Here is a 282,398-nt window from a genome sequence, read left to right as displayed (position 1 = left end):
TTTTAGGCAAGATGCATAATGGCTGTAAACCTCAGTTTCCACCTCTGCAAAATGGGGATGGTGATAATAGTACCTACTTCACAGAGCCACTGTGAAATACAGTATGTAAGGTTGACACAGTGCCTGGTCCATAAGAAACTGCAAAAGATGGTGGCTTTTATTGTCAGAGCTGCATAAAGACATGGGAACCCTTGTGAGGTGGTGTGGCCTCTGTTTCTTTTCTTTTTTTTTTTTAAAGATTGATTGATTGATTGATTGATTGATTGCTATGTTGGGTCTTCATTTCTGTGCTAGGGCTTTCTCTAGTTGCGGCAAGCGGGGGTCACTCTTCATCGCGGTGCGCAGGCCTCTCGCTATCGTGGCCTCTCTTGTTGCGGAGCACAGGCTCCAGACGCGCAGGCTCAGCAGTTGTGGCTCATGGGCCTAGTTGCTCCGCGGCATGTGGGATCTTCCCAGACCAGGGCTCGAACCCGTGTCCCCTGCATTAGCAGGCAGATTCTCAACCACTGCGCCACCAGGGAAGCCCGAGGCCTCTGTTTCTTGAGGATTTAAGGAACTCGGAGAGTCCAGGAACGGGACTTCCCTGCACTGAGTAAAGACCAAACGGCCTCTCTGCTTCTTCCAGTGCTGAATCTGCAGGGCGATAGCCAAGGTTGGCACCAGGTTGGCAAAGCAGAGGAAACAAGCTCTTCTCATTCAACCTGCCCTGGCACATCTGGCTGACACCGGAGTCTGGGCTAGGCTGCTGGGGGCTGGCGGGGGCGGGGGGTGCCTCTCTTTGGGGCCGTGCTGCCGGGCAGAGAGGCAGGCTGCACAGGGTCCCATGGGGTCTACTTCAGGAGGTATATCCAGGCAAGTCATCTTGAGGGAGCCCCTCTCTCAGTGGAACCTCTGCCCAGTAGGCTCTGCCCTGGCATCTGGCCTTGGCCAAGGACCCAGGGCCCTGCCCCTGCTTGCTGCAGGAGACGGAGGGAGGTGGGGGTGGTATTGGGCAGGACAGGAGATGGGTGGGCATGTCTGGGGCAGGGGTTTTGGCCCCTGAGGCTGTCTGCTCAGCCAGTGTCCAAGCCATGGGCTTCCAGGAGCTCATCTCACAGGCTTCCCGCCCAGTGCCAAGCCCCTTCTGCAGTGACTGAGGGGATCCTGCTGTTCTCCGCCCCTCCCAATAGTTCCCAAACTCTGAACCTATTGTTTAGAAGACTTTATCCTGAAATGAATTGAGAAAGAAACTTATTCAATTGTTCATTTTTAGGGCACAGTGAGGTTTCAGGGTGAACCAGGAGCCAAAGCTTCAGCCCCAGCAGGCACTTACCTCCGGGGCAGCCAGCATAGAGCCCACAGCACAGAGATATTCACCTTTCTTTGTTCATTCTCTCCCTCCTCCTCTCTCTCCCTCTCTCTCTCTTTGTGCTTTTTTTTTTTTTTTTTTAAATGTAGTTTAACTTATTGCAGTCTGTTTATTTATTTTTAAAAATTTTATTTATTTATTTTTGGCTGCATTGGGTCTTCGTTGCTGTGCGCGGGCTTTCTCCAGTTGTGAGGAGCGGGGGCTAGTCTTCGTTGAGGTGTGCGGGCTTCTCATTGCGGTGGCTTCTCTTGTTGCGGGGCAGGGGCTCTAGGCACTCGGGCTTCAGTAGGTGTGGCTCGCGGGCTCTAGAGTGCAGGCTCAGTAGTTGTGGCGCACGGGCTTAGTTGCTCCGCGGCATGTGGGATCTTCCCGGATCAGGGTTTGAACCCGTGTCCCCTGCATTGGCAGGCAGATTCTTAACCACTGCGCCACCAGGGAAGCCCTATTGCAGTCTGTTTAATTTTGTTACAGTTTATTTTTTGGCCACACCATGTGGCTTGCGGGATCTTAGTTCCCCAACCAGGGATCGAACCCGGGCCCCCAGTAGTGGAAGTGCAGACTCCTAACCACTGGACTGCCAGGGAAGTCCCCTTCTGTGCTTCTTTCTAATCCCCTTCATTCTCCTCTCTCTCATTTGTGTCTCCTGTGGGCCAGGTGGGCTCGGACAGCCTCCTCTTACCCTAATCGGTGAGACAGACAAGTGAACAGATGCAGTGCGGGGGCTACCAGACAGTTTTGAGAGTAGGCCAGGATGTGGGGCAGCAGGGACTCTCTTACTCTGCTGGCAGGGTGTAAACTGGCACAACTACTTTGGAAAACAGTTTGGCTGCATCTGCTAAAGCCGAGTACATGCCCACCCTATGACCCAGTAATTTCACTTCTTTCTTTGTTGTTGTTGGTTTTATATATATATATATGTTCGTTTGTTTATTTATTTATTTTGGCTGCACCAGGTCTTAGTTGCGGCATGTGGGATCTTCGTTACGGCGTGCGGGATCTTTTTTCTTTAAGTTGCAGCATGCGGGATCTTTTTTAGTTGTGGCATGCGGTATCTAGTTCCCTGACCAGGGATCAAACCTGGGCCTCCTGCATTGGGAACACAGAATCTTACCCACTGGACCACCAGGGAGGTCCCTTGCTTCTTTCTTTGCATATACACCCAACAGAAATTTGTACACATGTGCCCCCCAAAACACGAACTATTTAAAATGTTCTTAGCAGTACTATTCATTAACTGACAAAAATACTGGAAATTACCTAAATGCTCATCAATGGTAAAATGGATAAATTCTGGTCTAGTCACACACGGGAATGCTATGAGTATTACCGTTCACATTGGAACGGTAATGAGAATAAACCATCTGCAACTATGCGTAAAGAGAGAGAGAAGCCAGACACAAAAGGGGACTTCTTAGATAATTATTTTTGTATAAAGTACAGAAACAGGCAAAACTAATTGAGGGGTAGAGGTCAGGGTGGGGATGCCCTGGGGCAGGACTAGTAACTTGTGGGGGAGGAGTCTGATGATGCTGTTTATACAGGCTGTTCATCTGGGGACAATCCACTCAGCTAACCACTCAAGATCTGTGTACTTTATACCAGTGAGTTAAACTTCAACAGAAACTTTACCCTGGTAGGAGGAACCCTGGGGCTGTGGGTGGGCAAATAAGGGAGCAGCCAGCTCTTACAAGGGATCAGGGCAGGCTTCCTGGAGGTGGTGTCACCCAAGCTACAACTTGAAAAGCTGAAATGGAGGTGGCAGGACAAGGACACAGCAGAGCAGAGAGACCCAGGATTTGCCCTCCTCTGGGAACCAGCGGCTTGAGGAGAAGCTGTTTCCTGTCAGGAAGAGAGAAGGAGTCAGTGGCTCGAGTCCTTGACCTGACCTTGACTTTGGCCTGCTCCTGATTTGCTTCCATGTGAGAGGGTCCAAGGATCATTCTTGCTCCAGTATTTTTTCTGGGTTTACATGGAGGCTCAGCTTCTGATTCCAACAGAGCTTAGCTGTGATTCAGAACCTCCCAGGATTAGGAATCTATGTGGCTCGAAAATGATCCTTTCTGCAGATGAAGGAAGTTTGGTAAGAAAGGCCTTTGGAATTTGAAAGTTCATCATGGAGGCAGGAGTGGCAGGACCTGGACCTGAAATCCTTTGAGCACCTGCTGTGGGCCAGGGACAGACAGACACTCTGCCATCCAGTGACTCCAAAGATTTCCACAGCCACCTAACTCTGCAGGGCAATGGAAGGATGGGAGGAAATGCTTTATAAACTGTGAAGTGCAGTACACTTGGACAAGACCAAAAACACTTCAACACCTCACTGAATGGTTGAGCAGCCCGTGTGCATGGTGTGGATAGTTTTGGGCTGGGGCATGGTGTTGAAATTAAACCCTGAAGGATGCCACCCATGAACCTGTTATTAGAGCAATGATGAAATACCAGGTACCGGGCTTCCCTGGTGGCACAGTGGTTAAGAATCCGCCTGCCAATGCAGGGGACACGGGTTCAAGCCCTGGTCTGGGAAGATCCCACATGACGCGGAGCAACTAAGCCTGTGCACCACAACTACTGAGCCTGCGCTCTAGAGCCCACGAGCCACAGCTACTGAGCCTGTGTGCCACAACTACTGAAGCCCGCGCGCCTAGAGCCCGAGTTCCGCAACAAGAGAGGCCATGCAATGGGAAGCCTGCGCACCGCAACGGAACAGTAGCCCCTGCTTGCCGCAACTGGAGAAAGCCCTCGCACAGCAACGAAGATCCAACGCAGCCAAAAAAAAAAAAAAAAAAATATATATATATATATATATATATATATATATATATATATATATATATATATACCAGGTACCATTTACTGACCACTTACCAAGCCCTGGGATAAGGCCTGTATGTCCATCTTCATGTTAAGTGGGTATTGTTGATCCCATTTTACAGAGAAGACTGACACTCAAAGAGAAAGGCACGTGGGACTCCCCAGTGGCTAAGATTCCGCACTTCCACTGCAGGGGGCGTGGGTTTGATCCCTGGTCAGGGAACTAAAATCCCACATGCTGTGAGGTGCGGCCAAAAAAAAAAAAAAAAGTTCTTTAAAAAAAAAAGAGAGAGAAAGGCACCATGTGAGTCCAGAGACGAGAACCCCATGCAGGCTCGCTGCCCTGTCCATCTTTCTAGTTGGTCTTTACACTACAAGCTCATTCTAACCTCGGGGCTTTTGCCCTGGCTGCTCACTCCTTCTGGCATGTTCTCCCTTCAGATATTCAGGTCTGGCCCCTTCTTGTTATTCAGGACTTGGCTCAAATGCCACCTCCTCAGGAGACCTTCCGTGATCACCGTGGCATACGTGGTCTCCCTACCTCCCCTCTTGCCACTCTGGGATTCCTTGTTTATTTATCTATTGACTTGTTGACTGTCACTCCCCCATTGGACTGTGAGCTCCACGAGGGCAGGGACCCTGGCTGTGGCCTCAGTGCCGCATGCAGCGCCTGGCACAGAGGAGACACTCAGCAAGTGTTTGTTGAGGGGCTTGAGGGGATTCGAACCCAGCTCCACGTGACTCCTGAGCCTGAGCTCTTTGTGTCCCCTCGCACCCGCTCTGCCCCTCGGTTCCCACACCACCCCCCTGCTAGGAGCCACATGGTGGCAGTGGGGCAGGGGGTGAGCACAGGTGTCCTCAGGCTGTGGGTGAGGCTGCCCTGGGCACCAGGAGACCAGTTCAGCCACTGTTGCTGCCCTGACCTGGATTTGAACCTGGGCTCAGCTCTCACTTCCTGTCCCTGAGTGATCCTTCCCCATTCCAGGGTCCTTCTCTCTGGGTCTCAAGTGTCCTCCCAAGATTATATTTCTGACACTCCTCAGAGGAAGAAGAAAAGGAAATGGGCTGAAACTGCAGCAGGAAGGACTCTGGTTAGACATAAAGTAGAACTTCCCAGCTGTGGGAACTGTAACAAACACCTGGGCGGGTGGAGGAAGTGGAGTTATGGAATCTCCTCCCCTGAGTGGCGTGAAGAACAGGATGAACAGTCATCTGCTTGGGTGAGGTGCAGGAGTATGGACACGATGAATTTTGGAAGCCACTCTCAAGCTCTTGGCTCATGAGCTGCCTTGAGGGCCAGGGACCTGGTCAGGAAGGAGAGAAAGGGTCAGCTGTTAGGCCCACCTGGCATTGGTGTGGGTGTGGGAGAAGGTGGAGAAAGAGGCTGAAGGGGGCAGAGGCTGTGCCTGTTTATTTAAATCAGGCAATAAGGACTCGGGAAACTTTAAGGTGCTTTAGAGTTTCCAAAGCAGGGTGTGGGGAAGTGAGCACAGGAGCTGGAGTCAGGCAGACCTGGCTTTGAGTCCTGTTTTACCACTTATAAGCCATGATGCTCTAGGCAGGTTACTTCCTGTTTTTGATCAATTCCCTCCCCTGTTAAATTGGAATGATAATGCAGATTAAAGGAGGTGACAGTTTGAAAAAGGACTTTACAAAAAGCATTATGATATATGCAGGATATATGGCAGACTGGGCAAGTGTTATTATGATAACAATTATGGTGGTTTTGTTTTCAGTTCAAATTATGCGCCAGGCATAAGGTCATTTCATCCTAACAACAACCCTAATTTTTTTTTTTTTTTTTTTTGGTCATGTCCCGTGAACCCGGCTCCTTGGCAGTGAGAGCGCGGAGTCCTAACCACTGGACTGCCAGGGAATTCCCACAATAACCCTATTTTTGTCACCCATTCTACAGAGTGAATGAGGCTCAGAGTGGTGACATGACTTGTCCAAGGTCACATAACCAGTTGGAACCTGACTCAGGACTTAAATCCCATATGATTTCAGTCCAGTATCCTGAACCCTCCCCCTGCTGCCTATGATTGACCGAGAAGTTACTTTCCAAATTGTAAAGTGATGAATATCATCATCATCATTTTTTTAAAAAAGTGATTGCTGGGGCTTCCCTGGTGGCGCAGTGGTTGAGAGTCTGCCTGCCAATGCAGGGGACACGGGTTCGAGCCCTGGTCTGGGAAGATCCCACGTGCCGCGGAGCAACTAGGCCCGTGAGCCACAATAACTGAGCCTGCGCGTCTGGAGCTTGTGCTCCGCAACGAGACAGGCCGCGATAGTGAGAGGCCTGCTCACCGTGATGAAGAGTGGCCCCCACTTGCCGCAACTAGAGAAAGCCCTCGCACAGAAACGAAGACCCAACACAGCCAAAAATAAATAAATAAATAAATTAAAAAAAAAAAAAAAGTGATTGCTGTTCATTAACTAGTTTCCTCTAGAGCAGGAGTCCCCAACCCCTGGGCCATGGACCAGTACCGGTCTGTGGCCTATTAGAAACTGGGCCACACAGCAGGAGGTGAGTGGCAGGCCAGTGAGCGAAGCTTCATCTGTATTTACAGCCCTCCGCATCGCCTGAGCTCCACCTCCTGTCAGATCAGCGGTGGCATTAGATTCTCATAGGAGCGTGAACCCTACTATGAACTGCGCAGGCAAGGGATCTAGGTTGTGCGCTTCTTATGAGAATCTAATGCCTGATGATCTGAGGTGGAGCTGAGGTGGTGATGGTAGAGCTGGGGAGTGGCTGCAAATACAGATTATCATTAGCAGAGAGGTTTGACTGCACAGAGACCATAATAAATCAATTGCTTGCAGACTCATATCAAAACCCTATCATTGAGTGGCAAGTGACGATTAAGCTGCATCTTACCTAGTAGACTGGACATAAGCAACACACTTCGGATGTCCCAGATGGGACCATCTAGTTGCAGGAAAATAAGCTCAGGGGTCCCACTGATCTTGCATTATGGTGAGTTGTATAATTATTTCATTATATATTACAATGTAATAATAATAGAAATAAAGTGAACAATAAATATAATGCACTTGAATCATCCAGAAACCATCTCCCGCCACCCGCCATCCCCACCGTCCGTGGAAAAATTGTCTTCCACATAACCGGTCCCCGGTACCAAAAAGGTTAGGACCGCTGCTCTAGAGGGAGCAAATTACTTCTCAGTCCTGCCACTAGAGGGCAGCAGAGCCCTGGACTGGGACCCAGAGGTCCTGAGGGTGGTGCCCTGCCCACTTCTCACATCCCTGGGTCTTGGGCCCTCCTGATGCTTAGCTGTGTGCTGGAAGGTAGGCGCACAGAGCAGCGGGCTGGGCAGGGGGCAAGAGATGGCACAGCCTTTGGGAAATAGGAGCACATGCCCAGTCCTGACCTCAGCTCTGAGAGGAAAACGTCTGACAAGCAAGATGGTGGTTGGTCGTGACACCCTCCTCCAGGAAGCTCCCCACTGACTCCAGGGCTGGGTCAGGAGCCCTCTTCTTGCCCCCATAGCCTTGGAATCCACGGCATCAGCATCACAGGGTACGTCACCTTCTCCATGCTCCCTTTGGACGGTCGGCACCTTGAGGGCCGTGCACTCTGACTCCTTCAGCGGTCCCAGCATGGGCCAAGCACTCAGGGGTGCTTAAGGCTTATTGAATACATGTATGTGAGCAGCGGGTGTCTGAGCTGGGTTCAGAGCCCGTTCCTTCTGAGACTGCCCCGAAGGTGGAGTAAAGGGGAAGGGAGAATTCCTAAGACTGAAAGATGCTTATCTCCAGAGGCTCTGGAGACCACCCACTTGGCCCTGGGATGTCTGAATCTTTATGCCAAGTTCTTGGCTGCATAATGCGACAATAAAATTACCACCACCAGGCACTAAATGTTGTTTGTCATTTCATCTACGTTGTTTACCTCCTTAACCCCTGTAACAACCTTCCAAACAGGTTCTATGTATACCTTCCAGATTTTTCAAAGGAGGAAACAGAGGCTCAGAGAGAGGAAGTGAGGTCACACAGCAAATAAGAAAGCAGAGCCTCTTTGAACCCAGACCCACCTGACCCAGGGCCTACTCCCTGAAGCCCTTTGCTATAACAACCACCTTCTCCCAGCTCTGCAGCAATTCCCAACTCGGGAAGCCCATGCATGTCCACCAGTCACCAGGGTTCTCACAGCAGCTCTGCAAGGTGGGCAGATGGGGATGGGGAGCGTGAGGCAGTGTCGTACCACGGTTCACTCAGACGGGCACTCAGGAGCAGCTCTTCCCAGCTCTGCGTTCAGTGATGTCAAGCTGGTGCTGGAAATTAGCCATGCTGGACGTATTTACACTACTGAAACCAGCTGCCCCCCATCCCTGTCACCACCCTACGTCAGAGCTGGTTGTTAATCCTTCACCAGCACACCCCTGTGTGAATAGGAGCCCACCGAGCCTCAGAGAGAAGTGAAGATACTGAGATGCCCACAGGCCCTCTCTGCTTCCCAGCCAGACTTCAGCCCCTCTGCCTGGCTCTCCCGGAGCCTCTGCCCTCCCTCTCTTTGCTCACATCCTGCCTCGGTGTGGGAATGATGCAGTTTCAGCAGCTGGGCCCCTGATCCTATTATCCCCTCCAGGTCGTGACAAGTGCCTGTGACTGGCCCTGCTGGGCCCCCTGCCCCTCCCTCCTCCTGCCTGTGGACTGGGGGTGCTCCTGACCCCCCAGGTAAAGTCTTGTGCCCAGCGGGCAGTGGGATGCCTCGAACCCGACTTTGATGCCCCTCAAGCTGTGACCCACGGCAGAGTGGCACTGATATCCGCCAAAGAAGAGCGGCACCAAATGGTGTCACATCCACCTTGCCTCAATGCCTGTCTACACCTGCCCCCCGCAGGGTGGGGTGAAGCAAGGCTTTGCGAAGGCAGGGGTGGACATGTGCTGGAAGGCTGTATTTCTCGGCTGTGGTAGTGGCCAGTGGCACTGGTCACTCAGGGCCCCAGTGGCACCCTGGATTCAGCCCTGCAGCCACTCGGGCTGGTGGGGGTGGGTTTGGGGTCCAAGCGTGCAGTTAGAGCACCTGGAGGTGAGGATATGTGGACGGGCTCGGGGAGGAGCACAGGGAAGGACGGGGGGCCCACACACCCCCTTTCCCAAACAGGTGCCTCCCTCCTGGACACCCCCGCCGAGTCTGCTGGTTTCCAGGAAAAGGCCGATGCAATCGCTGAGTCAGCGGACTGAGGCTGGTATCACCCTGGCAGCTCTACGGGATGAACCTGTTGCTTCCAGGGCCCAGCAGGGCCTGCCCAGGAGCCCTGGACCTGGCCAGGTTCCCGCTACCCACCCTGTGCCATTGTTCCTACCTGGCAACCAGCCCTGCCTCTCTCGCTCTCCTTCTCTCCTGCCCCAACCTCTAGCCCAAACATCACCTCATGCCCCAAACCAGCCTCTCTCCAACTTTCCAGATGCCAGACTTGCTCGCTCTGGAGTAGGAAGGGGTGTCAGGGGACCTGGGTTTGAATTCTGGGACCACACCTACCGGCTCTGTAATCTTGGGCAAGTCCCTTTACCTCTCTGAGCCTCAGTTTCCTCACTGATGAGTTGCAGGTTGTCACCCCACTGGGCCTTACTGTTCAAAGGATAGAAGGGGCCCAGAGGGTGCCGGCAGGCAAGAGGTGTTCAGGGAAAGAATGGTTTTCACAGACTCTCCTCCAGCATGACCTGTTCTCCCAGGGCCTGTGGGGGAGAAGGAAGCTGTGGAATCTTCTGCTCGCCCACCTCACTCCATCAGCATCAATCATCATGCTCGTCATACAGCTCCATGGTTCACTGGTGAAATGGGTTCGAGCTTCCGTCTCCCACCTGAGCCAGCTCTGGGTTCCTGGCATTAGCAGAGCCTGAGGTGTGGGCAGGGAATGGGCACGGCCAGAGGCCACCATCTGGGCGAGGTCAGGACTTGGAAGAATCCAGCCTGTCCAAGAGGAGAGCGGACAAGACTGCCTTGTGTGGGGAATCGGGGGGGGAGGCTTGGTCCTCTCCGGGGCAGCTCCAGGTGATGGCCCCCGGCCAAGGAACCCATGCTGTAGGCTTAGTGCCCACACCCTGGTTCTGGTTGTAGCACGGCACCCCTGCTCCAGACAGCGTCTTCTTGTTTGTTTCGGGTTTGGGAGGAATTAGTGAAGTTGTTATGTAATTAGAAGTGTGGTGGGCACCATCCAGGACTGGCAAGGGGGGCTGGGAAGGAAGGGGAGAGAGCCTGGGAACCGGGATTGCTCAACAAATGACCAGTGAAGAGGGAGGAGTGGGAAGGGAGTGGTGGATTGAATAGAGTGAATCAGTGAATGAATAAGTGAGTGAATTAATGAATAAGCTAATGCCTAAATAATATTAGCAAACACTTACGTAGCTCTCGCTACATGCCTGGCGTTGTTCTAACCCTTTCCTTGTCTGTACTCACTCAGTCTTCACAAAAGTAAGCTGTCTTACTACCTCCATTTCATGGAGGCACAGAGAAGTTAAGTAACTTACCCCAAGTCATACAGCTGGTAAGTGACCGAGTTGGGATTGAACCCATACAGGCTGGCTCCAGAGTCTCCGGATACCAAATGGGAGCACAGCCCCAAGACTAGGAGGAGAGTTCATAGCTGAGTGTTGGGAAGCTGGATTTTGCAGTCCGGACCTTGAGACTTCAGACTTCACATTATTTGGTGGGTTGTCCATTCATTCATTCATTCATTCATTCCACATATCTGCTGGCCACTCACTCATCCATTCACTGAGTGCTAGCTCTGGGAAAGGGAGGGGTGAGAATAATGATTCTGTTCTGCCCTGGCAAAATGTGTCCTTCAGGGTTCAGCTCAGGTGCCACCTCCTCCAGGAAGCCTTCTCTGATCTGCTCTGTAGAGGGCCCACAGGCTCCTGGGCTTCCCTCAGTATTATCTTCCCCCTGTGCCTGCTTCCCTCTCTAGTAGGGCAGTGCTTTAGTCTCTGAATTCTTGGTATACCATGGGTGCTCAATAAAAGCTTGATGAGGCAACTTGTTGCTGCTGGGCCTCCTCCTGGGTACTGCCAGCACCCTGCTCTCTGCTGCTTCCTCTCCTCACTCCAGCCAGGATGCTCTGGTGTCTGGGCACACCCCCCAAAAGACCTTCCCATCCTGCTGGTGAGTGGAAACTCCCCAGGCACTGGTTCCAGCCAGGGGCCATGGTCAGCAGGGATGGGATTCACCCCTGCCTCGGGAGGGAGGGAACTGGGCCCGCCCTAGCTCAGCAACCAACAGCAGCCTCTTCCTTTGCTGGCTAAATGTTTGTTTTCAAATTCCTGAGGCCCGCATCACCTCCCACCCCTGTCCCCACTGGCCCCTGGCCTGGCTTTGCTTCCTTCCTCCCCTTACTTGACCAGGCTGGTTTGCCCTGGGGAGCTGGGCCAAGCCTGTCTCTGCTGCTGCCCACCAGCTAGGGCCCGAGCCTTGAGCTGGCTGACTGGGGAACCCAGAGATTGGGGCATGAGATAGGGAGCTCAGGAGCCCTCCCCAGCTCCTCCGCAGAGAGTATGGAAAGGCCAAATCTTTTCGCTCTTCAGGGAATCACAGGCTGGTAGCCAGAACAAGTTACTGGGTTAGCCGGGTTGGGCAGGCCCAGGCCTGGCTGAGGAGGCCCAGCACAGGTCAGACCTAATTCAAACCCTCCCCAGCTGGGAGTCTTAAACAAGTAGTGTGGTGGGTCTCAAACTTAAACTCTTGTGCCTCAGAATCACCCAGGAACCTCGAAAAAAATACAGACTCCTGGGCCCCATCCTCTGACTTTCTGATTCAGTGGATCTGAGGGAGAACCCGGGGATCTGAATTCGGGGCATGCTTCCCTGGTGATTCGGATGCAGGAGGCCCACGCTGCTGACACACAGTGGTGAAAAGCTTGAAGAAGACAAAGCCAGGCTAGACAAACATGGGTTCTAACCCCAGCTCTACCGTTTACCTGTCCTATGACTGACCTTTGAGAACTGTCCCTTCCAGTTCAGTCGGCACTAGCCACAGGTGGCTATTTACATTTAAATTAATTGAGATGAAATAAAATTAAAGCCAGTTCCTAAGGGGCATTGGCCACAATTCCAGTGCTCAGTAGCCCCATGTGGCTTAGTGGCCATCACATGGCACAGAGCAGATATAGAACACTGCCATCCAACCATCACTCCATCCACAGAAAGTTCTCTTGGACGGCACTGTTATAGAATGTCAGCTCCACGAAGGCAGAGGTAATCATTTGCTTTGTTCCCTGGTGTCCAAGATATACAGCATAGTGCCTGGAACATAGTTGGAGATCCATAAATACTTTTTTAGTTGAGTTTTTATTGTGGTAAAATATACCACATATAATGAAAAATTGACCATCTTACCCATCTTTAAGTATTCAGCTCTGTGGCATTAAGTGTATTCACATCGTTGTGCAACCATCACCACTATTCATCTGCAGAACTTCGTCATCATCCCAAACTGAAAACTCTGTCCCTATGAGACAATAAATCGCTATCAATAAATACTTTTTTAATAAATGGGTGATCTTGGTCACCTCCCCGCTCTGGGCTTTACCTTCCTTACCTGCAGAATGGGTGTCATACGAGTTCCCACCTTGCGAGTCTGTAAAGGTTAAATGAGATCTAGAGCGCGTGTTTAGCACAGACCCTGATGCAGACTAAGTGCTCATCAAATGTTCGCTGTTACTGTGTTATTGCCCCATCGGGCAGTATTGCCTGAGTATCCCACAACTCCTTGCTCTCTGAACTCTCCACTCAAGTAGACAGAAACAGGGACCACTGTTGGTGTAAATGACATGGGTGTGTTGTCTCCAGGGCTTGAGCCGCTGTTGCCTTTATGTCCTCAGCCAGGCTAGCTACCCTGATGACCATGGCTTCCAGCTGCTTCACCAACAGCCTATCCTGGGACCCTGCAACACCCCCTGAAATGGTGGGGGGGAGTTGGAAGAAACCCTTACAGACGATGTCAAAGTACAGATGGGAAGGCTGAGGCCCAAGGTCACACAGGATGGCAGAGGCAGAGCCACGGCTCAGAGCAGGAATGCTGATCCCAATCTTTTCAAGACACTACCTGACTGGCACATGGGAGCCACTAACTGAATGAATGGATGGATGAATGAATGAATGCTGTCAGGTGGATGAACCTCATTCTGCAGCTGAAGAAACAGGCTCAGGGAGGTTAAGTGAGGTGCTTGGTAAATGTTTATGGAATTGATCGCATGGTGTCAGAGGGCAGGGCATACTGGCCAAGTACCTTGAACCCTGCAGTACCTTTAATCGCTGCCCCCAAGGGACAGCCAGGACAGTCTCTTGCTCATGGTGGAGTAGAAAGAGAAGCTATCTCTTGCCATCATGAAGGAAGGAAGGAAGGAATTTCTTTGGTTTTGGAGTCAGACAAGCTCAGATCTGTCACAGATCTTTTTTTTTTTATTATTTATGGCTGTGTTGGGTCTTCGTTTCTGTGCGAGGGCTTTCTCTAGTTGTGGCAAGCGGGGGCCACTCTTCATCGCGGTGCGCGGGCCTCTCACTATCACGACCTCTCTTGTTGCGGAGCACAGGCTCCAGACGCGCAGGCTCAGTAATTGTGGCTCACGGGCCCAGCCGCTCCGCGGCACGCGGGATCCTCCCAGACCAGGGCCCGAACCCGCGTCCCCTGCATTGTCAGGCAGACTCTCAACCACTGCGCCACCAGGGAAGCCCTGTCACAGATCTTGAGACAGGAGAGCAGTCTTGCTGAGCTCTCAAACTTTCTAAGCTTGGGACCCTCCTGAGACATTATAAAAGCTGTGGCCTCCAGCCAGTGGTGAGCTGGTAAATGTTTACCAACTGGCTCTCTCAAAGGAGGAAAAAAATGCTCTGGTTTGCATCATTTGCTGATTGCTGTGGTGTAGATACTTCCACTCACAGTTATTTCAAGGTACCCATGAAACCTGGCTCACAAAATTCATGAAATTTTAACAACCCACTCTCCCTGAGCCAGAAGGAGCCAGCTCTAGCACGTCAGGCCAGCCTCTTCCCCTTCATGTGCCTCATCTTCCTCGTCTGTAAAGTGGAGGTGCTGATGGTTCCTACCTGCAGGGCTGTTGTGAGGATGAAATGGGTTGTTTCTACGCTCCAACCCAGAGGCCAGGAGATCAACAAGACTAGGGGGGACTGTGGAAGGTCCCACCTTCCAGCCCTGGGTGGGGCATGTTGAGGGGGCCCAGAGGGCAGCCAGGAACCTCAGCTGTGGGAGACTGGCACCTCATCCCCTTCCCACCCCTGGCCTCCTGGGCAGCCTATCCTTCCTTTCTGATTCCCGGCCCAAGGATTCCTGGGTTGCCCAGTGGAGGTGACCATGAAGCCCCCCGCCCTTCTGTTTGGGCCACTTCCAGAAGCAGGTGGCGCAAGGGGGTGGGCAGAGCAGCTCAGTGGCGACAAAAGAGTTTGCCCAAAGCTGGAAAGACAGGCTCACCTGCCCGAGTCTGGCTAATCCCCTCCTTTTACCCTGGCTTAATTCCTGTACCATGGGAGGGGGGAGGAATTCCCCTCTGCCACCCATGCAGCCCCTCCTATCCCTACCTGAGTGCTGGCAGGACCCTGGGCACCCAAGGGAGCCCTCCTTTGACAATGGGGTACCAGACCACGGTGCCATGCCCCACTCTGCATCTCTCCTTTTGGTTTTGGCATCTAAGGTGCCTGCATCCGGGGCAGTGAGCCTGGCAGTTAAGGGGAGCTGATCATGTTGAGAAGGGTCCTTCTCACTTTGGGAGGGAAGACTGCATTCCTGGCCAGGTGTTCTAAAAGATTCTTTGTAAAGAACAGGAGAACACAACAAAATATTAGGGCAGAAAGGGACCTATGGCAAAGACAAGCCTTCTGCTGCAAAGATGGGGAAACTGAGGCCAGGGAGGGGAAAGGTCATATTCATAGTCGCACAAGGACTCAGAGGCTGAGCTAGGACCTGGACCCAGTCCCTGGATGGCCAGTCTCTTTTTTGCTACCTGGTGAGTGGCGGAAGCGGCTGGAAGGTAGTGGCCCAAGAACATGGCTGTCCTGGGGGGAAAGGGTGACCAGCCAAGGCCTGCAATCTCCCTCTTGCTGGTGACCACCCTCCTGCAAGCCCCAGGCCCTGAGAAGTGGAGTGAAGGTGAGTCTGGGGGTGGAACACTCCCCTTCCTGAGGTGTAGGGGATGCTGCCTGCGGGCGGGGACCTGGGTCTGCTCAGCTTTGCCCTTAATTCCCTGTGTGGCCTTGGGCAATTCATGGTCCCTCCCACCCCCGCCCCTGCCCCTTGACACCATTCTCTCTGGCAGCAAAATGGGTGGTTTGGACCAGACCAGTGGCTGAAAACTTGTTTTAAGCTGCAGAATGATTGTCTAGATGCCTGGTATAGAAAACAGACACAAGAGGGACAGAGCTGGGGGAAGCTGGGGTTTGAGGAGGGGCCGACAGCAGGAGAGTGGAGGATTTGGGTCCTGGAGCCTCAGCTACTCAGACACCAGGGGAGGGGACTCAGCCCTCCATGGCACCCCCTGGGGATTGCACCTGTAGGGAGGGGTGGGATGCTGGGTCTTGGGCCACACCCCAAGGGAGGGAGTCTGGTACCACCCCTGACCCCTGAAAGAGATGGAGAAAGACAGAGAAGTCAAGAGATAGAAAGACAGAGATAGACAGAGACAGAGACAGAGGCAGGGAGGCAGAGTGAAATAGAGCAAGAGAGAGAAAAACAGAGAAAGGGAGGCCCCCAAAAGAGAAATATTCGAGAATGAAATGGAGAGAGAAGGAGAGGGAGAGAGGGGGAGGGGGAGAAGAAGAGACACATGTTTCCACTCAAAGTTCTTTTTTGTTTAAAATAAAACCGACCCAACAATCTCTGCTGCTGACGGTTGGCCGGAGCCCAGGCCCCAGGCAGAGTGTGCCCACGGGCCTCCTGGCCCCCTGCCTGGGAAACTCAAGTCATAGCTGCCTGGGGCTCTGCTCTCAGCCACCTCTGACACAGAGCCTCGTCCCCTGGCACGGCTCAGGCCTGAGGGGCCCAGGAGGGACCCCCGAGCAGGCAGGGCCCCTGAGGCTTCTCCCGGATATCCCCCCAAGGGGGCTGCCCTTGCCAGAGCTTCCCGGTCATTCTGGGCTGGGAGCAACCAACCACCATGAGGCCCGAGTCCGAGGGCCAGGCGGGGCACTGCGGCCAGGAGGAAGGCCGGAGAAGGGACAGGTTCAGGCTCAGCATTAACTTGGGGCCTGGTCAGCAGGGGTGCCGCATCCCCAGATGTTCAGTGGCCCTCCCCCACTCCTCTCTAGGGACACGTCGCAGGTCCCTGCAGCCCTGGGTCGAGGGCACCTGGCTGGGAGTGAGCCGTGTGCCATGGGGACCATGGAGGTTATTATGCGAGGAAGAGCAGGTGGGGTCGGTCGGGGGCCTTGTCTCCCAGCACACTTGGCCAGGTTTGCTCAGAGCCCCTCCATCTCACTTGCACATATTTTGCACTCAGACCCCAAATTTTGATCTGTCCTAAGCCCCAGGGACCCAGGCAGGAGTGAAGCTAGTCTGATAGCAGCTAGCGTTTGTAGGGTACCTAAAGGGCCCCAGAAACTGCCAAGCGCTGAATGCAGCATCTCATTTAATCCTCACATCCCATGAGGTTGGAGCCATTATAACATCCGTCCACCTTACAGATCACGAAACCGAGGCTCAGAGGAGTTAACACGCTTACCCAAATCTCTTAATGAGTAAAATGTGGGATTTGAACCTGGATTTGCTCACCCACCGCAGCCCCACACCCTGGGACAGTGGGGAGCTTCTGGGGTGTGGAGCCACCCCCTGGCATCCCAGGGCCCGTGGAGGGGGCACCCTCCACCCTCAGGCCCAGGCTCCTGTCCCTTCCGGAGCTGAGAGAGGCAGGTCTGAGAACAACTGATCCCTGGGGTTTTGTTCTTGGCACAAAGGCATCCGGATCCAGGCTTAGTGGTGAATGGCGAGGGGCCCGCAGCCCCTCCCGTGGGCAGGCCTGGCAGGCTCTGCCCCTGCCTGCTTCCCCGCAGCCTGGGAGCCCTCAGCTTCCTATTCAGAACCCTGGCTCAGCCACCGACAGGAGCATCAAAGGCAGGCAGATCTGGGGGGATTAAAGGAGGCAGTGAGAGGCTGGGGGCGCTGGGGAGGAGCTGGGGGCACCCACATGGGACTCCGTACTATGTGCTGGGCACCCCCTGATCTCACGTAGTCCTCATGGCCACCGGCAGTGTAGGTAACGATGGGAATTGGAAGGCCAGAGAGGGAAGGGACTTGCCCAAGTTCACACAGCAAGTTGGAGGCAGAACCAGGCTTCAAATCCAGGTGACCCAGCTCCCACTCAGGGCTTTTTTCATGAAACAAGTTTCCTCTGTGCTTAAGACACACCTGTCCTGTGGCCTCTTCCAGAGACAGAGAAAAGGACAAAGGCAGGCAGAGAGAGGAGGACACACCAGCTGGCAGAAGGGAGGAGAGAGGGGGTCTCCTAGGGGAAGCTTCCCCCCCGGAGCGCCTGAGGGGGGCGCTGGGGAACGGGGGCTGCAGTGCCGCCTGGACTTTGCCCAGCCTGGTAGAAGAGCCGAGGAGGGACAGGGGACCACACGAGGATGGAGTGCCAGGACGAGGGGAGATGAAAGCCCAGGGCTTCCCCACCCAGAGCCTCCTGTACCAGGTCTGCCCCCGGCCAGTGTGAGGAGTGGGGCCTGGGGGTCCTCGCTGACCTGGGACTCAGACTCACCTGGGAGAGAATGGAGTGTGGGTCTCAATAGTGAGGGCTCTGGGTGGGTGTAGAGGATTAGGGGAGCATCACGATGGGCAGCTGGGCCCTGAGGTTCTGCCCTGCTGTGTGACCTCAGGGAGGTAAAAATCCCCCTCTGGGCCTCATTCTCCTTCTAGGGCCCCAGAGTCAGAAGACCTCCTCATTCTGCCATGGCGATGTGGGCTTGATGACTGAGGGCCGCCTTCACTGAATCCTTCGGTGAGGCAGGATTGTGCTAGGGCCTGGACCTGCATTCTTTCATCCAATCCTCACAGCAATTGCACCAGAATCATTTCCCCCCCACTTGACAGATGAGGAAACTGAGGCTCAGAGAGGCCTTGTTCAAGGTCACACAGTTCGTAAAGATTTCAAAGCCTCATGACCTCACTTTGGTCCCTGGTCTCAGATGCCAAGCTGTGGGCTGGGATCCCAGCAGGCTGGCCCCAGGGCCTGAGCGGTTGTAAGGCCCTGTGCCTCTGTCTGAGGCCCCCTCCTCCCTCCCGGTGCCAAGGTGGCAGAGCAAGGTGCCGACCTGCCCCCCAGTTGCAGGCATCCCCAGGAATGCCACTGCATTCCTGTGGTGCGGGTGTGGCGGCCCGCGGCTCTGTTTGCCCGAGGCCTGTGCTGGTTGTTAAGCAAGTCCCAGCTCCAGGCGCTGAGTCAGCAGGCCGCGCAGCCCTGTCACTCCCAGCAAACCCCCGTCACCAGGAAGGTGGTGGCAGGAGGGGAGGAGGAAGCGCTGCTTCCCTTGCAGGGGGAGGGGGGTGGGGGGAGATGCCTGAGTCGGGGAAGTCGGGCTGAGTCCTGCGTGGGGAGCTAAGAGGCTCCCTGCAAAGGAGTTGGGTCAGTGGAGCTCAGGGCCCAGAGTGAGGACTTCAGACCCGAGCGGGGGCATCTGTGCTTTCCGTATCGCCTTCCATATGCCGGGCGCCGTGCTGGCTGCTTTGCTAGGTCTCGTATCTCCTCTAATAAAATTGACTCACTATCCTTATCCTCCATTTTTCACATGGGGAAACTGAGGGGCAGCCAGGTCCTTAGTGAGCAAAGGGCAGGGCCAGGCCTGTGACTCAGAGCCTTGCTTACTGTGCAGGGCAGTCGGGAGGGATCCGTTGTTCCCCCAGGCCTGGCCTCGTGCGCCTGGACCAGCCCCTCCCGCTCTGGGGCCTCAGTTTCCCGTCTCTGCTGGGATCAGCGAGGGTCTCTCCAAGCCCTGAGGGGGAAGGGAAAGGGGGGGCCCGCCACGTCCTCCTCAGTGCTATTTGCTCTTGATTAGGGACAAGTCACTTCCCCTGGCTGGCCTCACCCTCCAGGCCAGCCTTTGATCTCCTGGTGTTGCCTGCCTTCAGATTCCCTTTATCTTTATGGGCAATGCCCCTGGGCACCACCCTCACCCCCACCCCCACCCCACACTGGCACCCGGAGGGCAGAGGGGGGTGCACCCAGGAGAAACAAGAGTGGTGGTGGGAAGAGCCTGGGCCAAGAAGGGCCGGGACTTAGCGGCGTCTCGGACGTTGGCCTCACGGTGCCAGCTCTGCTCCCCGCGGGGTCTCCCTTGGAACGGAATTGGCGGGTTGTGGGCAATGGGAGACAGGATGGGACAGATGGGTGGGGCACGTGGGGGACGGGGTCAGGAGGCCAGGAGTTTCAATGGCTGGTTTTGGTGGTGTTTGATAAGAGAAGGAAGGGGTGGTCAAAGTCCGTGGGAGCCGGGGCGGGGGCAGGAGACAGGGTGGGGTGGGAGAGGGGCAGTGGGTCTGATTCCCAGCTTGCCCGCCAGTTTATGCCCCACTGCCCGAGGCCTCAGCCCGGGTCTGAGGACCTGCTGCCCCCTGCCCTGCCTCCCCTCTCAGGCTTGGGGGGAGGGGACTCGAACAGATGACAATGGTTTGGGGGGCCAGGGCTGAAAGAGGCCGTGTCTGTGGGGCGTCCTCTGAGATGTGCACCCTGAGCTGATGGGCTGGGCTGGGGGGTCCCTGTCTGATGGGGGAAGGCTTGGCCCCTGCCCTGGGAATATCACTCCTCCGATGAAAGAGACACAGCGCCTGCCCTCAGGGAGCTCCTCGTCTCAGGAGAGGGCACACAGGCCATTCCTGGAAAAGCACCCCGCCAACTGCTGGAGGACCTACTGTGCCCTTCCCTTGGGGGATTCACAGTCTGAGGGCAGAGGAAGGCAGGCGGGCACGGCTGCGAACTAGCAGGCCTGCTTGGAGTCCAACCCCTTCACCTGCTGGGCCTGGTCAGGCCAATTTGGAGGCGAGGAAGGCAGGGCAGGGCCCAGAGACACCCCTACCCTCACCAGGGATCAGCCTGAGATCAGGCCCAGGCTGGGGAGGGGGGGTCTCTGCCAGACTGGCCCCGAGGCACAGGTTCGGGCTGTGACATGAGGTGGATCCGCTGTGCAAAATAGTTACTACCGCTGCTCCTCTAGGCCCCGGCGAGACAGGGAGGCTCTATTACAGGGTTGGAGCTGCAGGCAGCCCTCCCTCCTCATCCCACCCCACCCTGCCCACCGCGCGCACACACGCACACACACACACCCGGGCACAGACACGCACATCTGTGCGCACACGCAGACAGACATGCTAGTTGTATGATTTTGAGCAAGTCCCTTCACCTCCCTGAGCCTCAGTTTCTTCAATTGTGAAATGAGGATCGTAACAGCTCGCATGCCTGGCACCTCCCTCCCCCACCCGCTCCCTTACTCTGGGACACGCAGACGTGGGCACCTATGCATCCTTACACACTCACGTGGGCACCCACATGAGCCCACACGGCCCTGCTTAGAACCCCCCCAACTCACATGCAATGTGCCCACACACTCTTGCTTGTGAACCTTCACACAAGTGCACGCACAAGTACATGCAGTTGGGGGACTGCAGCAGGGTCTCCAGGACCGCAGAGGGAACCCTCACCCCCCACCAGCAGCATTCTGTCTCTGGGGTGGACCCCTAAGTCAGCCATGCCCCAGGCAGGGTGCCCAGGCTCAGTGCCCCCTGCCCTCTCTCCTGGGTTAATGCCCATTTGGCCAGGGGGAGGTTGTGTGTGAGAGACACATAGATCTGGCTTCAAATGTCAACTGCCCCGAACCTTGGCTTCCTCATCTGTAAAGTGGGGAAGTGCAAATAGTCATTGAGAGGCCACGGGGCAGGGGGTGGATGCCATGAGATGATCTATACCAAGTGTGACATGTGTAAAGTGCCCAGGATACAGCAGATGCTCAATAAGCGCTGGTTGGGTTGACTTGGGGCAGCAGCACCTACGTGGCATGTGGAAGAGAACAGATACGATCAGCTGTGATCCACAAACCTGCTTTGTTCCAGGCTTTGAGCTGGGCACTGGGGCCTCAGATTTAAAACAAAGCAAAACCAAACCAAACCTTGTTCCCTCCCTTCCCTCAAGGTGCTCACCCAATACTGCGGATGACGGATGACGGACGACGTGTCAACGGTCAGTTCCAAGTCAGTATGAGGTGTGCTGGGAGACAAACAGAGAGGCAGCAGGGTGTGAGGGGAAAGAGTAGGGGTGCCACTTTTTAGGGGGGGATCTTAGTCAAGTGATTGTCCCTCTTTGAACTCAGTTTCCCCACTCATAAAATGGGCGTGAAAATAACCAGCTCACTGTTGGTTATGTGCTGGGCACGAAGCTCACTAAGCAGAAGGGATGATAATTCTGGTGTGATTACTACCTGGGAGGTGGCCCCTGGGCCCCTTTCTCCCCTTCCAAGCCTGTGCTGGGGAAGGGTCTGGAGGTCTCGGACGAGGCTGTTTCCATGGTGGAGCCTGCAGTTTCCTCACCAGGAACACAGTCCTGTGGAGCCCAGATCTCAGGGGCAGGGGGAGGCGCTGGGGCAGACCCCTGGGATGTGCTCGGCCATGGACAGACATAGTCAACCACCTCAACCACTGGGGTCTGCACATTTCTGGTGACCACAGACCTGGGGAAGTGGCAGAGGTGTACTGGCCCTTAGGAGCACTTGGTCTAATGGGAGAGGCAGGAACCCCCCTCTACCCTCCCTCCCCCCAACCCAGTCAGAGGGGGGAGGCAGTATACCAAGTCACCCTCGTGATGACCTAAGTCTCTTCGGAATGTCGAAGCTGGGGGGTCCCTTCGAACCTCTCTCTCGAGTCTCCAGGGGCTTGGCCTGGAGAGACCCACTCGGGATCACAGGGGCGGGACTCACGTGGGGCACGTGGGGAGAGTGGGTGTGCTCGCAGGCACTGGGACAAACCGGAGCCTGCATGCCCTCTGAAGACCTTCGAAGCCAGGATTTTACAGGCAGCCCTCCAGACCCACCACCCCCAGACACGTCTGTGATCTAGTTCCTGCCCTTGGCTGGTCAGCTGGTGAACCCCGTCCCACCTTCCCTTTTTACAGATGGGGAAACTGAGACCAGGACCAGGAGGTAGTTTTCCAGCTGTGAGACCTGGCGCAGACCTCTGCCAGCCTTAGCTTTCTCCTTTGCCTCCGGCACAGGGCTGGTGCGAGGACAAAAGGAAATGGATGTGCCGCACTAACCTAGTGCCTGGCACACAGATAAAACTCAGCGAATCTCGCTATGATTTATTACTAATTATTATCGCTGTGAAGCACCAGTGAGGCCCCAGGCCACATTTAAAGGCGGGGGTGATGAGGCTTGGGGAGGAGGAGCGGCTGGGACTCGAAGGCAAGAACGAGCAAAGCTCGCACCGCACCGGAGCGCCTGGGCCCGGATGCCCCGTCCCCTGTCGCCGTCCCCAGGGCCGCCCTTGTTTCCATGGCGACGGGGGCCGCCCCTCCCGGGCCCCCGACCCCTTTACGAGGCGCAGAGGCGGTTCCTCGCAGCGGGGAATGGGCTCGGGCCGGCTGTAAACCGCACGCGGCAACCCTCAAAGGCTGCACCTGCGGGGCTGGCAGCCCGGGCGGGCGGGGTGCGAGACGGGCGCGGGGGCGGGGGATGCTGGGCCGCGCCGCCCCCCACCTCACCCCAACTCCCCGCCCCGGGCCCCTTAATTCACTGCCCCGCTCCCGGGCAGGTGGGCGCCGGCCCCTCAGGGAACCGGAGTCCGACACCCGCCCCCCTCGGCCCCCGGCTATTGTCTCGCTCCGCCCTCCCCTCTCTCCGGCCTCCTCTCCGGCTCTCTCCTCTCCACGTGGCCCGGGCTCCTTCCGGGCTTTTCCGGGCTCTCCCGCAGCTTCCATCTCTGTCTCAGGGCGTCTCTGTCTCTCGGAAGCTGGAGAGGAGGGGGAGTGCCCTTGGATGGAGATGGATGGGTGGCCCCAGTCTGGGACTCCAGGGATGGCGGGTGCCTGGGCCCCCAATCTTGGGGGCACTGGTCAAGTACCTCTTAAGGAATCAGGAGATAAGAATAGAGGTTGGATTTTTTTTCATATTATGTACTTATTTTTGAATAGGTCACTGATGCATATGGTGAAATTGTCAACTGCAACAGGAAGAATACACAGTAAAATAGCCCACCACCCCCCAGGTCCCCACCAAGGTTCCCAGTTTCCACACACAATCACACACACTCAACATACACACACACACACACACATGCTTCTCAAGGCAGGGCTGTGTCCAAGTCTCTGGTCCCCTCATGCTCAGCACAGGATTCAACACAATACGTGTCAGAGGTCACAGAGCTATCTACCGATGTGAGCATGTGTGTGTCCGTACACACATACACACACACACACACACCCTACCTAGGGCTTGCTGGGGGCACCTCAGGGGGTCCAACCAGGGAAGATGTGAATGGTGGCAAGTTTGGACAAGTGGCTGGGGCATGATGGATGGGATGGCAGACAGATGGATGGATGGATGGGATGGCAGACAGATGGATGGATGGATGGGCTGGTGGAAAGATAGACAGACAGGAGCTGCCAGGAGGTGACTACCTGGCTGGGAAGGACTGTCTGGGAAGTGATGGATGGGACACAGAGAGGGCTGTGAGGGGCTGGGCCCATTGGGGAAGGAAGGAAGTAAGGATGGATAGAGGGACAGACAGACTGACAGATGAGGGAGACAGATGAGGAGTGGGGGAGGGGTGGGTGGGGGGTGGACGAGTGATGAGAGACCCTGCTGGGAGAGGGGACAGGGTCTTGCTGGGGAGGTTGTGGCACAGATGATGCAGAGGACTGGGTGAGGATGGTTGCTCATTGCTGGCTGGCTACAGACAGGTGGACAGACAGATGGACTCGTGGATGGATGGGTAGATGGATGGGGAGGATAGCTGAGGAGTGACCAAGGCCCTGCTGGGACTGGTTGATGGAGACGGCTAGACAGATGGAGGGAGACAGGACAGGAAGCAGGGGCAAGGGTGGGGTGGGTTAGGAGCTCCTGTCTTGCCCCAAGGTTGTCCCTACCGAGTCCCCTAGACCTGCATGCCTGGACACGTGTGTGTGTGTGTGTGTGTGTGTGTGTGTGTGTGTGTGTTCAGACATATGCAGTATTGGGGCCATGGCTGTGTTCACAGTACTTCTCAGTGTGTGTGTAGACATGTGAGCGCACAGGCCTGGTGATGGGCATGAGAATAGAGGCCTGGAGTGTGGGGTCCCTGCCCTTCCCTCAGGGGCTAGTAGGGTCCTGCTGGGTTTATCCAGGGCATGGTGGGAAGGGGACCTAGGGCAGGGTTCCCGGTGAATGAAGCCTTGTGTGCTTGTCAGTGGTGTCAGGGCGGAAAGGGGCTTGGGGTCAGACTTGGAGGTTTTCAGAAAGCAAACAAAGCAGCTTTCCTACCCTTCCTCCCTTCCTCCTCTGAGTCTCCACCAGGCCTGAGGCCAAACAGACAGGACTCAGGCAGGGGGGTGGTGCCTGGCAGGTACTGTGCACCTGGGCCCCCAAATACAGTGTCAGCAGTAAAAATGATCACTGCTGACATTTGCGGAGGACTTGCCATGTGCCAGGCACTGTGCCGAGAGAGTTGTTTACACTTTCACGGCTCCCCCACAAGGTGGGTATTGTATTATTTTTATCCCCAGTTGACCAAGGAGAAAACAGAGGCTCGAGAGGTGATGCTTCTCACAGGAGATGGTGGCCGTGGGAAGCCAGAAGTGTACCCTCAGCCCCTTGCCAGCCACGGCCAGATCCTCCTCACCACATCGGCACAGGGGACTCCGGCTGGCAGGGGGACCCTCAGAACACAGAGCAGGGAGCAGACCAGGGTGGAGAAAGGACAGGAGTGACCTCCAGACCCTTGGTTAGCACTGGGGGCCACGGAGCCCGACGGGCTTGGATTCGGATCCTGCCTTTGTGACTTGAGCAGGTCACTTCATCTGTCTAAGCCTCAATTTCCTTGTCTGTGAAATGGGGAACATGCCGCTCACAGGAGCTGTTGTGAGGATGAAATAAGATAATGTAGGAACAGCACCTGGCAGGTCTGAGCACCCCAGGGCCACAGCAGAGGATCCTGGAACTCAGGTAAATCCACTGGGGCCCCTGGTCACCCACCCCACCTTCTGCAGTAGCAGGAGCCCCCCATTAGTCCCATTTGTCCTCGTCTCTGGAATGCGTCCTGGGCCTCTGGGTGTGTCTGAGCACCAGATGGTAGCCTGGGCCATCTTCATACCTCTCTAAGTGGGGGAGCCACTGTTTCCCCCCAAGGTACCCACGAGGAAAGTGAGGGAAAGAGAACAGAAATAGCTAGCCCAGATCACACTGTGCTGTGAAGCTACCGCACTGTGGGCTCCTTCATTCCACAAAGCTCCAGGCCAGACTGCTGGGGCAGGTACACCATGAAGAAGGCAGGCAGCAGCCCGGCCCTCTGGGAGCTGACACACTAATGGAGGTGGGGTGGGGGAGGGAGACAGACAATAGTCAAATAAACAATAATATGTAGAGCATGGCAGTGGGTGGTGAGTGAGATGGAGAAAAACAGCAAGTAAGGGAAGTAAGTAGGGAGTCCAGGGGTGGGGCCGGTGTTGCTCTTTTATTTTAAATAGAGTGGTCAGCTAAAGGAGGTGAGGGAGCCAGCCCTGAAAACTGAGTGGGGAGAGAGAGTGGTCCAGGCAGAGGGAGAAGTAGGTGCAAAAGCCCTGAGGCAGGGCTGCCCTATTCCTGTATCCAAATTCACTTATGCCAAAGGTCTTGATGAGGCACCTTCCCTGCAGCTGATAGCCTTTGAAGGTCAAGAGGAGTGATTAGTGGGACTTCCCTGGTGGTCCAGTGGTTAGGACTCCGCGCTTCCACTGCAGGGGACACGGATTCCATCCCTGGTTGGGGAACTAAGATCCCACATGCCTCATGCCCCGTCCCCTCCCCAAAAAAGAGAGAGAAGTGATTAGTGAGAAGGTGTTTACACTGAGCTATGAGTCAGAAGACCAGGGCTGTAGTCTTCACGCAGTCTCTGTGACCTCCAGCAAGTTCTTTCCCCCCTGTGGCCTCAGTTTCCTCCTTTGTAAAATACAGAGATTGGACTTGATCTCCTAAGACTCCATTTCAGTGGCCATGCTATGACTCGGTCAGGGGAGGGCGGGTGGTCCCAGCAAGGGCTTTGGAGATACTTTTGCCCCCTCAGGCTCCTGACCTTGAGCAAGTGACTCTGACTTCTCTGAAACTCAGTGTTCTCTGTAGAATGAATGGGGGTAGAATCCCTGCTTCTCAGAGTGCTTTTGTGTATATATGAGGTGGTGCTGCAAAGCTCTTAGATCAGGGCCTGGCACATAATCGGGGCTCAACAAATGGGCTCTGCTTTTACTTAGATTTTTTAATAGTTTATTTTTCTTAATATTTATTTATTTATTTGGCTGCACCGGGTCTTAGTTGCAGCACGCGGGATCTAGTTGCCTGACCAGGGATCGAACCCTGGGCCCCCGGGCCCCCTGCATTGGGAGTGTGGAGTCTTAACCCAAGTCCCTACTTTGATTTTTTAAAACACCTGGTTAAGGACTGGCACTCAGAGAAGGGAGAAAGACCAGTGGTCCGGGGATCAGAGAAGGCTTCTGGGGTGGGGGGGGTGCCTAAGCTGAGTTTGGAAGGGAAAGAGGATGTGGCCAGATGGGGAAAAGGAGGCCAAGAGGAATGAGGGGTGTCGTCCGGGAGCCAAGAGCAGGAGGAAGGGGGCTCTGAATCCAGGTGCGAAGCAGGCAGAAGATGGGCGCCCAAGCGACACTGATCAGGGACACACCTCACTCCCGCCACTCCTCCCAACTGAGGCCCCACCCCACCCGGAGGCTCTGCCCCTTATCCAGGCCCCACAGGCAGGATTTGCAGGGAACCCACTTCAAAGGATCTCAGGAAGCTTGAGCAAGTCCCAAAGGAAGCGGCACAGCCTCTGACCCAACTCTGGGGATGGGGGAAGCCCCACAATTATGGGAGGGCTTCCTCCCACACTGCCCCCGTCCAAATGAGGGAGCCCACATTTAAGTTCCCCTTCCCTGACCATCTCACTGGCGAAGGGGAGCTCAGTAACACTTCTGCTCAGGCAAGTTCACCCCAAAAACCTCGCCTGAAAAGCTGAACTTCAAGTCCCGCTTTGCGGTTGCAACTGGGGAGTGGGTTCCTTTGAAAAAGATGGAGTCCTAGTACCTGCGTGGTACTAGGTACATTTACTGAGCACCTACTGTATGCCAGTCTCCATGGGGCATGGCAGGATGGAATAAAACTGGGCTTCTATCCCTCAAGGAGCCCCCTGCTTAAAGGGGAGGGAAGGTGAGGAAGTAATTATAACCCAGTGTGAGAGCTGAGGTCTGTTCCAGGGTGAGACGATTTATTTGCCTGGGAGTGCCCAGCTGGCTTTTCCAAGTGACTTTTGATTATAAAGGTAACAGTAGCTAAAATGTAACGCTCACTCACCCTATGCCAGACACTACCCTAAGGGTTTAACGTATAATCTCGTTTAATCCCAGCAGCAGTCCTGGAGGGTGGAAACCATTATTATCATGCCCATTTTACAGATGTGGCAGTTGAGATTATAAAGCTTGCCCAAAGCCACACAGTTGGTTAAATGGCAGAGTCCAGGTCTGCTGGACCCATCACTCATTCATTCATTCATTCATTCACCCACCAGATCTGTCTTGGCACACGCTGTAGGCCAGGCGCTCGCCTCCATTTGGGGGCTCCAGTGTCTCTTCTGTGTTGCTCCAAGGTAAGCCTTGAAGAAGGAATAGGAGTTGCCAAGGTGGAAAGGGCATCCAGGGAGAGGGTATAGCTTGGACAATGGGATGCAGGCATGAAAACACATGGTGTGTTCAAAGAAACACAGCTAGACTGGGCTCTGGACTGAAACACACTTAACTTTTTAGTTTTACCTCTGCCATGTCCTGGCTGTATGACTCTAGGCAAGCAAGTTCTCTCTGAGTCTCACTTTCTTCACCTGCAAAAATGGGGACAATATTAATCCTTCTGGGGCTTCTGGGAGGATTAGATGAGTTTGCATAGGTAAAAGTGGCTTGGCACATAGTAGGCCTTCAAGAAAATGAATTGAAAGAATGGAGAGAACTGATTTAGAGGGTCACCATCAAATGTGAGCACCTCTTGAGTGACTCCTTGTACGGGGCACTGTTCTAGCTGATGCCAGGATTGCAAAGGGGTGTTGGATTCGTTCCTTGCCTTGGGGAGCTTACAGTCTAGTTGAGAGACAGTTCAGAGGCTCCGAAGACAAGAAAGAGTTGAGCTGGCTGAGGCCAGGGTCCTGGAGGGCATGTGGTACAGGGGGTCCAGAAGCTCAAGGGAGGGCCTGATCCCTGGGGCCTTCACTGCAGAGGTACTCATTGGACTGGCCTTGAAGACTCCAGCATTATGATTCCAGGCATCTGGGCTGGGGCGGCTCTTTGGGTTCTGTGGAATTCAGTGTTTTGAGAGGCAGTGGAAAGAGGTACCTGTGAGGGGGTGTGCTGCATTCAGGCTGCCTGGGCTAGAACGCTAGTTGTTTTCCAGCTTTTACAAGCAAGTCTGATCCTCTGCAAAAGGGCACAGTAACAGCGCTCACCTCATGGGTGAAACTATTATTTCAATGTTTATCTTTGTCGTCTGGTTGCCACCAGCCCCTAGCCAAGTCCTAGCAAAGGGTGGGCACCTGAGCAGGCTGGTGGGCTGGAGGTGGGGATTAGGAGGCGAGGCCCGTGCAACCACACACACACACACACACACACACACACTCAGGCTCCACCTGCCTGTATGGGAAGGCTTACTTGCTGCAGTGGCTCTCAGGCCCCGAGGGCTCTTTGGGGCCTTTATGGGGTAATTCCATCTCCATTAGGGTTTATTATATCACTATAAATACCACTTTTCCATGCGCTTTATAAGACTCACCGACTCACCGAAGAACTTTCCTCCTCAGCATCCAGTCACCCAGAGTGGGAAGGACTCAGGGTGAGACAGGAAGAGAGGGAAGGGCGTTGTCACCAGGTGAGTGACTAAAGACCAAGGAGCTGCCCCCACTCCACGCCCTGCTGCCATCTCACATACCACCCTTCCCACACGCCTCTGCTCATGTCCCGTGTCATAGATGAGCCACACTTAGCTCTGGGCTCTCAGCACACAGGTAGGCACATCCTCCAGGCACTCAGCCCACAGCCAACAGGGCCTGCCTGCACCCCAGCATGTGGGTTCGACTTTGTGGGACCACACATGGAAACCCACACATGCAAACCCACACATGCCACACAACGACTTTCACACGATGTCGAACTTGCCAACACCTTCATTCACTCATCAGTTCATACATTCAGCAAAGGTTTGCTGAATACCCACTATGTTATCGGACGCTGTCTCTTTTCCACAAACATCCCTGCCCTCTTGGACCACATCTTCTAGTGACGCGTCCAACATTCAGAGCCTGCAGTGGTATGTAACACACATGTACAGAGTCTTACATACAACATACAGGAAATATTACGCTCACCACACAATGTCCATAGCCCAGAGGGTCCAATACAAAATGCAAAACACTTATCCATACCATGTTACACACACACACACACACACACACACACACACACACACACACCCCTCACCGGCCATGCGCAGCGCCCTGTGCACACCGCCCGCCCCACCCGCTACAGATGCTGCTTCCTCTGGCTGCACCACGTGTGACCATAATAACAGCTGAGATTTAACAAGCACGTTCCGTCATCCTGGCTTCTGCAGTTAACATGCATGATCGTATTTGATCTTCACAGTAACCCTCTGAAGTAGGTTTACACATCTTCCAGATGAGCAAACTGAGCCTCCAAGAAGTGAAATGTCCAAAAACTCATAGGCTGACTCCACAGCCTACAGTCTTGACCACTGCCAAGTATGGCACACTCACAGTCACACGCAAATCCTCTCATGTCCACACATGCTCACACACACACATGTCCACGCACTCAATCTCATGGACACTCGCACACTCACACACTCTCAGAAGACCAAGGCTCTCCTCCCATCATCTTGGTCAAAGGCTTTAATTATACTACCCCAACACCTGTAATTAACCCTCCCACCCCCTTCCAAGGGAGATGTCTGGACCCAAGGGAGAGGGCTGGCGCCAAGGCCGAGGGGCCAAGATGTCCACATCTGGCAGGGAGGACCTGGGTACCAGAGTAACTCAGTGTGGCTGTCTGGTGAGCAGGTCCAGGAGAGTCAAGAAGAGGATGGGGTGAAAGAGAACGAGGTGGGCAGAGGGGGTTGTAGCCTCCCAGGAAGCCAGGCTTGCTACAGCTGCTCCTCCTGGACTGGACTGGCCAAATGGCGATTGGGCAACAGGCAACCGTGGGTGGCCAGGCAGGCAGGAGAGAGGACATTTCCTGTTTGTTTCACTAGCACCAGCCACTTCTGTCAGGAGGGGAGATGAGCTCATGTCTGAGGAACTGTTGGGGAGAGGCCCCTTGAAGGGGCAGGTGGGAAGCAGGTGTCCTGTCCTCCAAAGTGTCAAAGCAGACACCAACTGATTCTACCATGCCAGGGTTGGGGCATAGGGGTGCTCTACCCAGCAGGCTCTTGCCCACCCTTTCCCAATATGGGCAGTGGTTAAAGCAGAGACTACCCAGATTCAAATCCTGGCTCTACTACCTTGAGCTGTGCAAACTTTGGGCATATTGTTTAAGCTGTTGGAGCCTCAGTTTACTCGTCTGTAAAATGGGGATAATGACATCTACCTCCCAGATGAGCATTAAAGGAGATCATGCATGTCTGACTCGTTTTTAGACGAGGTTGCTCTCAGATTACTGTATTCTTAGAGGCCCCTGAGCAGAGAAGCTCTCCCTGACCTCCAATGGTTTGGTGCACAGTTTAGAAATCCCAGGAAGAGGGGCATCTGGGTCTATTTTGGAGCTCTCTTTCCAGGCAAGCTGCTAAGCAGGCAACTGCTTCTTGACCCTCCAGGCCATTTCAGTTCAAGCCTTCGGGCCAACGTTGAGCTCGGTCCCAGAGTGCAAAGGGTGAGAGTGGGGGATGGCTCAGCGCAAAACCATCCCCACGTCTGGGCCGAGGATTCCCGGCTCAGAGATCCTCGAGGACTAGCCCTGGTTGCACTGGCGCTTGGAGGCGCTCAAACTTGGAAGGACCTGGGGGGCGCCAGCGAGTCCAGCGGGCCCAAAGAGCCCCTCCAAACCCCTCGGGACTTCCCTTACCTTCTCGCCGGGTGCCAGCCCGGCCCCTTTAAAGACATTCCTGAGGGCGTGGCTTCGTTGACGTCAGCGCGGGGCATGAATGAACAGGAGCCGGTTCTCACTCAACTTCCATTAAGCACTCGGGGCAGAAGTTACGCGCAGGCGGCAGCAGGGAGACGGACATCGAGGCCTGCGCGCGGGCGTGCGGGAGCCGGGCACGGAGAATCGGGCTGAGAGCGAGGAGCGCGGCATGGAGCGTCTGGCACCCCGCGCCTGCCTCGCCCTCCTGTGGGGCTGCCTGCTGGCCGCGGCTGCCGCAGCGCAGGGCAAGGAAGGTGAGTGTGCGCGCCGGCGGCCACCCGGCCCGACCCAGCCGCGGCGGCCGGACCCCCGGACCCCCGCTCCTCCCGGAGCCAGGCGCTCCTGGACGCGCGCAACTTTGGAAACTGACCTGGCGCCGCCCAGTCCCGGAGTGCTGAGGTCGGGAGGACTTGCTGGCTGCGATCGGGACGAATCTGGGAACCCCCCCCCCCACCGGAGGTTATAGGGGCTCCGGGGACTAAGAGGTTGGGGCCCGGGCGCGCGGGGTTCAGAGGCCGCAGAGAAGGGGACCCGGAACTCTACTCAATGCTCTGTGGTGACCTAAATGGAAGGAAATGTAAAAAAGAGGGGATATATGAACCTATAACCGATTCACTTTGCTGTACAGCAGAAACTAACACAACATTGTAAAGCAAATATACTCCAATAAAAATTTTAAAAAAGAAAGAAAGAAAGAAAAGGGGGTCTCAGGGCGGCCACACGGTTGCAGCCAGGGTGGCGGTTTCAGGAACGCGTCCCGGTGGGGGCTCGGGGTCCCTGGGAGAATGGGCTACCTGGGGGCCTTTCCACCGGCTCAGCTTCACGGTGAATTCGCTAACCTGCTTGCCCCGATTTTGTGGAGAAGACGTTTCTGTGGAGGCCCCTCATTTTGGGGAGGGGTCTCTTCGACAGGCGAGGAGACAGACCCCTGCAGAAGCCCCAGCTCCCTGAGATTTTCTCCACGCCCCCTTATGCCTCCAGTCGGGGAGGAGAGCTTGCGGGGAGTTTCGGGCCAATCTGTCCACGCACAGCCTTCCCTCCTTCCCTCCCCGCACTCCCAGGCTCGGGGGGCAGGCTCGGGGCCGCGAGCGCGGACAGGAAGTCCCAAAGTCAAGCGTTCTGAGCAAGGGGTGACTAAGAACGAGGAAATGCGGCAGGTGGGGGCGCGGCCTCCCAAGGTGTGGAGCCGTCACCCCAGGGCCACCAGGGAGTCCGGGCACCCGGGGGTGGGGGACTGCATCACCCACCCCCGCCCCGGCGCTCCCGCTGCCGCGCTGGGCGAGGGGCCGCGGACTTTGCCCTGGGCGGGGCGGGTGGTGGGCGGGGCGGGTGGTGGGTGGGGACGTTGCCCCTCAGCTGGGGTCGCGGAGAGGATGGGGGCTCTTGCCCTTGGCCGAGGACCTTCCTGTCCACCCAGCCGAGGCCGGTTTCAGTTTCCGACTGAGAACGAGTTTTGCCCGCTCTCCGGTGCCGAGGGAGGTTTCCGCAGGCTCCACCAGGGGGAAGTGCGGAGGAAGCCCTGGCCCGGTGAGAAGTTTCCTTGAGCCTTGCCTTCCTTTTCCGCCTCCCAAACTGGGGTTGGAGGTTTTGCTGTTCCAAGTTGGGAGGAAAAGAGGCCAGAGCTGGAACTCTTGGAGGGTGGAGGTGGGGGTGGCATCTTGTCGCCGTCCCTGAATCACTCAGGGTTTCTAGTCCCAATGTGCTGGAGGAGTGGGCGGCAGGGATTTCTGTGATCCTCAATACCCGCCCCCCTCCCCAGCTTTTCGTCCTCCCCCTTCCTGGGGGATTGCGGTTGGAGAGAAGGGGAGAGACAGCTGGATTCACTACAGGCCTTTCTTGAAGGCTGCCCGTGGCGGGCGGGGGGATTAGGCAGGAGGGATGCTACTGGGCGATTGTTGTGCTGCAGGCTTGTCCTTGTGCCCCTCTGCCGAGCCCTCCCCAGCCTAGATGACTAGTGCCCCCCCATGGAACGGGGGAGGAAAAGGACAGGGGAACATTCTTCCTTAGGCTTCAAGAGTCCCTGTGAAGGACTCCCTAAGGAGGTGTGCCTGTAGTGGGGGGGGGGGGGGAATGATGGCCCAGCTGCCGGGATTCTGGCTGGATGTGCTGGATCTGCCTGGGGCTGGGTTGTGGGGTGCAGAGACGCAAGTCCCTTCAACCCTTCACCCAGGCTGCTCTTCGCTTCCCTTCTCCTTCCCCGTGAGTGGAGGAGCCAGGCTGCCTTGGGAGACCCAGATGGAGCCTGTTAAATTCTCAACAGCCACTGAATCTGTCCTCCTTTTACAAATGGGGAAACAGGGAGGCCCAAGCCCTCCCTCAGTGGGGCCCTCTGTATAGGGAGGGTTAGGTCTGAGCGTCTGGCTTCTTGGGCTGCCAGAGCCCAGGGCCGCCGCACCCGGTTGTGTGGTGTGTTTTTCTGAGAAGTGAGAATAGCTGGGCAGGGGTGCAGGGCTTGCTGACTTGAGGTGCAGCTGGGAGGTGGGCTGGAGAGTACTCAGGAGGCCTGGAAAGTCCTTGGTTTCTTGATTCCGTAAGAGCCCAATGTGCCCTCTGTCCCCTTCCCTTTTTCTTCTTCATTCTTCCCCCTCCCCGCCCCCCAGCCCCCTGCCTCCCTGCTTCTTTAGGAATTAGCTGGTCTTGGTTCAGTAGGGATGGGGGGAGCAGGGAGGTGACACTAGGGGAGTGGGTGGTCGCACTGCCTTTGAGTAAAGAGCCCTAAAATAATATGGACCCAGAAGGATGACATTTATGATGGAACTTCAGACTGAGAAGGAGGTTTTCCTGGGGGTGGGAGGAGGGACGGGGGGCTCCTGGATGAGCCCTGCTTAGCCCAGGCTTCTCAGTGAAGCCTTTGGGGCCAGCCGAGGGGCTGTTGGCCCCCGCCCCTTCCAGGGGAGCAGGAGCCTCAGACCCTGGAAGCCGCACCCGTGCGTCAGGGTGGAGGGACCCGGGCTGGGCGCCTGTTCCTGGTGATCGGTTCTAGGGAATTTCCCTGGGAGGGGGCTCCTTCCTGTGTGAAGGCTTCTTTTCTTCTCCGATGAGCCCTGTGATATTTCTAGAGCCAGGCCTGGGTCTGGAAGGGCAACGAGCTCTGGCAGGGGTGGTGGGGGTCCCTCCGTGCCAGGTTAACCCTTCAGAGCCTAGGAGCCATGAGCCCCCTTCCCCAGGGGCGCAGACTGCAGCTTCCCACCCCCCTAAGGAAGGGGGATGTGCAGGACCTTGAGGAACACTCACCTTTGTCCGCCTACATACCCAGCTGGAGCCAGGAGCCCCCAGATTCCTTCCTGTGTAGCCAGAACATTCCATTTGCTAGTGGGGTTAGTGAGTTTTCCAAGCCTGAGCCTTGGGCATGTCCGAACAAATCCCTGCCCCTACCCACCCCCCAGCCACCCTCCCCTGTCCCCTCAGCCTTGGGGCCGGTGCCACATCGGATTTCCTCTCCCTGTCTGGGCTGTGAGGCCCTTCCTAGAGAGACTTGGCCCGGGTCAGCAGCGGTCAGGTGGCAGTGCTTCATCCCCAGGCCTGGGGGCCTTCAGCCCAGGGGAGCAGGGCAGTCTGTCCTCAGGAAAGGGTTTCTCAGACTCTACTCAGGCCCCTCTCCCCCTCCCCTCCCCATCTCTCTAAATCGGGCCCATCTCTGCCTGCCCGGGATTCCACCCTTAGAGTCATTCTTCCAGGCCTAGGCCTTGAGGGATGCACCTTCTTGAGGCCGTATTCCTCATGCTCCAGAGTCCAAAGGAAGTAAGCGCTTGGTCCCTTCCCCCCTCCACCTTAGGGCTTTACTCTCGGAATCCAGGGACCTTGTGTAGGGTCCATGCCTCAGCTTCTCCAATCTCGTTATCCTCCAGGGAGGGTAGCTTCTATTGGCAGCTACCTGGACCTTACTTGGAAATGGAGGAGGGGGCCATAATGGGGTCTTGGGTCTTGGGTCTTGGCTGTAGCCCCTGAGCCTGGCAGAACCCGGGGTGGACCAGTGGGAGGTGTCCAAGGGGAGGGCTGGATCCAGGGAAGCCCCTGGTAATGTGTCCTTCCCTCAGGCTCCAGATGCCTCTCTGGGGATAGTGTGGTCCTGGCCCCTGGTTCCTCTGGGCCTGGAAGTCCCCTTTAAGGGTTTCCATCCCCGGTCCCCTAGCACCCCTGGCAGGGCAGTGGCCAGGGTGTGAGGGACGGGGGCAGCGGGAGCGATTTTCCCGGGGAGGGGACCTCGCCAGCTGTGTGTATCTTTGGGTCCCTCCTAAAGGCCCCTGTGGGTTCAGGGCTTTATCCTGCCAGCTCTGTGGCTTCTGTGGTGGGAAGATGGGTTTCCAGACACCCCCCACCAATCCTGCTCCCCTCCCTGGAGCTGTTCCCACCTGTGAACAGCTCTCTCCTCTTGGAGGGCCGTGAGACATGTGTGTACATACGTGTGCTGCATAGGCATGTGCTACGTGGCCTGGGTGGGGCTGAGGGTGTTTTGTGCTGTGTGTGTGTGGAGGGGACGTGGCAGGAGCGGACCAGAGTGCCTCCAAGGCCCACGTGCATGTGAAGTGCTGCGGAGAGGCCCCATTTCAGGAAGCAGATGGGGCAGCGTGGTGTCACTTAATAGCCCTGCTCACCCCAGCTCTCTACCCAGCTGTTGTTCCCCTGCTGGGCCGAGCTCTGTTCTGCTCTGCCCAGCTGGGGGCTGCTGAGGGGGCGGCGTGGGCTGGGAGACGTGAGGCCTCACCCAACCTGCTCTGTGACTTTGACTAGGTCCCATCCCTTGCCTGGAGCTCTGCTTCCCTGTTTCTGGAGAGACGGGTCTCTTGGACGTGGTGACCCTGTGTGGTGGGGTCTCTCTCTGAGGGCTGAGGAAGCCTTCAAGGCTTCTTGGGATTCCTGGGGGACTCTCACCTTTTCCACCATGACCTGACCCCTGAAGATACCCCCAAGCTCACCCAGTGCCCTCTCTCATCTCTTCCAGTCGTCCTGTTGGACTTTGCTGCAGCTAAAGGGGAACTCGGCTGGCTCACGCACCCATATGGCAAAGGGGTAAGCCTTCAGGGTGCGGGTGTGGGCATGAGGAAGCTGAGACCCAGGGAGGATGGGGCCTGGCCCAGATCAAACAGCTCAGCCAGGGTTCAAACTCAGGTTCCTGCTTCTCACACCAACTGGGCAGGCTGGGGTTGGAAGGTGGGGAAGGGGCCCGAGAGGTGGAAAGAGCTGGGGAGACAGCTGAAGGCCCTAGCAGAGCAGGACCCTTGGATGCCCCAGATGGCTGATGGTCAAGAGGGATCCCCTCTCGCTCCCTTCATTCCCCTCTAGGGTGGGAAGGGGTTAAAGGCTCCCCCTGCCTTTGAGGTCCCAGCCCAGGAAGTGAGGGGTGAGGAAGAGACAGGGAATGTGGGCTCCCAGGTCCCCACAGCCCCGGGAAACCAGATCAGGTTCCTTCCTGCTGGGCCCTCTCCCTGCTCCTCCAGCTGTTGTTTCCCTTTCCTGCTCGGGGTTGAGTTTGTTTTGCCTCCTTCCCACCCAAGTTCATTCCCTCCCCCTCCCTCTGCCCTGCCCTGCTGTGACCTGGACTGGTGGGCAAGACCCCAGGGTCCTCCCCCTGGCTTTGCCTGTGCCTACTGTGTGGCCTTGGGGAGGATACTGCTGCTCTCTGGGCCTCAGTTTTCCCCTTGTTGAATTTGTTCTGGGGCCTTAGCTGGGGAGAGCGGTGTCTCCAGGGGGATAGCTGGGGACAGTTTCTATTGCTGGCCAGATCTGCGGAGTCAGGCACTAGTCCCTGGTCACCTTAGCTCCGAGGAGGCCTGGAGTTTAACTCTAGTGGATTTCCAGGATCCTGGAATGTTCAGCTGGGAGAGAACACAGATCACCTAATGCAACCCAGTCATTATATAGAGTGGGAAACTGAGGCCCAAGGGCATCTGAGGCCCGTGTGACACAATGCAGCCCAGGTCTTTTTCCTTGGCCCCTTCTGGTTTTTTCATTCATTTGCTCATTCATTCAACAAATACTTTCCTGAGTACCTACTCCATTTCAGGTAGGCCCTGGGGATACAGAAATGAACTAGATGCAGTCTCTGCCCTAAGGAGCTCAGAATCTCGTGTGGGAGCCAGGTGTAGTTGTCACCACTTAGGTGCTAAGATAACAGAGACTGTGGGAGCCAGGGGGAAGCACTTGCCCCAATCTTGGCCCAACCTGGGAAGTCTTCCTGGAGGAGGCTGAGCAATGTTCTGAGGAGTGATGGGGGATCATCCATTGTTTCTGACTTAACCTCTTCCCCGCCACTCACACACATCTACACAGTGAATTATAATGATAATAATAATAGGGATAATAATGATAATGATACCCGCTGCCTTGTATGACTGTCACCCACGCCAGGCAATGTGCTCAGCATTCGATAGACATTCTGTCATTTATCTTCACAGCAGTTCTGTGAGGTAGTTCTTGCCCCCATTGTACAATGGGGACTTCGAGGCTCAGAGCATTTAAGTGATCTGCCTGAGGTCACATGGGACCCCCAGCCTCCACCCTCAGCTCACTGTCTAATATACGGGTTCATCACTGCAACACTGGGGTCAGGGACACCAGGGGGTCAGATCCAGCTCAGCCACTTGTAGTGTGTGATGGTGACTTGAAGCCCCTCCCTGGGCCTCAGTTTCCTTCCCTGTAGAATGAGGACAGCAGGAGCCATAGAGCAGCCTCCTGATGCCCAGCTCTGCCACCTGGGCAATGCCTTTGGGCCTCAGTTTCCCCCAGGCACCTGCCCACACTAACCTGTCGGCCCTGTGCAGTGGGACCTCATGCAGAACATCATGGACGACATGCCCATCTACATGTACTCCGTGTGCAACGTGGTGGCCGGCGACCAGGACAACTGGCTCCGCACCAACTGGGTATACCGCGGTGAGGCCGAGCGCATCTTCATCGAGCTCAAGTTCACCGTGCGTGACTGCAATAGCTTCCCTGGGGGCGCCAGCTCCTGCAAGGAAACCTTCAACCTCTACTACGCCGAGTCTGACGTGGACTATGGCACCAACTTCCAGAAGCGCCAGTTCACCAAGATTGACACTATCGCGCCCGACGAGATCACGGTCAGCAGCGACTTTGAAGCACGCCACGTGAAGCTGAACGTGGAGGAACGCTCCGTGGGGCCGCTCAGCCGCAAGGGCTTCTACCTGGCCTTTCAGGACATTGGTGCCTGCGTGGCGCTGCTCTCTGTCCGCGTCTACTACAAGAAGTGTCCCGAGAAGCTGCAAGGCCTGGCCCACTTCCCCGAGACCATCGCGGGCTCCGACGCGCCCTCCCTGGCCACCGTGGCTGGCACCTGCGTGGACCATGCTGTAGTGCCGCCCGGGGGTGAAGAGCCCCGCATGCACTGTGCAGTGGATGGCGAATGGCTGGTGCCCATCGGCGAGTGCCTGTGCCAAGCAGGCTACGAGAAGGTGGAGGACGCCTGCCAGGGTGAGTGATGGTGCTGGGGTGGCAGAGAAAGGGGGTACTGGGGTGGAGGCTGTGGTCCGGGATCTGGTCTCAGCTCTGGGATGTGGGGATCTTGGTAAGGTTGTCCCTGCTCAGACATGGAGTGGTTCTGTTAGTGAAAATCTCGGAGGCTTCCTGGCCTTATGATTGGATTCACTCATTCACCGAGAAGGAATACATTGAGAAACAGTATGGAGGTTACGAGTGAAGACTCTCGGAAAGAATACCTGGGTTCAAATCCCAGGTCTACATTTAGCTGTGTGACTTTAAGCCAGTTCCTTAACCTCTCTGTGCCCGGGTTTCCTCATCTGTAAAATGGAGATGAACATAGTGCCCATCTTGTAGGGTTGTTATGATAATCAAATGACTTAATACTTGTAAAGTTCTTAGGTCAGTGTCTGACACATAAGCGTTTTTTTTTGTTATTTTTGATTCATCCCACAAGTATATCTTGAGTATCTATTATATACCAGCACTGTGGGCACATAGCACAGTCCCAGGAGCTAGTACCATCTCTGTTAACTCCCTGTGTGACTTTAAGCAAGTCACTTAACCTCTCTGGGTCTCAGGCTCCTCTTTTGTACATGGAGGTGAGTGAATTGAACCCAGAATTCGCATCCCCTGGCTGCACATGACAGTCACCTGGGGAGCTTTTTGAAAAATGCCTTCGTGGAGGGGATACTCAGGATCTGCCCTCCCTACCTGACCCTCCCCAGGGCCATAGCCTCAGATCCTCCCATTGGGGCTTCTACTGATGACAGACTGAGCCCAGAGAGGGGGCCAATTAAATCAGACTCTCTCTGGGAACAGGGCCTGGGCATTAGTGAGCTCACACTGGGAGCCTGTGGCTTGGCCCGGCCAGGACCTGTGACAGCGGAAAGCTCTAGAGCAACGTGGAGTTTTTCAATGGGTGACTTTTTCTGGAAATGGCTGTGGGGCAGGGCATTTGTGAAATGTAGGCTGACCTTTGGAAAGCCAGCTCATCCCCTCTCTCTGGGAGCTTCTTTGCTGCGATAAGCAGGGTGTTGAGAAATTGGGGGGTTAGGCCCTATAGCTATACATACCGACTGAGTGACCTTCAGTAAATCTCTCTTCATCTCTGGCCTCAGGCTTCTTGTCCGTAAGACAAGAAGTTCAACTATACTAGCAGACTGTATACTTGGTTTTTAGCCATGGATCCTGCAACCCATGAAAGGGTTTCAGGTGTTGGAGGAGCCTGAAGCCCTTTCTCACGGGCTCCACTTGCCTCTTAAAACAAATCCTCAGAACCCTGCTTAACACAGTCTGCAAACCCCTGAATGAGACGTCCCCTCAGAGCCTTTCTGTGCCTGTGGTGCAGTCTCTGTTCTGGCCCTTCCCACCACCCTGTTGTCCTCCCAGCTCTCCTCTGCTCTTCGGGCGGCCCCTGCTTTAGGGGACCTCAAGTGCACACTCCCAGTTTCAGACAATGACTGGGGGGGTTGCGAGGGAGCCCAGTGGGTTGAGCAGACTCCTCCCACATGACATCCTCACACAAGAATGCAGGGATGGGGGGTGAGGGGCAGCTGAAAACTTTCCACAGGCTGGTGATTCAGGCCCTGCAGAGATAAGTGGACAGTTGAGGTTGGGGAGGGGTGTCTCTCTCCAGGAAGGGGGGCAGGCTTCCCTCCCCAGGAAGTGGGGGGTCAGGGCCTCGCAGGCTTTGTTTGTGAAGAGTTGAGCCACCCCAGGGTAGGGAGGACGGTTTCCAGGAGCGAAATCTTTGACTTTGCTTGTGAGACCCTCTCCACTGCCGGCCACCTGTTGCCTTGGTTTTTCCTCCTTAGGATCCCTCTCCCAAAATTCCCTTCAGCGTGGTTTAGGGACCCTCTGTGTGGTTGGGAACCCCCAGCCTGGCTACTCTTTATCTCTCCAGACCTTCCCCAGCACACCTGACTGGGATGCCAGTGGAGATAATAACAGTAATTCCCGTAGAAAAGTGCTCTTCAAAAAAAAAAAAAAAGAAAGAAAAGAAAAGAAAAGTGCTCTTCCAGGGCAGGCACGAGCTCGGCAAGCGCTTTATCTGGCTGTTCCTGCTGAATCTGCACCACCTTTCGTGAGAGGCAGGGACTGTTATCAGTCCCACTTAACAGACAGGAAACTGAGGCTCAGAGAGGTGAAGAGACTTGCCTGGAGTCACACAGCTAAGATTTAGTTGCATCAGGATTGAATCTAGGCGATGCAGCAGCGTCCAAGCTGGAGGATGGGTCAGGAAACGGGGCGGGAAATGACCAGTTCCTTTGGAATCCCTGACTCAGCTCCTGGCCCTGGGACAGACTCTCAGGGCAGGCCCGGGATGGTGGGTCCTGGCGCAGGGTGTGAGGTGGTTGAGGGGCTCTTACTCAGCATGTTAAGGGAGAAATGGAGAGAGATTCAGGGTCTGCCCCCCCCCCCCCCCGCCTCACCCTCCACGGGGCCATGGACCCAGATTCTCCCATTGTGGCTTTTATTGATGACAAACCAAGCCCAGAGAGCGCGCTGGTCAGGCCAAGGTCACCCAGCACCTGGTCCAGGTTATTCCCAGTGTTTGTTTCTCCTGAGAGTTCTTTCCCCAGGAAGCTCGCAGCTCAAGAAAGGGTTAAATGGACAACGGAAGAGAGGCACCTCCCAGGTGCTGTGCAGACAGGTGGGCACGCTGCCCAGAGAGCTCTTGTGAGCTATGTCAGGAATGAGCCAGCTTCCCTCCAGCTCCGCCCCCCCCACCCCGCCCTCCCTCCCCAGGCCTGCCTAGGGGACAGTGGAGTCACTCAGGCTGACCGTCATCTCTCCCCCGGGGCGGCTTTGTCTCCCTGTTTGTCTCTGCTTCCTGTGCTGGCATCGGCAGCTGAGCTGGTGGGGCCCCGGCTAGCGCCTCAGCCGTGGGGACTGCCGGCCAGGTGAGCAGGTGGCCAGCGGCTTTGGCCAGAGGCTCAGCCCAGCAGCTGGGAGGCCAGAGCTGGAGGTGGGGCTGCAGGGTCAGGAATTCCCTCCTTGGAGGCTCCTGCTCCCTCCAGGGGCTCAGCCCCTCGCTCCTGCAGCTTCTCTGTCTCCCCCAGTTCATGGACACCTCATCCCACGCTGAGCATTTCCCAAGCAAGGTTTCCTTCTGTCTTCACAAACAACCCAGAGAACCTGAGGACTTTATCCTCATTTTACAGATGAGGAAACTGAGGCCCAGAAAGAGGAAACAGTGACCAAAAGAGCTGGGGCCTGGCATGGGGAGAGCTGTCCCCAAGTGCCCCTGGCATATATCTTTCTACCCACAAGCTGTGTGACCTTGGTGAGTCCCCTCTGGGCCTCATTCTCCCCACCTGTAGAATGGGTAGGTTGGAGCCTTGCTGACTTAGCGATCAGAGCCTACCTCCTGTGACTTTCTGCCGTGGTTCCTTTTGAGAATCTGGGTTGCTCTGGCAAGCTGCAGACTGGGTGACCTCACTGTGTGTGCAAGGAGCCGGGTCCTAGTGCTGGCATCCTGAGTGGCCCAGGCCTCTCCCAGGGTCCAGAGTTGAAGGGGAGGAGCTGGTTGAGGTGGTCCTTAGGCAGGGTGTCCCTGAGCCATGGCAGGGGCTGTTGGCAGTCGGGACAGGGCTGATCCCCAGGCAGGGAACTCTGTGAGCTGTGACTCTTGGGCTTGTCCCCTCCCTGGGGAGTGCCACCGGGCCTTATTTCTGTGGAGTTTCCTCTGGCCTGAATGGGGGGTTGGGGGTGGCAGCTCCCACCTCTGTGCCCTGCTCACCCTGCCCTCAGCTCACACTGGGGGCAAATTCAGACGCTGGCAGCTCCATGGGGCGACCCCTCCCTCCCTCACTGAGGTGAGTGAGTCCCCAGAACGGAAGGAAGGAGGCAGGGAAAGCAAACAGAAGATAAAAGGCTGGTGGTAGGGAGACAGCGGGGAAGCAGAGGCTGTGCTTATCACAGCTTGGTTGAGGAATGCGCACAAAGATAATTCCCCAGGGTGTGTGGGAAAAGGGCAAGGTGCTAGCAGCAACTGGGCCACTGGGACAACTGCTTCCGTGGGGGCAACAGGGCCTGCTGGGGACTGAGAAGCTGCCGGGGTCTGGAGTTATCAGTTCCCCTCATTTGCAGGGTCAGTAACTTACGGGGTCACCTTTTGCTGCCCGTCAGGGCACCAGACAAAGTCCAGGCTTCGCATCCTTGGGCTGAGGGGGTGCACGTGGTCGTCAGCTGGGTATGGCTTGGGGAGGTGACTGGCTGCAGGGAATTGTCACTGCGACCTCTTGACCCTGTGACCTCTCCACCACCAGCCCGGGAGGTTGTTGGGCCTTGGGGGAGGGGCTCTGCCAGGGGCTGGATTTGCGTCATGCCAGAGGGTGTATGTCCCTGAGTCACACCCCATGCTGCCACCTGAGGGGCGGGCATCGGGAACTGGAAAAGCTGGGGTGCAGCCCTGGGTGCAGCCACCATGCCCCAGTTCCCCTGCTCGGAGTGGCCCGGCCCTGCCAGGCGACCGGGGTCAGAGGAGTTCTCCACAAGTGTGTCAGAGTCAGCCTCCGGTGCCAGGCAGGTGGTGTCCCGGTGCACCGTCCCCGCAGGGTCTCCCTGGGGACTGAAACGCCGCTCATTTCTGTGGCCCTAGAGCTCGTGTTTAATGAGCACGTGGGTTTTGTCTTTACTCACATATTCATTCATCCATCCAGTCAGCAAACACTAGCTGAGCACCTACTGCATGCCAGACCCTGTGCTGGGGCACGGGACACAGATAATTCTTGCTCCCCACGAGCTGCCAGTCTCATAGAGGATCCTAATATGTGCAGAAATCATTTCCAATGAAGCATGAAAGCCAGGCTGTGAATTCCCCTGGAGCAGAAACAGTGTTTATCTTGCCATGGTCTCCCAGCACCCAGCACTGTGCCAGACACGTAGGAAACGCTCAATTTCTATTTGGTAAACATAAGATTGAGTAATAGATGCCTTAATGGTTAGAAGGGGACCAGAAATTGGGCAGTCTGGGAGGGCTGCGTAGAAGAGCTCAAGCTGGGTATTGAAGGATGCATAGGAGTTTGCTGGTTGGCGAAGGGACCATGGGTATTTTGTGTATGTGAGTATGTTTGAGAATGTGTGAACACCAAAAGTGTGACCCCTGGCCCTACTTGCCTGCCCAGCATGCCAGGAAATCCAACCAGGCTAAGTCAGGAAGACACAGGGGCCTGCTGGTGTCAGACACATGATCTCTGGGGCCCCTGAGCACGGGCACACTCTGGCAGGGCCCTGGGAAGGCCCCTTGAAATTCTGTGGTTGGAGGAGGGGGCACCACATTCTCGTCAGGCAAGTACATGCCTTGTTGGTGCTGCCTCTCCACTGTAATATCTGGCACATCCGCAGCGGAAATCTCTCCAAATTCCCTCTTTCCTGCCGGCAGCAGGCGGGCCACCCCCGGGCTCTGGGACCAAAGAATGGAACCCGCCTCTTCCCCCACTTCCGCCTCTTGGCATAGGGCTGGAGGCTGGGGAGCAACCACGTGGTGGGGAGTGGGGACATTGTGGGTTTTGCAGGTGGCTAAAACCTTGTGGGGGCTCGTGGTCCCTCCTGAGCCTGAGAGCCTGAGCGGGGAAGATGTGATCGTGTTCTAGGGGCCCCTGAGCACCCCTACTCAGTGGGGCCTGGACCACCTGGAGCCAGCACTTACCCAGAGTGTAAGCCCCTTGGGCGGACAAGTCAGGGCATTTGGGGGAATTGAGATCCCAGGATAAACATAGCCCAGCTTTCTGAAGTCTCATTTTTACTGGAAGATTTGGGGGAGGAGAGAGCTATTTTTGTATTGTAACAGGTAAGTTATGAGGAGGAATGCAAAATACACATGGATTTCTTAAATACAATAGGAGACTTGAAAGACCTTTGGGCCTTGAAGGAGGCCACGTTGGCGGCCCCAACAAACCTCCACCCACCCCCCGGGCTTGATTCTAGTCTTTTCTCCCCATAGGACATAAATGTGCCCAGTATGAGAAGACGTATGTTAAGAGGTGGCACAGCCCCTCGCCCCGCCCCCCAGCTGCTCTGAAATTAGTCTTGGGATTTTCTGGCTGTTGAAGCGGGTCAGACCTCCTCTCCTCTCTCTTCGGGCTTGTTTCAGAACATTGATTTCTCTTTGCTCCAAACTGAAATGTTTGTGAGAAAGGGGGGAGGTTCGAGGTCAGGCATCCTGGGTTTAGGTTTTGGGTTCGTGTCTTAGGAGCTTGTTGACCTTGGCCAAGTTCTTCTGCCTCTCTGAGCATCCGTTTCCTCACCTCCAAAGTGGAATGAATGATAACAGTGCCTAGTATAACAGACTTATTGTGAGGACTAAATGAATGTCAAGTGCGTGGCCCAGGAACTGCACACAGCAGCTGCTGAATCAGTGGTCGCTGTTTGTAACTGGGGCTCCAGGCTCTGCACAGAGCAGGAGTCGGGTCCCAGGTCCCTTCTGTCCTGGACAAGCCCCCTTCCCTGCAGCATGTGCCTGAGCTCTTTCAGGGCCTGTGCTGACATTCTGAAGTGGCAGGACAGGCAGAGGAGGTGAGAGAGACTTCTGGGATGGTCCCCCTGGGGCCTCCAGCAAGCAGTCATTAACGGGAAGTCACTATCCAAGACCTTAGGAACTGGGTGTCCTTTGAGTCCTGTCCCTTGACTCCCCACCTCTTCTCGCATAGAGGACTAAAGGAGGGAGACTGTCCACAAGTTTTTCGTGATAGCGTAGATCTGACTGTGCCATTATTCTCTACATCAAACCTTCAGTGGCTCTCACTGCCCCCAGGCTAAAGTCCTTGACCTGGCATTAAAGGCCTTCCTCAATCTGGTCCCTGGAGATGGCTCAGCTTTATTGCCTGCCGCTCTCCTGATTTCCGATCACAAAGGCACTCATACTTCCTGTGTTAGTCTTGCTCTTTCTCACCCCAACTCCTCCTCCCAGTATTTCTGCCCTGCTGAACTCCTACTCGGCCTCTAAACCCCAGCTGAAATAGCTCCTCTATGACTCCACAAACCTCTAGCCAAGGTTGTCTCTACCCCCTGAGCCCTTTGCCCACCCCTTTATTTATTTATTTATTTTACCTTTTTATTTTCTATTGGAGTATAGCCGATTAACAGTGTTGTGATAGTTTCAGGTGCACAGCAAAGCGACTCAGCCATACGTATACATGTATCCATTCTCCCCCAAACTCCCCTCCCATCCAGGCTGCCACATAACATTGAGCAGAGTTCCCTGTGCTATACAGTAGGTCCTTGTTGCGCACCCCTCTATGGTGGACATTGTCACGTGCTCCTGCTCCCAGAGGTCAGGGGCTTTGTCTCATCTCGAGGTCCATGCACTGGGCTGGACGCAGAGTTGAGGATCAGTGTTTGATGAACGTGACACTGAGGCTGGAGGTATCTCAGGACCCTCTCCAGAGTAAGCTGAGGGCGGGAACGATAATTGTAGGGTTGGGTAAGGGGTCCCTGGGTGACCCCACCCCATCTTGGCCACTTCAGCAGCTGCCCAGTCCCCGGACAGCCCTGCACAGTGTCTGGGTAGCTTCCTGTCTGTGGGACCAGGAAAGGGCTTGGGGCAGGGGCAGGATAGGGTGGTGGGAGGAAGGAGCCTCTGGAATCAGGTGTCTGAGCCCCGCCCGGCCTGGCCAGGACAGGACCTGCCACCGGGGGAGGGAGAGCTGCTTCCTGGCCGCCCTTGTGAGTGGCGGAAATGACTGGGTCCCTGAAAGCAGGTCCAGAGAAAATGCTGGGGGCCTGGCCTTTCCTGCTTCCTGGTCAGCCAGCCCCGGAACAGGAAAGCGGTCAGGTCCCAGGGTGGGGGGAACACCTGCAGAGGTGGCATCCTGATGCCCCTGTCTGATCTGTTAGTCAGCAAACACAAATGGCGAAGAAGAAGCAGACACTGCCCTGGGCAGCTCGCAGTTCAGGTGGGGACCTGCCAGGCTGGTCCGCACAGATTAAAGGAGATAAGGCAGGTGGGCAGCATGCTCTGTCCAATGCTGAGCCGGCTGTGAGATAGGATTCTTAGGAAGCTGGAAGGTGAGATGTGGGCCTTGAATGCCAGGCTCAGGGGCATGGAGCTTCTTGCAAGAGCCACTGGGGAAGGCTGCAAAGGTTTGGAGCAGGAGGGCAAGGCACTTCCTGGGTGCCTGGCCTGAGCTATGTGCTTAGCACGCATTTTCTCATCCCAAGACATTTTACCAATGACAAAACAGGCCCATAGAGGTTTAGTGACTTGCCAGGGGTCCCAGGGCCAGGGAGTGAAAAGTCGCTGGGGGTGAGAACAGGCTGAGCTGACGTCTGTCCCTGTGCCTGCCAGCCTGCTCGCCGGGGTTCTTCAAGTCCGAGGCATCCGAGAGCCCCTGTCTGGAGTGCCCCACACACACCCTGCCATCCTCCGAGGGGGCCACCGCCTGCGAGTGTGAGGAAGGCTACTTCCGGGCCCCGCAGGACCCACTGTCACTGCCCTGCACACGTGAGTCTCACAGCGGGTCAAGGAGGGGTGACAGAGCTGGGCGTGGTGATGTTGACATGTCCAGGCCTACCTGGATCCGAGCTCTGACCTCTGCCCTCTGCACAGGCCCGCCCTCCGCCCCGCACTACCTCACGGCTGTGGGCATGGGCGCCAAAGTGGAGCTGCGCTGGACGCCCCCCCAGGACAACGGGGGCCGCGAGGACATCACCTACAGTGTCACCTGCGAGCAGTGCTGGCCTGAGTCAGGCGAGTGCGGGCCCTGCGAGGCCAGCGTGAGCTACTCGGAGCCGCCGCACGGGCTGACCCGCACCAGCGTGACAGTCAGTGACCTGGAGCCCCACATGAACTACACCTTTGCCGTAGAGGCCCGCAACGGCGTCTCGGACCTGGTGACCAGCCGTAGCTTCCTCACTGCCAGCGTCAGCATCAACCAGACAGGTGAGGGCCCAGGGGTGGCAGCTGTACCCTTGGGGCCCGCCCAGGTGGGCCTTCATGAGGATGGCCACTCAGGGTTTGGCTAGGTTCAGAGAGAGACAGCAGCAAGTGGTTAAAGGCACAGTCCCTGTAATCACTTCCAAGCTCTGTGACTGTGGGCAGGTTACTTAACCTCTCTGAGCCCCAGTTACCTCACCTGTAAAATGGGCGTTCTAGGGCTTTTGAGAGGATTTAATAAACTCTTGTATATAAGGCTCTTAGAACAGTGCCTGGTCCATAGAGAGGTTATAGCAAGAGTCAGATATTGTTTTGTTTTTATTATTTATGCACTCATAAGTACGCACAGGGTACCCCCGATGTGCCAGCCTGTGGTGGGGCCCAGCCTGGGGCTTTGTGCTCTGGAGCTGGAAGTTGAGAATCCCAGGTCGGGATCTAAGGAGCCTGGGCTGTGGATGGGAATGCGTCTGGGTGCATCCCCACTACTCCGCTTCCCCCGCGGGGCTTTTCACACCCCTCCCCTCCCCCCACCGTCCTGCCCAGAGCCCCCCAAGGTGAAGCTGGAGGACCGCAGCACCACCTCGCTGAGTGTCTCTTGGAGCATCCCTCCACCACAGCAGAGCCGCGTGTGGAAGTACGAGGTCACCTACCGCAAGAAGGTAACTCTCAAAGGGTTGGGGCTGTCCCCCCTGGGCTTCGAGCAGAGGACCAGCTGGTCACATAGACGCTCACTGCACAACACAGCCATCTGAAGAAGCGCTGTTCTGCAGATGAGGAAACTGGGGTCTGGGGTCTTCCTGAGAGTTGCCTTTCCCAGGCCAGCCCAGCAGAGATTTGTGGGAAAGAAGACATAGTGTTCTGGAATCCCCAGAAGAGATAGTCTTGGGTGGTGGGGAGCCAGGTCTTGGGGATCAGACAGACCCGGGTTTGAGTCCTGGGTCACGCATTTGCTGGTTATGACCTGGAGTGAGTCGCTTCACTTCTCTGAGCCTCAGCTTCCTCCTCTGTAAGGAGAGCATCGAGGTTGCTAACGTAGCTTGTCACCTTGCTAAGCTGGGGTTGCTCTCTGGTGGGCTAAGCTGATGGCCCTGCCCTCACTGTCTGTCCCTCCACCCGCCAAACACCCACAGGGGGACTCCAACAGCTACAACGTGCGCCGCACTGAAGGCTTCTCCGTGACCCTGGATGACCTGGCTCCGGACACCATCTACCTGGTCCAGGTGCAGGCGCTGACGCAGGAGGGCCAGGGTGCTGGCAGCAAGGTGCACGAGTTCCAGACGCTGTGTGAGTCGGGGACCAGGGTGTGGGCCAGGCCAGAGTCCTGAAACAACCGGGACATCGTGGGCAGAGGGAATGGCTCAAAGAACTTAGAAGTGTCCCCTTCCTGGTCGGCCAGGGCCTAGGACAGCCCAGTGTGGGTCGGCCCCAAGTCTGGGGAGGGGGCAGAATTGAGGGCTGGGGGTGTGGGAACCAGCTGTGTATCCAGGGCAGTGTTGTGAGAAGGAAGGATGTGGGCTCTGGTATCGGTGGGCCCAGTTCAAATTCTGCATCGTGGAGAGAGTCCCACACACCTGAGACTACCTGCTGTATTCCCTGGGGAAGCCCTCTCATTTGCCATCTATGAAATGGGAATAAATATCCTCATGGACCATCACTAGTAAAGGCACCCGGCAGGTGTCTTGGGGCCCTAATGTACAACCGGGGGTATTACCATGATTTGAAGTGTGGGGGGCTCCCTTGTCATCTGCTGGTCTCTCCCTGGCAGCCACGGAAGGATCTAGCAACGTGGCAGTGATTGGTGGTGTGGCCGTTGGTGTGGTCTTGCTTCTGGTGCTGGCAGGAATTGGCTTCTTCATCCACCGCAGGTTCGTTGGAGCCTACGCCCTGGCTCCCCAAGGGCTTAGGTGGGACACAGGGGCGGGAACCTCAGTTTCCTGTGTGGAAGATGAGGCTGATAGGAATCTAGTCCCTGCCTCCCGGGGGGCTGTAAAGATGTAATGATCTGTAAAGGGCTCAGCACGGCACCTGCGAGGCTCAGGGCATGGTGGTCATTATGACAGTGCGTCCACACTTCCTCGGGACACGCGGGCAGGAAGCTCTGGGGAGCTCTAATGAGGAGAGCCTTCATTACAGCCACTTAAGGGGCCATTACGGGGTGTAGATCCCAAGGAGTGAGCCCGGCTTGCTCATTTCCTCTCCCCCTGGCCTTCCCCATGCCCTCTGCCTGACTCAGCAGAGGGCTGAGCACACCAGGCCCGCACGCTGGACCAGAGTCGGGTCAGGAAGCTCCCCGGCTGGGGCGGGTCACTGACCTCCCTGCGTGTTTGGTTTCCCATGGGGTCTCTCAGGAGGAAGAGCCTGCGGACGCGCCAGTCCTCGGAAGACGTTTACTTTTCCAAGTCAGGTGAGATGCAGCACCGCCTCCATGCCTGGCCTGCTGTCCCCACGGGCCTCCCCAGCTCTGTGGTAGAGATGGGGGCAGCCAGGGCACTCCCTGGGCGTCCTCGGGCAGCTCAGAGGGCTGAGCCAGAAGCTCCTGAGGTGTCCGGACTGTTGCCTACTCCCCCTCCCCCTCCTCCAAGGCAGCCCCTCGTAGGGACCCCTCCCCTCCCCAAACTGTCTATGACCCTGCCCTTCCTTCCCCTCCCAGAACAACTGAAGCCCCTGAAGACATACGTGGACCCACACACATACGAGGACCCCAACCAGGCTGTGCTCAAGTTCACCACCGAGATCCATCCGTCCTGTGTCACACGGCAGAAGGTGATCGGAGCAGGTGAGGTTAAGCGCTGGCCGAGGGGCCTGGTACGGGTTGGGAGCACCCGACGCCCGGGCTGACTGCGGTGTGTCTCCCACGTCGCCCGCCTGCAGGAGAGTTTGGGGAGGTGTACAAGGGCACGCTGAAGGTGTCGGGCAAGAAGGAGGTACCCGTGGCCATCAAGACGCTGAAAGCCGGCTACACAGAGAAGCAGCGGGTGGACTTTCTCAGCGAGGCCAGCATCATGGGCCAGTTCAGCCACCACAACATCATCCGCCTGGAGGGCGTTGTCTCCAAGTGTGAGGCCCGGCTCCAGAGTGGGGTGTGGGGGACCCACGCGGGGAATGGGGGGGACTGCCCCCCGGGGCCTCTGATAGAGCCTCTGTTCATAGATGTGCCCACCCCAGCCCCGCCTGTGCCTCTTCCCTCCACCCGTGGCCATCCCCTCACACCTGTGCTCACCCCTGCAGACAAGCCCATGATGATCATCACCGAATACATGGAGAATGGGGCTCTGGACAAGTTCCTTCGGGTGAGGACGTGGGCCGGGGTGGGCCGGGATCTGTGGCCGGCGCTTAGGGGCCCTGGTGGGCACGGGGCTGGCTGGCAGCTGAGGGCCTGTGCTCTGGCAGGAGAAGGATGGCGAGTTCAGCGTGCTGCAGCTGGTGGGCATGCTGCGGGGCATCGCGGCCGGCATGAAGTACCTGGCCAACATGAATTACGTCCACCGCGACCTGGCTGCCCGCAACATCCTCGTCAACTGCAACCTGGTCTGCAAGGTGTCTGACTTCGGCCTGTCCCGTGTGCTGGAGGACGACCCCGAGGCCACCTACACCACCAGTGTAAGGGCTGGGGCGGCTGTCACCTGGGATGGGGGCCTCAAGGTGAGGCAGCCTTCGCTCTGCTCCGGGGTCCTCTCCCCTACACACCTGGGGCGTGGGCCTCAGGAGGCAAGAATGCCTCTGGGGAGCATGGAGGAAGGGCCCTGACTGCGATCGTCCTGGGGGTGGCCTAAGGGACAGTAGTGATTGGCCAGGTCCCCGCAGGGTGGCAAGATCCCGATCCGCTGGACGGCTCCGGAGGCCATCTCCTACCGCAAGTTCACCTCCGCTAGCGACGTGTGGAGCTATGGCATCGTCATGTGGGAGGTGATGACGTACGGCGAGCGGCCCTACTGGGAGCTGTCGAACCACGAGGTAGGCCCCCTCGCCCTGCCCAGCCCCATCCGGATTTGAACTGAAACCCTTTACTCATTCTCGAACCCCAGGGGCTGGGCAGAGAAGAGTTTTGGGGGCTAATCTTCATCTGGTACAGCCCTTCATTGGTTCGTTCAGTGAATGTTTATTGAGGGCCTACCATGTGTCAGGCCTTGTGCTAAGCTTCAGACCCAGTCCCTGCTTACACTCAGCGGAAGGACGAGGAAAGAAGTAGTGGGTGTGGGGGAAGTGTGTGCGTGCATGCATGTGTGTATCTGTGTGTGTGTGTGTGTGTGTGTGCGCACAAGTGCCTGGTGCCTCATGCAGCCTGGAGGCCTGGAAGGCTTCCCAGAGGAGGCCACGTCTCAGCTAGGACTAAGGCACGATAAAGCAGCAGCCAGGTGAAGCCATGGAGGGGGAAGAGTGCTCTGGCTGAAGGGAGCAGAGCGTATAGGCGCCCAGAGACCTCAGGGAGGCTGGTTGCAGGGCACAGAGCATGGCTGCTGCCCGGGGTACCCTGTGAGGGAACGAAGTCAGGAGACCCTTCCTCCTCTGGAGACACCCTCTTAGCACTCGTCCTTTGTGTAGCGCTAAAGTTTGTGTGTCGTGCTCAAGGAAGGGGGCCCAACCCCTCTGTTTCGGGGGCTCCCCTTCTCTCCTCTGCCAACCCCTGTGTATGCGGGAGTTTGAGGGCTGTGAAGGCACCCCTGACCATCCTGCTCGCCCCCTCCCCCAGGTGATGAAGGCCATTAATGATGGCTTCCGGCTTCCCACACCCATGGACTGCCCCTCCGCCATCTACCAGCTCATGATGCAGTGCTGGCAGCAGGAGCGTGCCCGCCGCCCCAAGTTCGCTGACATTGTCAGCATCCTGGACAAGCTCATCCGAGCCCCCGAATCCCTCAAGACCCTGGCTGACTTTGACCCCCGGTGGGTTCCATACCCTCTGTCCAGGGTGGCCCCCAGTTTTACTCCTGAGCCACTTCAGCGTAATGGACAGCCAGGGGTGGTGGGCAAGGGGCTCAGAAGTTACACGTGGGCTTTACTTAGACTGGACCGGCTTGGCTCAGGTGGCACTAACGGAACCAATCAGCATATACGGTAAACGTGCCAGCGCGGCACTCAGCGCTTAACGTGTTTTAACTCATTTAAACAACTTAGGAGTTGGGTCCTGTAATCATCCCCCGTTTGTAGATGAGGAAACAGACGTAGGGCAATTAAGTGTCTTATGTGCCGGCAAGTGGCCAGGCTGGGTCTGTGACTCTGAAAACCTGACTCTCTTAACATTTGGTTATTTTGTAGTAACTGGTGGTGGTATCGTCAGTAGAAGCAGAGGGGCAGCAGGAGCTATAAACACTGAGTGCTCCCGACACATCAGGCAGACTCCCGGAAGCCTACCTGACTTGGCTGCCCCGTTGCCCAGATGAGGAAACCGAGGCACAGGGCAGCTGAGTGAATTGCCGGGGTTAGGGAGCAGCCTCATGGGCTAGGTGCTGCAGCCCCTCACTCGCGGGCCGGTATCTCCTGTTTCAGGGTGTCCATCCGGCTGCCCAGCACCAGCGGCTCAGAGGGTGTGCCCTTCCGCACGGTGTCCGAGTGGCTGGAATCCATCAAGATGCAGCAGTACACTGAGCACTTCCTGGCGGCCGGCTACACGGCCATCGAGAAGGTGGTGCAGATGACCAACGAGTGAGTCTGCGCTCAGGTCCCACCCGCGCCTGCCCTCTCCCGCCTCCTGCCTCCCCAGGCTGCCTCTGGCTCCACCACCCATCTGCTCTTCTCTCTACCTTCCCAATGCTCCCCTCTCTTCTCTTTCTCTCTCCTTCTCTTTTGGGGAGAGTGGCTTTGCAGGAAGGGCAGAACCAGGCTGGCAGCCAGCAATTCTGGTCACTTACTCGTGGCTCCGTCCTCTTCCTACATCTTTTTTCCACAGCGAGAAAATAATAGTAATTGTGATCATAACCGTAGCATTTATCGTGGGGCTGTGCCAGCTCTGTGCCTGAGCACTTTGAACCAGCCCTCGTGATAACTTGGCAGGTGGTTCCCGTCAGTAGTCCCACTGGGCGGGTCAGAAACAGTACAGCCCAGGGTCCGTGGCCATTTGGGGGATTCCAGCCCTGGTCAGTCAGGGTCCAGAGCTCAGGGACCATGGAGGTCATTAGTGGAGAAACGGAGGCTCAGAGAGGTTACATGGCTTACTCCAGGTCACACAGTTTGTAGCTGAGAAAAGAAAGGCTTCACTTCACAGCCATCACCTGGTTGAATTCCCTATTTGCCTTGTGAATAGGTGCTATTATTACTTCCCTATTTAAGTAGGGAAACTGAGGCTGAAAGGTTACATAGGTTGCCCGAGGTCACGCAGCCAGTTAGGGGCAGTGTTCCTCTCCAGGATGCTGAGAAGAAATGGGCAGAGCCCTTGGACTTTCCTGGCTGATGCCGAGGAGAGAGGGCACCAGGCCAGCCCATCCCAGGCACCTCTCCCCGTGTGGTTGACTCAGCCCTGCGGTCCAGCTTGGCACGAAGTGCCAGTTACCCCTTGCCCTGGCCCTGGGTTCTGCCTTTTGTCAGGCTGCCCCATGGGAGCTCTTCTCTCCTCCCAGCTCCAGCATTAGGGACCCTTCCCGGCATGGCCTTGGCATGGACACCTCCTCCCACCCGAGGAGGGAGAAGACATTAGCCTCTTAGCCTTTTGTGCTCCTAAAAATACTGTTAGTTCCCAATAGCCCAGCTTGTGTAAGGTCCAAGGTCATGGTGGGAATGAGCCTTGGGGCTGAGAGGTTTTGGGAATCACATGGGAAGGGATGACCCAGGCGTCCCACAGTTCTGGGTCACAGTTCTGGGATTTGGGCCTGTGTCTGAACGTTCTCCAAGGCCTCTGAAAACTGCTCAACTGGGCTTCTGACCTGCTGCTCAAGGCCCCTCAGACCAGGCCCCGGCCTGTCCCAGGGGAAGGCCAGGATGAAAGTCAGGCAGGGACAGAGCTGACCAGAGGGCGGCCTGGAAATGTGGAGAGAAGAGACGGGCCCCAGGGTATCTTTTGTTTCCAGCCAACTGCAGGGTCCAAAGCTTGGGCTCTGCAGTCACACCTGGGTTCGAGTCCCACACTGGCCACTCCCTAGCCGGTGGTTTTGGTCAAATTAGCTTCCATCTTTGAGCCTTGGTTTCTGTTTCCCCGTTGTGGGGATTGCATGGGTGTAATACAGATGATATGCCTGGTACACAGTAAGGGCTTAACCCACGTCGCTGTTCCCTTTTCCTCCATGCCCTTGCTTTCCACCCATAGCCCGTGGGCAAATACCAGGGTTCCTCGGCTCCCTCCTCTAACCTGGGAACCTGGGACAGCCCCCTTTGCCCCTCCAGGAGCTCCCACCGAGGACAGTACAGTTTCTCTTCTGGGTGAGCAGAGCTGAGGGCACGGAGAAGTGCATACAGGAAACACATGTTCGTAGAAGCTTCCCGAAATAGCCCGGGGTGCTCCTCGGCCAATTCCTTTCCCACGAGCAGGAGCAGGGACAGGGCTGTCTTGGATCGGTGGAGGGTGTGTGTGCTGTGTTTTGAAAAGGCCTGCATAAAGGCAGGAAGTCATTCCACGCTGCCTCTCCTCCCATCAGCTCCACTGGTGCTCAGATCTGGGGCCTGTGTGACTCACGCCACTGCCTCCTTCATTATTTCAATTAAATGAAAGAAAGGGGGGTCTCAAAGTGCTTTTTCACCCCGAGAGTTGTGTCTACACATGCTGTGGATCCCAGCGCGAGGCTCTGAGCCGCTCTCAGAATTCAGCCCTTCTGGGATGGGGTCTGGGTTTCGGCTTCAATGCCCTTACCCCCGCCTTTGCCTCCCTGCTTCCTTTGCCCCCTCCCAGGGGGCTGGCTGCTCGGTTCCCTGTGGTCCCACAGTGGCCACCTTTTCTCGTCTTGAGCATTCACCGTGTTATTTTGGAGTCACTTGAGTTTCTAGCTAGAGTAGTGAGTGGTTCTAAATGTGTTTCGAGGAGCTAATGAAAGCAGTGGATGTTACACCCCAGAAAAATACCCAGTCCAACAAAAGGCCCGTCCAGAGTGCGAGGCTGTGGCGTACAGCGTCCTGAGAGGGCGTAGGGACACTGGCTGATAGGTCTTCTGGTCTCCGAGTGCCCTCAGCACAGGCTTGGCTCGGATGGGATGTTTGCTGAGAGGATGAATGATCAGGCCACCTCTCCCTCCACTCTCCTTGCGCCAAGGGCCAGCGCACTGTCCGTGCTCACCGGGGAGGTTGTGGCCTTTGAATTCCCTCAGGCCGGGGCTGGCCTTGCGCGTGCTCAGGAAGAAGGTGGCCTCAGTCGTGTGCTTCCCCACCCCTATGATGGGAGTTGATCCAAGGAAGTGACTGCCCTGGATCTCCGAGTGAGGAACTGAGGCTGGGGCAGGAACAGACTTGCAAGAGGCTGCAGGCATTGGCCGGTCTGGGAGCCTCATCCTGTGTGTGTCTCTGCTTATAGTTAGGAAATGAGGCCAGGGAAGGTTTGGGGGGCTTTGTGTTGGAAGAGAATGGGGCTGGGGCAAGTGGCTTAGAAGCATCTAATCAGAGCCTCCTATTTTACGTATAAAGAAACTGTGGCCCAAAGACAGGACAGGACCCACCCGAGGCTCTGGTGGAATCCTGGACTAGAATTCGGCCTCCTGCCTCCCAGCCCAGGACTTCTCCTCCTAGATGGACCTCAGAAGCACCCTCAGTTCCCGCCCTGTCAAGTTAACTTCACCAACCTGGGAGAGGGGCCCCAGGCAGCCTGGGCAATGGCTCAGTCGCCACTAAAGTATTCATTCATTCATTCATTCATTCATTCAGCAGACACTCCTTGAGGGCCTACTGTTTACCAGGCCTATCCTGGACCTTGGGAGGGGCTGGGGGTGAGGGGATGAGCCTGGGGCACTAGGCCCGGCCGTTGCTCTGCTATAGCTAACATAACCCACTGGTCCTTAAACCATACATCAGGGTCTTTGGGATCTGATCAAATGCAGACTCCCTGCCCCACCTTCAGAACTTCAAAGTCAGTGAGTCTGGAGTTGGGCCCAGGATCCTGCCTTTTCAGTAAGTGCCTCCTTCCCTTCTGGTCCGAATACTTATCTGGGAGCCACACTTAGAGACCTACAGGTATGGGGAAAACAGTGCTTCTTTTCCAACACCCTCAACTGTATAGGTTAGAAATGGCACTGTAGTGTTAGATTAGGAAGTTCTCCCAGATGTCTGACTTCTGGCCTTCCTGCTTCAACCCCTGAGCCACCCTCCCACACACCTGCTCTTCTGTGCTCAGCACTTCTCCAGGGGCTCCCAGAGCCTGTGGGAAAGGCATGTCCCCGGAATTGCAAATAGGATCTTGCACCATGTAATTAGCTCCCTTTACAGCCAGGAGACGTCCCGTAAAAACCTGGGTGTTTTCAAGGGTTTGGGCTGGTGGACGAGGATGGTGAAAGAGGACACTCCCAGAGTGAGCAGTAAGGTCCGCTCCAGGGCTCCTGGAGTGTTAGTGCTTTTACAAGGGGATGGAGGGGCATGGAAAGGAGGGGCAGGGAAGGGCTATGGGCTCCCGGGTGTGTCTTTCTATCTGGTACTAATGCCGCCTCACCCCTCTGCCACCAGTATCCGGGATCTCCCACTTTCCAGTTAGGCACTGTTATCCCATTTTACAGGTGAGGAAATTGAGGTCCCTAAAGGGAAATCCCCTACCTCAGGGTAACCTAGTCACTGGATCTGGTCACCTGAAAGCCCCTCCCATTAGAGACCAGCAGAACTTTAACCTCTGATGGCCCCTCAGCAAGGATTTCCTGAGTCCTTCCTCCGTTATGAGAACTTGGAGGGAGTGGAGGTGAAATAAGGCGATGGCTGTGAAGAGACCTTGGGCAGAGAGCTTTGAGCGACACCCCCAGAGGGTCCCTGGCATCTGGTGATGGCATCAGTGCTGCCTGGGGAGGAGCCTTACCTGGGGACAGACCCCAGGGTGGGGGAGGGAAGCCTTTGTTCACAGCTGGCTTGATTCAGCTCCTCCACCTCTTAGCCTGGGTCACTTTGGGCAAGTCACTTCACCTCTTTGAGCCTCAGTTTTCTAGTCTGCAAAATGGGGGCAAAAACAGCACCTACCATAGAGATTTTGTGCAGATTTGATTTTAAAAAAAACAAAAGCTGCTCGCATTCAGCACTTCAATCATTTTCCAAATTTTGTCGGTGTCGGCAGGCTTTCAGGATAAAGATCCTCTCATCAGACCTCTGCCTTACGAGCTCTCTGCCCCCCAGGTGCCCAAGGCCCCCTCCCCGGTCCCTCTTCTCCCCCCTCACCTCCCTCCCATGGCTGCCCACCTCTCCAGAGCAGGCCCCTCACTCTCCCTCTCTCCCTCCCCCACACAGCGACATCAAGAGGATCGGGGTGCGGCTGCCCGGCCACCAGAAGCGCATTGCCTACAGCCTGCTGGGCCTCAAGGACCAGGTGAACGCAGTGGGGATCCCCATCTGAGCCCTGACAGACCTCGTGACCCCCTCAGCTAAGAATACTTGAAGAAACAGACTGGCTTCCCTGCCAGCTCCATGCTGGGCCACTAGGGACCTTATTTATTTCTAGTCGTTCTTTATTGATGCCACCCTGAGGGCTCTGCTGGGGGGTCTTGGACGATACCTTGGCCTGAGCTGAGGAGATGCTCAGGGACCTTGGGCAGGGGGGCCTCTTCACCTACAAAGGACAGACAGCCAAGCACTTAGCAGTCACCATCGTGTTCCCAGCATCCCCTGGGGCAGGAGCCCCGCCAAGGCCTTTGGACACACACGTGGGACATTGCTAAACTGACCTCCCCTTCGCCGTCTCAGGAGGTGGGGCGGTCAGCCTGCAGCGGTCACAGGAGCAGGGTACCTCACGAGAAGAGGACAAACAGCAAAGTCCGCTGGGCAAGACCCACAGTGGTTCTCCCGTCCCTCTAGTGCCTTCCTCAGCCCCCCAGGCCCCATCCTCAGCCCCCACGGGCCAAACTCTTGCTTCCTCGGGGCCCTCACAGGATGCTTGGTTGTGTGGAGGGTTTTTTTTTTTTTTTTAAATATATATTTTGTACTTTGTGGAGAGAATGTGTGTGTGACGGAGGCCCGGCTAGGACTGGGGGCAGACAACGGCCTGTGTCAGACATTCCCAGGCTGGGGGCTGGCCCATCCGGCCTCTCACCCCTTTAGACAACATTTTCTACTCTGTCAGTATTAATGATTTTGTTCTGTTGGGTATTTTTTTTCGAACCTTAATTTATTATTATTTTTTTTATATTTATTGTTAGGAAATGACTTATTTCTGCTCTGAAATAAAGTTGCAGATTGTTCAAACAGTGGGGTTGGAGAGGCTTTGTGTCAGCAGTGGGTGGGGGAGGGCTCACCCCACCCAGAGTGTTTAAACAGAGCTTCTTACGCAAGGCACACATGTCATGGAACCCTGGGAATGGGGTGGGTGGGAGGTGGGCGGCGGGCCAGGGAGCGGGCCCTGCCGAGTCCGGCTTCCATGCCAACAGGCCTCTGTCACCTTTGATCTCAAGGCTTCTGGAGGGCTTGGTGGGGGGGCAGGGGGAGAACGGTGAGAACAGCCATCAGCCTCCCTCCCACACATCTCCATGGAGTTGCTGAAATAGATTCATCATCCATGTAGGGCTCTGAGGTTTACAAAACTTTTCACAAGTTTGGGCTTGTTGGAGCCTTAGCACTCCGAGTTTTGTGGGTAGCCCCATTTTACAGAAGAAGAAAACTGAGGCCGGGCCCAGTGACAGGGCTTGCCCAAGGCTACACAGTGAGTTAGAGGCAGAGGCCAGACTTGAAAGCAGGGCCTTGAATCCCAGTTAGATGCTTTTCTCACAGAGGGGTGACTGAGACTCAGAGATGTGCAGTGACTTGCCCGAAGTCACACAGCAGGAAGGAGCAGAGGCTTTGAGGGAAGCCAAAGCCCGGATATTACACCCTAAACCTTCTCCACTGTACCAGGTTGCTGCCCGGTATGCCAGAGGTTGTTCACAGTGGGCCTTAGAAAGGTGTCATACACGGGTGACCAGAGACAGGACCAGATGAGCAGAAGTGGTCTGGGGCACAGGAGGAAGCCTTCCTGGAGGAGGTGATCCAGAGCTAAGAGCTCAGGGACAAGTAGGAATTAACCAGTGAAGCACTGGGAGAGGGTGATGCAGGCAGAGTAAACTGTGGAGGTATGAAACCGAGTGATGTTGTAAGGAGGAACCACAAGCAATCTGGTGTTATTAGGGCGTGACGTAGGGTGCTGAAGAGGTCTACAGGGCCTTGTAAGGCAGTTCCAGGAGTGGGGATTTTAAGTTGAGGGCAATGGGGTGACACTCAAGATTTTAAATAAGAAGAGACGTGATTACAGTGCCCCAAACAGGAGTCACTGGTAGAGGCAGGCCCAGAACTCGGGCCTCTTGACTCCCAGCCTAGAGCTATGGGGAGACAGGAGACATTCTGGCAAAGTTGGGAGGGCGCTCAGCTTGCCTTGGGGCCTCAAGATGCCTACTCTGCCCTGACTCCCTACAGCTGCAGGAGAGCTGTCTCCATGGGGAGCTCTGGGTCCTGGCCCACTGAGCATCAGTGTTTCCTGAAGTGTTGGGCAGGGCTGGGGCTGGGAAAGGTAAGGGAGGACAGGGACCAGCTCACCGGACCTTTCTCCCATTAGCACTGGGCCACCTGGGTGTGCTGGGCATGGCGGCTGAGTCAGGCCTTCCTGGGACCTGACCCTTGCCTGTCGTGCCCCAGGTGGCCACCGTGGCTCTGTTGCTGGGCTGTGGCAACTGCCACCACTGTTGACAAAGCTGTTGGTCCAGCAAGGAACAAGCCTATAATCCCCCAGCGGTCTGGGCTGTGAGGGCACCTGAGACCAGGCTCAGTCCCATTCCCAAAGCGACTCAGCCACCCAGTGGCCCCAGTGGTGAGCAGGAGTGGACACAAGAGGTGGCTCAGCATGGTGGGGAGGTGACAGCCTGTGTTCCCTCACTCACTCTCTCACAGCCCCAGTGGACATAAGGCCTACTAAGGGCATATGACATTGCACAGGCCTGTGGCCTACAGACTGGGTCAAAGGCCAGTGGGCAGCCATCTGGAGCCTCCAACAGACCCCACGATTGGCAAGAGGGGAAACTTAATTTTTTAAATGAGGGCAAACCCAGTTCTCCCCTCCAAAGGGCCTAGAAGCTGTGACATCCTGGTAGCAATAAGCACATCCAGCCCCCAGATCTTGGTTCCTAAACACCACTCTCTAATAAAAGGAATCAGAGCTCCTTAGAGAAATGACTGATTCCAGGGCTGAGGCAGGGAAAAATGCAAGATGAGTCTGGAGCATCTTGCAGTGCTAGAGAGTAGGGAGATGCTCAAAAAATAAACAGATGGTGGGATATCAGAACAGGAGCCAACCTGAAAGAGATCCCAATGGCCAAACCTAAACCAGGATGAGCAACAGAGCAAATAACAGAATTAGATTATCATCCAAAGTATAAAATAAATATCCATGAGTCCATACTGATACAATGATTGAAGAAATAAATAAATGGGGGAGACTAGACAAATCTCCCTTACAGAAGAATTTCAAATAATTCATGTAGGTTTTCCCCCTCCAGGAGGCGGAGCTTAATCCCCCACTTCTCTGAGTGTGGGCTGGACCTAGTGAAACCCTCCAAAGAAAGGAAGTATAAAAAGGGTTTAAAAAAGAAAAAGAAAAAATTTTTACAGTAGAGAAACCTGGCAAACACCACCATAACCAAGTTAACACCATCAGTGAAAAAACAAACAAACCCAGGAATATGTTGCTTGAATTTGATTGGATGTCAGCAAACACACAGGAGTTACCAGGTGCCACCCACTGCTCCAAGTGCTTTGCCCATATTTACTCATTTAATCTTTCCAACAACCCTTCGAGGTAGGTACCATCATTATCCCATTTTATAGATTTGAACAGTGAGGCACAGGGAGGTTAAGTAACTCGCCAGAGCCACTGGCTCAAGCACAGAAGGAGCAGGAGTTGAGCCCAGGCAGTCTGGGGCCTTGATAAAGTGGTTTTCCCTTTGCCACCTTCAACTGCCAAGACAGGACATTCTCCTCTCTCTGCTATAATGGGCACCTCCGGAAACTGAGGCCACATAACCTGCCCAAGATCTCCAAATACCACAGGGCCGCAATGCCCCAGGCACCCAGATTGGAGTGGGGAGGGGAGAGGATGGAGACTGCTTGCTGCTTCCTCCTGCTCTGGGCCATGCTGGGCATTGGGCCGGTAGGGATGAATAAGGTCCTTCTCTGCCCTCAAGGAGCTCTTAGCCAGGCAGGGGCAGCAGTGGCAACACAGCAGGACTCAGGCCAAGCAGGAGAGGAGCTGGGTATCATAGGAGCCAGAGGGGGGCACCTGACTCAGCCTGGAAGGTTCAGGCAGGCTTTCTGGAAGAAGAGAAACCATCCAAGTTGAGGCCAAGGTCAAGAGGGAGTCCATCAGGTGAGGGGGAGAGGAGGGTCCCCAGAAGAGCTTGTCCCTGCCCTCCATACTCCAGACCTTTGTGAGTGGGGCCTGAGTCTCCCTCATTTGACCAGGACAAGCCCTGCTCTGGTTCCAACGCCACCCTGGCCCCTGGCTGTTGCGCGATGAGCAGCCCTATGACGCCAGCCCTGCTCTCATTCCCACCCCACGCAGAACCTTCATCTCTGGCCTCAGTCATCTCAGCTGGGAAGTGGGCCTGCAGCCCACTGCCCTCCCTGGGCTCTGAGCTGCAGGGGCCTTGGCAGCCCTCTGATGCACCCAACAAAGCCCTAAAGGAGGCAAAGGCAGCAATTACAAGGATGCTGGGTGGGGAGTTGCCCTCTTTCTCTTCTGCTCCCGGTCTGGGTGGCAAGTCAAAACAGTATCACCAGGCGCCGGCCTTGGGTCTTCTAGCTAACTAGTAAATCATAAAGTAGTGGGCGAGCTCTCTGCCCCTCCTCCTCACCCCATTCCCCACCTCTAGCTGTGGCCCAGGGCTGAGGGTAGGGCCTGGTACACAACAGATGCCACTAGAACAGGGGTTGGATGCTTGCGATGTGTAAAGTGCTTGCATTCTCAGCTCTGGTCTTCTGAGCCTTTGCGCATGATCGCCATGCCTCCATGGCCCCCTCCCCAGAACAGTGTTTGGCACCCACTAGGCCCTCAATAAATATTTGCTCAATAAACAAAGAATGAAGGAGAGAGGGGCCACGCTTTTGGGATCTGGGGGCTCAGTGGAGCCATATGGAGCCAGATTATTCAATATCCCCACATGTGGGTTGTGTCCGGGAGGCATGCTATGCAGACGGCTTCAGCTCTCCCTGGCTGGCCAGGACCACGCACGCAAGCAGTAAAGGAGAAGGGATTGAGCATTTCTGAGCACTCACTATGTGCCAGTCAGTGTGCTAAGCCCGAGACCCACATTGTCTTATTGAAAGATCACAATGACTCTGCAAGGCATGGATTATCCCCATTATACAGATGGGGACACTGAGGCTCAGCAAGGTTATGGTATCAGACCAAGATCCCACAGCCAGGAGGTGACACAGCAGAATATGAGACAAGGGCTATCTCATCCCATTGCCTGCTGCTGAGTGACATCTGGGAGTTGTGGGGTTCTTAGGAAGCAGGGCAGAAGGAAGACCCTTGACTGGAAGAAGAAGGGGGCTCTGTCACCTCCTGACGACCTTGCTGTGGGACCCTGGTCGTGTCCCTTGGGGCGCTGCATCTCGGTTTGTCCATTTGTCATATGGAGGGTGTGAGGAAGTCCATCCAGGCTGGGCTGAGGGGCTCCTGCCCCCCAACCACAGATTGCCACCCCCCCACTCCTGGCACCCTCTCCCCAGGCAGCTCCAGGCAGCAGGCCCCACTCCAGCCCCTCGGGGTCTGGCTTTCTAATGCAAACCTTATCAGCTATTCTCTGTTGGCAGAACCAGACCGGGGTTTCTGGGAAGCTGCGGCTGCATCCCCCCTGCCAGGGGCCCCATTTCAGCAGCCTCATCACATTCCCCAGCAGCCTCGGCAGCCTGGATGGACGGATGCAGTTTCCACTCTGGTCTGGCAGCCAGGCAGCTGCATGACCAGGTCTCCTGCTGGGCAGAGGGGTCCTTCCCCCAGGGACCAAGCCTCGGGGCCAGGCAAACCAATCCCAGCATCTGGGCCCAGACAGTTACACTCCAAAGCCCCAGGACGTCTCCACATGCCTCTTCCCCCAAACTCCACACCTCTCCCATTGCTCCTTCCAGACACCCCAACCTGCTCTCAATTCCCCATCTGAGCCCTCCCCCATCTCCGCACAGACTCCCCCCCTTTAGTTATGCTTGAGGAAACTGCACTCACTCTTCCAGGCCCAACTCAAGTTCTCCATCCTCCAGGAGACCTCCAGAACCATTCCTGCTACCAACTGATTTGGGAAAAACCAGCCCCATTCTCCCATGCGGCTTCAGCACATGGACCACAACGGGGCTGGAAAGACGTTCAAGGTGGGTCCTTCTGTCCCTCACTCGCTCCTCTGAGCAAGTGAGGGACAGAAGTTCCCTCCATATCCCTTTCTTCAAGAACTCCATGAACTGGAACTGTTATCATCTACCCCATGGGCAGGGGGACTGTGTACCCCATTTGCCCATGATAACTTACTTGGTCACCCTACCGTGGGGTATACAGAAGGGAAAGGCTTGCCCAAAGCCCCGCAGCTGGCAAGTGGCAGAGTCAGGATCAGAACTTGGCACGTTGGCCCAGAGCCCTGCTCCCCACTGATGGGTTTCTGAGTGAACGAGACTAGGCTTTCTCCAGGGCCTACTCTGTGCCACCCACTGCCTGGACCTCTTTCCCACACACCCTTGGCATGGCCCACCATCTTCCTCTGACCTTTCAGCGCATGCATCACAACCTCAGAGAGGATCCCCCATCACCCAACTTAAAGGTACCCCTGACCCCCACCATATCTCCTTCATGCACTTTTGACTCTTTGCAGCTACAGGCTCACATGATATGATAATCGTCTGTCATAGACGCCACCTCCTGCCTGCCAGCCAGTTCCATGAGGGCAAGGGCAGGCCTGTTTCGTGGCTCCTGGATCCCCAGACCTGACTCCTGTGGGCTGCCCTCACATATTTAATGTCGGAATCGGTGAATGGTTCTTGGTACTAGGGAAAGGGTGGGGAGTGGGAGAATCCAAGTGGTCCCCTCACAGAACCCCCCACCCCCCAGTCTGCCTGGGGAGAGACATTCATGGAAACTAGAATACTCAAAAGTTCAGTGCTGTGTGCTATGACCCAGAGAAAGAGCAACTTGGTCATTCTGGGGTGGGTCAGGGAAAGCTTCCTGGAAGAGGCAGCCTCTAAGCTGACTTGAAAGATGAGGTGGTAGGTTCATCTCAGAAGCCAAAGGACAGCCAGTGTGTCTGGCCTTCCGAGATGGTCTCGTTGCCCTGCTAGGGATTTAATTTTGATCCCGAGGGTGGCACCAAGGAGCAGATTCTTAACATGGGGGGAGGGGGATGGGCAATAAAAATCTCAACTTTTTTTTTTTTCAGGATTGTGTTGTCCCCTTGTAAAATTTTTTGCCTGCCGTTTGTAAGACCAGAGCCACTGCCTGCCTGGCCCTGCAGGGCCTGCTCTCCAGAACAGGACTGAGCCCCGGAGGATGCAGGTGTCCCGGTCCCACACCCTTCCCACCACATCCCCAGCCATCTGTGTGGGAAGGTCCATTGTGGTGGCCTCTGACATCACGGCGGGGGGCAGCATGATGTCACAGGGCCTCATTGTGGCCATGGAGGGGGAGGTGCCCCCCACCAGAGGCCCGCTCCCCACCCCCTGCCCAATCCTATTAAGCACGGGCTGGGGACAAAGGAAGGCGCTTTGTGCTTTAACCCTGTCTGAAGTGAGTCACTGGCTGCAGAAGGAGGGGACAGCAAGAGGTTGTGCATTCCAGAGCCTGCCACCTCCCCCGGTTGGGCCTCCAGGTCGGGCTGGAGGCCCTGCTGCCACCACCCGTCACTGCCCCCATGTCCCCAGGGCTCCTCGCTGGGCTCCCAGCAAGTAGGACAGCAGAGATAGAGTCCAGGCCCTGCACCTCCTGCCCCAGGTCGCCCTCAGATCTGGGGCCAGAACCTGTGATGAGGAGGCTAGAGGCAGAAACCCCTTTTGGACCCCTGACATGACAATCAGCCTTGAGATGAGGACGGGAGGCCCTGGGGGCTCCAAGGGGCCCTGGGCGGGGAGAAGGAGCAGAGTCAGCTGGAGTCAGAAGGCAAAAGTCCCCGAAAGACAGACCTGGGGGAAGCAGCCTCTGTGCACAGATGCGGGACTGAGACCTAGAGGGACAGAACTTGTCACCCAGCAGCATCCGTGAACATTTATTAAATACCTACTGAGAGCCATACTAGTCTGTGCTGTGGGTTGGTCGTCTAATCCTTGAAACCCTGGACGGTGGTGGCCAGCACCAACCCCAGGCCTGGCCACTTTGGACAGGGACTCAGGGGTCCCTGAGGGAGGAGGGGCAGGACTCCTAAGGCTCAAGCTCTGGGGTCAGAGGACCAGGTTTGCAGTTTCTCCTCGGCCTATGCACTAACTTGCATACTCTCCCTCACTGAGCCTCCGTTTACACATCCATAGAATGGAACTAACTGTACCCCTCTCAGGGGTTGTCCTGAGGGCTGGACGAGATAGTGTGAGCACCCAGAACGCTCCTCCAAATCATTAGCCCAACCTCACCGCCCCCTCAGCTGGAGGTGGGGGCAGGGAGTCTCCTAGTCCTGGCACCCCAGCCCCACCTCCATCTCTCCTTGGGTTTCAACCCTCCGCCAGGCTCTTCCAGGCTGGCATCTGGAACCTGTCTGGGGCCTCCACTGCCGGCTGGGGACACCTAGGTGGGGGGAGGTACAGCTGCAGGAGAGGCCTCAGCACCACCCCTACCGCCTCCCAAGTAGGCTTCTCCATCCTTGGCAGAGTGCCTGGGCACGCAAAGAGGCCAGGGGTAGCTTGGTTTCGGACAACAAAGTCCTGTTTCTCCCCAGCCTGAAGAATGCCTGGCACCCCCTCCTGCCCCTGCCCCATCAATATCTATTACCTAGGCCTAGCGTTCACTCCATGGGGCCCAGGCTGGGCACTGGCTCTGCCCTGAGCCTCTGGGCAGCGCTGGCCCTTTACAGTGTGAGTGCCACTCCTGCCCCTCAGCAGCCTCCCCTGCCCACCATCACACACACACACTCGCACGTGCACACACACACACATACACGCGCCCGCGCACCAAACAGCCCAGCCCTTGGGTCGGAGCCCTGAGCCCAGCCCAGAATCCGAGGCAGTCTGGGGCAAAGATGTCTGCAGCAGGCTACGAAGGAAGAAAGGCCCCCAGAGTGTGAGCGCCCTGCCTCACCTTGCTGTTCCTGTGTCTTTGCACTTGATGATGTTGTTAAAAATATCCAAACTTGGCAAAGCAAAAAGTCACAGCCCCACCCACGCCTGCCCCTATTTTTTGAATTGGTATTGACATGTGAAATCCCAGGGTCTGAGCCCCTGATTCTGTTCAAGCCCCTTATTTTTACCAAGGAGGATGCAGAGGACCAGGATGGGCAAGAGGTTTGCCCAGGGCCACAGAGCCTTGTAGGGCTGGGCCTAGAGGGAGCGTAGGGACCGGTGAAGGCCACACACACTCTGGTGGGATCTCATTCTGAGCCTAGCCGGGGGCAGGGGGGAGAACTGGCCTCCCTGGTAATGGCTGCACCCTTTGTACAGGTGAGAACACTGAGGCTTGGAGGGGAGTGGCCCAAGGTTACCCAGCGAGGGGCAGAGTGAGGATTTGAGCTCCAGCCCTGGGGCCCCACGGTTGGGAAGGATTGTCAGAGATGCTGGGCCCCCAGGTCCCCTCCCTGGCCACCGCAGACCCCAGTACAGCCCCAGGCCTCAGCTAGGGCAGGTCTAACTGGGAGGGGCGAGGCGGGTGTTCAGGCCCAGGCTGCTGCCCTGGTCTTGACCCCTGGGCGGGCTCTGCCCTCCTGCCACAGCCCTGGTCAGATTCTGCCCAGACACCTCAGGAATGTGGGGGGAGGGGGACTCAGGGAAGATGGGGCCTGGGGTCCAGGGGTGGACAGAACAAAGAAGCCACGTGTCTGGACTCTCCCTGCACCCTGGGCTGGACCATAGCTGGCAGAGGGGGACCCCCGAGGGTGGCTCAAGCATGTGTCCCTGAGTGCTGTGTGACCCTTGGAATGCAGCTACCCGTCTCTGGTTTCCCGGGCTGCAAAATGGAGTGCAGGAGCAGGGGACTGCAGGCCGAGGAGCCTGCTGAAGGTCTGAGGCTGGGGCTTCTGGCAGAGGGGTAGAGAGAAGAGGGGGCCAGCCCTGCGGTGGGCTCCTCTCCTTGCCTCCTGCCGCAGCCTCAGGAATTGCCTTAATTACAGCGTCAGCCTCACTGTGCTTCCTGCCATAAACCCAGGAATCTAAATTAGAAGGCAGGAGGCTGGCTCCCCCTTCCCTCCGACCCCTCAAGTCTGCCGGGAAGTTCTCCTGGAGACAGACCGCTGGTGGGGGGCTAACTACAGAGGTGCCCAGGGCTTAGACTGGGGTGGGGGCCAGGCAGGCGGGCGGCTGCCCCCAGAATCCTCGTGTCTGTGTCTGCGAGTGCCTGCTGTGTGCCAGGCAGGGGGCTGAATTAGCTAGCACATTTGATCCTTCCATCAGTACTGCAAGACGGACGTCAAGGTCCATTTTATAGAGGAAGAAACTGAGGCACGAGCTCACGGTCACCCAGGGTGTTGGAGGCTAAGCCAGCTGGACCCAGGTTTCCAGCTCCCAGTCCAGGGCTGGTCCCTTTGTAGAAAGCAGAGGGGAGGGTGGGGGACAGTGGAGATGGCTAGTCCTTCCTGGGGAGTGGAGGGGGTACCCTGAACCGTGAGCCTGCCCCCGCAGCCCCAGGGGGAGATGGGAGGGAGGTGGCTGGGCGGGGGTTGAGGGACTGCTGTGCAGGGACCAGGCAGGGTGCAGGCCAGGCGCAGGGCATGTGAATGGTTCTCCACCACCCTCGGACCTGGCCAGGTAGACCAGCGCTGGGGCTGGGGCCCTTCCGATTCTGACGGAAACCCAGCCAGGGACCAGGGTGCGTGCATGTGTGTGTGTAGCTTGTATTTGTGTGTGACAGTGAGTGTGTGTGTGCCTGCGTGTGGTGGGGTAGTGAGGTCATCTGGGCAGAAGGGAGCTGAGCTTGTCCAAACCACTGGAGCCACTGGGGGAGAGAGAGACAGACTCGGGGTAGGGGGAGGCAGGGAGTAGGGGGTGCTGAGGGAGGGAAAGAGACCAAGGCAGAGAGGAGAGAAACAGGGAAGGACAGAGCCAGAGCCAGAGGGATGAGATGGGGTGGGAGGCAGACAGACAGACAGGATGATGGCGGGTGTCCGGTTGGTGGAGGGGAGACAAGAGATGCCCAGAAAGAGGGCGAATTGGAGAAAGAGGGAGCCAGAACGCAGAGATGGGGGAGGGGTGGGACTCCCCTGGAGGGAAGGGGGCCGTAGTCTAGGCAGCTTCCCACCCATGCCTCCCCTGAGTGGGGGACCAAGGGAGGACCCCTTATGTCTGCTTTTGTTCTGGTCAGTGGGTCTAAGATCACCCGTCCATAAGGCAATATTTTTTTGGGGGGGGATATAACAACCATGATTTTTATTTTATTTTATTTTGAATCTTATTTTATTTATTTTTTATACAGCAGGTTCTTATTAGTTATCTATTTTATACATATTGGTGTATACGTGTCAATCCCAATCTCCCAATTCATCCCACCACCACCCCCCGCCCACCTTCCCTCCTTGGTGTCCATACGTTTGTTCTCTACATCTGTGTCTCTATTTCTGCCTAAGGCAATATTTTGAGGACCTGTTATCTGTGCATGCCAGGGTGTGGTCTACCTAAAGGAGCAAAAGCTCAGAGGCTGAGGAGGCCAGGGAGTGGTCCCAGAGTGTGCCCCGAGAGCATGGGGGGACAAAGAGGGGAGGCTGGCAGAGACAGGAGGGGCAATTCAGACGGAGGAGCAGCATGGGGGTCGTCCAGGAGGCTGTGCAAAGCTGGGTCCGGGCCACACCCTGGCAGGGCTAGGGCAGGGACCAGGCGTCCGCTTCTCACCAGCCACATCCCACACTGGGAGGGGCCTCCCAGTTTTTGGCTCTCCCACCATCCTCCCAGTTTTTGGCTCTCCCACCATCCAACACCCCCTAAGTGGCTTATGAGGCGCCATGGGCCCGGCAACCTGGCTGACTTCTCACTGTGCTCACCCTAACCCAGTGGTTCTCAAGCGTGGTGATTTTGCCCCAACGGGACATCTGACAATGTCTGAAGACATTTTTTTTTGTCACAATTGAGGTGTGTGTGTGTGTGTGTGTGTGTGTGTGCTACTGGTGTCTAGTGGTAGAGGCCAGGCATGCTGCTAAACATCCTATAGGACAGCCTGTACAACCAAGAATTGTCCAGCATACCCACCACCCTTCTGTTCCCAGGCGTGCCACAGTTCCTGCCTCGGGGCCTTTGCACGTGCTGTTGGCCCTGCTTGGAATTCACTGTCCCCAGATCATCACGTAGCTGCTTCCCTTCTCATGCTTCCAGAATCTGCTTAAATATTCCTTCCTTAGAGTGGTTTTCCCTGACACCCCCATTCCCTCCTGCACTCTCCGTCATAAATCTCTGAGTATTTCCCTCCCGGCACTTATCCCCAAATCCTGAAGGTCTTGTTTATTTATTCAAATCCTTATTTATAGTTTGTCTACCCTCCACTTGGCTGTGTGCTCCACGAAGTCTGGGGACTTTGGCTCCCAGCGGGACCCAGATGCTGAGCACTGGGTGAAAGCAGGGGCTGTTTTAAGAACTTTGCTTAGCTCAGTCCTATGAGGTAGGCACCATTGTGATGCCCATTTCACAGAAGGGGAAACCAAGGCTCAGGGATATCAAGTGACTTGCCCAAAGTGACACAGCTAGCCAAAGCCCAAGCTGGGATTTGAACCCCCAGGCAGTCTGGCTTTAGAGTTCATGCCCTGAATGGCACCAGGCTACAGCCTCTCTGCAAATGTGAGCTGAGTGGCTGTGTGAACTGGTCACCAGGATGCATGCCCCAGCAATCCAGGTCCCCTTCTCTCTCTCTCCCTGAGGAAGCCTCCCCCACCATCCCCTCGCTCCCCACCCCAGGTCTAGGGTGCTGCTGTCAGCGGAGCTGAGGTTTCTGAAAAGGAGGAGGTCAGGGCGCTTTCTCTCCACTCCTAGTCAGCAGGGAGATAAGGCTCATCTTTGCAGATTCCTACAGTGAGGAGACTTGGGGACCCAGACAGGAGGGCTCCACACCGTGGGGATCCCCCCCCATAGTCACCACATGGGGGCCACATCCACTACCCTGAGTCACTGTGGACTCTGCCAGGCACTCCTGGGCGCTGGAGAGGAGGTGTCCCCCTTCCTCATGCCTCCCTGGCAGGGCAGGTTGGGCTGAGCCTGGGCTGAGTCTGAGGGCTGTGCTGAGCTCCACACTGGGGCCCTCCCTGCCCCAGCTGGCAGCCCCTAATGAAGAACTACAACCACGAGGGGCCATCACGGCAGGGAGAGGAAGAAGCCCTCACCAGCAAGCTGTGGGTGCCCTGGTCTGCCGGGGACGGGGAGAGGAACTTGGAAGGCTGCCCAGAGCTGTTTGCTGCCCAGATTCCTAGCAGGAGGCCCTTCCCAGTCCAGAGCCCACTGACCGCCCCTCTTCTCATATTGCTGGGCCCTCTCTGCCAGGCACTGGTAACTCTTGACTCAACCAGCAGCTGCATTGTCCTGTCCCATCTCCCCAAAACTTCTTTCCCTGGTCCTGTCCCCTCCCCCAACGTCTGTGATGACAATCGAGTGACACTCTGGGCCTCGGATCTGCCAGGGAACTCCTTAATTCTCATTCATTCATTCGTTCATTCATGCATTCTTTCATCGTGTGGTAATTAGAGCATGGACGCTAATCCCAAGGGCTGAGTTGATATTTTGCTTCACCACTTACTAGCTGTGTGATCTTGGGAAAGTCCCATCATCTCTCTGAGCCCCCAGTTTGCAACAGTAAAAAGGGGGAAGAGGGACTTCCCTGGTGGCGCAGTAGTTAAGAATCTCCTGCCAATGCAGGGGACACGGGTGCAAGCCCTGGTCCGGGAAGATCCCACATGCTGCAGAGCAACTAAGCCCGTGTGCCACAACTACTGAAGCCCGTGCACCTAGAGCCTGTGCTCCGCAACAAGAGAAGCCACCACAATGAGAAGCCCACGCACTGCAACGAAGAGTAGCCCCTGCTCACCGCAACTAGAGAAAGCCCGCGCGCAGCAACAAAGACCCAACACAGCCAAAAAAAAAAAAGTGGGGGAAGATAAACAGGGGTTTTGGAGGTTTCACTGGGATGAGGCATAGAGCGTTAAGCATAGTGCCTGGCTTATGGTAAGTGTTCCAGCCTCAGGAGCTGTTCTTTTCTTTAATCCTTTGCAAAAACTTTCCTGGGGCATCTAGGGGCACACAGACCCCTAATGGCAACCCCCAGCCCAAACAAGACCTGATTCTGAAGGCCTCCTGAAGGAAACCAGGCAGGAGCCCTGGGTTCTGGTCCTGAGTTTGCCATTACGTTGCTGTGTGACCTGGGTGAGTCATCGCCCCTCTCTGGGCCTCAGGTTCCCTGTTTGAACAATGACCGGTTGACTTGGATGACCTTAGGCAAGTGACCTCTCTCCATCTGAGGTTTTGTCTGTAAAATGGAGCAGTAACTGTACCCACCTACAGGAACGCTGAGGGGAATAAGTGAATTAATACGTGTAAAGTGCTTAGAACAGGTCTGATACATAGTGCTTCACAGATGTTAACCCTTATTATTAGCTAACATTATCTCTGAGGATCTTTTTAAAAATTGAGATATAAGTTACATACTATAAAATTCACCCTTTTAAAGTATACAATTTAGTCACTTTTACTATAGTCACAAGACTGTGCAATCATCAACACTGTCTAATTCCGGGACATGTTCATCACCCCAAAATGAAACCCTGTACCTGTCAGTTTTTCCCCATTCTCTCCCGTCCCCCACCCCTGGCAACCACTAATATACCTTCTTTTTTTTATTTAAAAAAATTTTTTATTGAAGTATAGTTTATATACAACATTATATGTTATATGTGTACAATATAGTGATTCACGATTTTTAAATGTTATACTCCATTTACAGTTATTATACAATATTGGCTATATTCCCTATGTTGTACAATATATCCTTGTAGTTTATTTTACACATAATAGTTTGTACCTCTTAATCTCCTACCCCATCTGGCCCCTCCCCCCTTCTCTCTCCCCACTAGTAACCACTAGTTTGTTCTCTACACCTGTGAGTCTGTTTCTTTTTTGTTATATTCACTAGTTTGTTGTATTTTTTAGATTCCACATATAAGTGATATCATACAGTATTTGTCTTTCTTGTCTGACTTATTTATTTTTTTTTTCCACACACACACACTGTTGACTTATTTCACTTAGCATAATACCCTCCAAGTCCATCTATGTTGTTGCAAATGGCAAAATTTCATTCTTTTTTATGGCTGAGTAGTATTCCATTGTATATATGTGCCACATCTTCTTTATCCATTCATCTGTTGATGGACATTTAGGTTGCTTCCATATCTTGGCAATTATAAATAATGCTGCTATGAACATTGGGGTGCATGTATCTTTTCAAATTAGTGGTTTAGGTTTTTTTCAGATATATACCTACGATTGGAATCACTGGATCATCTGATAGTTCTGTTTTTAGTTTTTTGAGAAACCTCCATACCATTTTCCACGGTGGCTGCACCAATCTACATTCCAACCAACAGTGTACAAGGGTTCCCTTTTCTCCACATCCTGGCCAACATTTGTTATTTGTGCTCTTTTTGATGATTGCCATTCTGACAGGTGTGAGGTGATATCTCACTGTGGTTTCGATTTGCATTTCCCTGATGATTAGCAATGTTGAGCATCTTTTCATGTGCCTATCGGCCATCTGCATTTCCTCTTTGGAAAAATGTCTATTTAGGTCTTCTGCCCATTTGTTAAATCAGGCTTTTCTTTTTTTGATGTTGAGTTGTATGAGCTGTTTATATATTTTGGATATTAACCCCTTATCAGTCATATCATTTGCAAATATTTTCTCCCATTCAGTAGGTTGAATTTTTCATTTTGTCAATGGTTTCCTTTGCTGTGCAAAAGCTGTTATGTTTAATTAGGTCCCATTTGTTTATTTTTGCTTTTATTTCCTTTGCTTTAGGAAACAGATCCAAAGAAATATTGCTATGGTTTATGTACCACTAATCTACTTTCTATCTCTATGACTTTGCCTATTCTGGACATTTCATATAAATGGAATACACAGTTTTGTACCTGGCTTCTTTCACTTAACACAATGTTTTCAAGGTTCATTTACAATGTATCAGTACTACATTCCTTTTCATGGCTGAAAAATATTCCATTGTATAAATATACCATATCTCTTGATGGACCTTTGGGTTGTTTCCACTTTTTGGCTATTATGAATAATGCTGTTATAAACATTCAGGTAGAAGTTTTATGTAAACGTATGTTTTTCATTCTCTTGGGTATCTCTGTTGGAATGGAATTACTGGATCACATTTAGCTTTCTGAGGAATTGCCAAACTCTTTTCCAAAGTGGTTGCACCAGTTTATATTCCTACCAGCAATGTGTGAGGATTCCAATTTCTCTGTACGCTTGCCAACACTTGTTAATGTCTTTTTTATTGTAACCATCTTAGTGGGTGTGAATGGTGTCTCCTTGTGGTTTTGATTTACATTTTCCTGTGACTAATGATGTTGAACACCTTTTCATGTACTTACTGGTCATTCATATATCTTCTTTAGAGAAATATCCGTTCAAATCCTTTGCTCATTTTTAAATTGGGTTGTTTGTCATTTTTACTGTTGCGTTGTAAGAAATCTTTTTTTTGGGGGGGGTCTGGCTTCAGAGCACTTGGTCTTTTTTTTTTTTTAGCTTTGGCTGTGTTGGGTCTTCGTTGCTGCACACGAGCTTTCTCTAGTTGCGGTGAGCAGGGGCTCCTCTTCGTTGCGGTGCACGGGCTTCTCGCTGCGGTGGCTTCTCTTGTTGCGGAATACGGGCTCTAGGCGCGCAGGCTCAGTAGTTGTGGCCCGCGTGCTCTAGAACACAGGCTCAGTAGTTGTGGCTCACGGGCTTAGTTGCTCTGCAGCACGTGGGGTCTTCCCGCACCAGGGCTCGAACCTGTGTCCCCTGCATTGGCAGGTGGATTCTTAACCACTGTGCCACCAGAGAAGTCCCTGAACCTGTGATTCTAAGGCCATCATTTTTGATAATTCCAATATATGAAGTCATTGTGGTCTATTTCTGTCATATTTTTTCAAACTTATTGAAATATATTTGACATATAACATTGTATAAGTTTAAGGTGGACAAGATGTTGGTTTGATACATTTATATATTGCAATACGATTACCACCATAGTATTAGTTAACACCTCTGTCATGATACATAATTATCATTTCTGTTGTCTTCTGTTTGTGCTGATTCTTGCTCATGGTGTCTTGTTCCTTATGTACCTAATTATCTTTGATGGTGTTCAGCTCACTGTATTTGAAAATTATTTGTGAAAATAACATGAGGCCTAAGATGATGACACATCCCTCCAGACAAGTGTTTTGTTTGCTTCTAACAAGCACCTGGAGACACTGCTAATCTAAGGCCACTGTAATTCAAGTTCAAGTCTTGAGTTTCATGAGTCACCCAGGTGACTGGGCTCAAGGCTTGGTTTTCTTCTGGTTCACCCTTATTCTGAGGATGTCTCTGGTTAAAGAAGATGTGGGATATCAGGCTCCCCATCTTGGACAAAGGGCTAGGCTTACCTTTTATTCTTCCTCCTTCCCTGCCCCCCTTGTGGCCATCAAAACCACAGCTCAGTTTCAAAGCTTTTTCTTCCAGATTGGCAAATGCCCTCAGGGCAAATGTGATCTCCACACTGGGCTTTCCTCTCTGGATTTTTGCCTTCTCCTAGAGTCTTACTAGGGAATTCTTGTTAATTGTTCGATGGTCTTAAGAACAGGATCTTTGGGTTGGATCTAGGGACTCGTATCTTCAGCAGGAGGGTTGGTCCAAATTACATATCCCACCATTACTGGAGGCAGAAGTCTCTGCAAATCCATAATTTCCCACTGGCATTTCCTTACCTTTGCCCAGGCTGTGCCCAGGATATACCCCCTCCCTGCTCATCTCAGGCACTCCTACTCTCAAAGCCCTACTCAGAATTTTGCCACCAGAGGCTCTCCCAACTCAAGGTACCTTGCTCTCAGCCCTGGTGCCCAGAGTCCACATCTCCATCACTGTATTTATTTACCATCAAACATTTATGTGGTACCCCCAGTTTGCCAGGCCCATCCCAGTCCCTGGGGATTCAACTGGGAACAACACAGAGGCTGCCCCTTACCCTCGAGGAGGGTAATAAACATTTGTTCGCAACCCAGTGGGATCAAGGTTGGGAGGAAGAAGCAGAGGGAGCCACGGAGTACATTGCAAGGAGACTCAACCAGGAGAGGCTTCCAAGAGGAAGTAATATTTAAGCTGAGGCTTGAGGAATGTGTAGCAATTACCCAGCAAATACAAGTGGAGCAGAGAAGGGCATTGCAGGCAGAATGATCATCTGTGAATGGGCAGAGTGGAGTTGGTGAATCAGAATGGGGTGCGAGGGAGGAGGAGACAGGGTAAAGCTGGGAGGTGGGTCCAGCACCCCTGCCTGCTTTATGGATTCTCCTTTTCCCTCTTCCCCTCCCAAAGACAGGGCTGCAAAGATTAGAGGACCCCACACTTGTGGGAAGGCAAACTCCCTTGACCTTCTGCACCAAACGATCCCTTTCAGGAAAGGTCACCCATCCTTGGCTCGCCCCAATCCCTCAGCTTTGGCCTCCTTCCTCTCCTCCTGCCTGGGGCAGAATGGGGAATGGCCACATCCCCTTGTCGCAAGAGAAGCAGGATATAGAGCTGAATGAAGCTACACAGACTGTCTTCCTCCACTGCCTCTGCCAGAGAGTCCTCCGTACAGGCCCCGAGGCCCTTCCTGCGGCACCTCCGGCTCCATCCTCCCGTCCTGTTTGGCTTGGATGTGGTCCCTGATCTAGGGAACTTGGAGGGATGGGGGTGACAGGGTGCAGAGGCCAAACCCTGAGCCCTCAGAAACGGTCACGAGTAATGCTCTTCTCTATCCAGCCAGAATTCTAGTGACTGGGGACATATAGGACCCCCAGTCCCTCACCTGCCCCCAGGTCACCCAAACATCAAGCCTGGAAGGGAAATTTGGTTAACCCTCAGGGAACCAGGAGTCTAGAGGGGAGACTAGGAGATCTCTGTCCTGACCACTGAAGGGTTATAGCAGGGAGTTGTGTAATTGATCATACCTGGAGAGGGGTTCCTTTGTCCCACTCAGACCCACCCCCACCCTATTGTCCAGATGGATAAACGGAGGCTCAGGTCACATGGCCAATGAGAGGCAGAGGCAAGAGCTGAACCCAGGTCTCCTGCCCCTGGCCCAGTGCTCATTCCCTTCTCTGGTCCCCCCCAGCACAAATGTCTGACACCTCACCTGCCAGGGTGGGGCGTGGGGAGGGGAGGTTTCAAGGCTCACATTTGGGCTGTGGTGGATGGGATGGCAGGAATTAACCAAGGAGTTAACTGTTCTCCAGCCCCAGAGCCTGAAACTCGGCCTCCTGGGAACAGATGGTGATTACGGGCTCCTCTCCCACCCCGTCATGCTTCATCGGAGGCTGACACACTCCTGGCCTACGGCTCTAGGGCCATCAGCAAAATGGGCTGAACAAAACATGTCTTGTGCAGTTTTTCTAAGACTTTGTCAATGCCTTCCAGCCAGAGACCACCAGAAACACACCTGAACAAAGTTGGCTTTACTGCTCATTGCAACAAGGGAAGAAACCGAGGGACAGCTCCACGAGAGGGAGTTAGGCAGGACTTGGGAAGGGATCTGGGCTGGTGTTAGGAGCTTTGGGGAGGGCTTGAGGGAGTGGAGCTTTGCTCTGGGTTGGATGCGTCAGGAAGTGGGGGTGATTCTGTGATTGGGTATCTTAATGGTTTTAATCTGGAAGGGAAGAGGGATGAATTGAAGCTCAAGCTGTGACTGGCAAAGAAGCAGTCGTCACTCATTCAACTGGGATGTTTGGTCTTTTTTGTGGTTTGGACCACATTCACTTTTTGTCTGTGTTCAGACATGATTACGGAGTGGTCTTGTTTTTTGTCTTGATCCATCGTGGTCCTTGAGGGGCCTTGTCTGATGCTGGTGACCTATGAAATTGCTTATGCTTAACAGGAGTGCACGGTGGCCTAGCCAGGAGCACCGGGCCAGCTCCTGGCTGTCAGGGGCTGCTTTTCTTTTTCTCAGTGTGAAAGGAAACAGCGTGGAGCCTTGGAAAGCTGGCCACGTCACACAGGAGACCCATAATGGGTAAATGACAGCTATGCCTTGTGTGTGGGTCCCAAGGCTGCCGAGGAAGCTCAGTTGAGACAGGGAAGCCAAGAGCCTTTGGAGTCAGACCTGGGTTCAAATTCTGCCTCTGTTCATGCTCTTAGACAAGCTGCCTCCCCCTCCCTTGCAACTGCATCCACTCAACAAATACGTAGCAAACGCCTACTGTATGCCAGGGATGGGGGAACTTGGGCAAGATCCTTAACACTCTGGGACTCAGTTTACCCCTCTAGAAAATGGGAATGAGACTGGTCCCTGTCTATCTCCCAGGGTTGCTGTGAAGTTCAGTGAAAACTCGTGGGGAGCATCTCTAGCACAGTGTGGCAAGTGCCATCTGTTCTTCCCAGGGGTCCCTGACTCTCCCTGACCACCCCTGCCTTGTGGGCCCTGTATTAGTGGGGAAGAAGGACAAGGGGCCCATTCCAGGTTCAGCCTGCTTTGGAGAGTGAGTCCCAGGGACCCGAGATGCCAGCTGGTCACCAAGCGGGTCTGGGGCTGCACAAAGCAGGAGAAGGTCCTGGCCCCTCCGGTCTGCATGTTCAGCTGCTTCCTGGGGCTGAACCATGTGACACCGCGGGGAGGTGGCCCCAAATCTTGGAATTGCCCTGAAGGAAGCCAAGCCCCCAGCTCTGCCCAGGTACCAGCTCTGGATGTTGCCCATTCTTTGGCCCAAGTCTGACCATCTGTACACTATGGGGTGCCCTCCCAGCACCGATGTTCTGTGGTGCTGATGTGGTTACTGGGACCTGGAGAGGCAGAGAGTGTGCCAGGACTGCGGAGGTAGAAGAGGGCATGCACCATCCTGCCTTCTCCAGGCGTGGAGGAGTGGGTGGTGACAGAGGAGGGTGTGAGGCCCGCACAGAAGGAATTTTACCTACCTGCCGGAGATGGCATGGGGAGGGCCCCTCACATGGGCTTAAGTGATATGGCAGGTGGGGTCTCTTAGCTGAGGGTTGTGTGTGTAGGTGTGTGGATGTGTGTGGGCAGGACTCTGACAGCAGGGGAGGTGCACCTGCATGTGTGCCTGTGTGATGCCCCCACCGTGGTAGGTGGGTCTCAGAAACAGCCTGGGTTTAGGGCTCAAACTAGCCGGGGTCAATTCTCAGTTGAACGACCTTCTGGCTGTGTGACCTTGGCCAGATCACTTGCCTTCTCTGAACCTCATTCATTCATTCACTCCACAAGTATAACTTGCTCTCTTGCTGTGTGGCTGCCATTGGGGAGACAGGGACAAACAAGGCAGAGAGAGTCCAATCCCTCATGCAGTTGCTGGTCTCACCTGAGCTTCCCCATCTTTAAAGTGGGGGTGACAATACCCACCTTCCAGATAGGGTCTGTAAAGCACAGGGCATCGGGTCTTAGTGCTCTGTGGAGATTTGTTTTCTTCCTTGTTCTGGAAACCTTGGAGCTGCACCCCTCCTTCCAAGGGACACAGCTCTCAGCTGGTGGGAACGGGAGCCAAGGGACCCCCTTCAGGGCACGATCCAGCTCCCAGATGGCACTTGTTCTGCCCTGCTGGCATGGGCCATGGGAGTGAGTGGCAAAGGCATCTGGGCTGGGGTGGATGAGATGGGGGGGCCTCAGCATTCCAAGAACCCTGGAGCCTTCCCAGCACCAGCTGAGAGAAGATGTGGGGTTGGGACAGGTTAGGGGGAAAAAGATTCTCTGTGGGCCCCCCTTCAGTCACCCCACACACCCAGCCAGTATGGGCACAGGTGTGGGATGGGAACTCCTCCAACAAGTTAGGACACCCTCTTTTCCCTGGGCAGGGCTCCCGGGGAGGGGGCTGGGGAAAGGGCAGAGGAGGTGGTTGCCAACTTCCCGCTGGGCTGCTGTTTACACCCAAGCAATGAGCTGGCTCTTGGCTTCACTGTCTGCTCACCTGCAGGTATGCCATGAGAAACTGGCTGGCTTCTGCCCAGCTCCAATCGGCATTCAATGCTCTGGCCCTGCTGGATTTGGGCACCAGAATGGACAGCCGGAGGAGGATGACTCCAGACTCTTGCTTAGAACTAGATGTCTGATTTTTCTCTCTGCCTGATTTCTGTCCTGGGCCCACAGCAACTCCTCTGAGCCTGAGGAACTGCAGATCCTCCTCCTGGGGGAGGCTGGTAGTGCTTCAGGGCACGCCTGGGCCAGAAAGGACCATGCCCCCGGGAAGGGGTTGATGACTTCTCTTCCACACCAGTAGACTGGGGGTGCATCTCAATAAGGGTGGCTGCAATTGCCAGCCCAGAGGCAGGTGAGGAGGAAACAGGCTGTAGCTAAAGTGGGAAAGATTCAACTTAGACCCAAGAGTCAGTGTAGCCCAAGGAGGCATGCTGGACTCAGCAAGGGAGGCTTATGGAGCTGCTGACCTGACCCCTCTAGGGTCTGCCTTTGGCAGGATTGGGAAGATGGGCCAGGAGAGATGTAGGTTGCGACTGGGGAGCCAGGTCTCCTCTCCTGATACCAGGTGAAGGGCATGTGGATCCCGTCCCAAACCTACCCACCCACCCATTCCTTTCCACGTTGCCTGCCATCACCATGGAGAGAACCAGGGTTGGGAGTTGCTTGGTTAGAACTGCAGGGCAAATCGCTTTAACCTCTCCGAGCCTCAGTTTTCCTCTTCTGTATGATGGGCAGAGTGTATCTGCCTCTCAGGGTCTATGTGAGGCCACACCATGTCACACCAGCAGCCAGATGTGCCAGGCAATTTGTATCTGCCACGCATGGGTTAATTTATTCCCCCCATCGGCACCCTGAGGCAAGCATCACTGTAGCCCCATTTTACAGATGAGGAAACTGGGGCTTAGAGAGTCCAAGGCTGGTAAGCTGGGAGATATGCGTCCTGTGGCGGCCCCTGTTCTCTCTCAGAGAGCAGACGAGTGAGGCAGGGTCTCGGATTGTGGCCTGGATGTGTGGCAGTTTGCAGAAGGAGAAGAGACCAGCAGCTCCGTTCAGGGTTGCAGCGGGCCCCATCACAATGGGCTTCTCGTCATCCAGACAGGGTGTTCCCTTCCAGTCGCCTCCCTGAGTTTCATATCCTTCAGCAATGGGTCCCAGCTGCACAGCTGGCTCCCCTAATGACACTGGCGTCCAGACCCCACCAGCTGAGGTTCTACCCAACGCCCACCACCCCAGCTCACGAGGCCGCCCTTGGCTTCTTGGACCTGCCCCAAGGGACATTAGTTTCCTCGCCAGCCCCTCTGCTGTCCAGGCCAGAGCTCTGCCTCCCATCCTGTGCCGGTTCCCACTTCTTTATGCCCCCTTGTCCTGCTCTAGGCATCCTCTGGTCGGGGCGTTTGTGCTGGGGCGTCCAGAGAACGAGGCAGGGGGGTTTTCTGTTCTGACGTAGTTCCAAACTCACTTTTGTTTTACGTGCAAAGAACAAGGTGCAGGGGACTTAATACACCATCAATATGCCGCCATGTGTTACACAGCAGGAGGAGGAGCTGGGAGTGGACCCCAGGCAGCCCACTCCGGCACCCACACTTCCAACCTCATCCACTCGGCCTCTATGAAACCTTGTTTCCCTCCATCCTTTTCCAGATCCCTGCTGCTGCCCACACTGTGGCCTCGCCTCTGGCCTCCCATCCTCCAGTCTGGCCCTTCCAGCAGCCTCATCTGACCACCACCCACCTCTGTGCTGCATCCTTCAGTGGCTCCACTGTGCTTCCTGGTAGCGTGCTGGCTGCTGGGTCTGGCCTCCAGGGCGCTCCCTGTGGTGACCAGCCCGGCCATGAACCAGCTGGGCCCACAGGGCCTTCTCCTCAAGCTGGGTTCCTGGTCCCGAGTCAGCCCTGCATCCAGAGTGAAGGATGCAACTGTCCCCTCATGAGTCGCCAGGAGAACTGAGGCCCAAAGAGACACTCCACCATTCTCTGAACCCCACCCGGGCCGCCCATCAGAGGCCCAGCCCAGGGCCGAGCCCTCCCCCTCTTGCCCCCCAAATCCCTGTAAACCAGAGCTGATGAGCAGGTGGGCAGCCTGTGCAAATCACCCCCAGGTGCCGCAGGTGCCCACTGGCCCTGCTGCCCGCCTGCGCGCCCTCTCCTCCCCCAAGCAGCTGCTCTTCTGGGGAGCAATGAACAGACCAGCTGCCCTCCTGCAGGCAGGTTTGGGGCCCAGGGTAAGGCTGCAGCTCAGCCCGCATCTCCATTTCCAGGCAGGGAGGTCTCCGCCCTGGTGCCCACCCCTCTTGCCCTGCCCAGGCTGCCCCCAGCAGGTTGTTTTCTGGTGCTGGGCCTGGTTCAGCCTCCGGGGCCTGCAGGTCACGTAGCCAAACTCGTTCCTCCTTTCCGCTGCCCAGGCTGCTGAGCACAGCGGTTTCCTGCTGGAGAGAGCACAATGGAGCCTGCCACACGGGAAGGCGCAGGCCTATTCAACTCTGAGTGCTGTGTGACCCGGGACAGGGCCCACACCCTCTCTGAGCCGTGGTTTCGGTTTCCCCAGTGAGAAGTGAGGGGGTGAGACAAGGTCATGTGAGGCCATTCTCCAATGAGGATAACAGCAAACTTTCCTTGAAGACTAAGTGCACGCCAAGTGCAGTATCCCCTAATCCTCACAGCCACCCCGGAAGCTTGGGGCAGAGCAAGGTTAAGTCACTTGGCCACAGTTGAATCTCCCTTTGCAGTCCAGCATCCCAGAGCTTCTTCCCATCTCCTGCTTGGAGATCTGCTCCGCATTCCCATCTCCACCCTGCAGCCCCCTTGTCTTCCCCCTCCTCCTCTCAGGAGGCGCCAAGCCCAGACGCTGGGGTTAAGAATGAGAGGAAGTGTTGGTCCAAATTAGATCAGAGGGCACTTGACCCGAGGTGGTCCAGGCCTGTGGGCCCCAGCTAGCCTTGGGGGAGAGGGCTAGGGAGACATGGGAAGAGGAACTGAAAATGGGGGTAAAGTGTGGTAGAAGGGAGAGAGACTGAAAGCTGAAGATGGCCTGCAGGCTGGCCAGGGAGGGAGCCGGCCAGTTTGGGACTGAGAATCCCTTGACAAGTCCCCAGCCAGGGGGTTTCCGAGGCTGGGAGCCTGAAGTCCTGCAGAATTAGCTCCTGCCTCCCCGCCTGTCTTCCCCTCTACCACAGGAGCACCCCCAGCCTGGACAACCTCTTATTCACCTCCAAATTTGAACCAGGCTCTCCGACCCAAAGCCTGGGACCCAGGCCCTGACCGTGAACTAGATCCTCTCAGTGGTGGGGAGAGGGGAAGTGGTTACACTCCCACAGTGATACTTACCCAGGATAGAGCCCAGAGCCCCGCTGCCTGACTCTGCCGTGGATCAGGGTCTGCACAGGTGTGTTCCTGGGAAAGCAGGGCCCCCAGGGAGGGTCTTCCTCAGAGCAGTGCAGAGTTTTCTGGATGAGAATCAGGCAGCGGAGACAGCTTTCAGCCAGGACGCTGCGGCTTCCCTGGGGGCAGGGGAAGTAGCTACCGTCTCCGCAGCCATGTCTCCCCCTCTTCAGGTTGTGTCCAGAGCCCGGCAACTCCCTTGATGCCTGCCTCTTCCCTAGCTCTCCAGGATTAGAAGGCTCTGGACCTTGCTGCTGGTCAGCCATGACCTTCATCCTGCCCCCTACCAGGGCTGGAAATGTCACAACTACTCTACTCTGAAGCTCAGGGTCCCCAAAGGGACCAGCCTTAGACAAAGCCCCAGTGACCCATCCTCACCTCCTGCACCTCATCTTCACATCCTGACATAGAGAGCACTGCCTCCTGTGCTCTCCTAGGCAGATAGGATATGGAATCCTCGCACTTGTCTCTCAGAGCCTCAGTTTCCTCATCTGTACAATGGTCCTGAAAAACCTCCACTTCCTAGGCTGGTGATGAGGACCGAAAGGACAATGTGTAAAAAACCTTCACCCAGGGGACTTCCCTGTCGATCCAGTGGTTAAGACTCTGCTTCCAATGCAGGGGGTGCTGGTTCTACCCCTGGTCAGGGAGTTAAGTAAGACCCTACATGCCAGCGCTGCCAAAAAAAAAAAAAACCTTCACACAGTGAGGTGCAGAATCCTAAGAATTTTTATGTTTAATTGAATTTACTTGCCATCCCTCTGTGTGTCTTTTTCCCACCCTGTCTTCTCCTGCACTTCTGACTTCCTTATTTCCATGGTTGCCATGTCCTCGGCCTCCAAGCCTGCTGGAAGAGTCCCCCGTCCTCAGACAAACCCCACCCCAGGCCCTTCCCCAAATTGGCTTCTGCCTTTCCCAGCAGGCCCAGCTGGGCCTCCTCCATCTAATCCCCCAGGGCTTGGGGTCATCCCAAGGTTAGGGAATCAGGACCTGGGTGGCAGGGTTGGGGGGCAGGGGGCAGCAGGGCTCTGAAAGCTGCATGTTTAACCAGCTTCCCAGTGGATTCTTATCCTCACTGTCCCACCTGCTGGAACATCTCACCCCTCAGGAGAGTCCTGGGGGCCCTTCCGTCAACTCCACCCTGACCTGGTTACTGCCCCCCCTGCACTGGGAAAAACACTTTCCCAGAGTGTCAGTTTCTCCCCCCACTCACCCCACCCACTTCTTGGGCTGGGAAGGCAGGAGTGGGCAGGGTAGGGCTGGGCAGGGCTGCAGAGACCAGCTGGGCTGTGTTTGTTTTGGGGGTTTTCCTCTTTGGCTGCTTTTCTAAACAAAAGGCCTGGGAGTCTGTGGGGCCAGAGCCAGACCCACCCCTCATGGGACCGGGGGTTACAGTAGAAGATGACAGGGGACATTTCCACTCCTCTCAGAGCCAAGCCATCTTAAGGAAGCCTTGAAGCCCTGTGATGCAGGAGATATTACCCCATTTTACAGAGGAGGAGACTGAGGCTCAGAGAGGCCCAAGGGCATGCCTGAGAGCACACAGCTGGGGGGTGGCTGGGAGGGGGTGACTCAGCAGGGAGTTTAGTTTGGGGCTGCACTGGGTGCTTAGCTACTCTTTCCTCCTCCGAACCCCCTCCTCCCCAATTTTGTGCTCCCCTCCCCCTCTCCGGCAATGCCTCTCTCTCCTTTTCCTCTTTCTTCTCCAGGTGGCTCCATCCTCAGCCCTGTCCTCATCAGTGGAGGCGAACCCCTCGTGGCTTTAGCTGCCAATGCCCAAACTGTCCAGTTCAGGTCACAATAGCAACATTTAAGGAACTTGCACGAGTCAGGCCCTGTTCTAAGGTGTTACCCAGGAGTAGCTAACTTAGTCCTTACAACAGCTCTGTGAGGTGGGTGCAATTATTATTCCCATTTTACAGGTGAGGAACATGAGGCCCAGAGAGGTGAAGTAACTTCCCTATAGGTGACAGAGCCAGGATTCAAGCCCAGGCAGCCCGTATGCCTCACTTCTCTGGCTGTCCAGCTCAGACCTCTGACCTCTGATTTCCCATGAGCCTCCAGCAAGGGGGTCACCATCCCTGCCTGGCCCCGCCATAGTGCCCATCTCAGTATTAAGGCCTGTTTGCTTCAAGTCCCCACCCCAACCCCACCCCTAGATTGGGAGCATCTCGGGTCCCATTCGTTCACAGCCGTGTCCCCACATCCAGCACGGCAGGTTAGGCACACCGAGGGGCCTCTATCTGTGTTCCAGGAGGGACAATGATTCCAGCTCAGGAGCTGGCCATAGCTTCCCCACAGTGCCCTCTGCTGGTCAGATCAAACACTGCCCTGGGGCCTTGGGACCATCAGCTCAGGCCCCATCCCCATCACCCTAATAACCCCCTGGGTTTATACAGCTCCTTTCTTCCCCTGAGCTCAAAGGACTTTCCCACCTGTGATCTGCCTAGCCTGGGCCCAGCCCCAGGAGTGTGCGAGGGCCCAGCATTTCTCTCCCCACTTTACAGAGACGAACCAAGGCCTGGAGAGGGATGGGGCGAGTCCCAGCGTGCTGCTGGCAGATCCAGAAAAGAGCTCCTTTCCCTAACCTTCTCTGTTACAGATGAACAAACTGAGGCCCAGAGGGGAACAGACTTGCCCAGATGATTCCTGGGCTAGAACCCTGTTGTCCTAAATACTGTCCAGGGCTTTCCCACAACATCAAGATCTCTGCCTGCAGCTCAGCAAGACTTGGCCAAGTCATTAAACATAACGAGCCTCTGTTGTCCCATTTGTAAAAGGAACAGTACTTCCCGCTCTGCCTGCCTCCCAGGGGACGAGGAGATGGAGGACGTGAGAGCGCTCATGACTGACTCTGAGGTCTGGTGATGTGAGAATGAGGGCAGTGGCCCAAACTGCAGATTTCAGCAGGGCCCTCACCTCTGTCATAAACACAACCCAGGAGGAGACTCCAGTCTAAGGCCTGACCTTCAGACGGGCCAGCACATTGTATATGCTGTCCACATCCTGCCTCCAGTGACCTGATCAGGGTATCAAGGGTGGGAGGTAAGAAGAAATGGTGACCAGTCTAACCCTATGTCTGAATTCCTGCCCCTGTTATGCCCCTCCTGGCACTTCTCACAATTTGTCAATTTATTATTTATTCCAGTGGCTTGTTTGTTTATTTATTTATTTATTGGCTGCGTTGGGTCTTCGTTGCTGCATGCAGGCTTTCTCTAGTTGCAGCGAGCGGGGGCTACTCTTCTTTGTGGTGGCTTCTCTTGTTGCGGAGCATAGGCTCTAGGTGCACGGGCTTCAGTAGTTGTGACTTGTGGGCTCTAGAGCACAGGCTCAGTAGTTGTGGTGCACGAGCTTAGCTGCTCTGCAGCATGAGGGATCTTCCCAGACCAGGGCTCAAACCCGTGTCTCCTGCATTGGCAGGCGGATTCTTAACCACTGCACCACCCAGGAAGTCCCTCCAGTGGCTTGTTAATGTTTGCCTTCTCTGCAAGACTCTAAGCCAGGCATTGGCAAACTTTTTCTGCAAAGGGCCAGATAGCAAATATTTTCGGCTTTGAGGGCCATAAGATTTCTGTTGCAAGTATGCAATTCTGCCATTGCAAGGCAAAGAGCCATTGAAAATAGGTAAACAAATGAGCATGGATATGTTTCAATAAAACTTTATTTACAAAAATAGGCTGAGGGCCAGATTTGGCCCACGGATCATAGTTTGCTGACACCTACTCTAATCTCCAAGACAGCTGGGACTTGTCTGATTACTCTCAACTCTATCCCCTTATTTGAGCAGCCAGCACATTGCAGGTGCTGATTTGATCAATATTTGGTGAATGTAGACGGGAATGAGGAGGGAACTTGAGGGATACATGTGACATGGACTAATCGGGGGGAAGCACACAGTCTGTGCAAACGTCCAGAGGCAGGAATGGAGGCGATGCTGCCAGGTCCCAGGAGCTACCAGGCTCGTAAGCGCCCCCAAGGTCAAGACAGAGGAGGAATGCTGGGGGTCTCAGGGCTGCCCCAGCATGGCCACGGCTCGGACACACCTCCTAAGGTTACTGGGAGGATTAAACAGGACAGGACCAGAAAGGGTCTCAGCACAGCAGCTGGCACACGGGAAGGTCTCAGCTGCCATGATTATTATTGTTGCTATTATTAATCCAAACACCCGAAACTGCGCCCCAAACCCCTACCAATGGCCCCACCAAGGTCAGCAGGGGGTGCGCCTGTAATGGCCATGAGAATGCCTGTCTCTCAAGGAGCTGGGGGACATCGGTCCTAATGCTGGAGACACCTCACCACCTGTTTACTCACCAGGCTGGAAGCTTCCCGAGGGCAGGGGCTGGTGTCTCCCCAGTGCCCAGCACAGTAGCTGTGCCTCCTCCATCAGAACGGGGGCTTATTCTCTGTCCCTCCCCATCTAGTCCAGCTGGTTGCCTGGGAGAGACTCTGACCTGTCATCCCGCTCCAGCTGGAAGCCCCCAGTCTTGAGCCTGGAGCTGAGAGTGGGCACATTCTGAGGTCAGCCTGTGGCCTTTTTTCTCAGGCTTCCTGAAAGGTCTCAATCCCTGGTTCCCGGGACCCCTAGGCAGGGCCAGGCCTCCAAGAGGTAGCACCTGGCACCTGAAGACTCCAGGGGGAGCAGGCAGTCCTGCTGGCTGTGGGGTTTCAGTCCCAGCTCTGCCACTAACTGGCCTTGGTTCCCTTGGTCTGTCTCCACATCTGTACAGTGGGGGTTAGGACCAGGTGATGTCTGAGCTCAGGAGTGTTGCTGGCCTAGATGGAGACTCTGTGCGAATGTGGGTGGTTGCAACCTTGCAGTACAGAGCATGGAAAGCAGATGACAATTTTGCGCTAAGGAAAAGGCAGGGCAGACCCAGCCCGTGCCAGAGCTCAGGGCTTGGTGACCAGAGCACAGTGTCATCCCCCTCGGCTGGGCACCTTTGTGCAGGGCACATGATGCACAGCCTTGAACCGTGGCTGGGTCTGAGTTGCCAAACATGGTACTTTCTGGGTCAATTGGTGAAGAGAGGAAGGAAAATGAAAGCAGTAAAGAATGATGCTGTCTCAGGCTGCCCCCTGGTGGCCATATGACACACATGGCTCAGGAAAAGCATCTCAGGTGAGCCTTACCCAGGGTCTCTACCCTGGTCCTAGCAGGGGGGGGCCTCCTCCCTGCCTGCAGAGATCCTGAGGTCCAGGAGTCAGGGTACCAGCCTCTGAACCCTGAGAAAGGGATTCTGTCATGAAGCAGCCACTGTAGACCAGGCCTGGGTCAGGCATTTTAGAGATGAACTCAGTGTACATGTTCACTCACCGGGCTGGAAGCCTCCCCAGGGCCGGGGCTGGTTTCGCCCCAGTGCCACCAGTGCCTATCACAGCGTCTCCTCCAGCAGACTTGGAGGTCCCTGAGGACTCTGTCTTCCCCCGCCCCCCATCAGACTGTGGGCTCACCCTTCTCCCTCTCCCTATCCCACCCAATCCAGCTTGTTTCCTGGGGGAAGACGGGGCACTCTGACCAGTCACCCCACTCTGGCTAGAAGCCCCCAGGCCCAAGGCTGGAGCTAAGAGTGGACACATTCTGAGGTCAGCCTGTGGCCTTCCTTCTCAGGCTTCCCAGAAAGGCCCCAAGCCCTGGTCCTTGGGCCCCCCAGGCCAGGCTGGGCCTCCAGAGAAACAGGGAACTGTATTGGGACCCTCATCTGGGCCTCGACAAACCCCCACCCCAAGAATAGTTATTCTTGGAAGGAAGGAAGGTCGGTTTGCAGATGAAGAAACAGAGGATGGGGCTTCCCAGTGCTCTCTGGATAAAGACCAGATCCCAGCGTGAGGCCCTGCAGCAGCCGGCTCCTGCCACCCCCTGCCCCCGGCTCATCCTCTGTGCTCCAGCCACCCTGGCCCTCTCTCCTTCCCGGGAATCGGACACTTCCTCCCTCCCCCACACCATTGCCTGTGCTGTTCTCTCTGCCAAGCCAGGTCCCACTCGTCTTTCAGCTGTGGACTCAATCACTGTCACCTCCCCTGGATGCTCCCTCCACCTGCGAGACCAGATCAAGTCCTTCTCTTCTACCCTCTCAAGAGCTCTTCCCTAGAACTTTCCAGGGCTGTGAGTCTCAATTTGCCTGGGTCATTATTGGGTTAATGCCAACCTCCCCAACCAGTCTGTTGTCCCTCCCCCAGTGAAGGGGGACCTGTCTCAATCATGCCGAAGTTTCAGCACCACTCGGAGCGGGGCATATAGTAGGTGATCAATAAGTATTTGCTGGGTGAATGGGAGGTTGAATCAGTCCTGGTTGTAACCACTTTCAAGATGTGTGGCCTTGGACAAGTCTCACTTTCTTGCCTTCAGTTAACAAATATTTATTGAGCATCTACTATGTATTATTCTGGGCACAGGAGTTAAACCTAGATCTGTCTGGTTTCCAGTTCTGTTCTCTTTCTGCTTATCCAGCTCTGCCTGCCTTTCCTGAAAAAACAAATATTGAGGAGATGTTTGAGGCTGGGAGGTGGGCAACTCCAGTCTGAAGTCTCGTCCTCTTCCACTGGACCCCCGGATGTTATAGATGCCAGTCCCCCATGGGCTCCTCAGCGTCCCTGCCTCCAAGTCTTTGTGTACACGGAGCCCTCCTCCATCTCCATCTGCCAGCATCCCACTTAACCTTCAAAATTCCATTGCAGGGTCACCGTCGCCTTGAAACCATCCTCATGACCCTTGGCAGAAGCAACCCTCCTCTCACCACACTTGGCTGGCATGGGGAGGCACTGCTGTCCACCCTGACCCGAGTTACTTATGCACGTGGCTCCCCGTGCACCGCACCGTCCCCCCTCCCGGGGCTGCCTGGGCAGGGACTGAGTCTGATTCATCACTGTAATGGCTCCCGTTGATTAATCTCCCTCCGATCAAACCCTGCAGCATCTGCTCTCCACACTCCAGCGCCCAGCCCGGGGCCAGGCACTCAGGACTAGTGGATGTCCATTGTTGAATAGGAGTGAGTGGGGCAGGCCACAGGACAGGGGGCTCTGGCTGGGTCCCCCAAATCATGATGGGAGAGTGAGGTTCACAGTGTGAAGGGCATGGCCTGGGCACTCTCCCCTGGTCCCCTCACCCACCAGGAGCCCCCCTCTTCCCTCCCCCCGTGGATGGCTGGTGCGAGTGTAGTGGAAGGTCGCTGGGCAGATGGGCTGTGGGCTGAGCTGGGAAAGGACGGCCTGCCCCCAGGGAAGGATAACCACACATCTTGGAGCTGTCTGGGAATCGTCCACTTCAGCAGAATTCCAAGGACTGGGAAGGTGAATGTGGGTGTGCAAGGGGAGTTGCCCACCCCACATGGCCCAGTCTCAGGCTGGTGCCAGGGCTGGGCTGACAGGCAGGAGGCCTGGGTTCTAGTCTTCACTCTGCCGCCAGTTTACTGTGTGACCTTGGGCAAGCCCCTGCCCCTCTCTGAGTGCCCATCTGTACAATGAAAGGATTGAGTCAGGGTGGAACTGACCAGCACGAATGCTAGAGGCTAAGATAGCCAGACCCCCACCCCAGACATGTCTCTGAGTTGGTGAGCAAGGGACCCTGGGAGGGGCCACTGCCCAGACTCATCCACCTGTCTCTGTCTTGGGCTGAAGGGGGCACAGTGGGCTCCCCAGGCATTCTCTCCCCTGTGAGCTGCACATCCTCTCTGCCGGGGTCCCCCTCCCCGTCCCCTCTGTCCCCAGAGCTGCCAGGCTGCCAGCTGGGAGCATGTGCAGCTGTGACCAAGCGTCCTGCGTCATGGTGAGTCAGAGCCCTCCCTCCAAGCCAGATCCAGTCACTCCATGACAGGAAAAAGAGAAAGGACACCTCTGCCTCCCCAACCCTGGGCCACATAGCACAGGACCCCAGAGCCTGGCTGCAGGCAGGCCAGTCTTTCCTTCTCCACACAAGGGCAGGCACACAGCTGGCACTGAGCAAGGCATTCGTCCCTTCAGAGCTATCCTCCCCCAAACCAGACTTGGGGGGTGGGGGAAGCTCGTCTGATGGGGGCAGAGCATGGAGGGCTCTGAGCACCCATTTCTGAGTACAGCACTGGACTCTAGGACCGGCACATCTGTCTTATTCACACCAGCACATCCACTGAATGGAGTTTCTTCAGGATTCCTGTGGGGGTAGGGACACTTGGTGAAGTAATAGTGTGTCACACCTGTGTTCACCATCACCGTTAATTATTTTTAGCTCTAAGAACCTACTATGTGTCAGTCATTTTGCACAATTATCTCATTGATTCTTACAGCAATCCCATGAGGTAAAATTTTTACCCCCAGTTAACAGACAAAGAAAATATCTGAGGCTCAGAGAAGTGAAGCAACTTGCCCAAGGTCACACAGCGTGTGTGAGGTGAAGCCGCATTCACACCAGTTCTGCTGACACCCGTGGCCAGGGTCACTCCCCATCAGGACTTTACTCTGAAGAGGGCACCAGGCCTGGGGAAAGAGAAAAACGTCAGCACCCACCCCACTGCTCACCCCACCACCACCCAACAGTCCCACAGGACCCAGATCCTGCCCTGCTAGAGGCCTCCGGCTCCACCCGCACCCCTGCCTCAAACCTCGTTCATCCTTCAGAGTCCTGCTGGGCCACCACCAGGTTTTGGAAGAGAACCAGTGAACCTGGCTTCTTCCCTTGTAAAAGGGAAACAGTGACACCTGCCCTGCCTGGTGCACAGGTAGGTGTAAAGATGGAGTGAGACAGAAGGATGTGAAAGTGAGCACTCAGATGCTGAAGAGCTGCGTGCAGGGGAAGGTTTGCTGTGGAGCTGGGGGGCGGGGGGGTGTCTGTGTGTAAATATGAGTGTGTGTGGCTGTTAGTGTGTGGGTGTGCACGTGCAAGTGCGTACACGTGTGTGTTCGTGGGTAGGTATGTGAGAGATCAGAGGGGCCACTGTGGCCCCATCGGACGGCAGGTGCAGGGCTGAGGCAGCCCAGGCGGGCCCTCTCACCCGCCTGACCCCGTGGAGTGAAGCTTAACTCTCATCCGTCAGTGAGGCCACTGGCACACCATCCCCGCCCTCTGTATCCCCAGCCTGGGCCGCCGTCCCCCCAGTGAGAAGCTGATGGTCAAAAGTCGCTGTCCCTCACAGCTAAGGGACCTCAGGCAAGGCATCCGACCTCCGTGAGCCTGCTTCTTCCCCTGCAAAATGGATACAATGGAATTGTTGTTACTGCGCTCAGCCAGGTTGTGCCCCAAATGCCGGAATCTCACCGCCCTCTTCCCTGACCTTCAGCCCCTGTCGGCTAGTGGAGCGGGAGGCGGGAGGGCCAGAAGTTCCCCCTCTGGCTCCCCTTCCCCTCCCCACCCCCACCCGCCGGGCTCCTGCTTACCCCGCCGCCACCCCGCGGCCGGGCTGCTGCAACAGGTCTGCAGGCGGCGGGCGCGCTGGGGGCGGAGCGGCCTCGCGGGCTCCGCGCTCGGGGCTCGGGGCTCGGGGCTCGGGGCGAGCGCTCCCCGGGGCCGCCCCGCCCGCCGTGCTGCCCGCGTCTGGCAGGGGCGGGCGCGGCTCGCGAGGCGGCGGCGCGAGGCGAGCCGGGCGCTGCGGCGGCGGCGTTGGCGGGGACGACCCGGCGGGAGCGGCGGCTGAGCCGAGCGGAGCCCCGGCCCCTTCTCCGCTCGTCCGCGCTTCCGCTGCGCCAGCGCCGCGCGTGAGCCCCGAGCCCGAGGAGACATGAGCGCCCGGCGGCCCGGCGCACCCAAGGCGCAGCGGCCCGGCCCCGCGGCCCCGTGATGGGCTCCTGCGTGTCGCGAGGTGAGGGGGCCGCGGACCATAAGGGAAGGAGATCGGGCGCCCGGGGCCCCGCGCCGGGGACGCGCGCACGTCCCCTCGGCCGCTCCGAAGAACCTCGGTGGGGGTCGGGGGGGCGACCCGCCCTTCCCGGCCGGCCTCACCCCACCCCCGCCGAGCCCCAGGGGACACGGTGCCCCGAGGGGGACAGGGCGTGAGGGGGGAGCAGCGCGGAGAGGGAGCGTGGGGAGGTCACCGCATCCCCATCCCCGCTTGGAACCACACCCCACCAGGCGGCAGAAGCAGGGTCGCTTCCTCTCCAGCAGCCAGCCACACACCCCCTGCCGTGTGCCTCGGAAGGGACGGAGGCTTCTACTTGCTCCTGGCTTCTCTGGGGGCACGGCGGGGCACCATGAGAGCAAGCAGACCCTCCTTCCCACACCCTCCAAGACACAGGCTTTAGTAGTTCAGTGTCCCCACTCTGTCCCCTTACCCCATGCCCCTGTCTTCAGAGTCCCTGAACCCCATTGGCAGCAAGGGGTTAATGGAGATGAACAGGTTATAAAGGAGGTTCCCCTTCCCCCACCCTCATCCCTAACTCCTCAGCCCCACCCCCATCCTCGGTCAGGGGACAGGAAGGGACAGAGACAGCTGATGTTCCCAGTAACCCCTGGGCCTTTGACTGGGCACTCTCCCGCTCTCCTTCTGTGCCTGAGCTCCATGGCTCTCCCCAAGGTGGTCCCCAGGGAGCCGGAGTGAGCTGCCCTGGGGGGAAGGTTTGGGGGTGGCAGGGACTTCTACACAGAGCAGAGGGGATGGGCAGATGGGTCTTTGGAACCCTCCCCACCATCAGTTTTCCGTCAGGCTGCTGAGCAACATTGTAGAAGAGGCTGGCTGGGTCATTCTCCCACCCTGGTAACTTCACCCCACAGTGGGACCAGTTGGGGGGCAGTGAGGTGAGGGGGTGGCTGAGGCCTTGGCTCCAGCCCTGCAAGCTGAAGCCAAATCCACTGACCCCAACCATGGCCTTGGGGGGCTGCCACCTCACCCATCACCCCCAGTAGCTTACTCAGGTGTGGAGGGATGACCAGGCCTTGGGGAGGGGCTGGGCAGGCTCTGGAGGGGACCTTGTCCTGGGAGACGTTGGGGAAGGAGCGCAAACCCTCCCCCCATCCTCTGGCCTCTATGGGGCTCTGCCCACAAGTCCTTGTGGGACATTCAGGTAAGTGGCTCAGGATGTCTCAGGAGGGTGTCAGGGCTGGGATCATGGGTGGGGCTTAGGCTGTGTGAGGTTCATTCACTTATTTATTCATTAAGCTGATGTTGGCATGACACCTACTGTGTGCGAGGCGCTGTGTACACGCTGGGCACCCAGAGGCGGTGAGCCCAGCACAGCATGTGCTCTGAGGCCTACAGCCTGGCCAGAGGGGAAGGTAGTGTTAAGAGTGAAGAGTATTTAGTGTTCTTTAGAACCCACAGGCTCTCAGTGTGTCTACAGAAACCTCGAAGGCTCTGGGCAGGCTCCAGGTGTTGGGGATCTGGTGTTTCCTTGTTGACTGTGTCCCTCCCCCTTCACTTGGCCATCCTGTGCCAGGTGCTGGAGGCCCAGCCCCAGGTGGACTTGCCTGTGACCTGCAGACCAAGGTCAGGCTGCCAGGTGGTGCCAGGATTGGGGCTGGGGCCCAGGTCCTCTGGCTGCTACCCCATACCTGGTGCTGGAACCCTCTGCCCTGCCTGTCTGAGGTCACACTGGCCTGAGATGGGTCTTCTCCACCCTTCCTTCAGTGGCTTGGGCTCCTCGTTGTGTATTCTGACCTTGTCCCCATCCTGAGGGGTCGGCCTACTTCCAGTCTCAACATGCACGCAGGTGGGTTGGATGCTCGTAAAGGTGTGAGACCACTTCAGCAGAGGACAACCATCGTCCCAGTACTCTGGGTTCTGGGTGGCCAAACCACTAAGTGGAGGCCACCCACCCCTCTAGTCATCACTAATGCTCCCAGAGTGCTTACGGCTTACCAAGTACCGGTGGGAACATTCAAGGCGCAACTAGCTAATTTGGGGTCTATACTATCACAGTCCCCATTTTTACAAACAGGGAAACTGAGCAGAGCCTGAGGCTGCATAGCTAAGAAAGAGCAGGGCTTCCCTGGTGGTCCAGTGGTTAAGAATCCGCCTTCCAATGCAGGGGACACGGGTTCGATCCTTGGTCGGGGAACTAAGATCCCACATGCGGTGGGGCAACTAAGCCCTCGCGCCACAACTAGAGAGAAGCCCGCGTGCCGCAGTGAAAGATCCCGCATCCCGCATGCCGCAACTAAGACCCGATGCAGCCAAAAATAAATACATAAATATTTTGAAAGAAAAAAGGAAGGGAGGGAGGGAGAGAGAAAGAGAGAGAGAAAGAAAGAAAGGAAAGAAAGAAAGAGCAGAAGTAGGACTTGAACCCAGTCACGCTGACTCTGGAGCCTGGGCCCTTGTCCTCTGCACCACACAGCCAGCCCTTGGACCCAGGGCCGGGCCATTCTACTCCTCTCCAGCTGCCAGCTGGAGCCCCCACGAGCCTCTGAGTCTCCACACCTGCACCAGTTGCTAACAACAGCCCTGTTACTCGAAGCACTTCCCTGTGTCAAGTGCTCAACCTGCAGCCAGGCCAGGAATTGCTGACCTCCTGCTGATGCCCATACCAAGTCCAGAGCCCGCACGCAACTGGGGCCACGCCAGCCAAACCCCATGTGCAAGCCACACCTGGGAGAGCCACCCCATCCCAGCACTGGGCAGCAGTTAGCTTCTGCGAGCCAGGCCTGGGAGGGTAAGAGTGCGGACTCTGGGAATTCCCTGGTGGCGCAGTGGTTAAGAATCCGCCTGCCAATGCAGGGGACACGGGTTCGAGCCCTGGTCTGGGAAGATCCCACATGCCGCGGAGCAACTAAGCCCGTGCACCACAACTACTGAATCCTGCACACCTAGAGCCCAGGCACCGCAACGAAGAGTAGCCCCCGCTCGCCGCAACTGGAGAAAGCCCGCATGCAGCAACAAAGACCCAACGCAGCCAAAAGTAGATTAATTAATTAAAAAAAAAAAGAGTGCGGACTCTGGAGCCGGCCAGCCTGGGTTCGCATCCCTGCTCCGCCGTTCACTGGCTTTGTGACCTCAGCAAGTTACTTAACCTTGTATATGTATCTCAGTGTTCTCGTCTGTAAAATGGGAATAATACCGGTATTGACATCTTAGGGTTACTGGGAGGGGATTAAATGACTTAGTTCACGTAAAGCACTCAGACCAGTACCTGGCATGTAGTAAATACTGTTAAGTGTTAGCTGTCACTTTAATTTTTATTATTACCCTTCTGTGTAGACAGCTAATCCAGACCCTCTTGGCTGGGAAAGGGCAAGCTACAGAGGCTTTGAGCACCGTCCTGCCTCATGGGAAAAGAAACAAGCATTTGAGGTGCTGAGAACATGGGGGAAAGTGATTGGGACCAGATTAAGACAACAAACGCTGTTTCTAGAGGCTATTTTGTGTTCATTATCTATTTTTAAGCTACCATTTGTTGGGTGCTTATCCTGAGCTGCCTGAGGCATCACTCACCTGACCTCGTTAGTTCTCATTCAACCCTGGAGGGGGGATGTAAGGCTCAGAGATGGGAAGGGTCTTACCTGAGGTCACACAGCCAGAACACAGAGAGGCAGGATTTGAATCCAGGACTGTGTGATCCCAGAGCCTGAGCACGGAACACCTGCCCTTTGCTTTCTCATGTCCCCACATGGAGGGAGGTACCGAGCGTGTGGCCAATGCTCAAGAAATTCAGCCCTCTGGAATAACTCCAGTGTTAGCATTCGGTTTGGGCTTTGCTACCACCGTTGGTGACAATCTGTACAGAGCAATCTCTGTCTATCCGCCTCTGTCCAGCTCCGGGTCTCTCAGTGCCCATCCCATGCCCCTGGCTCCAGAACCTCTCTGCCTGCCCCTTTCCGCCCCAGCCCAATCCTCCAGACCAACCCATCAGCCTCTTGCCCCCCACCCTGGGGTCTAGCGCACCGGGCACTGGCGGGTGGTGAGAGCAGAAGTTGGAGACCGAGGAGTTCCTTCTGGAAGGCCAAGCATCTGATTATGTCTGGGAGAAGGCACAAGCTCTAAAGGAGCCGACCAGAACCACCCCCAGTACTCAGGCCCACTGACTGTGACCCCTCCATTCCCAGCCTCCCAAGGCCCGTCTCGCCTTGGCCCTAGCAGAGTCCGTGAGCAGAGTCCCCCTGGGCACGGTGGAGAGACTGAGGAAGGGGTAGATGGGGCCTTGCCCCCCCTTTTTAAAAAAATTTTTATTGGAGTATAGTTGCTTTACACTGTTGTGTTAGTTTCTGCTGTACAGCAAAGTGAATCAGGTACACATATACATATAGCCCCTCTTTTTTGGATTTCCTTCCCATTTAGGTCACCACAGAGCATTGAGTAGAGTTCCCTGTCTATACCGTAGGTTCTCATTAGTCATCTATTTTATACATGGCATCAATAGTGTATATATGTCAATCCCAATCTCCCAATTCATCCCTCGCCCCCACCGGCCTTGCCGTTTAGAAGCTCACAGTCTGAGGAGGGAGACACAGCCTTGCCCTTGGAGTTGTCTAGTGGGGGAGGCAGGACACACAGGTGGAAAAACAGCCTGACGTCCCTCTCAGGAGATCAGCGCTGGTCAGTGGTTGGAGCACAAGCTTTGGCGTTTCAGACTGGCCTAGGTTTGAACCTCATTTCTGCCACTTACTAGTGGGTGACCTTGCAGAGGTGACTTAACCTCTCTGAGCCTCAGTTTCCCCATATGTAAAATGGGCATAACAGTACCTACTTTGCTGGGTTGTTGTTAAGATTGAATCAGAGATAATGGATTGAAAGGCCTAGGATAGTACCTGACACATAGTAGGTGTTCAATAAACAGTGCAAGCAAATCACTGTATGCCAGACTTTGCCCATTAGGGCTGCTGGTAACGTAATAGCCTAATACGTCTGAGGACAATCTAGGCAGGCTGCCTGGAGGAGGTGAGGCTAGATCAGGGTGTTCAGAGAAGTTGGGCCACAGGATGGCAGAGGAAGTAAAAAGGAGCTAGGATGTGTGGAAAGTCCTGAAGAGGACATGGAAAGGGACCCCTTTGGGCAGCTCTGAGTTGTACCAACTCACTTATGGAGCTACTGCCGTGGACCTGGTGACCTGTAAATCAGTGTCGTGGGGGGCGGGGGGCACTTTGTCTCCTAAAGGCCAGGCCACTGCCAAGTTCAGAGGGACGGACTGTGGCCGTGGCAGTGACTCACAAGGACTCACCCTTGGTGACCTCCCTCTGCAGAGTCCCCCAGGGCAAGCTCCAGCCCTGGGGAAGGACCAGAGGAGTGCTGCCTGAGATCTGTCCCAGGGTGGTCCAGAAAGAGGATGTGAGGTCTGGGAGGAGAGGGGGACAGAGCCGCTGTCGTTTATGGAGTGCTTGCTGTGGTAGGTGCTTCATCCTCACGGCCACCCGCCAGTATTCTCATTTCACAGATGAGAACCCTGAGGCTCCCAGGGGCCGCGTCACAGGCCCACAGCCCTGGAACTGACAGTGAAAAGGCGGGATTTAAACCCAGGACAGGGACTGTGCAAGGAAGACCTTGCCCGCTGTGCTCTCTTCGGTGCAAGGCAGGAACCTGGCATGTCACAGCTGAGCGGCACACACCTAAGGCGCGGATGGCTGGAGGACTGCATCGTGCACTCGGCCGCAGGGGTCCCAAGAAGCTTAGGGGGGAGGCCCGTGACTGTCCAGGGAGGGTCATCACGAGGGGCTTCAGCTGCTGCTCCGTTTACTGTGTGCTTTCAAGAGGAGGTCTACCCTCTCTGGGCTGCTGAGAAGGAGCAGGGTTAAGCCTGGAACCACTATGTCCTCCTGGGGTGTGGAGCCCTGGGAGACACTTTGGGGGAGGTGGCAGCCACGATGACAAATGGGCTGGGACATAGGCACCAAGGAACAGCTCAAGGGGCTGGACGACTGGGAAGGAGGTGAGAAGAGTCTGGGTGGTAATGTTGCAGACGCACCCAGGGAACGAGCAGAGAAAACCAGTGTGGGAGCGTTGCAGCCAGAGGGGTTTAGGTGAAACATCAGGAGGAGCTGCTTGGGTGGCTGGACTCCAGCAGATTGAGGAGCTGGCATGGGAAGGCAGGAAGCATCCTTGGTACGCAGAGGAGCTCCGGCTGAAGGCAGAGGGATGGAGGGGACATCTAGATGACACCCCTCTCCTTGAAGGATCAGGGTGGCCCCGTCCAGGCTGCCGTGGCAACCAGAGGCCCGTCACTTCTGTGGCCAGGGCAGGTGGGGGAGGGGGGGGCAGTCTGAGAAGGAGCCTCAGACCTTGAGTTCGGGGCAGTAGGGTGTGGACTGGGAAAGGGGGTGGTATCCCCACAGCTCCCTTGGGAGAGGAAGGTGCCCACAGAAGCAGAGGCTAGGGGTCTCCTCAGGCTATCCCCCAGCCCCCGCCCCACATGAAATGCTGTGTTTTTCCAGTTGCCGGTGGTGACGTGGCTGCCGGTCCCAGCTGGGCGAAAAGCAGCCTGTGATTTCACCCTGGGCTGGTTCATTACCTGACGTCTCCATAGCAACCAGCCTGTGACATCACGGGGCCAAAGTCCTCAGGGTAGAAGGCAGCTTTGGCAGAGGCGCCTGCACCCCAACTGAGGTGGGGGGCAGGAAAGCTGGGGAGGGGGCTGGGAGCCAGGAGCCCACGTCCGCCATCGCGTCGCGTCGAACGATAACTTTGTTCAAGTCACGTCCCTCCAGGCCGTCGACATCACCTGCCAGCTCCCCTTGCTCCCTGGCCTGTGGTTGCAGAGTTGTAAAACAGCTTCGGGCGATGGGCAGGGGCCTGGAGATATTCCCTCACCCTTCAGCGTTCCCAGGGGTAGTCTGTAGCCCGCATCACCCTGTCTGCACCTTGGAGGCCCCAGCTTGTGCATGCTGGCACCTTAAGAGTGCGACTTTCAAACTTTTTTGACTGGACCCATAAGAATAAATTATTTTGCATCGTAATCCAGTACACACACATGTGCACACATGTGTGTCTGTGCAATTGAAACAGAGGCTTCGTGAAATAAGACTTAGCCTGTCTCTGCAGTGGGTTCTGATATTTTCTATTCTACTCAATTCTACTTCATTCTTTTAAAATATGACCTAGTAAATTGCTTGCTTGACCCACTAAAGGATGCGCCCCTGGTTTGAACACCACCTTTGAGGGACCTGGAACGTTGCCTTTGTACACATGGAAACTCTGATGCCCAGAGAGGGGCAGGACTCTGTCAGGGTCACACAGCCAGGACTGGGCATGAAGAGCAAGATGTATTGCACACCATGGGGTGCACGGCTTAGCCCCCATGATCCCACGCTGCCCTTGCTGCTCTTAGCGCCCGGGTCACTGAGCTGTGGATTCAGGGGGTGGGGGCTTAACCTGGCTCCACTTCCCTTTTCTCCGGTCCCCGCTCCAGACAGTCTCACTTGAACCTCCCTGACCTGCCCGCCCGTAACAGCCTTCAGGCAGATTCCAGAACTCTCTAGCCTCTTCTGGACACTAACTGGACACCCAGTTTGGATGACAACTTTCATCTCGCATCCCATCTGACCCTCTCCTTCTCCCCTTCGGCCATGGCTGGCTGCTCTTTACTCTGCTGGCCTCCCTCTCCTCTCTGTGCCCCTTTCTTCTCTGACATGGTGGGGTCTGGCATGAGGAACTTGAGAAAAAATGGCCAAGACATTTGTATTTATCTGGAGCTCTAGTGGTCTCCCTTGGCTACCACTGGCTCAGTGATGAAGCCTCTGTGTTGTAGGCATGCAAATATTCATTCCTTCGTTCTTACAACAAATGTTTAATGAGCACCTACTATGTGCCAGGCCCTGGGCAGGTGCTGGGACTAACGTAGCAAATAACACAAGGTCCCAGCCCTCACAGAGCTCATGTTCCAGTGAGAAACCATGAACAAGGAAACAGGCACACACATTGTGGAGTGATGGGTGTAAAACAGGGTGAGGGGATAGAAAGAGTCGGGTGTCGTATTAAATAAGATGGTTGGGGAGGCCTCGCTGAGGTTGTAACATTTGAGCAGAGACCTGAACGGAGGGAGGGAGTGAACCTGTAGGTGGCAGGAGAGTCCCAGATGGAGAAAAGGAACGAACGGCCAGTGCAAAGGCCCTGAGGCAGGAGTGTGTTGGAGTGAGAGAGGAGGAGAGGAGGGACATGAGGTGGGAGGGGGGCCAGGGTCTCTCGGGTTAGCACGTGTGAATTCTCCGGGGAGCCATGGCGGGCGGCGGGGAGGGGCTCCCCACTATAGAGCCCATGTCGTGGGAGATCTGACCTGGTTTGACCTCTTCCATTCCCTGCCCAATCCCCTTTTCCCCCTAAAGTGATCCACCCTGCAGCCTCTTGGGGCTGGGGTCCTCTTGCCTGCAAGCAGCCCTCTTAGGCGACTGCTCAAAAATGGAGCAAAAATGGAACCTTGGGTGGAACAAGGCTCAAACCTGGCCCCTTCCTCAGTGTCTACTTGACCCTTGACAACACAATGTTCCCCTTTGCAGGCTTCCCAAATTTCTGCAGGTGAGTCTCTGGGAGCCCCTCATTTAGCCCGTGGGGAGAAATAGGTAGAGTCAGAAGGGGGTTGACGGCTGGGGTAGCAGAGCCGGTTTCAGCCACTTTGAAGAGAGCGTCTGCTCCCCCCCATCCCGCCTCCACCCCCTGACAGCGGCTTTCTTCAAAAGCGGGGCCCTCAAAGCGTCTTGGTTCTCAGCTTGGATCCTGGTAGACAATTCTTGAGGAACAGGAGCAGTCTCCCTCAGCTGCCCATTTTACAGATGTGGAAATAGAGGCTTGGAGAGGCGAAGTCACTTGTTCAAGGTCCCACAGTAATAAAGGGCAGACCCAGGATTTGAACTGGGCAACCTGGAACCAAAGCTTCACCCAGCTGTCTTAGGAGCAGTTCCTCAGGAGCAGACCCTGAAACGGGGATGTGGGTACAGCTGGAATGTGAAGGAAATCTTACGGAGGAAAGCAGTACAGGAGTGGAGAGAGCGAGGCAGAGGAGATGCAGCCAGGAAAGTGTGTCTGTCGCCCTGTGGGGGGTGGTTTCTGCCTAATCCCACAGGGAACTCTGGGATGAAAGTGAAGCTCAGCGTTTCCCACCCAAAACAGAGGAGCTGGGGTCCTGCCCCTCCAGTCACGGGCTAAGGGCCGCTCCGGTGGGACCAGCGTCACTTCTCAGTTTCAGCCCAGTTGCCCGCGGGCAGCCCGCCTAGAAGGAGCCTCAGGTGCTGCCTGTTGGAAGCAAAGTACGTGGGGAGGGGCCTGTGGGTGCACAAATACAGGAGAAAGAGATCCACCGGGATCTGGGGGATTGGGTGCAGCAGCCACACCCTCCCCTGCCACCTGGTTCTTCCCTCCCTGTTAACCTCCAAAGTCCCCGAGTCTCCAGTTCAGCCCGCTCTCCTCCATCCACCAGTGGCGCCCCCAGCCCCACCTCTGGGGTTGCCTGACGTCTCTCATCTCCAGCCTCAGACCCTCCCTGGCCTCAGCTTCCTCCAGGAAGCCCTGTCGGCTTCCATGCCATCAGCTGCTCCGCCTCTGCCCACGCTGGCCCAAGCCAGAAAGGGGAGGTGGGAGCCAGCGCCCAGGGCTGGATAGGCTGCAGGCTGGGACCAGGGTCCTGCAGAGGGCCCCCCTCCCTGTGGCAGCCCAGACGCTGCTGCTCCTTGCAGACTCCTTCCAGACCCCATGGCTTCGTGCAAGCCCCGCCCACCCCACGCCGTCCCCACCGTCTTCCCCCACCACCATCCCCACGCCCGCCTAGACCGCCTACCTCCTGTCCAGCTCCCTGCCATCAGCTCTCCTGCGCAGCCCCCAATCCCCACCCCGAACTCATCAAAACTCTTTTTGTGCTTTGGAAGAGGGTGAACCTCGGCATCAGACCCACAGGACTCAGGTCCTGACTGCCGGCGACTGGCTGTGTGCCTGGGACTAGTGGCTTCCCCATCTGTGCCTCCGTTTCCTCACCTGCCAGGTTGAGCCACAGATTCCTTCCTCTCTAGGTCAAGGTGAGGACTCTGCCCTCACACTGAGGGAGGAGAATGTAGGAAGCAGAGCAGTCCTCTGGCGCTGCTGTTGCCCTGGCTCAGCCTTGTGTTTGAATGAGGGGCTCTGCGGGGGAGGTGTTCCTGCATCAAACTGTGAGCTCCCCGAGGGCAGGGATGGAGTTAATCCTACCTCGTCCCCACGTGCTTGCACAGTGTAGACGTCCAGTAGATGGATGCTGAGAGAGTGAAGGAATGAATGGCTGCAGGGATGGATGGACGGATGGACGGATGGATGAATGCATGAATGAATGAACGAACGATCATTCCCCCAGATCTTCACATAACTGGGCTTTTCCTGATACTCAGGCCTCAGCTCTGAGAAGCCCTCTCCAGCCCCTCCTACTTACGCTGTCATTTTTTTCTTCATAGCTATTATTGTTTCCTAATGGGTCTTACTCATTTGTGAGTTTTTGGTTAATAGTCTCTCTCCCTCACTAGAACGTCAGCTCCATGAGGGCAGAAACCATCTCTGTCTTCTTCACCATTGTGTCCCCAGTACTCAGAACAGCGCGAGGCGCGTAGTAGGTGCTCAGCTAATACTTTTCAGTGAATGCAAGAGTAATTAAATGTATTAATCAAATGAATGATAAGGGTGTTCTCTGTCATCCTGGGGGGCGGTGGCGGAGTCCTCTTCAATTTGGCCCAAGGATTCAGTCCAGCAATTCCGGTTGCTCAAGTCAAGGTGTTCATTCCCTCAGCGACGACTGTGAACCTACAGTGTGGTAGGCCCTGGGGATGCATCAGGGGCAGGCCGATCCCTGACCACCCCCCGCAACATAAATAATTTTACCAGACATCCTGTGCTAAATGCTGTAATAAAGGTGGAAATCATCCCCACAGATGTTTACAGAGCACCTACTAAGTGCAGGCGGGGTTCTACGCTCTGGACGCAGAGCACTGAGCAGGGCTGCCATGGTCTCCATGCTCAAGGTGCTCACATTCGTTGTGGGGAGAGGGGTTGGACTCTTAAGTAAACAGAAATATCAGAGGGTGATGACTGTGAGGGGAGCGACTGGTGGCCGGCGTGGGGACAGGGAGGGCCACATTGAACAGCGTGGCCAGGGAAGGTCTCTCTTGAGCTGAGTCCTGGATGATGAGGTTCGGGAAGATCTGGGGAAAGAGTGTTCCAGGTGCAGGGGAGGGGACAGCAAGGACAAAGAAAAAGCTTGGCCATTTGAGGAGCAGCAAGGAGGCCAGAGTGGCTGAAACAGTGAGCGAGGGGGCGGGCAGAGGACTGAGGCCAGGAGTGGGCGAGCTGACGTGTGGGGCCCTGAAGGCCGAGGTGAGGGGCTGGCTCTTCTCTTAAAGTGCGATGGAAGGAAGCCAGGACACGTGAAGACAGTCTGACCTGGAATGCGATGTCCCTGTGCTGCTGGGTGGAGAGTGGATGGCAGGGCCAGGAGGGGAAACAGGTGACTGTTGGTGAGAGAAGGTGATGGGTCCCACCAGGGGAACAGCGGTGGGTATGGAGAGGGATAAATCTGGAACGGAGCTCCGAGAGAGAGCCAGTGGGGCTTGCTGGTTGATTGGATGGGGTTGGTGGGGAGAGGTGGGGAAAGCAGGACTCCGAGAAAGCTCCTGGATTTTTTGTTGGTACAGCTGGGCGGACCATTGCATCATTTTCTAAAATTGGGGAAGTAAAGGAAGATGGACTCAGGTTTGCAAGTTCCGTTTTGCCCGGGGTTTGCTTGAGATGCCTATTGGGCATCCACGTAGGGAGCTGGAAACTCATTCAAGAGCTCAAGCAAAGAGTCGGGGCTGGAGGTGTAAATGTGGGTGTCAGCCACATACGGGTGAGATCTCTTGGGAGAGAGAGAAGGGAGGCAAGGGGCCCGGGATGGAGCGGTGGGGCAGGCTCAGGGGATGAGCAGTGAAGGAGGATGAAGAAGAGTGCCATGGAGGTGGGAGGGAAGCCAGGAGAAGGGTGTGGCTGGAGAGGGAGGGAGGGATGGGCGACACCCTCGTGCCTCCTGGGTGGCCACCGAAGATGGGGCTGAAGAAGTCACCGCTGAGCTTGGCCCCGTGCAGGTTACTGGCCACTTGCCTAGGGCTGTCTCATGAAAGGCTGGTTGGAACAGGCGGAGGAGAAAATGGGAGAAGATGGGAAGTAGAGGTTGAACACAAGTCTGGCCACGAAGGGGGCAGAGGAGTGAGCAAGGAGTAGAGGGAAGCAGGGGCCGGGAGAAGGTCTTTAAAGGGGGGAAGAGGGGGGCTGGGGGCTGACCCAGAGGTGAGGGGCCTCCATGAGGCAGGAGAGAGGAGAGGGGATGCTGGCAAGAGTCCCTGAGCCTAGAGGCATTGCAGCCCGTGCCACGCTGATGGGCTGACTTGGTGGGGAGGGAACACAGGCAACACGAGAAAGAGCGCAGAAGCCCGCCCTGGAGGGAGGGCAGAGACGGAGCCCAGACCCCGGGTGGAGGGACTGGTCTTGGACCGAGGGCGGACAGTTATTCCTTTGTCACAAGAGGGAAAGCAGACGATGTGGCATGCCGGCAGGGCAATGATTTGAGGTGGAGAGAGTGGGGTGATGCCTTCTGAAGCCTCCTGGGTTGCATTGAGGGCTGGAGAGAAGCCAGCAGCAAGGTGCGGGGAGCAGCAGGCGTGTCAGTGTTGGGAGTTCAAGAAGGAAAGAGGATGAGGTAGTGAACCTCGCAGGACGCAAACCAGCAGGAATCAGAGAAACATAGAAGGATCCTTGGGTTGCGTCCTGTGTGAGGCCGGCGGGCACCGATTTAACATGACGCCCGTGACTTTCCCCAGCGACGTGCAGATCGAAGGGTCCAGGCACGAAGCAGGCAGAGGGTTAGACTATACAGGGTTAAGAGAGTCAAGGGTATCTGCAAAGGAGAGCTCGTAGGATACGCCAGGAAGTCTTAGCTGGGCCAGGAGGGAAGTGAGGACATGAGGAGTTAGAGGAAGGTAGAATAAATGGATTGGAGGTCTCTGTGAGGTCAAAAAATTGCTGGAGTGTGGGTACTAGAATTAGTGCAGATGGAGTAACAAGCAGATGGGCAAGTAAACCCCACTGAGGGGATCTGGCTGGACTCCTCACCTGCTGTGAGCTGGAACCTGTTTTCTACGAAATGATGTGATAATAAAGTAACGCCCATCTCTCAGGACTGGCTTGAACAAGCTTCGTGAGCAAGAGAGCTCTGGGCTTTTCTAAGTTCCTTCTGTCTTTCTTTTTTCCAGATTTGCTCACAAGTACCCACAAGGACTGCCCCATGCCCCAGGGCACGGCCCCCCTGAACCCAGACTTGCCCTCCAGCCGCCCACCCATTGTGGCTCCAGACCATGTCACTGGCAAGGTAACTGGTCACACTTCATCCCCACCTTCACCCCCACGTATGCCCTGGTTCCTGGGCTGTGCCCTACAGCTCCCCACGGGGAGCAGAAACCATTTCAGCCTCCTCTGTCCCTGCCGAACTTGGCTGCTTCCTGTGGGATCAGGACCCCTCAGGGTTGGTATTCAGCTGGATGAAGGTCTGAATTGGGCTGGGCATCCAGGGACTGAACCAGACCTATTTAGAAAAGAGAGTCCCACGCTGAAGGGCTTCCCACCCAAATTAACTCAGCCTTGCAGATTAGATGTTCTGTTACCAGCCCATGGACTCCTTAGCAGCCTGCACTGCCAGCTGGAGAGTAAAGGAATGGGATTCTCAGTCCAGATAGATCAGGACGATCTTGCTAGGGCCTCAAATCCTGTGCATAATTTCCATCTTTGCCCCAGAGGTTGTGGCTTGAACCTACCAGTTGATATAATTAATTTTTTTTTTTTTTTGAGCACATACCACATGCTAAGCGTCGTGCTAGGCACTTTGCCTATGTTATGTCATTTACGCTTCAGCACAACCTGTGAGATGAATGGCATTGTTACCATTTTACAGAGGACGAAGCTGATGTTCTGGGATGTTAAGTCACTAGTCCAAGGATACCCAGGTAGAAATGGCAGAGTCAAAGGCCAGCCCAGGTCTGACCTATCCCCTAACCCACTGCCTCTCCTGGCAGAGCCATCATTGCACCCCCCGCTCCTCTCTCTGCATGCCAGGGGACGCCAGGGCATGACCCATGAATAGGCAGACCCCCGACCTCAGGGACGACCAGAAGGCTGACCCACACCACCAGCCAGGGCTCCAGGATTCGCGCCATCTGCTGGCACAGTGGGCCAGACCCTGCCTGTTCCTCTTTCTCCTCTTGTTTTAGGACAAACAGATGGATTTCTGTTGGGATCCTTGGCAGGTCAGTGCACTTGCCCATCCCCCAGTCTAGCCAGCCTCAGCTGACACCATTGCCCCCCCCCCCCCCCCGCCTCTGCTGGGCCCAGCCTGGACACACAGGGCTGCCAGCCCTGGGGGAGGGGGGCCTGATGGAAACAGGGCTGGGGATGGTCCTGTGGGGGGTGGCAAGAGGGCCAGATGACGTGGGGAGGGTGCGTAATGGGGATGGGAGGGGTGGGGGGAAATCATCTTGCAGGTCTGCCTCACCCTGCTCACCACCACCCCCACCCCGTTTCTCCAGAGGTGCTTCCAGACCACCAACGGCTACCCGTCCGACTCCAGATCCCGCTCCAACAACTACAACGTGGCAGCCCTGGCCACCTCGTCCCTTGTGGGTAAGCTCCAGCTGCCCTCTCCTGTCCTGGAAGTTCGCACAGCAACCCCCAGGCACTGGCGGTGGGAAGGTCAAAGCTGAATTGTAGCTGGAAGGACTGCGGCCCCGCTGGATTCAGCATTTTCTAAATGCCAGGCTCCGTGCTGGGCTCTGCAGGACTTAGGGCTCCTGCCCTCCCCCAACCCTGCCATGGGTTAAATTGTTGGGCTCTCCACAAGTTCTGAGGGGATGGCCCCAGTTTTCCAGGTGTCTGCCAGGTATGGTCTCCCTGCTTCTCTGCAGCACATGAAACCTGCCCTTGTGCCGGCTTGGGTCAGATTCCCTAGAAGCAGAGCCCGAGAGGGGAATTGTCTTGTCGTGCTAGTGATTTCCTGAGAGGTTATTCTCCAAGGAAACCTGTAGGGAGCAAGGGCAGCAGGACAGGGCAGGGGAGGGAGCTCAGCAGAGGTGTAGTTGCAGAACTCTTGTCTTTCTCAGCCTGATCCCATGGGGAGCACAGGAGCATGACTTGCACCACAGAATTCATGGCACTTTGAGGCGAGGTGGCTGGGGTTTTTTTTTTATAAATTTATTTATTTGTTTGTTTGTTTTGGCTGCGTTGGGTCTTCATTGCCGTGCACGGGCTTTCTCTAGTTGCGTGAGTGGGGGCTACTCTTCTTTGTGGAGCACGGGCTCCAGGCGCATGGGCTTCAGTAGTTGCGGCATGCGGGCTCAGTAGTTGTGGCTCGCGGGCTCTAGAGCGCAGGCTCAGTAGTTGTGGCGCACGGGCTTAGTTGCTCCACGGCATGCGGGATCTTCCCGGCCCAGGGCTTAAACCCGTGTCCCCTGCATCGGCAGGCGGATTCTTTTTTTTTTTTATTTTTTAAACATCTTTATTGAAGTATAATTGCCTTACTAGGCGGATTCTTAACACTGCACCACCAGGGAAGTCCCAAGGTGGCTGGTTTTATATTACTCCTCCATCGTTCCATCACTGGCTGCCACTTGCCGAGCACCTCTGGGTGAGGCAGCTCCCATCAGCTAAGGGCAAGGCTCCCAAGAAGGGCACAGGTGTGGGCCGGCAGCAGCACCTGCAGCGGCAGCGGGTGGGCACGCCGGACCAGCACGGCATCTGCCCCACGTTGACCACAGCACCGGCTCTTCTCAGCCAGCCAGCCTCTGCTCGCAGCTTCGCTCCTTGATCCTCAGGCTCCCATCTCTTTACATCCCTCACAGCTCCCCAGAAGGCCCTTGCTGCCCCCGCACATTTGCCCCTGTCGTTTCCTCCACCTGAAACCCCTTCCCTCCACCTCACCTGCCCTTCGGGGGCCACTGAACCTCCGCCTCTAGAAACCTTCTCTGGTTGCCAGCACTCCCCAACCTGGGGTGGGGGGGTCTCCCCCTTCTTTCCACCTCCATCTTTCCCATTTTCCCAGAGTTTTATGTCTCAGTTGCCTTCATGGATGCCTTTCTTTCTTAAATATTGCTGCTCCTCACGTCATGGCTTCTGGGACCAGTGACTCCCAGATCTGTGTTCTCAGCCTGGGTTAAAGGAGATGCCAAATCATTCTTGATGACCTTCTATCTATCATCTTCCACATCCGACCGGTCTACTCACAAGAAGCCCTCCAGGCCCTCCTCCCCATCTGCCCAGCCCCGTCCTGTCTCTTGCTGGATCCCTTCAATGGCCCCTAATGTCCCCCTGTCTCCACCCTTGGCCCCCAATCCTCTAATGAGGATGTTCTTCCTAAACGACAGATCTGGCTTGTCACTCTCTTGCTCATTACCGTGCTGTGGCTCCCCATTGCTCTAAGGAGAACAGTGGCGCCCTCAGTCTGGCTCGCTTAGCCCCCAGTCTGGCCCCTGTTGGGCTTCCCAGCCTCTCCTGCCTCCCTACTCCTGGTGTTGCCCCACGTCTTGTCCCCAGTAGTCCTGGAACCACGCCAGATTCTTCTATGCCTTCATCCTCTTCTCATCTCTGGAATAGCCTCCAGTCTTGCCTCTGTTTATCCAACTCAAGCTGCCTTCAAAGCTGGACTCCAGTCTACCTCTTCCAGGAAGCCTTCCCTGCCTGCTACAGGTCTCACCCTCAGCAGAGCGGGCAGTGTCCTAGGCACAGGGGCTGCTCTCTCGGAACTTGTTAACTAGTGGATACAGGGAGGGTTGGGTGGATCTTGAATGGATCCTTGAGTGAATCTCCTTGAGCAGAAGGGTCTAAACTTGGTCACAAAGGGAATGAAGGGTGTGACAGGTCTGGAGGAGAAGCACCAGGTGAGCAGGAGCATTGATTGGGAGCAGGACACAGGGGGGATGGGACATGGGGCCTGCAGATGGGTGGGGAGCATCTACGTGAGAGGGCCTCAGGCTGTGGGAGGGCGTGGGGCAGGCGGGCCGCGGACACGAGGCATTGTCCTGGCGGGAGGAACTGGACAGGTACAGGCACTGTGCCTGTGGGTGCGGGGCTTTGCGGACGCAGGGCACTGGGAGAGGACGGGGCGCTGAATGGATGTGCGGTACAGGCCATTGGATTGCCCTGAGGACCTGGGGGGCCTGGGGTATTGGGGGGGGGCCCTGAGCTGGGCCTTGGGTCAGAGCCATCACTCAGCTGCCCTCAATTGCCCCAGGAGTGGTGCAGAGCATCAAGGACCACATCACAAAGCCCACGGCCATGGCACGTGGTCGCGTGGCCCACCTCATCGAGTGGAAGGGCTGGAGTGCCCAGCGCTCAGGCTGGGAGCTGTCCGCAGCCGAGGACGAGCATTACTGCTGCCTCCCAGATGAGCTGCGTGAGGCCCGCTTTGCCGCAGGTCAGAGCGGGGAGGGGGAGCTTGGGGACGGGGACTGGCCGGGGCTGTAGTCCTTAGGGGACCCAGGGTCACCACCTGGGCATTGTCTGGGCAGGCAAGAATAATGCCATGGGGTGGACGGGGCATTGGTGGGCACATGCTGATCAGCATGCCCGGGCATGGATGGGCAGCCCCAAGAGGCAGTGTCTGGTGCCAGCCTGACCTGGCACCGGATGCCCCCCACACCCTCTGCCCGTGCCCCTGCTGAGCCGGGTCCGTCCCCCACAGGGGTTGCCGAGCAGTTTGCCATCACGGAGGCCACACTGAGTGCCTGGTCCTCGCTGGACGACGAGGAGCTGCACCCAGAGAACAGCCCCCAGGACATCATCCAGCTACAGGGTACAGCCCGGCGGGCGCCAGGGCGGGCTGGGTGCGGCAGAGCTGGGGCTGTGTGCCTGCTCTGCCCTGTGACCTCAGACACAGCCCCTCTGTCCCTCAGCCTTAGTTTTTCTTCATCTGAAAAATGGGGCTGGTGATCCTTGCCCTGCCCATTGCCCAAGGAGCGCCCCGAGCATAAAGGAGAGAAAGACAGATGATAGACAGACAGATAACAGGAATTAAGTGCTCACTGTGCCAAGTGCTTTACGTGTGTTATTTCACTTTATTCTTTTTTTTTTTTTTTTTTAGAAATTCACGTTCTTTTATTTATTTATTTATTTATTTATGACTGTGTTGAGTCTTCGTTTCTGTGCGAGGGCTTTCTCTAGTTGCGGCAAGTGGGGACCACTCTTCATCGCGGTGCGCGGGCCTCTCACCATCGCGGCCTCTCTTGTTGCGGAGCACAGGCTCCAGACGCGCAGGCTCAGTAATTGTGGCTCACGGGCCCAGTTGCTCCGTGGCATGTGGGATCTTCCCAGACCAGGGCTCGAACCCGTGTCCCCTGCATTGGCAGGCAGATTCTCAACCACTGCGCCACCAGGGAAGCCCCACTTTATTCTTATGACAGCTCTAGGAAGTAGATGCTGTTATCTCCATTTTACAAATGAGGGAAACCGAGGCATCCAGAAACTCACCTCAGATTACACAGCTACAGGCATCAGAGCCAGGATCTGAGCCTTAACACCGAGCACAGTCAACCACCTTTCTAGGACCCCAGGTTACTACCGAGGGCTTCAGGGAGCCTGGGTCCTGGGTGGCGCCCGCCTACCCACTATCTCATTTGCTCCTCCCTGTGATGGTGAGGGGCGGGAAGGGAGTGGAGGCCTGGGAGGAACACTGGCTGCCCCACTTCTCCGAGCAAGCCTGCTCTTCACTATTCTGCTCCTGCCACCACCACCCTGTCACTCCCCCAGGGAGAAATGGGCTCAGAGAGGTTCAGTGACATGACCAAGGTCACACAGCTTGGCAGTGACAGAGCCAGGTTTGGAGGCCGGTCTTCTGCCCCTCTCCCTGCCTCACACTCCCGGAGAGGGTGAGGAGCCGGGTCTTCTGAACTTCATTCCTCACCTCCCCCCGCCCCACCCCGCCTGCTGCTTTTCCAGACCTGGAGAGCATCTACCTTCAGGACAGTCTTCTGAGTGTCCCCTCGCAGGATGACAGTCTTCTGGCCTTCTCCTCCCCCGATGGATGGCCCTCACCTGACGAGCCCCCCACCATAGCCTCTGGCCCGCAGCCCCCCAGCCCCGAACAGCAGCACCGGCAGCGGCTGCTGGGGGCCCCGGGGCCCGAGCGGGGGGCCCGCCTGCAGGGCTCCCTCCCGTCGGTGGACAGCGGCTCCCTCTCAGAGGAGGAGGACGAGGTGTTCTATAACTGAGGCGGGCGCCGGAGCCTGCTCACACCGTGACCTGGCCCGGTGGGCAGCCCAGGTGCATCAGGACGCCAGGGTCTGGCTGGGCATCTCTTGACCCCTCAGGGCAGGCACAGGGTGGGTGTGGCAGGGCTGGGGGCCAGCATTCCTTGGGGACCATTCCGTGCCTCTGTGGACCTGCCCCCCGCAGCGGGAGCCGTAATCCCCTTCTCCCTCTTTACTTGGCTCAGGCGGGCACCTTCCCCTGCAGTTTCTGCCATCAGCGAGCTCAAGGACTCTCAGCAGACACCAGGCAGGCCGCCCGGAGGGGCCAACAGCCAGCTTCCCAGGCAGACAACCAGGGAAGGGCCTGGGAGACCCGCCTCGACCCCAGGGCTCGGTTCCTCGCCCCTCGCCTCTGTGCTTCTGCCCCCCATCAGAGGCGGGGTAGCCTCTTGGGGTACCTAACGTCTGCTCCTTAGTGCTCTTCACGAGGATTCTGTCTCTGGAGTGTCTGTCTGTCCCTCACTCTCTGGATCTGCTCCCTGGTGCCCTGCTCCCCCCTCCCATCTCCCTGAAGGTTCTCTGAAGACATTAAAGTGGTGGATTCACCCTGGAGGAACTTGGCCTGGTCTCTGCTGGGGACGGCATGTCCTCAGGCCCTGGCGGGGGGAGCTCTAGAAGGACTTTGGAGAGGGCCCCTACCCCCAAAATACACAGACAGCTGGTCAACCTGCTGCCAGCAGCCAGGAGGGTCCTCGTGGAGGATGCTTAGGGATGTGGGCTCTCCAAGGAACCACACGTGGGGACCCCGCTTTGTCAACCCTGGCTCAGCCAAGGAGGAGGCTGAGGCTGCTGGAGTGAGGGAAACTGGGCCACAGGGTCGTGCTTACACATGAGGACAAGCATCGTAAGACCTGGTGGGAACCTGCTTTCATAACTCCCTGCCAGGAAGGGAGACGTGAGGAGGCGTGGGAAACCAGGGCCCAGGCCTGCAATGCCCACATGACCACCAGGGGGCCCCCAAGAGCTCACTCAGGGCCGGCGAATGTGGCCTTGCTAAGGAGGCAAGATAACGCCCTGGTTGCTGAGATGAGGGACAGATGGCTCTGGCACTCAGCTTTATTCTTTCTTAGGAGCCTCTGGTTGGGAGTCATACAACCCTCAGAGGGCATCTCTGCGTGCCCTTGGCGATAGAATATACCAGTGTCTTCATTCGTGAATTTGATTCTTTCATGGAGCACCCACCATATGCTGGTTTTCTGCTGTCTTGCATTCTGAGTTCTGTCCAGAGGGGGATTTGTCCTTCAAGGCAGGTAGCACTTGTTTCATAGAGAATGGGACGTGGTGACTATGGGGTCTCTTCAGTGCTAGCTTAGCTGCCTACTTCGCCAAGGAGTTGAGCTGCGCTGGAGGGGAGGGGTGTGTTATGATGCGGAGGGGGGAGAGGCAGGGTCTCTGCCCCATCTCCTTCACCAGGGCAGCTGGGGGGCCCTGTTTCATCTTGCCAGGCTGGCTCACTTTGGGGCCGGAGGGTTTGTCAGGTTGGAAATTGCTTTCTTCAACTAGAACAGAGAACAGAGTGGGGAGGATGTAGAGGAGATTGCAAGTGGGGGGCGCCAGTATAGTTTGACTCCCCTAAGGGTTGATTATGGAGTGAACTTTAGAGCCAGTGCCTCCCTCTTGCATAGATCAGATCATTGAGGCCCAGAGAATGGCAGGGCTGGCCACAAAATAAGGTAGAGGTAGCTGGACCAAGTGTCTGGCTACTCTGGGCCAGGAAGTGAGGCTCATCAGAATCCCATGAGGCCCCTCCAAATTTTTTTTTTTTTTTTTTGGCCATGCTGTGCGGCATGTGGGATCTTAGTTCCCCGACCAGGGATCAAACCCACGCCCCCTGTAGTGGAAGAGCAGAATCTTAACCACGGGACCACCAGGGAAGCCCCAAGGCCCCTCCAAATTTGATGGCAGAATTTTGGTGCCCTCCACCTCCCCAGCCTGTTCAAGCATGGCTCCTCCCCTTTGCTCCACCCTCGGGACCGTGGTACCTCCACCCAAGACACGAAGCCCACAGCTCTGCCATGAGACGTCACGAAGAGGGACTGAAGTTTCAACAGCTCGAAGAGGTTGTGTGCCTGCAGGGGGGGCGGTTAGGAAACACTGGAGGATAGGCGACACCCACCCCAACCCTCTGGCTTCAGTTTCTTCCTAGCTTGGCAGCTTTGAGCAGAGGTGAAGGCCCGGGCCAGGCTCTGTCCCAGTGGTGCCCACCTGACCTTGTTTCTGAGCCTGGGAGGGCTGGACAGCTGTGATGGTGGGTGGGAGACCAAGACCTGGGCCTGCAATGTCCAATGTGACCACCAGGGGTCCCCAGAGTCCACACAAGGGACTAGGGGAAAGGACCCGTTTTTCAGCATCATCTGGCATCATCCACTGGCACAGAGGGATTGGGGACACCCTTAGGTCCCCAACCTGCTTCTGTCCCTCCATGACCCATGTGCCAGGCTCTGCGCTTGCAGGGGGGAGAGGATCAGCATTCAGAGTGATTAAGTACTTTGCCCAAGATCACACAGGCAGAATGTGGTGGACCTGAAGTTGAAACCCATGTGTGCCTTGATGAAAAGACATATTTTTAACCACTGTTTCTCTCCATCCAGAATCTTCTGTTTCCCAAGCTCTCCCTCTTCCCTAGTCTCTGCATCATCCCAACAGCCCTGGAACTGAGAGATAGAGAGGGCGGGAACTGCATGCCCATTCCACAGGTGAGGAAGCAGGCACAGGAGGAACAGAGAGCCACAGAGCATGTCCAGGAAGCTGGAGCCAAGTTTCCCTCTCAGGCTCTTCCCCTCTATCCCAGGGCCCCTGTCTGCCCACAGCCCAAATATTCCCCATTACCTGGTGCAGGGAGGTCTCCGGGGACAGCTTCAGGGTCACTGGCTCCACGGGGCAGCCCCCAGCCAAGATGTCCTGCAGACACTGCTGGGGATGGGGGAAGGGTTATGGGGGCCTGGGACAGCTCCCCCTTCCCCAGGCAGCCCCTCTCAAACCACAGGCTATCAGCTAGCCACTCCCCTCACAACCCTGCTGACTCCCCATCTTCTACTGACACCTCATATGAGCACTCACCTGGTGTCCTGGAACCCAGGAGGATGGCTCAGCCTGGAGGGCCTGCACCAGGTGTGCCCTTTGCACGGTGCCCACCAGTATCTGAGACTCTGGACAAGTGGAGAGGGAGAGGAAAAAAGCCACATTATGAAAAAGGAACTTACGTTTACTGGACAGCTACGATGTGCCAAGAACTGTGCTGGGTGTTCTCATGACTCTTGGGAACGTACAGCACCTATGGGTCAGGAACTATTATCACCCATTTTACGGAAGAGGAAACCGAGGCTCAGAGGCACAGAGAGGTTAGTTATCTTGCCCAAGGTCACTCAGCTTCTGACGTGGAGGAGTGGTAGCTGAGGGTGGCCAGGTAAGGCTGCCAGGGGGCCGGGAGGTAACCTGCCCACCCCAAGATGCCCCACCTGGCAGGGCCTCAAGGCAGGAGCAGGTCTGGGACACCTGCATGAAAATGTCTGTGCGTCAGGGCTGGGCTTTGTCCCTCATTTCCCATGGGAAGTTTCACTGGCTCAGCCCAGTGAAGGCATGAACCCGGAAGGCCACCGTGTTCCGAGGTCCTCCTGTGTGCTGGAGGCTTGGCAGGCCTCACTCCAGGGTATCACTGGAGTCTGCAGGTATTTAGTTTTGAGGGACAGCCTGATATTTTTGCTTTTTGTCCAGTAAAATAAAAACTTTACAACTGGACATACAAATGCTCCCTGTTTAAAAACAAAAACAATTAAAGCTATTTCTTGGATGAGCAGCAGGGTCCCACAGGCTGGGCCTGTGCTGGTTGGGAACTCTTTGCTTCCTGTGGCTCTAAGGGTAGAAGTGGGGTTTGTCTTGTTCTAGCGGGGCCGGGGTGGGGGGGGGGGGTGAAGCTTCTTGAGGGGTCATCCATGTGCAGATATTTTCAAATGTGATATTTGGCGTGTTCTATGGGATAATGTTATAAGTGTCCCAATTTGGGTGCGGAGAAGGGCCTGGCCTTTGGGATGAGAACCTCTGACAACTCTGTCCTCCCTATTTTCCAGATGTGGCAACTGCAGTTCATAGAGCTTAAGGGATTTATCTACAGTTCTGCTGCTCATAAATCGCTTTATGCCTCTTGGGGTAGGTATGGGGATGACCCATACTGTTGTACGGGTTGCTCACTGCACAAGATACCTGCCCAAAGGACAAGTGGGGATCAAAATCCAGCCGTGCTATGCTTGCCAAGTGTGCATTTTGTTTCATTTGCACAAAGGGGACATATGGGCTGACAGTGGCCCTGAGTGGGGCATGGCTGTCCCCTCCCTACCCCCCAGCTTATCTTTCCCACTCATACTGTACTTGTCCTAGAGGGAAATGATGCTCTAGCTAGGTCCTCTCCAAAGATTCAGCTTATGTGTCTTTTAACAAGGGCCCCCACTCATTTTTCTCTAAAAGGATGTCTTTCTCATGGCAACAGGGTTGAGGGAGGTGACTCAGTTGGGGAATGCCTGAAGGGGAGACTGAGGGATGGAGCCTTCTGGGAGGCCCTAGTAGTGTTCCCATCATCCTACCCCTGCTCCCCAAGTAGGATGGCTATTACCTCCATTTTACCAATGAGGAAACTGAGGCTCAGAGAGGTGAAGTGACTTGCCCAAGGTCACACAGTTGCAGAGCCTGGTTTTGGATCCAGGTGCCTGATAGGTACAATGCCCTGCTTACCCATTTCTGGGCCTGACCCTCCCAGGTCCAAGAGGAAGGTAGAGGGAATGCCCCCTCCCCATTCATGCTCCCCCTTCCTGTCGGGCACCTGTGCTCTCCACCAGGGGGTACTCGGCAGTGTCTGTGGCGGTCACGACCTTGACCACCTCCTCCTGCGGTGTGTCCTTGGCCAGCGTGGTGATGGTACGATTCATGAAGTGCTCCACAATTACATGGTGAGAGCTGGGGCAGAGGGATGCTCCCATCAGGTCCTGGGGTGGGGGGTTATCCAGACCCCTGGACAAGTTGGGGGGACCCGGGAGGAGTTTTGCTGGTTCTCCAGCATGGGCAGGGTCTAAGAGATTCCTGGGATGAACAGCTCCTAGCACCACAAGGTGGGGAGGGAGGAACCTGGGGACCAGCTGGCCTATGGCCTGGCTCTGGATTCTCAGCCCTCTGGACCCCTATCTTCCCCAAGACCAGCTCTACTTTGATCTGTTTCATTCAGAAGCCATCCCTGGAGAATTTCATTTGAAGAAAAGTTTTATGGCATAAAGGGAAAAAAGAGCTTTAAAGTTTGAAAATCACTGGAGTAACCACCCCCATTTAACAGATGGGGAAACTGAGTCTGGAGAAGGGGGCAACTTGCACATGTTTGGAGCTGGGCCTTGGACCCAGGACTCTCAGAGCCTCTTAGTCCTCCTTCTCTGGGGACAGAGGCTGCTCGGCCCTGTCTAGTTGAGTAAGGACCTCAAAGCTCACTTCCACTGCAGTATTCCAGTCCCACCTCCAGCTCCCAACGCCCCAGTGAGGACAGCAGAGCAGGAGCAGGGGGAGGGGTGGGACCTCCCAGAGCTGGTGCTGACTCTCTGTGTGACCTGGAACAAGACATGGCACCTCTCTGAGCCCCACTTTCTGACAAATGGGCGATATCTGTCCTCCTGTTGTGGAGACCAACTGATGACCAGTAAGACACTGAGGCCAAGGACTCCCCCAAGGTCACACAGGGAGCTGGAGAGAATGGAGACTAGGGAGCAGCCATGTGTCGGCCCCTCCCACACTCACCCATGTCCAAGGTCAGCCCACCCTGACACCATCACCTCAGTCAGCCAGCCTGAGCAGACACCGCTCACCTAATTTTTCGGCACCGGATCCACGGAAGGTATGGCAGTTTCTTGACAATGATGGTGCCGTCATAGAAGGAGGGCTGGAAACTCTGGGCGATGGCGTTGGCCGCCAGCACCGCCATCAGCACAGGTAGTGCGTGCACGATCTGGCCAGTCAGCTCGAAGGCCAGCAATGCTGTGGAGATGGTGTGGGTCACAGCCCCTGAGAAAGCCGCAGCCCCTGCAGGGGGCAGAGCCAGGGAGCGGGGCTCAGGCCAGGGGACAGCTTCATGCAAAGGGCAAGGCTGCTGTGACTATGGCCATGGGCTGGGGTGGGAATTGTCCAGAGGCCACACACTGGCCACTGTTGGAAGTGCCCTATGCCTGGGCTTGGTGAGGGAAGGAGCAGTAGGGAAGAGGGGGCATCAGAGACAAGACAGGAGCTAGAAAAAGTAATGGAGGCTAAGGGGAGGGGCTCAGGGAAGGGTGGGGCTCATTGGGAGGCTAATGACCTCCCCATGCCCTGCAGAACTACTGGCTGATTCTCCGGGTCCAGCCCAGACCCACGATGTTTGCCCATCCAGTGGGAACCCGGTTTACTCACCTGCCAGGGCATACCCCCCAGGCATGATGGGGTTGGTGACCCCTCCAGCCACGATGCCCTCTGGGAAGGCAACAGAGAGGGCCTCCCCTATGAGGCGCCCGATGGCAGCTCCTGGTCACAGATTTAGGGTGAGGACAGGGAGCCAGGCTGACTCGGTCCCCACAGCCCTCCATCCCTGGGGATCAACCTCAGTACCATCCTGGGGAGGTGGGTGGACCAGGAGCCATGACCCTGTCCCGATAACCCTGAGTCTCTCAGGCCCTCAACACCCCAGACTTACCGAAGATAAATATGGGCATGAAGTACCCAGAGGGCATGGGGATTGTGGTGGCCAGAATTATCATCCAGAACTGTGGGTGGTGGGAACCGAGGGGGCAGAGGTTAGAGGCAGCTGGACAAGAGTAGGCAAGGGAAGGACAAGACAGGGGACAGGGGACAGGGGGGCTTCCCAGAGAGAAGGAGGGTGCCCAGGCACACGCCCATCGCTAGTATCTGGTGTGAGGGAAGGTGTGCCCAGGGGAAGGATCCCTACCCTGGCAAAGTGCCTACTGTGTGCCTGGCACTGTGCCAGAGACTCTCCTTTCTTCCCTCTCAACCTTCCTTGATGTGAGCACAGTAACTAGCCCATTTTAAAGATGAGGAAACTGAGGCTCAGAGAGCTGAAGCAACTTGCCCAGGACCACACAGCGGGCAGAGGTCAGGTCAGGGAGTCTGCGTGAAGACCTTGGCCCTGCGCTACGTACATGCTACGGGGAGGTACCCCATCCCACCCAAGGCTGGCCTCAGCTCTGTGCACATCCCTGGGGGCCCCGGGAGCCCACCTTCATAACCAGGAAGAAGGCGAGGGTCCCAAAGATGGTGAACCGCGGGTGGTACCATTCGAACCATAGGTTCTGTGGGTCGGGCTCCGAGGGCCAGGGTGGGGACGAGTTCCGGGTCATCAGCGCCCACGAGTTATTGTCGAACAGCGAGTCCAGATGCTCCCTCATGGACAGCTGGAGAGGGGGGCAGCTCGGAGTTCTGCGTGAGGGCCGGGCGGCAGTCCCTGCCACCACCACCACCCCCCCCACCAACTGCCTGACCCTGCCTCGAATCCTCCTCTGCCACTTCCTGTTGGGGGGAGACCTTGGGAAGGGCTCTGGCCCTCCTGGAGCTGCACAGCCATCCCCTTATAGGCGTTGTGGGGATTAAGGGAGATGATGGGCACCAGTCGGACAACGACTGGGCATTCCCCCCTCTGGCCACCCCGGCTCAGCACCCCTTACCCGAGAAGCCATGAAGCGGCCCACGCCAGGGGGATAGGTGATGGAGGCGAGAACCAAGGCCGCCAGAGCCGAATACAGAGGCTTGCTGTGGGGCAGGGGGGTGGGGCGGTACAGCGCCAGCTCCAGTGCCAGCCGTCCTCTTCCCCTCCCCCCACCCCACGGAGCGGCCCCGCCACCCTGGGGGCTGACGCTGAGGCAGGAACGGGAGGAAGAGGCACAGGAGCAGGGGACCTGTGGGGGTCAGCCCCACACCGCTTGGGTAAGCAGGGGTTGGGGCTCATAGGAGAGCTTGGGACAGAGGCAGGCTGCCTGCCAGGCAGGTGGGACCAGGGCAGGACCGGCCAAGGTGGAGGAGGGCTGATTCTGAAATGCCAATGCCAGGGGCAGACAAGGTTGGGAAGGAGAGGGGGCTCAGTAAGGGGCCTGGGGCTCCACGGGGAAGTAGGGGTTCAGTGAGGGGGAGGGGGGTTAGTGAGGGAGGGAGGGCTCAAATATTGGGGTATCGGGGTTGGTAACCTAGTAAGTGGGGGAGCAGTTACTATGCGGACCTGGACAGGGGTGTTAGTGAGGGGGTGGGGATCTCTATATAAGGCTCAGGAGAGTCTAGGGGCATCACCCTGAGGGGTCCCTGGCCCCCATTCAGAGCCCACCTGGTGGCCAGCAGTTTGGAGAGGACCCGATTGGTCTTGACAAAGCCGAGGAACGTTCGCTGACAGAAGAGGTAAGCACAGCTCAGGATGCCACAGATGGCCCTGCAGGGAGAGGAGGGGAGGGGAGTCCAGAGCCCCTCGCCAGAACCAAGGGCAGCAGTTCAGGCTGGGGGAGGCCCCCAGCTGGGCTCTTGAGGGGCCAGAGGCATCCACTCACCCCAGCGCCACAAAAAAGAAGATCTCTGGCAGGTCAAAGGGGACATCTACCCGGAAACTGGTCTTGTAGAGGGAGGTGATGGTCTCTGGGGAAGGAGGGGAGTGGGGATCAGGGACCACACTCCTACCCCAGCCAAACCGAAGGCTCAGAATGAACAGGCAGGAGCGGAGGTGCTGCCACGTCCTGCCCCCAAATACCCTTTCCCTGGCCCTGCCTCCCCGGCCAGCTTCATCCTCTTCTACCCTCGGGGCTCCCATCCTTCATGCTCAGTACAGGTCAATTCGTTTCCACACTTCTAGAAGGAGGGGAGTGGAGAGGAAGAAGAGAAGAGAGAGGAGAAAAGAGAGAGGAGGGAGAGGAAAGGGAGGAGGAGGAAAAGGGAAGAGAGAGGGGAGAAGGGAGGGGAGGAGGGAGGAGGGAGGGAAGGCGGGGCAGGGGGCAGGGTCTAGGGCGGGGCTCACCCTGCTCGCTGTTGAAGACAGCCAGGAGGCGGAACATGAAGGCCCCACAGGTGGCAGCGAAGAAGCCCCTCCAGTAATCCCAGACCGAGAAGTGGGAGGACATGACCTCGATGCTGAACAGGACGCCTGGGGGCGCCACTGAGCTTAGACAGACACCACCACGCCCATCCCAGCTCCCTGACCACTCCCGTCCTGCTCTCCCACAGCCCGGACAGGGCCACCCCTTCTCTTTGGTCCTGAGCTGAGGGGAGGGGAGGGCAGGGCGAGAGCCCCCTGCCCAGGGAACAGGCTTGTAGGCGCTCCTCTCGGCCATCTCAAACCTTACAACAGCCTTTGGGGTGGGGACGATTACAATCCCCATTTTACAGATGAGGAAATGAGGCTGAGAGCTGAACTCACCGGCCCAGGGTCACGCAAGGGGAGCTGAGTTTCCAACCCAAGTCTGTCTAATGTGACCGTGAAGCATCTCGACGCCCACCCCCACCTCCACCCTGGGGCGGCTCTGCCCTCCCGGTAAGACTGAAGTAACAACCAAGACCGGATTAGCCGTCATCCTCCCTGCAGGTTCCTCCGCTGGGCGGGGGAGCGAGCTGGTCAGTCTGCCAGGGGAGGGACGGGGGATGGGGGGGTGGAAGCCCGGGGTGCAGGGGGAGGGCCGTGAGGGAGGGCCTCACCGCTGAAGGGCGCTGCGAACACTGTGGCCACGCCCACCGCCGCTGCCGCCACCAGCATTTCGTTCTGCTTTCTCTTGTTCTGGGGGGATCCGGAGTCCCGGGCTGAGAGTCAGCCCCCGCCCTCCCCTCCGTCTCATTCCTCCAAGCGGGGGGGCCCATGAGCCCCTTACCTCAGACTCCCCAATGGCCTTGGTGCGCATGCGGCCCAGGTAGGCAGCGATCATCACAGACAGGTGCACGAAGGGGCCCTGCCAGGGGAGGTGTGCGCACAGGGCACAGGGTCCGCCCCTTGGGGGGAGCCGGGCCCTTGCTCCTCCCCTTCCTCCCCCTCCGGGCCCAGGGTTGAGGGGTAGAGGGAGCCTCATCCAGAGACAGCTCGGCTGCCCCACCCACTCCCTATGCCTCCATCTCCCCAGTTCCTTTGTCACACTCTGGGGACCTGGCCTGTCTCCTCCCCAAGACTGAGCCCCGCGAAGGCAGGCCCTGGCCTGAGTTCCCCCTGACCTAGCTTCGGTGGGGATGGAGAAAAGGCAGAGGGGGCAGGAGGGCAGGGTGGGACGGGGTGGGGTGCTCTCATGCCCTTCCATACCACTTTGCCCAGGAAGATGGTGCTGCCCGTGGCCAGGGTGCAGGTGAGGCCCACCACCTTGGCCCCGAAGTTCTTGATATCCAGGTAGTCCTCCAAGACCACGCCCGACAGAATGGTCTTCAGCTCCGGAATTCCAGAACCTTGGCAGGGGATGGATGGACGGGGTGGGGGTGGGAAGTAAGAGGAGGGACAATCTCTAGATAAACCCTTATCACTTTACCCTGCACAGGGTTTCACATCATGATCTTGTCAGGTCTCCTAAACCCTGTGAGTTAGGACTCCTAAATTCATTTTGCAGATGAGGAAGCGGAGGGTCAGAGAGGGGATGTGAATTGCCTACGTTCTTCCAGCTGGTCCTGCCAGTCAGCTATTGCAGGATGGGGGGGAACCTAGGAGAGAATCTCAGGCCACCCAGATGCATCCCTGCAGCTCCCCTGTGCTGCTGGCCTGGAGCTGAAAGCAGAGCTGAGAGGCCTAGAAGAGATGCGCCCCTCCGTGAGCCCCTCGCTGGGGAACCATGGTGCCGGCCCAGAGGAGCCCTCAGAAAGGGAGCAGAGCCAGCAGTGACCCGAGTCAAGCAAGATCTGTCCTTCTGGGGCTTCCCTGGTGGCGCAGTGGTTAAGAATCCGCCTGCCAACACAAGGGACACGGGTTCGAGCCCTGGCCTGGGAAGATCCCACATGCCACAGAGCAACTAAGCCCGTGCGCCACAACTACTGAGCCTGCGCTCTAGAACCCGCGAGCCACAACTACTGAGCCCACATGACACAACTACTGAAGCCTCCGTGCCTAGAGCCCGTGCTCCGCAACAAGAGAAGCCACGACAATGAGAAGACTGCGCACCGCAACGAAGAGTAGCCCCCGCTCACTGCAACTAGAGAAAGCCCGCGCGCAGCAACGAAGACCCAACACAGCCATAAATAAATAAATAAATAAATAAATAAATAAATAAATTTATATTAAAAAAAAAGATCTGTCCTTCTCACTGTGTGACTTCAGGCAACTTACACAACTCTTCGGAGCCTGGCTTCTCTGGCTGTGAAGTGGGGTTACTGTTTCCTGCCTCCCCCCATCAGGAGCCCCGAGGGACAGGAAAAGGCTTTGGGCAGTGGGCACTGCGGGGCAAGGCAAACAGGTGAATGGCGTGGTGATGGGCTTACCTCCCGAGAAGGGCGTGATGCTCTGGGAAAAGCCTGAGGAGAAGGAGACCAGGGCCACAGGGTACACAGTCCAGGAGAGATACCGGAGTAGGTGGCTGTCCCCAATCTCCCGGTACAGCCACTTGTGTGCTGGGGACAGCAGGGAGTCAGGGAGCCATCCACAGGCTCTGCAGCCCTCAGGCGCCCACTTGCTGGCCAGGAAATGGAGGCTCAGAGAGGGGTGGCCCAGGGCCACCCAGTAAGTGGCAGACCCCCAAGAGGAGGCAAGAGTAGGACCCTGGATCATATCCCAGTGTTGCCACTCCCTAGCTGAGTGACCTTTTGCAAGCCATTCAACATCTCTGAGCCTCTGTTTCCCCATCTGTCAAATGGGCTCTCAGATGAGGTCTGGTGCATGGCAGGTCCTTGTAATGCCACCTGAGCAAGTCTCCCAGAGAAGGTGTGTTAGACACTTCCTGCCCCGTGCCCCCTCTTCCAGGGAGACCTCAGGGTGGAGAGAGCCTGCCGAAGCATGGGGAGAGAATGTTCTATGCCTGGTGGTCTAGACAAATGTTCTCCCCCACAGTTACTGAGCTGAGAGCAAGGAAGGAGAAGAAGGAGCAGGGGCGGCAGGAAGCGGTGGGCATAGAGCTCAGAGGAAGAAGGAATATTTGGTCTTTCACTCATTGTGCAGATGAGGAGACTGAGGCCCAGAGAGGGGCAGGAGCCTGCCCAGGGTCACCCAGCAAGTCAAGAGCAAAGCCAGGACCAGACCCAGGCCTCCTCCCCACCCCCGCTGCACCTGGCGGCCCATCTGGCATCCCGAAAGCGTGCTCGAAAGCCCCGGGTCCAGAGCAGGCGTGCATGCCGGGGAGGGGTTACCTCGGACCACACGCCCGACAGTGAAGCTCATGGTGTAGCTGATCAGGGCCATGAGCACCCCAAGGGTCATCAGGAAGTACCAGTCCTCACCCATGCGGAACAGCTTCTGCTTCAACCACTCGAGGCCACCTGGGGCAGGGGCATCGGGTCGTAGCCCAGGGCCCAGTGAGGGCACGGGGCGGGGGCGGGGGGCAGGGGCTGTGTGGGGCTGGGGCCAGGTGGTCGAATCCAGGGAAGCTGGGAGGGGGCTCTCCCTCACGTGAGAGACAGCAGGATTTGTGCAAGTGAAGGTGGCAGCACGGTGGGCGCCAGGCCTATTGGCCCCGCCAGGAGGGGGCCTTTGACCCATCCGCCCTCCCCACCCCTGCCCCTTCCTGAGGTACTTATGGAAGAATGACAGAGGGGGTAGGGTGTGGAGGGAGGGCTGGGAGCTACACTTTCTCCAGCATCTCCGCAGGGGCCATAGCTTAGAGGACACGAGAGTCTAGAGAGACTGCTCTGCTGTCCCAGGACCGGTGGGGCTGTCCTGGTGTCAGGCCAGAGAGCACCCACTGGGCCCCTAGCAAGGTCCCCGGCAGAGTGGTCAGGCCTGGGGGCTGCGTTCCCAAAAGGCAGAGAGCAGACATCTAGCACGTCTGACCCACAGACTGGCAGACAGATCTCTTCCCTCCCTGCCGCCCAGGATGGGGGCAGCTCTTGGGCTCCAAGGTGGGTGGGGAGGCGGACCCGGGGAGGCTGATGTCCCGAGGGGTTTTCAACAGGGAGCGGAAGGGAACCTAGCTGTCACCTCGGATGCCTCGGCGGATGCGGGGACACGGGCCCCATAGCTCCTGAAGTGTCACAGGATTCCCCGAGGAGCCCTCACGAAGCCCTACCAGCTCCTCCATCAGGTCCCTGAGGGAGTGGACAGGCAGACGGACCCTTGGTGAGCTGCTGTAACGCCCTTAGCCAGCCACTGGGCCCTTCCAATACCTACTTCCCAGATAGAAGGGAAAGGTGGCATTTTCAGGAGGGGACATGGGTCTGGTGTGCCTTCATTCCTGAAGGGGTGGCCCCGAGGGTGCGAGTGTGTGTGTTAATGTTTGGGATGAGGGCGGTGGTTCCTAGCTGTCCCCTCCATGTCCAGCAGCAGGTTGATCAAGGCAGGACCCCAGGCTCAGAGCCCCCTTCCCCATCCTGTGGCCACCACTCCTACCCTCCCTGGACGCTTGTCTGCCTCCACTGCTCAGAGCAGTCTCCTTGCCCAGGGGAGTCACTGTCTCACTGTGGGCTCCCCATGGACCACTCTGACTCCCCATGCCCATCCCTGAGCCTCCTCCCCCTCGGCTCAGGCCAGTCAGGAAAACCCCAGGCCCAGAAGGAGAAGCCGTGAGGGTCAAAAGGAGGTGCTGGCTCCCTGCCCCCCAGCCTCCTGCTCCTGCCCTGCCTGCCCTGCCTTACCCTGGTCCTGGCAGGTTCCATCCAAGTCCCTGCCCCAGCTCTGCACCCGGCGGCCCCTCACCTCTGTCAGTCCGCTCTGCTGTGGCCCCAGGCAGCCCTCCTCTGACAGAGACTCCTTTGCTTGCAGCTCAGGTGCACCTGGACAGGTGTGTGTTCCACCAATCAACATCCTGGCCCCCCTTCCTCCCCGCCCCACCCCGCCGGGGTTTACCCTGGCCATTAAGAATGTCCTTGACAAACCAACTGGAACTGCCCCGGCCAGCTGTGTGGTGCAGGCCAGAGCAGCCAGGAGGGACGAGGGGCAGGGGCTCCCCAACCTACCAGAGCCACACAGAGGCGGGTGGCACCCAACCCAGATACCAGCTGGGGTACACAGGGCCTGGGTGGGGGAAGCTCATGACACAGCAGGATGGTGAGGGGTCATCTGCAGGGGCTGAAGGTCAGGGCTCTGGGTTCTCAGAGCTGGGCATGGGAGGGGTTTGAAAGAGCAGAGAAGGAAGAGGAGAAGGACCCATAGGGAAGGGGTGCTATTATTACTGCATCTTTGCTGTATGCCAGGCACTGTGCTCAACCTTCCTCCAAATCAGTGAGTGCTCAGAGAAACCCAGCGAGGTGGGCAGTATTAGGCCATTTTAAAGAAATGGAGTTTCAGAACTTCCCTGGTGGTCCAGTGGGTAAGACTCCACACTCCCAGTGCAAGGGGCCAGTGTTCGATCCCTGGAACTAGATCCCGCATGCATGCCACAACTAAGAAGTCCGCATGTTGCAACTAAAGATCCCGCATGCCACAACAAAGATTCTGAGTGCCACAACTAAGACACGGCGCAGCCAAAATAAATGAATAAGTAATAAATAAATAAATATTTAAATAAAGAAACGGAGTTTCGGAGAATTGAGGCTGCTTGCTTGCCCAGGGTCACAGAGGCTGAGGGACAAAGTCAAAAGTTCCATCCAGGTTTGCCTGACTCCAAAGGCTTCAAACCTCTCCGAGGTCCTGTCTTGAAGACCTGCCTTGCTCAGAGCTGGGGAGGGGGCCGACAAGCTGGAGCGGGGGAAGGGAATTGGGCAGAGGGGAGGAACTTGGGCTGGATCCTCATGTCCAGACCCTCCAGTCTGAGAAGACTGCCTCAAACCACAGCACCCAAGGGGCAGTGGCTCTGCTTGGGGCTTCTACGTAAATGCCACAGACCCTGTCCCACCCCAACGGAATGTAGGAACATGCACATTAGGTCTGGAACCCAGTTCATCCTCCCAGCACCCTTGTGGGTCAGGGACAGCATCACCATTTTGCAGATAATAAATGGAGGATCAGAGAGGTGCAGTCATTCATCTAAGGTCACAAAGCAGAGGCTGAACCCAGACTTAGATTCTGTGGCTCTCCCTCTTCCCAGAGCTCCTCCAGCTCCTGTGGCTTAATCCTTCAGGGCAAGGGTTTTGGGCACAAAGCAGAGGATTTGTGCCTGATACCACTTTTAGAAGATTTGGGCAAGAGATCTGGGACAACTCCCCCCCCCTCTTCCAGACAAAGCCCCCTTTCTGAAAATCACGATGGCCCTTCAATGACTTGTTAAAATCCTGAGGCCCTGAGCCACCCTCTGCCCCTAGATGTCAGCCAAGTTAATCCCAAATAGGAGCATGTGTGTGTTGTGAGCGGTGGGGTGGAGGCTTGCTGCTCTGCATGGACCTGGGCCCACCGTTGCCTCGGCGGCCCCAACCTGTGTATAGTAACAGGATAATTGGCCGCCCTGTTGACATCCCAAACCCGTCTCTGGTCTCGGGTAGCTGCTGGCTCCAACTCATAGCCGGCATCGGCCAGCCAGCCAGCACCGCACGTCCACACCCTCACCTCTGGCCCTGTGAGCATCAGGAAACTGGGAAGAGGGAAGCAAAGGGACATGGTGCTGGTGGCAAGTCTCTCCCAAAGCCATTTCCCCCTCATGCCAGCCCCCAACTTCTCCCTCTCCTGCATCAAGCAGTGAAGGGTGAGAGCTTGATGCCAGAGCAGCTCTCCCATCCCTAATGGGTCCTTCACCACTCGGAGCCTCAGTTTCCTCTTCTGTCCAATGAGGGGAGCCTGAGAGCCATGGCGGCAGGGCCCTATCTCTGCCTCGTTCATCACGAGTCCCCCAGAGCCTCAACGGTGCCCGGCACATAGCAGGTGTTCAGTAGATACCTGCTGAGTGATGAGTGGTTTCCGAACACTGGCCTGTGGGCTGGCTGAGTGGGGACCTGATGGGAGCCTATTCCTGGTCCCTTCCCAAGACCCCAGATCAGAATCTTGGGGTACATGAGAAGAGTCTGTGTTTGTTGAAAGTCCCTCCAAGTGATTGGGATGTCCTGGCAGGTATGGGATTCAAGGCATTGGATCATCTCTGAAGCTCCTTCTGATCCCAAGATCTGAAAGGAGAGACATGCACAGAGACAGGGGAATGGCCTTGATGACATTTCAGGGTCCCTCCTGGCCATTGAAGTCAGTGGATCCAGTGCATGTGTGGGTGATGCCTCAGGGATGGGGGGAAGAGGGGGGAGGAATGGCGGGCGGGGGTGGGTAATGAGATCTGACGTCCAGGAGCAGTGACTCAGGCCCTCAGTGCCATGACCTTGTGTCTGCATTTAGCCACTGGCTCCTGTTTCCCTGGCTGGCGGCAGGCTTCTGGGTCCCACCCCCCCACCCCCACCCCCACTCTCTTTCCATCTCACCTCAGTGCTGGTAACTTCCTGGCAGCCCTACTGGAACCCCGTCGGCCAGGATGGGTGACACAAGCCAGGCAGGAATCTCCACTAGACAGACAGACCCCTTTGGCTCCAGCCACCACCCTGACCCCACTTCACAGACTACCGGCATCAGTGGTTTACCCGTATTGATGGACCCCCCCCCCAGCCAACCGCCGCAGGGAGGAAGTGTTGTGGGAGCCAGAGAAAAGAGAAACAGCCCCTACCTTCAGGGCCCCCAATCTAACGGGGAGACAGGCGAACCCCTAACCCAGGGAACTGCCAGTCTGATAGGGGAGAGAGGACCCAGGAAGACCGTGTCACACTCAGGTGCTGGGGTGGGCAAAGCCAGTTGGTACAGCGGGCATCTGGGCAGGCCCCCCTGTGTGGGCTGCAGCAATCAGAGAGGGCTCCATGGAGGAGGAGGAACCGGAGCTGATCTGGGAAGGAAGGGCAGGATTTGGAGTGGGGAGCAGAGGCCCCACACTGCAACCTGGGCAGCAGAGGACCCCCGGCCTCCCAGAACGGCCTTCCCTGCTTCACCCCCTGATCCCGCATGATCTGTGCATGGGCAGAGGGGCTTCTCAGGGGTGTTCGGGACCAGAGTGTCTCCATACACGAATGTTCAGGTCACCCCGGCCTCCTGGAGGGTTTGGATCAGATAAGACAGGGTTCAAATCCCAGCTCTGCCACCTGCTCGTGTGCAAGCCCCAGGCTCTCTGTGAGGCTCTGTTTCTCTATCTATAAAATGGGAATACCATCTCCTTCCTGAGCCGTGCGGGGATCAAATGAGGCCATGCTGGAGAGCTCACAGCCAGGAGCCGGTGCCCAGCAGGCACCTCAGAAGTCAGAGCTAGAACGATTGTCTCGTGGAGCTCTCCTTTACCTCTGACTGAGACCCTGCCTGCTGCCACCCCCGGCATCTCCTCTGAGCTGGAGGTCAAGCAGGCGTTTCCTGGGAACATAACCTTCTATATTGTTAAGGACCATTACTAAATTATCTGCTCTCCTCCCCTGAGTCCAGGCCCAAGCCCCAGCCTGGCCTCAGCTTTCTCCTCTTGGGTCCCAAAATGTTCCAGAGTTGGGATGTGGAGGGGGGAGGGAGGTAAGTATGAAATCTGGGTCCCCGTGGGAGCTGGCAGGGGAACAGCTGCACATTCTATACCCCGCTCCGGGGCTGTCTCAGTCCTTCCTAAGACATGGTTGTGAACATTATCTGCCCTGAGGGAGGGAACCCCTCGCCTCACACAGGGGTCCAGCAGGTGGGGGTCCTCCACGCACCCCTGACCTCCTGACCTTGCATCTCCCACTCTCCCCAGAGCCAGGGGATTGGGCCTTTCTGCCCTGATCACCCACACCTAGATCCCTCTCCCCAAGGGCTGGAACTCTGGGGGAGAGGGGATGGAGAGAGAGAAAACCCTGTCCTCAAGGAGCTTGCAATCTGATGGGGGAGACACAGAAACACCGAACACACACAAGGTCCTGAGGCTGGCCCAGGGGCCTGAGTGGCGAGGGGACAGCATGGGTCCCCACCTCGTTGCCATGGGAGGCTCCGGGGCTGGAGTTATCGGCCTGGAATGCCGGGCAGTGAGCTCAGCCTCATGGGCCTGCCTGTGTTGGACTGTCAGCAGTGCCGTCTCACTGGAGAAGATTTCCAGCCCCTCTGGGCCACCGAGAGGACTAAATTTAGCTGGTAGACAAGGGGCTGGCCCCGCGCCCAGGGGCGGTCGGGCCTTATAAAGGGGCGGCAGTCGGGGCCCGGCACGCTCCCTCCGAGCCTGCTGCCCACGCGCCCTCCTGTCTGCCCTGCCCACCGGCCAGGGCCCGGCCGCCCGCCCGTGGATGAGCCACAGGACCTCCTCCACCTTCAGAGCGGAGAGAAGCTTCCATTCTTCCTCCTCCTCCTCCTCCTCGGCCTCCCACACCCTTCCAGCCCAGGAGCCACCCATGGAGAAGGCGTTGAGCATGTTCTCCGAGGATTTCGGCAGCTTCATGCGGCCCCACTCGGAGCCCCTGGCCTTCCCAGGCAAGTCCTCCGTGGGGAGGGGAGGTGCACAGGGAGGGGACACCTGCTCCAGGGCACCACCCGACGTGGCTGCAGCTGCCGAGCTGCCGGGAACAGGTGCCGTACAGCTGCAGCCGCGTGTGACCACCGGGACAGATGTGGCCAGAGAGACAGATGTGGCCGTGAGAACAGGCAGGCCTTCAAGAAACAGCTCTGGCCTGGGGGTCAGCTACACGCACCCCCACTCCAGGCCTGGGGTGGGTCACTACAGACATGTACACACACCCACCCCACCTGTGCTGGTTAAGGCCCCATCCCCCCAGCGGAAAAGGTAGGCTGCCAGAGGGCGGGTGGCAGGGCGGTTGAGGAGGAACGGCCGAGGGGGAGGTCAGGCCCGGGGCCAGCCCCTTCCCTCCGGAGAGGGAGCCGGAAACCTGGGTTCTGAGTGCCAGCCTGCCCTCTGCTCTGCTCACGGAAGCCCTCCCCACAGCCCATCCCGGGGGGCAGGGCAACATCAAGACCCTGGGAGATGCCTATGAGTTTGCCGTGGACGTGAGCGACTTCTCACCTGAAGACATCATCGTCACCACCTCCAACAACAACATCGAGGTGCGAGCTGAGAAGGTGAGCCCACTCCCCGCCCCCAGACCCTGGGCCCCACGCCTGTACCCTCTGCCCCGTGTCCCCACTCTCGTGTCCCATCGCGGGACCCCGCACCCTGCCCAGTACCCCCCAACCCCCAGGACAAACTAGAGGCCTCGCTCCTGTAGCTGGTGGGCCACGGGACCCCCGTCACTGCCTCTCTCTGCCCCAGGCTCCCAGATCCTTTCTTCCGGAGTCCAGGGCAGCTGAGGAAGCCACAGGGGATGGGGGGGGGGGCGGGGGAAGGGATGTTGTGGGGAGGTGAGAAGGGAGATGAGAGGAGGGAGATCGTGGCTGAGGCAGGATAGCCCTTCCTGTGGGCATCTGGATAGGTGGGGGGCTCACTGGTCCCTCACCTCCGGACCCCTGAATTAGGCCCAAGGTTGTGCAGAAGCCCTGCAGTTCAGGGTCACACACACCCCAAACCCCACACTCCCTCCACCCACAGGTCTCAGGGTCACTTGGTCACTAGGGTCTCTGAGTCCCAGCTCCCAGGAGGCCTGCACCCTGGAGAAGGGTGTGGCCCTGGCTGAACAGGGATGCTGACCCCAGCGGGCCAGAGCCACTGCTGCTCCTTAGGGAAGAGGGTCGGCCCAAGGCTGCCTCTGGATCCCCCTTGGCCTGGCTTTCTCCCCTGAGCACAGGAGGCTGGATGCCCGAGGGGCGCCTCTCAGGGCAGCCAAGGACTGTGGGCACCAGGACCAGTGGGCAGCACGTGCCAGCCCTGCCATCCTCACCAGTGACTCAGCCGCCCCAGGCTCCTCTGGACACTATGTGCTGGCTGAGTCACGCAGGAGGGGCCGCCGGCCGAGCCCTGACGGTGGACACCGTGTATCCGTGTATCCAAGAGGGCTCAGCTGTGCTCTGTGCCATCTCCTTGCTGCTCAGGAGCCCCAGATTCTGCCACTGAGTCTCCTCCCCGTCTGAGCTCCCCCACCAAGCCCTTGCCTCTCCCCCGGGACCACTGGAGCTCCTCTAAGCACCTCGGCACCTGTCCCTGCTCAGCCCTGGCCAGCCCCTAGGCCGGGCCTCTGCACCTGAGAGCAGAACCCCTCGGCACATGGGGGTCCAGCTGGGGTTAGACTGGGGAGCAGGGGCTGTGGCTTGACGTGAGCAGGACAAGGGCTGGGGGCAGCCTGCCCTGACCCATTACTCCTTCCCCAGCTGGCAGCTGACGGCACGGTCATGAACACCTTTGCTCACAAGTGCCAACTGCCGGAGGACGTGGACCCCACAACGGTGACCTCGGCCCTGAGGGAGGACGGCAGCCTCATCATCCGGGCTCGGCGCCAACCACACACGGAGCACGTCCAGCAGATCTTCCGGACCGAGATAAAAATCTGAGGGCCTCCCCCTCCCTTCCCCCAACTCCCCCATCTTCTCCCCCACTGGCTGGCCAGAGTGGCTCTCCTGACCCCCTCATGACAGCTTCCGGGACATCTCAGCCCAGGTTCAGGCCCTGACACCTCCACCCCAGGCCCCAGGTGGGTCATCCCCTCCAAATGTGGCCTTCTGCTCTACCCAGGGCAGGCCAGGGCCCCCAGATTCCAGATGTGGCCTTGTTCATTTAATCCAGAATAAAGGGATTGGAATGGGGAACAGGAGATCCCGAAGAACCCAGTTTGGGGAAGGGGGATTGGGACAGGCAGGATCTCTGGGCAAATAATCTGCAGGACAGACAGACAAATTCTGATCTATGGAGTCTCTGCAGGGCAGGGGCAGGGGGACTGGGGACCTGGGGACCTGGGACCCCCTTGGCCAGGGGGAGCGGGAGAGGCAGAGGGCGATCACAGGCAGAGGTGCCCAGCTAAACTGAACTGCCCGGGTACAGGGAGGCCAGAGGAGACAGCCATGATGGTCCGCTTCCCCTCTGCTGCTCTCCAAGCCCCGAACCAGCTGCCAGGCTGTCTGCCCACAAGGTGCCCCAGCCAGCCAGCTGTGCCAGCGCAGGGCCACATTGTGTCTGTATATAGATGGGGTTTTTCCAATACAGCTGGTTCGTGATAAACTGTGTGAACCGTCTGTTACCTGCTCATGCCCCCAGGTAAGCCTGGGCCAAGGGGTGGGGCTGATCCTTTTCCCTCCCACCCAGAGACCTGGGCTCCCGGGGCTGCCTCCACTGCAGACAGGTTACCCAACAGAGGAAGCACGGATGGGGCTTTGGGTCCTCAAGGTAGGACCCCAGCTTCCTGCCAATCTTCCCTTGTGGCCATTCGCCTCCCCCATCCTGCCCTCTATAATCCGTGAAGCTATAGGCTTGGTGTATGTATACACACACACACACACACAAACACACACACAGACAAACAGGCATACACACATGCACGTGCACACGTGCACACTTATCTTTGTCCTTCAAATACTATACATTACCACTGGTTAAAGCCAAATTCGGAACGTTCTAAAATCAGATTTACAATCTCCATTCTTCTCAATGGGGACACAGTCTGAACAGTTGAGCGCCCAGCTTAACCACTGATGGTTGGATTTGAACCCATGATGTCAGAAGCTGCTCTCAAACCACCCTCCCAGCCCTCTGTGCAATGGGGGGTAGCTCCCCTCATTCTGCCTCTCAGCCTGTGCACCCTGCGCCCACAGTTTCCTGCTAGAGAATGTCCTAATCACAGGAAGAGTCCCCACCCCAGTTCCCTCCTAGTCCCCAGTCCAGGGCAAGGACCTCCCGTCTGCCTTCATTCTGGGGAGCCCCAACTGCCTCCCGTGACCCTGGCTCAGTCTCCCACATACAGAAGCAGGGGTGATGGGTAAGGGTGGTTGGTTCCCAGTTAGTCGGGGCCCCTGGAGCAAGTGGCAAGGCCAGCCTTGGCCCTCTGCACCTCTTTGGTCAGTGTTCTGTAAGGTGCCCTCTCACCCCTGCCATTCTGGGGCCCTTAGGAAATGACTGGGGGTGGGGGCAGAGGAGGGTCCTGGCACTGTACCCTGCACACACAATAAACAACAGAATCATGGACTTCTGGAGATCACCCGCCTGAAGTTCTCAAACTTGGGATGGGGCTGGAGGTAGCAGAGTGCGAAGGCTGGGGATGAACAGACATACCTTTCTTGAGATTTGGGGGCAGGGGTGGTAGCTCAAGCAAAGTTCAAGACCTCACAGAAATGTGGGTGTCCTTCGGCCTCCTCCTTTGGCTCCCAGGTCCACCAGGGCAATAATCTGGGAATTATTTCTCTGAAAAACCTTGCATCGCCTTCTCTTCCAACTGCCAGCCCCTGCTACTACCTGCCAGGCACTGTCCCAGGCACAGGGACACCAAAGTTGGGCCAGCTGCACTGGGTTGCTCTTGAAGCCTATTTCGTACCAGATGGGTTCTGAGGACCAGAGAGGCCGAGTGACTAGCCTAGAGTCACACAGCCACAGGGGCATAGCCCGGCTGAAACCTGGCTGGGAAGCTGACTGGTTCAGGGAGTCTGAGTACCCTTTGGAGGGACTCACACACACCCCCAGGCGCTACTGAAATCGGAGATCCAGGCGCTCCTCAGCGCAGCTCGGTGCAGACGGGAGGAGGGGAGGGAAGGGGGGGGGCGCAGTATTTCCAGCCTCTGTGACTCACTGATTCCACTGGGCTATTTGCAGCCCGACACTCATCGGCGAGGAGTTGGGGGGAGGAGTCAGACCAGCTTTCCCCTTCCCTCGACCCCCACTTGAGGTCAGGCTCACCTTGGCGTCCCGACCCCAGCGGCGTCCCTCCCTGGGCCGGGCTGGCAGGAAGCTGGGCTGGGAAAGGGGGCATTTCCCTAGTGGAACCGAATACTCCCCACCCCGCAGGCCCCAGCAGCCCCCTCCCCAGATCCCGGTTTTAGAGGATGAGGGCTGCTCCGCGGACAGAGCGGCCGCTGGGGACGGGGCACGTCTAGAGTGAAGGTGCCCTCCTGCCAAGGTGACCCTGCGGAAGAGGAGGGCGGGGACGTGGGGACCGCAGGCTTTCTTTCGCTGGCTCCGCCCCCTGGCGCCTGGGCTGGCCGCCACGCTTTGTCTCCACTGGCCCCCCACACTTTCTAGGCTAAATATAGGCCTGGCTGCGGGCCCTGGGCCCCGCCCCCGCCCCGTGAAGAATAATTATAGCAGCCCCATCCATTGAGCACCTAGTGTGTGCCAAACACATGCTCATCCCCACAACAATCGCAAACGCAAGGTAGGTACCAAGGAGGACAGGAGGTTCAGAGAGGTCAAGCAACTGGCCCAAGGTCACCCAGCTTGGAAGTGGTATGGTTGGAATTTGAATCATTGTCTGTGACTCTAGAAGGTCCTCTGCTGGGTCACCCCAGATCAGTCCCCCACCACCAAAGGACCGAGGCAGCTCCCCTGCTCCCTTCCTGTAGAGGGAAGGGGAACTCCTACATCTTAGAGCTTTTAGAGTGGGGGTGGACAGGAGGCCGAGGCGGTTGAAAAGATGCAGCCTTCTAGGGCTAGAGACCTGGAAGAAGGTCCAGGTCAGGTGGTGCCAGAGGGGTGTGGAGGACTTAGGAAGTTCCATCACTTTCAAAGTCCTAGCCCAGGCCAAAAGCCTCCTCCTCCAGAAAGCTCTCCAGAGCTACCAGCTCGGAGTCACAGACAGAGCCCAAAGAACCCTAGGTCCAAAACTTGTCTTTAAAAGAAGCTCAAATTCAGATGAAAGGAGGACATGCCTGGGGGTGAGGGCAGACCCTGAGGCTTAGTTGGCCAGCCCTGTGTCCTCTGGGAGTCACTCCAAATTCCTCATGCTTTGATGGTAGGACCTAGGCCCAGGGAGGGGTAGGATCTTGCCCAGCGTCACACAGCAAGTCAGTGGCAGAGATGAGGTGAAGGCCCAGGACTCTAGAACTTCAGGCCAGAGCTTCTCTACCAGACCAAGCCCCCATCCCCAGGCCACCCTTCCCTGACCCACCTCCAACGTTGTACCCCTCCATCTTCCCCCTGCCCCCATCCTCTTCCCAGTCTGCCTTGGATCCCAGTTCTGCAATGGCAGAAGATGCCTTATTCTGCCCTCTTGCTCCCAAGCCTGGCATGGGAAAGGAGCCAAGTAAGCTTTGTAGAATTTTTTAAAAAGCTAAGAAGCCTCAGTAAAGGGTGGAGGGTCAATTGCGGACTCTGGAGTCACACCGCCTGGCTTCAAATCTTGGCTCTGCTGCTTCTGAGCTTTGTGATCTTGAGTAAGTAACTTAACCTCTCTGTGCCTCCGTTGCACCCTAAAATGGTGCTTAATAGGATCTACCTGCTGTGGTTGTTCTGTAATTCACTTAAGGGGCTTGGCACATGGTGGTTGACTCTAGCTCACATATGCCATGCATTGAAAATGCCCAGAAGGGCTCATTCAGAGGCCTGTTATTTCATTTAGATTTGGATCCTGACACCCCCAGTTCACCCACACTGTCTCTGGCTCCATCAAGACCAAGACTTGGGGGACTTCCCTGGCGGCACAGTGGTTAAGACTCTGTGCTCCCACTGCAGGGAGCCCAGGTTCAATCCCTGGTCAGGGAACTGGATCCCACATGCATGCCGCAACTAAGAGTTCTCGTGCTGCAACTAAGTAGCCCGTGAGCCACAACTTAGGAGCCCTCCTACTGCAACTAAGGAAGACCTGCTGCCGCAACTAAGGAGCCTGCCTGCTGCAACTAAGACCTGGTGCAACCAAATATTAAATAAATAAATAAATAAATAAATAAATAAATAAGACCAAGACTTGGGCTGGTAGGGCAGAGGAGCTGCCCTGTACCTGGGGTCTTCTTTCCAGGAAAAGCAGGTGAGGTGGAGCTAGAAGGTAGGTTCCCCAGGGTCCTCTCAGAAGACCTGTCTGGGACCTGGGGGTAGAGGTGGGGGAGAAAAGCACCTGGAAGCCTTAATTTCTCAGCATAAACAAAGATCAGGTAACCCCCTCCCAGGGCTGCTGTGAGCAACCAGAGAGAGATGGTGTTTTAGTATAAGCTTAATAAATGCTAAGCTCCTGTTAAAATCTCTGTGCTTGTTTTCTGAACAGGGAAAACCAAGCTTCCACCCTCTGGCTCTGCCCTCAAACAAGAGAGGGTCCTGAGGGGCATGGTGACTTGAGTCTGCTAGGTTGGTGCCTGAAGCAGGAGCCTCTGGGCGGGGGAGGAAGTGTTGTTTACAGTCAGCACAGCTGGCCTGGGGCTCACCCTGGGCAGCCAGCCAGGCCAGTCCTGAGCTCTGAGGCCCTCCAGGGCCTGGACCCAGGGTCAACCTTCCATGGGAGCCTGAGGGCTGCTAGACTGGGTGGGGGCCCTCTGAGGTGCCTCCCTGAAGGGCACAAAGCGAGGCTGCTGGCCCCAGGGAGCCAGAGAGGAGAGAGCGGGACAGCAAATCTGCCCCTTCAGCCCTGCCTTCCTTCCTCCCTCCCTTCCTTCCTTCTTTCCTTCCCACACAATTCTTGACCACCTATTATGTACCAGGCACTTTTAGGGCACTGGGGACACAGTCCTGATTAGGCATGACTGCCAACCTGGAAACACATTCACTGATTCACACATTCCACTCACTGGTTCACTAAAGTCTTTCATCTCTTTGTTGATTCATTCTCTCAACAGCTTTTCAGTAAGTTCCTGCAGTATTGTGGGTAGGTAAAGCTCGGAGGGCAAACTACCTCCATTTCAACCCTGGCTCTGCCACTTACTATCTGTGTGACCTTGGGCCAGTTGCTTAACCTACCTGAGCCTCAGTTTCCACATCTGTAAAATGGGACAGCACCTCACAGGACTGTGGTGAAGAGACTGAGCTGTTCTCTTCCACCTGTGTGCCCCCAGCTCAGTGAGGGCCTCACTCACGTGTTCGACCCCCAAACACTCCCTACACACTGCCAGGCCCTAGGCTGGTTCCTTGGAGAATGTTCATTCTTCCTTCCTTCACTCATTCAACACACATGAACAGAGCACCTACAGCATAGTACAGGGTTATGATGCTATGACTACATAGTCACACTGCCTGGGATTGGGATTTGGGCTCTGCCTCTTTCTAGTTGGTGACCTTGGGCAAATCATTTCATCTCTCTGTGCCTCAGTTTCTTCACCTGTAAAATGGCAGCAAAAATTATACCCACCTCATGGGTCTAGTGTGAGAGGAACTGAGTTGGCATGTGGTGCATATAAAAATATCAGTAGCTTTTTTTTTTTTTTTTTTTTAAAGCTTGGGTTTTTTTAATTTTTATTTATTTATTTATGGCTGTGTTGGGTCTTCGTTTCTGTGCGAGGGCTTTCTCTAGTTGCGGCAAGTGGGGGCCACTCTTCATCGTGGCGCGCGGGCCTCTCATTATCGCGGCCTCTCTTGTTGCGGAGCACAGGCTCCAGACGCGCAGGCTCAGCAGTTGTGGCTCATGGGCCTAGTTGCTCCGCGGCATGTGGGATCTTCCCAGACCAGGGCTCGAACCCGTGTCCCCTGCATTGGCAGGCGGATTCTCAACCACTGCGCCACCAGGGAAGCCCCTATTATCAGTAGGTATTTTTCTAGATGAGAGGGACGCTGGTTAGAATGAAAGTCTGGCTTCTGAAAACTTGACCCCACCGGGTGGCTGGCCCCATGGCGCCGGCCCCTCGGCGCGCAGCTTCCCGCCCTCCCCACCCAGACCAGGAGGTGGTGCCTCCATTCTGATGATAGGGCGACACTTTCTGGCGAAAAGCTAGACCTGCAGCCCCACACTTTTCCTTGTGGGTCTAACTCCCTTTGCAGCGACGTCTTTGGGCTCTTCTAGTCCAGTGATTCTCAGCAGGGGGAGGAAAGAGGAGGGGGTATATGTGGTCCAGACTATTCTCTCACCACCTCCCTAATCCTATCACCCCCCTTTGCCTGGATTAAGTTGCAGCCTCCTCAGCTTCCTCCCCTGCCTTCCTATCCCAGCGCAAGAGCTAAGGAATTTTTTTAAAGGTAGGTCATGTTGCTGTCTGCTCACAATTTCCAATGATCCTCATCTCAGAATAAAATAAAAAGATCTTGGGAATTCCTGGTAGTCCAGTGGTTAGGACTCCGTGCTCTCACTGCCGGGGTCCCCGGTTCAGTCCCTGATCGGGGAACTAAGATCCCACAAGCCAAGCCAAGCCATGCAGCACTGCCCAAAAAACAACAAACAAACAAACAAAAAACAAAGACCTCATCATGGCCTGCAAGGCCTCACATGATATGGCCCCTGTCACTTCTCCAGCCTCTCTGTTTCGAGTGTGTACATGCATTGTCTCCCCCAGCTGGAGGATAAGCTCCTTCATGGCAGGGCCTCGTCTGTCTATCACTGCTCCATCCCAGGGTCGAGCCCAGAGATTAGCACACAGTGGGTGCCCAACAAATACTTGGTGAATGAATGAATACTCCAGCCAGACTGAATAACTTTGGTCCTTCTCCTTGGAACACTCCCCATCCCGGCCCCCTTGCCTTTGTATGACTCACCCACTGGTCAGATTTTAGTTTAGATGCCACTTCCTGCAGGAAGCCCTCCTTGATCTCCTCTCCCTAATGGGCTGGGCATCCTCCTCCAGCCCCAACATCATTCTCTGTGCCCTTACTGTTGCACTTACCAGAAGCTATTGCAATAGTCACCTTCTTCTTGCCTCCCCCACCAGGCTGTGAGCTCGTTGAGGACAGGGTCTGCTCTCTCTAGATCCTCTCTGTTTAGAAGAGACCCTGCCAGGACTAGAGGCCATCTGCTCTACTGTTAAGAGCAAGAACTTGAGCACCAGGCTGGCTTGGGTTCTAATCCCAACTGTACCAGTCTATGGGACCTTGAGTGCATTCCTCAACCTCCCTGTGCCTCGATTCTCTAATCTGTGAAATGGGTACAAAACAGTGCTTCCCGGTACTGACACTTGGAGGATGTCACTTCCCTGGCACAGACCAAATGGTCAGTACATGTTAGCCACTAGTGTTTGTAAGAACCTAGTAAAACAGTCATTGAATAAATGAACATTCAGCAATTTTAATCCAAGAGCCTTGAGACACTCTTCCTCAGATGAATCTCACACAGCTCTGTGCATCTCTTAGACCTACACCTCCACTCACAGCAACCCCCACTTCCTGCTGAGGACAGGACTGCCCTGCGGGGTAGGGACAAAGCCCCCAGCCCCCTTTTCTGTATCCCTAGAGGCCAGTATAAGCCTGGTATGCAGCTCAATAAATAATATCTCTTATTTTCATTCATTCAAACATGATACTCCATTCCCTTTCTGAGCACTTCTGCCCCCTCTTGAGAAGCCAGTTCCCCTTACTTCCCATCCCACCTGGGCCTTTGATTCTCCCATCCTGAGTCCTGTGCCCTCCGGGTGATCCCTACAAGTGTGACCTACACACTTGCACGTGAGCTGACAGCAGGCAATGTGCTACCCCTGCCCATTGTGCTGGGAGGTTCTGACTCCTGCTCTGGGATGAGATGCCCACCAGGTGACCCTAGGGAGGATGGTTTGCAGTGCTGGCTCCTTCTCATCTTTTAGATCATACTTTGTTACCCACTCAGAGAGGCCTTTCCCAATCACTGTATCAGAAAAGCTCTTTGCCCCATCATTTTCCATCCCAGCACCCTGTTTCAGTTTCTACACAGCACTCATTACACTGTTCAAAATTATCTTTATTAGGTTGTTTAACCTTTCTTCCCCACCCCCAAGAGTACAAGCTCCAAGAATGCTGTAGTATCTTCTTTAGCACTTTGCAGGGCCTGGCATGTGGGAGATGCTCCTTCAGAATTTGCTGTGTTAGTGAATTAGTCTCTTTCTATGTGGCGTTGCCTTATCCTGCTTCCGCTGAAAGGTGAACAAAGATGGAAAGGATGGAGAAGTAGGATACTCGTGGCTGTTTCAGATGTCCTTTAGGGATCTAATGCTCCTTCCTTGGCTCAGGCACAAAAGACTTCTGCTTGGCTGGGGAAGAGGGAGTGAACCCTGGGAACTGCATCCGCTGAACTCTGGAGCTTGGGTTGCCAGCCCTTTCCTCCCTTGGCCAGGCTCTTCCAGTTAATCAGCCTGCCCACAGACACAGGAGGAGAGGGCTTTGAGCGAGACTATGACCGTTCCCCAAGCTGAAGACCTCGAGGACACAGTCTTCACAGGGCCCCCCTTGGCTTCAGGAGCACCCTGGAGGCAGAGTGGGCTGGCTGGGGAGGAAGCTGGGGCCGTAGTCTCTCTGCAGGGTGGCAGGGGGCCCCTGGCCTGGGCAAGGCCTCCCCCACCTAGGGGAGCCTCCTGAGTTACATGGCGGGGCCGGTTTTCCCCACATAACAAGATGTAAGTCTTCATTGGAGGGATGACAGGTCCTAGGTTGGGACTAGGGACGCGGGGTGGCCCTGGGAGTGCTGCCAGGGAGATCTGTTTCCCACGAGTACAGTCGATAACAAAAGTTAAGTGAGCTTTGGGGATGGCCTTCTGATGGCGGGCCGGCTTTCCACCTAGAAGGAAGGAAAAGACCAAAGATTTGTGTTAGCACTGAAAGGGATATGGTTCTATTAATTCATGTGTTCATTCACTTGTTCATTCATTCAACAGGGATTTTTTTAAATTTAATTTTTATTTTATATTGGAGTGTAGTTGATTTACCATGTTGTGTTATTTTCAGGCGTACAGCACAGTGATTCAGTTATACATATACATCCATCCATTCTTTTTCAGATTCTTTTCCCATATAGGTTATTACAGAATACTGAGTAGAGTTCCCTTAACAGGGATTTAACTGCATGTTAGTTGACACACAAAGATGGGAAGACAGTGGGGCCTGAGAACGTGGATTTCAGCACTGGGGAGACCTGAGTTTAAACCTGGCTTCCCCCCATATCAACTCTCTGCCTTCCAGGAACATGGAGGCCACTGCCTCAGAGCCTCTCAACCCCACTGTGCCCACGAGCTGCCTGAGCATCTTGTTGACATGCAGATTCTGGTACGGCGAGTGGGTCTGGGGTGGAGCCTGAGGGTCTGCATTTCTAACAAGCTCCCAGGGAATGCTGGCGCAGCTGGTCCACGGGCCACACCGTAGTGAGTAGTAAGGGGAAAGCCCCGGCCACCTCCTACAGGTGAGGAAACTGAGGCTCAGCTTGTACAGATGTTGGTGGTCCTCAGGGAACATCATGCTGCTCTTTTTCCTTCCCCACCCATGATCTTGTCTATCGGTCCCCTCTGCCCTGGGGATCCCTGCTCTGTCCACCCCACCAAACGGGCAGAAGCCAAGAACCAGTCAATCGATTTATCAATGAAGCAAGTGCCAGAGCACGTCTCTCTGAATCCAAAGCCTGTGCTCTTAGAAAAGTAACGTTTCAAGTTACCCAAATAATAAATAAATCCATCCTCTTAACTACGTGCTCTTCACTACGACACAGGCTTCAGAAGGAAGCTTCTGTGCTGGTAGGTTAGTAAACACAGGAAATACAGTCGATCCTTGAACAACATGGGTTTGAACTGCGGGTCCACTTATATGCGGATTTTTTTCAATAAATACCAATTACTACACAATCCGTAGTAGGTTGGATCTGTGGATGTGGAAACTCAATTACGAAGGGCTGATTGTAGTTACAGGCGGATTTTCTACTGCGTGGAGGGTCAGCGCCCTTAACCCCCAAGTTGTTCAAGGGTCAACTGTAAATGAAGCCCACCATGGCTTGAGAATCCTGGCTGCCCCGGAGGGGAGGGTGTCTGCCCTCTGCTGCCAGCACCACCCCCCACCAGCCTGCCCAGCCTCCCTCAGCTGCAGGGCTGAGGCACCCTCTGCCACCCCTCACCTGAGCTAGTCTCCAGGTCCGTCTCCAGGCCCCTGACTTGGGGGCAGGCTCTCAGGTCTCTGGGGTCTTCTGTTGGGACTCTTACTGATTCCATAGCGCCTGGCTCGGCACTGGCAGAGGCAGCAGTTGTCAGCAGCCTTTTCCAGGATGCAGCTCCCACCCGAGGACCAGACGTTTTATATTTACCAGCTCCGGATCCGCTGAGCGAATTCCACCACAAGCCACAGGAACTGGCTTGGAGCAGTTGGGGGACTGCTTTGATCAACGGGGTTATGTCAACAGGATTGCTGTCGGGTCACTGGGAGGTAGGCCTTCTACCAAACAGATACTGTTTCCTCCAATTCCAGCTGCTTCCTCACTTGAGACAAGCCTTGGAACCTTCTCATCCAGGCCTCAGTTTCCCAAACCTCACTCATTCTCTGGCTGCATTCCCAGTTTTTATTTGTTTTTAATTTTGTTTCTTTCCTACCTAAGAACTATATGGAATACTGCTGACAATATGTCCATGTCTTAGTCGGTTCGAGCAGCAATAGACTAGGGGAGTTAAACCACAAACATTTGTTTCTCACGGTTCTCGATGCTGGGAAGTCTGAGATCAAGACACCTATAGATTTTAGTGTTTGGTAAGGACCTGCCTACTGGTTCATAGATGACTGTCTTTCCACTGTGTCTTCACCTCACAGAAAGTGCAAGAAAGCTCTCTGGGGTCTCTTTTACAAGGGCACTAACCCCATCATGAGGGCTCCACCTTACCTAGGGCCAGTATGCTGTTTTTCTCCATCCTGAATCCCTTCAGGTTGCACTGTTGGGGTGGCTGCATTGGCTGGTGGCTTGATGGCTGCAACATCCTTTGTTTACTGTTATGGCAGGTGACATTCTTTGTCCACAAGAGGAAACTTGGTATGGCTTCATTAAACAGAAACAGTAGTACTACTATAAATAAGTAACTATGTATGGTAGAAGATGGTACCCCAAAGATGTCCATGCCTTAATCCCCAGAACCTGTGAAAAATGTTACCTTACACAGCAAAAGCATCTTTGCAGGTGTGATTAAGGGTATTCCAATTCTGACACCAGTTCTGACGTGTTTTGTTTTCTTTTGTTCCACATTACCAATCAATTAATTCATTTCTGACATTACCTACCTGGAGATAGCTTCATATCTCACAGGCTAAGAGTTCAGTCCTACAAGACTGCCCCTGCCACAGACATCAATCACAAGTCCTGGTTGTCACCTGTGCTTCTGACCTACAGAAGGGAAGGTCCCACAATGCACTCCTTGGATTTGATTAGTTTGCTAGAGCAGATCACAGAACTCAGAGAAACATTTTACTTACTAGATTACTAGTTTGTTATAAAAGAATATAACTCAGGAACAGCCAGATGGAAGAGATGCACAGGCGAGGTATGCGTGGAGGGCTAGGAGCTTCCACACTGTCTGAGAGCGCCACTTTTCCCCAATCTCCACGTGTTCACCAACCCAGAAGCTCTCCAAACCCTGTTCTTTTGGGTTTTAATGGAGGTTCGTTACATAGGCACGACTGATTAAATCACTGGCCTTTGGTGGCCGTCAATCTCCAGCCCCACTCACATCCCGGAGGTCAGTGGGTCGGTGGGACTGACAGTTCCAACCCTGTAATCACGTGGTTGGTTCTCCTGCCCCCATTCTTAGGTGACACAGGGGCTTTCCAAAAGTCACCTCATTTACATAACAAAAGACACGCTTTTCACTCTTCTGACTTGGGAAATTTCAAGGCTGTTAGGAGCTCTGTGCCAGGAGCCAGAAGACCAAATATATATTTGGTCAGAGGTGTGGACTTTGAGATAGGGATATCGTCCTGGATTATCTGAGTGAGTTCAATCTGATCACACTAGTCCTTATAATTGGAGACCTTCTCCTGGCTGGGTTAGAAAGAGATGTGACAGGGACTTCCCTGGTGGCGCAGTGGTTAAGAATCCGCCTGCCAATGCAGGGGACACGGGTTCGAGCCCTGGTCTGGGAAGATCCCATATGCCACAGAGCAACTAAGTCCGTACACCACAACAACTGAGCCTGCCTGCTAGAGCCCACGAGCCACAACTACTGAGCCCGCACACCACAACTGCTGAAGCCTGTGCGCCTAGAACCCATGCTCCGCAACAAGAGAAGCCACCGCAATGAGAAGCCCGTGCACCACAACGAAGAGTAGCCCCTGCTCGCCGCAACTAGAGAAAGCCCACACGTAGCAACGAAGACCCAACACAGCCAAAATTAATTAATTAATTAATTAATTAATTTAAAAAAAGAAAAAAATGTGACAATGGAACGAGGCCAGAGACCTATGAAGTGAGGGAGACTCAATCTGCCATTGCTGGTGTTAAAAGACAAACTGGTGGTCCAGTGGTTAAGAATCTGCCCAATGCAGGGGACGCGGGTTCAATCCCTGGTCCGGGAACTAAGATCCCCCATGCCGTGGGGCAACTAAGCCCATGCGCCGCGACTACTGAGCCTGCGCTCTCTGGAGCCCGCGCACCACAGCTAGAGAGAGGCCAATGCAGCCAAATAAATAATTTAATTAATTTTAAAAAAAAAGACAAACTGGGACATAGTAAACATCTTAAGAGTTTATTTGAAGAAAAATGGACTTGAATCAGATAGCATCCAATCTAGAAGATAGAAAGGAACTCTGAGGAGCTGTACAAAATGAGAGACTTATAGGCAGAAAGGAGCAGGAATAGGAAGTTATACTAGGCAAAAAAGCGGGTTGGTTATCACAAGGTTACTTTCCTTTTTGGGAGGGCAGGGGTCTATCAGGCACCTAGCTAGTGTCAATCAGGTGTTTCCTGATTGAATGGTTTAAGATTCCATTTCTGGGAGAGCCAAAACTGTAATTAAGTTAAATCTTCGTTTGGTGATGTGAGGCTTAGCATAAGCAACTCCATTTCAGGCTTGTTGTCTTGCTTTGTTTTGTTTTTGTTTGCTTTTATTGAAATATAGTTGATTTACAATGTTGTGTTAGTTTCAGGTGTACAGCAAAGTGATTCAGTTATACACACATAATATATATATTTCCTGATTCTTTTCCATTATAGGTTAATATAAGATATTGAATATAGTTCCCTGTGCTATACAGTAAATCCTTGATATTTATATATATATATGTATATATATATAGTTTATATATAGTGGTGTGTCTCTGTTAATCCCATACTCCTAATTTATCCCTTCCTCTCTCTCTTTCCCCTTTGGTAACCATAAGTTTGTTTTCTATGTCTGTGAGTCTTTTTCTGTTTTTTAAATAAGTTCATTTGTATTATTTTATTTTATTTTGTATTATTATTTATAAACCAATTTTTTACTGAAGTATAGTTAATTTACAATGTTGTTGCTTTATGGCTATTGTTGTCTTGTTTTTAACACTAGCTTCGAAGAGGTGGAGGGAGGCCATGAGCCAAGGAATGTAGGCAGCTTCTATAACCTGGCAAAGGCAAGGAAAGGGATTTTCCCCTAAAACCTCTGTAAAGGAACCATCCTGCCAACATCTTGATTTTAGCTCACGTTGGACTTCTGATCAACTGATGATAAATTTGTGTTGCTTTAAGCCACAAGACTGGTAATTTGTTACAGCGGCAGTAGAAAACCAATATGCTATATAAATATCAAAGAAAATTTAAAATTACATGCACCCCAATGTTCATAGCAGCATTATTTACAATAGCCAAGACACTGAAGCAACCTAAATGTCCATCAAGAGATGAATGGATAAAGAAGATTTAGTATATATATATATATATATATATATATATATATATATATATATATACAATGGAATACTACTCAGCCATAAAAAAAGGATGAAATAATGCCATTTGCAGCAACATCGATGGACCTAGAGATTATCATACTAGGTGAAGTAAGTCAGAAAGAGAAGAAAAAAAGAGATAAAGAGATATGATATCACTTATATGTGGAATCTAAAATATGATACAAATGAACTTATTTACAAAACAGAAACAGACTCACAGACAGAAAACAAACTTATGGTTACCAAAGGGGAAAAGAAGTGGGGGAGGGATATATTAGGTGTTTGGGATTAGCAGATACAAACTACTATATATAAAATAGATAAATGACAAGGTCCTACTGGTTAGCACAGTGAACTATATTCAATACCCTGTAATAAACCATAATGGAAAAGAATATGAATGTATCTATATCTATATAACTGAATCACTTTGCTGGACACCAGAAACTAACACAACATTGTAAATCAACTATACCTCAATAAAAAAATTTAAAAAACAAAGAAAATCAAACAAAATTAAATTCTAGCTAGATATTGTTGCCTGTGTTGGATGATTTAAAAAGTGACTGGGCAGTGTATATTTTACCACAATTTAAACCAAAGTGACTGGGTACGTGTGAAGAGTATGCACTCCTGATATCGTGTGATGAGAAGGGCACTTCTCATCTGTGTTCTCCTTCCTCAAAACCCATAACCCTGGTCTAATCATGAGAAAAACACTGGAAATATCCAAACTGAAGGGCATTCTGAAAAATACCCACCCAGTACTCTTCACAGTGTCAAGATCATGAAAAACAAGGAAAGACTGAGAAACCGTCACAGACCAGAGGAGGCTAAGGAGACCTGATGACTACATGCCATGTGGGATCCTGGACCGGATCCTGGAACAGAAAAAGAACATTAACGGAAAAACTGGTGAAATCCAAATAAAGTCTGGAATTTAGTTAATAGTCATGTACCAATGTTGTTTCCTCACTTTTGACAAATGTTTCATGGTCAAGTAAGATGTTAACAATGGGAAAACCGGGTGTGGAGTGCACAGGAACTCTCTGTACTATCTTTGCGACTTTTAAATAAATCTAAAATTATTTATTTTTTTTTTTTAAACATCTTTATTGAAGTATAATTGCCTTACAATGGTGTGTTAGCTTCTGCTTTATAACAAAGTGAATCAGTTATACATATACAATATGTTCCCATTTCTCTTCCCTCTTGCATCTCCCTCCCTCCCACCCTCCCCATCCCACCCCTCTAGGTGGTCACAAAGCACCAAGCTGATCTCCCTGTGCTATGCGGCTGCTTCCCACTAGTTATCTATTTTACATTTGGTAGTGTATATATGTCCATGACACTCTCTTACCCTGTCACATCTCACCCCACCCCCTCCCCATATCCTCAAGTCCATTCTCTAGTAGGTCTGTGTCTTTATTCCCGTCTTGCCACTAGGTTCTTCATGGCCGTTTTTGTTTTTTTTTTTTCCTTAGATTCCGTATATATGTGTTAGCATACTGTATTTGTTTTTCTCTTTCTGACTTACTTCACTCTGTATGACAGACTCTAACTCCATCCACCTCATTACAAATACCTCCATTTCATTTCTTTTTATGGCTGAGTAATATTCCATTGTATATATGTGCCACATCTTCTTTATCCATTCATCTGTCGATGGACATTTAGGTTGCTTCCATGTCCTGGCTATTGTAAATAGAGCTGCAATGAACATTTTGGTACATGACTCTTTTTGACCTATGGTTTTCTCAGGGTATATGCCCAGTATTGGGATTGCTGGGTCGTATGGTAGTTCTATTTGTAGTTTTTTAAGGAACCTCCATACTGTTCTCCATAGTGGCTGTATCAATTTACATTCCCACCAACAGTGCAAGAGTGTTCCCTTTCCTCCACACCCTCTCCAGCATTTATTGTTTCTAGATTTTTTGATGATGGCCATTCTGACCGGTGTGAGATGATATCTCATTGTAGTTTTGATTTGCATTTCTCTAATGATTAATGATGTTGAGCATTCTTTCATGTGTCTGTAGGCCATCTGTATATCTTCTTTGGAGAAATGTCTATTTAGGTCTTCTGCCCATTTTTGGATTGGGTTGTTGGTTTTTTTGTTATTGAGCTGCATGAGCTGCTTGTAAATCTTGGAGATTAATCCTTTGTCAGTTGCTTCATTTGCAAATATTTTCTCCCATTCTGATGGTTGTCTTTTGGTCTTGTTTATGGTTTCCTTTGCTGTGCAAAAGCTTTTAAGTTTCATTAGGTCCCATTTGTTTATTTGTGTTCTTATTTCCATTTCTCTGGGAGCTGGGTCAAAAAGAATCTTGCTGTGATGTATGTCATAGAGTGTTCTGCCTATGTTTTCCTCTAAGAGTTTGATAGTGTCTGCCCTTACACTTAGGTCTTTAATCCATTTTGAGTTTATTTTTGTGCATGGTGTCAGGGAGTGTTCTAATTTCATACTTTTACATGTACCTGTCCAATTTTCCCAGCACCACTTATTGAAGAGGCTGTCTTTTCTCCACTGTATATGCTTGCCTCCTTTATCAAAGATAAGGTGACCATATGTGTGTGGGTTTATCTCTGGGCTTTCTATCCTGTTCCATTGATCTATATTTCTGTTTTTGTGCCAGTACCAAACTGTCTTGATTACTGAAGCTTTGTAATATAGTCTGAAGTCAGGGAGCCTGATTCCCCCAGCTCCATTTTTCGTTCTCAAGATTGCTTTGGCTATTCGGGGTCTTTTGTGTTTCCATACAAACTGTGAAATTTTTTGTTCTAGTTCTGTGAAAAATGCCAGTGGTAGTTTGATAGGGATTGCATTGAATCTGTAGATTGCTTTGGGTAGTAGAGTCATTTTCACAATGTTGATTCTTCCAATCCAGGAACATGGTATATCTCTCCATCTATTTGTATCATCTTTAATTTCTTTCATCAGTGTCTTATAATTTTCTGCATACAGGTCTTTTGTCTCCTTAGGTAGGTTTATTCCTAGATATTTTATTCTTTTTGTTGCAGTGGTAAATGGGAGTGTTTTCTTAATTTCACTTTCAGATTTTTCGTCATTAGTGTATAGAAATGCAAGAGATTTCTGTGCATTTATTTTGTATCCTGCTACTTTACCAAATTCATTGATTAGCTCTAGTAGTTTTCTGGTAGCATCTTTAGGATTCCCTATGTATAGTATCATGTCATCTGCAAATAGTGACAGCTTTACTTCTTCTTTTCCGATTTGGATTCCTTTTATTTCTTTGTCTTCTCTGATTGCTGTGGCTAACACTTCCAAAACTATGTTGAATAATAGTGGTGAGAGTGGGCAACCTTGTCTTGTTCCTGATCTTAGTGGAAATGGTTTCAGTTTTTCACCATTGAGGACAATGTTGGCTGTGGGTTTGTCATATATGGCCTTTATTATGTTGAGGAAAGTTCCCTCTATGCCTACTTTCTGCAGGACTTTTATCATAAATGGGTGTTGAATTTTGTCGAAAGCTTTCTCTGCATCTATTGAGATGATCATATGGTTTTTCTCCTTCAATTTGTTAATATGGTGTATCACATTGATTGATTTGCGGATATTAAAGAATCCTTGCATTCCTGGGATAAACCCCACTTGATCATGGTGTATGATCCTTTTAATGTGCTGTTGGATTCTGTTTGCTAGTATTTTGTTGAGGATTTTTGCATCTATGTTCATCAGTGATATTGGCCTGTAGTTTTCTTTCTTTGTGACATCTTTGTCTGGTTTTGGTATCAGGGTGATGGTGGCCTCGTAGAATGAGTTTGGGAGTGTTCCTCCCTCTGCAATATTTTGGAAGAGTTTGAGAAGGATAGGTGTTAGCTCGTCTCTAAATGTTTGATAGAATTCACCTGTGAAGCCATCTGGTCCTGGGCTTTTGTTTGTTGGAAGGTTTTTAATCACAGTTTCAATTTCAGTGCTTGTGATTGGTCTGTTCATATTTTCTATTTCTTCCTGGCTCAGTCTCGGCAGTTTGTGCATTTCTAAGAATCTGTCCATTTCTTCCAGGTTGTCCATTTTATTGGCATAGAGTTGCTTGTAGTAATCGCTCATGATCTTTTGTATTTCTGCAGTGTCAGTGGTTACTTCTCCTTTTTCATTTCTAATTCTATTGATCTGAGTCTTCTCCCTTTTTCTCTTGATGAGTCTGGCTAATGGTTTATCAATTTTGTTTATCTTCTCAAAGAACCAGCTTTTAGTTTCATTGATTTTTGCTATTGTTTCCTTCATTTCTTTTTCATTTATTTCTGACCTGATCTTTATAATTTCTTTCCTTCTGCTGGCTTTGGGGTTTTTTTGTTCTTCTTTCTCTAATTGCTTCAGGTGCAAGGTTAGGTTGTTTATTCGAGATGTTTCCTGTTTCTTGAGGTAGGCTTGTATTGCTATAAACTTCCCTCTTAGCACTGCTTTTGCTGCGTCCCATAGGTTTTGGGTCGTCGTATCTCCATTGTCATTTGTTTCTAGGTATTTTTTGATTTCCCCTTTGATTTCTTCAGTAATCACTTCGTTATTAAGTAGCGTATTGTGTAGCCTCCATGTGTTTGTATTTTTTACAGATCTTTTCCTGTAATTGATATCTAGTCTCATAGCGTTGTGGTCGGAAAAGATACTTGATACGATTTCAATTTTCTTAAATTTACCAAGGCTTGATTTATGACCCAAGATATGATCTATCCTGGAGAATGTTCCATGAGCACTTGAGAAAAATGTGTATTCTGTTGTTTTTGGGTAGAATGTCCTATAAATATCAATTAAGTCCATCTTGTTTAATGTATCATTTAAAGCTTGTGTTTCCTTATTTATTTTCATTTTGGATGATCTGTCCATTGGTGAAAGTGGGGTGTTAAAGTCCCCTACTATGATTGTGTTGCTGTCGATTTCCCCTTTTATGGCTGTTAGTATTTGCCTTATGTATTGAGGTGCTCCTATGTTGGGTGCATAAATATTTACAATTGTTATAGCTTCCTCTTGGATCGATCCCTTGATCATTATATAGTGTCCTTCTTTGTCTCTTGTAATAGTCTTTATTTTAAAGTCTATTTTGTCTGATATGAGAATTGCTACTCCAGCTTTCTTTTGATTTCCATTTGCATGGAATATCTTTTTCCATCCCCTCACTTTCAGTCTGTATGTGTCTCTAGGTCTGAAGTGGGTCTCTTGTAGACAGCATATATATGGGTCTTGTTTTTGTATCCATTCAGCCAGCCTGTGTCTTTTGGTGGGAGCATTTAATCCATTTACATTCAAGGTAATTATCGATATGTATGTTCCTATTCCCATTTTCTTAAATGTGTTGGGTTTGTTATTGTAGGTGTTTTCCTTCTCTTGTGTTTCTTGCCTAGAGATGTTCCTTTAGCATTTGTTGTAAAGCTGGTTTGGTGGTGCTGAACTCTCTCAGCTTTTGCTTGTCTGTAAAGGATTTAATTTCTCCATTGAATCTGATAAAATTATTTTAAAATTTAAAAAGCATTTTTAAAAAGTGAGTGGGTCAACGTTCATTGCAGCTCTATTTACAATAGCCAGGACATGGAAGCAACCTAAGTGTCCATCGACAGATGAATGGATAAAGAAGTTGTGGCACATGTATACAAAGAAATATTACTCAGCCATAAAGAGAAATGAAGTTGAGTTATTTGTAGTGAGGTGGATGGACCTAGAGTCTGTCATACAGAGTGAAGTAAGTCAGAAAGAGAAAAACAAATACCGTATGCTAACACATATATGTGGAATCTAAAAAAAAAAAAAAAAGGTTCTGAAGAACCTAGGGGCAGGACAGGAATAAAGACACAGACGTAGAGAATGGACTTGAGGACATGGGGAGGGGAAAGGGTAAGCTGGGACGAAGTGAGAGAGTGGCATGGACATATATACACTACCAAATGTAAAATAGATAGCTAGTGGGAAGCAGCTGCATAGCACAGGGAGATCAGCTCGGTGCTTTGTGACCACCTAGAGGGGTGGGATAGGGAGGGTGGGAGGCAGATGCAAGAGGGAGGAGATATGGGGATATACGTATATGTATAGCTGATTCACTTTCTTATAAAGCAGAAACTAATACACAATTGTAAAGCAATTATACTACAATAAAGGTGTTAAAAAAAAAAAGTGAGTGGGTACACACTGCTATATTCAAAATGGATAACCAACAAGGACCTACTATATAGCACAGGGAACCCTGCTCAATATGATGTAACAACCTAAATGGGAAAAGAATTTGAAAAAGAAGAGATACATGTATATGTATAACTGAATCACTTTGCTGTACACCTGAAACTAACACAACATTGTTAATCAACTCTACTCCAATATAAAATAAAAAGTTTAAAAAAAAAGTGAGTGGGGAGGACTCTCATTTGATCTTAGTGGACACCTTCTCTTTTCTCTGAAAATTGAAAATTCAAAGGAAATGAACATCAGGAAGACAGACAATCACAAGTGTTAGTGAGGATCTGGAGAAACTGGAACCCTCTTAGATTACTAGTGGGATTGTTAAATGTTGCAGTCACTTTGAATGGGGGGGATAAATTAGGAATTTGGGATTAACAGATACACACTACTATATGTAGAATATATAAACAAGGACCTACTATACAGCACAGAGAACTATATTCAGTATCTTGTAACAACCTATAATGGAAAAGAATCTGAAAAATAATATATATATATGTATAACTAAATCGGTTTGCTGTACACTTGAAACACTGTAAATAGACTATACTTCAATTTAAAAAAATGGTGCAGTCACCTTGGAAAACAATTTGGCAGTTCCTCAAAATGTTAAAGATAGAGTTATCCTAAGCCCCAGCAATTTCACTCTTACGTATACACCCAAGAGTGAAAACATATGTCCACCCAAAACTTGTACACAAATGTTCATAGCATCGTCATTCACAATAGCAAAAGTGAAAATCATGCAAATGTCCATCAACTGATGAATGGACAAACCAAATGTGGTATATTTATACAGTGGAGTATTATTTGACCATAAAAAAAGAGTGAAGTACTGATACATGTTACAATGTGGATGAAGCTTAAAATCTAAGTGAAAGAAGCCAGTCGTTAAAGACCACATGTTGTATGATTCCATTTTATAAAATGTCCAGAATAGGCAAAGCTGTAAAAACCAAAAGTAGATAAGTGGTTGTCAGGCGTTGGGGGAAGGGAGGAATGCGGAGTGACTGCAAGTAAGTATGGGGTTTCTTTGGGGAGTGATGAAAATATTCTGAAATTAGATAGCAGTGTTGGTTGCACGACTGTGAATATACTAATAACCACTGAATTGTATACTTTAAAAGGGGGAACTGTATGGTATGTGAATTATATCTCAAGAAAGCTATTATTTTTTGAAAATGAGCTCTATCCAGTCTTCCCTGAATGAACTATTTTTTTCTAGGTAACCATATGGCCCTAGTTGATGAGGGAAAGTTCTTGTTTATAGAAGAATTCCAGCTAATAAACGCGGAAAGAATGATAGGATCAGAAATGCATCATTTTACAACCTCTAATGAAATTATTGACTCAGACAAGCATCTTCAAAGGAAGAAACTATTACATGGAAGGTTGATGAGGAACTTTCCGAAGAGGGAATCAGGCTGCTGCCACCCAAACCCACCAGCCATCTTAGCAATTTTTTTGAAAAGAAAGGAAGGATAGGGACTTCCTTGGCGGTCCAGTCGTTAAGACTCCGCACTTCCATTGCAGGGTGCACGGGTTCCATCCCTGGTCGGTGGGGAGAACTAAGATCCACATGCTTCACAGTGCAGCCAAAAAAAAAAAAAAAAAAAAGAAAGGAAGGATATCCTAAGTACATTTAGCAAAAGTTAACTGTTGAATCTGGGTAAGAGAGGTATAGAAAATATTTCGTTATTTTCACTACTCTTGTGTACTTTACAAAGTTTTCAAAATGAATTTAAAAGTGTCAAGGATGTGCGCCGAGGATGTCTGTGAAGAGTAAAGGAAACCATTACATGAAAAGTGAGCAGAGAAAAAAAAAGTAGCATTTATAAATAAATACACCGTTACATAATTCATGATTTTTAAGATGTTTATAATCAAGTTGATAAACTAAATTGTATAAATAGACATTTGTCAGTTTATCTACAGCGCTTCCAGTTTATATCCACAAGTTGGCCAACCAGTTAAAAAAATCTCCTTATTGGGAAAATGCAAGGTAGCCCATGTGTAAATAGTGACTGAGCTTTGGGAAGACTTTAGGGTAGGGGGTGGATGAGGTTTAGGCCGGAGACTTCGGAGATGGTGACGGGCCCTGTGTGTCACTCTGAGGGCTAAGGGGAAGAGGGGGTTAGAGGGTGAGAACCTCGGGGTGAGGGAGCCAGTTAGTAATACACTGGAGGAATGGCCCCTAGTGAGAAACCAGGCAAGTCAGTCCTTCACTCATTCAATTAACACATGTATACTTACTCCTGCCCTGTCCCAACCACCCTGCCCAAATTTTTGCATTTCTTCCTCTCTATTACTCTAAAGAGTTTCTGTCATCTCACCGTTATTTAATGAAGACCACTATGGGGTCCAGATTTTATTCAACCAACTGTGCTGTTAGAACCATTCTCAGCTGGAACATTAAAACACCGATATCTCTGTAATGTGCATTTGTATCGAGACATTCTGCCAAGTCTAATGTAATCTCCCTTCCTCCTGGACCTAGCACCTTTAGAATCCCTACACCTATATTCCCCAGGTTTCAGCTCATTTATTAGTTAAGGTACTCTCGCTCTCTCTTTCTCTTCCTCCTTCCCTCCCTCCTTCCTTCCTTTCCTTTCTTCCTTCCTTTCCTTCTATCCCCCTTCCCTTCCCGTTCTTTTCTTCTTTCTTTCTTGTCTGTAAGCCATCTCCATAGTCAGACTCTGTGCTTGTTCCCTGGGGCATTTTGGAATTAGACTCTCTTTATAGATCAGAGACAAATGAAGGATGGTGGAGTGGTCTCTGAAAGGAACCAGCATCTCCTTGCAAAATAACTTCCTACTATGAGGTTATTACATGCTCTCCAGGGAAAGCAGGATCAGCCCATTCGATGGGAGGAGGGGCTGCTTCTGTGGCACGGGAGTTTCACTGAATTCTGGATTTGGGGAGTCAGGGAACTCAGTCATCTGCATCCACTCAAACATCCCCATTTCGGGTTTCCTTCCCAGGACTCCTCCCTTCCCAGGATATTTATATTGACATAGTCAAGGTACAGAACATTTCCATCACTGCAAAGATCCCTCATGTTGTTTCTAAGCTTATTTTAACTAGAAATGGATTTAATACAGAGAATTAAATGTTTATAAACTTATTGGAGGGGCTGAAAGAATGGTCTCTACACTGGGCTTTTATTAATGGCTCCCAGAATACCATAGTACTCACCAATTAGGAGCTATTACTTCTGCCACAATCAGGAAGATGGGGAATTGAGAGGCCACCACTGAGATTATTGCACTCAAGAACATATCACCACAGCAAGGGTCCATCGATCTAAATTTGGGACTAGAAGCTGGTTCCCAGGCACTAGAATGCTGAGTTCGGCTGGCAACATCTCACAGATGCTTCTGAACACTCAGGAAGCTGGAGACTGGCCACAATGCACTGCCGCAACCCCCCACATTTGCATGACCTTTCTTGTCAGCAAAAATCAGCTAACATCAGCAGGCCAATGGCTACTCCCTCTCCTCCACCCTCCTAATGTTACCTACTGGCAGAACCATCTGCATCTGGGATTCTAACTGCTACTGAGTCTGGGAAATAAAATTTTAACTTTTTAAATTCTGGAAGGAATGGATGCCGAGTCTCAATTGACTACATCCAACACAGATGACTCAGAAGTAGATTTGCATGCTTAGTATTGGGAAGACAGGAGAGTTCCTATCAGATTTGCTATCATTTTCCTGTAAATGAAAGGGTGAAGTCAACTGCTGCTGAGTTTTTTAGTTTCTCTAGTTATTGTGAAGAGGGGAGCAGTCAATTGGCCAGACTGACAGTTGTTGAAGTCCCTCTTAAGGCTGGCAGTCATGGATTTGTAGGGAACAGTCTGTCCCACTGGGTACTTTCTCCAATTGTGTTTGGCTGTTTAGGTGTCAGCAAAGGGAAAAGGAGCAGTTGGATTCACCCAGGGTTGAAATTTTTACCAAATCCATGTGACAAAAAGACAAAGAGCAAAGGAGTTTTGGATTGTGGCAAGAGTGTTTTTTTAAATTATGGATCATGAAAAATAAACAGGGTCGGAAGTGAAGAACGGAGAAAGCCGAGGAACTGTTTGGAAGTAGAAAAGTCAATGGCCTGAAGGTGCTGAAAAGTTGGAAAGAGGCCACAGAATGGCTGGTCACGTCTGCAGGCAGACTTTTGTTTCCAGGCACCCTCATTCACATCCAGGCTAATCCTGGATCTCCTCTAAACAGGGAAGCGGGTAGTGGTTGGCTCAGAAAGTAGAAAAACATAATCGTGATTCTGCAGCTTTGATGCCACAACTAAGTTCACATCTCTGCTTCATCACTTGTAAGGTGCGTGACAGCTGGCAATTCATTTACCCTGAGACTCCGTTTTCCCTTCTTCAAAAGGGGGACAAAAATATTATCGTATGTTGGTGAGAGGACTTGAGATAATGCACGTAAAGCGCTTAACACAGTGCCTGGCACACAGTAAGCGCTGAACACGTAGGAGCTGTTATTGTTATATTTGGAATAGAAAACCAAGAAAGGGTTACAATGCGAACAATTCTAAGTGCAGAAGTACTGTATTACAGTAGGCGCATGCGCCTGTCCACGAGCTACGGCTAGGGCGACCGCTGCGCATGCGCCGGAAGTTGCAGACGGGAAGCCAGCGAGGTCGGTTCCGCCCGACTCCAACATGGCGGCGCCCTTTGTCTGCTCTGAAGTGCTGTCCCCGGCCTCCTCGCGGCCGTGATGCACCTCCCTCTGCGGTGGGGTCCAGGACATGGCAGGTGAGGGTCAGCAAGCACCCGGGGCTGGAGGAGTCTCAGGAGTTGGGCAGAGGCGGCGCAGGATGGGGCGCGGCGGGACGCCGGGGACGGTTGTGTGGGGGAGGGGAGGGAAGTGGACTGGGAAGGAAACCCGGACTGAGGGGACCCCACAGGACAAGAGGGTGTGGGGCAAATGGGTGGGAGGCGCCGCCCGGCGAGCGGGCGGGGAGTGGGCGGGCGGACCGGACCCGCCGTCCCGGCGATGGAGCGCGAGTCGCCTCCGGGCTGGGTGACACCCCAGCTGGTAGCATCTCCGCCCCCGCCGCCCGGCTGTCACCGCCCCTTGACCCCGCGCGCCGCTGCTGGTGGGCGTCCTGAGGCCGCGAGGTGGCGGGGTGCAGGCGCAGCTCACTTTGGCCGTCGGGGCCCGATGGCACAAGCCTGTCAGGGCCTAGGAAGGAGCTTGCCGTGTAGGAGGCCGACACTGCCCCCGTATAAGATTATTTCATTCATTCGTTGGTTCCACAGACGGTGGTTCAGCTCCTGATAGGTTCTGAGGATAGAGAGAGCGATCCAGACTGGCATAGTGGTTACAAAGTTTAAACTGTGGAGCCGGGCAGCCAGGTTTGAATCCCGACTCTGTGCTTGCCAACTGTGTCCTTCGTTAGTTTCTCGCTCCCTGTCTCGGTTTCCTCATCCTTAAAGCAGAGTTAAGAATAAAATCTGCTTCCTAAGATGGTTATAAAGATTAAATGAGGTAGTAGGTGTAAAGTACTGAGAACGCTTCCTGGCACAAAGTAAACGCTGTATGTGTTCGTTGCTGTTATCTTTCGTATCAGCATCATCACCCAGAGCTCAGAGATTCATGTGGGAGACATACAGATACATAGGCAATTCTGATATGATGGAAGAAAAGCAGAAAAGTTCTTGCTCTGGAAACACTGAGTAGAGGCACCTCACTCAGTCTAGGCGAATCCAGGGAGGCTTCTGTTCCCCAGGAAACTGAGACCTGAAGGATGCTTGGAGAGCGCGGGCAGGAAAGGGGAAGAGTATTCTCAGTTGAAGATAGACTTTGCGAGAAAGCTGGGAAGCCAGTGTAATAATTAAATGAAGTTCTCTGCCTAGAGACAGAGATTAAAGGTAAGACTAAAGAGGCAGTCTGGTCTGGTCCTAGGGGGTCCTCCCCACTTTTTTTTTTGGCCACCACGTGGCATGCGGGATTCTTAGTTCCCTGACCAGGGATCGAACCCGTGCCCCCTGCAGTGGAAGCGTGGAGCCCTAACCACTGGACCACCGGGGAAGTCCCCTAGAGCGCCTTTTAAACTTAGCTGTGGACTTGAAATTTTAGGTTAATGGGACTCCCTTTAAAAGTCAGATTTGTGGATTAGAAAGATCACTCTAGTTAAAGAACGTATTAAAGGGAGTGGGCCCGGAGGCCAATTAAGAGGCTGCTAGAACTATCAGGTGAGAAACGAGGGTGGACTTGAGTTAGATTAGAGGCAGAAGGTGGGGAGAGATGGTTTGGAGGTAGACCTGACCAAAGTTGGTGGTTACTTAGCTGAGGGGTTTAGAGGCAGGGAGGAGTCAGGTTGACTCCACGTTTTTGGCTGCTGGCTGGTGGTGCTGCTCTGTGGGATAGGGAGCAGGATGGGGAGCCGGTTTGAGGAGGGAAGATAAATTTCGTTTTGAACATGTTGAAAGTAGGTGCCTGTAAAACGTTCAAGTGGAGCTGTCCAGTGGTGATCTAGCATCCAGCGAAGGTCACTAAAGTTGTGGGCAGGGGTGTGTCACCTGGGTGAGGGTCTGGAATGAGAAGCACGGTGTCTGGGACATCCCAGAGGAATGCTAACTAACACTGTAATAATACTTGGGCACAGCCTCATTGCTTTTGCTTATCGACCTTGTGTTATGTCTTTCGGTCAGCAGGCGTTCCTGAGTGTAGGGAATGGGACTGGGTTTATTGATCTTTGTGTCTCAGGTGTCCAGCACAGGGTCTGGCATGCAGCAGGCCAGTAACAATCCAATTTAACACTTACTGAACACTTTGTGCCAGGCTCTGTGCTCAGTGCTCTGCATTTGCCTGTGTTTGGTGGATGAAAGGGTAGCTCTTAGGGAGCAGGTACCCTACAGTTTCTCATCAGATTTTCCACTTGGTCTTCGATTCAGGTAATGAGCTGGAGGAGGAGCGCCAAGCTGGAGTTGCCCCAGACAAACTGTCAGAACAGAGTAGCCTGGGCTACTTGGAAATCTGAGGTATGTCAGTAATACTCAAAGATGAAACAAACCAGGTCAGTTTGTTTGTCCTTCTTCTCTAGGCTCAATGTGATTCAAATCACCCTTTCAAGATAGCTTTTTCTCTAAAATTATACAGTAATGACAAAATCCTAGTTAGTTTGGTTGGGAGAATGTTGATAATATTATTGTCGTTTTACTAAGAAAGATCATGCTAGGTTAATCCCTGGGCAATGTTCACACCTTGTTTTAAGTAAGTACAAACCAAAATGCTCCAAAATACAGTGGCTGAAAGGAAATAGAAATTTATTCCTCGCTCCTTCACAGAATGGAAGTAGGCAGTCCAGAGCCGGTCAGGGCAGCTCACTCTGTTCCGGTCAGGGCAGCTCACTCTGTTCCACTCTGTTCTGGAAGTTATCCAGACACAGGGTTTCATTGATCATGTGGCTCTCCTTGCTCAAACCCAGGCTTCCATCTCATGGACTAAGCTGGCTGCTCTAGCTTCTGCCATCATGGATGCACTCTGTCTGGCAGAGAGGGAAAGACAGAGTGGGGAGCACACGCTCATTCCTTTTAAGGTTCTGATGTTTAGAGATACATATTTTTGTACAACGTGTCCCCAAACACAAGCATCTGGTGTACAACCAAAGGAGGAATCATGACTATTCCAATGCTAGAGAGAAAGCTGGCTGACAGAACCTGCTCTGTCCCCAGTGTGACTGGATTGCTGGCTTTGGGGGTTGGGCCCAGCCCAAGGGAAGTCCACTGCACTGGTGAAAGAGGTCGGGGTGTGTTCCCCAGGCCTCTGGGTCCCCAAGGCAGGCTCCCCTGGCTTTGGGTAGTTTGTGCTGCTTGGGCCCAGGGAGTCCAGGCTTGTTTACCCATTCAGTGTTTTCTGTGCCTGACGTGTCAGACACTGCGCCGGGGGCTCGGGATGTGAAGATAAGTGAGACTGCATCCTGGGAGCAAGGAGCTCTTAGCCACATGGGTGATCACAGTACAACACAAGAAACGCCACAGATACCTGTTCAAAAGTGTGTGGTGTACAGAAGGAGGATGACTGATGTTGGAAGGCTGTACTGAGGTGGTGAAGATTCAGAGTACATGACATGTTTTGGATTGATAACTATAAAGGTCCCCTCAGATAGAGACGGCAAGGACGCTGGAGTTGGGTGTGAATCCCTGCTTCCCTGGTTAGTGGCTCTCTGTTCTGAGGGTCAGTTACTTCATTCCTGTTCCTCAGTTTCCTCATCTGTAAAATAGGGATAACAATGTGTACTTCAGAGAATTGTTTTGAGAATTATGTGAGGTCAAGCATGTAATTCACGGGATCTGCTGTGAACATGTCAGTTGCCTCCTGCTGCAAGGTGTGGGGTGGTTCGAAGCCAGAGAGACCAGTTAGGATTGCAGTTGAAGAACGCCCAGACCGATAGGGAAGCCAGGTTGCGTTCTGTCCCTGTTGAGGCAGGAATTATCCAGGTTGTACTCAGAGGATCAAGGACTGCTCTGTGCACTCCCTGTTTTTCTCAGGAGTTCCACCAACGTTCTAATTAAAGTTGTCAACCTGGATTCTCAGAGACCATACTCTGAAGGCTCTGGTGAGGGGTCCTTTGGGAAGGAAAGGATTCCCTCTGCCTGGTTAACTCCTTCAAGCTCAAATGCTTCTGGGAAACCTTCTCCCAGCCCTGCCCACCCCTGCGCCCCCGCCCCAGCTGAGTTTGGACCCCCTCCTCTGTGATTTCTTAGCATCCTGCAATGACCTTGCAGTACTTTTTTTTTTTTTTTTGGCTGCGTTGGGTCTTTGTTGCTGTGTGTGGCCTCTCTCTAGTTGCCGCAAGCGGGGACTACTCTTTGTTGTGGTGCGCGGGCTTCTCATTGCAGTGGTTTCTCTTGTTGCGGAGCACGGGCTCTAGACGCGCGGCTTCAGTAGTTTTGGCGTGTGGGCTCAGTAGCTGTGGCTCGCGGGCTCTAGAGCGCAGGCTCAGTAGTTGTGGCGCACGGGCTTAGTTGCTTCGCAGCATGTGGGATCTTCCTGGACCAGGGCTCGAACCCATCTCCCCTGCATTGGCAGGCGGATTCTTAACCACTGCGCCACCAGGGAAGCCCCTCGGAGTACATTCTTACCTCCTATGATGATCATAGGTTTTCTTGCCTGTCTCCCTGTGAGACCACCAGCAGCTCGTGGGCGGGGACAGGGTCTTATTTCTCCTGGTATTCCCACTGTGTAGGTCATTTCCTGGCACGCAGTTGGTGCTCAGTAAACATTGTTGGGTGAATGGGTGATCGGCTAGTGGGGCTGGAGAGACCTCCAGTGTGATGAGGGTTTGGCATGCTATTAATGAAGAGAGGACAACCCAATGGTTTATTTGGTGTCTGGGTGTAATATGGGATGTGGACATGGTGACCTATGACCTAAACTATGAGAGTTTAGTTCAGAGACAGTTTCTCTGTCTTTCTTTTTCCAGTAGAGCAGGGTTCCTCAACGTTGACATTATTGCCATTTGGGGCTTAGTGAGTCTTTGTCTTGGGGGCCGTCCTGTGCACTTCAGGATGCGAGTAGCACCCCTGGCCTCTGCCCACAGATGCCAGTAGCCCCCACCTACCTCCAACTATGACAGCTGAAATGTCTCCAGAGGAGGCTGTACGTCTCCTCGGGCAAAATTGCCCCCAGCTAAGAACCCCTGAGGTACAGGGTGCTGGTTAGAAGCATGCACTTCTAAGCCAAACGTACCTGAGCTGGTCCTTATACTTACTAGCTGTGTGCCTTTGGGCAAAGTACTTGACCTCTCTAAGCCTCCACTTCCTCGGGTGTGAAGTGGAGATAATGATGACCTCACACTAACTTTATTGGGTGGAATTATTAATGAGGTAATGCATGTAAAATGCTTAGTCAAGTCCTTGACTCCATAATTGGTAACTAGCATTATTATGTGTTAGGAGAGGATGACCCTGTGAGGGTCAAGAAAGAAAGTGTGCAGAGTTGAGGAAGAAAAAAATGTTTAGGACAGGAATACATGCATGAGGTCCAAAAATCAGAAGGTTCTAACAAAAGTACTGGGGAAAGTAAGTCACCCTCCCACGCCTGACCCGGTTCCCCTCCCAGATAACTATTAACAGCGTTTGTGTGTCGTGCCCGGGCTCTTCTGTGCATATATATGTCTGTATGTATATATAGGGAAGACCATTTTTAAGTGCCAAATGGCTTAATTTTGTTGCACATATACTGAACCTTCCATTTAGAACACTGAAAGGGCAGCCTCTGTGGGCAGAGCTTCAGTTTTAACAGTTTGCCACAGGAGAGAGCAGGTGGCCCACTCTCTACCGTCCTGGAATTCCCCCAAGATGGTGCCGCGTGGGTGGCACGGAGGTACTCAGACATGGTGTCTGGCAGGGTAACAGACACCACAAAAGGGAGGGACCCCAACCTTAGAGGAAACGAAAAACTCCCAGTACATTTTGTGCACAAAGCATATTGTCCTGGAGACCATAATCTACCTCTTTTGCTGGCCACATTTTTAAATGATTGAAATCATAGAGGTCACAAAGAGTAGGCATTTTAGCACCGAGTGCTTTCAGCATTTGCTGCAGATGTGTGTGTTGAGTGTCAGCATAGGTGCCTGGCACTCTCGGAGGTCCTCATGGGTGTCAGTAGCTCAACAGTCCAAGGACCAATTAAGGTTGACCTCAATAATACAGTCACAGATACGTACAGAAAACCAGAGCATGGGCTCTTCCATTCAAACCTGCTTGTTATGAATTGGAGAGATCAGCCTTGAGCTTCAAAGGAAGGAAGCAAAGGGCATGGTTAGAATTGAGAGTTGTTCACTCATGTCTCAACCGCAGAATGCAGAGGCTCAGAGGTGGCAATTCCAGCTGAGAGTGGGGACCTAGCCCGAAGGGAGGCTTGGTGGGTTCATTGTAACATCAAAAAAATACTCAGCTTCTGGTCTTAAAAGGTCTGGCAGCAGAACCTGTTCTCCCCACCCCACCCGCACTACTTCCTGTACTGGCCGATTAATCTAAGCAGTAATTTTCCTGTCCTGAATGGAAGGCTCCAGGGCTCAGTGGGAAGTTATATCTCTCCGGATTCGGAGCCAGCCAGGGTGGTGAAGCACTTCTCATTACTATAGTCTCAGGGCCGGGTGGGCCCCTGTCAGGGACTTTCCTGGCTTAGTGTAACTCAGTCAGCTGCCCAAGTTAATGCTTCAAATCATTGCTTAAAGTCAGAAGGAACATTGTTTAATTTTGTAAATTGTCTTTTTAAATAGTAGATACAAAAGAATACTGTATCATATAAAGGAAAAGGATACAAGGAATACCCACGTGCCCATGTATCCAATTTACAAAAAAGAATGTTACCATTACCTTTGGAGTGCCCCTCCCTGATCCTGTCCCATTCCCACCCCCACCTAATCACTGAATTTGGCTTTTATCATTCTCTTGCTTTTCTTTTTTTTACTTTTTTTTTTTGGCCACGCTGCGCCTGCTTGTGGGATTTTAGTTCCCTGACCAGGGATTGAACCTGGGCCACAGGAGTGAAAGTGCTGAGTCCTAAGCACTGGACTGCCAGGGAATTCCCACCTCTAGCTTTTCTTTATAGTTTTACCACATGTGTTTGTATTGCTAAGCAATGTATTGTTTAATTTTGCATGTTTTTGAACTAAATAAATCATTTTGTTATTTTTCAGTGATCTAAATTTTTTCCTTAACATATGTTCTTGAGATTAATCCATGTTACATATAGGTGTATTTCATTTTTACTGATGAATTATGTTCCATTGTATGAGAACATATCCGTTCTATTGTTGATGGACATTTGATTTGTTTCCAGTATTTTGCTGAGACAGACAGTGGTGCTGTGACCATTCCTGGGACACACATGTACAGCCTCTCAGGGTACATCCCTGGGAGGAGGACTGGATCACAGGGTGCGTGCATCTTCAATTTGACCAAATAATACCAAATAGTTTCCAAAGTGGTTTCCCCAATTTACACTTCAACTGACAATTCTGTTTGCTTCACATCCTCCAAACAATGGTATTATCACATTTAAAAATTTTTACTAACCTGTTGGAAGGTCAGTGATACCTTATGTGGTTTTTTCTTTTTTAATAAATTTATTTTATTTATTTTTGGCTGCATTGGGTCTTCGTTGCTGCACGCGGGCTTTCTCTAGTTGCGGTGAGCGGGGGCTACTCTTCGTTGCGGTGCATGGGCTTCTCATTGTGGCGGCTTCTGTTGTTGCGGAGCACAGGCTCTAGGCGTGCGGGCTTCAGTAGTTGTGGCACGCAGGCTCAGTAGTTGTGGCTCGCGGGCTCTAGAGCACAGGCTCAGTAGTTGTGGTGCACGGGCTTAGTTGCTCCGCGGCATGTGGGATCTTCCCGGACCAGGGCTTGAACCCGTGTCCCCTGCATTGGCAGGCAGATTCTTAACCACTGCACCACCAGGGAAGCCCCCCCTCGTGGTTTTGATTTGCATTTTCATGATTATTAGTGTGTTGAGCATCTTTTCATGCACTAATGGATCATTCAGGTTTCAGCTTCTCTGAAACAACTGCTTAAATCTTTTGCTCATTTTTTTTTATTGAATTGTTTGTCTTTTTATTTATATGTAGACTTTTTTTCTTGTTTTTTGTTTTGATACTAATCCTTTGTCAGTTAGATGTGTTGTAATTATCCACTTCCAGTTTGTGGCTTGTCTTGTCACTCTAGTTTTTTTTTTTTTTTTAATGAAAATAAATGCTTTTTTTTTAAATTAATTATTTATTTGGCTGCGTTGGGTCTTTGTTGTGGTGCGTGGGCTTCTCATTGCAGTGGCTTCTCGTTGTGGAGCACAGGCTCTAGGTGCACGGGCTTCAGTAGTTGTGGCATGCAGGCTCAGTAGTTGTGGCTCATGGGCTTAGTTGCTCCGCAGCATGTGGGATCCTCCTGGACCAGGGCACGAACCTGTGTCCCCTGTATTGGCAAGCAGATTCTTAACCACTGCACCACCAGAGAAGTCCCCAGTGAACAGAAATTCTTAATTTTAATGTCATTTATCAATTTTTTAATAGTTAGCACTTTTTGTTTCTTTTTAAGAAGTTCCTACTTCAAGTTTATAAAGGTATTCCCCCATATATTGTCTTCCAAACATTTTATGATTTTGCCTTTTACATTGAGTTCTTTAGTCTGTTTATAATTATTTTTGTGTATGGTGTGAGATAAGGAGCTAATTTCTTTTTCCTTTTTTTTTTTTTTTTAATTAATTATTTATTTATTTATTTTTGGCTGTGTTGGGTCTTCGTTTCTGTGCGAGGGCTTTCTCCAGTTGCGGCAAGCGGGGGCCACTCTTCATCGCGGTGCGCGGGCCTCTCACTATCGTGGCCTCTCTTGTTGCGGAGCACAGGCTCCAGACGCGCAGGCTCAGTAGCTGTGGCTCACGGGCCTAGTTGCTCCGCGGCATGTGGGATCTTCCCAGACCAGGGCTCGAACCCGTGTCCCCTGCATTAGCAGGCAGATTCTCAACCACTGCGCCACCAGGGAAACCCTTCCTTTTTTTTAAATAAGCACATCAGATTGTCCCAGTACTATTTATTGAAAAAATATATCCCTTTCTTGTGGGTCTTTAATGTCACCAGTAACCATTATCATACATCAGGTGTCCACAAATGTATGGGTCTATTTCTGGCTTCTTTACCATCTATTCTCTATCTGTGTGCCAGTATCACACTGACTTAATTTCTAAGTTTTCATATAATAATTCTTGGTATCTGGTAAGGCTTTGGCCCTTTGCTTTTCCATCTTCATTTTAGAGTGTGCTTATCAACTTCATAAAAATTGTTGGGGTCTTTTATTAGCATTGCTTTGAATTTTATTAGAATTGAATTTATTACATATCAATTTGGATAGAGTTGACATTTTTATGATATTGATCTTCTGATCCACGAATATGGTATATCTCTCAATTTACATAACTTAGCAAATTCTAACATTAGTTAATGTCTTTACACTTTACTCTCAAGCAGTTAGGACCTTAACGCACTTTAATTCCTAACACTCCCTTCTCAACTTTTATTCTATAGGTGTGTATGTTCTTTTTCAATTTTAGAAGACGTCATTTGTTCAGTATTTGTTTAGATTTACTTATTTCTTACTTACTACTTTAGTTGGTCCTCACTCCTTCTTGCATTTAATACTTTCATTCTGGGATCACTTTTTATCTACCTGAAGTGTACCTTTTATAATGTGTGAATTTGGGCTGTAGTCCATTTGGGGGCCATCTAACGGTTACAGATTCTCCCAGGGAGAATTTTATACCCCTCCATTTGGTGCCAAGATTTCATATAGGCTTTTTCTGTGCCATCTTCTTTCCACTAAGATATAACCCTTTGGGGCCAGCGTTATTCTGGAGGGCCCTCCCGAGAGACCTCCCTTCTTGGCGGCAGGGGGAGAACTCGAGCTTGCTCAGTTCTGCAGATGCCTTCGCTGCCCACCCTCATAGCTCCGCTTGCTCTCTGGGTTCCAGCCTTTGCTTAAGTTTGTTTCATCTGTCAGTAGTCCTTACTGACTTGCCGGTTCTTCGATGTATTTTAAAAGATGTCAAACAATTTTTCTTCAGTATTTGTAGCCGTTCGTAATGAGAGCCAGCCAGGGTACCTGGTGTGCCGTGCTTCCAGAAATTAAGATGCTTCAGAGTTTCAATTTTGTGTTTCATTTAGCAGCAACAAACTCTGCAGGTTAGAACTAAGACTTAGTAATGTTCACTTCTGGCTTTTTTTTATAACATGTTTTGTGACACTGATTAGTATAAGGAAAGGGAGTTGGTAAGTGCCAATTAATGACAGAGAATTTGCCCTTTTGGGACAGACTAAGGACCTGGTGAACCCAGAATTCCGTGTCTGTCCACGGAAGTTTCGTCCTTGTTTAAAGTGAAAAGAGGACACCTTATAGAGTGTGGTGGACTTTGGCCTTGAATCTGGGCATGTCGTTGAGACCTGGGTCGAATGACAACCCCTCTAAGCCTCATTTTGCTCATCTGCGCAATGGGGGTGATCATATTAATACCCTCCCAGAGGACTATTGTGGGTATGGATGAGGTAGCATGTATACATGAAACACTTTGCAGGCAGGTTGCCACGGCAGCTACTCCAGTTACTCCCTTGGTGGCCCCTGTTAGACGTGTGCTCTCCACAGGTCGCTGCCCTTGGGAAACAGCGAGCCTACTCTTTCTCTTGGCAGTGACCTCCCCTCAAGCGTTTAGCACGGTGGGACTTACTATTAGCAAGACTGTGTTTTCTCTAGTTGCCGTCCCACAGTCCCACCCACAGTCCTGTACCAGGACTCACGATTTCCTTACAGCTGGGTAATACCCCGTCAGGCTGGGAAACTGTAGCCTCTGCATGGTGGACTGTCTGATCAGTTACTTACATCCAAGCATTAATTTGCACCTAAGCAATGAATGTATTTGGAGTTTACATCGGTATTGACAGGTCTGACCCAGTGTACCACCCTCTGCTCCTGCTCGCTGGGGACGTGCACTGACCTACAGTGGAAACTCAGTCTTTGCCAGTTTGAAACTGGAAGTGGTAACTTGTACTTATTCATATTTCTTTGATTATTAGTGAGGTAGAACATCTTTTTTCTGTATCGAGTATATTGACCACTCGTATTTCTTCTTTTGTGAATTGCCTGTTCATTTCTCTGACTCATTTTTCTGTTGGGAGATATTCTCTTGTTGTTTAATTTTAATAACAGCTTTATTGAGACAGTCACATACCATACAATTCACCTATTTTAAGTGTACAATTCAATGGCTTTTAGTTTATTCACAGGGTTGTGCAACCGTCACCACCAGAACATTTTCATCATCCCCCAAAAGGGACCCACCGCCCATTAGCAGTCACTCCCCATTTACCTCTATCTCCCCCAGACCTAGGCAACCACTTTCTATCATTATGGATTTGCCTGTTCTGGGCATTTCATATAAATGGAATCACGCAACTTGTAGCCTTTTGTGGCTGGCTTCTTTCATGTAGCACAGTATTTTCAAGGTTCATTCAGGTTGTAGCACATATCAGTACTTTTCTTATTGTCAAATAATACTCTATTGTATGGATATACCATGTTTTATTTATCCGTTCATTAGTTGATAGACATTTGGGCTGTTTTGACCTTTTGACTGTTATGAATAACGCTGCTGTGAACACTTGTCTACAAGTTTTGTGTGGATGTACGTTTTCATTGTTGATTAATTTTAAGAGCCTTTTATATATCAGGACTATTAACCCTTATTTTCCATATAGGCCGTAAACATTTTCCCCCAGTTTATATTTGCATTTGGGAAGTTGAGAAGATAAGGGTAGAAATGTGAATGAAACAGAACATTTAGGTTTCTGACCAGTCTTTCATACCCCTAAGAATTAAGTTTGTGTACCCTCACTTCCCCACCCTAGTCCCCATAAGCAGCCCCTTGGGGCTGGCCTGCTTCCTTACATGGCCTTGCAGGTGCTCTCTCTGTCTCTCTTTCTCTGTGTCTCTGTCTCTCAGCCTGCCTGCCCTACAACCAGGCAGCACTTAGGGCGCTTTCCAAGTTTCTCTCAGAAGCTCGCACTTCAAAGTAGCTGGCTGAAAACCCGCCAGGGTTGCAAGTCATCCATTAAAAGGCCTCAGGCTGCTGCAGGTGGTGGCTGGGAGGGGCAGGAGGTCCGCAGTGCTATTTCTTCAAGGGCCAGCGCTGGGGCCTGAGCTGCTTCTAATCCTCCCAGGGCTGCCGTCCAAACACTCTCTTCTGGAGCGACACTCAGCAGCTGGATTTGAGTAGCCTCACAGTTTGAAGAAATCCTTGGAAATTGAGACATTGAATTCTTGACCACTTTGTGTCCAGGCCTATCTTAAGTTTTTGAGGTCTCCTAGAATATTCCTCTAAAATATCCTCTTACACATTTAGTTTTGCCCAGTCAAGTTTTACAGAATATTAACTTTAGTTTAATCCTATTCGGAATAGTAAATGTACAACTTGATGTTGGCTTATGTAGTTCATAGATGTTCATATACAGTTTGTAGTTGATGTTCATGTCCTATATATAGTTCATGTTCATAGTTGGAAATCTTAAGATTTCCAATATAGGGAAAGTTTTAGATGAAAAAAAAAAACTCTGCTAAGTGCTAGATAAATATCTCATTTTTATTGTCATTCACATGGTGTCTGTTATACTTCAAATGCATGCATTTGTAATCTGTAATCTTATTAATGAAATCATTTACTCAACGTTTATTAAATCTTAACAGTAGAAGGGACCTTCACAGTTACTAATCGTAATGAGGAAACAAACCCAGAAAAAGTCAGTCACATGAAAAGCATGTGCTACATTGAAGTCCATATACATCTACCTCCTAATAATTAGTATTCAACCTACTTTTTTCTTTTGCTTTGTATTCTTGATCTTAACTAATACCATGGGACAACTAATCCTTCCTTTGGAATTGTCATATTCTATCCTCTTCCTCAATGAAAGCCTCATTGCTCCTCCAAAATCATCGTGTTCTTTGTAGAAAGAAGGTAGCGGGACTTCCCTGGTGGCGCAGTGGTTAAGAACCCGCCTGCCAAGGCAGGGGACACGGGCTCGAGCCCTGGTCCAGGAAGATCCCACATGCCGCAGAGCAACTAAGCCCGTGCGCCACAACTACTGAGCCTCTGCTCTAGAGCCCACGAGCCACAACTACTGAAGCCCGCGCGCCTAGAGCCCGTGCTCCGCAACACGAGAAGCCACCACAGTGAGAAGCCCGCTCACCACAACGAAGAGTAGCCCCTGCCCGCCGCAACTAAAGCCCACACACAACAATGAAGACCCAACGCAGCCAAAAATAAATTAATTAATTAATTAATTAAATTTTTTTAAAAATTAAAAAAAAAAAGGTAGCTTTTGCCTTCAAGTACAAAGCACCTCTGCCTTGCCTTCTGGTTACGGTTGAGTGGAATAAGCATTGCAGTTTGCAGGGCCTTTTCCTGATCTTTTTTCAGGTTGAAGCTTTATCTGTCGTGGGTGCCTGGGTTACTGATGAGATTTTACGTCCATTTTTGGAAGATAGGGCCGGGAGGAGAGCATTGGGTTCCCCCTTTTCCTGTGATAGATCGATGTTGCTGGCATGGGTTTATATGTAGTCGTATAAGAATAATGATGGCCAGCGGCACCTCTGTGAAGTGGAAGCAGTTATTATCATCTGCATTTTACAGAAAGGAAATTGAGGTGCAGAGATTTAAGTACTCTTGCCCGAGGGACTTAACCAGCTTTGGCTGGATTCCAAGGCAGGAGTTTTATCCGGGTGTGGGGAGTCAGTCAGCCCCCTGAGTGTGTGTGACTCTCCCAGGAGAGGCCTTCAGTGCCTTCGAAGTGTCGGAGGGGTTCATCTGGGTCTGGAAAAGGCTACCAGCTGCTCTTCTAGGGGATTTTCCATTTTGTCCCCTTAAGGAATTTTTGCTCATCAAGTTTTCCCGAGTGACACATTCTTTGTGCAAATTATCATAATTTTCCATTTCCCTTATGAGAAATTTTTGCTGTTGAGAAGTTTTCAGTCACCAAATCTTGTAGAAAATGTCTGAAAGGTTTTACGGTGAATAGAAACAAAGAAACTCTGACTTTGTGGACATTTTCTTTCTTTCTCTCTTTTTTCTTTCTTCCCTCCTTCCCTCCTTGTTTTATTTTCTCAGTTTTAATATTTTAATATTAAAATATTAACATTTACAAATGGTAAAACAAAACAAACAAACAAAAAACCCAGAAAGGATACAGAGTGAAAAGTGTAAGTCCTTTCCACCCTTCCCCTGCTGCTCTGAGGGGATCCCTGTTACCACTTTCTTGTATGTCCCTCCAGAGATGTGGGCGTTTTCTTTGAAACGTGAGTAAGAGGTAGGAATTCTCAGCCTGGGATGTGGTTTTGGACAAGCAGCATGGCCCAGCTTCTCCCACGAAGGGTCGGGTACTAAATATTAAGGGACGTTGAGGCACTCGAGGAAGAGGTACTTAAAACCTTCAAAGGATGTTATAATATTCAGCAGGAGGGCCGCTTGCACAGGCTGCTCAGAAAGATCCACAGTAATTGTGTTGGATTCTGGGCACCAGCCAGATCCTCCTGGTGCCAGCGGGGGGTGACGTTGTCCCATTCTTCACGTCCTGAGGGTCCAGCGCTACGGGACGTCCTGAGTTGTTTTTCTGCTTCTGCTCTTGCCCTCTCAGCCTGTTCTCCATACTCATGCAGCCAGAGTGACCTTTCAGAAATGTGAGTCTAACCGTGGCTCTCTCTTGCTTAAACCCCTGGCGTGACTCCCATCAGCTGGGGATGAAGCTAAGTCCTGGTGTGATAGGTGTGGCCTCCAGCCTGTCCCTCCAGCTGCATTTCTCACCACTTTTTCCACTCACTTGTTACTCTCATGATGTGAAGCGTGCTGTTCGCCGCCGGCCCAGTCCCCAAGCGTGCACACCACTCTTTGTCATGCATCCACACTATTGCTTGTGCTGATCTTTACCTGGACGCCCTTCCTGCCTTTGTTTGTGTGTTTTTAGATGTACTAGGCACCACTGCCTTCCAGGTTGGCACTCAGTGGCACCTTTCAGCTCTTATCAGTGGGGAGTGACAGTCTGGGTCTTTCTCTCCGGGGGAAGGTCCTCGAGAGTGGGTGCCCAGACAGCCTTGGCCTTACTCCCCTTGGAGCCGCCAGCAGGGCACCCTCACTAGGTAGTGCTCTGCAGTTGACTTTAAAGTACTGTCCACTACCCTGTCCCCTCAGCCCACCACATGCAAAGATTGGACCCCGAATCCATCTGTATTTAACCTGAGTGGGTGATTCTTCCCAGGCGTTCTGCCCTAAGTCACACAATCACAAAGACCTGACAGCAGAAGTTTGAAGCCAGGTGGGAACAAAGTCCATGTGCTTTTTTGTCACATTGGACCAGAGTGTGGCTACTTTGGTCTCCAACTGCCTTCCCGAGGCCTTGACCGGCTGCCTTGTCCAAAAGGAGCCATGCGATTCACTGGTAAAGGGACTTCACTGGGATAACCTGGTTTGTTTTGTTTTAATTAATTCATTTTTTCCTTGTTTGTTTCACTGTGTATCAGTCACAGACTTTGTTAGAGAAAAAATATCTAATTCTACTTTTGCCAGTATTTGTGCACTACTCCCTGTTGTTTATCTTCTTTAATCCTCACAGTCATTGTGTATATGGTGGTTCTCCAGTTTAATGGGTGAGCAATCTAGAACTCAGGGAAGCTTGCTTGAGCCCCCCTTGGTAATACTGGAGCCAGGATTCAAATGCATGTGCTTGGAGTCTGAGTCCATAGGTCTTGTCTCTTCTTTATACAGTAATCTCTCCCAGGGTGGTCCCATTCCATCTTGTGGCAAAGACCAGAATGAAGTGAAGAGATCTGTTCAACCACCTCTGCTGTTGACATCTCAACTGTAATTGGCCAAAACAGAACTCTTGCTTTCCTCCCGCTAAACCTTTGCTCCCACAGTCATTCCTCACCTCAGTGAGTGGCACTGCCACTTGGCCAGGCTAAAACCTTGGCCAGGTTTCTCAGGCTAAAAATTTTGGTGTCATCCTTGACTCCTTTCTTTTCTCACAACCCACATCTACTTGATTAGCCATTATGTTGGCTCCACCAAAACATACCCCTAATCTGACTACTTCTTTCCACCTCCGCCTTGGTGGAGGCCACCTCCCTCTCTTGCTTCTTTCCTGGTGTTCCTGTGTCCACGCCTGCCCGCTTGCAGTCACCCTTCTGCTCTCAACCCTCCTAGGGCGCCCCACTGGCCTCTAAAACCCTGAGGGATCTCAGCCTCTCCTGCTGCCCACCTCAGCGCTTCTCATCCTCCCACTCGCTTCCTCCTTTTCAGGCACGCCGGCCCCTTTTGCCAAGGTCACACCCGTCTTAGGACCTTTGCATTTGCTCTACCTTGTACCTACTGTAATGATCCCTGGGCTTATGGTAGCATGGCTCAGTCTTCATTCTGGTCTTTGCTTAAATGTCACCTCCTCAAGAGAGGTCCTCCTTGACCCTCCTCTTAGATAGTTAACAGCCTCTGCCGCGGCTTGCTTTGGTTTTCTTCACAGCACTTAGTATGTGACATTATGTATTATATTGATTTATTACCTGTCTTCCCCGCTAGGCTCAAAGTGAGAACACTGTCCCTAAGGTGAGCACAGAGTAGGCACTCACTGAATGTTTGAGAAATTCTTTGGTCTTTGTTTATATCTGTTTCTTAATTTATGGACTGAGGACCCCTAGGGGGAATGCAGTAAGTATGAGTAGTTGTGCAGCTGTATCACACCACAGATCTTCTGTATATTAGGGGAGATTTATCACTCACTTACATAGAACTGTTTCTCAAATACATATTAATGCTGTTGTGATTAATAGACTGGAGATTCATTTTTCATAGTGGTTTTTGTCTATAGTTTTTCAGTTAACAAGCACCAAAAGTACAATGATCATTTCATGAGGGTCCACAGAATATTTTGACCTTGAGTTGGTCATATTCAACAAGGCCAGGAATTCGTTCTATACCAGGCCTGTTCCCCAACTTGATTTGAGGGCGAAGTCCTAGGGTAGGTGCTATAAACAGCTGTAAGGAAGAAGCAAGAAGTCGGCGTACCCGGCAATGAGTTTATTGAACTTGGTAGGGGAGTCCACCTACCAGTATAATTTCAGGCTGTGTCCATGTACCACCACCACTCAGGGAGTGCTGGGCAGAGGGGAGCAGGGGGGACGTTGGAGAATGATCAGACCCCATGCCAGTCCCACATGTTCTGATTTTGTCTTTTTGGTAGCAAGGCCCTTGATTTATCCCGTGTCAAGCTTCAAGAGTCCCCAGAGCAAGTACTAGCATGATGGGTTCTAAACTGGCACAGGGGGGCTTCCCTGGTGGCGCAGTGGTTGAGAATCCGCCTGCCAATGCAGGGGACACGGGTTCGAGCCCTGGTCTGGGAGGATCCCACATGCCGCGGAGCGACTGGGCCCGTGAGCCACAACTACTGAGCCTGCGCGTCTGGAGCCTGTGCTCCGCAACAAGAGAGGCCGCGATAGTGAAGAGGCCCGCGCACCGCGATGAAGAGTGGCCCCCGCTCGTTGCAACTAGAGAAAGCCCTCGCACAGAAACGAAGACCCAACACAGCCAAAAATAAAAATAAATAAACTGGCACAGGTGCTGGGATACAGGACACACTTTCTTCAGGGCCAGCCAGCCTTCCCGCTCAGCCACGTTCCTAGAGCAGTGGGGTCCATCGGGGGTCAGGGAAAGGGATGTCCACTCCCTCTTCAGAAGTGTGGTTAAATTTAGAGATAGTACAAGTTGTATAGTTTGAAAAGCAAAGTCAGTAGCACAGTTTAATTTTATATTCAGACATTACTTTTAGATTTAGAAAAAAGTCAGTGTTTTTTATAACACAAACTTCAGCAAAGCAAACGGTACTGAATCTTGGCAGGGTGCATTCTGTAGAAGGAAGCAGTGCTTTTCAGGGTGGGGGCCACTATTCAGGAGAAGATGAAGCGTTTGGGGCTGTTGGGAAGGGCTGAGTCAGGTTTGTGTGTCTCTACAAAGTGGAAATGGACTTTAAAAGTTTGAGAAACACAAGCTTAATAGAAGAGCTGTGTTTGTTGGGCGAGGAGGAAAGTTCCAGTACGGTTGGTTTTGTTGATATTTGCTTCTCTGCCACGTTGCGCTGAAAAGGGACGGGTTGTCACAGCAGGTGGGTTGGTGGAGTTGAGCAGGCAGCTGTCATGTTTGCAGGGCTGGCCTGCGGGGAACTCCGTTCCCTTGGCCTGAGTTGGTGTATGCCAGGCTGTGTACACGAGCCACCAGTATTTCTGGAAAATCAGGAACGCTGATCCCTGTCACCCGCTCTCAGGTGCCTCGAGGCCCTTGGGTGGCTGTCTCCTGTCCAGGCCTGCAGCTGGCACAGCCTGTCCCGGGAGCTGGGGACTGTTGTTCGTCAAGATTGGCGGGAGTCTCCTGGTGGTAGGCCAGTTGTTTCCTGGCTAATGGTTTCCCTCTGTGCAGCAGTTTGGAAATGCATGCAGTTCAGCGCTTGCTAATAACCTGGGCAATATTTCATGTTTTTTTTGTTTTTTTTGTTTTTTTTAAAATTCCAGAGGAGTTTCTGGACTTGTTTCTTTTTTTTTTTTAATTTATTTATTTTTGGCTGTGTTGGGTCTTCGTTTCTGTGCAAGGGCTTTCTCTAGTTGCGGCAAGCGGGGGCCACTCTTCATCGCGGTGCGCGGGCCTCTTCGCTATCGCGGCCTCTCCTGTTGCGGAGCACAGGCTCCAGACGCACAGGCTCAGTCGTTGTGGCTCACAGGCCCAGCTGCTCCGCGGCATGTGGGATCTTCCCAGACCAGGGCTCGAACCCGTGTCCCCTGCATTGGCAGGCAGATTCTCAACCACTGCGCCACCAGGGAAGCCCCAATATTTCATGTTTGACAGGTGCCCATTTGACTCTGAGATGGAGCGTTGCTGTGCGGACCCACTTAGAGCTCTGGGCAGGCGCTCCAGCCTTCAGCCAGGAGCACCCTTGGGGTTTATGGAATAGTTGTTCAATATGAAGTGCTTCCCTGACAGAGAAAATCGCTCTGAGTGGTTCTTGCCCAGTGACCCCTGTCTCTTCATGTTAATTGGGCTCCGGGATTTTTCCAGACTGCATTTAGAAGGAATAATGGCTTGTGATTACAACATCTAAACAAGGTTCAAGTCACCAAGTAGTTTTTGAGTATACCCGAGGTGCCCAGCATAAAAGGATACGTAGAAACCATCTGATGTGGTCTTTGGCCTAAAAAAATAGAGAGAGTCAGCATCTCTGCTTCCTGGTAACAGTCGTTTGCTGAGTGCTTACCACATGCCAGGCACTGGGCAGGCCCTCTGCTTATGTTACCTAGCTTAATCCTGTAAAGAACGTGGGAAGTAGTCCCACTGGCTCCACTATGCCAGAGGAGAGCTTTGCTGTAGGTCACCTGCGGGTGTGGTAGGTGGCAGGACCTGGAGGTGAGCCTACTTGGCTTTGGCCCCAGAGGCTCTGCTGCCTCCGCGGTGCCGTGCTTGCTGCCTCTCAAGTCCTAACTGTTGGAGGCAGCAGGGCGGAGCTTGGGGCCTGGTGTAGCCATGCTCTTAGTTTTTAGGTGATTGGACTGTGCCACACGTGGTGCCATGCCGCTTGGTGTGTTGAAGACCCGCCATAAATGCCATTTTGTTGTTACTGTGTGGATCTGGGATTCAGGTTTTGTTGAATTGAGCAGAGTGGATTTCACGACCCAGGGAGAAACTTTTCTCATGGCAGCAGTCTGTGTGTGGATGTTTTGGATCCGAAAGGCAAATGAGAGGGATCGTGTTTTCTCCGGCGCTACCCCCCACCCCCCGCACCCCGCACTCCTGTCCACCTTTGTGGCTCTTTCCCCTCCTCAGGGCAGCCCTGGCCAGAGCGTCTGGGAACATGGTTGGAAACACCCCATCTCTGCACGGATTGAGTGTGGCACTTTTACCTCACTTTTTTCTTATTACAAATTTTGTTAAATTTTGAAAAATGTTCCCGTATAAAAGTATATGAAATGCACATATTTAGTTTAAATAATAAATTTAGGTGTATCCAAATAAAGAAATAGAGCACTCCCAGTATCTCAGAAGACCCTAATTGCTCCTCCTCCCATCCAGAGAGAATTGTTACCTGAAATTTTTTGTTAATCATCCCCTTTTCTTTACAGTTTTACCATCTGTATCAGTTATCTCTTGCTGTAAGCAAACCACCTCGAAACTTAGTGTCTTTAACCATCAGCAGTTTATTATTTCTCCCCATCTCGTGGGTCGACTGGGCAGTTGTTTTTGTTCTACAAGGTGTTGAGGTCACTCGTGTGCCAGCATTCAGCCGGTGGCTGGGCTGGAGCCCTGGTGCTGTCAGCTGGGGCATCTCAGCTCTTCTTCAGGGGCCCGTGCACATTGGTGTCTCCTCCAGGGCCCCTCCATGTGTCCTCTCCCCTCAACAGGAGCGCCCGGGCATCCCTGCAGTGGGGTGGCTGGGTTCCAAGAAAGCAAAGCAGAATCTTCCAGACCTCTTAAGGGCCAGGCCTGGAACTGGCACAGAGTCACTGCATCCTGTTGGTCAGAGTCATCCCAGGGCCACCCCGGTTCAGCTGGAGTCTCACGGCAGGTGTGGTCGGATGGGAGGGATTATTGGCGGCCGTCCTCAGAGACTGTGCCCACGGTGCCCACACATACACATCCATGTCCGTGTTGCCTGTTTGTATCCACACTGCGGGGCTTCCCCAGGTCCCGCACGTTTTTGTTCCCAAATGAATTCCTTGTGAGGCTGGCCAGGGCTTGTGTCCAGCTAGGCTGCTTGTCCTCAGGGGAGCATCCCACCTCTGACACCGAGGTCTGCCCCGTCAATCAGGGATATGGATCGAGCAGACAGCAGTGTCATGGAAGGTGCCCGCTCGGAGGCCGGAGTTGGTCGGAAACATGAGGGCTTTGGGCTCGATGGGCTCTGCGGTCTAGTTCTGTGTGAGTTTTCTGTTGTGCTAAGTTTAGGGGGTCTTTCTTAGAAGCAGCTTTAACTAAGGCCCACACGTAGCACCCTTGAAGCAAGATGAAACGAGCAGGAAGGGACCCCACTCTCGTGCTTAGCAGAGGGCACCGCACACCACGGGTGGGCCGGCAGAACCGCACTCGATCCCCGCCGTGGGTAATGAGCAGCGGGCTGGCTGCTGATCTTGTTACTGTGTTCAAGTCCCCTCAGACAATGCCCCCTCCTTGCGTGCGCTCGGGACCGGCTCCCACTTCGCCGCCCGCCCCTGGGGCCCCCACGTCCCTCTGTGTGGCCCAGGCAGGTGCATCCTGCCCCACGCGCTCACCTCTTTTCCTGGTCCCCTCTAAGCTTGGCCAGATCCTGGTGGGTTCCTTTCACTGTAGAGTATAAAAGAGGAGACAGGAGACAGTCAGAGGACTGCATGCTCATTCTAGAACAACAGTTCACCTAGGTTTGGAGGTGGGGCACGGCCTGCTTCTAGCTCAGCCCCTCTGAGGGGAGGACCGAGCCGGCTGGCCCCTCACCGGCTCACCGCACCGTCTTGGGGAGAAGAGAGGGGCTGCTGGAGCTTTGTAGCAGGCAGGCAGCTGGGGGAGGTGAGTGGATGAGCACTGGACGACAGCCTGGAGGCTCTGAGCTCCACTGCCCCTGGGGGCTGTGCGGTTATAAAATCCACGGTGCTGCTGACACGTGACACCATTTAGCACTCGGCAAGCCCCACAAGGGCCCTCCACCCCCTGGGGGGGGCCGATCACAAGATGGGGCTTGTGAGTGCATGTTTAAGCGCTGTTTATCTGTTTGTGGGATGGCCCTTTTTTTCCTTTTTCCTTCCTTCTAGTTCCTCTCCCTACTTCCCCCATCCTTCCCTGCTTCCTCCTTCCCTTTTATCCTTGTGTGTTTTCTCTCTCGTCCATTTCTTTCTTTGATTTTGTCAGAACAGATGCTCTTTTAGGACTGTTTCTCTTGTTGGAACAGCTTTGGAGGCTTCAGAGGGATTCCAGAAGCCTCTGGTGTTCTCCCGACACCCACATTTGGGGAGGAGCCCACTTCTGGGCGGGGTTCTCGCATCAGAACACTGCAGTTAGCTTTGGGTGGAAAACATTACTCGTGGCGCGCAGCTGCTCCCCCGTGTGGGGCGGGGAGGGGCTGGGGTGCTGGGCCACCGCCCACCCTCTTGCAGGGACCTGTACCAGCCTTCTCCCAAGGCCTCTGGAAGTGAGTGCACCCCGCCCCGACGTGTCCCCACCGAGGGCTCATCTCGGCCTTGGTCCCAGGCAAGGCCAGTAACCACCTGACCTTGGAGCTGGCAGGTCCCTTCCACCCTGTTGGCCAGGAGTCTTTTCTCATGTTTATCTTCCCAGCAAGTCAGATTGCTTTCTGGCTGGAGGGTTCTGCTCTCAGCAGGCTCCAGCCCAGGGGCCTGGGAACAACTCTGTACCTCTGGGGGGAGCAGGGGGGGGAGGGGGCGCAGGGCATGGGTGTTCAGCCAGTGCTCCCCAGTTGTTTCTGAGCCTGGGAGGTACTTCCTCCCAGTTCACTTCTTGGGTTGGCTCCTGGTGAAGGTGAGGGAGCCAGGCCCACTGCCAGGAGGGAAGAGTTTGGATCTGATTGGAAAGTTCTGAAGGGGATTATTCTGCAGCTGATTGAGAAGGCACCTGTGGGCCCTGGTGGTCCCTCCCTTTTTGCACTTGGCGGGTATTTCACCTGAGGACAAAGAGGGTGAACTGGTGCTTGGAATTCAGGGGCTGCCCATGCACATGTGCACACATTTGTCTGCTCACGTGGCTTTTTCCACAGCAGAGAGAAGACAGCTCAGGTCGGTTTGGCCCAGGCCTCTCCTTGCCACCTGCCTTTGGTTCCATTTACACCTTGCCTGTGTGTACCCCCTTTAGGTCCTAGGCCTAAGTGCCCGGCCCGCCTGTTTAACCCTACAGGCTGGACACTGGTTCTTTTCCATGTCCTCCAAAACTTCTCTGTTTTAGCTTTGACCTGCTCAGGAACAGAACAGCCGAACTTCTCCCTTGCATCCCTTGAGGTCACAAATGAGAACTTGCTTTTTCTAGGGACTGAAGACCTAGAGAAGGATGCCTTTATGGGGTGTCCTGGTCAGTAGTAGCCTTTGCTCCGGCGGCTCCGTGCTGTGCCGGCTGGTTTGTCACCGAGCAGGTTGTTCAGCAGACGCAGAGGGCCCAGCCACCTTGCGCCTGACCTCTTGACTCCAGGGCTGGCTTCCGGCTCTCCCCTGCTTATACCTACGAGCTTGAGCCTCAGCCACTTATGATCTGAGTGGTCCAAGAAGCTGTGCCTCTGGCTGGGAGCTTGTGTGTGGAGGCTGGGACCAAAGGACAGTCCTGGGGATGCTGGAGGGAGACAAAGGGTATTTTCAAGTCTCCAGCAGCAGCAACTCTGAACTCATGACTCAGGGGCTGGCACCCCATGGCACACGGCCTGTTGCCACTGCCTGTCCCCCCTTACTTGATGGAGCCCTACCCACCTACTCGGTGACTTCTCCCAGTTCAGCAAATACACCCTTCCACTTGTGAAAAGTTTCCAGACACCATGGGTGGGCGGGCTTTGCATCCTTCAAAGCCGATCTGTGCTGGCCAAGCCACGTGCGCGGGGGCGTGGCTTTCGTTATGTCTCATCACAGCCAGACAGCCATACATGGTCACCGCAGCTCCAGAGCTGCAGCGCGGTGACTCAGCCCCGAGAGGCTGATGTAACGGGAACAGCCGGAGCCAGTGAGTGGCTGCTGAAACCTGGAGGCCGAGAGCCTCCCAGGGTCATGCTCACCTGCCCAGAAACCACCTGGGGCAGCTCTGAGCAGACCCAGGCCTCAGAAGAAAGGTTCTAGAAGAACTGGAAGAGAAACCCCTGCCACTTATCAGATTCCAGGCCAGGGTGTGACAGCCCAGCCCGGTTGGATCTATGTAATGTGGTCCCAGGAGTGGGCACTGACGTTTACTTAGAAATGGGTCTTTCTTGAAAGGAGAGTCTGCTTCTTTTCCCTAGAAAATGCCGATCCTGAGACTGACTCTGGTGTGGTGTTGAGGGGGAGGGGAGAGCTGTTTTAGATACTTACTTAGTCCTGGCTTGTGCAGTTCAGGACGATTTGGCACCAGGCCTTGGAGTTTTTGTGAGCATTTTTACTTGAGACAGGTGTGGAATTTCCAGGCAGCACGTGAGGCCTTTGACAGAGAAACTGCAGCAGGCCAGCAGCTCCTGGGCTCAGGATCAGAGTTCATTCTTTCTCCAGGGACAGCCTAGAGGGGTTTCTGGAGGCAGAAGACTCACCAGCTCTTGTGTAGTTCCCTGAGCCCATGAATCAGACGTGGGGGAAGTGGGGGAGAGATGGGTCCTCACCCCCGAGGGCCAGGCTTTGCCGAGGACAAGGCAACCTGCACAGACCCCTGTGGGTGCAGCGGGAGAGGGGCTGATTCCTGAAATGCTGGGTGATGAGACGTCTGCCTTCCCAAGCGCACATTTCACCTGTACGTGACAAACCGAGAAAAATAGAAACAAAATAGAAAGGTTTTCATGAAGCCACATGTATCCAATCGAAAGATCTTTTAGTCTAAGATTATGTCATGCATTCTTTTTGTAAAACAAAAAGTTAAGCGACCATGTCTTTTTCTTTTTTTTTTTGAAATGCTGACAGTAATCAGTGTTTTGTGTGTGCTTGGTTTTTGATTTTTTAATGTCATTACCTGGCAAGGCACAAAGGTGGCTGTTTTGTGTTGGTCCCTCCATGCTTTTTGGGTTTTGGAACTTTCCTGACCAGTTAGCCCAGGAATCTAGAAGCCAGCCCCTGGTCGGTCTGGGCCTGCAGAGGCACCTGCCCTTTGTGGATTTGGTTCCACCCTCCCACCCATCCCCCTGCTTCTCACCTGGGGGTGCTGGGATTGCTGCTGGGGCTGGTTGGTGTCCTCCCTCGTGCTAACTCGAGGGCTCTGTGGCTTTCCCCAGCCATGGATTTTCCCCAGCACAGCCAGCATGTCTTGGAGCAGCTGAACCAGCAGCGGCAACTGGGGCTTTTGTGTGACTGCACTTTTGTGGTGGATGGTGTTGACTTTAAGGCTCACAAAGCAGTGCTGGCGGCCTGCAGCGAGTACTTCAAGATGCTCTTCGTGGACCAGAAGGATGTGGTGCACCTGGACATCAGTAACGCGGCAGGTACCCCACTGGGTCCAGGGCCGAGCTTGTGGCGGGCCCCGTGCCACGCGAGGCCCTCCTTTGAGCAGCACCTTCCAGCTGTGGGGTGCGCCAGACCTCCCACACAAGACTCGGCCATGAGTGCGTGGGTACCAAGTTCTTACCACGTTTGCGGGGCCTCTTTTGACTGGGAGCGGGGTGGAAGGGGAGAGCTGGCAGGAAGGGCTCGTGATAAGCTCCGGAGTGAACACAGGACAAGCTCATCAGGAGGGACAGAGAGCGGGAAGGCTCTGAGCCCTGGTCCCTTTCCGTTGCTGAGTCAGTCCTCAACCCCCTACCCCAGTGCTCACCTTGATGGGAATGGCAAGGGTTGGGATCGGGAGGGGTGTCAGGAAGGTCTTGGGATTGAGGAAGGAGCTAACTGGTCCTAGATTCAGGTTCCCAACCCAGAATGGCGTGCCACGCCACCAGAAGTTCGGGCAAGGTGTCGTTCCCCCATTTTACACATGCGGAAACTGAGGCCCAGAGAGGTCAGGTGACTGGCCTGGAGGTCAGGTAGAGAGTTTGTGGCAGAGCCCTGATGAAAGCCAGTGGTGGGAGACTCTGTCCTCTGGTGCTGAAGTGCAGTGGATGGGCAGAGAGTGTTCAGGGTGGGCAGGATGGGCAGAGAGTGTTCAGGGTGGGCAGGATGGGCAGAGAGTGTTCAGGGTGGGCAGGATGGGCAGAGAGTGTTCAGGGTGGGCACTCACACCCTCCACCCTCTATGGGTGTGCTTCTTTTTGGAGGCTGTTGTCTGGGTTGAGAATCCCCAGGTTGCCCGCCTCTCCACCGGCGCAGGAGATGGGGAGACATTGGGCTGCCACCGCCACTCTGCTTTTCACAAATCCCTGGATCCTGCCACGGAGTGGAGCAGCTGGACAGGCTGCTGGTGCCAGGCCTCGAGGTGGGTCCGTGATGGCTGTCTGTGTCCTTGGCAGGCCTGGGGCAGGTGCTGGAGTTTATGTACACGGCCAAGCTGAGCCTGAGCTCTGAGAACGTGGACGATGTGCTGGCTGTGGCCAGCTTCCTGCAGATGCAGGACATCATCACGGCCTGCCATGCCCTCAAGTCACTGGCTGAGCCGGCTGCCAGCCCTGGGGAGACTATGGAGGCCTCGGCCTCGGAAGGTAAGATTCTTGGCAGGCTGTTCCTGAGCAGGTGGCTTTTGATGGGAGCTCTGCCCCCGCCTCTCTCTGTCACCTCTTTGGCCTCGCCTGTGTTGTGGGGAGCTCGTGGGGAGGAGCCGCAGTAAAGTCTGAGAACGCCTCTCAGAGGGGCCCCGTCTGCCCTCCCTGCCTGAGGGCACCGGCAGCCACGCCTGGCTCAAGGCCTTTGCACAGGACTTCCCTCTTCCGGCAGGTCTCCTCTCCCACACCCTTCCTCCTGCTCCTCTTAGTGCCTCAGGAAAGCCCCCTGAGGCCCAGTGTGGGCCAGATTCCTCGTGGCACACTTTCAGAGAACCACGCTCCTCTCCTTGTAAGCACCGATCTCTGACGAGCGTCATTTCACGTGTGACGACTGTCTCCCCGACCAGTCTGCGAGCCCCATGGGAGCAGCAACCATGACTGTTGTACCCCAGGCGCAGCGGCAGCCTGGTGTGATGTCGGTGCCTATGAATAATCTGTTGAATGAGCAAACCAACAAACCGCTACTTAGATGTATCCCCAGGGAGGTCTGAAAGAGCTGGCAAGCTCTGGGCTACCTCACCCCGCCAAGTGGTGGACACTTGATGGGAAATGGCAGGTCTGTCCTGTTCCATCTCCAGTGGGGGACAAGAGAGCCAAAGAAGAGAAGGCTGCTGCCACTACACTGAGCGAGCTGGACGTGGCCAGAAGCAGTCCACCCACGGGCCTGGGCAGGGAGCCCAAAGAGGAGCGGGGTGGCCAGGCCGAGAGCACGGCCAGCGGTGAGTTGTGCTGCTGAGGACCTGGCTGACTGTCCATCACCTGAGCAGCTTTCTCAGGAGGCTCCTGGGGGAGGGAGGGAGGGAGGCACAGGCAACTGCATCCCTTGAGCTCAGGTTACCCAAAACCACCGGTTATTTTTTTTGGGGCATCTGTTAAAGCCAGAGCAGAGGCTCAAGCAGCCCGAGCTTGGATGTGCTCCCCCCACCCCCGGGGCCATAGCCGCTTCCAGGGGTCTGGTCCAGGAGAGCCGACCGGCCCCTGGACAGAGGGTGCCAGTCCAGCCCCGGATGCCCCCACACCTCTACCCCAGGTGCAGAGCAGACGGAGAAGGCCGATGCCCCCCGGGAGCCTGTGGAGCTCAAGCCGGACCCCACAAGTGGCATGGCTGCTGCTGAGGCCGAGGCTGCCTTGTCAGAGAGCTCAGAGCAAGGTACCCTCCGCCAGCCGGGGCGCCCGCCCTCACGCAGGCATCCCCCACTCACAAGTCACCCCCCCCTCCCCCCCTTCCCCCCACCAGGGGCCCTCTCTTCCTCCCTTAGCTGATCTCACTGTGAGTCACTCACATCAGCTTTTGGGCCGACATCTTTCCTCATTCTTGAACTTTGACATCAGTTTCTTGGTTGTACACCCTGGCCATGCTTCCCTTTAGCACAGAAGTGTCCTTGTCGTAGTACTGGCCCTGCTGTTTTTCCCTGGGCTGAGCACCGTGGCGGAACTTGGCCGCCCATGGCACCCACCCCAGCCCCTGCCCCCAGTGCTTGTTGGCTGACGGCACCCTTCCCACCTGTGTCGCCAAATACGGGGCCCCCGTTGGACTGAGGCCCATCTGCATCCTCCAAGCGGCAGCTGTCCCGGTCATTGGTCTCCCCTGGGCTTGCCCTGGCGGTGCTGGGGGTCATTTATCTGCGGCTCCCAGACATTGCCCTGCCCCTGCGAGGCGCCCACGCGGAGAGAGGGTGTGTGCAGAGATGAGCCGTGCCCAGGCCTCACTTGGCCAGTTGCCCGGTCAGCTTCCTCAGTACTTGCCCTTCTTGTGGCAGAAATGGAGGTGGAGCCAGCCAGGAAGGGAGAAGAACGAGAGGAGGAGGGCGCCGTGCCCGCGGCGGTCAAGGAAGAGGGGCCGCCGCTGGAGAAGGGCGAGGCCCCCGAGGAGAGCGAGGAGTCGGCCAGCACGGACTCGGGCCAGGAGCTCGGCGCGGAGGCGCGGGGCCTGCGCTCGGGCACCTACGGCGACCGCACGGAGTCCAAGGCCTACGGCTCCGTCATCCACAAGTGCGAGGTGCGCCGCGGGCGGTGGCGGCCCCGCCCCGGCCCCCCGCCCGGCGCCGCCCCTGACACCCAGCCCCCTGCGCCCGCAGGACTGTGGGAAGGAGTTCACGCACACGGGCAACTTCAAGCGGCACATCCGCATCCACACGGGCGAGAAGCCCTTCTCGTGCCGGGAGTGCAGCAAGGCCTTCTCTGACCCGGCGGCCTGCAAGGCCCACGAGAAGACCCACAGGTAGGCCCCGCGGCCGCCCCCCATGCCCGCCCGCCCCGGCCCCGCGAGCCCCGCGAGCCTCCTGTCCCCGCGTTCTGCCGCCAGCCCGCTGAAGCCATACGGCTGCGAGGAGTGCGGCAAGAGCTACCGGCTCATCAGCCTGCTGAACCTGCACAAGAAGCGGCACTCGGGCGAGGCGCGCTACCGCTGCGAGGACTGCGGCAAGCTCTTCACCACGTCCGGCAACCTCAAGCGGCACCAGCTGGTGCACAGCGGCGAGAAGCCCTACCAGTGCGACTACTGCGGCCGCTCATTCTCCGACCCCACGTCCAAGATGCGCCACCTGGAGACGCACGACACCGACAAGGAGCACAAGTGCCCTCACTGCGACAAGAAGTTCAACCAGGTGGGGGGAGCCGGCCCTGGGCCCCTGTGCTCCGGCGGCTTCCGTCTCGGGGGCCCGGGGGGCCTAGCGGGGAAGTAGGTGGTGTTGGCTGAGCAGAAAATGACCCTGCCGGGTGGAGCTCTTGACTGCTCTGCCGAGCAAACTGGGAAGGCAGGCTGGGGGGACGGGCGCGGGCCAGGAAGAACTGAGGGGGGTGGTTTTCCCATTTCCCCCGGCCTTGAGGAAAGGGGGAGCCCCGCACAGGCCCCCGGGAGGACCGAGGATCGGTGGTTCCCTGCCGTCTGACCCCCTGCCTGGGCGCAGGTGGGGAACCTGAAGGCCCACCTGAAGATCCACATCGCCGACGGGCCCCTCAAGTGCCGGGAGTGTGGGAAGCAGTTCACCACCTCAGGTAGGGCCCGGCTGGCCCCGCCCCCGGCCCCGCCCCCGGCCCCGGGCGCCCGTGCCAGGCCCACCCTCGGTCTCGCCACAGGGAACCTGAAGCGGCACCTTCGGATTCACAGCGGTGAGAAGCCCTACGTGTGCGTCCACTGCCAGCGGCAGTTCGCTGACCCCGGCGCCCTGCAGCGGCACGTCCGCATCCACACGGGTGGGTGAGCGGCCCGGCGGCGCCCGGGTGCGGGCACAAGGGAGGAGAGCAGGCGCCGACACCTTCCCGTCCCCTGCCTCCATCCCCAGGTGAGAAGCCATGCCAGTGCGTGATGTGCGGCAAAGCCTTCACCCAGGCCAGCTCCCTCATCGCCCACGTGCGCCAGCACACCGGGGAGAAGCCCTACGTCTGCGAGCGCTGCGGAAAGAGGTCCTGCCCTTCCGGCCCCCAGCCGGCGCCCTGTGGGGTCCCAGCACTCGGCGGGTGGAGGGGGTCAGAGAAGAAGCCCGGGGCTCGGTTGGTAGCCGGGCAGACTGCTCCAGCGCAGGTCCCGGGGTCCTCTCGGGTCTAGACCCTGAGGTGGGAGGCCCCAGCCCAGCACCCCGGCCCAGGCCTGGGCGGTTCTGTGCAAGCCTTTCCTTCTGGCCCTGCAGATTCGTCCAATCCAGCCAGTTGGCCAATCACATCCGCCACCATGACAACATCCGCCCTCACAAGTGCAGCGTGTGCAGCAAGGCCTTCGTGAACGTGGGGGACCTGTCCAAGCATATCATCATCCACACTGGTGAGTGCGTGCCACCCGCCTCTCTGTCCCAAGCCCTGACTCTGGGGCACATGGTGGGGTGGGAGGTGCCCCGGACCCCAGCCTTCGGTGCCGGCACTTGCTTGAAGGCGGCCTTGAAAGCAGTTTAACTCCAAGGAGGGCCCCATTTTCTCAGAGCTTCTGGAAGGTGCAGGGGCCACTGGAAGCTTCCCTGTGCCTCAGGTGGCCGCCCCAGAGCTCTTCCTGCTGGAAAAGACAGGGCTGCGGGGGAAGCTGGAGGCCACTGAGGTCCTCCCCCCCTGCACCCCCCCCCCCAATGGCAGGAGAGAACCTTGCCTCCCCCCCCAGGAGAGAAGCCTTACCTGTGTGACAAGTGCGGTCGCGGCTTCAACCGGGTGGACAACCTTCGTTCCCATGTGAAGACTGTGCACCAGGGCAAGGCAGGCATCAAAATCCTGGAGCCAGAGGAGGGCGGTGAGGTCAGCGTGGTCACTGTCGATGACATGGTCACGCTGGCCACTGAGGCACTGGCGGCAACGGCCGTCACTCAGCTCACAGGTGCGGACCATCACTCAGCTCCCAGGGCAGCAGGGGGTGGTCACAGCAGGGGTTGCCTCTGGGGTGGCAGCAAAGGGGCAGGTGAGTCTGGTCTCAGGCCATGCCGATGCCCCCACAGTGGTGCCAGTGGGGGCGGCGGTGACCGCTGATGAGACAGAAGTACTTAAAGCCGAGATCAGCAAAGCTGTGAAGCAAGTGCAGGAAGAAGGTGAGAGGGGCCGCCTGGGGGAAAGCTGCCGGACCCAGGGGCCCTCCCTGTCCTAAACTGCAGCCCCACTCCCACAGATCCCAACACTCACATCCTCTATGCCTGTGACTCCTGTGGAGATAAGTTCCTGGATGCCAACAGCCTGGCCCAGCACGTGCGGATCCACACGGCCCAGGCACTGGTCATGTTCCAGACGGATGCGGACTTCTACCAGCAGTACGGGCCAGGCAGCACGTGGCCGGCCGGGCAGGTGCTGCAGGCTGGGGAGCTGGTCTTCCGCCCTCGGGATGGGGCTGATGGGCAGCCGGCCCTGGCAGAGACACCTCCCACAGCCCCTGAATGTCCACCATCTGCTGAGTGAGCAGGCACCCCCTCCTCCTGTTTATTTAAGGTTGGACGGCACCCTGGAACTGAGAGGGGTGAGCCCATTCCCTAGAGAGAATAAATCTGATTATTTTCTAACGCTGCCTATAGCTCCCTGTGGGGCTGGGGCGGGGAGCTGGCAGCTGTGGCTGATGCCGGGGAAGGGTTGCTCCACCCAGCGACCAGTCGGCAGAGACTTGCTTGTGGGGAAAGCCAGGCTGTCCCTTTGCAGAATGGGACTGGAGCCGCGGGACCCGTCTAGAAGCAAGCTGGTTGCTTTGCCCGAGTTGGGGTGTGGGCAGCACACTCAGGCCAGAGCAACTGCGGCTCCACGAGCCCCATCTGGCCTCCTCTTTGGAGGCTTCTCCTCGGCTCGGCGTGAGGATCGGACCTCCCCTCTCCACCTCTCTCCGCTGTGGAGCCACGGCTGTGACCCTGCGCCCTTGTGTTGGGAACTGGGCCCACAGGGCTTGGCCACAACTGCTTACCAGGATCCAGGCCACCCGTACAGAGCCCAGCTCGGGGGCCCATTCGGCCAGAGCAGCAAGGTAGGCAGAGCACCAGACCCAACAGGCCGCAGGCCCGCTTCTGTTGGGCCTAGGGAAGAGGGAGAGCGCCACACTCGCTTCACGGTAACCCTGGCCGCAAGATCAGGGCCAAGCCAGTGTCATCTTTTGAGAACATTTACTTGCCCTGAATCAGCGGCGTCTCTACAAGGCTGAGAGCCTGGAGGGACAGGAATGAGCGGCCAGGAGCTGTGATGATGGGGAGGTGGGAGATGGCAGCACTGCTTAAACTAGGAGCAGCAGTGCGGACGGTGAAGCAGCTCATTCTTACCTCCGTCAGCAGGGAGGCATGAGATGCCTTCTCTGCCGCTTTTCCATACAGCTTGTCCCCAGCAGCTGTTAATTCCTCACCCAGAGATGGTACCATCTCGCACCGAAAGCATAGCTCTATTTGGAAGAGCCCCGGGGAACTACAAGTGAGACCAGCAACTTTGTGGTCCTTGTGTTCCCGTCCCCCACACCCGACTCCCCAGCTTGTGGTGGGTCCAGCTGTTGGGGAAGCTTGGCCCACCAGTGCCATCCTCCTACTGGGAGGCAGCTGCTGCAGGGCCAGCCTGCACCATGCCCGGAGGAGGAAGGGAGAAGAGGCAAGACCCCAAAGCTTCCTTAAGATGTTTCTGAGTTTGAGTGGGAGGTGGCTTTATTCTTTAATCAATCAATCAATCAATCAAATTTGAAGTGCCTTCGACATTATGCAGGAGCCAACTGGGACCTTGAAGTGTCAGATAAACACCACAGCACTGAAAAACAAACAGTTCAAGTTCAGTCTGTGATGAAAATCTTCTTTTGTACAAGATGATAAAATGATCCTTGGGGAGGATCAGTGGCAGAAAGGAAATAATAGGTTCCATATACAGACTTGGTGGGGGGTTGAAAGCAAAAGTGGGACGAAGGCTAGCTGTTCCCATAAGCCAAGGACCCCTGGTCCTCCCATCCAAGTGACAATCACATCCACACTTGACATGTTCTGTATTTTTTAATAAAGTTTGTAATCCAATGGACACATAAAACAAAACTGCGCTGAGAAAAACAGTTTTCATAAATTAATAAGTGTTAGGAAGTTGGGGGAGAGGTCAAGGTCACAGGAAGAAGGGAAGCCAGTCTTTTGTACAGTCTTTCTTTTTGTGTGTGTGACACTTCCAAAGTTGCGGGAGCAGGGCCCGTGCTGTAACGAAGCGCACTTATACAAATGAGTGACAATACAAAGTCTGAGTATGAAAATAAGATTTTCTCTGAAAACACATTTTTGGCACAGATTAAAAAAAATGTATGTCGGGGAATTTGATTTTTAAGTCAGTATTATATATATTTATATATATTATATATTTATATATACACACATCCCAAGTTCTGCATATTCCACCAAGAGAGAAAATCCTTCCGTTTGCTCTTTTCTGATTGTAAACTGTACATCCTGGGTGAATCAAAGACGGTGGCGCAGGAGAATTAAAGAGAGGTGACATCCAAATGAGCAACGGGGAAGGGACGGGTGGGGACAACACAGCCCAATGAAATGTTCCTTGACCCCAAGGTTTCAGCAGAAGTTTGAAGTCCTGCGTGAGAGTCTGCGATGTGTGTGCCATGTGTGTTCACGTACACCAAGACATCCAGAGTGTCACAGCCTGTCTTCACTGTGCAAAAGTCCAAGTCACTAATTTAGTGCAAAGGCAGTTCTGTTTTGTTTCTTAAAAACAAAACCAAAAAAATTCCACTGCCCTGTTCCTTTTCTCCAAAAAGAGGAGAGAGAAACCCAGCCTCAAGGTGTCTGCAAGTCCATTGGTTGGTGGTCTGTCCTTGGGCTAAATGTCATGTAAACATACGAGTAGCAGCACCACTGCCCGGGGGGGGGGGGGGGGGGGGGGGGTCTGTCTGACGACTGAGCCGGGCGGGCGGGTAGGAGAGCGAGGCTGGCCGTCTGGCAGTGGAGTCTGTCCCCCTCGGCAGCTTCTTCCTCCCCTTGGCTGGGTTGTCCTGTGTTTTATTTTTTGCTGCAGAGCCTCAGGAAGATATGCCGAGTGGTGACCATTCAGTGGCTCACACAGAGGCAATGACGATCATGAGGTGGGGAGAAATGTTGGAGATGCTGGCCAGGAGGTCGGGGGCCAGACGGGACAGGTGACTCTCAGAGAACTCGCAGGGCGGGAAGATCTGCAGCACATAGGCGGGCTGGAGAAAGGGACAAGAGAGAAAAATGGGACCTCCTGTCTTCACATCACCCACCCCACTACCACTCTTCCCTAAAACATTTCCAACTGGGGGCGCAAAGGCCCAACAGAGAGCCAGGCTGAGTCAATTTCCCAACCAGCTACGGTCTCCAAGACTCCGTCCACCAGAAGAAAACTAGGTTATCAGAAAACTAACATGAAACTAACCCCTGAGAACTTCTTCTCTATTAAGCTAAAGAAAACCCTCTGGTGCCTCAGCCGTCCATTGACTGTCTCCAGGATGGGCAGCAGTAGTCCGGCCCATGCACTCCGCTGGTTTCCTCTATCCAGAATGCCCCTTTGCCCAGCTCCTCTGGGAAACTGTCCTGACTACTCTTAGCTGGCACGGGCAGCCCATGCCACCAGATCAGTCAGACCGCCTGACCAGCCGAGACCAGCCCCACGTATGTGTGCACCGAGGCGGGACACTGGGCTGACCTGATTGGAGCCGGGGTTGGGAACGTTGATGATGCCTGCCGCCTGCTTGGCCTGCAGATACGTGATGAAGGCAGCCTTGAGGGACTCGGTCTGGCTCACGACGTCCTCTTGGTCACGGCCACAGGGCAGAGCCAGCAGCAGACAGTAATCTGTCTCCACCTGGGGAAGAGGAAGCTGTCAGTGATCGTGGTGGTGGTGGGGGGGGGGGGCACCTCACAAAACAGCCCAAGAAGAGGCCTGTCCAACCCAGGTGATTCGGCTCCTAAATCCCCACCTCTACGATGACCCTGAGGGCCATCCATGTATTTGCTGAATGAAAAAAAGCCTCATCTCTGGATCTAGAGGCACCTTACACTCCTAGTGGAGACAGAACATGCCCTTCATCATCCACTCCAAGAAAGCCATTGTTGCACCCCGTGACAAGCCACGGAGACAGGCAGTGGGGGCCGCCCGTGCCTTCCCTTGCTGTGGGCGGGGCACTTGCTCACCTGGGCCCTGAGTCTTACCGTCATCCTTCGGGCAACCCCCTCCAGCTGTGAGGCCTCCAGCCGCATCCTCTGGGCGATCCTCAGGGGGGGCCCTCCTTCAGAGAGCGGCAGGGACCGATGGGCCAGGACATTGTTGCCAGAGACGAAGTGGAGCTGCACAGCAGCTGTGTCGTTCTTGAGGGCCAGTAGGCCCTGCCACACGATGGGGTACTTCTGCTCACAGGGAAACAAACAGAAGTGAGCTCACGGCTGGAGACCACAGCTGTGCTGGCCATGGCCCCAGGCAGCAGCTTGCTGATCTAAGTCAAGTGGGGCTCTCGGGACACTGACAATAGCACAAAGCTCGGAGGGTGGTAGGGAAGGCCCTGCCCAGGCTTACCTTCAGAAGCTGGACCATATCCACAGGTCTCTGGGAAGTCAAATGTGGAGAGGAATCTTGTTTGGGGGCGGGCTGGGCTTCAGTATGCGGCAGAGCCAGTCCTGGAGGGGGGCTGGGGCCTGAGGGTGTAGGGACAAACAACGGCTGCTTTGGGGCAGCCTGAGCAGGAAGAGGGGCCGGGAGGTCAGGCTTCATCGAGACAGACACAGGGGAGGGATACGAGGTCTGGCTTGTTTCCGCCTGCGCCCTGTGGACCTGGGCATGAGGCTCAGCCGGCCTGTTTCCAGGTACGTTTGGGAGGCGCGGCTGCTCTACTCCTGTCTGGGTGCCCTTTGCCTCCTGGGAGACTGGAGGCATCTTGCTGCTTGGTGGCTGGCCTGGCTGGCTGAGCTGGGAGGGCTGCGTGGACTGGGCCGGCTGTGCGGACTGCGCAGGCTGCAGAGGCTGCGAGGGCTCGCCTTCAGGAGGGAGGCCCTGGAGTTGGGCGGGAAGAGAAAGGAACAGCGTCAGAGTCTGTTACGCACCAACAACATCCCGCCCCAACCAAGCAGCCGTGAGCCCCTGGGCAGGTCAGCTGCAGGGCATCTCCCGTAGGCCAGGCCCCCCGGAAGGGGCTTTAACCAGACGGCCATGCTCTCGGGCGTTCAGGATTGAGGGTTCCGGTAAAAGGTCACCCCGTTCCCTACCTCCTCACCCCCCGCAGGCAAGAGCCGCCACGCCACCCGCTCCCACAATGAGCTCCCACCACGTCCCTGGGCTCTCCGTGCTGTGATTCACTCTTCCATCCTGAAATTTAGGAAGCGCCTCTTTACATCCACAAAAAGGACAACATATTTTAGGGACCTTACTGGCACCTCCACCACTGTTCGGACCAGAAGGCAGATTTCTGGTGCTCTCACCTGAGCAGGAGCCTTGGTCCGGGAAGGCAGGCCAATGGAGGCAGCAGCAGGAAACTGCGTGTGCGCGAGCTGAGCTGGGCCGTGGTAGGTGCGGACGTCCCCGTACCTGTACTCCTGAAAGAGCTCCCCGCTGGAGTGCACGATCTGCACGCCGTGGGTCACCACCACAGGCGGGGTCAGAGGCAGCCCCTGCAGCTGGTTGCTGGGGGTGACTGTGAGGATGCGGGCCTCACCGTGGGGGGCGGGGGCGGGGGCGGCTTTGGCATCTGCCATCTTGGTGGCTTCTTTCCCTGGCTGCTGAGGGGCCTTGCTGGCCGGTGGCACTTTCACCACCCCGTCCGCTGCCCGGGGCTGCTCGCTGACGGCCGTCACGTGGGGATGCACCATGATCCTCACATCCCGGGGCACGGTGTACGGGTGTAGTCGGTACTCAGACTGCATGACCAGCACCTCCGACTGCACAGGGGCTGCGGCTCGAGCAACGGGGAGGTGATAATGCACTTCTTCCTCTGGAGGGTGCTGGGAGGCCAGGGCGGGCACACCAGCTGCGGCTGGCTGCGGGGTGCCCGCACGCTGCGGGGCCCGGACCTCTATTTGCTGGGGCTGCAGGGGGGCCCGAGGAGAGTGAAGTGTCTCTGGCCGGATGCTGTAGGTGATGCTGGGCAACGTGGGCGTGTTCATCCTCACCTCGCCCTGGGACAGGTGGCTGAGCGACACGGTCTGGGTGATGCTGTGGGGTGGCATGATGACGGACTGCTCTGGGTGGATGCTAGAGATGAACTGCGGCACAGGGATGCCCGCAGCCAGCATGACCGTGGCATTAGTGGAGAGCGCGGCGGACGTGGTGCTGCTGGGGTGGCATGCCCTCGGGAACGGGGACGGAGCCGGCCCGCTAGGTCGAGGGGAATGCACGTCGGGCTTGGTGGCTGCCAAATGGGAGACAGTCCGATCTGTCGGGGTGCTGGGCCCCGAGGTGACGTGGTTCACTTCTGCAGGCAGTTTGCCGGGCAGAGCAGGAGGGTGGTGGGGTGTAAGAGTGGACCCCAGGTTTGCTGGCTGAAGGACCTTGGTCTCTATTTTGAGGGTGACGGGGTCAGCAAGCTTTTTGTTAGTGGTGACTATGCTTGGGGTGAGGACCAGCTGGTTGTGAACCAGCACCGGGGGTGTGTTTATGCCCTGGGTGAGGACCTTTACTGTGCCACCCTGGGTGACGGGTGTGGACACAGAGAGGTGAATGGGCTCAGGCTTCTCCAAAGACGGACGGTCGGCCTTAACCGATGAAATCACAGGAGATGCGTTATATGTCTGGGCAGTTAGTACCAGAGTAGAATGGGTGGCCACGTTTGCATAGCCTGAAGGAGCTTGAGGGCCTTTGGGCGGAGGCTGAGATGGCGCGACAGAATCGGGTTTGACCTGGGACTTGGACACCGACTGTTGAAACTCAATGTCCATCGCACTTGCTGGGGGGATCTGGCTGATCTTGGCACTGATCCGCTGTGGGCCTTCAGTCTTCTGCCCCGAATAGCTCAGCAGCACAACCCCTTCTGAAGTGTTCACACGCAGCCCAGCGCCAGAGCCCGTGTCTGCCGGACGGTCGTCAATCACAGACATGGACCCTGGGTGGAACCGACTGTTGTCATTAGTGCCGGATCTCTGTCGGCACTTTGCGGATGGTGCAATCACCGCACCTGCCACAGTCACTGCACCTGTTGTCGTGGCAGTCACAACCCCAGATGCAGCAGTCACCGCACCCGCGGAAACTGTCACCGCACCCGTGGCAGTGTTCACTGTGCCTGTGGCGGCATTCACTGGAGCCGTCAGAACATTCACGGGCCCCGTCAGAACATTCACTGGCCCCTTTAAGACGTTCACGGGGCCAGCGGGAGTGTTCACCAAGCCTTTCAGCGTGGCCACTGAGCCCTTCACAGGGCCTTTCAGGGCATTCACTGGGCCGGCCAGCGCATTCACTGGAACCAAGGAGACATTCACCAGGCCGGTCAGGGCGCTCACCAGGCCAGTCAGGGTCTGGGGAGCTGGTTTTGCCAGAGTTATCTTTTGCGAATTCTCCAAGTCAATGCTGACAGGCATCCGGCTAATAACAGAAGTAATTTTTGGAGCAATGACTGGAGTCACCTTTTCTTTGTCAGTGGCCACTGGAACCTCTGAGGCCTGTGTGTCGGAGGTGTTAGTTACTGGAGCTGCTGCTTTTTCTTCTAAAAGAGGCTTTTTAGATTCCACTGGAGGGGGCAGTGCCTCATGCAGGCAAGGGGCAGCACTGACAGGCTCTGCAATGGCAGTTGTGACACTTGTGGAAGTGACGCCCGTGGCAGATACGTATTTAGGGTCCATGAGGATCTTCCTCAGCGTACTGGAGCTGGTGTCTATGTCAGAGGCCTTCGTGTCTGGGGGAAGGGCCGGAGATGGGGTGGATTGCGCCCGTGGCTCCTCCTGCCTCGTGATCCACTCTGTCACCTTCGTCGGGGGACTCTGGTGTGGGATCCCCCCAGCAGCGACAGGGGGTGGGAGCTTTGCTATCGTTACAGAAGGAATTGGGGGGGTGGGCATGCTTGAGTCACTGGGCGGGGTCACCGGGTCACTTTCAATGATGGAATGCACCTTGAATCTGGCTCGAGGCTCGTCATCCGCGGGGGCTGGCTGCGAGGCCGGGGGAAGGTCTGGGAGCGCAGATGCTTTGGTTGGAGTCTTTTCTTCAACACTGCTTTCTTGGGACAAATTTCCCTGGGATGTAGTCTTGCTTGGGTCAGAAGCACATGACTCAGGGGGAGTGGACTGGGGCTTGTCACTCTGCTTTTCTTCCTGTGGAGTTTCTGGGGGCTGTACCGTGGCCCCCTCACTCGTAGCAGGGCTCTTGCTTTGAACTTGGTCAGGTTCAGAGACATGGGTCTCTGTAGCGCCCCCAGTTTTCTTGTTTGTATTCCGTTTGCGGCGTGATCGAGTGGTCTTCTGGCGCCCTTTGTCTTTCCGAGCAAGAGTAACTTCTGCTTCTTTTGATCCTTTGACTTCCGGCACTGGGTGGGAGGTTTCGCTGCTGTTCTCTCTGGCTTCCTTGGTATCTGCTGGGCCTGCTGAGGGGTCAGGTGCACTGCCTGGTGGCCTAGAAGATTCTGTAGCAGCCTCAGTCTCCAAGATGCCAGACACAGCCTCATCGGTCTCAGGCTCCATTCCTTCCTCAGGAGACTGCAGATCTGTCTGAGACTCTGCAGGGTAAGGTGGAGGTGCTGGGAAGTTTTCTGGCTCCCCAGAAATGTCATTGATGATGGAACCGATGGCCGCAGCCAGCTCTGTTTCGCTGGCTTGGTGTGCGGGCTTGTCCCGGTCCTCTGTGGAGAGGCCCTCTGGGGCATCTGCAGCTGCCGCCTTGAAAGCCGTGGGGGTGGAGGTTTCCGCGAGCTTCTCGATGTTCTCCACGGCCTGCTCCAGCTCCATCTGCTTGGCTAACTGATTTGCTTCTGGGGACGGCTTAGAGGCAGACCCATCTTCCTTCTCTGGTTCCTTGTCCAGATCAGCTGGCTCACTGTTCAAACGCAACGATAAACTACCCTCCTCTTGGGGACTCTCGCTCTTCTCAGGGGAAACTGCCACGACCGCAGCCGCCTCCTCCGCTGGCAGTGCCGCAGGGCCTGCAGCCACGCTGGGACTTACAGCGGCTTCCACATTTCTCAGATTTGCAGATTTGTCCACCGCTGACCTAGAGTTTCGAGATCTTCCTCTCTTGGACTTGGAGTTTTTCTCAGGGGCTGTTTTTTTCTCCACCACTTCAACTGGGGGGGTTTCGGGTGGATTTCTGTCTGCGCTAATTTCTTTTCTATCACGTTTTTGTTCACTTCCTGCTTCTTCTTTATCAGCCTTGGATTTTGTGCTGTTTTCTTTCACGTTTAATTGGGGACTCACCTCAGTGGTGGCCTCAGGACGTTCAGCATCAACTTTTGGTTCATTTTTCCCCTTTTTCCCTTGCTGGACACCAGCAGCTACTTTTTGGGATCGTGGGGATCTCCATCCCTCAGCTGGTCTGACTGTCTCCACTGGCTCTTTTGCCTCGGTCTCATCATCTTCGTCAGCTCGACGGCGTGTTTTTGGAGGCCTCCCCCTCCTAGGGGTTGTAGGAACCACTGCGGCCTCCTGAAGCTCCCGCTCCAGTCTCTTCCTGGTCACTCGTGGTTGCTCAACGGGCTCCTTGACTGGAGAGCGGCTCTCATGGTCACCCATGGTTGCGTAGACACTCCTTACATTCCGGCGCCTGGTTCGGCTGAGGGGCAAGCTTGGCTCAGGGTGTTCAGGGTCCGCGGATGAGTTTTTAGAGGCAGCCCTTGTAATCTTCTCTGCCTCCATCTTCAATTCTAAAAGCTTCTGTGCTTCTCCCCGAGGAGAACTGGACCGCTTGAGCTTTTCCCGGTCTATCCTCTCACTCTTCCTTGTGACAGGCTTCTCCACGATACTTGCTGCAGCTGCCTGAATGGGGGTCTTGGAACGTTTACTTTTGTTCGGCTTTTTATCTTTTGCAGCAACTGGAGGATCAACCTCTACCCCTTCAGTAGCTGGAGGCGGGACCTCGTGAACATCTTCAGCTTTTTGACTTGCATTAGGTTCCACGTTAGCAGCTGAGTCTGGCTTCTCCACTTTTGGCTCGTCGGCTTCCTCAGGCTTCTGAGTCGGTTTTGAAAGTGTCTGGGTACTGGCAGGCTCTGGATCTACACTGATCTCTACCTGGGAAAATGAGGCCCCAGGAGTTGGCGGCTTGGCATCCAAATAAGGCAGCTGATCGACTGATGAACTGTCCTCAACAACTGAAGGAGTCTCAGCAACGTCTTTCCTGGTGTCCACTCCTGGGGGCAAGTCTACTTGTTCAGGTTGTTCCACAGCGATGGGAGTCAGACCAGGTACAGGTTTTGCTTCTTCGGAGACAGAGGCTGGCTCAGTGGTCTTCTCTTCTGTCACCAGAGGCACCTCTCCTGTGTTTTCACCAGCTGTCTTCTCCAGTGATGCTACTGCAGGCTCTGGAGCTACAACTGTGACACAAGGAGGCCCAACCGGAGGTGGAGTTTTCAGTTCTGACTCTTTATTTTCAGAAGCAGATTCTGGGGTCTTGGGGTGATCCTCTGTATCCTCCTGTTTCTCGACCTCTTTGGGTTTTTGGTCTTTTTCTTTTTCTTTCTGTTGCATTCGTGTGAGTTCCATAAATCTGCTATGGAAAAGAACTACTGGCTCTTGAATCAAATCAGTTGTGCTATTCACTCCATCAGATGTCTGCCTCCCATATAACCTGCCAGAAACGAAGTCAGATTCCTCATCTTTTCTCTCTAGATGCTGCAATCGCTTGGAATCCTGTTCAAAGATTGAGCTGTGTAAAAAACGAGAAGCAAATAATTCTTGCCTTTCCTGTTCTTCTTCTTTATGGTCATCTTTCTTATCATCCATTTTTCCTTCTGAATCAGTCCGAATCTTCTTCTTTTTCATGTACCAGGATGGAATAGGTCTTGGAGCAGAGTCAACCTTTTCTTTATCTTTGTTGTTTCGAAAATTAGCAAATCGGGAGTCCCAATCAAGAAAAGACCAATTTTCTTCTCGAGATGAAGACAGGGATTTAGCTCTTTCAAGCAAAGCCTTAGTGTCTGGTGTGATTGTCTTATCCAATGCAAAAGAATAAAATTTGTTCCTTTCTAAAGAACTGGAGAGTCTTTCATCTCTCTCACGTAGTTTGTCTTCTCTGTCCCTCAATAAAAAAGACAACCGAGAACTTTCAAATAATGCAGAGGCTCTGGGTGAGTGAGATTTGTGTTCACCATCTTCATCAGAATCAGAAGGCACCTCACCAGGTTCCAAGTCACGTACAGACCTCTTTCGAAGGCTGTCTCTCTTAATTATGCTGTTTGGGAAACTCACATCAAATCTGCTGGCATCTTGTTTCATTTGAGAGTCCCACCGACTTAGTTCATCTTCAGGATTCAAGACAGATAGCTTTATTTTGGCCATGTCTGCCATCTGTTCTCTCCTGCTAGAATCATAAGGATTAAATTTTAAGGACTCTTCTCTGACTGTTATATTAGAATAGGGGAGACCTTTTTCATCTACTTTAGGAGACCCTTTTATTGACATTACCCTAGGGGAACCAACAGGGTCATCTTCCTCATGGAAGGAACCACGTCGGATACTGGGGGAGCCACCGGTCCTTTCAGAATCTTCACTGATTTGGCGTGAACTTCTGTAGTTCCGTTCTCTCTTGGTGCAGATGTCAAAATCAACGTGGTCCGTCCTTTTCTTTTTGCTGGGAGGAGAGTCGTCAGTGACATCCTGAGGGGGTTTGCCGACCTCGTGAACAAGACTACGTCTTTCATATTCATCCACATCTTTTTTAGGACTGCCAAACCTTTCGGACTTGGCTATTTCCATCTCCATCTGCTGTTTTCTACGACTCTGCTCCATTTGTTTTCGGTAACTCTGCGTGTGATCAATATCAATGCCAATTTTTTCTTCAGTACTTACTGAATGTGGTTTCTCTTGGCCTGATTTACATTCAAGTGGTTCATCACGAAGACTGCAATAGTTTTTCCTATTATCTTCTCTCTCTGGTCCTTGATCATCTAATAGCTCCAGCTGTTTGAGTGGTGGTTTTGAAGGAGTGGGTTTTTTTGACTGGATTTCTTGATTTTCCACAGATTCACCTACTGGTTCTCTCAGCCTTGCTTGCAGATCTGAGTTGGGCCTTGATACAGGCCCAACAGAAATACTGGCAAGCTCCTGACAGTCTTTGGGGCTGGGAACAGCATTAAGTCTGTCTAGTTTGGTTTTTTTAGATTCTCTTTTAAGAATTTCTTTCCTCACCGTCTTTTTTTCAGACTCTCCTTCCCTCAGTAGAATGACATCTCTAGATGATATGTCAGGCTGTTTCTTTAAAAGCACCCGAGCATCTTCCATCTCTGGGCTACTTTTCTTAACGTCTGATTTTTGCCTTTCTGCTTTCAAATTGGAATCTGCAAAACGCCTTTTCCTCGCTTCCAGCTTCTCCAGATCCACAGCACTTACCCCATCAACAGTTTGCTCTGGTTTTAGGTGCTTCCTGGGTTTAGGCCTGCCTTCCTTATCTACCGCTTCTACGTGGCTTGAAAGCCCCCTTTCCTTTGGCGCTTTCATTCTAACAGATTCTAGTTTAGACAACTCAGATTTTGCAGGCTCTGTCTGAGAGACCTGAAGTTTCTGATCTAAGGCAGAAGACTTGACAGTGTCATTATCAAGCTTGGCTTTCAGCTTTTCCAAAGGAGTGTGGTCAATAACCTTCCCCTCTTTTTCTTTCACTCGAGTCAAAACCACGCAAGGCATGAGTTCCAAGCGGTTTTTTGCTGCTCCTTCTTTGTCAGCTTTCTCTCTGCTCAGTTTATTAGAACTCCTGGATTTTTCAGGGCTTTGTTCTCTCTCATTTTCTTGGTCTGTTTCTGAAGACTGAGAACTAGGGGAATGAACTTTTCCTTTCCGTTTCTGCCTGTCAGTTTTGTCCTTCTCCACCTTTTCCTTCCTTATTAAACGTCTCTCTCTTTCCACTCTCTCAGGATCAAAAGTTCGTTCTTTATCTGTCTTTTCATTTTTTGTATAGCGTTCCAAACGAGGTTTGTCAAGTTTATCGTATCTTGGAGGGGAAAGTGAGCTACAGCTTCCACTCCGGTCTGAGGACCGGCTGTAAATCCTCCTCTCGGAGTCACTGGGCAGCCTCTCGGACTGTGAGGGTGACGCTCCGGGACTCTGCGGGCGTCGCAAGTGAACTGGACTCTGACTGCGTTCAATCGGCCTCCTCTCGTGGTCTCTGTCCCGCTCAGACTCAAACCTTTCACGTTCTCTTTCTCGTTCCCTTTGCCTGTAACTGTATTCCCGAATATCTTGTTCATAAGGATCATTTCTGTAATCCCTATATTCCCGGGGATCATCGTAATATCGTGATTCATAGTAGTCTCCTTGGTAAGTTTCCCATTCTGAATAAAATTCTCTCCCTCGAGCTGGATAGTCCCGTCTGGAGTCCTCAGCGTATGTGCCTGGAGTACGAACACTCTCATAATATGTACGATCTTGGCTATAGTCATACGATCCCCTTCGTTCTTCTCTGCCAGAGACAAAAAAGAATGTATTAGTTTTCTGTTTCCTCGTCACTTACACATTAATCATACATATGAGATTACAAAGCCCTGCTTCCAAAAATCTTTTCCATTTTTTAATCATTAGAACTGCACTGTCCAATACCATAACCACAAGCCACATGTGGCTACTGAGAACGTGAAATTTGGCTAGTCTCAGTTGAGGTGTGAGTGTAAAATATAGACTGGATTTGGTAGACTTAGTTTCAAAAAAAAAACAAAAAAAACACTTCAATAATTTATTCAGATTGAGTATATGTTGAAACAGTATTTCAGACATATTGGGTTAAATAAAATTAATTTTACCTTTAGTTTTACTAGAAAATGTAAAACCACATATACAGCTTGCATTACATTTCTATTGGACTTGGACAGCAGTGCTTCAGCCCCTTTTTATTCTCTTGGTATCAGTTGTTGTGACTTATGATGAGCACTAGTATTAAACAGTATCACATCCCACATTTCTAAGTTTTTCATAATTACTTTCCTGCTGAAAGATATTCTTACCACAACTTGGGAAACAAATGTACTGTTTGAAAAGACAGATAACAATTTAACTAAAATCTTCCCACCTATGCAACCTGTGTATCGGTAACACCTCTACCTCAATTCACAATTTAAAAAAACACACTGGGGACTTCCCTGGTGGTCAAGTGGCTAAGAGTCCATGCTCACAATACAGGGGGCCCGGGTTCAATCCCTGGTCAGGGAACTAGATCCCATGTGCCGCAACTAAGACCCGGCGCAGCCAAATAAATATTAAAAAAACAAAACAGAAAAAATCCCCACACACACTGGGGGCCAGTCTCCCTGGGCTCAGTCTCCTCACTTAACAAAATGATAACTCTTCTTCACAAAGCTCTTAAGAAGATTAAATAAGATAACATTTGTAAAAACTTTCCTAACGTAATACAAGGCACATACTTGGCCTTCAGTAAATGTTACTTTTCCCCAACCTGCCAACTAACAAATTAGGTGATTACAAACTGTGTGAGATAATTCCTTAATTGTAAAAGAATTCACCTCAGATTCTCTCCCACAGTGACACGTCCCAGTGCATTCAAAATAGGATTAAATTTACATGCAAGAACATGTATGGTGTATAAAATGAAATTCACCTGTAAGAGAGGCCAATTCCTTTACTCTTGTTCACTTTCCATTTTTGTCTTTCAAGCAGGTATGGCTTACTCAGTCTACATAGTACTGTCAATGACGGCTCAATGAAACATAACGAACCTAGAACTTACACCTCTGAAGGCATGAGCTTTTGTCTTCTTGGCTCACAGCAGGTACTCATTTGTTGAAAAAATGAACCTTAGAAAAATATGTCAAAGTTGCTATTGGGCAATGTTCTAACCCATTTTCAATAGCAAATGAAGCATCTAGACTTACCATTCAAACACTGGAAGCATCAATAACACATTATTATATGCATTTATACTGAGCTTTCTCATTTCAAAGAGAATAGTTTATGACATATCTATGATATCTGACTTAATTGGATTCAAGATGATCCTTCTACAGTTCCACAGGAATCAGATTCTTTGCCTCAATACTGGCCAGCCATCTTGCAAATAGATGTTACTAGGAGTGAAATTAGGCTAATTTAACTCATTACCATCATAAATACAAACTCCAAGGAAGCATCACTTTCATATGTAAAGGTGAACACACTACAAGCTTTCTTTTCTCCTTTCGCCACAGCATTGCTTGTGGGATCTTAGTTCCCTGACCAGGGGTTGAACCTGGGCCCCTGGCAATAAAAGTGCTGAGTCCTAACCACCGGACCGCCAGGGAATTCCCTAACTTTCTAATATAAAGTGGTTAAGACACCTAGAATGGCCACTAGTTTGCTGCCTGCATTAAAAGTACATTTAAAAATGGTTTCCAAATATTTTCTAAAATAAGCAAACTAAAACTGTATCCAAAATATGAAAAAAAAAAAGTTACAGAAGTCAAAAGGTATACGTTGTAAACATTAGTGCTGCACTGTTCAGTTTAATAGATGATGATTTTGTACATATTTTTCTGGGCTGTACCAAAAGAAATGAGCATTCCTGCCACCAAGGAACTCAACTTATGCAAGAGACAATACAACTGCACACTGGTACTATGTACAAAAGGCTCTGGCAGGACCCTGAGGAACTCTGAAATGTCAGGTTTTCAGAGAACTCTGTTCCCATGACTGCACAATATCCAAACTACCGTAAGTAGGTGGGAAATTCATCTAAAGCATAATGTGACCCTATAAATGTCTTGAGAATCACTTTGGTAAACTGTAAGGCTCAATGCATTAGCAGGTAGGAGCCCTGGGTTTACCCCCAGCCCAACCACTTACTAGCCTGTGACCTTATCAGCAAAGTCATCTGATCTTCAATTCCCACCATAAGTAATATATGACAAGAGCCACGGCCCTATTTCCCTGACACTGTATTTAAAGGAATAAAAGAAACATTACTTTTAAACTGCAGGGCCCTATGTAAATGGGTCATCATTTGCATTCCTGAGCTGAACTGTCATTAGGGGTAAAGCTTTTTTTTCCCCCGCTTATTCATCAACTATTCAGTGGGATGACTTCCTTCCACTCTATGGAAAGGGCAAAGATTCTCAAGTTCTACTGCAAGGAATGCATTCCAGAAGCACTGACATCTGAAACCAAATGGGGCAAAACTGGGTCACAGTGAAGTCCCACACCCTCCTGCTTCCCACTTTAGTAGGAGATAAACTCCATTCAACAGAGATAAATAACCGCAGGTAAGAACCAAAGAACAAAGCCAGAGCCAGATCATCAGTAAAGTGAGTGAATTTAAGTGATAATATACAAAAATTAACACCCACACAATATTATCCAACCCTCACAAGATACCGTTCTTTGAAAAATATTTAATGTGCACACAGAGAATTTTAATGGAATTTTTATGTCTTAAGTGCCACTAGACCATCAACACACTTTTCACTCACTTATAGGTAAGAATTCCTATAAGCACTTAAAGTATTAACAATGACTTCAGACTGCTGGGGTGGGGGATGAGGGCCGCCAAGATGGAGAACCCTCCCTACAGACACATATGTTCTCTTACATATGTTCATTCTCTCTGTCTCACACACACACACACAAACACACACACAGAGAGAGAGAGAGAAATTTAGAATGTGGATTCCAATCCACTAGTGAAAAACCATCGAAACCTTAGAAGTTCAACCTTTTGGAAATTTGGCTGTAGGGGACATTTTTCATTAAAAAACCTCTCAAGTATTCAATGACCATTACACTATACTCCATGAGGAAATGAAAAAGAAATATATACCTTCTATGATTTAAACAAAAATGAAGTGGCAAGAAGAGGCAGCAAAAAGGGAATGCATTCAACAGGTTTCTGGTAGCACGATCAGGATTTGCCTCATCCTTGTCATAAAGCCCTTTTATACTTGAACTTGAGTGTCTAAAGGCATTTGTCAAACGGTCTTTTGTCTAACACACATCTACAGGGGTGGAGAACTAGTAGTAACATTCCAGGAGACTTAATCAGAGGCATGTTTGGACAAACAGGTTCTTCATATGGATGATAGTTTCCATTTTCAAACGTGATCAGCTACTGAAGAACCTGGTGACACTGTTAGGAGTTTTAATATATTTAGTCTAAAAAAGAATCAATCATCAGTTCTGGGGCAATTTTTAAGCTAACGGAGACAGCCTGATTCAGACTGTGAGACCTTAAATGATTGTGAAATGTTCCCACAAGCTGCAGAAAAAAATACTACAGTCCCATGACTGAAAACATTAACAAGGAGAAGTAAGGTTTACTCTTCTTTTCTTTTTTTTTGGTCGCGCCTCATGGCTTGCGGGATCTTAGTTCCCTGACCAGGGATTGAACCCAGGCCCACGGCAGTGAAATCACCCAGTCCTAACCACTGGACCACCAAGAAATTCCCAAGGTTTACTTTTTACACAGCTAAACTTACCAATTTATATCAGCTTTGGCTTACTGATTCAAATATTTGTACTGATACAAATTTAAGAGATCTGAATTTAAAACAAAGCTCTTGACAGTCTTTTGAAAGTTTGTTTTTGTTTTTTTTAAATTAATTCCATGAGCTCATGCATGGTGACAACCTGGATGTTGTCACTACTAAATTCACAGGGCATTTAATAGTTTACAACGTGGGGCTTCCCTGGTGGCGCAATGGTTAAGAATCCGCCTGCCAATGCAGGGGACACGAGTTCGAGCCCTGGTCCGGGAAGATCCCACATGCCGCGGAGCAACTAAGCCTGTGTGCCACAACTACTGAGCCTGCGCTCTAGAGCCCACGTGCCACAACTACTGAAGCCCACGTGCCACAACTACTGAAGCCCACGCGCCTAGAGCCCGTGCTCTGGAACAAGAGAAGTCACCGCAATGAGACGCCTGTGCACCGCAACGAAGAGTAGCCCCTACTCGCCGCAACTAGAGAAAGCCCGCGCAGCAATGAAGACCCAACAAAGCCAAAAATAAATTAAAAAAAAAAAGTTTGCAATGCATTTCAACATATTATATTTAATTTAAAACTGTAAGGCAAAATGATTTGTACATAGTTATAATCTGGAAAACAGTAACTCTTTTAATGAGTATTCTCAGGGAGAAAATACCCCAACTCCCATGAGCTGGAGCCATAAAAATCAGTTTTTATGTGTGTTTGTTTTTGTTTTGTTTTTTTAAAATATTTATTTATTCAGCTGCGTCAGGTCTTAGTTGCGGCATGCGGGATCTTTCATTGTGGCACGCGGGCTCCAGAGGATGCAGGCTCAGTAGTTGCGGCACGCAGGCTTAGCTGTCCCACGGCATGTGGGATCTTAGTTCCCAGACCAGGGATCGAACCGGTGTCCCCTGCGTTGGAAGGCGGATTCTTACCCACTGGACCACCAGGGAAGTCCCTTTATGTGTTTTTTATGTGTTTCTTTCTGTATGTGGGGATAAAAGGGATAAGTTTGGGGGGAATGAGAGTAGCAATAAGGGGTAAAAAATAGAATTTAATCCCATCTAAATTTTATGTATTAGAAATTTTAAAATTCAAGCTACGTTGATAGGTTTAAAATACATACCTTCTTTCTGCTAACATTTCATAAAAGTCTCTGATATCTTGACCAGATTTTTCCATACAGTGATAAAATGCCAGCTGACTTTCCCGATTTGCAAAATCCACCTTAAAAAAAAAAAAAAATACTGCGTGCTTAATGCAAGTTTCAGATTTTAATGATGGAAAGTGTTACCAAATTTGAAAAATTCTTCCCAACATAGCCTTCTGGATAAATTTCAAGAAAAAGTAACTTATCTCATTTAAGTGAAACAGTCCTCATAACTAAAACTATATTTTGTTAACCTGAAATCTCTCTCAAATTCTACACAAATCTTGATAAAGAATTACAATTTAAAGTTCTAGAACCCAATCCTGAGGAGTGGAAAAAGCAATATGGAAAACTGAAACATACCTATCATGATTCTAGGTTGTCAATTAAATAATCAGACCAACTAAATCCAGTAATCTATTGTGCATAATTTGCTGGAACCACAGTTAGAACATAAAATAAAATATGGAAGAACATTTGAACTTTACTCACAGCCAGGCCTCAGAGTCACTAAAGCATGATACCCACCATCTATCAATATCTTATTTCAAAAAAACTGATTTCAATCTAACTGTCAAAGTTATTAATTAAGTGCATAAATTCCTTCAAATTATCATAAACAAAAGTTTCTGAACAAAAACACCAGACAAATATCGTGCTTTCAGTGGTTACCCACTCTTTAGGAGAGGAGGAAAGAAGATGAAGAGAGGATCATTCAAGAAGCTGGACTGACACTTGGAGCTCCTGGGTGTGCAGATACCCACAGGTGACTGTGGGCCAGCCTGCACTAAGAGCACACAAGTGAGCAGCAGGTACCTGGGGCGTAGAGAAGCACACGTCCTTGAATGAGAGGATTTTTAGGGAAGGTTCTATGGCTAATGGTTTAAAAGACACTGTGCCCTTAAGTAGCTAGCCAAATATAAAAAATGTAATATCGCCCTTAGAAACTGAGGCCATATATACTGCATGTCCGGTAAACCAACAAAATGCCAATTATTAAGAGGTTGGGATCTGAACACGATTTTGTTTTGCTTCTGTTTGAAGTTATTCTGCACACCTTAATTTTATTCCCACCGATTTTCCTCCCCTTGGTCTCTTTTACAGCTGCTTGTGCATATTCAATTTCATTGTAGAGAACCAGGGCCATGCCTTTTAAGCGGTCAAACACCACCTGTAAAAAAAATACAACAAAAAAAAAACAAGAGGCTCATCCACTAGACTTAGTGTCAGTCCCAACAAAATCCTAAATCACAAAGACACTGCTAAGAAAAAATATATATATATTTTTATTCTAGAAAAAATTTCAGGCTTTTCCGATGATGCATGTTATACTGAAAACACAACAAAATGTCGTAGGGACCATTTAGAACCATGGAAATTGTGGCTTGAGGTATATTATGCCTTTACTTTGTTTTTCTGTATTTACTTTATTTTACTGTATTTCTTTATTTTATGTTGACTGACTCATTTTGGCTCAAAAACACAACACCCCTGAAAAAGGGGGAAAAAAGTAAAGAGTACTGAACCAACATAAATTTCATACTGTACATCCACTGTACTTCAGCAAAAAAAAGAAAAAGAAGAAAAAACTACACTATAGCAAAGGAAAAATAAGAAAAAAATAGTAAGTTGCAATGAATTTTGGTCATAAGCAGCACTACTGTCTTAAAGCTTCTAGATTTTTTATTTATACTAATAGTCTTTAAGATGTGCTTCTCCAAACAACAAAAGCTACATTTAAAGAAATGTCAAAGTTATGCAACATACCTACCACAGTGTAAATCTGCTTTCAAGAAGTTAAAATCTTTACCTTCACATAATGGAATGGGGTCCACAGACCCTTTTCCTGTTATGTTTGTGAATGTGTTACATAACAAACATTGGTTAGATGAGTATTCTGTTGTTGTGTCCCTTTAAAGTCATCATGGTTTTAAAAAAAATCAAGTCTAATTACATATTAGTGTGAATGTAATTATATAATTAGACTGTCTAATTTTAATGTGAGATAAAGTTACAGAAATCCCTGAGAAACATTCTATTTAACAGTATTATGCAGATTAGTTCCAAAATTAATCATTTTGGCGGGTTCTAGATAGCTTCTCAAAATACTCATATCATAAGCTAATAGATGCAAATGCTCTTCCTAAACCCAATTTTGGAAAAGAGAATTTTAATGTATGAGTTACTAAAGAAAAGAAAAAGTCAGTACTAGAAACTGGGACTGAAAGGACAGAATACCAAAAAAAGGGAGTCAGAAGTAACTTTAAACCACACAACCAAACCTCCCACCTACCTTCACCACAGGCCCATATCGGCAGAAATGTCGTGTTAAATATTGATCCGATACGTTTGAAGAAAGCCCATCTAACCACACACAGTTTGTAGGCATGCTCTTTCCAAAACCCAGCTGAATACAAAAGGCAAAATTTCTGTTAGTTAAGTCACCAATTATTCAACAACAAAATTCTGAGAAAACTTGTCTTCTATAGGAATCTTATCAAACCAACACCTCAAGTGGGAACCATCAGGTTAAAATCAAACAGAAACTGACACAAAAATTATCCTGCCTGGCTAAGCAAGGATTAACTCAGATTACAGTATAACAGGATAAGGATGCAAAGAAGTTTATCACCTTTATGGTTATCTAACTGTACTACTACAATTTTAAATAATCAGACATATGAACAAAAAACTCCAAATCTTAAAAAAACGCAGCAGCTATTAACAGCACAATAACTTATGTAAATTCCTTTACCTTGAGACGATTATTTCCAAGGTATTCCCCATCCATCTTCTTAATAGCCTTACAAACGCTGGCAATATCACAGTATTGCAAGAACGCATACTGAGGAACTCCATTTACTTTCTTAATATCAATATCCTGAAAAAGCCAATGGATGGATACCACTTAGTGATATGCCAATAAAAAAATAAATCAGAATAAACCAAGTCCATATGAGCTACGTATTTCTCAAAATAGTCATATTCCCCAAAATCAATTAGTTACAATTTAGTTACAATTATACATCTTAATGCAACTGTAAATTAACAGCCTAAAAAACTACTCAAACACAGCATTTGTAGTCACAAACCATGAAATCCTTCTCACGTGGAGCTCTTTGCAGAAGAGCAACTGCAGTGCAACTCAAAACTCAAAATTTTAAATCCACAACACCTGTGTTAAGAGAAATTTATGATAAGAAAAAAAGGCAGCCTATTTAATGAAAATCTAAGAAATAATTCCCTTCTGCAGTATCTAAAATCCTTATTAGGGGTAAGCCATTTAAAATATAGTATCTGGGAAGAGTAAGAATGATAAAGAAATCAAGTTTTCAAAAAGTGATTTATAATACGCAATCCTAAATTAGAAGACTCATTCTATCAGTATATCTAACTGAATCAAACCTGGTGATGATAAATGTGGTAATAATCTCTCATAACCAGAATGAATGGATTATATAAATACCTGAACTACTCCGTGAAGATGCATTAGAACACCATCCCTGGATTAAAGAAACACTCTATAAAGGAATACCCCCCAACTCTTTGGAATGCTCAAAACCTGTAGTCACATCTGACACTCTGGTCCTGCCTACTAAAAGGAGGTAGTGAAAACACCTGGCTTACACAGGAAAATGGTCCAGAGAAACCAGACACTTGGATGGCAAAACTTGTACTTAAACAATAATGAGCTGGGCCATATAGTGCAGATCATGTATTGTGATTATCTAAGCCTCCTTAAGGGTCACAAGCCAATAATCAAAACCCGAAACAGAGCAAAATGAGTAATGCATTTAAAGAGCTGTTTGATGGGTCTTTAAAAAAAAAAAAAGCAATAATTTACACTCAAAATTTTTCTAAGTAATGGTAAACAGAAGCTGTTTTCATCATTATGTAGAATGTAATAACCCAGGATAGGTCTACTTAAGAGAAATGTTTCAAAGGAATATTGGTGGGTAGACTCACTAAACAGGTGCTTCCGGCTATAGCATAATCCGTTATCGATAAGCAGAAGACCATGTTCTCAAAGTTCGTATGTCATTAAAACAGTGACAATCATGAGCAATTGCAAACATGGTAAGATAACAGTTTTCAAACAGAGTACTGACATGTCTACCTTATTGAGAAGCATAGCTCTTAAAACACAATAATCATCCCATTTTTAGCAACCCTGGTGATGAAAATGTATCCATGTGACCAAATACAACTTTTATACTCCTCCAAAATTTATAGTAGCAGCTGCATTCAATAAAAGTATGTTTGAAAGTTTTATCAATTCAAAGCCTCATGAATGCCAAACAGCAAATTAAATAACAGATCGTGGTCTAAAGACAGAAGCAGCTGGAGCCCAGATAGGTAACTGAGCATCTAGTCACTCATCCAGGTAGGCAGTAGAGCTGGAATTAAGAGTATACACTACCCTCTGGGCTTCCCTAGTGGTGCAGTGGCTAAGAATCTGCCTGCCAATGCAGGGGACACGGGTTCGAGCCCTGGTCCGCAAAGATCCTACATGTCGTGGAACAACTAAGCCCGTGCGCCACAACTACTAAGCCTGCGCTCTAGAGCCCGCAAGCCACAACTACTGAAGCCTGCGCGCCTAGAGCCTGTATTCCACAAGAGAAGCCACCGCAATGAGAAGCCCGCGCACCACAACGAAGAGCAGCCCCCACTCGCCGCAACTAGAGAAAGCCCACGTGCAGCAACAAAGACCCAATGCAGCCAAAAATAAAATAAATTACTTTAAATTAAAAAAAGAGTATACACTACCTTCACAAAAATAAGAAACTGAGAAAAGTCGAAATAATTGAAAAAGAAAGATGAATGTTTTGCTGGTATATCTAAATATACAGCTTCTCTGTTTTTTCTTCACTTCTACCAACCACTTCAATCTCTTGCCTCAAGCCCCTAAAGATGAGGTTTAGCTCAGCCACAAGCACAAGTAATGTTTTATTCACAGGACTAGATTATGTCATTAAAAAAATTAAGAATCTTTTGTTTAGAGCATTAGTGTATAAATACAGATGGACAAATGGACATCACACACACCCCTAAAAGATTAACAATAGCTGTTTCTATCCAAAACATTTTTTTACTCTCCAAAGTCCAAATATACTAGAGTACTTTCTTCACTGTTATTAATATAGAGAAAATCTAGGAAAACAGAAGTATTTCCCTGTTTTTTCAAACACAAAACAAAATAGTATATCCTAAGGGTACAAAGCTGCAACCAAACTATTTTCACTATAATTTGACTCAAGTTTTAAGTCATGGGGAATAGAAAAATCCTTCTAACCCTAAATCTAACAATGACTTGCATAATTTAAAAAATGATTCTAATTAGAATTTCAAAATAGAACTGAGTTTCCAGCATGCTATCCACATTCTAGTAATCCCCAAGGTACTTCTGATGTGCATTGTGATAAAAATAATCATACACTAATCTGCTGCTTCTTTCTTCCAAACACGTTTTCTCTTCCAGATTTTCCTTTCAACCCACAGGACTAGAGATGGCATTAAAACAGCACCAGATGGACAAAGATAAGAAAAGTGGAAAGGAAAATATATATGTAAACAAAATACAGACAATTATATATTATATATTTTTACATACACACATAAAGCAGTCCCTGCTGGGTTTTGCCGGATCATCTTTTAGCAGCAGTTAAAAACACATAGGGTGGGAGATGCAAGAGGGAAGAGATATGGGGATATATGTATATGTATAACTGATTCACTTTGTTATAAAGCAGAAACTAACACACCACTGTAAAGCAATTATACTCCAATAAAAAAAAAGTTAAAAAAAAAAACACATAGGGCAAATGGGAAAAACATTCATTACACGATCTAAGTATCGTTTTTCCAAATATAGTCTCTGCTATGCTTTATGTTTATGACAAAGATCTAACACTGTTTTTACTGTAAAAAAACAAAACAAAACAAAACATACCACAATTTCTCCAAAGCGCTGGAAGATGTTGCGAAGATCATGATAAGTAGTGGTTTTTTCAAGGTTACCAATAAAGAGGGTTCTTGTTGCTTTGGGGTGAAATTCATCTATCCTTTCATCCAAAGGGCGAAATTCATTTTCACTTTCTGTTTCTGTAAGTGGGATGGGGACAGAGAGTGTTTTAATGTATTCATATATCATGGGAAAATCTACTTTAAAAAATTAAATCTCTGAAATACTGGGATTAATTCTCATATAATCTGAAAAATTATACACACCATCAGAAATAGCTCCAAATCAAAAGAGAAATACAGAGGCTAGAGAAACTTGTCCAAAAAATTAAGAGAAAGTTAACACCCTGATCTTTAAAATAGAAAAGAAGACTGAATTTCAATCTAAGTTGATTTGTTTTAAAAAATAATCACTAATACAGAAATAGGTTTTAATCCCCAGCAAAAAATAGTAATTATTTGAGCCTAATCTTAGGTTCCAAAATTATGTGGCAGGCTCTGAATCTGGAGTATAAAACTACAATCTGAAATAAACATAAAATTCAGCTAAAAATCGTCCAGCTTCATTATTTAATTTCCATTTCAATATTTTATAAAATAGTTAGCATTTTATGTTTGTCATACCCAATTGTCTAAATGCAGCAATTTTTAAATACAAGAATAATACTTGTATGAAAACTGACTGAAGTAACGCTTATGAAATACCTTCTTTTGGTGTTGCATGGTACCCAATGACAAACAGAAAGAGACTAAATGACTCTTAAGGTTTCTATTTCTTATGATCAAAAGCCCTGGTTCAACGTCTAATTCAATCACAGGCTTTCTCTGAAGCTCCATTTATTAACTTCGTCTAGGGCAGGGACATTCAACGTTTTCTGGATAGTAATTATAACAGCCTGTATGTTCTCGCTCTCTTTTTTAATGTAAAACAAACCCATCCCAAAAAGTTAATATTTGATCAACCTGACTAAAACAAAGTGTTTAGTGCCAGCCACTGAAACATTACTGATGATGTCAATGACAACACCGGTATTAAAAAGACTCAACTTCTGAGATGTTGGGTGAACTCAGCCAGAATACATCTCACTCCTGATTCCAGTTTGATAGTTCTAATGGCAGCTCAGCTTAATCTTACCTGTGTCATCAGAGAGTACATACTTTTTCAGTCAGGTGGACCCAGAAACTGCCCAGCGCTCATACACCTATCTCTACATTTTCATCTTATTTCACAGGGGTGTATCTCATTTTAAGCTCAACTAGGTCTTCCTAAAATTATGTAACTAATAGAGGGCACATACTTAGGAATATTTCATTTAAAAGGAGAAAAAGAAAAAAATAATTCAGGCACATCTTGAGGTTTGTACTTCAAAAGGCAGAATCAGGGGAGTTCCCTGGTGGCCTAGTGGTTAGGATTCTGGGCTTTCACTGCCATGGCCCACGTTCAATCCCTGCTTGGGAAACTGACATCCTGCAAGCCACGTGGCGTAGAATTAAAAAAAAAAAAGGCAGAATCAGAAGGATAAAGCATGATTTGCAGCCATTAAAATCTGTAATGACTTTATTTCTATCAAATAGCTCACTTAAAATTTCAAAATCAGAAATTCAGTTGGGGGCAGGGAGGGAGTGTCTTTTCCACATGTAATCTATTCAACCTTCATGACCAGTTTTAAGTCTTACTGTCTACACATCATTGAAAAGACTGTTTTATCCTGCAATTTCATGTTTAGGGGATTGTAATGCTGTGCCATAGGAGTAGAAAAGCACAATCTTAGAAGCCACCAGAGGTCTGTCTACAGAGTTAGGTTTCTTGGATTTGCATCTTTTTAATTCCAAGACGTCCTTGACCTAAGGAAGCAATCAGCTCCATACATTTCAATATAAAACATTTATGACAACCATCCAACAGCATAATTCCAACCAAGTGTCCCTACTCAGCTTTCAAATATCCCATTTAAACTGGTGTTTCAATGCTGTCCCATCTGGAAAAAGTACCTTCAGCTTTCCGGTGCTTGAACCAATCAAACTTCTCAACATCTTCAGTGGCAGGTGGTTAAAAAGCCCAATTAACATCCTGGGTGCTAACTAATTAGGTAACATGATTTTTTTTTTTACAATAAATATCTCAAGCTAAGCCCACTACTTGGAGATTAGAAAGTCACCTATTGATAATGCCCCTGAGTTAGATCCTCACTAGTTAATAATTATATATGGCTCTAAAAACTTATATAGATGATATGACATTCTAAATATTATTCCACAAAGTCAGTTCTGACCTGTTCCAATTGTGTTAAATAAGAACTCCTGAGTTGCTCTTAGCCCAGTACAAGTTAGGGCAGTACATCTCAAACTTTGTAGAGGAGGGAATGTGAAGGCATAACTTATAATTCCTTTGAAAAGATAGTATGTCTTTGAATTCCTGTGTTTTATCATAAAATTATGCACACTTTATAGTCTTCACTCTAAAAACCCTGACTGTACCTGTTTTAATATACAAATGACACATTCTTATCAGGGAAATTCTATTTTTTTCCTCTTAATTGTCACATAAAATGAATATTCCAAGAAAATGGGCTATGTTTACCCTATAAATTCCACTCAAAGTTTTAGTCTTAAAGTTCAACTGTCCCACACACATAATGTGAATGCATAATTTTAACACTTCTATCCATCCTTCTACAGATTTACTCTCAAGTAAATCAGGGGTTTTTTAAACTTGAGTATGCAAATTCTGAACTAGTAAGCTGGGGTATGATCAAAGAGTCTGTATTCTAAACAAGCACTGCAGGTGGTTCTGAAACAGGAAAAACACTGACCCAAGTCATGCCTGACAAGACTTCCTGCCTTAGAATAGATAGGTCTTACAGGTAGGTTCAAGCAATAAAACGTCCCCTTGAAATTTTCAACGGGTTGCACTCAAAAGACTTAGTCCTGCCACTCTGTCACTATCTTTCCAGGTCATGGAAGCTAGAATAACAGATCCAATTTGTGCTGGGCATAATGGAAAGAAAACTGGTCTAACTAGTTCCTCAAATTGATATAGTCTGTTTTCTAATTCAGAATAATTCTGTTGTCATTCTCCTCGGAACTATCACCTTATCTCAATCAACTCAATCCTTTTGGGAAAGCAGGATTCAACAAGGGACTATACTTTGCCTTTCACAACTCTTAAAAGTTAGCACGCTCTCTAACAGAAACAGAACAATCTTTAACCCTTCCTAGCCAAAACAACCTATTTTATTAAGTTGAATGACAAAATGTAACCACTCTTTAAAACAGAAGACACTGAAAGTATGTTTTAATAAACAGAGCTGGAATAGTGTCCACATTCAGGATAACATGTGGCCCTTTCATATAATGGAATAAAAATTACACTAAAACTCAGCTTCTTTGTCTCTTACCTGGCCCTATCCATGCTGTTACTTCAATCTGCATGCCAAAGAAAAGTTTTCCTTTTGATGCAGTTAATGCTTTTTCTTGGTCCTCCTGCTGCCGAAAGAATACCAGACCATACCTCTCTTCTGAAGTTCCATGTATCTGCACTGAAGTCACCTTTCCAAATTTCTTAAATTCATGGAAAAGGCCATCTTTAAGGCTTGTATCTAAATCCCCAAACAAAAACAAGTTGCTTATTTTTCTAATTTAGTTACAACTCAAAGTGTAAGCTACTAAATCTTTAGCCTGATTTTTGACCTAATTAGCATTAAAACTTTACTTTTTCAAATAAAATAACTCTAAAAATGCATTTTAGAGACAACCGTACAATTCTGAAAATAAACTGGGGGTTAGAAGATATTACTAGTTATTTGTTAGGTAAGAATGATATCATGCTTATGCAGGAAAATACCCTTATATTTTACAAATAAATACAAAAGTATAGATCTTTTAAGTCAAGTGTGAAATGATGTAACATCAGGGATTTACTTTAGGATAAAAAGGTAACAAAGAACAGGAAAGAAGGAAGATGGAGACGGACAAAGCAAATGTGGCAAAATATTGATGATTTTTTTAATCTGCGGTATGGTGTAAGGGGAGTTCATTTTGCTACTCCTTCTACTGTGGGTATGTTTAAAATTTTCATGATAAAAACTATACAAACACACATATATATGCATATATAAAACTTTAAAGACTTAGAAAGAAAGCCATATTTCTAGTTTTCCAAGCATCATGTTGATGATAAAATTGTGTGGGAAATGGCATGTAACATGCTAAACAATGTTAAGGCCTTTTACAGATGAATTATACTATCTGGAGGTCTTGTGTTAATTTGCTTCCTTATAAAAATTAAATGGTAGAGAAAGACAAGCCAATTATAACCCCTGTCTATTCCTAAATTACAAAGTAATCTAAATCAAAAGTTCACCAACATTTGTGTCTCAATATCTCTATTCATAAACCTGGTATGTAGGTTTTATAGGCTGTTTTAATAAATAATTTAAGTAATCATTAAAATGCACTTAGCTAAGAAATGCTTAGTTTGGTCTTTGTTGGTTTGACCATCTACTAACTGTTGTTTAGACCATCTACTAACAGTTGTTTACATACTCAATATGCCTGACATAGAAATAAAAATATATTATGGCCAAATGTCAATCAAAAATATTAGGAATAGGACTTCCCTGGTGGCGCAGTGGTTAAGAATCCGCCTGCCAATGCAGGGGACATGGGTTCTAGCCCTGGTCCGGGAAGATCCCACATGCCGTGGAGCAACTAAGCTCATGCGCCACAACTACTGAGCCCGTGTGCCTAGAGCCCGTGCTCTGCAATAAGAGAAGCCACTGCAATGAGAAGCCCATGCACCACAACGAAGAGTAGCCCCCACTTGCCGGAACTAGCGAAAGCCCTCGCACAGCAACAAAGACCCAATGCAGCCAAAAGATAAATAAAGAAATAAATTTATAAAAAAAAAAAAAAAAAAAAAATATTAGGAATAAAAGACAACGGTATAGCTTTTAACTATATAAAGTCATTATTCATGACTTTCCTCATTTAAAATGTTAATATTTTGAAATGGATTTCCTATCATAATTTTTTTATATCCAAGTTATTTCACACAGGACTCCAGACCAATATAAATCTAACTGAAAATAGTATTTCTACAATTTCATCGTACCAAATTTTCCCTAATATCAAAATATTTAATCCAGAAAGCATTTTTATTCAAAAATGAACCATGCTTTGGGACTTTCCTGGTAGCGCAGTGGTTAAGAATCCTCCTGCCAATGCAGGGGACACGGGTTCAGGAAGATCCCACATGCCACGGAGCAACTAAGCCCATGCACCACAACTACTGAGCCTGCACTCTACAGCCTGCGAGCCACAACTACTGAAGCCCACATGCCTAGAGCCCGTGCTCCACAACAAGAGAAGCCACCGCAATGAGAAGCCCGCGCACTGAAACGAAGAGTAGGTCCCACTCGCTTCAACTAGAGAAAGCCCACGTGCAGCAATGAAGACCCAACGCAGCCAAAAAGAATTAAAAAAAAAAAAGGTACATTCATAATAAAAAATGAACCATGCTTTCTTTACATAACATGCACCATAAAGTCTTTATGTGTGTATATGTATATGCATATAATATGCGTAATGTGTATATATGTATGTGTATATAATTAAGTACAAGTAACATGAAATCTTTACATATATAACAATCTAGAAACTACATACAGTTATAATCACTTGCTTTTTATTACATGGCATTAAATATCAATGAACCACAAAAAGAAAAAGCGGGAGAGAGTCAAATTGAAAGACAAATAGAAAATATTACCAACACAGTCAGATAAGAAAGAGAGCTATTTAAACAAATTCTATACAAAGTATAGAATTTAAGTTGCTCAAATCTCTCATTCCCCAGTAGTAGAAGAGAGGAAAGGAGAGTAACACAAAATTTTACCTGTAGAGCGTACTGGAAGATTCTGGACCTTGATCCCAAAACTTTTACGGGGCTCATCTTTTTCCAGGGATGAAAGCAACTGGGACGTGGGGGCTGGGACTGCTGCAGATTGAACTGATCGGGCTGGGGAGTCATCACTGGAACTACTGCTGGAATCAGTGCTACAGAAGGGGGGGGGAAAACTTACGTGAAAAATCAAACAGAAAATGAGTCGCATATAAAACTTCTTAAAATTAACGAATGGCAATAACTAAAAGGTCTAAATTTCAGGTCTGGGATTTCTAGACACCCTACCTTCTCCACATCTATTTCATACTCTACCTTCAGAGATGGCAGAAGACAGCAAATACCAGCCTGGGAATGTGGAAGTAAAAGTAACAATCTTTTACCACCACATGCCACCGAAAGACAAATGTTTCGTTCTGTGCAAAATGTGAACAATTTTTTCCAAACGAAATATGACTAGTAAACACAATTGACTTAAGGGTAGTGTCAACGGAATAGTGGATATACGGGTTTTGGATTCAGAGATCTCGATTCAAATCTTGGCTCAGACATACAGCATGTATCCTTGGACAAGTCACTTAACCTCTTGCTAAGCCTCAGTTTCTACATCTGTAAAATGGAAATAATAACAGCACCTATCTCACAAGGTTAAGAGTTTAATAAAATAACACACAGGCTAACAGAGTTTGGAATATGACAGTAATCCATAAATGAAGTGGCAATGCTCTGTTACTATTACTGTTACTACTACTACCACCACCGCCTCATGGGTAAATTAATCTTTAGGAAAAAACAGACATCCAAAATAATTACCCAGGTAATTTTAATTTTTAAATTTTTGAAGGACTAATAAAGAAATATTATATAAGTTACTTGAGTCTTGTTAGTTTAGGCTCTTTTCTCTGCGAATAATGTGGGAAATGAGAGGCAATGAAATTTAATTTCTCTCTTCAGTTTAATACAAACCTCAAAGGGAGAGACAGTCACAGTTGAAAGACAAGGAGAAAATATTACCAACATGGTCAGAACAAGTTTATTATGCCCAAGAACCATGTGAGAAATATTAAATTATTTCAGTACTGCATGTGCAAGACTGCTATGGTTTTAAGTTCTTTTATAGCATTCTCAAATACATTAATAAAAAGCTATTTACAGGTTTCTGAAATTTTGCTTCATACTCTCCCCTCCTTGCTGCAGAAGACTTAATTCTAAAAGCAAATAACTCGGGGTGGGGGGCGGGGAGTGCAGGCAGTTAATCCACTTTAGGCACACTCCATAGAGGACAGGTTCAACAGTTTTTGTCATTTGCGTCCAGACTACAGCTCTCACATCCAACACAAACTCTAAACCAGCCAGATGAATAAGTCTAACTCCAGGATCTGAGACAAATTTGCTATTGCTTTTTAAAAAAAGAAATACCATAAGAAAATAGAATTTACATAGCATTTTTATTTAGCTCTCACATGATAAGGCAAAAGATAAAAACTTTATGAAGTTACCAGAACTTTCTGCAGTTTGAAACATAAAGAAATAAACCTATGCCAGTAAGAGCCAAAAGGAGATACCTGAGTTACAAAATACAAACTACTATGGATAAAAGCCTCAAGGTACAACCACAAGTCATCATTGCCAGGTCTCCTAGAAATGACTGGGTTTCAATTTTCCCAACAATAAAAATAAATTTTTTTCCGTATCATTAAGCAAAAGTAGTATTACTAGTACTAAGTGAACAGGACATTGTACTTTCTGAAATTAAGGGTTAACAAAATTAATTTATCTTCCGTTTTTAGCACAGAAAGAAAAAAATGTTCTACATGTGTAACGTACTCCAAGCAATACAAGATTATTCATAAGGCCACCAGATGACTACAGTATAGAATATGTATGTGACTTATCAACTTAATTCCAAGGAATCATAAAATAACCATTAAGGAAAACACTGTAATTACAATACCACCAATAATATATACACCAAAATTCCTTAGCAGTAGTGGGTAAAGAAGTAAACAAATACGGGCAAGAGCAGAATTTCTGGGTACTAAAATAATGAGCCAACAAAGTTCTGTTTAAGTCCATATTATAAAAATGTAGAGGAATCAATGGCAGTAGTGGGTAAAGAAGTAAACAAATAGGGGCTGCCCTGGTGGCACTATGGTTAAGAATCTGCCTGCCAATGCAGGAGACACGGGTTCGATCCCTGGTCCGGGAAGATCCCACATGCCACGGAGCAACTAAGCCCGTGCGCCACAACTACTGAGCCTGCGCTCTAGAGCCCAAGAGCCACAACTACTGACGCCCGCGCGCCTAGAGCCCATGCTCCGCAACAAGAGAAGCCACTGCAATGAGAAGCCTGCGCACCACAACGAAACGTAGCCCTCCACTCGCCACAACTAGAGAAAGCCCGCGCGCAGTAATGAAGACCCAATGCAGCCAAATTAATTAATTAATTAATTAATTAAATTTTTTAAAAAAGAAGTAAACAAATATGGGCAAGAGCAGAATTTCTGGGTACTAAAATAGTGAGCCAACAAAGTACTGTTTAAGTCCATATTATAAAAATGCAAAGGAATCAATGGGAGCAATGATTTTAAAGTATAAAATAGTGACAGAAATTAGTTTTGTTATAAATGTCATCACACTTTTGGTGAATTCCCTGCTACCACACCAATTTTGAAACAAGATGTAAAATTTAACTGGCAGAAACATCTGTTGACCAATTTGAAGTTATAACTAAAAAGAAGGAAAGGTTTTTAAATAAATTATGAAATGATAAAACGATACAACTTTTGAGTTCACATTTTAATATGCTAACCCAAAACTGCAATGTATATTTCCAGTGTAGTCTATTAAATGTACTATGGATTTTAAGGTCCTGAATCAAAACAGGGGCACAAATTTAGACCCCCAAATACCTTTTAGTCCTATAAACTGAAAGAAAATCCAAATGCCCAGAATATCTGTGTCAATTTTAACTTGAAAAAATTCTTATTTTCAGAATCCTGTTAAAACTGAAGAATCACAAGAATTCACCAAAACTTATGATATATAGTATTTTAGTTGTTTCTTAAAAGCCAGAAGTAGTTAATAAGAAGCTTTTCAATCTAAATTGTCTAAAGTAGTGGCAATGATGGTGCATCAACTAATAGTTTTAAGAAAGTGAACTTTAAATTTACCTGGCCACAAGAGGCACATGAAGATATCTCCAACATCGCTAATTATCAGAGAAATGCAAATCAAAACTACAATGAGGTATCACCTCACACTGATCAGAATGGCCAACATCAAAAAGTCAACAAATAATAAATGCTGAAGAGGGTGTGGAGAAAAAGGAACCCTTCTACACTGTTGGTGGGAATGTTGATTGGTGCAGCCACTATGGAGAACAGTGTGGAGGTTCCTTAAAAAACTAAAAAGAGAGCTACCATATGATTCTACAATCCCACTCCTGGGCATATATGTGGAGAAAACCATAATTTGAAAAAATACATGCACCCCAATATTCACTGAAGCACTATTTACAATAGCCAAGATATGAAAGCAACCTAAATGTCCATTGACAGATGAATGGATAAAGAAGATGTGGTATATTTATACAATGGGATACTACTCAGCCATAAAAAAGAATGAAATAATGCCATTTGCAGCAACATGGATGGACCTAGAGATTATCATACTAACTGAAGTAAGCCAGACAGAGAAAAACAAATATATGACATCACTTATATGTGGAATCTAAAAAAAATATGATACAAATTAATTTATATACAAAACAGAAATAGACCCACAGACACAGAAAACAAACTTATGGTTACCAAAGGGGAAAGGGAATGGAGGGTTAATTAGCAGTTTGGGATTAACATATACACACTACTATATATAAAACAGACAACCAAAAGGACCTACTGTATAACACAGTGATCTATATTCAATATTTTGTAATAACCTATAAGAGAAAAGAATTTGAAAAAAAAGATATATATGTATGCATAACTCAATCACTTTGCTGTACACCTGAAACTAACACAACATTGTAAATCAGCTTCACTTCAATAAAAAATTTATAGGGACTTCCCTGGCGGCGCAGTGGTTAAGAATCCGCCTGCCAATACAGGGGACATGGGTTCGAGCCCTGGTCCGGGAAGATTCCACATGCTGTGGAGCAACTAAGCCCGTGCGCCACAACTACTGAGCCCACGTGCCTAGAGCCCGTGCTCTGCAAAGAGAGAAGCCACCACAATGAGAAGCCCGTGCAACACAACGAAGAGTAGCCCCCACTCGCCACAACTAGAGAAAGCCTGCGTGCGGCAATGAAGACCCAGTGCCGCCCAAAATAAAAATAAATAAATTTTAAAAATAAATAAAATAAAATAAAATAAAATAGACTTTGGAGCTTCCTCTCCAGAAGCAGACAACATCTTGAGGTATTTGGCTCTCCCAATATCATGGATGAAGATCTTTGTCTCCAATATGAAACCTTTATTCCGTTTGCTTTTTTGCCTCTTGCTTTTGCTCTCTGTAAATGCACAGAAAGACAATGTTCCTTAACTCTGGCAACTGCCTCTAAATCTACCACTAAGGCCATAGCTCCACAACAAAAGTCCCTAGAATTTCTTGCTAAGGTGGTTTTGGATAATAGCATTGCTTTCGATTACTTACTGGCAAAACAAGCCATAAGTCTGTGCCATAGCAAATATCTCCTGCTATAACTGGATCACACCCTCCGATACTATAGCAAATACAGGAAATTAACAAAGAAGCCTCTTGACTTAAAACAGGTTGATGGCCCTTCGGGTACATTCTTTGCTTTATTTGATAAGAACTTGTTTGGTTCATAGGGAGCCGTAAGGAGCATACTTAGTCTCTTGGTATTATCCGACTGACCGTCATCATTATAATCTCCCTGGTAGGCTATGTTCTCTCAAGGGTCTTAAATTCATGTCTGTAGCCTTCACCAATACATCAGATGGTCTCACTGCACTTGCAGAGAAATAAGATAAACAATGAGATGAACAGCAAAAACAATTCTTCCACAGACCAGACTCATAACCTATGAGTTTCACGACGAGACAAAAACAACAACCTGATGGTGACCAAGAGTGGCACTATCACCAAATTTTTGGTTAAACTCTCTGATATGAGAAGAGGGCCAAAAGGACGGGTTAATGTGTTAAATTAATTAAACAAGGAGACCATTAAGACTGAGGTGGTTCTAATACCTTAGCAACCCTACACAAGCAAACAAAAACCTAAGCCTGTAACTGCCTCAAGGCTAAGAAATCACACCTAAGGACAACCAATAACAAACAGCCAATTAGGCTTTTCCAAATAAGGCAAACGCTAAAGCTATAACTGATCAACTAATTTTTCTGCTTTGCTTTTCTCTCTAAAAGCTTTTCCCCCAGCTCCTGTTGATGGAACACTCCTAACCATTTCCAGTTTGGCGCTGCCCAATTCAAATAGATATTTGCTCAAATAAACTATTATAATTTAAAAGGAAAGAAAAAAGTTATGGAGAATTAATAAAATTTTCAAATTAAAGTTTAAATTTCTAATATGGTAAATGTCAATAGATATTACAAAGTAAACAAAAGCTCAATAATTTAAGAATGTAAAAGGGTCCTGAGCCCAGAAAGTTTAAACTAAAAACAAAAACCCCACTAGCTTAGTAGGCATTCTGATGTTATCTTAATTCCATTTTCAACTCTACCACTTCTGATACAACCTGAATTAAGTCTCTGTCTTTTTTGTTTTATAAGAAAATCAGGAAGGAAATACTCAACTGTTCAGTCTGGTAAGGTACCACATTTTGCCTCTCTAAACTTTAATTTCCCTAGTGGGTTATACCAGACCTCATGACCTTCAAAGGTCCTGCTAACTCTAGGGTTCTATGACTCTCCACCTACCTCCAAACCTTCCAGCTCTGACAGCTCCACATTGTTCAACAAGGGAGAGAGGGGACCCTTTACAACTTGGCCCCAAACTAATTTTCTAGTCGCTTATTCTCATTCCCTTGTCACTCTTTATCCTACCCACTAATGATCTATCCACATAAGAGTATACCAGTTTTGGGAATTCCTTGGTGGCCCAGGAATGGCCACCAAGTGGTTAGGGCTCTGCGCTTCCACAGCAGGGGGCACGGGTTCGATCCCTGGTCGGGGAACTAAGATCCTGCATGCCGCACAGCGTGGCCAAAACAAACAAAAAAAGAGTATACCAGTTTCTAATCATGGGCACCCCCCTTTTTTTCTTATTAGACATAAGTCCTTGGTTAAATTACTTCCTCTCTAATACTTCACTTTCTTGTATGTAAATGGTGATAATACCTATCACTTGCGAGGGGCTATGGTGAAAATTTAATGAGTTTGTGATTGTAAGGTACTTAGCACTCTGCCTAGCATACAGCAAGAACATGAGAGCTCTTGTCCATACCTATTCCTATTGAAGACACCTTTCTGTCCCTCCCTGCTTGCCCTGCCTTCAAGGATTAGCTAGCTCCAATGTTAACCTCCTGCTCTGCAGCTGTTCTTGACATCCCCACCCCACCCCATAGCATTCACTGATTTCTTAGTTGTGTATTTCTAAGCCTCTTTTACTACAATGTCTATCTCAAACCCTTTCACTCTGTATTATAACTACTCATTTACCAGCCTCTTAAAAGTCCAAGACTAGATTCATCTTTGTAAACAGAGCCTAGCATGGTGCCCAATATGTAATGGATGTGTGACTCCAGAAAATTACTGATTTGAATTATCCAAGCAACTGAAATTAATGCCTAGGAAAGTACACCAAGCTCGATAAAATGAAGGTATTAACTACATTCAGTATCTAAGAGTGAAATGAAAATTTCTGAGAAAATATTACTTTGTTGGAAACTGCAAAGTATGTCTTTCTTCTTTAATGTTTGATTAATTATTCAAGAAAAGTAATGGCTGTTCTAGCCAAGACTCTAGGACTTTGACATATATTAATAACCTGACTGAAAAATCACTGGTAACTGTAAAAACAAAAACACTTCATGGACCCTGTCACCTAGAACTTTGTAGAAGATGATTTTTTTAAATAGACATTTTTCTGGGATGAAAGCAAAAGCACAATTATAACACATAAAACAGTGCTTTAAATATCTGACAAAGTCCAGAGTGTGGATTTTGCACTATTCTATTTCATTCATAAATCCTATAATTGTGAATACCTGCATCAGTGGCTCTCAACTGGGGCCATTTTGCGCCCCAAGGGACATTTCTGGTTGTCCAACCGTGGGTGGGTGGGGAAGCTTACTGCCATTTAGTGAGTAGAAGCCAGGGATGCTGCTAAACATCCTACGGAGCACAGGACAGCCCCTCAACAAGGAATTATCTGGCCTCAAAAGTGAATAGTGGGGGCTCCCCTGGTGGCACAGAGGTTGAGAATCCGCCTGCCAATGCAGGGGACACGGGTTCGATCCCTGGTCCGGGAAGATCCCACATGCCGCGGAACAACTAAGCCCGTGCGCCACAACTACTGAGCCCGCGTGCCTAGAGCCTGTGCTCCGCGACAAGCGAAGCCACGGCAATGAGAAGCCGGCGCACCGCAACGAAGAGTAGCCTCCCCCTGCCGCAACTAGAGAAAGCCTGCACGTAGTAACTAAGACCCAACACAGCCAAAAATAAATAAATTTATTTTTTTTTAAAAAGTGAATAGTACCAAGGTTGAGAAACCCCAGCCTACATTACCTTCTTTGACCGCTTTCCCTTCTTTTGAAAATCCAACATGCTAATTTTAAGCTGCAATTCAAATGCAGGATCCTTACAGTCACTGTTCTTCCTTATTACTAATACATCACTTCATAAAAATCTTTGAATAAGTCCAAAACTTACAGGGGGAAAAAAAAAAAGGTCAACTTCTAAAGATTAGACTGAGAAGAAGCTGGGATCCAAAATGTTCTGATGTCACTCGATTCTGGCAAACATGACAAAAAGAGAAACTGCAAATAGCTTTTTACAGTATGTGTTTTGCCACGTCAATAGCAGGGTCAAAGTATTTGTAGACAAAACTATTTTATAATTTTGAACAAATAACGGGTGAAATATATAGTACTGCTACCCCTACTCTAGTAAGGCTTACATCAATGATAACTACTCCAATTCATGTTAAAATTGTTTCTCAGCTCAATAGCTTTGTTTACCCTCAAACTAGGGACTTAAGATGGTAGTTTAGTATCACAACTAGATTTTTTCTCATCAAGTACCATGGTCAGAGAATGAATAAAACTTCTATTCTGCATAAAGAGCTTAAGGGGGTATTTTGTCTTATAACTTTAAGACATTTTAAAATTTGCCTTTAAGAATGACAACATAACTCAACAGCAAAAAAAAAAAAAAAAAAAAAAAACCAATCAACCAACCAGGTGCAAAAATGGGCATCTTTGAACCTGAACAGACATTTCTCCAAAGAAGACATAAATGGCCAAGGCACACATGAAAAGATGCTCAACATGACTGTTAGGGAAATTCAAATCAAAACAACAGCAAGATACCATTTCACACTCATTAGGATGGCTATTATCAAAAAACAGAATATAACAATGTTGACTAGGATGTAAAGAAATTGGAACCCCTGTGCACTGCTGGTGGAAAAGTAAAATGGTGTAGACACTATAGAAAACAGTATGGTAGTTCCTTAAAAACTTACAGTTGCCACAATCATTCAGCAATTCCACTTCTGGATATATAACAAAAAGAATTGAAAGCAGGTACTTGAATAGATATTTGTTTACCCACATTCATAGCATGTTTAGCAGCCAAAAGGTAGAAGCAACCCAAGTATATAGCGACAGATGACTGGATAAACAAAATGTGGTATCTATATACAATGCAATATTATTCAGCCTTTTTTAAAAGGGAAAGAAAATTCGGCCATATGCTAAAACTTGTATGAACCCTGAGGACATTATGCTAAGTGAAATAAGCCAGTCACAAAAGGACAAATGCTGTATGATTCAGTTTTTTTGAGGCAACTAGAGCAGTCAAATTCATAAAGACAGAAGGAATGGTGGCATAGCCTGGGGCTGGGGAAGAGGAGAATGGGAGTTGTTTAACGGAAAGATGAAAGGGTTCTAGAGATGAATAGTGGTGACTGCTGCACCACAAGGTGAATGTACTTAATACCACTGAATGGTACACTTAAAAATGGTTAAAATGGTAAATTTTATGTTATTTTAACACACACAAACACACACACATACAAACATGACCTAAGAAGTAAAGTACAAAATGAACTGTTCTTCTTGGGACTTCCCTAGTGGCGCAGTGGATAAGACTCCGCACTCCCAATGCAGGGGGCCCGGGTTCAATCCCTGGTGGGGGTGCTAGATCCCGCATGCATGCCACGACTGACAGTTCACGTGCTGCGACGAACGAGCCCATGTGCCACAACTAAGACCCGGCTCAACCAAGTAACAAATAAATGAATAAATAAATTAATTAATTAAATATTTAAAAAAACAAAAACAAAAATGAACTGTTCTTCTCTTTGCGCCTTAGAAAAAAATGAGATTCCAAACCAGTCAATGTAACAGGCTACCTGCTGGGTTTTGTCAATAAGGCTCTGCTGAATCAAGAGGTCTCACAACCTGGCTTATCAAGGTTAAAAGTTCCTCAGAAATGATTTCAGAGAAATGAGTCAGCTCTAACTGGTGATTCTGCAACTACTGCAAAAGAAACGGGGAAAGCACTTTAGGACTTGACTGTATAAATGATAAATTAAACTCTTTAGAGCCAAAGTTAATGAAAAGTTGTCTAAATTCTTGGTATTTAGGATACCTATTGAGAAAAACTGTATTAATATATTAAACAGTGAAAATGCATTTTTAAATTATGGAACCAATATTTTAACTTCAATTTTGTTTTGGTCCACATATTTCTTCTTCTATCATTAGAAACCACAAAGGCTTCTAATGGGAAAAGATTTGATTTAAAAAATTATGACTAAATAAATTAATAGAGTAAAACTGACAACAGAGGAAGTTTTTTCCTCCTTGTTTTTTTCATCATTTGTTTTTTTCTAATTGAAGTATAATTGATTTACAATGTTGTGTTAGATTCAGGTGTACAGCAAAGTGACTCAGTTATTTATATTCTCTTTATCAGATTCTCTTCCACTATAGGTTACTACAAGATATTGAATATAGTTCCCTGTGCTATACAGTAGGTCCTATTGTTTATCTATTTTATATATAGTAGTGTGTATCTGTTAATCCCAAACTCCTAATTTATCCCTCCCCCCTTCTTTACCCTTTGGTAGCCATAAGCTTGTTTCTATGTCTGTGAGTCTATTTCTGTTTTGTAAGTAAGTTCACTTGTATCATCTTTTTAGATGCTACACATAAGTGATATCATAAGATATTTGTCTTTCTCTCTCCGACTTACTTCGCTTAGTATAGTAATCTCTAGGTCCATCCACGTTGCTGCAAGTGGCATTATTTCATTCTTTTTTATGGCTGAGTAATATCCCTAAGTGTGTGTGTGTGTGTGTGTGTGTGTGTGTGTGTGTGTGTGTAAGTCTTCTCTTAATAGAAACAGGTAGAAGCAGAAAGAGAGCCATAATCCACCAGCAGTACTTTTTCCTTTCACTGCAATCAGTTTTTATTGCTGATATAAAAAAATAATTTATTTCCTAAGGATTTCTAAGTATAACAGAAAATCTAAGACGTCAAAAATTAACTTTTCTTGAGTTCTAGTTTCCACCTAGCCTTCCCCTGTGAGCATTTATAAATATCAAGCATGCCTAAACCTTAGACAGGTACTGGCTCCATTTTATAGGTAGATAAGATTAAACATGTTTCGTGTTCATGGTCACTAAAGTGGTGGTAAATTCAACCACAGTAATTAAAATAAATGGTTTTATTTATCTTCCTATTCTAAAGTCCAATAGTTTACATAAATGAAGGAAAAAACAAAATCATTAAAGACAGATTTTTAAAGAGCACCTTATTTTGGTGGAAAATACTGTTTAAAATTGAGCTTAAATATGCTATGTGTGGTTATGCACAAGTAACTCTTTGGGATGCAATTACAGCTACAAGTTAATGTTTTTAAGCTTACTACTATTTTTAGTAGAATTAAACAAAAGGAATATGGAAATAGTTAATCTATAGGATGACTGCTGCATAATTAAAGGTTACCCCAAAAAAAGCCTGAAGGAATATTTTTCAGTCTTAAAAAGGAAGACAGGACTTCCCTGGTGGTGAAGTGGTTAAGAATCCGCCTGCCAGTGCAGGGCACACGGGTTCGAGCCCTGGTCCGGGAGGATCCCACATGCCGTAGAGCAACTAAGCCTGTGCACCACAACTACTGAGCCCACATGCCTATAGCCCGTGCTCCACAACAAGAGAAGCCACTGCAATGAGAAGCCCATGCACCGCAATGAAGAGTAGCCCCCGCTCGCCGCAACTAGAGAAAGCCCACACGCAGCAACGAAGACCCAATGCAGCCAAAAATAAATAAATAAATAAAATAAATTATAAAAAAAAAAAACCAAAAACAACTTAGATCTAATTTCAAAGAAAAAAAAAGTTAAAATGGTAATTTCACATTATGTATATTTTTACCACAAGTTTTTAAAAATTGAAGGCTTACAAGTTTTGGCATTAAAACCATAATTTCGTGGTTTCAAAACTAAGTGTTCTAATAACAATAGCAAAAATGGAAAGCGGCTATGCTCTTATAAATCTATTACTAAGAATCGCGTGGCGTATTTGCTGATGGGCTTTATGGGACCCTAAAAAATTCCCTAGTTAACTTTAAGAATTATAAGATGATGGGTTAGCAGAGATCTGGTCACAAAGTGCAGCTTACCATTTTTTTTTTAAAACAGATTTTTGGGGGGCAGATATGTGATCAGATTCTGCTTCAGACAGATTCTGCTAAGTACAAAATTCACAGAGGATAAAGTGAAAAAATTATTTTTCTACATATTCTGTGTCCAAAACACAGCCCTTACTCTAGGGCCAAGAGTACTTCTGTCTTAAATTCCAAAGAGCCTAGGCCTGCAGTGTCATTACATTCTTGGCAATCCCTTAAGACTCACAAAACCTGCTACTCAGGTAACTGGAAGCAAAAACCATCAAACATGCAGGCGCCCTAGAAGTTAATAAGCAGATATAACACACCTGCCTAAGGAACAAGAAATCTTTCTGTACGGCAGCAAAGCCCTTAGAACATCCATGGGATGGATGCCTCACTCAAGGGACAAACTCAGGAGAGATCTAAACTGTTAATTGTAACAGTGGGATTTCTTACTTCCTTAACCACATGCAGTATAAAAACTAGATATATTTCTTATATGAACAACTAAATGGTTTAAAAGGCATAAACCAAGAAAGCATACAGATCACGTGAAACCGTTTTGTTGTTGTTGTTGTTGTTGTTGTTTTTAAGTTCCAAATGGTTATGTACAAATGCCGTAGCCTTTACCACACCTGCAAGTAAATTTGAACTTCGGGTTTTGCCTTTTTCCAATTTAACTTTGGTGCTAATTACATCTCCTTACTATCCAGAATAAAAAAGTTTGCTATTTCCCACTTCTGAACTCTTTATTAAGGCAGCTCCATACTCAAGAGGTTAGAAGGGCACCTAACTCCCCACCAGGAAGCCTAAAGCCACCCACTGTTTGATGCACTTGTTTAATTATTTACAAATGACTTCAAATTACTCACTAAGAAACTCCAGCCTAAAGTCCTTCTACTTAAACAACTCCTCTGCAGTTTCTTCCAGTGGAAACAAACACAAAGCTACACTCCAAATGGCTCCAACCACCATGACATAGCACATTCAGGAAGCTACTGTGCCCCTCCCCACACAATCAAAAATAACATTCAAAGAACCATGGAACTCCCCAGGTGTGGTTACATAAATCATATCTAGAAGCAAGACGAGCATCTATAAAATGTGTGTCTTATTCTAATTCCAACACCGGAACTCCATGCCTGTTAATAGACACATTTTAAACCTCTATCAAAAGTATTAGCCATCGCTTCAAAATTACCTTCAGGTTAAGGGTTTGTGTGTGTGTGTGTTTCTTTTTTAATTAAAAAAAATTATTCTGGTTAAGATGACTTAATTTTCTTCTTGGGGGATTAAACTAATTTATTTGGGGACTTACATATTAAAGTTTTTCAACAGCTGAGACATTCCCTTGGCCACCCTGGAAATCAACATGCATTTTAATACTTAGCCTGACCAATCCTAAATTTGTTAAAGACAGAATCTGCAAAACAGTTCAATATATATTTTAAGCTTATAAGTCCCAAGAGCCTTTTCCATTAATCCATAATTTCAAAAGAACAGAAGGGTCTTGAGAATAAAAATAGTGGACTCTATTCTTTAAACAAAATAAAAAGCAGTAAATCAACGCATAAATTACTCCATGACATTCTATCTTGATAGAGCTCATTTCTATTCTGTGCTGTCCAACAGAAATTTAATAGAAGTCAAAAATGTAATTTAAAATGTTTAAATAGCCACACTTTAAAAAGTAAGGGACTTTTACCCACTGGTGGTCCAGTGGGTAAGACTCTGCACTCCCAATGCAGGGGCCAGGGTTCAATCCCTGGTCGGGGAACTAGATCCCATATACATGCTGCAACTAAACATGCCGCAACGAAGATCCTAAGTGCTGCACTAAGATCCGGCACAGCCAAAATAAATAAATAAATAAATAAAATTTAAAAAGTAAGAACAGGTGAAATTTAATGTGTTTTATTTAATGTAATATACTTGAAATATTATCTCAACATGCGGTCAACATAAAAACCAGTAATACTTTTTTTTGTGCTATATCATCAAAATTCTGTATTTTTAAAAATAGTTCTACTGGGGCTTCCCTGGAGGCGCAGTGGTTATTAAGAATCCTGCCAATGTAGGGCAGACAGGTTCAATCCCTGGTCCAGGAAGATCCCACACACCACGGAGCAACTAAGCCCAAGTGCCACAACTACTGAAGCCCACACGCTCTAGAGCCCGCGAGCCACAACTACTGAGCCTGCGTGCCACAACTACTGAAGCCCATGCGCCTAGAGCCCATGCTCCACAACAAGAAAAGCTACCGCAATGAGAAGCCCATGCACCACAATGAAGAGTAGCCCCTGCTCGCTGCAACTAGAGAAAGCCCGCACACAGCAACAAAGACCTGACGCAGCCAAAAATAAATAAAATTTTAAAAAATAAAAATATAAAAAATAAATAAAGGTATACAATAGTTTTTAGTATATTTATGGAATTATGCAATCATCACCATAATGTAACTCTGGTACATTTCACTGCCCCAGAAAGAAACCTCATACCTATTAGCAGCATTCTCCATTCTCTTCCATCCTCAGCCCTAGGTAACCACTAATCTACTTTCTGTCTCTGTAATTACCTATTCTGGACATTTTACATAAAGAGAATCATATGATTCGTACCATCTTCTTTCACTAAGCATTTTTTTGAGGTTCATCCATGTTATAGTGTGAATCAGTATTGGTGCACAGACTAGCCAAATTTCAAGTGCTCAATAGCCACATGTGGCTAGTGGATACAGTACTGGACAACCTAGTTCTAGAACCAGAAAGCTGCCCAATAAACAAGCATATCAGCCTTAAATAAGAGACCATGTTAGGAACTTCCCTGGTGGTCCAGTGGTTAGGACTCCAAGCTCCCAACGCAGGGGGCCCAGGTTCGATCCCTGGTTGGGGAAATAAGATCCCACATACCGCAACTAAGCTCAGGTGCCACAACTACTGAGCCCATGTGCCACAACTAGAGAGCCCTCATGCCACAACTACTGAGTCCATGCACTCTGGAGCCCATGCATCACAACTAGAGAGAAGCCCACAAGCCACAACGAAAGATCCCATGTGCCGCAACTAAGACCCAACGCAGCCAAATAAATATTAATAAATAAATTAATTAAATTAAATTAAAAAGAGTGTAACTCAGATTCTTAGGAAAAACCAACTCTGTTTTTGCAAAGTTAATTTTAAAATATATTTCACTATCTTGTCTACCTGGAAAGAGGAAGTTCATTCATCCTACAAAGTAGACTTTTAGGAAGATGTTCCACAGAAGTGACTTTATACAATTTGTAGCAGCAGGAAACCCTAACGGCATTTAGATTAAGTAATGACTAATAATTTAAGTAAATAAATTATCAGAGGGTGCTCTTTCCATTTTCTCATAGGAGAAACAATCACAAAACTACCCTTTATAGATAAAGGCAAGCACTTAGTTTGTAGTCTAAGACACAGATTTTTTTAAAAAAATTAAGGAGAGGGTGTGGGTAATGAAATCTTGGCTTATTCTGAGCTTCAGAAAATGCTAATGTTTATTTTAAAATGAGAACACCACATTTTCCTTTAGTTCTGTGCATGGATGATCCCTTTGTTCAGGGCAGGGTAAAATTATACCATGACTTCTGAGAATGACCATAGAAGGCCTCCAAGTGAAAACAACCCAAAAAGGATAAAAGAGAATAACAAGGTCTCTGAAACTGCTCTGAGTAAACTTTCACCGTAAGTAAAAAAGACTAACAGAGATTTCGATGTCATTCCAAAAGTTTAAAACATAAGCAAGGTTATAGGAACTTACATTTTCTATATAGCCCTGGTGCCGATAAAGACAAAAATAAATGTACCCCTTTATTTGTGGCTTTAATATTTCTTAGTGACTTCCGAGTGTTCTCTGATCAGGAATTAGGCCATGTTTAACTCCCTTGTCAAAGAGGAAAGCTGACATAGAGGCTATGCACAAAGCAGTCATGACACTAAAAATATGCAATTTAAGCATTTTTTTGTAAGAGTTTGCTTCTAAATCAAACAAATACAATCTAGCATAGCATTTTTAATTTTAAAGTCTGTTGTTTAGGACTTTAATGTGAATTACTTTTTGTTAATTTTTAAGGCAACATTTAAAAAATTTACTTCAAGGTTAAATTAAAACTCACAAGATACCAAGTCACAAGTTTACCCCAGAAACCTATTTTCATTCCTTCCACCTAACAATCAATCAAACCAAAATAAACTCCAGCACAACCCCAGTGGAAAGAATGAAAAGGGGCATGGGAGAGAGTTCTTTACTGCAAACAGACTAACAACTAAAAGCAAGTTCCTGGGGAACTTTGGTAATTAATTAATTTTTTGGTAATAAATTCTTTAATACTAAACGCAGACCATGCTGTGATGTACCCAAGCAGCAGCATGGCAGAAGCTGTTTTTCAAGCCTTAGTTTCAAAGGGGCATAAGACAGAAAGTTACAGTTAAAGCAAGGGAGTAATAACGGAAAGATGCACTGAAAATAGTAGCATTCACACCAGCTTCCAGTCTTCGGCTCCTCAATCCTTTACTTGAAGTGCCTCCTTCGCATGAACAAACCTGGGTTAACTGGCACCCACTTCACAGCCTCTCCTCCCCTAAGCGGCAGGTCACAGTGCGCAAGCCCCGCCCCCTGGGCTGAGGGCCAGGCAAAAACTCTGGCAAAATAAGGAAGCCTCTGGGAGGTGGCAAGCAGCCAACTCAAACTGGATGATTCCAGTTTAGTCTGGTTTGAGTCACAAACAAGCAGTTCCTAGCTTTCCCCACCATATTCAGAGGCACTGGCTGCTCAGGCTGCGCACAATGAACTCTCCTCGTTTATTCTCAGATCTAAGCCTACCTCATTCTCATTTCCCCAGCAGCAGAGGCTCGAAATGAAAGCAAGGTTCCCAATACAGCAAATATGGGTCAGTCCCGCACTTGTTTCCGAAGCCAACTGCCCATTCCGCACAGAACGCTAAAACTGGCAACAACTACACCTCTCAAAAGACTTACTGAAATGCGGTACTTGACAAAAAAGGAAAAACAGAAAGGAACTAGTCTGATTTATAAATCTCCATAATGAAAGTTAAGCCCACCAGAGCAATTAGAAAGCAAACACGTCCATTTTCCATATTTAGCACAAAAAAAGGCTTGGCTGGCTAACATGACCCCAAAAGACAGAAGTGTATAGCTTACTGCCCAGTAACAAACTACACAATAGCCTACAAAGGAATGTTGTTTCCAAAATATGGGCTCTTCACTTTGCCTGCCACTGATGAGAATGGAAAAAAATACTACCAATAAAATAAAAATAAAAATAAAAATAGGGACTTCCCTGGAGGTCCAGTGGTTAAGACTCGTGCTTCCAATGCAGGGGGCATGGGTTCGATCCCCAGTCCGGGAGCTAAGATCCCATATGCCGTGCGGTGCAGCCAAATAAATAAATAAAAATCAAAATTTATGTATACATTAATATATATGGGGGGTGTATTTCTCTTCAAAGCACACACGGCTAAACAGAAATTATCTACTATTCATTATTATAGATAAGATCACCTTTGATGATAAAACTTCAGACAAATGTGTTTTTATAAGCATTGCAACGATCACCAAAAAACCCACTAATTATTAATTCCTTTAACAACTTTAAGAAACTGACTCTTACTTCATATATGTACTTGTTAAAACTGGTGCCGTATCTGACAGGTTCTAGCACGTAATATATATCATAACAAATTATATAGCCAGGTAATAAAATGAGCATTCCTTCCCCCAATCAACATTCTAAATAAGCATACTTTAAGAGAAATGGAAAGTACACTGTCACTATCACTCTGATACATGCATTGCCACCATATCCAATAACCACTGGGAACTACATTTTCAGCTTCATCCATGTTCTTCCACAAAGCTTCAGAATGACAGCAATTTTGAAAATTTTTCTACATGAATTTGAAAGGAAGTTCTCTCTCATAAACTAAATGAACTGCAAAACTTCCTCATGAAATCAGACAAAAGGATATTTGAATACCAATTCCCCCTCTAAGAAACTGTAATTTAAAACATCTAGATCAGGACTTCCCTGGTGGCGCAGTGGTTAAGAATCCGCCTGCCAATGCAGGGGACACGGGTTCGATCCCTGGTAGGGGAGCTAAGATGCCACATGACTCACAGCAGGGGCCCCCCGCCAAAAAAAGTTAACTTTAGCCTGAAAGAAGATTTAGGGAAGTAATCTACTGAGGGGGAAGGGATAAAATAAGAAAAGGTTTTGGATTATCCAAATCTCAACTCCCTCCCATTACTTTTTCATCCATTTCCCCTCATTCATTCTGTGAACCTTTATAGGATATAGAATCAAGGGCTAACTGCAGCTCCAAAGGAGCCAGGACCCCTTTTCAGCAATCTGGTGAAGTCTATGGACTCCTTTTCAGAATAATGTTTCTAAATGCATAAAATAAAATAGGAATTAAATGGAAACAAATTATACTGACATAGTTATTAAAATGTTTTAAATTTTTGTGATATAGTAATGTCTTTATTAACATTAAATAACAATACCTAACACTTGAGTTTAATAACTATTTCCCAGTAATGATTAATATAAGCCCAATTTTGAGATCTCTGCAACTATAATAATCATAAATTACCTGTGTATTTATACTGAGAACAAAGTCAGTCATATACTGTTAATCTACTGTTTTTTTGTTGGCTACTTTCATATAATGGGAGGCAATGCTTAATTCACTTTCAGGTTAGTGAAAAGATGTAATTTTTTCCCCTGCATCTAAATTCAGGGACCAAAAAAATAATAATAATAAAATTTAAAACGGGAATTCCTTGGCAGTCCAGTGGTTAGGACTCCGCACTCTCACTGCTGAGGGTCTGCGTTCAATACCTGGTCAGGGAACTAAGATCCCACCACAAGCTGCGCAGCACAGCCGGAAAAAAAAAAGGTTCAGGGACCCTGAGCCAGCCTAATCATCTTTGGTTGTGATCAAAGTAAACAATGGAGAAACAAATCTCAGTTAAAATTACTTTAAGATAGTACAAAAGGATATTATGAACTAATTTAATTTCAATAAATTCTTCAACTCCTTTAGCCTGAATTAAAGCAAATTCTTACAAGATGATAGGAAAAAAAAAACTGATAGGGAACTACAGAAATAAAATACGTTCAACTTCAATCAAGGACTTTTAAAATAAATGCTTTTGTGGAATTTATGTATTTAAATTTTTATGTTGAAAAGCAAAGGGACTCCCTAAATGACCAAGGCAGAGAACGAAATAGACATACAGCAGCACAGGGCTGCACACAGGAAAGTGTGTAACATTAAGCCCCCCTCCTCCCCCAAACTTCTCACCAGCTAAATACTGTGAATAGTTTGGCAGAAACATTAAGTGTATCACTTATAAGGACTTCACAACTAGACTGTCATCAATCCCACGTTTAGTCATTTGAAATGCACTGCTAGGAATCTGTTCACCAAAGCTGTAACAATTAAGGGGGATGGAGGATGATTAATTTCCCAGTCAGTCATACAGAAAGAATAGCAACTTGTTTTTATAGATAAAACAAGCTATATTTTGTCTACTATAACATGTTGCTTTTAAACATTTTTAAAGGACTTGGAATGTCACCATTTCACAATCATGTTTTAAAGATTACAAAAAAGATCTTAGTTCTTCCAAAAGGGCATTAAACATTCTGAGTTGACATAACACCTCAAAATATTACATTCTGAAATCAATATAATTATAGAGGAAAAGAGGACATCTGATAAAAGGGGGGATGAACCCAGGGATAATGGATATACTCTGAACCCTAAAGGATTTTATTTCTCTGTACTTGCATCAATCACAATATAATGACCAAATCTTTTAACTATTTACATCAATTTTGCTTTTACCTTCCTATTAGCTAAGAATTATATCTAAGTATTTCAACTATTTGAACATGTACTCAGAGAAGGGCAATAAAAACACTTGGTTGGCTCTGCAGTGTGCACAAAGGAAGACCTGGCCCTTTTCTTACAGGATGACACCAAAAGGCTCATCATTTGGTCATATCTTCAAAAAAAGTTGATGCTGTTCTTCATAAATCAACATAATCTGATTCTTAATACAATGTCCCTTCCGCTTTTCCCAAGTTAGGCACTCTCATAGTCCAAGTTTGCCTTCTCCGAAATACTGAAAGAGTCTCCTAACTGGAATCTCTGTCTTTCCTATTCTCAGTCCCCAGATGCCTTTCTAAAGCAGATCTCAACAAGATATTTCCCTTCTCAATCCTTCAACGGCTCAACTCTGCATAAAGAAAAAAACCCAAAAACATGAGCATGGTTAAGTCATACTAAATTATTTGCTGTTCTCAAAACATTCTTCCACCCACTCGTGTCTCTTCAAGTTGTTCCTTCTGCTCACAATGTTCCCTGTCTAGCCTAAAATTCGTCTCTTCTTGTTGAAGAGAAGAATACATATCCTTCACAGCCCTAAATCATAAAAACTGCCAGCCCTAAGTATGGATCAGGCAGCTGACAGAAGAGAAAATATCCTCTACGGTTGTAATTTAGTCCCCATGTAGATTTTCCAAGCTCATCCTGCCTTTGTGGCAGTTATCTTTCTAAATGTAAATATTCAGAAGCATATAACTGTTTCTTTTGATTATGTAAATAGGGAATTAGCTCCATCAAATTCATCAGATCACCTCTGGGTTCAAGCTTCTGAGCCCACAATGCCAAGGGCCAGATCTCAAACCACTGTAACTCCCACCCAAAGTACAATGCCATCCTGAAAGCTGTGAATTATGTTTCACCTCTAACTTCCACACTTCCACAATTGGTTGGCTTCTCAAAAAGGTTTGATCCAGGGCTTCCCTGGTGGCGCAGTGGTTGGGAATCTGCCTGCCAATGCAGGGGACACAGGTTCGAGCCCTTGTCTGGGAAGATCCCACATGCCGCGGAGCAACTGGGCCCGTGAGCCACAACTGCTGAGCCTGCGCGTCTGGAGCCTGTGCTCCGCAACAAGAGAGCCCACGACAGTGAGAGGCCCGCGCACCGCAATGAAGAGTGGCCCCCACTCGCCGCAACTAGAGAGAGCCAAAAATAAATAAATAAATAAATAAATTTATTTTTTTAAAAAAAGGTTTGATCCAGTGGAATGTAGTGCCATCCCTTTAATGAGGTAGGTCTGGGGAAAATGACTAAAAACTTGAGTATCTTAGACAATTCTACGTAGAAGAAAGTGAATCATGACAAGATTTTATAATCAGTTTATAAAATTAAAATGAATACTGTCAATCACTTAACTCAATAATATACCAAATGAAATCAAAAGAAGTTATGGGTTTTACCCATGTCACAGAGCTGCAAAGCTGGAGCCAGAAACTAACTGTCCTGACTTCCTAACTCTCCTGACTTCCTAAACTAAGTGCTTGTTTCATTATAATATGCTACATCTTCTAGAATGTTTGAATTATATCTAGATAGACAGACAGATATATAAAATGTTTCCATTTATTATTTTGAATTTGAAAATTTAGGAGGCCTAAAAGGAGCCATTTATCAATTCCATGATCATTTACTTTTCTTAAATTAATTCTAAACAGGCAATACTAAAGGAAAAATAATCTGGGCATTTTTAATCAGGCTGAAGAATCTGTATCTTGTAAATTTAAAACACACACCACCTGGGACTTCCCTGGTGGTCCAGTGGTTAAGAATCGGCCTTGCAATGCAGGGGATGCCAGTTGGATCCCTGGTCAGGGAACTAGGATCCCACATGCCTTGGGGCAACTAAGTCCTCACACGCCCCAACTACTGAGCCTGCTCACTCTGGAGTCTTCGCAACACAACTAGAGAGAAGCCGGCACGCCGCAACGAAAGAAAGATCCCGCGTGCCGAAACTACAACCCGACGCAGACAAAAAAATAAAAAATAAATAAATAATATACACACCACCTAAATTTAAAACTAGAATATCTGAGATTAACAGATTGAATAACAATCACTAGAAATGGGAAATACTCAAAAGACTATCAACATGTGAAGTACTGAATAGTAGTAATTATAGCTAGCAGTTATTAAAGGTTGTATTTATTGAACATATATGGGTATCAAGCTAAGCACTTTACGTATTTTTTTCATTTTAATATTCAAAATAACTTTATGAAGCATAGTTCTTATAAAAGATGAGAAAGCTGAGTCCTAGAGAGCTTAAGTAACTTGTCCAAAGATTATAAAAGTAGTATACTGTCTACCTCGATCTATTATTTCAAAACCCATATACCTAACTTCTAAGCTGTTTCTTGTTAAGATTATTTTCAATTTATTATTTTCATCTTTGGAATAAAACTCCTTTGTAAAAAAATTCCCAACTAATGAAATGAGCTTACTCAGCCTTAGTGAACAGCAAAGTTACAACCTGAATTTAAAGAAAGCTTTCCTACTTGAGCTTATAAATTGACTACTAGCTTGATGTTAAAATTAGTTAAAATGTACATAAGTTAATTTATACATTGATAATAAACGTGTCAACAATATATTTCACCAATACATCTTTACCCAAATAGCGCTTTTACAAATTTTCAACCAAATAATAGAAATAGTATTATGTACCTAAGAAATTAAGAACTTTTAAAAGTTCATTATGTGGCACAAGATTTGCTTCATACAACTAACGTTACCACTTTTCTTCCTTTTTGGCAATTTTAATATTGAGCAACTGGAGGATGAAACAGTATTTGCAAATCATCATTTAGCTTTAAGTACTTGGGAGAATGGTTAATTCAATGGCCACAATGCTAATCAAAGTTTCTTCATTCATTATATACATGATCCAAGATTACTTTCTTTTAAAAATATTACTATACTAAAAATCAGTACCACTGACAGTAGCAAATTTGTAACAATTTATTCAACAGCTCATCTGTTACAACAAAAGGCTGTTAACCTACCTGTCACTGCTGGTACTACTGCTGCTGCTGATTGAATCACTACTGGAGGATCTACTCCTAGAGCCGCTGCCGCTAGGGGACCTTGTGGGTCTAGACGCTTGGCTAGCCAGCCTCTGAGGAGACTGATTTCTAGACTGGGATGAATGTGGTGAGCGACTTCTGCTGTGCTGGTAATTCCGCTCTGGCCTTCTGCCTCGTACCTCCCGGGTAATATCATCCCTGTAGATATCCCTGTGTACCACACTGGGCAGTGTAAACTGCTCCCGAGCCCTAGGTTCGTATCGGGGGTCATGAGCATCAAAACGGTTTGGACTTCGACTCCGAGAAGTATAATAGAGCCCATGTTGTAAAGTCCGCTCGCGAGGATCTCTATAGTAATCCTGATCGTAATGTCTTGTCCGATCAAATCCTCCCGTCCCCCGTTCATGGTGTCCATAGGCACTATGTTCATAAGCACGCTCCCTGTTATCTGAAGCCCTGCATTTAGGAGGGGGGAAAAATATTTAATCAATCAGAAAGGGGAAAGCAAAACTAAAAGCAAGTCATGCAAACATTCACTTGAGCATTGTCTTTGTCTTTGCAACTGGTCATTTTCTAAACAGCATTAACCTACTTAGTAAGCAAACACTAATAAGCTTAACATTTTACTTGACTCCAAAACTTATTTTCACAGCTGAGAAATCACTGTTGTAATTGTACATTGGACTTTCATGACTAGTGTTCTGCAAGTCAGTTGTTCTTTTTATTAGGGATTTTCTGGCTTATATACAGAAATATACATATGCCATCTCCTTTTTATTTTAAATTTAATGGAACAAGAAGAGACTTTCATTTTAATATGAAAGTTTTCTATACTTTCATCTGATTAAAATATATACCAAACTTTATTTACTTTGCAAGTGTATTTCATGCAAAATTTCCACGATAGATTTTTCACACAGACATGAAAGCCCCACTGCAATGCATGCCCATGTCCCAGCAATAGGAGGGCATTTTCAAAGAAGTACAGAAAAAAATGTTAAGTGTAACTTTTTCTCATTAACTTTCAACTTCTTGGGTAATTATAAAAATTACTAAATTATGTAAATTGTTGTGCCCAAACAATCACATTTAATAATAAAAATGGAATCTTAAAAAGAAAATCAAACCAAAAAACCACTTGGGATATAAAAATATTGGGCTGCCACATGCTATTCTATGATAAACTTAACTAATTAAAGAATGGTTATTTTATCTTCTTGTGCTATCAAATTCCACATAATTTTTAAAATGCCTATTCCATGATTCAATGTGTTAATGTATTACTTAATGGTTACAGGAAATATATTCTCTTAGGGTTCAGCTATATTCAAATTGCCTCTGATGAAATAAGTCAACTTGGGAAACCGTAAGATACGCTAAAGACTGCTATTAGCAATGGTTTAACTTTAAAAAATCTTCCTGTAGGGCATGAATACTTGTCAATCTAAGAGTACAAAACTGTTGCATGTACAATTACACACATGCAATTATGTGTTAATATTAAAAACCGATTCCAATCCTACAAAGAAATCTTAAGTTCTCTACTTAAGAGAGTTCCTAAAAGACAATTTCACTTGAATCTCAAACATGAGGTTGAGTCTCTTCTCAACCTTACCTTTGGGTCTATCTTCTATCAAAAGTGATTAAGGAATCATGAAAGACATAGAAGAATTAGAATCTCTCCAATGAAGAATATGTGGCAAAATCTTACAACTAATACTATGTCCCCAGTACGTGCTTAGACTCCAAATCTCTCCACTAACCTTCATTTTCACCCACCATTTCACTTAGCAACCATACCTTCTCCTAGGCTGTTTTTTTTTACTGCTATTATTAAAAGCAACTGGCATGGCAAAAATTCAGTATTATCTTTCCTACTTAAATATATTAAATGACTTTCTCCTTTTTTATTCACTATTTCTGGAATTTTAATAGATATTTCAACGTCTAACAAACAAGAGGTGTTCCTTTGAGACAAGAGAAAATTTCATAAATAATTCCATTAGTACCCTATCAAATGTTAATCAGTAAGAGTTGTTATTAATGATATAACAGAAGCAACAGGCAATAGTTCTAGGAGAATTACTGCTACAGCTGATATTTTATAAATATGCAAAGTTCTTATCCATTAGGAAGATATAGAAGGCAGGCACAAGAGCTAGCAGAGCTGAAATCTAATAGCTATTCTTTGATTCATCTATTAGTACTAAATGATTCTAGAGTTAGTGGGAAAAAAAGAAAGTTTGACTTGGGTTAGGAGAGGGGCTAATATACACAGGTCAGGACATACCAACCTTTTCCAAGTGTGGAAACACGACCTATAATCCCAATTAAATCTAGGGAGAGAATTGTGAACATAACTTCCCCAATTTTGGCCCCTCTTATGGGGGTAATCCACCTTCTTAATGGGTAAGGGTGTCAAATGATATTTAGATGAACCACAAGGAAAAAAAAAATCTTAATGACCAGATAAAATAATTCCACTGGAAGCAAGCAGTCCCAGACAAACTGTAACTCTCAAACCCCCAGACTTCTTTCTTGAGATAGCAGAAAATTATAAATTGATCCACATTCACAAAAATGTCCAGCCCTAAGTATGAATCAGGCAGCTGACAGAAGAGGAAATATCCTCTACGATTCCACCAAATGAGGAAGGCACAGTTGCTGGCCAACAGTTCACCTTTGTAGCCATCCAGCACAGTCAATTTTGATTGCTGTATCCACAACTGATCGTCACCATGTGTTCAAAGCTAAAGTACCTTCAACTGGACAGCAATTTGCTTAAGAAACAAGATAGTAATCCTCTTCTCCTGGGCTAATGGGATCTTGACGGCACGACATCCCATACATTCCAGCAAATAGAAAAGAATGGCTATATTCCAGAATTTAGGAACGTCCATCATCTCAATTTTTCCCCATTCCATCAAGGAGTATAATTCCAACATGGAAACTGTGTAGATCCAAAATGGGAAAATGAAGCACTGCCTTCACTCTTCTTCATCCAAGTACACATTTCCAGGTTAAAGTATTGTTTGTAGAATCCAAGAGGTTGAATCATATGGTCTGCTAGGTTTTTTGGTGACAATCCAATTCGTTTGCACACTTTGTGTAGTGAAAATTGAGAGCAGATATCAAATTCTAAAAGAATCTGTAGGCTCTAATATTCCAGAAATATTCCATATAGTACAACCACAAAATCTGTAGCCAAGTAGCTCCATCAGGTAGAAGGGATATATCCAAGGAAAGACTTAACATTATCCAAGAGAAGGAATAATTAATTCTAGAAGACAGGTAACTCCAAAAATGATGCTGCCATACAAAATCTTCCACCACTTTATATCTCAGGAGTAGATATCCAACCAGCTGCAGGAAATATCCTCTACGATTCCATAAGATACCAGCCACTGGGATAGAAATCACTTCTGTTTCCAACCCAAATTAGGAAACATTGAGAATGCCCAAAACTTTAAATCCATCTGGGGCCCCTAAATATGAGTTTCTGTTTCACCATATCAAATACAAAATACCTGCCTACAGAAACCTTGGAACTTACCCATCAAGTCTCCGCTCATAACGTCCTTCTCGTGCATGAAGTGATGGTGGGGGGCCATAAGCAGGCCCTCCACCACCTCCTCTGAACCCAGAAACCTCTCTACTACGAGATGCTATGGAAACTGTATCATCCAATCCCCGAGCAGCGCTCGGAATGGTGCCTGGTTCATTATAATCCGTGCGTAGGTCTCTATCTCCCATTTTGTTGACTGAGTTGTGAGCCTTCTGTGCACTTTTGATGTCCACAAAATCCACAAAGGCAGCCACTCCTCCTTCAGAACCCCTCTTGGGGAGAATTTTGACACTTTCCACGCGGCCATATCTGAAAAAAAATAAAGTCAATGTTATTGTTGCATAGTAATAATTTTCCAAAAATAGTTTTATAAACTGTTTGTTATTTTTAAACAATTTACATTATGCATGTACGGGGGAGGGGTTGCGAGTTAACTTAAAATGGCTTTTAGGGCTTCCCTGGTGGCGCAGTGGTTGAGAATCCGCCTGCCAATGCAGGGGACACGGGTTCGAGCCCTGGTCTGGGAAGATCCCACATGCCACGGAGCAAGTGGGCCCATGAGCCACAATTACTGAGCCTGCGCGTCTGGAGCCTGTGCTCTGCAACAAGAGAGGCCGCGATAGTGAGAGGCCCGCGCACCGCGATTAAGAGTGGCCCCCGCTTGCCGCAACTGGAGAAAGCCCTCGCACAGAAACGAAGACAAAACACAGCCATAAATTAATTAATTAATTAATTAATTTTTTTTAAAAAATGGCTTTTAAACTCACATTTTTCTTTTTTGAGGCAAATATTTACAAACATTTTTACCACATTATTTTATTGCTCTCATTTTTTAAATATAGTATTTACTATAAACTGCCTTTTACCTTTCTGGAACACTTAGCTGAAATGACTCTCAGAAGTTTTTAGGAATTTTTACATTCTAAAAAAGGATATTATACCTAAGATAATCAAAGTAACTTACCAATCTTAAGAGATTTTCATTAAAGTAAAAACTGTAGCTAAAAATAGCTATTTTATAGATCTCATTTTAATTTAATTCATTAAGTGAAAATGATCTTAGTGAAAAAATGAGATGACTTCAAACACTCCTTACTGGAAGGCAAAATAAATTCAAATATTTTGTGCATTTGCAAGTGTCAGTCTAGTTTTTAACATAATCTTTTACCATTTAATTCTCTTTTCCAGGGGATTAAAAGAAAAAGTGTAAAAATTTATAATTTATGTATAATTGTTATTTATATAAATTAATAAATCAGAAAATCTTTTGACAGACTCTTATGTATACTTATAATTTGGCATTTTAGAAAGAAGGGCACAGCACTTTTAAATATAGCACTCTTATATGCTGGCAATCCAAGATCATAAATTTTTTTTTTTTTTTTAAATTTATGGCTGCATTGGGTCTTCGTTGCTGTGCACAGGCTTTCTCTAGTTGTGGTGAATGGGGGCTACTCTTTGCTGCAGTGCATGGGCTTCTCATTGCGGTGGCTTCTCTTGCTGTGGAGCACAGGCTCTGGGCACACAGGCTTCAGTAGTTGTGGCACACAGGCTCAGTAGTTGTGGCACACGGGCTTAGCTGCTCCGTGGCATGTGGGATCTTCCCGGACCAGGGCTCGAACCCGTGTCCCCTGCATTGGCAGGCAGATTCTTAACCACTGTGCCACCAGGGAAATCCCCAAGATCATAATTTTACACTTCCCCTGAAGAAGCTGACAACATTATCAGAAAGCCGAACTTTCCTTTTATATCCTCCAGTATGATTTAAGTTATTACCTCTCACAAGGGAAACATAATCTTAAAATCCAGTTTCATCAGGCAACTGAACTAGATGTAACGAAATTACTTGGGGTAAATTAACTGATGAAAGGATCTCTTAAATTTGGGGGGAAAATGATAGAAACTGAAATAGTTCTTTCCAAACAAACATTAAAAAAAATTACCTTCCAATGTATCTGACAAAGGACTTGTATCTAGAATATAAGAAATCTTACAACTGAACCCATTTTTAAAAAATAGGGAAGATGGGCTTCCCTGGTGGCACAGTGGTTAATAATCCGCCGGCCAATGCAGGGGGCATGGGTTCAAGCCCTGATCTGGGAAGATCCCACATGCCTCGGAGCAGCAGCTGCTGAGTCTGCGCTCTGGAATCTGCGAGCCACAACTACTGAGACCCGCATGCCTAGAGCCCATGCTCCGCGACAGGAGAAGCAACCGCAATAAGAAGCCCGCGCACCGCAGCGAAGAGTGGCCCGCGCTCGCCACAGCTGGAGAAAGCCCACGCGCAGCAGCGAGGACCCAAGATAGATAGATAGATAGATAGATAGATAGATAGATAGATAGACAGACAGACAGACAGACAGACAGACAGACAGACAGACAGGCAGACAGACAGATTCGTAAAAAAAAATAAAAATAAAAAATAGGGAAAACACTTCACCAAAGAAGAAATACAGATGGCAGATAAGCACAGAAAAAGATGCTCAAAATCAGTAGTCACAGGGAAATACAAATCAAAACCACAATAAAATACCACTTCACACCCACTAGGATTGCTATTAGAAAAGAGAACAGAACAGAACAAAACAAGTATTGGCAAGGATATGGAGAAATTTGAAACCTCCTGCATAGCTGGTGGAACTGTAAAATGGTGCAGCCACTATGGAAAGTGGCATTTTTCTCCAAAAGTTAGGCATAGAATTACCATATGACCCAGCAATTCCATTCCTAGGTATATACCCAAGAGAACTGAAAACTGGGGCTCAAAAAGATACATTGCACAAATGTTCACTGCATCATTATTCACAAAAACCAAAAGATGGAAACAACCCGACTGTCCATCAATGGATGAATGGATAAACAAAATGTGGTATATACAAACAATGGAATATTATATTAAAACATAAAAAGAAATGAAGTTTCGATACACACTACAACATGGATAAACCTTGAAAACATCATACTAAATGAAATAAGCCAGACACAAAAGGACAATTAGTTTATGATTCCACTTACATGAAGTATCTGGAATAGACAAATTCATGGAGACAGAAAGTAGAACAGAGGTTAACAGGGGCTGGGGAGACATTGCTTAATGACACAGAGTTTTTGTGTGGGATGAAAAAAATTCTAGAAATAGATAGTGCTGATGGTTACATAACATTGTGAACGCACTTTTTTTGGCCGCGCCAAGCAGCTTGTAGGATCTTAGTTCCCCGACCAGGGATCAAACCTGGGCCCTGGCAGTGAAAGCGCTGAGTCCTAACCGCTGGACCGCCAGAGAATTCCCTGTGAATGCACTTAATGCCACTGAATTGAACACTTAAAAATAGTTAAGATAATAAATTTTGTATATTTTAACACACACACACAACTTATCACTAAGCCCAAGACCACATAGGTTTCTCTATTAGAAAGGAGAAAAAAGAAAAAAGAGGGAAGCATCAGCCAATTCCCCGTCAAAAAAGTCAGTCAGCCAAAGCATAATACAGGGAAAACAAATATTTAAACTTAAATTCTTAATAACAAAGAGCTAAATGCAATACTGAAAAGAAGGACCAAATACTTAATGCATAGATTATGCGTGTAGAACAAAGTCAAATGGCCCTCCGTCCTCAAAAGGGTGGGCTCACGGTTCCCATAATTTTTACATAAGGAGAGTACACTCTGGAAACAAAATATGAATTTATCTCCAAATTTAACATAATAGAACTTTATCAGGTATTACATTACTCTTCTATACTGAGAAGACTGGAAACTCCCAAATTAAAAAAAAAAAAAAACCTGCTTAACTCCTCACAGCCATGAGAACTCAGCTGGTAAATGTAAATGTGATGTCCTGATTTTATCTACTCTTTCCAAAACAACACAGTTCCTATAGTATTTAAGTATTCAAATGAAACATTTACTGACATCTATTAATTAAAAAAGAAAAAAGAGCAAAAGTAATAAAACCACAGTTAAATAGTATTTCTTTTTTTTAAACATCAAGCCTTAGTTACAGGTTTTCAGAGAACCTATGGAACAGTCTCCAGTAATATGCACAAAATATTTTCTTAAATTACATAGTCAAAGGTTGTAGTAATAAGTTAACTCATTTGTAATTTTTAAAGAATCAAGAAAACCTAATTTTTTTTTAAATGAGAACATAAAATTAAGAAAGTGTGCTTGATTGCTACAAGCTGCAGTATATAGCAATCTAATGGGTTTGTCTTCAAAAACACAATCAAAAAACAACATTAAATTGGCTTCCGTTTGGTCAAAAATATTCACCATCAAAAAATATTAAATTGATCAACATACACTATAATTCTTCTACGTTTTTAAGAGAGAATTTTAAAATAACCCAAAACAATGCCAGATTTGCTGAGATGTCTGGTCTTTCAACATGTGACTATTTATATAGTCAAATTTATATAGTCCTTAGCATTTCCTTGAAGAATATAATTGCAGTGTATTAATGGCCTCACATTTTACATTTGAGAGCATCATGATATACTCTAATGTTTTTCCTCCACTATGAGAAAAGAGTAGGGTTCTAATCCTGAATCAATTATTTTTAATTTTATGGTTCTTAGCAGGCACTGTTGTAGGCACTTGATGCATATCAGGGAATAAAACAAAGATCCCTAGTCTCATGGAATTGATTTATTTACAATTTTCAGCTCCTTGATATGTGAAAAGAAGATTCCTCCTATTCTAAACTTTTCCTCAACTCTACAAGAAACTTACTTTGTTAATTTCCAAAGCAACACCAAATACATAAAGCTAAAGATCATTAGTATGCTAAAACCCAATGAATTCTCTCAATACCCTTTCTTTCTAAAAGTTACTACATTCATCCATTATTAGCTGGTTTATCAATAAGAATGCAATTATTAATTTTAATCCTACCTTTTTTTGCAAGAGACCCTACTAATAATAAGCAATAGCAAAGAATAGCCACTATTCGTTTTCACACAAGTCCTCCTACTACAGAAAACAATCCTCCCCAAGTCATTTTTGAAACATCTACCTGTTATTCAGGATAGACTTACAGAATTGTAACGAGGAGAATATCAGCCTCTTTGAAGACGCATGCAATTAACCTAAAACACCCATTCATCTAAAACCCAACACATCACTTTCCAAAGATTACATATTTTATCAAACTATCAATTCGTTGTGTATTGCCCACTTTTCCACCCTTCCACCCCATCATGGCTAAGCTGTTCCTTATTCAAAAGAAAATGATCAATAAGTATGAATAGACAGAAAGCGAAAAGCAAATGAGCATGCTGTAAGCGATAAAAAGGCCTAAGAAGGGCTTCCCTGGTGGCGCAGTGGTTGGGAGTCCACCTGCCAATGCAGGGGACATGGGTTCAAGCCCTGGTCCGGGAAGATCCCACATGCCGCGGAGCAACTGAGCCCGCGTGCCACAACTACTGCAGCCTGCGCGCCTAGAGCCCATGCTCTGCAGCAAGAGAAGCCACCGCAATGAGAAGCCCGCTCGCCGCCACTAGAGAAAGTCTGCGTGCAGCAACGAAGACCCAACACAGCCTAAAAAAAAAAAAAAAAAGGGCCTAAGAGATGAGTATTACAGTCTGGTTGGGTGACCTTTAATAGTAGAAACAACAAATATTTGTGTTTTCTTATTTTTATATTATGAAAATATTCAAAATCATTCCTCTTCCAAACTCAGACAGTTGGGTCATAAATATATCTGTTACAACCACCAAATTATCTCCAATAATGCAGGAACATCAACACTTACTTATATAACCCTTTTATAGTAAAAAATTTTTATGAAGGAATTACTAATTTATAAATCAACCACTTGATCCTATATTTAGATCAAAAGACTGGTTTCCCCTATGTGTTAGACCTTTATTTTATTTCCTATACCAGTGACTACAAATACTTCAAGAATGCCAAAAGGCAGAATCCCCTAGAAACTTAAATAATGCATCATAACAGCATTTAAATTGGATCTGGCCACATTTTTCCTACATAATCACAGGTCATATTTTTTATTGTGATAAAATATAACATAAAATTAGCTATTTTAACCATTTTTAAGTGTACAATCCCAATCTTTTCAAATTAATCACAGCTATTTCTTGTCATCAACATAGTAGAGGTAGACATTAAAGCTACCTCATTCACAATTACTGATACCCCCCATACTTCAAACCATTAAAAGTAGTAAGTAGCTCAGAATCATATACTTAGATGGCAAAACTCCTGCAGTTTGGACATACCCAAATAAGATGGTAATATTTTTAATATGTCATATGTCTCATTAAATCAGTTAAAATAAGTTAAAATCCAAAAGAAGAACTTGTTTTAACAATTATCTAGAATGACAAAGATAAATTTAAATTGTTAGCATGACAATGATAAACTACAAGTTAACAGTTTTACTCTATCCAAAGACAATGATCAAAAATTGATATAAACCCAGAAAATAGAAAATATTTGCAAATTATTTATCTGACAGGAGCTCTTACAACTCAACAATGAAAAAGACATAATGCAATTTAAAAATAGGCAAAGGATATAAATAGACAATTTCTCTAAAAATATATACAAACAGCCAATAAACACACAAAAATTTGCTTAACAACATTAGACTTTAGGAAAATAAAAACCAAAACCACAATGAGATACCACTTCACACGCAACAGGATGGCTAGAATATTGATAAAAGCGACAGACAATAACAAGTATAAGGAGAAATCTAAACCCTAATAAATTGCTGGTGAGATTGTAAAATGGTACAGCCACTTTGGAATTCAATTTGGCAGTTCCTCAAAATGTTAAACTTAGAATTACCGTATAATCCAGCAATTCTACTCCTAGGTATGAACTGAAAAGAGAAGTCCACATAAAAACACATACAGGGGCTTCGCTGGTGGCGCAGTGGTTGAGAATCTGCCTGCCAATGCAGGGGACACGGGTTCGAGCCCTGGTCTGGGAAGATCCCACATGCCGCGGAGCAACTAGGCCCGTGAGCCACAACTACTGAGCCTGCGCGTCTGGAGCCTGTGCTCCACAACAAGAGAGGCCGCGATAGTGAGAGGCCCGCGCACCGTGATGAAGAGTGGCCCCCACTTGCCACAACTAGAGAAAGCCCTCACACGAAACGAAGACCCAACACAGCCATAAATAAATAAATAAATAAATAAATAAATAAATAAATAAATAAATAAATAAAATTTTAAAAAAAAACAACAACACATACAGAGGGAGGGCTTCCCTGGTGGCTCAGTGGTTGAGAATCTGCCTGCCAATGCAGGGGACACGGGTTCGAGCCCTGGTCTGGGAAGATCCCACATGCCACAGAGCAGCTAGGCCCGTGAGCCACAATTACTGAGCCTGCGCGTCTGGAGCCTGTGCTCCGCAACAAGAGAAGCCGTGATAGTGAGAGGCCCGCGCATCACGATGAAGAGTGGCCCCCACTTGCCGCAACTGGAGAAAGCCCTCGCACAGAAACGAAGACCCAGCACAGCCATAAATAAATAAATAAATAAAAATAATTTAAAAAAAAAAACACATACAGAAATGTTCACAGTATCATTATTCATAATAGCCAAAAAAATGGAAACAAACCAAATGTTCAACTGCTGAGTGGATTTTTTAAAATGTGGTATTATGTCCATACAATGGAATGTCATTTGGCAATAAAAAGGAATGAAGTTCTTATACATGCTACAACATGGATGAACCTCGAGAACACTATAAGGGAAAGAAGCCAATCACATATTTTATGATTCCATATATATGTGAAAGGTCCAAAACAGGCAAATACACAGAAATAGAAAATAGATTAGTGGATTCCAGGAGATGGGGAGAAGGAAGAATGGGGAATGACTGCTAATGGGTATGGGGGTTTCATACTGGAGTGATGAAAATGTTCTGAAATTAGTGGTGATAGCTGCGTAACTCTTCAAATATACTAAAAACAACTGTACACTTTTCAAAGGAAAAATTTTATGCCATGTGAATTATATCTCGTTAAAACTGTTATTAAAAGAAAAAAGACAAAAAATAGTACCTGTCACTGTCTTTTATATTTATTTATTTGGCTGCACCGGGTCTTAGTTGTGGCATGCGGGATCTTTAGTTGCGGCATGTGGATCTAGTTCCCTGACCAGGGACTGAACCTGGGCCCCCTGCACTGGGAGCACAGAGCCTTAGCCACTGGACCACCAGGGAAGTCCCTGTCACCATCTTTTAATACAACAGATTTTACATCTCCTTTAGTCACAAGTGTCTGCGTTATCTCAATACAAATCAACTGTCTGCCATGTTTCCTGTAAATGGGCACATTTAAGGAAGACATTTTCTATTTCAAGCATGCCTGCCTGGGAAGATAAGTAACCCATTAGATGACAGCCAAAACCTATCTTCATTTCATGGAGATATAGAATTCTTTCAGGAAATCTACTGTGAAATAAATTTATGTATAAAAGATTTAAAAACTATTCTTAAATAATTAATATATTCCCCTTTAATCACTTTATCTTTGGAGTAAGTACAAATGATTACTAAAGATGAAAAAAACAGACTCAGAATCCCTAAAGCCAGCAAAGGGCAGTCAAACACAGGCCCCTAGCCTCATTTTAGAAAAAGCTAATATCCTAAAATGTTTCTCTACTTGGAGGAATGGGGGAGAGGTGGAAAAAGAAGGGGGGGGGGGGGAGAATGATTTGTAATATTTTGCTGATTTGTGTTCTCTCTCTGCCAAAATATATATATATATATATATATATATATATATATATATATATATATATATATTAGTTTGTTGTAGTCTTCGGTCTGGAAAAGACACTCAGCCTGAGATAAAAGCCCTATGTCATAAAGGAAAAGACCATATAAATTAAACCATATAAAAATTACAGCTCCTAAATAGCAAAATACAGTCAAAAGACAAATGGGGAAAAATACTTGCACATGAGAAATAAGTGATTTCCTAAATATACAAACTTCTTCCAAATCAAGGGAGACAGAGGTCCAAACAAAACAGAGGCAAAATTCCCAAATAGGAAATTTTTTTTTTAATATTTATTTTATTTATTTATTTGGTTGCATCGGGTCTTAGTTGCAGCAGGCGGGCTCCTTAGTTGTGGCATGCGAACTCTTAGTTGAGGCATGCATGTGGGATCTAGTTCCTGGACCAAGGATCGAACCCAGGCCCCCTGCATTGGGAGCACGGAGTCTTAACCACTGTGCTACCAGGGAAGTTCCAGGAAATTCTTTAAAAATACACCCATACACACAAAATGGTAAACAGAACAAACACATTCAAAAAAGCTGCTCAATTTCCACTCAAAATTTCAAAAATCCAAATTTAAAAAAAAAAGTGCCATGCAACACAAAGACCTAAATTTTAATAATACCTAGATATTAGCTAGAGTCTAAGAAAATAGATACTTTCATAACACTGTCTGCAGGAGTATAAATTAGAGAAACCTCTTAGGAAGACAATTTGATAGACTGCTAAGTAAGCAACACTGTTTATAACAGTTAAAAAAAAAAAAAAGAAAGAGAAAAAAAAAGAAGAAAAAAAAAGCAACGCACCATTCCACTTTCTCTATGAATTTGACTGCTCCGGGAAACTAATGTAAGTAGACTCATACAATATTTGTCCTTTTGTGACAGCCTTATTTCACTTAGCATAAAGTCTTCAAGGTTCATCCATGTTGAAGCATGTGTCAGAATTTCCTTTCCTAACATAATATTGTAAATCAACAATACTTCAATTTAAAAAAGAAGAATTTCCTTCCTTTCTAAGGCTGAATACTCCTCCATGATACATATTTTGTTGTCACACATTCTGTTTATCCTTTCATGGGTCATGAACACTTAGATTGCTTCTACCTTTTGGCTATTGTAAATGCTTCTATGAACATAATACATTACTTTTTAAAAATGAAAAACGATTTATTGATTCTAATTAGAAAAGGTTTAAGAAAACTTGAAGACTGAAGATAAGCTTAATTCAACCAACAAAACTATAGTCAGCTGTTTATCAAATCCATGGTTAGTGCCTAGGTTCCTGTACATGAAAACTTGATGACTACAACCCTTGGGAAAAGGCAATGTTTTCAGTAAAGTTTTGAATGACAAAATTCTTCAGAACTATTACCGGCACCGTTACTTCAGTGAAAAAATACGTATATGCATTATTTTGCACCAATCTAATGGTGCAAAATAACTATTTACTAAGTAAAATTAATTGTTAACAAAAAGATAGTGCGCAACTGATATGTAAACCTCTGAAAGATTATCCAATTATAAGGAGAAAAAAATCCCAAAGATTCTATGATCTTTAGATGTTACTGGTTACATAAAATAGGAAGACTGAATCTTTTAGACAATCTTAGAAAGAATTCATAAGGTACTTCTTCAGAGACTAGGAGGGAAGAGTTTACACTCTAAAAGTCAAAATATATAGTGCAGGGGACTTCTCTGGCAGTCCAGCAGTTAAGACTCTATGTTCCCAATGCAGAGGGCCTGAGTTCGATCCCTGGTCAGGGAACTAGATCCCGCATGCCGCAACTAAAAGATCCCACATGCCGCAACTAAAGATCCCACACGCCGCAAAATCCCACGTGCCACAACTAAAACCCGGTGTAGCCAAATAAATAAATATATATATATATACACACACACACACACACACACACACACACACACACAGACATACAGTACAGGGATACAGACAACGATGGTGGCCACTAAGTTAACATTTGGACATTTCTTCTCACAATAATTCATGAACAACTTCATAAATGTGTCTGATTTACATAGTACTGAGAAAAGCTCAAGTATAATTGTAAAGAGAATGCAAATGACCATGATTAACCATTTCTTAAAGTAATGGCAGTAAATAAAATAGTTAGATGAAGAAAAAAAGGAGCAAGGTAAGTTGATCAAAAGGGGAAGGCTGGAGAAAACAAAGTTGAAGTAGCAGAAGCCAAGAAACTAACAAAAATCCACATCAAGAGTCCGGGGTGTAAATGCAAAGGACTCTTTGAAAATGTGCTTCCTACCTGGCTTAATAGGACTATTACAGTACAACTGCTGAGACGGAAATTAACTTCTAACCTATGGCTTACTTCTTAGTTAAACAACAGTTTAAAAAAAGACTTTGAGAAATTTATAAATTCCCTCTAATATTTCACTTGATTAGACTTCTATCCTTATTTCACAATATATGGTTACTTAGAATAGAATCAGAACAAATGTGATCTTTTTGTAATATACATAAATTCCATATTCTTTTCATCCACCACTCTATTTCTGTAAATCTTTAAAGACTACCTATATTTCCAGATTAAGGAAATGGGTCTTCTTTATCACTCTTTAATCTTAAAAGGCCTTTGGGTTTTTCTACTCAATTCCAATGGTTTATAAACTTTTAAATAATCATGCTTCCCAATAAAAACTCTACATGAAATTAAGCCTATTAAATTAAGAAATAAGTCACCAGTCTCTATGCCAATCATTCCTGAAACTTATTAAATATGCAAACTTCTCCAGTCAACACTTTATTCATTAATTATAATCTCTAGAACTAAAAAGCTTTTCTTTACAAGCAAAAACTTTATACAAATTTCCAATAAGATCAACACAAAGGAAATCAAATGTCATAACCCTGTGAAACCCCAAGCTGTGATCAAAGTTCCTTTCATACATCTACTTTTAGACTGGCACAGCAAACTTATGCTGAAAAGGAATAATCTGTGTCAAAAACCACCGTGGAAAGGGCTATTTCATAAAAAAAAAAATAACAGAGAGGTATAAGTGACAAGAAAAACTAGAGTATATCCTTATACACCTTAGATTAGTATAACAAAGCACAGACACCATTTTTTTAAATTAACTGCAATATAATTTAAAACTATTTGAAACTTTACAAATGCCACTTAAGTCTGAACCCAAGAAAGACTATTTTTGATTGATGAGCATAGCTGGTTAGGAGAATGATTCATCTGAAAGGAACTGGCACACCAATGTTTTGTATGATGGCTACACAGTATTTCTAGATATTAAGCTCTTTTATAATCCAACTAATCATCAAAATATACTTTTTTTAAATCTTCACAGCATTCCAGTGACCTTTATGCACTATGAAGAATGGGTAGAATGAGATTTTCTTTTTTTTTTTTGCATGAGAGAGCTTTTAATATTATACTTATTCATCTCTCACTTTAGATTTTCAGTTATCAATGGAAACACCATTTGTATCAAAAGCTGACACAGTGAGCATATACAAAGGAGAGTCACGTATAGATTTTCACTGATCCCATAGAGATGTTACATGTCCTATTTTACACCTTGTTTTGTCATTTAGTATTTTTCCATGCCAATAAAGACCCTTTACCAGTTCTAACACGGTGTGCCCTAGAACAAGATTTTCTAAACCAAAAAGACCTTAGAAATCTTTTTTTTTTTTTTTAATTTATTTTTTGGCTGCATTGGGTCTTCGTTGCTGTGCGCGGGTTTTCTCTAGTTGCAGCGAGCGGAAGCTACTCTTCATTGTGGTGCTCGGGCTTCTTGTTGCGGTGGCTCCTCTTGTTGCGGAGCTCTAGGCGCATGGGTTTCAGCAGTTGCAGCACGCGGGCCCTAGAGTACAGGCTCAGTAGTTGTGGTGCACGGGCTTAGTTGCTCCGCGGCATGTGGGATCTTCCCAGACCAGGGATCGAACCCGTGTCCCCTGCATTGGCAGGCGGATTCTTAACCACTGCACCACCAGGGAAGTCCCCTTATAAATCTTATAATCCGACCCATTCAATTTATGGGAGAAAATAAATGTACCTACTTTAGATAATAAATGTGTTACTGGGAACTTCCCTGGTAGTCCAGTGGGTAAAACTCCACGCTCCCAATGCAGGGACCCCGTGTTCAATCCCTGATCAGGGAACTAGATTCCACATGCATGCCGCAACTAAAGAGTTCGCATGCCGCAACTAAGAGTCCACATGCTGCAACAAAGATCCCACGTGCCACAACGAAGATCCCGAGTGCAACAACGAAGATCCAGCACAGCCAAAATAAATATTTAAATAAATAAACAAATAAATGTGTTACTGAAGAGTTAAGGTGTCTTATTTTGTTTTTGTTTTTTTGGCCGCACCGCACAGCTTGCAGGATCTTATAGCTCCCGGACCAGGGATTGAACCTGGGCCTTAGGCAGTGAGAGCACAGAGTCCCAACCACTGGACTGCTAGGGAATTCCCTGTCTTTTTTATATACAGCATCACATACTAACTGAATTTTAGATACTCTCTATAAATTGAGATTTTTGCAAATCTTGTTTTCTTTGACTAAGGCTGAACCCACCCATAGAATAGAAATTAATATCTATTATGGCATTTAATTCTAACATTGGATGTGCTTGAAATTCATTTCATTGAAAGAATTCAAGCTGACTAAAAGGAACAACCTTTAAAAATCTAAGGATTCCATGATTTATATGATAAAACTGGGGGAGGGGGGTGGTGGATGAAAAAACAGAAAAAAATTCCCACAAGAAAAACAGCAATTCTAATCCTATAAGTTTACAAAGAGGAAAAAGAGGAGGGGAAAAATAAAGCTATTCACAGGACACTAACTTTGTTTTGTTTACTAGTCTTAAAGTTTTTCAGTGATTCTTAACTTTATAACCTCAACCTTTTTATGTCAAAGCTAAAGTAAGTACTTAAATATACTGCTAGCATTCTATTCTTAACATAATGGTTTGCCTAAACCAATATTTCTTACACTTTTTTCCACGGACTGCTTTGACAGCCAGTGAAACCTATAAACCCTTTCTCAGACTATTATTAAATTAATCAAGTAAAATGCACAAATTACAAAGAAACCAATTATATTGAAATACGATTATCAACTTTTGAACATACAGGAAATACAGAGGACAAAAGGTGATGTTAATGTATACCACAGGACAGGCATGTAATCAGCAAAACACACACTGAGAAACTCTACAACTTGGTTTCCAACAAATTAGTTGTAAGCAGAGAGATTAAAACCTATGGATTAAAAAAGGTTTAAATAGTCCCATGTCCATCAGTAAGTAAATAAACTGTGGTATCCTGACTGTGGTGGTGGTGATTACAAGGATGCCTACATTTCTCAAAATTCAACAAATTCAACACTTGAAATAGGTACATTTTACTGTATGCAAATTATACCTCAATAAAATTTTTAAAATATATCTTATGTACCTTATTTAGAGCCTGAGTGGAAAAAAAAAAAGATTCTTAAAACAATTACAAACTCGAGTACTGGCTGGATATTTGAAAATACTGACTGGGTATTTGAAATAAGGATATACCACAGTATTGCTGAATATCTTTAAAAAGTTCTTATCTTCTAGAGATAAACACTGAAATACTTGTGGATTAAATAAGATGTCTGGGATCTACTTCAAAATAATACCAACTATACACATTGTAGGGCTTGTGCAAAGGAATAAGATTCTTAATTCATTAAGGAACTCTTTGGACGGGTGAAGAGTAGTGTAGAGGGAGCAGAAAAAAAAAGTTGATGCAGCCACTATGGAAAGCAGTATGGAGGTGCCTGAAAAAGTTAAAAACAGAATTACCATATGACACAGCAATTCCACTTCTGGGTATATAACCAAGGAAACGGAAAACACCAATTTGAAAAGATATGCATCTCCATGTTCACTGCAGCATTTTATTTACCAAAGCCAAGATACAGAAACAACCTGTGTCCAGGGATTGATGGATGGATAAAGAACATGTGGCATATGTGGTGTGCGCATATGCGCGCGCGCGCACACACACACGCACGCACACACACACGCACGCACACACACAATGGAATACTATTCAGCCGTAAAAAAGGAAATCTTGCCATTTGCAACAACATGGATAAACCTTGAGGGCATTATGCTAAGTGAAATAAGTCAGAGAAAGACAAATACCATATGAACTCACTTATATGTGCAATCTTAAAAAAAAAAAGTCATTGATACAGAAAACAGATTGGTGGTTGGGGGTTGGGGTGATGGGTGGAATGAAAGGGCTCAAAAGATATAAACTTCCAATTATAAAATGAGTAAGTCATGGGGATATAATGTACAGCACAGTGACTACAGTTAATATTGTATTGCATATGTGAAAGTTCCTAAGAGAGTAAATCTTGAAAGTACTTATCACAAGGAAAAAAAACGTTTTTTGTAACTATGTATGGTGAGGAATGTTAACTAGACTTATTGTGGTGATCATTTTGCAATATATACAAATATCAGATCATTATGTTGTACACCTGAAACCAATATAATGTTATATGTCAGTTATACTTCAGTTAAGAATTAAATTAATTTAAAATTAGTATTAAAATTTTTAAGTTAAAACAAACAAAAAAAGAAATAAGGTTGAGGTCAATAAGCTTGGGGGGAAGTAGGGCGAGGGCAAGATTTTGCTGAGATACCACACAAAGTGAGTGACTGACGCCCAAATAAATGGAGCAATGATGATACCTAAAAAACAAACTCCCTTCTTACTAGCCCCTCTTCTGAATGACTCAGCATATAATACAGATCATACTGATCCTGTGATTAACCTCATGTCATAAAGTCAGTGGTGGAAGTAAAACCAAAAGTAAAATTTTAAAAGTGGGGTAGCTCTAAATCTGCTTACAAATGGCACCAGAGGCAGGTAATTCATTCATCCACAAGTTGTCTCCTATGAGAGAAAAAACTGAAGATAAAAACATGCAAGTCATTTCCAGCCCCACCTTCCTTTTCTTGCCTTGCCTTCCACCTCCCCCACAATGTTGGTTTCCAAAGAGAAAAGGCAAGAGGGAGGTGATTTGACGCAGAGGCAGCAGGGGCGAGGTGCCCAGAGGTGGCAGGCAGAGGTGGGGGAGGCAGAGTGGTTGGCCTATTAGTTACACTGAGAACATACTGGGCAAGTAAGTAAATATATTGAGAATAATGAGAGGTTTCTCACTGTCTGAGAAGGGATTTATAAACATGGAAATGGGGAGGTTAGAAAGAATCCTCAGGTACTGAAACATGTGTGAACACAGTTTCAAAATATATTATATAGAAATACATGTATTATATATACATGTAAACATATATACATGTGTACACACACAACACATATCCTCTTAGCTCTGCAGCAGTGGGTAAACTGTGCACCCAGATCTTGCGTTTCTAAATACCATCCCTCCCTAAAAGGAACCAGAATCTCTTGGAGAATGGCTGATTACAGGACTGGGAAAGGGAAAATACACGATGAGCCTTTGTTGTTGCCAGAAATAAAGAAATGCTTAAAAGAGTAGTGGGGCGATATCAAAAGGACACGGTAGCCAGTTTGAAGGAGCTCCCACTGGTCAAATCTAGAATGATTTCGGTATCAAAATAAGCAAGCCCTGAATTAAAACCCATTGAAAAAACTGGAAATCATATATATGAGTGTGTGTATATATATTTCCAAATATAATTATGGAAAATTCTTACCTACAGCAGAATAAATGTGTAAGAAATCACAGTAATAGATTCTCATTTGGCAACAATCACAGCAGTATATAATACAGTCAAGAGTTATCAATGGGGGACTACCCTGGGGGTCCAGTGGTTAAGAGTCTGCCTTCCAATGCAGGGGATGTGGGTTTGATCCCTGGTCGGGGAACTAAGATCCCACATGCCACGGGGCAACTAAGCCCGTGCGCCACAACTACTGAGCCCGTGCACCAAAACTAGAGAGAGAAGCCCGCATGCTGCAACGAAAGATTCCGCATGCCACAACTAAGACACAATGCAGTCAAAAATAAATAAATGAATAAATAAATATTAAAACAAAAGTTATCAATAGATGCTAAGGCTACTGGGTTTAGGGTTGATGATGGAAGAGACTAACAGTGTAATACTGGAATATCTCCCCATAAAATGCTAATCAAATAAAGGGGGGAAAATGGTGAAGACACTAACTTTACTAGGTAATCAAAGTTAACATCACCAGTGGTGGGATGGATCCAGTACTGTCTCCATATTCTGAAAAAGCACAGAATCACTTCTCTGGTATTCCTGCCAAGATTGCAAGACCTGATCTGGTCATGAGGTAATACTGGACAGACCTGGGTAGAGGGTCAGCCTGCAGAATGAAAGAATTATGCTCTTGGGCTTCCCTGATGGCTCAGTGGTTAAGAATCCGCCTGCCAATGCAGGGGACACGGGTTCGAGCCCTGGTCTGGGAAGATCCCACATGCCGCGAAGCAACTAAGCCCGTGTGCCACAACTACTGAGCCCGCGTGCCACAACTACTGAAGCCCGCGTGCCTAGAGTCCGTGCTCCACAACAAGAGACGCCACTGCAGTGAGAAGCCCGCACACCGCAAAGAAGAGTAGCCCCCACTCGCCACAACTAGAGAAAGCCCGCACGCAGCAACGAAGACCCAACGCAGTCAAAAATAAATTAATTAATTAAAAATAAAAAAAGAATTGTGCTCTTTAAGACTATCAGGCACATGAGAATTAGGGTAAGAAACTGTTCCAGACAGACGACACATGACAACCAAAGGCAATACATGGTACTGGCTAGGATCCTGGACCAAAAAGGAAAGAGGGACATTGTTGGGATGGCTGGCATCATTTGAATGAGGTCTATGGATTGAGTAATAGTGCTATACCAATGTTGATTTCCTTGCCGAAAATACTGTATAGTGCAATGCAGTTTTGGGGAGATACACACTGGAGAATTTAAGGATGTCATGCCAGGAAAAGACAAGAGAAGGTAATGGAGCAAATGCGGCAAAATGCTAACAACTGAGGAATTTGTGTGAAGGGAATGTGGGAATTCTTTGCACTTTTCCTGAACTATTTCAAAATAAATTTTAAATGAAAAACAACAACAACAACAAACAAACACACAGGAAGGCGAGAAGTGGATCTAGGTGTATGGATAGGCCTTCATTCCTGTGTATCAAATGCCATATTTTCAGAGGCCTTCCTTGTCTCTCCCACCCACATTACTCTCCATCCCCTCCTCTGCTTTATTTTTCCTCATAAGGCAGAATACGTCATGGTTGATGGTCACTGGGGCTGAACGATGGGTACATGAGATTTATTTACTGTTTTTCTACTTTTGTGTATGTTCAAAATTCTCCAAGGTAAAGTTTTAAAAGTATATCCACAACACAGATTGATCATACAGTAATATATATATGCATCTTTACTGATGCATTAAGTATTTAGCAGCAGGTCTAATAGCTACTGTCATTTCCAAGTTGTGATGAGCATAAATGAAATATCTGCAACAACTGTAATGTAAAATATGAAAATACATCTGACTGGTGTTGGTGGTGAAATCATCACAGGTACTACTAATACTATCATGTTGGTACTACACCACAATATAGTTATAATTGATGGAAATGCTGAATTCTGATTAAGAAGTTAGTGAAAATAAAGATATACTATTTTCCTATCCAAATTTAAGTACCTCCTCCTAAGTTCTGGTGTAAATAGTAATAGTTTTCATTCTAACATCCTTTTGATATAATAAAGTGATAAACTTTTAAAATCTTTTTTCTTTTCATCTGAGGTTACTTAAATAATCTTAAGTGGGGAATTCCCTGGCAATCCAGTAGTTAGGGTTCCTTGCTTCCACTGCAGGGGGCATGGGTTCGATCTCTGGTCGGGGAACTAAGATCCTGCATGCTGTGCCACGTGGCCAAAAAATTAAAATTAAAAAATTAAAAAAATAAAGAATAAAAAAATCTTGAGTGAAAAAGAGCCTTTACTGCAGACAGCATAAATTTTAAAAATTAATGGTTGAAACAAAAATCCACCACCTACTAATTTATTGACTTACAAAAGATGCAAATCACTATACATCAAATGTAGTTTGTAAAATACAAAGTGTTTTTAAGTAGAGTAAAAATATCCTAGTTTTTTAATCAAAGGAATAAAATGGGGTATTTTTTTAAAAATCACTGAGTCAACTTTAAGAATCAAAGAAACTATAAATGTATTACATGTAAAAGTACATATACTGTGTGTAAACATAAGAATGTTACAAAGTCAATACAAGACATAAACAGAAAAATCATTTCATTTGTCAATGTAACCCAAACTCAGCACCTAATACAAAGATACAAAGACATACACATACCCCCAGAGTTTAATGCTGGACTAAAAATCTAGCACCAAGTACATAACACAAGCAATAATAGGTGTCTTCCATTTGAATTTTCCCAGAAATATTCCTTAGCTGTAAGAGGTGGATCAGTTCTTATATAATAAAAATCTTTAAACATGCTAGATTTCAATTCATCCCTATACTCAAAATGAAATCCTAAGTAATTAAATCCAGAAATTCACTAAATTTAAGTTAGGGTTTTATAGAGATATCCCGTTGTGGGTTTTTTGGGGGGTTTTTTTTGTGGGTTTTTTTTTAGATGTTTATAATTTTCAACTTGGCAGACAGTGACACATGTAGGGGGAAAAATCGGAATACTGCAATACTTTAACATTATACCAAGAACATCTTTTCACTGCAAAGCGTATTTCCACACACTAAAAACCAGCTAGACAGCACACAAAATTATATGATTTCTAATAAATTGATTAAACATCCTAATTGGTTTCCAAAATACAGTATGCTATTTTCATTCAAAATATGAGTAGCGGGCTTCCCTGGTGGAACAGTGGTTAGGAATCCGCCTGCCAATACAGGGGACACGGGTTCGAGCCCTTGTCCGGAAAGATCCCACATGCCGCGGACCAACTAAGCCCGTGCGCCACAACTACTGAGCCTGGGCTCTAGAGCCCGCGAACCACAACTACTGAGCCCGCGCGCCTAGAGCCCATGCTCCACAACAAGAGAAACCACTACGATGAGAAGCCCACGCACCGCAACAAAGAGTAGCCCCTGCCTGCCGCAACTAGAGAAAGCCCGGGCGCAGCAACGAAGACCCAACGCAGCCAAAATATAAAATAAAAGAAAGAAAGAAAGAAAATTTAAAAAAAAAATTTGAGTAGCTGTAAGACATATAATAATAAAGAAAACATTAAACAAAACAAACAGTAAAGGTTAGAAATTGAACTACAGAAAAGTGTTCCTTTGGGCTTCCCTGGTGGCGCAGTGGTTGAGAATCTGCCTGCTAATGCAGGGGACACGGGTTCGAGCCCTGGTCTGGGAAGATCCCACATGCCGCGGAGCAACTAGGCCCGTGAGCCACAACTACTGAGCCTGCGTGTCTGGAGCCTGTGCTCCGCAACAAGAGAGGCCGCGATAGTGAGAGGCCCGCGCACCGCGATGAAGAGTGGCCCCCGCTTGCCGCAACTAGAGAAAGCCCTCGCACAGAAACGAAGACCCAACGCAGCCAAAAAAAAAAAAAAAGAAGAAAAAAGAAAAGTGTTACTTTATTTAGTCTCCTTGTTCAGCAGACTAATATGTCAGTTTAAAGTTGACGAACAACTGTTTATTTCAAATCATCCAATATCAACATTCAGGGGCACAATCTGAATGAATATACATACTCAAGGTATTTTTCAGCCTGCAGTGTTTACTCTAAATACTGTGACTAGTTAAATACAGCTCAAACACTAGGGAGTCTTAAAAGTAAAAGCAAAAAAATATATAGTCCCCAACTGGAATATGCTAGTTTTCATAAAATATTTCAATTTTTTTTTTAATTTAGGCAAAATTTCAAACTAAGAGAAAAATGAGACCTGGAAGACTATTTGGAAAAACTTCCACATTACCACTATCTCTATAACTTCTATACAAATCTTTCCAAACCATTAGTGTTTACAGGATTAAAAATGTCTCCTAAATCAAGCCCGAAATCTCTTCATAAGCATACCAAACAATACAACGCCTGAGCAATCAAGAGTCCACAAGAAAGGTAGTTGGGAAAAGGTGCCCTCTACACAAGTCAAACACCATCATTCTTCTTGGCACTGAGCCGTATGTTTCCCTCCAATCTGCCAGAAGCATTCTAACTCAGGAAATAAAATACAACATCGCAAGCATTCTGTATTAGTTTCTAATGCTATTTCTCAAGATAAGTATAAAATTATTTTACTTTACTTTTTTTTAATGTTCAAAAAGCCTGTCATGAAAATAGGTATTCAAAATTATAACATTCAAAAACAGAGGTGTTTCTTCAAAGAAACTGGCTCAGCTCAGAAGAATAAACCATGTAGCAGTGATGCAGGCTAGGGAGTCAAATTTGTTTAAGTCTAAAAGTATCTCTAGTTATAGGAGTATGTAAGGACAAGGAAACTTTACCACAATACTTTATATTGTGCCCCAGAAGTAAACCAAATTCATGTTAACATAACATATATTCCAGCTATTTAAACGCAGGAAAACCATTATGATTGGACATGTAAAGTTAGCAAAATGAGGGAGAAGATATGTGGATATATGTATATGTACAGCTGATTCACTTTGTTATAAAGCAGAAACTAACACACCATTGTAAAGCAATTATACTCCAATAAAGATGTTAAAAAAATAAAGTGACTGCAGCAAGATAAAATAAAGTTAACAAAACAAAACACTTTTAAATGAGTTTCATTCTTTGACAAAATTGTTACATGAGCTGCTACCTTGCTCAACCTCTGCATGATCTTTAACTTATTCTCTAGAACTGGAGAATGGATGGTAAGAACCTGAATATGTGATTTACTTCAAACCTGAAAATAAGATACAGAGACTTTTATGTCCTTTAAAGGGTTCTATTCATTTGCTCATTCTAATTCAGGGAGTCGCCTTTGCACACACCTCTCTCCCTCTAACAACTAAGACAGCGACCAATTGTTGTATAACTCCTCCCTTCCCCCTTCAATCCAGCTAACATACCATACAAAGGAAAGGACTTTCTCTATTGTGCAAATTCAGCCCCTGCAATGGATCTTTGTTAACTAAATCTGATTCAGAAATACTCATTTAATTCTTTTCAATCAGCATATTGAATGCTGTTAAAATCATGAGCACAATAGATTACTCTTATCGCAAGAAGGTAAAGCCAAATTTTGAAAATGTTCTGATTACATTTTAAAGGTTTGCTCTTTCTTTGGCAGAGGGAAAAAAAGCCAAATCAGCAACCTTCCCTCAACCTATTTTCTACCAAAAACACTGATCAAAATATAAATAAAAGAACTGGCTCTGACCCTCCCCCATCCCAAAATGCCTCTTAAACTGCCCTGCTCCCAAAGCTGGCTCATTTAATCATTTTTTAATCCAAATACTTACTACAAAAGCCTAATCACCGTTACGAGAACATTCATTTTGAAAACATTTTATATGATGTATTCCCAGTGTACACCTCTTAATCCTGTAAAACAGTTATTAGTTAATGTTGAAATCAGCTAGGGAAAACGGTAAAAGTAGGCACTTTAACCTTAGTTTTAGTATAGGTATTGCATGGTTTTTCTCATTATGATTTCTAGAAGACATCAGAATTGAATGTTCTTAAATTTTCTTGCAGAACTCTCATTCCGGTACAAGCACCGTTTTATCCCTTTTACTTAAATTATTCACATTTAGTTTTCCTCCCGGTAACAACCACACACTTTACAAAACATTTTCTACAATAAGGATAAAAGACCTTGAATTTCTCCAAACAAAGTCCATTTAGCTTCACAGCTGGATCAGCAAGAACACTTCTTGTACCCGTTTTAAGGATACACAAGAAGCCAGAAATAGAGATTACCTGTTAGCGGGTGGAGATGGGAAGGGGAGAGTGGGAACTGGAATTCCCAGGGTCGGGGTAAAGAGGAGATTTTTCTCTGTAAACCTTTTTACACTCTTTAAACCCACTAAGAATGCACTATCTACCCAAAGAACTAAGCAAACTTGTTTAAAATTTTCAAAAGTCGCTTTTAAAATAAAGGAATTTCAGGGACACTAGGTCTACTTAGTTTTAAGATAATCTTATCAATAGCATCTGCTTTTGCTCTGCAATAGGTAACACACTCCTTTAAATGCAGTCGTGAGCAATGTGCCAGCTAAGCCCTCTTTAATACAGCAACGTTCCTCCAGACCGCCGCTTTCCAAGGCAGCTCGCATCCTCTGCCCGCTCCTCCCTCTGTGCATTCTGAGATCTGCTCTGCTGATTCCCACTTAAAGTGGGTCCTGGCCGCCATTTTAGAAAGTCATTCACACAAGCCGGCCGGCAGCACCATCCACTTAAAAAACCTTCCAAAACTCCCTCGGACGATTTCCTCTTTCCTCTCGAACCCCTCATCTTGCAGAGGGGTCAAACTCCCCGCGATAGGCATACAGTGTCTCTAGAATCTGCATAATGCGAAATGACACGTCTAACCACATGATACGGAGGGGGCAAAGCAAATGCTGCAATGCACGTGTTTGCACGTCGGTGCATACGAATTTCCCAGGCAGACACCTACAGAGAAGGTCCACAAGGAGATAAAAGTGAGCACATCTAAGTGGCTTTTCCAGTCCAGTAATCTGCATCTAAATGATTTTTCCACCAAAACACTGAAGATATGGGGCCTCCATATGGGGTAAGGGGTGGAGCAGCGCCACGGAGAGTTCCCATCTGTTTCCCCACTGAGCCCGAGATCTCCCCTTTGTCACAGGCGACAGAGGCGAGTTTTTACTCCTGCCTTCCCGCTGCCTGATTTCTCAGCACAACGTAGTAAACACCGGGAGTCCCTGGAAGCGCGCCTCCCCCAGTCCTGCCGAGGACAGCTTTAGTGGGTTATGAATGGCCTCACTATTCCAGGCTCCTTTTCACACGCGGACACGCGCAGACGCGCGCTCCAGCGGTGAAGATTTAATACCCCAGTAACAGCAACCACCAACAGAATCAATGATCCTCCATTTGAAAGAGCGGAGCTCCGCTGCCTCTGCTTCCATTTCCTTATGCAAGCTGCTCAAGAGCAAGCGACGCAATCTATTTTTCCCATGGTGACTCACTAATAAGGGCGCTCCATAATTTCCCCTTCACTCACTAGATAGTAAGAGGAATTTAGAGTATACCAAACTTAAAACCTTCCGAAGTCTTTAATATCGCAAGAAACAGTAATTTTCGAGGACAACCACATATCTGCTACAGTCCTTCTCAATTTACACCAGTGTAAGTAAACCGTCATTTTCAGTATTTCACATGGAGGGCTCTATCAGCTATGACCCACATAGATTTCACAAAACAAAAACAAACGGTAAAAGCTACTAAATAAGTAAAATGTATCAAGAACATTCATTCCTACTACGCCATGAACAAAAAAAAAAATATTCTGGGAAGAACCTTTTTAAAAGCTACATCTTTTTTTAAAAGAGCTACATCTTCTAATCTGAAAAGGCATGCATTTTTTAACCACTGATTTAGGAATTCTGGGTGGGAGGGAAACACCATCCTTTTAAAAAAGGCTCTGCAGTGTTAACGCCGGCGCGGCCGCAGCAGCGGAGATTCCCGAGGCTGGGAGCACAGCGCGGTGGGGACTCTGCTACATGAGGTGGCTCCTCCTCTGCGAGCACTCGGTCCCCACCATCCTCCTCACCCAGGGACCCCAGAGCGCTGAAGGGAGGAAGGCGAAAAGAGCCGAAACAGACGCACCAACTTATTTTCAGACACCACCCTCCACCCAACCCCACATAAACAAGAAGAAACCAAAACATTTGCGTTTGCCATTTCCATTTAGTTTCTAGGTCCGTGAACCCTCCGTGAGAGGTCCCTAGAATCCAGCAGGGTCTTCCCAGTTCCGAGACATCCCTATGATACCTACCAAGACTTTTGTTTTTGTATAACCTTTCCTTTCCCACAAAACCCTCTCTAGGTCAGACACGTCCACGCGTCCTCAGGGCGAGGAGCGCGAGTTGCTGCGGGACTCTGGAGTTGGCCGGGCCGGGGGCTGTCGGGGCGGGGTAGGGGTTCGGGTCCCGGCCCGGCGGCGGCTCGGTTCCGCCGCATCTGCCGGGCCGGCGGGGGCGGCTGCTCGGAGCCGGGGCAGCGGCGCGCTAGGACGCGACCCCACCGCCGGCTGGCCAGCCTGAGGGCACCCTCCCGGCGCCGGCTTCGCGGAGGCCGAGCGACAGCCGCCTCCTTATTGGGAACGGAGAGGGCGGCAGCCGGGCCCGCTCCGCCGAGGCCCGAGGCCCAACGCTGCGACACGGGCCGAGCAGCGGCCAGGCAGCCGCGCGCCCCCCGCACCCGTCCGTGGGTCTGGCCCGGGTCTCCTCACCAGTTCCGCGCACGGGGAGGGGCCGGCAACGGGCCGGACGGGGCAGCGGCGCCCGAGAACAGAGCGCGGCCCCGGGCCTCGTGTCACTCACCGTTTGAAATGCTCGATGATCTTCTCTTCCCGCACATTCTCCGGTAAGTTGCCCACCCAGAGGTGCCTGGTTTCCCGGACCATGCTGGGCGGTGTGCCGGCGACCGCTGGTGCGGGTTCCCCCTCGCCGGCTTCGTACGAGCCCGTCAGCGCTGGGAGGCGGGCGCCGAGGCGGCGGCGGCGGCGGCTGCGGCGGTGGCGTCGGCAGCGGCGGCGGCTCCTCCGGCTCCCCCCCGTGCAGAGACCATCCCTCTCCCCCAGGTTCTGACTCTCGGGCCTCGCAGCTCCGCTCTGCCGCCACCACACACCCGAAGCCGACCCCCGCGCTCCGGCGGCGCATGCGCCCGGGCGGCGGCGGGAGGGGGAGCGGGTAGGAGGGGCGAGCGAGACCCGGGCGGCAGCGACTACGACGGAGCTGGCGCTGTGGCAGCCGGACGCTTCCCACCGGCGCGCGCGACCCGCCTCCCTCACCGCGGGCGCGCGCGCAGCCACCCGACAGCCCGCCGAGGCTGAGACGCCGAGTTCCTCCCAGCCGATGCGCAGGCGCGCGGGGGAGGGAGGAACGCAGGGCCTGGAAGGAACGCTCGCGCGCTCGGTCCCGGTGCGCAGGCGCGCAGCACTCTGTTAGGGCGGGCGCTCTGTCAGGCCTGCGGTTCAGCGCTTGCAGAGGCAGGCATAGCCTCCAGCCCCTCGAGTAGGGGTCCCAGGCACTGGCCTGGGGGAATAAAAGAGAGAAAGGGGGTTGGTATTCACAGGGCTGCGTGTCAAAGCGGCTGCCAAGGCTTCTCTCCTAGAAGCCAGGACCTCTTCCCCTGCTCACCTTTGGCCAGCTTCTGGCGTTTCCGGGCACTTAGAGCCGCGCCTGCTTGGGAAAGTGTCAGAACAAGGCCGCCCTTCTCACGGCCCAGCTAAGCTGTGACGGCTTCAGAAACACATCCCTCCCAAGAATCATTAGCTTGTAACATTAAGCAACTTTATTTTATATAGAATCTTGTGAAACCGTTTGCACGTTCTCTTTGCTGATCGTTATGGCATACCAGGAATAGAACTGAATGAAGTGAGACGGTTACATGTCTGATGGTGTTCCCCTCAGAGGATTTGCTATAATTTAATATCTAAGCCGAGGAGGGGATTAGAACTCCAGCCTTTCCAGGCCTAAAAGCTTTTAAATTTTAAAGGCTACTGTTGAACTTTTCAGTTTACAGAACCCCGGGGAAAACCCACAAAATTAAGGCAACAGTACTGAGTCCAGAAAAATGGACTTTTTTAGAACAGTCAGCAACTCAGCTTTCTTTTACATTTTCTATCTACAGAAATAAAATATCACAGGTGTAGTGCTTTAGGTACAGACCAGATTTTAAATATTCGATCTCATTCACTTTCTCCATAAATATTGATACAAGCCAACTTATTATCAAACTGTGCTATTTTGAATTGGAAAATATGGTCACCATAATGAATGGCACTAATATATGGGGTCACCTGTGCATAAATTGTTTCTTTATTTCCACAGATGGTAAAGCTCCAAGTAGTTTTTTTGTTTGCCATATAGTTTAACATAAGCTTCTTAATGATGTGTCAGAGAGTCACATCAGCTTTTCTTGTATTTGGTTTAATAGTCTATACTATACTTAAACTTGATCTCAGCAGGTCTGCTCAACTGAAATCATCTCTCTTCCTTCCTCTCTCAGGATGTTAGAAGGCTAAGCAAGCCCCTGTCTTACACAGTTGCAACAATTACAGAACAAGATGTGCTAGCTCAGGTAATAACCTTACCATCCATTGAAATAATTTTTGGAATTTTGACAAGTTACTTCTAAAAATTCTAGATTCTGAGCCAGGTAATTTAATTTTTTTCTATGCTATTTTTCTGGCTTATGTTTACATTTTCTATTTCAACACACTTTTTTTGAGGGGGGGGCAGCCAGTAACAGGCAGAAACGAAAAGAGGTGGTTTAGAAAAGTTAGAAAAAGCACCACCACAATAGTGGCACTCATTCATAATTCAGTTAAGGCCTTTAATGCCACCACAGAGGTTGACCTTGTCTTCATGCAAATCAGAGTCATTAAATTATATGGAAATTTTTGTTCTTGAAAATATTATGGAATTGATTCCTCAGTAAAAGTGAAAGCAAATCAACCTACATTCAGATGTAGGATTAGCCATTTACATTTGCCACAACTATCACATAAGGAGTGTCAGGCCAGCACACTGTTAACTAAACTCATGAACTTCATAGTTCTGTATATGTGGCTGCAGTTAGTGTTGAACCAATGGGCATTTTTCCAGGAAGCATAAATTTCAATATTAGCAACCACAATTTGAAACACATTTTAAAATATTATGTAAATTACTCATTTAAAACCTGATAGGCGGGGCTTCCCTGGGGGCGCAGTGGTTAAGAATCCGCCTGCCAAAGCAGGGGACACGGGTTCGAGCCCTCATCCGGGAAGATCCCACGTGCCGCGGACCAACTAAGCCCTTGCACCACAACTACTGAGCCTGTGCTCTAGAGCCCTCGAGCCACAACTACTGAGCCCATGAGTCACAACTACTGAAGCCCACACACCTAGAGCCCGTGCTCAACAAGAGAAGCCACCGCAATGAGAAGCCCGCACACCGCAACAAAGAGTAGCCCCCGCTCGCCACAACTAGAGAAAGCCCGCGTGCAGCAACGGAGACCCAACGCAGCCAAAAATAAATAAATAAATAAAATAAATTTTAAAAAATAAAAATAAAATAAATAAAACCAGATAGGCCCTGAATTAGCTGCATCTTCTTGGTGTCACCAGGAAGAAGAGAAAAGGCTGAGCTCAATCACATTAAAAGGGGCAACAGACAAAGAAGAGGATTCAGAAAACACTACCTTGCAATTAGAGAAATAAAGGGCATATCTCACCTTGAATGCAGCCTTCAGTTAAAATCATGCTGAAGAAAATTCAAGGGCTGAAAAAAGGGGGTGGTGGGGCTTTTAGAGCAAAATCATTAGAAGAGAGCCTAGTTAGAGTCATTATTAAACGTGGTATTTTGTATCCATCTATGACTCCCACAGAACAGTAAAAGGATACGCTAAAACAAAGAACCAATTAAGAGGTATTTATACTTTCTCCATGGCACAAGAATAAGGAGACATTAAATGAAAATTAAAAGCAACATGTTTGCCAGCTAAATTTTTTTTTAATGTAGTTCTCTTAGATTATCCTAAAGGTCTTGTTACAGCAGTGCTGTTTCCCCATGTAAAAAGCAGAGTAGATACATAATTTTTATATAAAATTTAATTTGAAATGGACAAAGTTGTTTGCAAATACTTTCAAGCTCCCCACCTTTGGGAGGTAACAGAAGAGAAATTGTGGTAGAAAATTACTAACATACAAATTGTTAAACAAAGTTGAGTTAAAGTTCTCCCAAAGACCTTTAGAGATCACAGGATATCAAAAAGACGATTAGCAAATGCCAAATTAAGTTAATTATCATTTCTCATTTTACCAGAGATTTATCAAACAACTGAGAAACCGTCTCTGTTTAACAATATAAAGGCTAGGGAATTCCCTGGCAGTCCAGTGGTTAGGACTCCACACTTTCACTGCCCAGGGCCCAGATTCAATCCCTGGTGAGGGAACTAAGATCCCACAAGCAGCGAGGCACGCGCCTGCACGCGCACACACACAAACACACACCACACACTATATATATATATATATATATATATATATATGCTAGCAGAATTCCATTAAACATCATTTGATAGCACCTCATACTCAGATTCTCTTGAAGTGTTACTTTCATCAAAATACTTGTTTTCAGAATTACAGGCACCAAAAATAGCATGCAAGGTGTTCATTTTAGTTTCTTGGGTTTTAAAAAATCTGATACACACTTCTCAAAAGAGAATTCTCAGTTTATAAAATGTCGATACATCAGCTTAAATAGACATGCAGATTATTTAATGTGTAAAACAAATTTCATTTCTGTTCAAATTTTTAATGTGTTCCTATGATGCCCCCAAAAATATTATTCTAATTTCAATAAGGCAGTTCATTTGAAGGAAAAATAGTTCACATTATAGATGCTAAGTTCAAATGAGCAATTCAGGTGGGAATTCTATCCATCTCTATAAAAGTTAATATTTGCAGGTTAAAAGTAATGTCCATGCTCCTTACAGATTCTTTCAGCATAATGCTACTTGACCTTGAACTTTGGGGGATACTGAAAAACACTGATGGTATGAATGAGAGACATTATAGTATAATGGAAGTACTTCTGGGTTAAGAGTCAAAAATTCCAGGGGCTTCCCTGGTGGCGCAGTGGTTAAGAATCGGCCTGCCAATGCAGGGGACATGGGTTCGAGCCCTGGTCCAGGAAGATCCCACATGCCGCGGAGCAACTAAGCCTGTGCGCCACAACTACTGAGCCTGCGCTCTAGACCCCATGCTCCACAACAAGAGAAGCCACCGCAATGAGAAGCCTGCGCACCGCAACGAAGAGTAGCCCCCCGCTCTGAGAAAGCCCGTGCACAGCAACAAAGACCCAATGCAGCCAAAAATGAATAAATAAATTTTTTAAATAAATAAATAAAGAGTCAAAAATTCCAGTTCCAATTTTGTCACTGGCTATATGGCCTAGGTAAAATCAATTAAATCCTCAAAGTCTCAATACCCTTATCTGCAAAATGAGGATAAAAATATCTGTTTTCTCTACCTGGTAAGGTTGCTAGAAGTATCAAATGAGATAATATATGTAAAAGTATTTGGAAGTAACACAGCATAAAAGTATCATGAATACTATTAAGTTGACTGCTAATTTCATATGAATATCAAAAGTAAGCATCAAAAAAAAAAAAAGTAAGCATCAGTTGAAGTTAAAAACATACCATGATCAATTTATAACATTTTCAGGATTATAGCCAGGTCTTATAATCAAATCAACATGCAGTGATTGCATATCAAGTACGAAGTTCCTTGCACTCTTTTGCTGACTTTTTCTATTGCAAAACTCTTAATAACAACAAAACTGATAACTACATGCCCATTGCACAGCCCCAAATCAAGTGTTGGGTTTTCTCAGTGCTTTCATGTTTATTGGCAACGTAACAGGAGACACTGGGAAAGCTTTTTTCTGTTTCTGTCCTTGTTACAAATATTTACAAATTTTTTTCATAAGCATTTATTTTTGTATGTTTTCAATAGAAATACAACCCACTCTTATTCTGATTTTTTTAATTTAGTTTAACAATTAATAATTGACGCTCACTGAAAACGATCAAAAAGTAGGGTGTGATCTCTTCTCTCATCTATGATAAATGGATGGTGAAGTGAATTTCCCCATTTGAGTGTGAAAGATAATTCAGAAAGGTGACATTAAAGCAGAGGCATTTGCAAAGTGGAATTAAAACAGATGTGTTTTTAATCAGGTCTTACTTTCACACTGTGAAGAGCACCTGTATTTAGCATGCTAGATGTGCTCAAAGAGTTCAGTCATGCATAATGGAAGCCCAGTTGGGGAAAGCATTTGAGCCTCAAACTCAGGCTCTGAATGCTAACCTAGCCAATAGAGCAGATAAATTACTATCACCATTTAAACAGGAGAACAGAATAGTTACCAGATATTTAACAAAAATTTTGTTACCAATCGAGTTCCACACTATTAAAATTGAACTGTTTCATGAGAAAACATATATTTAAAATATAAACACTGTTCCTAAAGGCATCATATAAAAATATATTAACTAGCTCTAAAATGATCAAAGACCCAACCATATGAGAACTTGTCAATACTAACAAGCTCCTATTATTAGAATCAGGGTTTGTTTTTTGTTTTTTGCTTTTTGCTTTTTCCTAAACAGTAGAAAATAAAACAGACAACACTAATATATTATTGTCAAAGAGTGTTTGACATCTTGCTAGTTCTGAGGGTCAACTAGTGAAAAAGACAGACCAGTCTATTGATGGATTTATTTTGATACAGCAGGCTCACTGTAGTGAAATTATGCATACATAAATGATCAAAACTTCAACCAGTTGAATAGTATTAGCTAGCTAGTCCTTCTCGAAATCATTCTTTCAGCATAACACTTCATAATCTACTTTACCGTTCAATTCTCTAAGAAAGCTAAATAATTTATTCCACATTGTTTTTGGTTTTCCAGAAATGAATATAATGGCTGATATTTTCTTTTTTAAAAAATCAATTTTTATATTTCCACCATTTCCTTGGAAATTTGCTAAAGGTAACTTTCTTCCTTCTATGAGGAAATACTGCTAATATACCTAACATTTATTTTTTATTTTTTTTTAACTTTCTATTTTATATTGGAGTATAGCCGATTAACAATGTTGTGATAGGGACTTCCCTGGTGGAGCAGTGGTTAAGAATCCACCCGCCAGTGCAGGGGACACGGGTTCGAGCCCTGGTCCGGGAAGATCCCACATGCTGCAGAACAACTAAGCCTGTGCGCCACAACTACGGAGCCTGTGCTCTAGAGCCCGCAAGCCACAACTACTGAAGCCCGCGTGCCTAGAGCCTGTGCTCCGCAACAAGAGAAGCCACTGCAATGAGAAGCCCGCGCACCGCAACGAAGAGTAGCCCCTGCTCGCCAGGACTAGAGAAAGCCTGCGTTCAGCAACGAAGACCCAACACAGCCAAATAAATAAATAAATAAAATTTTTTAAATAAATAAATTATAACAATGTTGTGATAGTTTCAGGTACATAGCAAAGGGACTCAGCCATACATATACATGTATCCATTCTCCCTCAAACTCCCCTCCCATCCAGGCTGCCACATAACTTTGAGCAGAGTTCCCTGTGCTATACAGTAGATTATACCTAATAGAATTCTGAATACAATTTACTAACGTTTATGGCACTGAATAAAAGATAGACTGGAAGGATACTTGCAAATATTAATGATTGTTGTGCCTATGTGGTAGAATTCAATTTTTTTTAAGTTCTTATTCATCTATATTTTCTAAACTTTTCTTTGGTTAACATATATTGCTCTTATAATTAGAAAAAGTTACAGTAAAATGAGCTGGAAGTAAGCATCTGGGTTACTTTAGTTTAGGGCTCCTCTGAAATGCTGATACTTCACTACATTAAATCAACATATTTATGTTAACAGATCCCACATGAACAAAACGTTATTATTCTCTATGTTAATTCAGAGAGTTCATTCAACCTTTTAAAATTCTACTACTAATCCTCATGTGAGAAAAAACTTAACCTCTTCATTATAAGTGATATACAATAGCAAAAACACCCCAGGTCTAAGAGATTGTCACTTAAACATCAGGAAGTCAGCAGAATACACATAATGCAAATCAAGGCTACTATTTAATTCAGAGAAGACTATCAAAGTGTACTTGATGGAATCTCAAAAACAATAATACCAAATAAAATATATTTAGTAACTTATTACATGTGTCTTGACATTTTCAGACTTAGGGTGTTAAGCGCCGCTACTGCTCCTCTGAAAGCCTTGCTCTAGTTTGAAGTAGAGCATTCAAAACATCATGAACTTGTTCCAAATATGTTTTAAAACTGTTTCTGGGCTTCCCTGGTGGCGCAGTGGTTAAGAATCTGCCTGCCATGCAGGGGACACAGGTTCGAGCCCTGGTCCGGGAAGATCCTACATGCCACAGAGCAACTAAGCCTGTGCACCACAACTACTGAGCCTGCTCTCTAGAGCCCGCGAGCCACAACTACTGAGCCTGAGTGCCACGTCTACTGAAGCCCATGCGCCTAGAGCCCATGCTCTGCAACAAGAGAAGCCACCCAATGAGAAGACCGGGCACAGCAATGAAGAGTAGCCGCCAGTCGCCACAACTAAAGAAAGCCCGCGTGCAGCAACGAAGACCCAACGCAGCCAAAAATAAAAATAAATAAATTTAAAAAAAAAAAAGCTGTTTCCATTTTAATTAAATTATTGCTATTTAATAGTAATGCCCTTTATTTATTTTTGGCTGTGTTGGGTCTTCCTTGCTGCATGCGGGCTTTCTCTAGTTGTGGCGAGCAGGGGCTACTCTTCATTGCAGTGAATGAGCGGCTTCTCTTATTGCAGAGCACGGACTCTAGGCACACGGGCTTCAGTAGTTGTGGCACGTGGGCTCAGTAGTTGTGGCTCACAGGCTCTAGAGCGCAGGTTCAGTAGTTGTGACGCACGGGCTTAGTTGCTCTACGGCATGTGGGATCTTCCCGGACCAGGGCTCGAACCTGTGTCCCCTGCATTGGTAGGCAGATTCTTAACCACTGTGCCACCAGGCAAGTCCCAGTAATGCTTCTTTAAATCACGTAACTGCTTCAATATTTTGCTATTAATCTTCAGGATGGTAATGATTGCTAATTTTACATAATATTCCATAATTAGACACTTGAAACCTTTGGCTTAAAATAAAACCACATTCTGTTTAAAGGCTAGGTAGGACATGATGCATTTCTGAGTTAAATGCTGGAATTATTGTTAAATGTATATTTAAAAGTTAAATTTCAGTATTTTGATAAAGGAAGTAATAGAATTTTTTCAGGCTATATACTACAAAAGTCCTAGGAACCATCCCTTACAGTTTTATTTGGAAAATTCTTGGGTTGAAAAGCATTCGCCTCAAGATAATTCTCTCTTATTTATTTATTTATTTTTGGCTGCGTTGGCTCTTCGTTGTTGCGCCCGGGCTTTCTCTAGTTGCGTTGAGTGGGGGCCACTCCTCGTTGCAGTGCACGGGCTTCTCATTGCAGTGACTTTCTTGTGAAGCACGGGCTCCAGGCGCGTGGGCTTCAGTTAGTTGTGGCACGCGGGCTCAGTAGTTGTGGCTCGCAGGCTCTAGAGCGCAGGCTCAGCAGTTGTGGCTCAAGGGCTTAGCTTCTCCGCGGCATGTGGTATCTTCCCAGACAGGGCTCGAACCCGTGTCCCCTGCTTTGGCAGGAGGATTCTTAACCACTGAGCCACCAAGGAAGTCCCAAGATAACTCTCTTTGAAGATAGGAGATTAACTTAAAATGTTTTTTTCTAAGAAAACAGAACCAGCAAGAGTCACAACTAAAGATTTCACTGTATACTGTTAGCTGGTGGGAGGGGCGCGGTGAGACGAACTAATAAAAGGGGTTTGTGTTTTGCCCACCCCCACAAGATAATTTAAACACACACCCAAGCCTAAACCCTTTACTTAAAAAACATTCACCCGAAAAAGTGGCTTTAAACCAGGTTACTTTTGTTCTCCATAGTTTTCAACTTAAATACATTGTTTCCCTCGAGATCAGTTTCCCAAGATTCTAATTATTAGACAGCACATAAGAACTTTGATTTTATGCCTATCTAAAATTGCAAAACGTACATACTCAAATTTTTCTCCCCCTTTTTTTGTAGCATTATCCTTATTGTAGGAACTTTGTCTTTAAATACTCTCATTAACCGTAATTTGTTAAGGCAGAATCTCTAACAGAAGTTCTGCAAATTCAAGGGACTCTTGATCTGGTCATTTCCAAGCCTCAAATGACAGTATAGCCTTGTTAGCAAGAATAGAATTCTATTGCTTGCTAGCTAGAACTTCAACAGCCTCGAGATAGCTAAGAGTTCCTGTTAGTAATCTGGCACCAACTCAAAATTCCCACCAGGAAGAAAGATCTCCCTGAGGTAGGACCCACTGAGTGGCTCCGCCCATAGTGATGACCTGGACTGACCTCGGACTCGGCGTGGCGAGTTAGCAGGTGCTCGCGACGATAAAATGCCACGTCAGTCTTTAGGAGCCCCGAGAGGTGCCTTTTTCGCAAACAAGCTCCCTCTTTTAAACCTTACATCTCTGAGGCTTTGAAGGTACGTTACACGGCTAACGAATATAGGAAGACAATTACTCCACTGGGGAAACGAAGGTACTTCAAAAGGAAGAGTGGCAAGGAAACAAAAAGCTCAGACTGGAAAATTGGCAAGCCTCCATGCTCTGCCAAGACGGCCTTACTTAACCTTCTGGATTTCAAAAACGGGGTTGGGTGGAAGTGGATTACATGGCAAGGTAAAGAGCTTGGGGCGGGAGGGGGGGGGCGGGTTAAGAACCTACAACTCTGGCAGTAATTTCCATCACACTCCTAAAGGAAGAGGAAAGGAGAACAAAACAATAGGCACCTTAAGAGAGTAAATGCGGTTACTATGGTTACCACCCTCCAAGCTCAATTCTGCAAATGGAGACAGAGCAGTATGCCAAGGCCCTTTCTTTGTCTGCATCCACACACGGAGAACCAACCCAGCAGCCAGCCCCGCCAGCCCGAGTAGAGGCTGGTGTCGAGGACCAAGGGCAGCGTAACAAATAAAGAACACCTTTATTTTGGCTTAGTAAGCAAGAACTGCAGGCAGTTCCTGATGGAAGCCAGCGCGGCCATCACCCAGTCCTTCGGCCAGGGCTGTTTCCCCCACTTGGGAGAAGGCTCCAACACACTCCAGTCACCGATTCCAGTCTGGGGTCCTGGCACAGGCAGGAGTGGAAGGGGGCCAACGAGACACGGTGCAACCTTAGCCCTGAGACACAAAGGGAAGGCCAATCTCCAGGAAACCCGCGGGACGTAATTAATAACCCCTCAAGAGGCTACAGTTTCCGCGAGGGGGAATAGAGGACACAGTGAGTAGGGCACAACCGAGGTGTTCAGACACACCTCACATCAAAGACACTACCACAAGCTGCGCGGAAAAAAATCGCGGCCAAGACCACCCAGTGCGCAGGCGCGCGGAGCAGCGCCTCGAGAGCTTTGGGCCTGCCCCTCCCCCACTACTCTCAAAAGGCCAGGGGAGTTGGCTCAACGCGCTTGCGCAACGACGGAACGTTGGGGGAGGGGAGGAAAACCTATTCCCTTCATTGTGAGAGAACCGCCCCGCCCCGCAAGGCGAGCGCGCGCGCGCACACCTACGACTCTCACACTCGTACACTCGGGCGTTGAGCTTGCCGCCCAGTGCGTCGCGCATGCTCCGGGAGGAAGGTGGTGTCGGAGCCTACGGCTTTTTGCTGAGTGTCCCTGAGAAGTTTCTGGAAAGACGGGGCTCAGGAGAAACTGGGGGATGGGGAGCGCAGGGAACCGAGCGTTTGAGAGAAGGAAAAGCGAAAAATCCAAAGCACACCGCCTCCACCCTGCCTCCATCAAGCCACGACCAAAGCAAACCCCATAGTCCACCGAGACCCTCACGCCAGGGGAAAAAGCATGGGGACCACAGCAGCCGCTCCTTCCTGTACCTGTGCCCAGCCCCGGAGGCCCCTCACCACAGGGAGAAGGGAGAGGGCAGCGGGGAACGATGAAAAACCTAAAACGCTCACTGGATGTTTGCGTGGTGGAGGGAAAGCCGACATCCGCGCTCTGGAGCTGCCCGCGCACGGTGGGCCACCAGCGGCTCTTCGCTGCGCTCTCGGGTGTGGGCTCAGTGCGTTGGGGTTCGACGTGGATGCTGAAGGAGTGGTCTGGGGCTTTGGCCCCTGGTTCCTTAGTTCCCCCTCATTTGGGGGCCTTTTTGATCACCCCTTTGCTCTCTTTACTTTGGTGACCTGGAGCTAAAGTTGCGAGTGTGGAGACCCTAGGAAAGGTTGCTC

At 49.8% G+C, this 282,398-nt stretch overlaps 7 protein-coding genes, 1 long non-coding RNA gene and 1 other non-coding gene across 25 annotated transcripts; 5 read left to right on the top strand and 4 right to left on the bottom strand.

Moving 5' to 3' along the window:
* Positions 1-12,093: 12,093 nt before the first annotated feature.
* LOC137761890 (uncharacterized) lies at positions 12,094-34,793 on the bottom strand. Its single transcript, XR_011073461.1, has 7 exons — positions 34,732-34,793; positions 31,438-32,058; positions 28,132-28,196; positions 27,888-27,974; positions 21,312-21,378; positions 12,518-12,629; positions 12,094-12,424 (listed from the first exon to the last, which is right to left on the bottom strand). It is a non-coding gene; the product is annotated as an uncharacterized lncRNA (long non-coding RNA).
* EPHA2 (EPH receptor A2) lies at positions 31,626-59,098 on the top strand. Of its 5 annotated transcripts, none has more exons than XM_068538980.1 (17): positions 31,626-31,751; positions 36,440-36,507; positions 38,259-38,928; positions 47,228-47,383; positions 47,489-47,821; positions 48,359-48,474; positions 48,946-49,099; positions 49,581-49,680; positions 50,164-50,219; positions 50,466-50,591; positions 50,687-50,872; positions 51,044-51,105; positions 51,206-51,415; positions 51,620-51,769; positions 52,506-52,699; positions 53,303-53,458; positions 58,148-59,098. In XM_068538980.1, the coding sequence occupies exons 1-17, from the start codon at positions 31,667-31,669 to the stop codon at positions 58,251-58,253; spliced, it is 2,928 nt and encodes a 975-aa protein (XP_068395081.1). In that variant the 5' UTR covers positions 31,626-31,666; the 3' UTR covers positions 58,254-59,098. The 5 variants fall into 5 exon arrangements, with proteins under 5 accessions (XP_068395081.1, XP_068395078.1, XP_068395077.1 ...); XM_068538978.1 differs by lacking the exon at positions 31,626-31,751 and adding an exon at positions 32,873-33,024 and having other exon boundaries at positions 50,966-51,105; XM_068538979.1 differs by lacking the exon at positions 31,626-31,751 and adding an exon at positions 32,874-33,024.
* Positions 59,099-93,118: 34,020 nt separating this feature from the next.
* On the top strand, positions 93,119-113,154 carry FAM131C (family with sequence similarity 131 member C). 3 transcript variants are annotated; one of them, XM_068537734.1, is made up of 7 exons: positions 93,119-93,307; positions 106,600-106,715; positions 107,611-107,646; positions 107,926-108,019; positions 110,622-110,804; positions 111,072-111,182; positions 112,325-113,154. In XM_068537734.1, the coding sequence occupies exons 1-7, from the start codon at positions 93,286-93,288 to the stop codon at positions 112,594-112,596; spliced, it is 834 nt and encodes a 277-aa protein (XP_068393835.1). In that variant the 5' UTR covers positions 93,119-93,285; the 3' UTR covers positions 112,597-113,154. The 3 variants fall into 3 exon arrangements, with proteins under 3 accessions (XP_068393835.1, XP_068393836.1, XP_068393837.1); XM_068537735.1 differs by lacking the exon at positions 93,119-93,307 and having other exon boundaries at positions 106,619-106,715; positions 107,456-107,646; XM_068537736.1 differs by lacking the exons at positions 93,119-93,307; positions 106,600-106,715 and adding an exon at positions 106,782-106,868 and having other exon boundaries at positions 107,456-107,646.
* A 519-nt stretch (positions 113,155-113,673) lies between these two features.
* On the bottom strand, positions 113,674-126,447 carry LOC137761887 (chloride channel protein ClC-Ka). 7 transcript variants are annotated; one of them, XM_068538969.1, is made up of 20 exons: positions 126,367-126,440; positions 125,714-125,820; positions 124,927-125,055; positions 124,066-124,194; positions 122,906-123,045; positions 122,487-122,564; positions 122,317-122,395; positions 121,643-121,768; positions 121,182-121,266; positions 120,965-121,066; positions 120,315-120,399; positions 119,871-120,044; positions 119,330-119,399; positions 119,050-119,160; positions 118,473-118,686; positions 117,449-117,582; positions 115,696-115,784; positions 115,465-115,548; positions 114,618-114,704; positions 113,674-114,134 (listed from the first exon to the last, which is right to left on the bottom strand). In XM_068538969.1, the coding sequence occupies exons 2-20, from the start codon at positions 125,811-125,813 to the stop codon at positions 114,087-114,089; spliced, it is 2,064 nt and encodes a 687-aa protein (XP_068395070.1). In that variant the 5' UTR covers positions 125,814-125,820; positions 126,367-126,440; the 3' UTR covers positions 113,674-114,086. The 7 variants fall into 7 exon arrangements, with proteins under 7 accessions (XP_068395070.1, XP_068395071.1, XP_068395072.1 ...); XM_068538970.1 differs by having other exon boundaries at positions 115,465-115,545; XM_068538971.1 differs by having other exon boundaries at positions 118,473-118,641.
* A 4,358-nt stretch (positions 126,448-130,805) lies between these two features.
* On the top strand, positions 130,806-134,701 carry HSPB7 (heat shock protein family B (small) member 7). Its single transcript, XM_068538968.1, has 3 exons — positions 130,806-131,104; positions 131,574-131,707; positions 132,890-134,701. The coding sequence occupies exons 1-3, from the start codon at positions 130,921-130,923 to the stop codon at positions 133,067-133,069; spliced, it is 498 nt and encodes a 165-aa protein (XP_068395069.1). The 5' UTR covers positions 130,806-130,920; the 3' UTR covers positions 133,070-134,701.
* Positions 134,702-141,655: 6,954 nt separating this feature from the next.
* On the bottom strand, positions 141,656-158,138 carry SRARP (steroid receptor associated and regulated protein). Its single transcript, XM_068537502.1, has 3 exons — positions 158,014-158,138; positions 143,407-143,606; positions 141,656-142,086 (listed from the first exon to the last, which is right to left on the bottom strand). Exons 1-3 carry the CDS (start codon positions 158,136-158,138, stop codon positions 141,656-141,658), a joined length of 756 nt encoding a protein of 251 aa, XP_068393603.1.
* On the top strand, positions 158,028-189,243 carry ZBTB17 (zinc finger and BTB domain containing 17). 2 transcript variants are annotated; one of them, XM_068538966.1, is made up of 16 exons: positions 158,028-158,143; positions 160,289-160,375; positions 182,865-183,071; positions 184,028-184,216; positions 184,855-184,995; positions 185,307-185,426; positions 186,037-186,275; positions 186,355-186,497; positions 186,582-186,882; positions 187,186-187,273; positions 187,355-187,471; positions 187,561-187,681; positions 187,906-188,036; positions 188,364-188,573; positions 188,692-188,781; positions 188,859-189,243. In XM_068538966.1, the coding sequence occupies exons 3-16, from the start codon at positions 182,867-182,869 to the stop codon at positions 189,140-189,142; spliced, it is 2,379 nt and encodes a 792-aa protein (XP_068395067.1). In that variant the 5' UTR covers positions 158,028-158,143; positions 160,289-160,375; positions 182,865-182,866; the 3' UTR covers positions 189,143-189,243. The 2 variants fall into 2 exon arrangements, with proteins under 2 accessions (XP_068395067.1, XP_068395068.1); XM_068538967.1 differs by lacking the exon at positions 182,865-183,071.
* Positions 189,244-190,667: 1,424 nt separating this feature from the next.
* Positions 190,668-282,151, bottom strand: SPEN (spen family transcriptional repressor). 4 transcript variants are annotated; one of them, XM_068538963.1, is made up of 15 exons: positions 282,129-282,151; positions 245,555-245,875; positions 241,981-242,457; positions 219,218-219,378; positions 216,720-216,920; positions 213,311-213,462; positions 210,116-210,241; positions 209,654-209,767; positions 208,418-208,531; positions 207,337-207,437; positions 194,119-202,225; positions 193,220-193,693; positions 192,859-193,053; positions 192,353-192,511; positions 190,668-191,876 (listed from the first exon to the last, which is right to left on the bottom strand). In XM_068538963.1, exons 2-15 carry the CDS (start codon positions 245,752-245,754, stop codon positions 191,745-191,747), a joined length of 10,713 nt encoding a protein of 3,570 aa, XP_068395064.1. In that variant the 5' UTR covers positions 245,755-245,875; positions 282,129-282,151; the 3' UTR covers positions 190,668-191,744. The 4 variants fall into 4 exon arrangements, with proteins under 4 accessions (XP_068395064.1, XP_068395063.1, XP_068395065.1 ...); XM_068538962.1 differs by lacking the exon at positions 282,129-282,151 and adding an exon at positions 270,843-271,143; XM_068538964.1 differs by lacking the exon at positions 282,129-282,151 and adding an exon at positions 270,296-270,332.
* TRNAW-CCA (transfer RNA tryptophan (anticodon CCA)) lies at positions 233,866-233,938 on the top strand. The gene has a single exon. It is a non-coding gene; the product is annotated as a tRNA-Trp (tRNA).
* Positions 282,152-282,398: the final 247 nt, after the last annotated feature.

Source organism: Eschrichtius robustus, chromosome 3 (assembly GCF_028021215.1).
Source record: "Eschrichtius robustus isolate mEscRob2 chromosome 3, mEscRob2.pri, whole genome shotgun sequence".
In the NCBI taxonomy this organism is placed as follows: Eukaryota; Metazoa; Chordata; class Mammalia; order Artiodactyla; family Eschrichtiidae; genus Eschrichtius; species Eschrichtius robustus.
The sequence above is the reverse complement of the archived record's forward strand: the minus strand, read 5'-3'. Positions and strand labels throughout refer to the sequence as shown.

Excerpts from the sequence above, each read along its gene's own strand:
- EPHA2 (XM_068538977.1), top strand. The coding sequence starts at position 31,667 with ATGGAGCGTCTGGCACCCCGCGCCTGCCTCGCCCTCCTGTGGGGCTGC. Across the intron at positions 49,681-50,163 it reads GGCTTCTTCATCCACCGCAG|GAGGAAGAGCCTGCGGACGC; the intron begins GTTCGTTGGAGC and ends GGGGTCTCTCAG. Across the intron at positions 50,592-50,686 it reads GCAGAAGGTGATCGGAGCAG|GAGAGTTTGGGGAGGTGTAC; the intron begins GTGAGGTTAAGC and ends GCCCGCCTGCAG.
- FAM131C (XM_068537734.1), top strand. The coding sequence starts at position 93,286 with ATGGGCTCCTGCGTGTCGCGAG. Across the intron at positions 106,716-107,610 it reads CAGACCATGTCACTGGCAAG|GACAAACAGATGGATTTCTG; the intron begins GTAACTGGTCAC and ends CTCTTGTTTTAG. Across the intron at positions 108,020-110,621 it reads GGCCACCTCGTCCCTTGTGG|GAGTGGTGCAGAGCATCAAG; the intron begins GTAAGCTCCAGC and ends CAATTGCCCCAG.
- LOC137761887 (XM_068538969.1), bottom strand. The coding sequence starts at position 125,813 with ATGGAGGAGCTGGTAGGGCTTCGTGAGGGCTCCTCGGGGAATCCTGTG. Across the intron at positions 124,195-124,926 it reads TGTCGGGCGTGTGGTCCGAG|CACACAAGTGGCTGTACCGG; the intron begins GTAACCCCTCCC and ends TGCTGTCCCCAG. Across the intron at positions 121,067-121,181 it reads TTCTTTTTTGTGGCGCTGGG|GGCCATCTGTGGCATCCTGA; the intron begins GTGAGTGGATGC and ends CTCTCCCTGCAG.
- HSPB7 (XM_068538968.1), top strand. The coding sequence starts at position 130,921 with ATGAGCCACAGGACCTCCTCCACCTTCAGAGCGGAGAGAAGCTTCCAT. Across the intron at positions 131,105-131,573 it reads GGAGCCCCTGGCCTTCCCAG|CCCATCCCGGGGGGCAGGGC; the intron begins GCAAGTCCTCCG and ends CCCTCCCCACAG. Across the intron at positions 131,708-132,889 it reads TCGAGGTGCGAGCTGAGAAG|CTGGCAGCTGACGGCACGGT; the intron begins GTGAGCCCACTC and ends CTCCTTCCCCAG.
- SRARP (XM_068537502.1), bottom strand. The coding sequence starts at position 158,138 with ATGTCCTGGACCCCACCGCAGAGGGAGGTGCATCACGGCCGCGAGGAG. Across the intron at positions 143,607-158,013 it reads ACCGACCTCGCTGGCTTCCC|CGGATCCGGAGCTGGTAAAT; the intron begins GTCTGCAACTTC and ends GAATTCGCTCAG. Across the intron at positions 142,087-143,406 it reads GGACCTGGAGACTAGCTCAG|GTGGAAAGCCGGCCCGCCAT; the intron begins GTGAGGGGTGGC and ends CCTTCCTTCTAG.
- ZBTB17 (XM_068538966.1), top strand. The coding sequence starts at position 182,867 with ATGGATTTTCCCCAGCACAGCCAGCATGTCTTGGAGCAGCTGAACCAG. Across the intron at positions 187,682-187,905 it reads TGCGAGCGCTGCGGAAAGAG|ATTCGTCCAATCCAGCCAGT; the intron begins GTCCTGCCCTTC and ends CTGGCCCTGCAG. Across the intron at positions 188,037-188,363 it reads GCATATCATCATCCACACTG|GAGAGAAGCCTTACCTGTGT; the intron begins GTGAGTGCGTGC and ends CTCCCCCCCCAG.
- SPEN (XM_068538962.1), bottom strand. The coding sequence starts at position 270,925 with ATGGTCCGGGAAACCAGGCACCTCTGGGTGGGCAACTTACCGGAGAAT. Across the intron at positions 209,768-210,115 it reads TTGGAAATAATCGTCTCAAG|CTGGGTTTTGGAAAGAGCAT; the intron begins GTAAAGGAATTT and ends TTTTGTATTCAG. Across the intron at positions 193,694-194,118 it reads GGACCAAGGCTCCTGCTCAG|GGCCTCCCTCCTGAAGGCGA; the intron begins GTGAGAGCACCA and ends GCCCAACTCCAG.